The following is a 288,358-nucleotide window of genomic DNA, read 5'->3' on the forward strand; positions in this document are numbered from 1 at the left end:
AAAAAAAAAATAAATAAAATAAAATAAAAATAAAAGGCCAGTTGTGATGGCACACACCTTTAATCCCAGCATTTAGGAGGCAGAGGTAGGAGGATAACCATGAGAGTAAATAGTGAATTCCAGGTCAGTCAGGGCTAGAGTATACTATCTTGGCCCGGGGGGTGGGAGAGGGGAGTGTTGGGGGAGTGGGCAGTAGAAAATAAGACCCCCAACTATCAACCCAGGGCCACTTCCTCCTTATGGCTTCATGACAATATGAGTTTCCTACTAAAGGAGAATATAACAGAGGTACAATGGCTGTTATATTTTCGGATTTAAGGGACACACCAAGGTTCTCTTTCCCTAGCAGCAGTCCCCATCTCTGAAAGGAGGCTGGTTTGCAGTTTTTCCACATTTCCTAGAAGGAGAAAAAAACTGGATACACAGACATAGGAGGTGCACTACACCCTCATAATTTACTAATTTTTTATTTTCCATTTTGGTAATTGTCTATGCCTTTTTCCATTTATCCCTTTTTGTGTGTTTATCTAATGATTATATTAAATCAAGACAACCCTAAGAGTTTTTGCTTTAAATTCTATTTTAATTCAATAGTGCTGCCTTGAACTCATTGCATGGTTGCTTACTCTGTTTTTACCTACTCCTTCATTGTACGCTTGTTATTTTATTCAGATGTATTTTTTTATAAGCAGTAAAGTATTGGATTTAATTTTGAGCACAATCTGAGAGGTTCTTTCTATTAATAGGGAGTCTAAATTTAACAACTAAATTGATCATGCTTAGTCTCACTGCCGTTGTGTATTTGTGCCTTTGTTTTTGCGTCTGCCTGCTGTTTCTTTTCATTTTTGTCATTTGCTCTGCAGATTTAGTTCTGTTTGCTCTTATCTTCCACTGCTATTTTTAAAGGTAGACTTTCCTTGGATCCTGCTAGTAAGTTCCTGAGAGCGTTTCATACATACCTCTTAAATCTTTCTTTGTTTAATTGTACCAATAAAAAGCCAAACATTAACTTCTGACTGTTCGGAAGAGGAAGCACCCATTTGTTTGTTTGTTTTTTCCATTTCCCCTTCAGCCCCTGTTACTACTTCTTTTTGTTGATCTTCATTAATTTAAGTTTGAGTGGTAAAGCCCATCATCTGAAAAAGATATAATTTTTTCCCCTCATACAGTAATTGCTATTCTAATAAGACATTTGGAAAACACTTAAAAAAAAAAAAAATACAAAGCCTAGCAACAAAACAGACCATGAATCTACCACCCCATGATAACTACTCTGTAATATTTGGGTATGTTTCCTTTTAATCTTTTTGTTATGCATATGTTATAAGATTGAGACTATATTGCATATGTAATTTTTTTCACATGAGGTTTTACATGTTGCATAGGCTAGTCTTCAGCTCAACTCCTGGGTTCAAGCAGTCTTCAAAAAAATTAAGTTTTTAGAGCTGGGCGTGGTGGCGCACATCTTTAATCCCAGCACTCCGGAGGCAGAGGTAAGAGGATTGCCATGAGTTCAAGGCCACCCTGAGACTCCATAGTGGATTCCAGGTCATCCTGGGCTAGATAGAGTGAGACCCTACCTCGAAAAACCAAAAAATAATTTTTTTTTAAATTTTAAAATAACTTGATCTACATCACTAAATTGTTTTCAAAACAAATTTCATCGTTGTAGATACAATCTGGCTATAACCATGTTTATTATATAAACACTATGTAACCTTGCTATATTGCAACTATATTTATTAGCATTTTAGACTTAACATCATCAAGCCATCTCTTATTATTAGTGTTTATATTAGCTTCATTTAGAGCAAAAGTATTTCAGACACCTCCACCAAATTCTTCCCAACTCTAATATTTCAAATCATGAGTTCTTTTTCTGGTTCAGTGAGTCATGATTTTATGATTCATTGAATCATGTCACATCCATGGGAGAATGTTCTTGATATGCTTTTTTGATCACCAGTAAAATTAGTGCTTTATTTAACTTAATTAGAAGGTACTTTCTGTATTTTGAGTACTTAGGTACTTAGCTTCCCTGAGGAAATTACATTAAAAAAATATTTTTAGGGATGGAAAGATGGTTTAGCAGTTAAGTGCTTGCTGGTCAAGCCAAAGGACCCAGGTTTAACTAACTCCCCAATACCACATAAAGCCATGTGCACAAAGTGGCATATGCATCTGAAGTTTGTTTGCAGTGGCTAGAGGCCCTGGCATGCCCATTCTCCATCTGCCTCTTTTCTCTCTCTCTCTCAAATAAATAACTAAATTAAAATATTTAATAAATATGTTTATTTACTTGTAAGGGGAGACAGGAAGAAGAGAGACAGAAAGCAACAAGATAGACAGAAAGAACTAAGCCTGGGTCACTAGGCTTTGCAGGCAAGTACCTTAACCACTGAGCCATCTCTCCAGCCCATGAAATTACATTTTTGTCACTTGTGTCCTTGCCATGTCCCATCCCATACCATCTTTGGTGCACAGACCAAGAAGAAATCTAGAAATGTTAACTTGCATTCCTAGGAGAGATTTGAAAGTCTATTGAAGCTGCTATAATACTATAAAAATGAAAAAAGAAAAAGACTGGAAAGAGCTCAAGACTACATGAAATAAACACCAGGATCTGAAGGTGGTATATGTGATTCATTCAGAGTGTCCCATAAGTGGAGAAATGGTAGATCTTAAAGAAACCATCTACTTAGTAGTAACCTTGGCATCATGGTGCTGGAAAGAAGTGACTGAAGTGCTCAGTACTATATCTCTATCACACCTTCCAAGGCTTTGGGTCTATTGCGGAAGAGGTGGCGGAAAGAATGTAAGAGCCAAAGCACGGGTAGGACTTCTTACAACGTGCTCCCCTCAGACACAAAATGGCCCGTATACACATGCCCTCACAGTGCCTAACACTGCCTACACAAAACCATTATAATGGGAGGAAAAAATCATGACATCAAAATAAAAGAGAGACTGATTGAGAGGGGGAGAATGGAGTTTCAAAGGGGAAAGTGGGGGGGATGGATGGTATTACCATGGGATATTTTTTTTTTTTATAATCATGGAAGTTGTTAATAAAAAAAAAAACAACTGAAAAGAAAAAAGAAACCATCTAGATTACTTTTGTATATTTCAAGGCACAGCAGAAATTACTCCTCATCTCAGAAGTTTCAAACGTGAGCCTCTGAATTCTCCCATCCACTGTCCTAGCTGACAGGGTTGTGTATTTAAGATGATTGTCTTTCCTTGGCACCTCTAAACGCCATATGGCCCACTTGTGTACTTCCACAACATTTTGTCCCTTGTGTCCTTGCCCCCTCCCATCCTGCCCCATAGACCAAGGAGAAACCTCTAGAAATGTAAAAAGTGCAGGACTAGCAGAGATTTGAAAGCATGTTGAAGACTATACATGGTCTTTAAAAAAATTTTTTTTTTTTACTTATGCAGAGGAAGAAAGAGACGGAGAATGGGCATGTCGGCCTTCAGCTGCTGAAAACAAACTCCAGACGTATGCGCCACCTTTACATCTGGCTTTACCTTGGGTACTGGGGAATGGAACCTGGGTTCTTAAGCTTCTCAGGCAAATACCTTAACTACTGAGCAATCTTTCCAGCCCTTTTGGTTTGAAGTGGCTGGAGACCCTGGCATGCCCATTCTCATTTTTGAAGGTAGGGTTTCACTGCAGCTCAGGCTGATCTGGAATTCACTATGAAGTCTCAGGGTGGCCTTGAACTCACAGTGATCCTCCTACCTCTGCATTCTCAGTGCTGGGATTAAAGGCGCGTGCCACCGTGCCTGTCCAAAAAATATATTTTTTAAAGTGTAAAAAGCTAAAATTGATCTAAGCGCCTAAACTACATGAAACCTTAGATGGAATAGAAACTAGGCAAAATAATTTGTCAGGTCACATGTTCAGCAAAAATTTCCTACAATGTGTGTTTATTTGTCCATAACTGTTTTAAAAACTGATGGATAAGCAGGGCGTGGTGGTGCACACTTTTAATCCCAGCCCTCGGGAGGCAGAGATAGGAGGATCTCTGTGAGTTCAAGGCCGCCCTGAGACTGTAGTGAATTCCACGTCAGCCTGGGCTAGAGTGAAACCCTACCTCAAAAAAACCAAAAAAATAAAAAAAATAAAAACCAAAAAAAAAAATAAATAAAACAACAAACTGATGGATGTACAGGTTATAAACCATTTTCAATTGCCATGTGTGGTGGTTTAATAGAATAGATGGCCCCTAATATATTCAGCTGTTTGTTTGTAGTTTGCATCTGTAGCCACCTTATGCTGGAGGCAGTGTCACTGGGTGGATTTTAAGGTGTGGTGGTGGGTTTCAGATTTCAATCTAAAGATATGCAAAGTGTACCTAGCTGGAGTTCCTGAATGTGCTGTGCTATGTGGCTTTTTGGCTTTTGGCTTATACTTTTCTCTCTCTGCCTAGTCCTGTCTTACATTCTTTCTGCCACCTCTTCTGCAATGGACCCTGAGCCTTGGAAGGAGTGATAGAGATATTTTAGTGGTGAGCACTCCTCTGTCACCATGGTGCCTTCTGAGTCATTCTCAAGGTCACCACCCTCTGAAAAGTGCAGCTTTTCTAACCAAAAGTGAGAGTAGCTTGGTTGGTATGAACATTAAGAAAAGTGCTCACCAGGCAGTTTGGTGAGCATAGTATATACATTTAGCCAGATACCTGCAGACATTACACCTCTAAGGTGCATGACTTCCCCTGTCATAGGTTTCTAGTATCAGGCATGTATTCCCTCCCATGGAGTGGGCTTCCAGTACAATTAGAGGGCAGTTGGTTTCCCCCATAACAGAATGCCACTATTGCACCAGTTGGCTCATTTGACCTGGCTGGCCAAACTTAAGGCTTGCAGTGTCCACTGTTGTTTATCTCCACTGGTGAATTCTCTCTCTCCCATGGAGCTGCATGAAGCGTAGTGTTTCCCAGCTTTCTGTCAGCTGGTCTATACAGAGCAAGTTTTCAGCTCGCTCCAGCAGGATTTCTCAGTGACCTGCAGCCTGAGTATGTGGAGTCCTTAGTGACTCACAAGAATACTAAACACCCCTAATACCCATTTTCTTGGAGGATGGTTTCTAGTACACTTTGAGGAAGGGGATATTATTGTTCTAAAGCTGGTCATGACTTTATGGTTATAATTTTTTTTTAACCTCAAGCACAACGAATTAATTTTGAGAATCTTACAATTCCAGTTTTGGTTATGTATGAAGTAAAGTTCTCCTCATTCCAGTGGATTGACATGGGAAACCATGTATACTGTTAGAGAGATTAGAGGAAGTGTAACCCAACTTGGGTGGTATATTATACTTTATAGATTACATTTATATATTTATTATATATTATATATGGCAATGTTGGGGATTAAACCCAGGTGCCTTGTGCTTGCAAGGCAAGTGTTCTATAACTACACACCTAGCCCTTAACCCAGCATATCATGCACAGATTCTGGAACAATCTCCCCATGAATTTGGAAACCAAGATCTTCAAGCAGTGGCTTTGTGAATTATAAAGTGAAGGCAAAACAATCGCATTCATATTTGAAATGATGGCTCCAGAGCACAATGTGATAGAGCCTCTTGTCTGAACATCTAATTAAAAAGATGGCTGACAGATTCACAAAGTGGCAAATGCATCTGGAGTTCATTTGAAGTGACTGGAGGTCCTGGCATGCCCATTCTCACTCTCTGTTTCTCTCTTTGCTTGTAAATAAATAAATAAAATACTTTTTTTTTTTTTAAAAAAAAGGTGGCTGAATGGTACTGGCACAAAAACAGACATGTAGATCAGTGGAACAGAATAGAGGACCCAGATGTAAGCCCAAGTAGCTATAGCCACCTGATATTCGATAAAAATGCCAAAAATACTCATTGGAGAAGAGACAGCCTCTTCAGCAAATGGTGTTTTGAAAACTGGATATATATCTGCAGAAGGATGAAAATAGATTCTTCTCTCTCGCCATGCACAAGAATTAAGTCCAAATGGACTAAAGACCTTAACATCAGACCTGAAACTCTGAAACTGCTAGAGGAAAAAGTAGGGGAAACCCTGCAACATATTGGTCTTGGCAAAGACTTTCTGAATACAACCCCAATTGCTCAGGCAATAAAACCACAGATTAATCACTGGGACCTCATGAAATTACAAAGATTTTGCACTGCAAAGGACACAGTGAAAAAAGCAAAGAGGCAACCTACAGAATGGGAAAAAATCTTCACCAGCTATATATCTGATAGAGGATTAATATCTAGGATATACAAAGAACTCAAAAAGTTAAATAATAAGGAATCAAACAAGCCAATCAAAAAATGGGCTATGGGGCTGGAGAGATGGCTTAGCAATTAAGCGCTTGCCTGTGAAGCCTAAAGACCCCGGTTCGAGGCTCAGTTCCTCAGGTCCCACGTTAGCCAGATGCACAAGGGGGCGCACGCATCTGGAGTTCGTTTGCAGATGCTGGAAGCCCTGGCGCGCCCATTCTCTCTCTCTCCCTATATCTGTCTTTCTCTCTGTGTGTCTGTCTCTCTCAAATAAATAAATAAATAAAAGAAGTTAAAAAAAATGGGCTATGGAGCTAAATAGAGAGTTCTCAAAGGAAGAAATACGAATGGCATATAAGCATCTAAAAAAATGTTCTACGTCACTAGTCATCAGGGAAATGCAGATTAAAACTACATTGAGATTCCATCTCACTCCTGTCAGATTGGCCACCATCATGAAAACAAATGATCATAAATGTTGGCGGGGATGTGGAAAAAAAGGAACCCTTCTGCACTGCTGGTGGGAATGCAATCTGGTCCAGCCATTGTGGAAAACAGTGTGGAGGTTCCTAAAACCAGCTAGAGATTGATCTACCATATGACCCAGCTATAGCACTCCTAGGCATATATCCAAAGGACTCATCTCATTTCCTTAGAAGTACATGCTCAACCATGTTTATTGCTGCTCAATTTATAATAGCTGGGAAATGGAACCAGCCTAGATGTCCCTCAACAGATGAGTGGATAATGAAGATGTGGCACATTTATACAATGGAGTTCTACTCAGCGGTAAAGAAAATTGAAGTTATGAAATTTGCAGAAAAATGGATGGACCTGGAAAGTATTATACCAAGTGAGGTAACCCAGGCCCAGAAAGCCAAGCGCCACATGTTCTCTCTCATATGTGGATCCTAGCTACAGATGACTGGGCTTCTGCGTGAGAATGAAAATACTTAGTAGCAGAGGCCAGTAAGGTAAAAAGGAGACATCAAGGGTAGAGAAAGGAAGGGAGGAGGATACTTAATAGGTTGATATTGTATATATGTAATTACAATGATTGTAATGGGGAGGTAATATGATGGAGAATGGAATTTCAAATGGGAAAGTGTGGGGGTGGGGAGGGAGGGAATTACCATGGGATATATTTTATAATCATGGAAAATGTTAATAAAAATTAAAAAATTAAAAAATAAAAAAAAAAGAAAAGAAAAGAAATAAATTTAAAAAAATGGTGGCTGAGGCTGAGTTGGCATGCTGAAACAGGAGGGCAAGCATCTCGAGAGTTCCAATCTGTAGGCATAAACTTTGACAAATTATGGTTTCAAAATATGCGGGAAGCTTGGGTTGAGGAGGCTGTTTGACGCTGAACTTCATTCTGCTAATATGGAAGAAGGTCCAGAAACTTCCCATTTTCTTAACATTTATTATGTAATAATTCATACATGCAAAAGCAGATATAATTAGTGTGTGTGTGTGTGTGTGTATCATTTGAAGGTAACATTTTTTTGTGTGTGTTTTGGTTTTTCAAGGTAGGGTCTGACTATAATCCAGGCTGACCTGGAATTCACTATGTAGTCTCAGGGTTGCTTTGAACTCACAGTGATCCTCCTACCTCTGCCTCCTGAGTGCTGGTGCATCGGGCTAACATGGGTCCTGGGGAATTGAGCCTCGAACTGGGGTCCTTAGGCTTCACAGGCAAGCGCTTAACCGCTGAGCCATCTTTCCAGCCCCCAGCCCTAGTTCTTAACATTTTTGAACATCATATAAATGGAATCAAACTGGCTTCATCCTTCTGAAACTTTTCTTTTTCTTTGTTCCTTTTTCTTTCTTGAGCTGGGATCTTATTGTGTTGCTCAGGCTGGCCCCCAACTCCTGGGCTCAAGAGATCCTTCTGCTTCAGTGTCCGAAGTACCTGGGATGATAGGGTCTCAGCCAAGACCTCTGAGCTTCTCTTAGTAACTTGTTCATGTTAATCAGCATTCTGTTTGTGAGCATGGTGATTGTTATGTACTTCTCCCTCTGCATGACCATCCAGTAGTCTAGTTTACTTGTCCATATTCTTATTGATGGACATTTGGGTGGTTTCCAGTTTGGAGCTACTATAAACAATGGCACTCTGCACATTTTTGTTCTTATCTTCTGGTGCACATGAACGAGAATTCCTGTACTATCTGTACTTTTGAGTAGAAGTGCCAAGTCATAGTATCTTCAATTTCATTGGGTACTACTGCCTTATGAGCTACATTTTAAAATATTTTATTTATTTTTATTTTAAAAATTTTTATTTATTTATTTCTTTACTGAAGACAGAGAGAGTGAGAGATGGAGAGAATGGGCACACCAGGGCCTCCAGCCACTGCAAACAAACTCCAGATGCATGCACCACCACCTCATGCATCTGGCTTATGTGGGTCCTGGGGAATCGAACCTGGGTCCTTTGGCTTTGCAGGCAAGTACCTTAACTGCTAAGCCATCCCTCCAGCCCTTATGAACTATTTTCGCTTAATTCAAAAGGACTAGTATGTGCCAGATTTAGCAAATCAAAGCACAGGATGCTCTGTTAAATTGGAATATAAAATGAACAACAAATAATTCTTAGTGTAAGTTGATAGACACATGCAAAATTTGCATTTTGTCTGGCAATCCTAAAAGGTCAGTAACCTTTACCAAACTGCCAACATTAACCAATGAAGGGTGAGTGAGAGGGAGTGTGGGGTGTTTGGCCCTTCTCTCCACTAGTAGATGGCTGACCCAGATGTTTATGTGGTTGGTTTAAGGGTCTCCAGGGCTTGGGAACCAGTTGTGTGTAAATAGATAGCCTCAACAAATGAGTATCACCAACTGAATGCCAGCAGGTGCTAGATATTGGAAACACAGTGATAAGCATGATAGACCAGGGTCCTTGCCCTCCTTAGGTTTTAAGCACGGTGAGGGAATGAAGACAGAGGACAGTGATAAATGTGCTATGGGAACTGTAGTCTCCTGGTGGATGCTTAATAACTAGCTCTGATGGAGAGAAGACACTGGTTTGTAGCTTTTGCTCATTTTGGAGGTGGAAATTTCCCACTGCAGTTTATTTTAAGCTACAGTTGTGGCATCCCTGAACACTGAGTTGGGAAGTGAGACACACAGTCCATCCTCAGGGTGGTTAGACTGGCTCCAGTACCACACAGGATGGGGAGGGATACTTACAAAGGACACACCTCATCTGTCTGTAAGTTTTCATTTACTTGGTGTAATCATTTTTAACGAAGTATGTACACATTTTTAAGACAGAACCTTTTTTTTTTGCTTTTTCGAGGTAGGGTCTCACTCTAGGTCAGGCTGACCTGGAAATCACTCTGTGATCTCAGGGTGGCCTCGAACTCACGGCGATCCTCCTACCTCTGCCTCCCGAGTGCTGGGATTAAAGGCGTGCGCTACCACGCCTGGCTTAAGACAGATTCTTGCTATATAGCCCCAGCTAGCTGATCCTCCTGCTCTAGCCCCCCAAGGAGCTGGGAGTGTGTGTTACCATGTACAGCTTATAAAATTACCTATTTACATGATTTTTGTCTAAAACCCCCTTATGCATAAATTAAAAAGTTTATTGAACTTTTTCTGAATATAAGAAAAATACAATTTATTATACAGAATTTGGACAAACGTAGAGGAAGAAATAGTAATGTGATCTTTAACCTAGAGATAGTTCTTAGTAACTTTTTAGGTGCATCCATTTAGTCTTTTTTTTTTTTTTTTAATTTTTATTTATTTATTTGAGAGCAACAGACACAGAGAGAAAGACAGATAGAGGGAGATAGAGAGAATGGGCGCGCCAGGGCTTCCAGCCTCTGCAAACAAACTCCAGACGCGTGCGCCCCCTTGTGCATCTGGCTAACGTGGGACCTGGGGAACCGAGCCTCCAACCGGGGTCCTTAGGCTTCACAGGCAAGCGCTTAACCGCTAAGCCATCTCTCCAGCCCCCTTTTGTGCTGTTTTTTTTTTTTAATTTTTTATTTATTTATTTGAGAGCGACAGACATAGAGAGAAAGACAGATAGAGGGAGAGAGAAAATGGGCGCGCCAGGGCTTCCAGCCTCTGCAAACAAACTCCAGACGCGTGCGCCCCCTTGTGCATCTGGCTAACGTGGGAACTGGGGAACCGAGCCTCGAACCGGGGTCCTTAGGCTTCACAGGCAAGCGCTTAACCACTAAGCCATCTCTCCAGCCCCATTTAGTCTTTTTTTATATACTTATAAATTGGGATTCTAACCAGTTATTGCTACAATGCCTGAGTATGGCTATTTTATCAATCTTCTTTGGTGCTTTTTTAAAAAGAATTTTTAATATTTAAAAAAATTATTTATTTATTTATTCATATGTTTGAGAGTGAGAGGGAGAGGCAAGTAGAGGGAAAGTGGGTGCAGCAGGGCCTTTGACCACTGTAAATGAACTCCAGATGTATGTACCACCTTGTGCATCTGGCTTACGTGGGTCCTGGGGAATCAAACCTGGTTCCTTAGGCTTCTAGGCAAGTGCTTTAACCACTAAGCCATCTCTCCAGCCCAATTTTATTCATTTATTTATTTTTAATATTTTATTTTTATTTATTTATTTGACAGGGAAAGAGGAAGGAGGAGGGAGAGAGAGAGAGAGAGAGAGAGAGAGAGAGAGAGAGAAAGAGAGAGAGAAAGAATGGTCACACCAGGGCCTCCAGCCACTGCAGATGAACTCCAGATGCATACGGCCCCTTGTTCATCTGGCTAACATGGGTCCTGGAGAATCCAACCTGGGTCCTTTGGCTTTGTAGGCAAACACCTTAACTGCTAAGCCATCCCTCCAGCTCCAAATTTTTATTTATTTAAGAGAGAGAGACAGAGAGGCACAGATAGAGAGCAAAGGTGTGTGCCAGGGCCTCTAGCCTCTGCAAACTAACTCCAGAGTATGTGCCACTTTGTGCATCTGTCTTATGTGGGTACTGGGAATCAAACCTGGGTCCTTAGGCTTTGCAGGCAAGCACCTTAGCCACTAAACAATCTCTCTAGCCCCTTCTTTGGTACTTTTAAACAATATTTTTATTTACTTACTTGCAAGGAGAGAGAGAAACAGAAAAACAGAGACACCCAAACCTCCTTCTGCTACAAATGAATTCCAGATGCATGTGCCACTCTGTATCTGGCTTTACATGGGTACTGGGGAATCAAAGTCAGGCCTTTAGTCTTTGCAAGCAAGTGCCTCAACTGCTGAGCCATCTCTCCAGCCCTTCTTTGGTATTTCTTGAAAACGTGAGTTTAGATGACCTATGGTGTTCCATGTTTAAGCTCAGTTTAAAAGGTTGAGCTGGGCGTGGTGGCACACGTCTTCAATACCAGCACTTGGGAGGCACAGATAGGAGGATCACCGTGAGTTCAAGGCCACCTTGAGATTACACAGTGAATTCCAGGTCACTGTGGACTAGAGTGAGGCCCCACCTCAAAAGAACAAAACAAAAGTTAAGCTTGGGTTCAGTTGGTAAAGTGCTTGTCTCACAAGCAAGAGGACCTGAGTTCTATCTCCAGTAATTACTTACTTACTTACATACATACATACATACATACATACATACATATATATACATATATATATATATGTATATATATGTATGTATATGTATATATTACACACACACACACACACAAATTTAAGCCTGATACATGCTGGCTCATGCTCTTAATCCTGGCAATGGGGAGACTGAAGTAGGAAGATCACCATGAGTTCAAGGCCAGCATGGGCTACAGAATGAGTTCCAGGTCAGCCTAGGCTAGAGTGAAACCTTCTTCAAAAATAAAATAAAACGAAAGGGAAGCATAAACAGTTAAAAAAGCTGTTTGTTTGATGAGCTCCTTATTGCTGGGAGAGACCTCTTTATAAGTCAGTGAGTGCTATCTTGATTGTAAGCTACAAAGAAAGCAAGTATCCTTTTTAGGCAACACTCACAAGCAGAATATTACTAAAGGAACTTGATTATGTACGCACTGTGTTCCTTTAGTTACCACTTAAAAGAAAAGCAGTCAGCATAGGGAGGCAGAAAGGAAACTGATAGCTCTGGATAATGTTGGGAGGAAGATAACCAGTATCATCAAACCTCTGGTTGGGCTCTTTCTCCCTCCCTTCCTCTTTGTCTTCTACCTTCTTGGCCATCCTTCCTTCTTATCTTAAGACAAAGTCTACTTCTGTAGCTCAGATTGGCCCAGAACAAACAGCAAACCTCCTGTCTCAGCCTCTTAAATGCTGGGATTACAGGTTTGAACCTGGTTGAGTTGGACTTTATTTACTTTTCTTTTTTTTGAGGCAGGGTCTCACTCTAGCTGAGGATGACCTGGAATTCACTATGTAGTCTCAGGGTGGCCTCAAACTCACTGCTTGTTACCACTGCCTCCTGAGTGTTGGGATTAAAGGCACCACACCTGGCTAAAAAAATATATAATATATATAAAATATATAATTTTCATTTGTTTATTTGACAGAGAAGAAAGAATGGACACACCAGGGCCTCCAGTCACTGCAAACAAACGCCAGACGGGTGCGCCCACTTGTGCATCCGGCTAACATGGGTCCTGGAGAATTGAACCAGGGTCCTTTGGTTTTGCAGGCAAATGCCTTAACAGCTAAGCCATTTCTCCAGCACTAAAAGAATTAAAAAAAATAAAATAAAATTATTTATTTATTTATTTGAGAGTGCAAGAGAGAGAGAGAGAGAGAGAGAGAGAGAGACAGAGAGAGAGACAGAGAGAGAGAGAGAGAGAGAAAGAATGGGTGCACTATGGCCTCCAGCCACTGCAAAGGAACTCTAGATACATGTGCCACCTTGTGCATCTGGCTTATGTGGGTCCTGGGGAATCAAACTGAGGTCCTTTGACTTTGTAGGCAAGCGCCTTAACCACTAAGCCATCTCTCCAGAACTAAAAAAATATTTTTGAGAAAGAAAAAGAAAAACAGAGAGAGAGAGAGAGAGAGAAAGAAAGAGGAGGGAGGGAGGGAGAGAGAGAGAGAGAGAGAGATAGAGAAAGAGAGAGAGGGAGGGAGGGAGAGAGAGAGAGGGAGAGAGAGAGAGAGGGAGAGAGAGAGTGTGTGTGTGTGTGTATGGGTGCACCAGGGCCTTCTGGCCCTGCAAACAAACTCCAGACACATGCACTTTGTGTATCTGGCTTTATGTGGGTATTGGAGAATCAAACCCAGGCCATCAGACTTTGTAATCAAGTGCCTTTAGAAGCTGAACCATCTCTCCAGCCCTAGCTACTATACTTGAGAGAAAATGAATTGTGCATTGAAGTCCTAGAATTGTTAGGAATCACTCAGTGATTCTAACTTGTCATAGATGGGGAAATTGAAACAAAGATTGTTACTTGCTGATATTAATTCTGAGGTCCCTTAAGTTCCTTCTTGTCCTATGCTCTTTTTTAATACATTCGCAGACTAAGTCACTGTTTAAAAAGTAAAGGAAGAGTTTAATCCCAGCACTCGGGAGGCAGAGGTAGGAGGATCACCATGAGGTTGATGCCATCCTGAGACTACACAGTGGATTCCAGGTCAGCCTGAGCTAGAGTGAGACCCTACCTCGAAAAACAAAAACAATAAATAAAAAAAAAAAAAAAAGGAAGAGGGATTGAGGTGTGCTTGCCTACCATGCATGAGGCTCTGGGTTGGATCCACAGTATATAAAATACGTAAAGCAAACAGACTGGGGATAACATTTATCTATGTAGGGGAACGACATCTTCACTTATTAAGGCCATGCCCTGTGGTATAAGGTCCTAAGTATGAAACCAAGAGAACAGAAGGCAGGTATCCTGCCCCCACAAATGAATGTCACACAAGCGTTATTTACACTAGACAAGGGGAAAATGCAAATGTCCATCAACAGTTGTGGTTATAAACAAAGTGTGGTATATTTATATGATGGGATACTACATAGCAACAAAAAGAAAACAACTATTGCAAAATGCAACTGTGTGCGTGAATATTATGTTGACTGAGAGACTCCAGATTGTACACTTCATCTAAAGTTCTAGAAGATGCTAGGTACTCTGTAGTAACAGAAAGCAGATCTGTGGTCACCAGGGGAGTGAGGGTGGAGTGGGGGGAACCAGTAAGGGGGCAAAGGCTTTGGAGATCAAGAGAGACATTCACCACTTTGTAGAAGTGGTCTCAGAGCTATGTACATAGCAAACTGCAGTGCAGATGTTAAAAACGTGCAGCAGATTTTACGTCAATTATACCTCAATAAATAATTTGTAAAAATCATCTTAATTTTCTAGAGCAGACCGTGACTGAGTACTCACGGAGGAATCTGGAGCACAAGAAAACTGAAATTACTTCTGAAGACAACTGACAACCAAGGCGCTATTCTATTGTGATAGTTTATCTGAGGAAAACATGACTATGAGAAATGCTAAGTCATAAAAATAAAAAATAGAAACGACATTTTTGTCCCCTTGGTAATCATGCTATTTCCTTGTGTCTGTGCAGTTGCTCTATATCATAATCTTTTTAGTGTTCTATTAAATTTGGTTGTTTAAGGAGAGCTATAGCCTTGTATTTTTCCTGGACTATTAGACTGTTCTTTTATGTACAAGATGGCCAATCGCTGGTTTGTGTACTTCGGTGGGTGTATAGAAAGCTACACTGTATATATAAAATTTTAGCAAATGCTGTAATTCGTTTTGGAATTTCGTAGTCAGGACTCAACGGTGGCACTGGAAACAAAGTGGAAATTTCTAGAAACCATACCTTCTCCTACAAGAGGAACACTTACTTTTTTTTTTAGTCAAAATATGAATTCAGTAATCAAATTTTTCATTTCAGATTTTCTACTTGTTAAAACAAAGAACTGCTAATACCACGCACATGGTCTCACAGCACCAGTAGTTATTTCTCAAATCCTTTATTAAATATATTTTTTTAAATAAAGTTTTATTTTAATTTTTACTCTCCCGCTTTTTCTCAGCATTTTTAAATTCCGTAATTACTCCCATTCCGCAGACTGGGAAGCGTCTACTGTTTTTATTTATTTATTTGCTCAGTGCAGAAGGGGCAAGAAAAGAAGCAACTCTCAACTTTTCAGTTCCATTTTGAGCAACGACCACATCGAACTCCAGCGAGAGCAGCAGTATGTCTCCCAGGCTGGGTGTGGGTCGGGAGCCCGGCGCGCGCTTCCGCGGGCGAAGTGTATGTGTATGTGGGTGGGTGTGTGTGTGGGGGGGAGGCAGGTGGCAGCGGAGCCCCGAGCCGGAGCCCGGGCGGACGCACCTCCCGGCTTCCCTCCCTCGGGCCGGCCGCCCCGCGCACGCGAGTCCGCCGACCCCGGGGGCTCCCGCGCCCCGCCGCGCGCCGTCGTCCCTCGCGCCCCCCCTCTCCCTCCCCGCCCCGGGCCCTCCCCCGCCCCCCCCCCCTCCGCCTGCTCCTGCGGCCACCGCCGCCGCCGCTACCGGAGGCGCAGGAGCCTCGCGATAGTGTTTGCACAGGCGGCGCGTGACGCTGCTGCCGCCGCCGCCGCCGCCGCCTGTAACTGATGCAGAGGTTATCCCGCCGCCTCAGCCGCCACCCACCGCCGCCACCACCCGGGCGACGCCGGGGGCCGACGCACTGCAGAGGTGCCGGCAGGTTCCGCCCGCGGAAGTCTCGCCGGCCGCTCCGCCCGCGCTCCGACTCCTCCGACCCCGGCCTCGGCGGGCGCCCCCTCGACGCCTCGCCGCGCCGCCCCGCCGCGGCTCCCCGCGTCCCTCCTCCTCCTCCCCGTCCCCTCTCCTTCCCTCACCTCTCCCCTCCCCGCCGCCCCTCGGCTCGGCTTCCTCCCCCATCCCCTTGACTCTCCCCCCCCTCCCCACCACCCCCGCCGCCAAGCCCTCGCGCTCCCGCTCGCCCTCCGCGCGGGCCCCCGCCATGACGACGGAGGCGGGTGCCGGTGCCGTTGCCGCCGCCGTCGCCGTCGCCGCCGGGGGGGAGCCGGCTTCCCAGAAAGTAGCTTGATGAGTGTCCAAAGTAGCAGTGGAAGTTTGGAGGGGCCGCCATCTTGGTCCCAGCTCTCCACGTCTCCAACCCCGGGCTCGGCGGCGGCCGCCAGGTCCCTGCTGAATCACACGCCGCCATCCGGGAGGCCCCGGGAAGGTAAGCGCCGCGGCGCCCGCGCCGGCTCGCGGGCCTCCCTCTCTCTCTCTGTCCTCTCCGCCCGCGCCGCCGGCCCGCGGTCCCCGCCGCTCCGTGCCCGACCCCGCACCTCCCCCCCGGGGGGCTGCGAACTGGAGGACTGGGGGTTGGATGTGTGTTAGCGGTGGTGGTGGGGGGGTCCCGTGGGGTGCCGGGCGAGGGGCGCGCGCTGATGGGCACCGGGCGAGGCGCACCATACTGGCCGGGGTTGCCCGGGAGCCCGCGGTGCGAGGGTGGGAAGCCTCCCCCCCACCCCCCCCCCCCAGCCCTGGACGCGAGCTCCTTTCTGCTCCATTTGCCACTGCACTCAGTCCTCTTAACCTCCTGGCCTCGGGTCTCTGGTGGGCTTTTCCCTCTTGGAGGAGCGCGCCTTCATCCTCGAGCCCCCTCCCCTTCTCTCCCCCCCCCCACCCCCGGCGCACTCCTCCCATAGAGGCGGTCCCGGCGCTGGCAAGGCCGGCTCCCCCGCCGATCGCAGGATGCCCCTCGCTGCCAGTAGTGTGGGTGTGTGCTGGGGTGGGGTCGGGGGTGGGGGCGTCTCTTGCCCTTGGCCGGGGGGGGGGGACCGGACTGATCTCCCAGACCGGACTTTGAGTCCCAGCGTGCGCACCCCCCCCCCCACCGCAGCAATTCTAAACGACAGGCTGGACTCGTGGGCAGGCTTGTTTTAAAAACCGCCCCTCCAGATGGTTGCAACTTTCTCTCCTTCTGCATCGGCCCCTGCGTGTCTGGGTGTGATCTGCGCCAATGCAAGTAGGCTCCCGGTCTTTCCCTGACGGGGTTGAGGCGCGGGGAGTGCGGTGGGGTGGTGGTATTGATTGATTTTTTTTTTTTGTGGGAGATAACCTGCGTAAAGGTTTCTGCAAACACGCACCAGGATCGGTTACAATTGTTTTCTAAGTTTTCTGGCTTCTTGCATGCTAGTGTGCTGCCACCAGATGTAGCAGTTCCATAGCTAGTAAAGGCACCGGAGTGCTTTGAACTAAAATTCTAACTTGCTGTTGTTTAACTTTAAGTATACGACATAAAATGGGATTTTGGGAGAACACTCATTTACCAGGGAAGAATAAATGTGCATCGAATCTATTTTAACGCTCTTTTGTCTGGAAAGTGCATAGCGGTATTCGTCAGCAATTGGTTAAGGGGTTGGTTGTTCGCCTCCAGTTATTCACACAAGGAGATATAAGCATATTTTAAAAGAAGAAGAAAGCGTTTAGAAGTCCAGCAGTCTAGTGGATCTTTTAAAGACATTTAGAGCTTCCATTAATGTGGGGATAGGCAGTATTAATTTATTTTGAAAATGTCTTTCGATATTTACTATTCAGAGCCTTGACAATTTTTAATCAAGTGTTTTGTGCCTTGATCCAGCGGTTCAGGCATAGCATTCTTTGTCATTTTGTTCCTGTGAGCATGTGTGAAAGTGACAATAGGCTCAAAGATTGGCATGAATATGCTCTAGAACATTCATGGGAAGGTTTGATTTATGGCATCCATTAAATATGCTGGCTACATTGACAGACATTTTCCCCTTTCATCTCAACCCCTGACACTGAAATTTTTATTACTAGAAGATAAAACCTTGTTTATTGAACGACTCAAATTTAGTACAACTGATAGTTTTTCTTTTTGCGCTTGAGAATTTCTAAGCAAATGTTTTACAATTATTTTGTAAGTAGGGCAAGCATTTTGCTGCTTTTAGCATGTTTCTACTGTTGTCCGTAGTTTCATTAAGATGCCAAATGATAGTGTGAGTTGAGAAGGATCATCTTTTTTTTTTTTTAAAGTGCCATACCTTTTTATCATTCTGCATTTATTTCTCAGGTATTTGTGGGTCTTTTACTATGAGCCAGGACCTGAACTAGATGCTGAGAGCTCTGAGTTGAATTGTTTTTAACTGTTGATATTTGTTACCGGCTTTGTGAATTTGGGGGCCACATTCTAGATTGAGTTTCTGAGGTATCTTCAAGACTAGCTGAAGTTTCTTATCTGTATTAGCTATTCTGCACTTTGTGGATGTTTGAAAACTTTTAGTGGTTGGAGTAATTTAGCCTAAACTTCTAAATAACAAGATTCCCCCCCCCCAGCAGTTTAGTTTACAGTAAAATTAAAAATATGTTTTTTCTTTTTGTAAATAAAAGGTATTTGTTTTTAGTGCTGAGGACCAAACTCACGACCTTATGCACTGGGCATGCGCTCTTCCTATGAGCTACTCCCTCCATAATTGTAAGGGCACAGTGGGATATTTCTGTTTGATTAAGAGGCATGTAAGTTTAAACTGTGTTAATCCCCTCTCTATTCATTTTGAGATTTGCAGCTGAATCCTTAGATTTCACGAATGTTAACAGGAACTGTGTAGGAAGCTCCAAGTGTCATGATGGAGATGATATTCATTGAGTTGGGACCTCATTTTTTTTTTTTTTTCTAAAATTTTATTTACTTGAGGGAGAAAGAGAAAGAGGTAGATAAAGAGAATGGGTGCGCTAGGGCCTCTGGCCACTGCAAATGAATTCCAGATGCATGTGCCACTTTGTACATCTGGTGTTATGTGGGTCCTGGGGAATTGAACCTGGTTCCTTTGGCTTTGCTGGCAAGCACCTTAACCACCAAGCCATCTCTCCAGCTCTGGGACCTCAGTTTTTATTTTAACAAGCATTAGCACCTTTTTTAAGGTGCATATGTTAATATGTTACATAAATTGATGAAGTTGGAGAGCTTTTGACTCAGGTGACCACTGGTAAGAACTGTTAATATCAATCCAACTTGAAAGTACTGAGTACATGTATCAAGGAAAGTACAAACTTTGCTTCTTGAAAAATGGAGTCAGTTTAACATAGTACCAAAAAAATGTAAACTTCAAAGAGATGTAAATGTACATACATAAATATGCTTGTGGTGATCTTCTTTGAAGTAAATTAAACTTTGAAAATGGTTAACCAATATGCCATCAATTTCTGTAAAGGTTACTAATAGTTTTGTCACATTGAACCCCCAAATCTAAGAATATAACCCAATTATTTTTGATGCTGTATATTTTGGCTCTCTTCCTTTCTTATCCTAGTCTAATAGATTATTAGAATGAAAGACAACTTTAAATATTAAGGAATATTTGGGAACCTACTAGATCTTGGGAATTTAATAAGTGTAGCATGGACTACCTTCTTTCCTCTGGGCCCCAAAGCTTGTTCTTTGTCAGTCTTGAAGTTTTGTCATGGGTGCCCAGCAATAAGCAGCTGAATCTGTCACCCCCATTCCATTTTGTTTCCTAAAATCCTGGTATCAAAAGATGGTGGGGGCAGAGGGTTAAGCAATTAAGTTTTCATATAAAGGTCGTCAGTTCAGCTTTGTTGAAGTTAGGAATCTAGTGTCTTAATTAGCTAGATATGCAGATATTTTTGTTGTGTTTTCTTTTTTTTTTGTATTATGGATTATTGCTATGAATTAAGTAATTGGCTATGTACAACATGTTTTCTTTTTTAACTATTTATTTGTGGGGAGGGAGAGAGAGATAGAGATAGATAATGGGCGCACCAGGACTTCTTGCCATTGTAGATGAACTCCAGATGCGTGTGCCACCTTGTTTATATAGTGTACTGGGGCCTGGGAAGTCCATCCTGGGTCCTTTGGCTTTGCTTTGCAAGCAGGCACCTTGAACGTTAAGCCATCTCTCCAGCCCTCTTTTACTTTTTTTTTTTTTTTTTTTTTGAGGTAGGGTCTTGCTGTAGTTTAGGCTGACTTGGAATTCCTTTGGTAGTCTCAGGGTGGCCTTGAACTCATGGGGATACTCCTACCTCTGCCTCCCAAGTGCTGAGATTAAAGGCGTGCCACCACGCCTGACTCTAGCACTCTGTGGGCTGGAGAGATGGCTTAGCTGATAAGGCACTTATCTACAAAGCCAAAGGACCTAGGTTCTACTCCCCAGTACCCACATAAGCCAGATGTGTAAGGGGGCGCACACATTTGGAATTTGTTTGCAGTGGCTGGAGGCCCTGGTGCGCCTATTCTCTCTCTCTCTCAAATTAATTAAAAAAAAAAAAAGGTTACCTCCATTGTGGAAGTACTCCAAAAAGTATCTCCAAGGTCCACAGGAAATTTAGCCTTGTGAAGAGATGAAAGGTAGGGAAGACATGTCTTCAGATTTCAGAAACATTAGAAGAAAGAAATAGATTCATTTTTCTAGTTCATGAAGCAGACGGGTAGGTGAATTACAAAGATGTAGATTGACTTTGGTGTTATTTTTTAACAAGAGCATAAGAACTGCATAGCTGTTAGATTTGTCCAACAATGGAAAGACTTATTTAGCTGTAAGTATTTAAAGCAGACTACAGGGACATTGGGGGGGGGGTAATGTGGAAATAAATTGAGCAGATTCTTATATTGAGTGCTATTGGATTTAGCAAGTTAAGATCCCTTCTAATTTAAAAAATCTAAGTATTATATATTCTACAAAATTCCCAAAATATAGTTAAATTGTACTTATATATCCATTAATGTCTTTGGATAGTCTCTCAAGTCAGTAATATGAAACTATTGTTGACTTTATTACTATTCTGCATTTTTATTGTGCTTTTCTTCTGAGGATTTTCTGGAGTCAACAAGATCAGTCTTACTGAAATGTTGCTAAATTCCCTGTGAAATATAATAAGCTTTGAAGACATTTTAGGGAACCAAGTTCTGTTTATGGTGCAGTTTAGTACAGATGTAATATACTGAGCATGGGATTTTAGAATACTGTTGGGGGCTGGTTTTCAATTTTGAAAGAAATTGTCAATATAATCTAGTCTTTTATTTGTAATTGCTTTTATGATTTTAGAAGTAATATGCTTAAACTGTTTTAATGTTTTTAAGGCTGTAGTCAGAAAAGAGGAAATGTGAAGGGAAAATGTTTAAATTGATCTCTCTTGAATTTAAAAATGCAAATTAAATATAACCTGGATGTAAAATAAAATGTAGAACTTTAAGTTTTTATTCTGAGAGTTGTACTTTTATACTTATCCTTGTAACAGATCATATTTTAATTTTATGTGGATCATAATCTCAGAGTTGAATTTCTAGGTTGTGGAAAGTTAGGCATAAAATCTAATTTTCTTAGGGCAGTTTCGTAAAGGTAATGACATCTTCAAACTTCATATGCTTGTACCTTTGGCTAAAGATCCTTTTAAAAAATTATTTATTAATTTATTGGGCTGGAGGGATGGCTTCGTGGTTAAGGTGTTTGCCTGCAAAGCCTAAGGACCCTGGTTTGATTCCCCAAGACCCACGTTAGCCAGATGCACAAGGGGGCGCATGTGTCTGGAGTTCGTTTGCAGTGGCTGGAGGCCCTGGTGTGCCCATTCTCTGTCTTTCTCTTTCTCCCTCTCTCTCTGTCAAGTAAATAAATAAAAATAAAATATTTTTAAAAATGTATTTATTTATGAGAGAAACAGAAGCATAGAGAGGGAGTGAGATGGGGAGGGAGAGAGGGAGAGAACAGGGCCTTTAGCCACTGTAGACGAACTCCAGACACATGTACTTTCCTTGTGCATCTGGCTTTATGTGGGTACTGGGGGATCAAGCCTGGGTCCTTTGGCTTTGCAGGCAAGTGCCTTAACTGCTAAGCTGTCTATCTGACCCTTAAAGCTCCTTTTGTGTAGATGAGCAATAGGAATGTTATTTAGCTAATAATTTGTTCAAATTCCTAATTTTTTTTTTTTTTGAGGTAGGGTCTCACTCTACCCCAGCCTGCCTTTGTATTCACTGTGCAGTCTCAGGGTGAACTTGAACTCACAGTGATTCTCTTACCTCTGTCTGCCAAGCACTGGGATTAAAGACATGTGCCACCATGCCTGGCTGTTTTTTGAGACAGGGTTGCATATAGCCCAAGTTGGTCTTGAGCTAGCTATATAGTTGAGGGTAACATTGAACTTCTGATCCTCCTTCCTTTACCTTCTAAGTGCTAGGATTCCTGGCATGTACCACCATATGTAGCTCTTATTTTTTGAGACCAGGTCACACTTTGCTTCCTAGGCTAGCCTTGAACTTACTAGGTAGCTCAGGCTAGCCTTGAACTTTGAGCATTCCTCTTGCCTCAGCCTCCCAAGTACTGGTATTACAAGGGTATATCATTTCATACAACTTGGAAGGGATAGTATTATAAAATAGGAAAAGCTGTGTAGTATAATTAGCTATGTGACCTTGGGCTAGTTTTTTTTTTTTTTTTTTTTTTTTGAGGGAGGGTCTCACTCTAGCCCAGGCTGACCTGGAATTCACTATGGAGTCTCAAGGTGGCCTCAAACTCATGGCAATCCTCCTACCTCTGCCTCCCAAGTGCTGGGATTAAAGGCGTGTACCACCACACCTGGCTTACCTTTTTTTTCTTTTTAAATGTTCGAGCAAGTGCATGAGTGCACAAGGAAGAGAGAGGGAGAGAGAGACAGAGAGAGAGGGAGAGAGAGAAAGAAAGAAAGACAGACAGACAATTGGTGTACCAGGGCCAGAGCCACTGCAATTGAACTCCGGATGCTTGCGCTACCTAGTGGGCATGTGAAATTTTGAGTTTGCCTCACCTTTTTTTGTCTGGCTAACGTGGGATCTGGAGAGTGGAACATGGGCAAGAGCCTTACTGGTTAAGCCATCTCTCCAGTCCAAGTTTTTTTTTTTTTTAATATTTTGTTTACCGAGGGAGGGACTTGCTCTAGGCCAGGCTAACCTGGAATTTACTCTGTAGTGGCCTTGAACTCACAGATTCTCCTACCTCTGCCTCCCTAAAGCTGGGATTAAAGGCGTGAGGCACCACACCCTGCAATGTTTTAAATTATTTACTTGCAAGCAGAGGGAGAGAGAGAGAGAATGTGAGAGAATGGGCACATCAGGGCTTCTGGCTAATGCAAATGAATTCCAGATGCTTTCACTGCTTTGTGCATCTGGCTTTATGTGGGCACTGAGGAAGAGAATTTGGGCTGTCAGGTGTAAGCAAGCACCTCTAACTGCTGAGCCATTTCTCCAGCAACCCCCCCCCCCCATTTTTTTATGAGACAGGGAGAGAGAATTCCTGTGTTAGGGCCTCCAGCCATTGTTAATTGAACTCCAGGTGCATGCGCCACCTTGTGCGCATGTGTAGTATTACATGCTGTGTCACCTTGTATGTCTGCCTTATGTAGGACCTGCAGCATTGAATATAGGTCCTTAGGCTCTGCAGGCAAGTGTCTTCTAAGCCATCACTCCAGCCCTCTTTTAAGATTTTTTTTTTTGAGATTTTTTTTTTTTATCTCTGTCTCAGTTTTATAAAGTGGGCATTATAGACTGGGAGGTATAGTGAATAGTCTTACAAACCTATTTTGCAGATGAGAAAACATAGATAACTTGCCTAGGCTTTTACTGCAAGATAGAATAAAACTCAATTTTCTGACATTTAGGTTTGTGGTTTTTTCTGTTACACTTTGCACCTTCTTTCAAAATAGGAGAGAGTCAGCACATGTGCATGCAAGAGAGAGAGAATGTGCTATTGGGAGTTGAGAATATACTGGAGTTAGGTATATACTGAGAAGTATATCTTTGTCAGCTCAGAAATTCTTTTTTTTTAAAAATTTTTTTTTGTTCATTTTTATTTATTTTTTGAGAGTGACAGAGAGAGAAAGAGGCAAATAAAGACAGAGAGGATGGGCACGCCAGGGCCTCCAGCCACTGCAAACGAACTCCAGACACGTGTGCCCCCTTGTGCATCTGGCTAACGTGGGTCCTGGGGAATTGAGCCTTGAACCATGGTTCTTAGGCTTCACAGGCAAACGCTTAACTGCTAAGCCATCTCTCCAGCCCTAGCTCAGAAATTCTTATGAGGATATGGCTGTAGTGGTGCACACGTTAATTCCAGTATTTGGGAGGCTGAGGCAGGAGGATCATTAGTTTGAGGGTATAAAGCACTTGGAAGGTTAAGGCTAGAGGATGACGGATGAGAGTTCAAAGAGGTGGGCAGGGTTATTACTAATTAGTGTTTAATATTTTAAGTTTATGAGGTAGTAGGGAGTATGCTATGCTAGGTGGTATTGTAGAAATGGCAATATACTAAAACACATGCTGAAAAACTAGGTCAGTTACGTAAGTAAGTGTGATTTCTTGAAGTAAAACAAGGTGGTTGCTAGCAGGAAGTATTGGTGGAGCATATTTCAGCCTGGACTGCTTCCCATCTTAGTTGTCTGATCTTTTTTGTTTCTTTGTTTGCGTATTTTATTTATTTATTTGTTTAATTTATTAATTTTTATTAACAAATTACATGATCATAAACAATATCCCATGGTAATACCCTCCCTGCCCCCACTTTCCCCTTTGAAACTCCATTCTCCATCACATCCCCTCCCCTTCCAATCAGTCTCTCTTTTGTTTTGATGTCATGATCTTTCCCTCCTATTATGATGGTCTTGTGTAGGTAGTATCAGGCACTGTGAGGTCATGGATATCCAGGGCCTTTTGTGTCTGGAGGAGCATGTTGTAAGGAGTCCTACTCTTTGGCTCGTACATTCTTTTCACCATGTCTTCCACAATGGAAGCCTTGGAAGGTGTGATAGAGATATTGCAGTGCTGAACACTCCTCTGTCACTTCTTTCCAGCACCATGATGCCTTCTGAGTTATCCCAAGGTCACTGCTATCTGAAAAGAGAAGGTTCTCTACCAAAAGTGAGAATAGCATTAATATATGGGTATGAACATTAAGAGAAGTGCTTACTGGGCAGTTGCACATAGTATATATACATTTAGCCAGACAGCAGCAGATGTTACATGCATAGGGCTCATTACTACCCTTGTTCTAGGTTTTCAGTATCAGATGTATTCCTTGCTATGGAGAGGGCCTCCAGTCCAATTAGAGGGCAGTTGGTTTCCACCATGAGAGATGTGTCACTATTGTACCCGTTGACTCATTTGGTCTGGTTGGCCAAATATAAGGCTTGCAGTGTCCACTGTTCAGTGTCTTCACTAGTGATTTCTCTTTCTCCCATTGAACTGCATGCAGAATGGCTTCTTCTAGCTTTCTGTCAGCTGGTCTACATGGAGGAGATTATCAGCTCAGTTCCAGCAGGATTTCTAAGTGACCTTGCAGCCCGAGTATGTGGAGTCTTCAGCAATAGGCTCTTACCATCTATTCTTGGTGGGGAACCAAGGACCTCTGCAGTGGCCTGTAATGTTTCTGGGGCATCAGGGACCTTCCTGGCCAAGAGCTACATCCCTGGCACTGAAAATTTTCTAGTAACAATCTATGGCTCCTGTGTGTTCCATTGTCCAAAAAAGTAGGTTTCCAAGTGATTTATGTCCTCTTAGATTTTGATTAGTCCTCCCTCCACTTTCCTTTACTCAATCTCTTTCCCTGACCTCACTTGAGCCTTTCACTCCTATTAATCTGTTACTCTACTTATATATACACACATAATACCATCCTATTAAGTATCCCCCTCCCTTCCTTTCTCTTCCCTTTATATCTCTTTTCTAGCTTACTGGCCTCTACTACTGAGTTTTCTTCCTACTCACACAGAAGTCCAGTCATCTGTAGCTAGGATCCACATATGAGAGAGAACATGCGATGCTTCGCTTTCTGGGCCTGGGTTACCTCACTTAGTATAATCCTTTCCAGATCCATCCATTTTCCTGCAAATTTCAAAACTTCATTTTACTAACCGCTGCGTAGAACTCCGTTGTATAAATGTGCCATATCTTCATTATCCACTCATCAGTTGAGGGACATCTAGGCTGGTTCCATTTCCCAGCTATTGTGAGTTGAGTGGCAATAAACATGGTTAAGCAAATATCTCTAAGGTAATGAAATGAGTCCTTAGGATATATGCCTAGGAGTACTATAGCTGGGTCATATGATATATGTATTTTTAGCTGTCTTAGGAACCTCTACACTGATTTCCGCAGTGGCTAGACCAGATTGCATTCCCACCAACAGTGTAGAAGGGTTCCTCTTTTTCCACATCCTCACCAGCATTTATGGTCCTTTGTTTTCATGATGATGGCCAATCTGACAGGAGTGAGATAGAATCTCAATGTGGTTTTAATCTTCATTTCCCTGGTGACTAGTGATGTAGAAGAATTTTTTAGATGCTTGTATGCCATCCGTATTACTTCTTTTGAGAACTCTCTATTTGGTTCCATAGCCCATTTATTAATTGGTTTGTTTGACTTATTGTTTAATTTCTGTGTTCTTTGTGTTTCCTAGGTATTAATCCTCTATCGGATGTATGGCTGGCAAAGCTTTTTTCCTGTTCTGTAGGTTGCCTGTTTGCTTTATTCACAGTGTCCTTTGCCATATAAAATCTTTGTAATTTCATGAGGTCCCAGCAGTTAATCTGTGTTTTTATTGCCTGAGCAATTGGGGTTATATTCAGAAAGTCTTTGCCAAGACCAATATGTTGAAGGGTTTCCCCTACGTTTTCCTCTAGCAATTTCAGAGTTTCAGGTCTGATGTTAATGTCTTTAATCCATTTGGACTTAATTCTTGTGTATGGAGAGAGAAGAATCTGTTTTCATCCTTCTACAGATACATATCCAGTTTTCCCAGCACCATTTGCCGAAGAGGATGTCTTTTCTCCAATGAGTATTTTTGGCATTTTTATCGAAAATCAGGTGGCTATAGCTACCCAGACTTACATCTGGGTCCTCTATTCTGTTCTATTGATCTACATGTCTGCTTTTGTGCCAGTACCATGCTGTTTTTGTTACTATGGCTCTGTAGTATAGGTTAAAATTAGGTATAGTGATACCACCAGCCTTATTTTTGTTGCTCAGTATTATTTTAGATATTCGAGATATTTTGTGATTCCAAATGAATTTTTGGATTTTTTTTATATTTCTGTAAAGAATGCCTTTGGAATTTTGATGGGGATTGCTTTAAATGTGTAGATTGCTTTTGGTAAGATTGCCATTTTCACAAGATTTATTCTTCTGATCCAGGAACAAGGGTTGTTTTTCTATTTCCTAATGTCTTCTGCAATTTTTAGCCTGAGTGTTTTAAAGTTTTCATTGTAGAGTTCCTTTACTTCCTTAGTTAGGTTTATTCCAAGGTACTTTATTTATTTATTTAGTTTTTGATGTAATTGTGAATGGGAGTTCTCTGATTTCATCCTCTGTGTGTTTGTTGTTAGCATATAGGAAGGCTACTAATTTTTGTGTGTTTATTTTGTATCCTCCTACATGGCTATAGGTGTTTCATCAGCTCTAACGGTTTGCTGGTAGAGTCTTTATGGTCCTTTATGTATAGAATCATGTCATCTGCAAATAATGATAACTTGATCTCTTCCTTTCCAATTTGTATTCTTTTTTTTTTTTTTTTTTTTTGGTTTTTCGAGGTAGGGTCTCACTAAGCCCAGGCTGACCTGGAATTCACTATGGAGTCTCAGGGTGGCCTCGAACTCATGGCAATCCTCCTACCTCTGCCTCCCAAGTGCTGGGATTAAAGGCATGTGCTGCCACGCACGGCTCAATTTGTATTCCTTTTATGTGTGTCTCTTGCCTTATTGCTATGGCTAAGACTTCCAATACTATATTAAATACATAAAGGTGGGGACAGTGGACATCCTTGTCTTGTTCTTAGTGGAAAAGCTTCAAGTTCTTCCCTATTTAGTAATTTGTTAGCTGTAGGCTTGTCATAAATAGCCTTTATTATGTTGAGATATGTTACTTCTGTTCCCAGTCTCTGTAGGACTTTTATTGTGAAGGGATGTTGGATTTTTGTCACATGCTTTCTCTGCATCTAATGAGATAATCATGAGATATTTTGTCCTTCAGTCCATTTATATAATGTATTACATTTATCGATTTGCATATGTTGAACCATCCCTGCATCACTGGGATAAAGCCTACTTGGTCAGGGTGAATGATCTTTCTGATATATTCTTGTATTCTGTTTGCCAATATTTTGTTGAGAATTTTTGCATCTATGTTCATGAGGGAGATTGCTTTGTAATTTTCTTTTTTTGTTCTATCTTTGCCTGGTTTTGGTATCAGGGTGATGCTGGCTTCGTAGAAGGAGTTTGGTAGGATTCCTTCTTTTTCTATTTTATGGAAAAGCTTAAGAAGCAGTGGTGTTAGTTCTTCCCTGAAGGTCTGGTAAAATTCAATAGTGAATCCATCTGGGCCTGGACTTTTGTTAGTTGGGAGATTTTTGATAACTGCTTGGATCTCCATACTTATTATATAGGTCTATTTAAGTGATTAATTTCATCTTGATTTAATTTAGGTAGGTTATATAAATCAAGGAAATCATCCATTTCTTTCAGATTTTCATGCTTAGTGGAGTATATATTTTTATTGTATGTCTGTATGACTTTGAATTTCTCTGGTGTCTGTTGTGATATTGTCTTTTTCATCTCTAATTTTATTAATTTGTGTCTCTTCTCTCTTTTGGTCAGATTTGCTAAGGGTTCATCAGTCTTGTTTATGCTTTCAAAGAACCAACTCTTTGATTCAATGATTCTTTGGATTTTTTTTTTTTTTTTTGGTTTCTATTTCATTAATTTCTGCCCTAATCTTTATTATTTCTTCCCCTCTACTGATTTTCAGTTTGCCTTGCTCTTCTTTTTCCAAGGCTTTAAGGTAAAGCATTAGGTTGTTTACTTGAGGCCTTTCTGATTTCTTAATATGGGCACTTAAAGCCATAAATTTACCTCTTACAACTGCCTTCATTGTGTCCCTAAGGTTTTGGTATGTTGTGTTCTCAATTCCATTTTACTCTATGAATTTTTTGATTTCCTTCTTGATTTCTTCATTGATCCATTCATCATTTAATAGTGTAGTTTAGTTTACATGATTTTTTGTGTATGCTCTATAGCTTTTCTTGCTATTGATTTGTAGTTTGATTCCATTGTGGTCATATAGAGTGCAAGGAATTATTTCAGTTTTCCTGAATTTATTAAAATTTGCTTTGTGTCCTTATATATGGTCTGTTTTAGAGAATGTTCCATGTGCTGCTGAAAAGAATGTGCAAACGTCTGTAGCATTTGGATGAAATGTCCTGTATATTTCTGTTAGGTCCTTTTGTTCTATGACTTCATTTAACCCAGATGCATCTGTTTATTTTTTCCTGGGATGACCTGTCAATTGATGAGACTGGGGTGTTGAAGTCACCTACTACAGCTGTGTTTGGTGTTATCTGTGACCTTAGTTCTAATAGTGTTTGTTTGATGAAGTTGGTAGCCCCCATGTTAGGTGCATATATGTTTAGGATTGTAATGCCCTCCTGTTGGAATGTGCCTTTATTCAATATAAAGTGATCTTCCTTTTCTTTCTTAACTGATGTTGGACTGAAATCTACCTTGTCAGATATTAGGATAGCAACCCCTGCTTCTTTTCTAGGCCCATTTGCTTGAAACACCATTTTCCAACCTTTCATCCTAAGATAGTGTCCATCCTTTGTAGAAAGGTGAGTTTCTTGGAGGCAACAAATTGAAGGATCCTGTTTTTTAACCCAGTCTGCAAACCTATGTCTTTTGGTTGGGGCATTGAGGCCATTGATATTAAGAGTGATTATTGAAAGCTATGTGTTCATTTTTGCCAAGTTTTTTGTAGTTCTTCCGGTTTTTCCTTTGCTCTCTTGTATTCACTAGTATTTGAGTATGGTTTGTTTTTTTCAGGTTACTTATATATGTGCTTTTCTTTCTCTTCAGCATGGAGGATTCTTTCAAGTATTTTCTGTAGAGCTGGTTTTGTCTTGAAATATTCCTTTAGCCAGCTTTTGTAGTGGAATGTCCTTATTTCTCTGTCTATTTGAATGGATAGGTTTTCAGGATAAAGTAACCTTGGTTGACAGTTGTTACCTTTCAGAACTTGGAATACATCACTCCAAGGCCTTCTGGTTTTTAACATTTGTGTTAAGTAATCTGCTGTGATCCTGATGGGTTGCCTTTGTAGGTAACTTGATTTTTCTCTCTAACTGCTTTCAATATTTTTTCTTTGGTTTCTATATTTGCTAGTTTAATTATAATATGGCAAGGAGAGGTTCTTTCTAGATTTTGTCTGGTTGGTGTTCTAAAGGATTCCTGTATCTGCACGTCTTCTCTTTCCCAGATTGGGGGAAGTTTTGTTCTGTGATTTTGTTGAAAACATCTACTATGCCTTTGAAGTGAAATTCTTCTCCTTCTACTGGACTCTGAACATTATGTTTGATCTTTACATTGTGTCCTGAATATCTTGTTATTCCCATTCATACTTTCATATTAGTTTGTCTTTCTCTTTGTTGGACTGTATTAGATCTGCCACCTGGTCTTGTACTTTAAATATTTTGTCCTCTCCTTCATCCATTCTAATGGTGAGATTTTCTATAGAGTTTTTTTTTATTTCATTGACTGTGCTCTTTATTGCTAGTAATTCTGGCTGGTATTTCTTTATTATTTCTGTTTCCTTACTTATGTCTTGTATTCTTTATTTCATTAAATTGGTTTCTTGTGTCTTTGATTCCTTTGATTTCCTCTTTGACTTCTTTGAGCAAATTTGTAATCATTCTTTTGAAAGCTTTCTCAGGCATTTCCTCTAACTCATTCTCACTGGAGGTAATTCCTGATACATTAATAATTTTTGGTGGATTCATATTGTCTTGATTTTTTTGTGTTTCTCATGTTATAATGCATATATTTTTGCATAATGGATTAGTTTAGTGCTTGGATTTTCTGCAGTATTATTAGATGTATCAATCAATCTAATGTTATATATCTTCACGGTAGGAGCTTAAGGTGTTTTGTGTGGCTCTTAAGACTCACAGAGTATCAATAAAAGTGACCCTAGATGTTGGGTTTGCTTGCTATGAGATTATTGAAGTACGCTGAGTGGAACAAAATACAGGCAGATTCTAAAATTTAAACAATGTAAACATTCAATGAAAAGCAGCACAGAGTATTTATGCAGGAGTTGGTATTATGACAATCAGATCCTCTAACAAAGTCACTGTCCCTTAGGGTGTGTGGTGCCCCATACCCTTGATCCTGTCAACAAGGAGGTTAAGATTTCTGGTCTGTTGAAGGTTCCAAGTCAGCTTGTGACCAAGTAAAACCCTTCTCCAGTAAATGACAGAAGAGGAAACAAAGGCACTATAAATCAGGAAGCAACAAATGACAAGCCCAAAATATAGCTTATTTAAGAATGGCAAATCTGACCATCCATCAGATTTAACATATAATTTATCCTGATACGAAGGTGCAATTAGCACTTCTGATTCAAGCTTATATTCCAGGCTTATTTGGCAGTTAGTGACCTGGTGTAATCCCAGTTACTTTTTGGGATGATTGTTGTCTCAGTTATGCTGCGCTCCTGTTTGGGTCCCTCATTGATGTGCTGTGGGTTCAAGTAGGTTTGCTGGATTGCTGCTCTGGTCTCCAGTTCTGGGTGCTGTATGCTCCCTTTCTCAGGTCTCTGGTACTTGCTGGCACTTGGCACTGGTGGTGGGGAGGGGAGGCTGTGGATGGTAGCTTTAGTTCTCCTGCTGGTCCATGTGATCCTCTACCTGACGAATTCTCCTCTGTTGGTCGCTGAGGTTCTCCCTTCACGTTTCTTGAGTTTGAGAAGAGCTTCAGTATGAATGGAGAAACCCCTGGCTTTTCCTGCAGGTCAAGTTGAGGCTTGTGGCTATGGCTCTGAGGACCTGGTGCTACCACAGCTGGATCTGCTTCTGCCTGCCTATGTGGGCTCTAGCTGCCCTTTATCTCTCCTACTTCTCTGCTGCTGTTGGTAATTTCTTAACACACCTCACTTTTTAGTAGAAAAGTGTATTTTGCTTTTTTTTTTTTTTTGCAGGGGGGAGCTTTATCTCCCCTAGGCTGCTTTGGTGTGGTTCCTATGGTGCCATCTTTTTTTTGTTTTTCGAGGTAGGGTCTCACTTGGCTGACTTGGAATCCACTCTGTAGTCTCAGGGTGGCCTTGAACTCAGCAATCCTCTTACCTGTGCCTCCCGAGTGCTGGGATTAAAGGCGTGTGCCACCACGCCTGGCCTATGCTGCCATCTTAACTGGCAGTCCTGTTTATTTATTTATTTGAAAGCGGCAGAGAGAGAATATGAATGGGCGCACCAGGGCCTCCAGCCATTGCAAAAGAACTCCAGACGCATGCACCACCTTGTGTATCTCGCTTACGTGGGTACTGGGGAATTGAGCCTCAGACTGGGGTCCTTATGCTTCACAGGCATGTGCTTAACCACTAAGCCATCTCTCCAGCTCAGTTGTCTGATCTTTAATATTTCAGAGGTCTCACATTTCCAATTTCCATCTCATATCCATTGTGCTGCTTTAGAGTGTGCTATTAGACTAAAAGCTTTTGAATTCAGGGGTCATTATGATGCAGGATTTGGAGGCTCAGGAGGATCTCCCTAACTTGTGAACCCTAACTTTTGCATCTGTATCGTATTTCAACAAAGAAATGATAACAACAAACTCCAGAAGTATGAATTGTGGATTACTGAGTTTATTTAGGGATAAGTTATGAACTGTGAACTTTATTTAGTGCATATTGGTATCCAGGGCTGGGCTGGAGTAGTTACATATGCACGTGGAAGTCAGGGCCTAGAAGCCCTTTCAAATAAAAAGATCAGAGAGGATTAAGACATACTGAAGGAATAAGAGATGAAAGAAAAATCATATGTGTAAGCAAAGTGAGAAGGTACCTGTTTCAGTCCAACTTTTTGTTGGCAGAAAACACTGACCAAGAGCAGCTTGTGGGAGAAAAGGGTTTATTTTGGCTTACAGACTTGAGGCAAAGCTTCATGATGGCAGGGAAAACTATGGCATGAGCAGAGGGTGGACATCACCTCCTGGCCAACATCAGGAGGACAAAGCAGTAGGAGAATATGGCAAACACTGGCAAGGGGGAGCTGGATGTAACCACTATAAATCTACCCCCAATAATGCAATGTCTCCAGGAGGATCCAAGTCCCAAATGGCTACTAGCTGGGGACCTAGCATTCAGAACTTTTTTTTATGGGGATACCTGAATCAAACAGCAGTACCCCAAAGCATAATACAGAAGTCAAGAAAAATACTGAGGTTGAGGAAAAGTGCTCTTCCCTACCCAGGGTAAAGTAAGACTTAATGGGTGTTAGGCCAGATCACAGGGAAAGAGGGTGTGGCCCAACATAGTGAGTTTCAGGTTAGCCTAGACTAGAGTGAGACCCTACCTTGAAATACCAAAAAAAAAAAAAAAAAAAAAGCTTTGTTGAAGGGCTGCCCCCCCCCCCACTTTTCAGAACTGAGAAGATGCTTTAGTAATTCTTTTTTTTTTAATTTTTTTTGTTCATTATTTATTTATTTATTAGAGAGCGACAGACATAGAGAGAAAGACAGATAGAGGGAGAGAGAGAATGGGCGCGCCAGGGCTTCTAGCCTCTGCAAACGAACTCCAGACGCGTGCGCCCCCTTGTGCATCTGGCTAACGTGGGACCTGGGGAACCGAGCCTCGAACCGGGGTTCTTAGGCTTCACAGGCAAGCGCTTAACCGCTAAGCCATCTCTCCAGCCCAGCTTTAGTAATTCTTATGTAAGCTGTATTGAGGGTGATATGAGTAATACAAGTAATAGTTAAAATTTATTGAGTTTGCATATGTTAATTCATTTAATCTAAACATAGTGAAATGTACTCAGTCTCATTTTGCAGATGAGAACATAAAGCACAAAGAAACGTAGTGTGCCTACTGTGACTTAGAGTAATGAAGAGAGGCTGGGACTTGAAGAACTCATGAGGGCACATTGCCTAAAATGGCAGCTTTGTTTTGAGTAATTTCTTAGGATTTTTAAAAAAGAGTTTAAAACTGGCCATGGTAGCACACATGCCTTTAATTCCAGCACTTGGGAAGCTGAGGTAGAGGATAACCTTGAGTTTGAGGCCCCTATGAGACTACAAGAAGAATTCCAGATCACCCTGGGTTAGAGTGAGACCCTACCTCAAAAAACCAAAAACGAAACAAAACAAAACAAAAAACAATGCATTATCATTATTGTACAAAGAAGTCTTTTAGGTTCATTGAGTTTACTTTGTGTGGTACTTAATTCATTTGGGGGGGGGGGCTTTTAAACTTTGCCATGTAAGCCTCAAGAGTATCATACAGAACCTCTCTTCTTTCAAGGTACACATATAGCAATGTTAATAGCAGTTTTCTTCTGGGACGTGACATGTGAAGTCTATAGATTCTCAGATATTTTCTCAATACATAATTTGGAAATTTCTCTGATACTTGTCCGTCTTCCTTCATACTAGTGTGATACGTTCCTAGATTTTTTCATTACTGCCATGAGCTTTACTGCCTGGGCAAAGCTGGGGTGGGGAGGTGGCATGGGCTGCAGGCTACATGTGTGTCTGTCTGATTTATCTTTGCTCACACCTCCCCTTCCCTGCCGTGGAATAGCACAGACCTGAACCTCAGCAACTGTGCACTTTAGGCTCCTATTTCTAGTATCTACCCACCACTAATCTTAAATAATTGAATTTTAGGGGCTGGAGAGATGGCTTAGCAGTTAAGCACTTGTCTGTGAAGCCTAAGGACCTCAGTTCGAGGCTCAATTCCCCAGGACCCACATAAACCAGATACACAAGGGGGCGCATGCATGTGGAGTTCTTTTGCAGTGGCTGGAGGCCTGGTGCGCCCATTCTTTGATCTGCCTTTCTCTGTGTCTGTCGTTCTCAAATAAATGAATAAAAATAAACAAAAAAATTTTAAATAAAAATAAACAAAAAAAGATTGAATTTTAAACAATTTCAGACTTACAAAACAGTCACCAGGACTGTGCTTCGACCTTCATCCTATGTTTCCAAATGCTAACATTTTACCTCTGGATAAATAACTAGAAGGCTGCTGGTTGTTTGTTGTACTCTAAACCATTTTAGAATAAGTTGTGGTCATTATATGCATTTACTTTTTTTATTTTTTATTTTTTTAAAGTTTTTATTAGCATTTTCCATGATTATAAAAAATATCCCATGGTAATTCCCTCCCCCCCACTTTCCCCTTTGAAATTCCATTCTCCATCATATTACCTCCCCTTAAATTTTTTTAAATTTATTTTTATTTCAGACAGCAAGATGGAGAGAGAGAGTCATTTAGTTTACTGTGTGTTAAGCTCTTCTGGCACCAGTTTAAAAATCATTTATTTATTTTTTTATTAGGAGAGAGGGGGTGCAACTTTGTTTACTCTTAATTTCTTTCTGTGTGTATGTCTGTGTACTGGAGTGTGGTACTTTGTGAGTGTGGAGGTCCCAGGATAATTACAGAGCCCATCACAGCTTCTTTTTGTTTGTTTTGTTTTGCTTTTTTCAAGGTGGGTTCTCTCTCTAGCCCAGGCTGACCTAGAATTCACTATGTAGTCTCAGTGTGGCCTCATTCACAGTGATCCTCCTACCTCTGCCTCCCAAGTACTAGGACTAAAGGTGTGTGCCATCATGCCTTTTTTTTAAAAACAAAAATTATTTATTTACTTGAGAGAGGGGCAGACAGAAAGCAGCAGACATAGAGAGTGTGAGTATGGGCATGCCAGAGCCCCCTACCACTGCAAACAAACTCCAAATGCATATACCACTTTGTGCATCTGGCTTTATGTGGGTAGACTGTCAGGCTTTGCAAATGAGTGCCTTTGACCACTGGGAAGACCTTAACTGTGTAACATCATTCTATGGTCTGGCTGAACAGGAACATTCATGTCTCTACATCCTGCTAATGTGACAGTGTGACACCAGCTTCTTCTGCTATGCTAAGCTAAAATAAACCCATCCTTCCTTAAATTGGTTTGTAATAAATTTTTAAAATGATGTTTGTTTATGTATTAGAGAAAGAATGGGCTTGCCAGGGCCTCTAGCCACTGAAAAATGAACTCTGGATGCATGTGCCACCATGCAGATATGGCTTACGTGGGTCCTGGGGAATCAAATCTGGGTCCTCAGGCTTTGCAGGCAAGCACCTTAACCACTAAGCCAACTCTCCAACCCAAAGTTTTTATTTATTTGCATGTGAGTATGGAAACACTGGGACCTGCTGCCATTGCAAACACCCTTTCAGCTTTATGTGGGTAGCTATGGAACTGAACCTTGGGCTGATAGACTTTGTAAGCAAAAGCCTTTAAGTGCATCTTCTGTGAATTGATTTTTTTTCAGATTCTTTTGTCTCAGCAACAAGAAATTGACTAATAACAGGGAATTAGTACTGAAAGTGAGGCTCTTAACAGCAGTAAACATGGCCATGTGATTCTTACTCTTGGAACTGGTTTGTAGGAGGAATGTGGAAGGATTTGGAACTTTAAACTACAGAAACCTTATAATGCTGTTAGCAGAACTTAATGAGCCATTCTGATAGGAGTTTGAAAAACCAGAAAGCCAAGAGAAATGTAGACTGTGGAGGATTGAGACAGGAAGTTCCAAGTTTTTATCAGGAAATTAACTAGAGGCAGTTCATGTGATGCTCTGGTAGTGAAACTAGCTGTATTCTATACATGTCCTGAGATCTTGAACAAACTTGTGTTTGTTTTGATTGTGTTTGATTTGAAAATAGAAAAGCATCTTTGCCATGGTTTCTCTTTGCTACCCTGATTCAGATCCATAATGAAAGAGGAAAATGTAGAACATAAATACGGAACACACAAAGTTTTATAGCAAGAAATACAAGCACATGTAAAGGCTCAGAGGTTGTAGCTGCTTTGGCTATATTTATTAAAAGAGATTACCATCATTAAAGGGAAGTCTACTGCTCTGCTCTGGGGCAGTAGGAAAGATGCCCTGAGAGTAACATCCAACCCTTTAAAGGTTTAAGATAAGAATAAACGCCGGGCGTGATGGCGCACGCCTTTAATCCCAGCACTCCTGAGGTAGAGGTAGGAGAATCGCTGTGAGTTGGAGGTCACCCTGAGACTATAGAGTGAATTCTAGGACAGCGTGAGCTAGAGTGAGACTCTACCTCAAAACAAAAAAAAAAAAAGAATAAGGACATGGGAATGGGTGTGGTGGCACATGCCTTTAATCCCAGCACTTGCACTGGGCAGATGGAGGTAGGAGAGTAGTAGGCCTGTGGTACCCTACCTCAAAAAAAAAAAAAAAATGAGGGGCAGGAGGGGTTGCTTAGTGGTTAAGGCATTTGCCTACAAAGTCAAAGGACCTAGCTTCTATTCCCTGGGACCCACATAAGTCAGATGCATAAGGTGGCGCATGCGTCTGGAGTTCATTTGCAGTGGCTGAAGGCCCTGGAGCACCATTTTCTCTCTCTGATTCTCTGAAATGAATAAATAAACTTAAAAAACTATTTAAAGGGCTGGAGAGATGGCTTAGTGGTTAAGCACTTGCCTGTGAAGCCTAAGGACCCTGGTTCAAGGCTCAGTTCCCCAGGTCCCACGTTAGCCAGATGCACAAGGGGGCGCATGCGTCTGGAGTTCGTTAGCGGTGGCTGGAAGCCCTGGCGTGCCCATTCTCTCTCTCTCCCTCTATCTGTCTTTCTCTCTGTGTCTGTCGCTCTCAAACAAATAAATAAAAAATTAAAAAAAAAAACTATTTAAAGAAAAGGGCTGGAGGATGGCTTAGAGGTTAAGGCTGTTTCAGTCAGGTTCACATTGCTAGTAGAAATCACCCAAGCAAGAGCAGCTTCTGGGAAAAAGAGGTTTATTTTGCCTTACAGGCTGGAGGGGAAGCTCCACTATGGCAGGGGAAAACGATGGTATGAGCAGAGGGTGGACATCACCCCTGGCCTACATAAGTTGGACAAAAGCAATAGGAGAGTGTGTCAAACATTGGCAAGGGACACTGGCTATAATACTCATAAGCCTGCCCCCAACAATACACTGCCTCCAGAAGGCATTAATTCTCAAATTTCTATCAGCTGGGAACCTAGCATTCACAACACCTAAGTTATGGAGGGGACAACTGAATCAAACCACCACATTCTGCCCCTGGCCCCCATAAACTGATAACTATACATGATGTAAAATACAATGCATTCATCCAACTTTAAAAGTCCCCATAATTTGCCTGGCATGGTGGTGCACACCTTTAATCCCAGCACTTGGGAGGCAGAGGTAGGAGGATCACCGAGAGTTTGAGGCCACCCTGAGAATACATAGTGAATTTCACTAGGTCAGCCTGGGCTGCAGTGAAACCCTACCTCGAAAAACAAAAACAACAACAACAAAATGTCTCCATAATTTTTATCAATTCCAATGATGTTCATACATCCCCATAGCCCAAGATCTTTTAACTGAGCCATAATACCAAAAAATCCCCCCAGAACTCATAATGGCACAGAATAAACATTCACACTGCAAAAGATGGCATTGGGATAGCAAAGAAACATTTAGCCGATACAAGATTTAAAGCAAGGCAAACATCAAAGTCTGTAGCTTCAAGCCCAACAACTCTAGCCAGTGACAAGTCTCTTAAGTCTGGTAATTCTAACCAGCAACAAGTCTCTGGCATTCCAATTCCACCCCTCCAGCTAGGCTACTCATAGTCCTGGAAGACTTCATCTAGCCGGCAGCTTTCCTTAGCAGCCATCTTGTGGTCCCGGCATCTCCACTGGGTCTCCACTGCAATCCACAGTTCATCGTCATGGCCCCATGGGGTCTCCAAGCAAGCATCCAGCAAACCTGCTTCACACTGCCCATGGCCATTTCCAAAACACAAGACTGTGTTGCAAACTCAATGACCCTCTCTTTCCTGCATTTGTTATATTCCACAATACCAGGTAGGGTGCCAATTTGTTAATCCAAGGGAATAAATCAGACTTTGAAGAACAGGACAGTTCTTGACACTCAGGCCCCTTCAAAAGAGTCTACATTCTTCCTGTTGCCCCAGTGCAGGTCAGCTGGCCCAATCTCTCAGTTGCAGCTGAATGGGCAACAGTTCACCCAAAGATTTTTCTTTCTGTGCCATATCTTTCTGCTCACCCCAGTTCATTTCTACACAAAGCAAACTCTGCACAATTTCTCAGGACACAGGCATAACAGCAAGCCTCATACCAACTGCGAGCCCAGTCCAAGTGAAGCTCTTTATCATCTTCATAAGCCAAACCTCACAGTCCACAGTTCTTACTGCATTCAGGTCTTGCAGCTCTGACCAGAATAGTCCATCAAACTGTACTTACAGCACTGCAAGGCATCTCTTGGGCCAAGGTTTCAAATCCTTCCACATTCCTCTTGAAAATCAAAAGGCCAAAGCCACACAGTCAGGTGTCTAGCAGCAACTCCACTCCTTGGTACCACTTTACTGTTGCAGTCAGGTTTCCATTGCTGGTAGAAATCACCCAACCAAGAGTAGCTTCTGGGAAAAAGAGGTTTATTTTGCCTTACAGGCTTGAGGGGAAGCTCCACGGTGGCAGGGAAAAACGATGGCATGAACAGAGGGTGGACATCACCCCCTGGCTAACATAAGGTAGGCAATAGTAACAGGAGAATGTGCCAGACATTGGCAAGGGGACACTGGCTATAACACCCATAAACGTGCCCCCAACAATACACTGCCTCCAGAAGGCATTAATTTTCAAATCTCCATCAGCTGGGAGCCTAGCATTCAGAACACCTAAGTTTATAGGGGACACCCGAATCAAACCACCACACCTGCAAAGCCAAAGGAACCTGGTTCTATTCTACAGGATCCATGTTAGCCGGATGCACAAGGGGGCACATGCGTCTGGTGTTCTTTTGCAGTGGCTGGAGGCCTTGATGTGTTCGTTCTCATTCTCTCTCTCTCTCTCTCTCTCTCTCTCTCTCTCCCTCTTTCTCTGTCAAGTAAATAAATAAATAAATAAATAATATATTTTTAAAGAAGGTAAGAATATTAATTCTGTTGGAAGGAAAAGGCCTGAAAGGAGACAGCTGAAAGAAGTCTTGGCTCCATTCTACAGCTATATTCCATGGGCAGCAGACCTCATCTGATTTGGCAGCAGAACTTGGCCGCACTGATCATGTGGAACTGGATTTAGAAGAATGAAAGATGCAAGATACCAAACTCAAGGAATATTGCACCACAGGTCCAGATAGTTGTTGAGGGTAAGCAATGTAAGACAGGGTCAGAGTTCCTACACAGAGATTGTGTGAGGATACTGTGTAAAGCTGTGAAGATAAGTTGCTTGGAGACCCCAGGATGTCAGGACCATGGGGCATTCACTAAGAAAAGCTGTGGGCAGGGTCTCTCTCTGTAGTCTCAGGGTGGCCTCATTACTTATGACGTTCCTCCTACCTCTGCCTCCCAAGTGCTTGCCAGGTATTTTGTTCCAGCAACAAGAAAGCAACTAATATAGTATGTAGTCATTTTTCTTCCTTTGAATTATTTCTTGATTATACATTTCAAAGATTTTTTTTTACCAGATAAAGGGCAATGAATTTTTCTCTGTGTGTAGTACATGTAGTACATGTAGTTTGTGCTTATGACGTATGCATGTGTGTGTGTGCAGATTCATGTGCCTTCTCTATCCTCTTATTTCCTTGAGGCAGTTTCTTACCAAATCTGGAGCTCAAGCTATCTTTCAGTTACACTGGCTGGCCAGTGAGCCCCAGTAATGTTTTGCTGCCTCTGCTCCTCTCAGTGCTGTGTGCGTGTGTGGGTGTGTCCGTGCTTGGGTTTTTACGTGGCTTTATTTATTATTTATTTATTTGCAAGGAGAGAGGGGATAGGAGAGAAAGAGAGAGAGAGAATGAGAACGAGTGGGTGTACCAGGGCCTCTAGCCACTCTATAAACGATCTCCAGGTGCAAGCACTACTTTGTGTGTATGGCGTGAAGTGGATATGGGGAATTAAACCTGGGTGGGTTAGGCATTGCAGGCAAGCGCCTTAACTGCTGAGTCATCCCTCCAGCCCTTCTGTGGCTTTACTTGGGTTCAAACTCAGATCCTCTGATTCTTCTTCATGAGTGCTCCTAACCCTTGAGCCATCTCTTCAGGCTGGGGTGATATTTTTCTGATTTAACAGGTGTTGTCATGATTCATCTTCTAGTGGGGAAACTAGGATTGCTATTGCTCCTTCTCAAAGATGCTCAATTGTCAGAGTTTGTAAGTTTTTTTGTTTTGTTTTGTTTTAGCATTATATTGGTCTAGTAAAAAAATACATTTTAGCCGGGTGTGGTGGTACACGCCTTTAATCCCAGCACTCGGGAGGCAGAGGTAGGAGGATCACTGTGGGTTCGAGGCCACCCTGAGACTCCATAGTGAATTCCAGGTCAGCCTGGGCTAGAGTGAGACCCTATCTCGAAAAACAAAACAAAACAAAATAAAATAAAACAAAACTATATATATATATGTATGTATGTATGTATGTATGTATGTATGTATGTGAGAGAAAAAGAGGGAGATAGAGAGAAAGAGAGAGAGAATGAATATGGGCACACCAGGACCTCTAGCCACTGCACACAAACTGTAGATGCATATGCCACCTTGTGCATCTGGCTTACATGGTATAGTAGACAGCCTTAGGTTGCTGGGATGAACTTCCAGACTGGACATAGTTATGGAGGAAGGGAATTTATTTGAAGCTTACAGATCCAGGGAAAGTTTGATAATGGTGGAAAAAGTTGGCCCACTTTCACAGGTCCAAGCAGAGAGAGAGAAAAAAAGACACAAGCTGCCACCAAAAAGCAAGCAAGCACACTGTAAAACTCTAGGCAGAACCTCAGACAATTTGCATGTCCTTGAACTGGAATTCCACCCCCACCTAGGACCCACCCACAGTGATACCTCCTCTAGCCAGGTGGTTGCAGATCTAAATTATAAATTTAAAAGCCAGGCGTGGTGTGGGTACTAGAGAATCAAACCTGGGTCCTTAGGCTTGGTAGGCAAGTGCCTTAACCGCTAAGCTATCTCTCCAGCCTTGGTCTACTTTTCTTTTAGAGGGAGAGGGAGAGTGGATTGGTGTGCCAGGGCCTTAGCCATTACAATCAAATTCCAGGTGCTTGTGCCACCTAGTAGGCATGTGTGACCTTGTGCTTGCCTCACCTTTGTGCATCTTGCTTATGTGGGATCTGGAGAGGCAAACATGGGTCCTTAGGCTTTGCAGGCAAGCACCTTAACCATTAAGCCATCTGTCTAGCCCTGGTCTACTTTTTTTTTTTCCTGAGGTAGGGTCTCACTCTAGCCCAGGCTGACCTGGTAGTATGTAGTCTCTGTGTAGTCTCAGGGTAGCCTCAAACTCTCTGCAATCCTCCTACCTCTACCTCCTGAGTGCTGGGATTAAAGGTGTGCGCCACCACGCCCAGCCTGGTCTACTTTTTAAAAAAAAAAAATTATTTATTTATGAGAGAGAAAGACAGATAGAGAATGGGTGCACCAGGGCATCTAGCCACTATATACAAACTCCAGACACATGTACCCCCTGTGCATCTGGTTTACATGGGAATCAAACCCAGGTCTTTAGGCTTTGCAGGCCGATGCTGTAACCGCTAAGCCATTTCCCCAGACTCCCTGGCCTTTTTTTTTTTTTTTTTTTTTTAAACTCAGCAAGTAGTTTTCAGCTTGGAGCCTAGTTTTGGGGAAATAAAGTTACTTAAGATGGCCTTTTAGGAGCTTGATTGCAGTCTAGTGAGATTAATGAATGAATGACACCTTTAAAAGGTGGGTTAGATAATCTGTGAGTCGCCAGCTTTCAATTTTTGATATGGTAGTATATCCTATAACAAGGTATTATATCCATTTGGCAGGTAGAAATAAACTTAAATGAAAGGGCCCAAGGGGACTGAAAAACTGAGATTCAGGAATCTTCCCAGTAGCACTGTACTCTTTTGGTTCATAGAGCAACCCTTTCCAGTGCTGTGAAGTTAAGTTCTCCAAAATGCAGAGGTGTGGAGGAAGGTAATTGTAGTTCTGTCACAGAGGTATGAACAAAGTACTCCCCAGAGAAGAGAGTTACACAATTTTTCTCTAGTTTAACTGCTATTAAATGGTGTCTCGTTTCAGTTGGTATAACTTGGTTGCTAGTGAGATTGGGTTTAATGAATATTTGTATCAAAAGTCCATTGTTGATTTTTCTTGACATCTATATCTTAGACATTAGAGTATATGGTAGTGATGTCAAGCCTTGTTATAGTTGATAGAACCATTTCTTCCTTCATGTTTTTTCTTTAAATTCTTGTATATTTTTCATTGTATAAAGCTTTATGTTTATTGAATTCAATACCAGTTTTTCTTTGTGACATTTTAAGTATAAAAGTCTTTAAAAGTTATTGCTCTCTAAAGTTCAAATACTCTTACTGTAATTCAGTTCATTTTATTTTTTAAAGTTTATATTGAAATTTCATATTGTATTTCATATTGAAGCATAACCTACAAAAATGCACACAAATAAAATAATGCCCAGAGGATTATTATAAACCCTCATCTGTGTAACTACTACTTAAAATAGGACATTGGTCATACTTTGAAGCCCTCCTTCCACCAGGGACAACCTTTTCTGCATTGTTCTGACATAGTTAAACTAGTTCCATTTATTTATTTATTTTATTTTTTATTTTTTGTTTTTTTTGATGTAGGGTCTCACTCTAGCCCAGGCTGAACTGGAAGTCATGTCTCAGGGTGGCCTCGAACTCAAGGCAATCCTCCTACCTCTGCCTCCCGAGTGCTGGGATTAAAGGTGTGCGCCCCCACGCCTGGCAACGTTTTATTTTTTTCTTGACAATTTCCATAATTATAGACAAAAACCATGGTAATTCCCCCCTTCCCACTTTCCCCTTAACAACTCCACTCTCCACCATATCTTCTTTCCCTCTCAATCAGTCTCTCTCCTATTTCGATGTCATGATCTTTTCCTCCTATTACGATGTAGGTAGTATCAGACACTATGAGGTCATGGATATCCAGGCCATTTTGTGTCTGCAAGAGTGCATTGTAAGGAGTCCTACCCTTCTTTTGAAGCCTCATTTTAAACTTTATACAAATACTTTCCCAAAGTATGTGATTTGTGTTTAGCTGCTTTTGTTGTGCATAAAGATTTTTTTTTTTTTTTTTTAAGGTAGGGTCTCACTGTAGCTCAGGCTGACCTGGAATTCACCATGGAGTCTCAGGGTGGCCTTGAACTAATGGCGATCCTCCTACCTCTGCCTCCCGAGTGATGGGATTAAAGGCGTGCGCCACCACGCCCTGCTGTTACAGATAAAGTTTATGATTCATCAATGTTTTAATTCCTGAGACTGTAGTTCATATTCATTGCTCTTGAATACTTTTACAAAGATACTATAATATTACACATTTTATTAAGTGGATTTTTTTTTTTCCACTTCTTGAGTGTTATTGTTAGCATTCCTTTTTTTGTTGTTGTTGTTTGGTTTTTGGAGGTAGGGTCTCACTCTAGCCCAGGCTGACCTGGAATTCACTATGTAGTCTCAGGGTGGCCTTTGAACTCTTGGTGAACCTATCCCTGCCTCCCTAGTGCTGGAATTAAAGATATGTGCCACCATGCCCGGCTAGCATTCCTTTTTAAATTTACATACACACATGCACACACTGATTTATAGAGCAGCATGTCAAATCCAGGGCTGTGCACATGGTAGCAAGCACTCCACTAATGATCCACATGTTTGGCCCCACTAATAATGTTCTTATGAACATGTTTATATATTATTATTTGTTCATTATATACTTTCTAGTAAATTTACTGGGTTACAGATTTATGTGTGTGTTTGCTTTTAGTAGATACTGCTAGTTTTCTTTCTCCCCCCCCCCTCTTTTTTTTTGGTTTTTCGAGGCAGGGTCTCTAGCTCAGACTGACCTGGAATTCACTATGTAGTCTCAGGGTAGCCTCAAAATCACAGCCATTCTCCTACCTCTGCCTGCCTCCTGAGTGCTGGGATTAAAGGTGTGTGTCACCACACCAGCTCTTTTCTTTTTTGAAGTAGGATCTCACTCTGGCCCAGGCTCACCTGGAATTCATTATGTTGTCTCAGGCTGTCCTCAAACTCACAGCAGTCTTTTTTATCTCTGCCTCCTGGGTATTGGGACTAAAGGTATGTGCCACTATGCCTAGCTTAGTTTTTTTCTAAAGCAATTATACCAATTTATCAGTGAATAATATATGAGATTTCCCATTGTTCAACATTCCCACCAACAATTCAAAATTGTCAGTATGATTTATTTGAGCCATTCTGGAGGGTATAAGTGGTGCCTGTATAGTTTAGTTTTCATCTGTGTATTATTTATATTTTTATTGCTTAATAGTCTTTAATTTTCAGAGCAGCTTTAAGTTCATAGAAAAACTGAATAGAAGGTACAGAGTTTTCATGTGCCTCTTTCTCCAAATGTGCACAGCCTTTCCTATTATCCAAGCCTTATACCAGAGTAATATATATATATTTTTAAGATAGGGTCTCACTCTATCCCAGGGTGACCTGGAACTCATTATTCAGTTCCAGGCTGGCCTTGAACTCACAATGATCCTTCTACCTTTGTCTACGACTGCTGGCATCAAAGGCATGCACCACAGGCCAGAGTAATACATTCTTAACAACTGTTAGTCTGTGTTGGCTCATAATTGCCACTCATAGTTCATGTTATTCACTTATGGTGCTAAAAGATGTTTCCTGCTTTTTCATAAAGTTCACTGGCCTTTTGGAAGTCTTTTGTGAAATGTCTATTTAAGTCTTTTTGTTCATTTGTCTTTTGTGTTATCTTTTAAAAGTATATTTATTCATTAGAATCATGCTCTAACAAACTGAACTAACTTTTGCTAGTGTGTTTTAGGCCCTGGGTTTGATCCTGAGTGAGTGAGTGAACGAGTGAGAGAGAGAGAAGGTGTGTGTGTATAGGGTTCCTATAGCTTGTATAATGGCTCCTCACAACATACATGAGGACCTCAGTATCCACATAAAAGCTTAGGCTTTGCAAGCAAGCGCCCTACCCACTAAACAATCTGTCCAGCCTTGAAAACATCCTAATTAAAAAGGTTCCAGCCATTTCCCACCTCTTCCTAGTCTATCAAGTTGTGAGGAGTCCAATTCATAAATGCCTACCCCCAGGACTTGTGCCATGCCTTGCTTGTCATAATTGCCTGTATCCTCAAACCATGAGCCAAAATAAATCCTTTTTGTTAGTTTTGGTCACAGTGGTGAGAAAAGTTACTAGTTCATGTAGTCTTTGTTGATTTTCTGTTCCATTAATTGACGTGTTCTGGTATTATCACTAGATTTTCCATTGCTTCCTTTATTTCTGTACATTTTGCCTTATATTTTTGGGTTCCTTTATAAGGTATATGCATGTTAATTTTTCTGTCTTCTAGATAGATTCACCATTTAGTTGCTATAAAATATTCCTGGCCTTTAAAATGTTAAACATTTAAAATTTAATGTTATTATATACATACTAACTTTTTTATGATTAATGTTTATAAGACATGTCTTTCCCACCCATTTACTTTTACCTGTTTGTATCTTTGAGTCTTCTATAGATAGTATTTTGGTTGGTTGGTGTTCTTTTTAAATTTAGTTTGACAATCTCTACCTCTTGATTGTATTGTTTAATCCATTCACATTTAGTGTTACTGATACAGTTAGATTTATGTGTGACATTTTGCTTTTTGTTTTTGTTTTGTTTTCTGTCATGTTTCTTTCCCTTTTTTTTTTTTTAAAGGTTTAGAGAGACTTTATTAGACTAATAGAAGGGAAGAGGAGAAAGTTCAGAGAGCTTCTGTTCAGGAGAAAGCAGAAGTGGGGTAAAGCCCATCTACAGACCCAGATTGGAGCCTTTTCTAAGTTCTGGATAGGGGCTGAGCTAACTAGTCCTGGCATCTGATTTCTATGCCTTAGTGAGGGCTGAACTAACAAGTCACAATGTCAGGTTTATACTTAGTTCTTTCTGGAATCTTAATTCTAGGATAGTAGAATTTTTTCTTAAACTCAAAGACAGACTCAGGACAGTCCTCACTTTTGCTTGTAGGGGGCTCCTGTTACCCCTAAGCTGTCTTAATTACCTCTCTGAAGACGTAACCCTAACTGCTATTAGGGAATTACGGTGAGCACTTTACCAACTGAGCTATTTTCCCAGCCCTTAAAGCTGTTGTTTAGTTATTTTCTTAGCCTATCTCCCTAGGGCTTTTTGTTGTTGTTGTTGTTTTTTGGTTTTTTTGAGGCAGGGTCTCACTCTAGCTCAGACTGACCTCGAATTCACTATGTAGTCTCAGGGTGGCCTCGAACTCACAGCGATCCTCCTACCTCTGCGTGTGCCACCACACCCAGCACTCCAGGTTTTTTTGAATACTTTTATATGACACCCAGCTCTCTAGGTTTTTTTTTTAATACTTTTACTTAATTGAAAGGAGAGAGACAGAGAGAGAATGGGTATGCTAGGACCTCTAGCCACTGCAACCTAACTTCAGACACATGTGACAACTTGTGCATCTGGCTTTCGTGCCCTGGGGTATAGAACCTGGGTCCTTTGACTTTGCTGGCAAGCACCTTAACCGCTAAACCATCTTTCATCCCACCTCTAGGGTTTTTATTATGCACTGTGGCTTACCAGAATCCACTTTAGATTTATACTGACCTAATCCAGTGATATATAGAACTTTACACTTAGTGTACTTCATCCTCCTTTTGTTTGTTATGCGTAATAATTATTCAACAAATTTCAATATGCTTGGTTATAGTTATTCATATACTCTTAGGTCTTTTAAAAATCAAGAAAGGAAAACATTTTAATTGATTATTTTTATTTTTATTATTGTTATTATTATTATTTTTGGTTTTTCAAGTTATGGTCTCACTGTAGCCCAGGCTGACCTGGAATTCACTATGGAGTCTCAGGGTGGCCTCGAACTCACAGCAATCCTCCTACCTCTGCCTCTCGAGTGCTGGCATTAAAGGCGTGCACCACCACACCCGGCTGTTTTATTTTATTTTTTTTGGGGGGGGGGAGGGAGGGAGGGAGGGACGGAAGGAGAGAGAGAGAGGAAGAGGAAGAGGCAGAGAGAGATAAGGCGCGCCAGGGCCTTTCAGCCACTCTGAACAAACTCCAGACGCATGCACCCCCTTGTACGCATGTGCTACGTTGTTGATTGCTTGTGTCTTTTTTTTTTTTTTTTTTTTTTTGAGGTAGGGTCTCACTCTGGTTCAGGCTGACCTGGAATTCACTATGTAGTCTCAGGGTGCCCTTGAACTCATGGTGATCCTCCTACCTCTGCCTCCCGGTGCTGGGATTAAAGGTGTGTGCCACCACGTCCAGTTTGGCTTGTGTCACTTTTTGCATCTAGCTACTAAATGGAACTTGGAGATTCAAATAAGTGTTCTTGGGCTTCGCAGGCAGGCGCCTTAACCACTATGCCATCTCTCTAGCCCAAGGAAAACACTTTTAATTCATTGTACCAACTTTACTATTTTTATTTTTGTTTCAGTAGGTTCAGTTTACTGTTCCGTATTATTTGCATAATCTCAGTAAAGATGGTTTTTGCCTCGTTTGTACTACTATTGCCAATTATATTATTATTATTGTTTTTCAGACATGATTTTAGGTAGTTTTGGTTGGCTTTGAGTTTGCAGGATAGCTGTGAATAGCCTTGAACTCAAATATGGGTGTGCACCACCATGCCTGGTTTATGACATTTTCTTTTAGTTTATTTATTTGAGAGTGACAGAGAAAGAGAGAGAGAGAGAAAGAGAGAGAGAGAGGGAGAGGCGGCGGGGGGGGGATTGAGAATGGGCGGGCCAGGGCTTCCAGCCACTGCAAATGAACTCCAGATGCATGCGCCCCCTTGTGCATCTGGCTAATGTGGGTCCTAGGGGAACTGAGCCTCGAACCGGGGTCCTTAGGCTTCACAGGCAAGCACTTAACCGCTAAGCTATCTCTCCAGCCCGCTTATGACATTTTTATATGTTATAGGCCTAACAACATAATTATATACATGTACTATGTATACTTGCTAGTTAAATCAGTTAAGAGAGAACACACAGTTATACTCTCTTATAATTATCTGTGTAATTAACCTTTGTGGCACTCAAGGTTTTTCATGTAGGCTTGAAGTACCCTCTAGTGTAGCCAGAACTGATGTGATTCTTCTCCCGGCTCTAGTTTACTGTTCAGTCTCTAGGGAGTTTTACATTTTAATTATTGTATTTCAACATAAGAATTTTCAATTCTTATCTTTTCATTGGTATTCTTCATTTGAAGAGACATTGTTATCATATGTTTCTCTAATTTCTTTTTTGAGGTAGGGTTTTACTCTAGCCAAGGCTAACCTGGATTTCACTATGTAGTCTCAGGGTGGCCTCAACCTCACAGCGGTCCTGCTACTTCTGCCTCCTGAGTGCTGGGATTCAGGGCGTGTGCCACCATGCCTGGCACATGTTCCTTTAATTCTTTAGACATGTTTCTTTTCTTTGAGTAAAATAGTTGCTTTAAAAATCATGTCTGCCGAATCCAATATGTGGGCCCTGTCAAAAGCCGATTTTGTTGGCCACACCCCTGCCACCATGTCTGTAGCTTACACCTTAGTTTGTTTATGAATGTCTCATAATGATTTGTCAAAACTTTAACATTTTAGATTTTAGTAACTCAGCATGTGGACCTCTCAACCCTGGGGGAATTGATGGTGTTTATTTGCTCATTTGTTTAGTGGCTTGGCTGGTGGTGTTAGGCGAATTGTAGTTTACCTCACAGTATACAGACTGTAATGTTGCCTCTCAGAGAATGCCAGTTTGGAGATGTGTGCACAATTTTCCTGTGAGGAGTGTTGCTTTGGTTCTGACTCTGCTTGGTCATCTGGATTCTTGCTCTCTCCACTTAGTGTTTAGCTGGTTTCCCTTTGTTGATGGCTATTCTGCTATCATCATCTACTAATTCCTATATTATTTTCATCAACATCTTTGGGCTTAAGTTGCTCCACAGCCTGACCGCATTAAAGTCAAGCCATTTGACGAAGCTGAGTGCTCCTGGATTTTATATATAGTTGGGCTTAACCCAAGAGGACTAAAACTACCTTTTTTTTTTTTTTTTTTTTTTTGCACTCATAGTATAGGGCTTTGCAGTTTTGCATTTTGCTATACTTTTCTCAGGCTGCCAGCTTCATTTTACCTGTTCATTTATAAGATCTCCATTGTTTTTAGCAGTGCCCTTAGGAATGAACTTTCCCAATCTGTCACAGAAAGAGTTCGCACAGGTGGCAGTGTTTTTACACACAACACCCCAGCTTCTGCCTACCTTGTGAAGCCAGGAGTGGAAGCAAGCAGAAGTGCTTACCACCACTTTAGTACCACCACTTTAGGAGTAAGGCATTGGATGGAGATGAGACCCCTGGTCTTAGCTTGTCTTGTCTGTTGAAAGCATCTGCTGTACCAGCGAGTGGTTGAAACCCAGGGTGTTTGCCTAGCCATACTGGAAGTGGAACTTCTGCCTTACAAATGGGAATTGGTGGCAAAAGAAGCTTGGTTCTGATCCTTGCCTGTCTAGGATGGAACTTTTGCAACATGAAGTTGGCCACTGAGGGGGTGGAGTGGTGGTGGTGAGAAATACCAGTAGCTTTCCCCTTCTATGTACAGTTGTAGTACTTACTTGTCCAGGACCTAGGAAGCTGTCACAGTATCTACTTGGTGTAGAACTTCTGCCATACCAACATGAGGGGTAGGAATAGAAGTGGCCTCACGTGCTCCACAGATGCTTGCTTTTCTTACCCCATCAAACATGATTTCAAAATACTAAAGCAATACTGTTCATCATTACATGACATTTCAGTGGAGGAAAGACTTGCCAAGTTCCTTCTATTAGTTTCCAAAGTCCCATCCTCCTATCCCTTCAGAAGTGTTCTGCTTTCCTGTAATCCTGAAATCCATTATCTGTATGGTGTGAGGTAAGACTGAGTTTTCTTTTCGTGAAGCTCTCCAATTGTACCTGCACTGTTTACTGAAAAGACTTTTTCCTGTTGTTTTATAGTGCTCCCTGTATTGTAAACAAAGTGTTGACCCAACTCTGTTTCTGTGCTCTATCATTTGTTCTTGTGCCAGTACCACATAGCTTAATCATTATAGCTTCTTAATAAACTTGATAGCTAGGAAAACATTTTTTTCTGCTTTTTTTTGATAGGCAGAACTCTATAGCAGTTTACCCACAACTTTTTAGTCCTCTGATTGCTAATCTAGACACTACTGTGAAGGGGTTCTGTCGATATATTTAAGGTTACTCATTAAAGGATTTTAAAATCTTGAGATGATATTTAATGAAAGCAAAGAGAAAAAATGGAAGAGAGGTTATTGAGGCAGAGAGGGTAGAGACTTAGACTGGCTCATGGTTTTAGAAGATTGTGGTCCGTGGTGGAGGGAAGGCATGGCAGAACGGGTCCGTTTATGTGGTACGAGTGTGTGGCAGCAGATGTCTTCTTCCACCAGCCAGGTTCCACTCCGACAGGCTCCATACCCTCTCGAATTGCACCATAAGCTGGAGACAGAGCATTCAAAACATAAGCCTGTGGGGAATGTTTTAAAGCATAACATCCCCTGTGGCCACTTGACAGGAATACAGCCTTGAAATCTTGATAACATGCTTGTGAAACTAAGAGAACTAAGTGAGCTGTGGTATGCTATGGTTTCTGCTCCACAGAAAATACAGACAGTAAATGAGCTCCTAAGTTAGGATAATTTTTTAAGATGAGAACAGAAAACTAATGCATAGTTTATTCACTTTTTTTTCTTCAGGATTTCATAAGTTAGTTTTGGCTCAGAAATGCTACAAAAAAATAAAAGCAACAAAAAGACTCCAACTTATTGGCAATTTGATCAAGAATACCCAAAATTCATAGATAATTATTTTTACAGTAAGTGTTGCAGACCATGTATATTCTATATTTCCTTCAGTAATTTATAATATTATCTATACTGACCTTAATAATTGTATGTATGCTTTTTCTTTTTTTTTTTTTTTAAGGTAGGGTCTCACTCTAGCTCAGGCTGACCTGGCATTCACTATGTAGTCTCAGGGTAGCCTTGAACTCACAGCGATCCTCCTACCTTTGCCTCACAAGTGCTGGGGTTAAAGTCATGCGCCACCATACCCGGATATTATTGTATGCTTTTCTTAAAAAAATATTTTTATTTATTTGAGAGAGAGGCAGAGAGAAGGAGAGTGAGAGAGAGAAAGAAAAGGGCACGCCAGGGTATCCAGCTGCTGTAAGCAAACTCCAGATGCATGTGTCAACTTATACATCTGGCTTACGTGGGTTCTGGGGAATCAAACCCAGGTTCTTTGGCTTTGTAGGCAAGTGCCTTAAGTGCTAAGCCATCTCTCCAGACCTGTTGTATGCTTTTTTGGAGCTACAGAGTTTGATGTTTGGCCCACTGTCCTGTTGCTATTGTCTACCTGATGTTGTCCAGGAGTTGATGTATACCCTTTCCTGATGCCACCATTTTCCCCTGCCATCATGGAGCTTCCCCTTGAGTCTGTAAGCCAAATTAAATCCTTTCTTCCCACAAGCTGCTTTTGGTTAGGTGTTCTCTGCCAGCAATGAAAATCTAACTGTAGCACTTCCATATCAGTTCAAAGAATCTATAATTTCCATTTCTTTTTTTAAAATTTTGAGAGAGAGAGAGAGAAAGCGAGAATGGGTGTGCCAGTGCCTTAGCCACTGCAAACGAACTTTATAGACATGTCTTGTGCATCTAGTTTATGTGGGTACTGGGGGATTGAGCTTGGGTCCTTAAGCTTCATAGGTAAGTGCCTTAACTGCTGAATCATCTCTCCAGTCCTCCATTTCTTTTTTTGACTCATAGTGTGTTTAGAAATATATTGCTTAGCTGGGTATGGTGACACACACCTTTAATCCCACCACTTGGGAGGCAGAAATAGGAGGGAGGGTCACTGTGATTTTGAAGGCACCCTGAGACTACATAGTGAATTCTAGGTCAGCCTGAGCAAGAGTGAAACCCTACCTCAAAAAACAAAGCAACAACAAAAGAAATATATTGCTCAATATTTTTGGTATTCTTTTGATTTTTTTTTTTTTTTTTTTTTTGAGGCAAGTTCTTGCTATATAGCATAGGCTTGCTTTGACTTTAACCTGCCTTAACCTCCCGGCTTACAGGTGTATGTATCTTGACACCTGGCTCTGTATTGCTTAATTTTAAAATGTACATTGTTTTCTAGAGGGATTTTTTGTTTGTTTGTTTTTCAAAGTAGGGTCTTACTCTAGCCCAGGGTGACCTGGCTAGGATTTACTCTATCGTCTCAGGATGGCCTCAAACTCATTGTGATCCTCCTACCTCAGCCTCCCAAGTGCTGGGATTAAAGGTGAACGCCACCACACTTAGCCTAGAGGGCTGTGTGTGTGTGTTACTGAATGTTAGTTTAATCCCACTGTGGAAAGAATTAAATCTTTTTTTTTCTTTTTCTTTTTTTTTTTTTTTTTTTCTTTTTCGAGGTAGGGTCTCACTGTGGTTCAGGCTGACCTGGAATTCGCCATGGAGTCTCAGGGTGGCCTCGAACTCTCGGTGATCCTCCTACCTCTGCCTCCCGAGTGCTGGGATTAAAGGCATGTGCCACCACGCCCGGCTAAGAATTAAATCTTTAAGGTTTTCTGAAGCTTGAGACTTAAGCTGTTGCATAGCATGTGATTGTTTGGGGTTAATATTTCTTTTTTTGAACAAGAGCAACAGAAGTGTGGTATAGAGTGGTTTAAAACTGGTTGATGTGTCTATTGAGTTTTTTTTTCTTCAAATTATTATCATTGCTATTGTTGCAGTCAGGTTTTGCTTTGCTGGCAGAAATCACTTGACCAAGAGCAACTTGTGGGAAAAATGTTTTTTTTCTGGCTTAACAGACTCTAGGGGAAGCTCCATAGTGGCAGGGGGAAATGATGGCATGAGTAGACGGTGGACATCTCCTCCTGGGCAATATCAGATGAACAACAGTAGCAGGAAAGTATGCCAAACATTGGCAAGGGAAAATTTCTGTAATACTATGCCCATACCCATAAGCCTGCCCCCAACACTACATTGCCTCCAGGAGGCTTTAAATCCCAAATCTCCCATCAGCTGGGAACCTAGCATTCAGAACAGCTAAGTTTATAGGGACATCTGAATCAAACCACCATAGCTATCTGTTTAAATTTTATTTACTTATTAGTGCATCAGATAGAGACAGAATGGATACGTCAGCGCCTCTAGCCACTGCAAGTAAACTTCAGAGGCATGCACCTCTTGTGCATCTGGCTTAGGTGGGTACTGGGGAATCAAATCTGGGTTTTTTGGCTTTATTGTCAAGCACCTTATCCACTAACCCGTCTCCCCAGCCCTATCACTGTTACTTTTTAAAATGTTTTTTACAACTTTTATTTTATTACTTATTAATATATTTATTTATTTGAGGTAGGGTCTCACTCTAGCCCAGAGTGATTTAGAATTCATTGTGTAGGCTCAAGGTGGACTGTGAACTCATAGTGATCCTTCTACCTCTGTCTACTGAGTGCTGGGACTAAAAGATTGCAATACCATGCTCAGCTTCATTGCTATTTTTTTATGTTTTAAATGCTTTTTAAAAATATTTAATTTAATTTATTTGTTTGAGAGATAAAGATGCAGATAGATAGATAGATAGATAGAGGATGGGTGCGTCAGGGCCTTCAGCAGCTGTAAACGAACTCCAGGCACATGCGTCATCTTGTGCATCTGGCTTATGTGGATCTTGGGGAATTGAACCTACTTCTTTGCTACAAAGGTAGGTGAGCTCCATAAGCACTAAGCTCTCTCTCCAGCACACATTCTATGTTTATATGCACGTATGTGTATGTGTATATGTGTTCATACGTGTATGGGTGTAAATATGGAGGATAGAAGATAACCTTGTGTTTCATTCTCAGGAATGCTATCGACGCCGGTTGAGACAGGGTCCCTTACTTGTGTAGAGCTTCCAGCTAAGCTAGATTGGTTAGCCAGTAAGCTCCCAGGGATCCTCTCATCTCCTCCCCAGTAGTAGTATTGTAGGTGTATGCCATTATGCCTGGCATTATTTTGTGGATGCTGTGTATTGAACTCAGGGTGCTAATGTTAAAACAAGTACTTTACCCACTGAGGTATCTCCCTGCCCTCTTACTTGGTATTTTTAAAAAACTCTTATTTAATAACTGGTTTACTAAAATGTCCTCATGGTTATTGTTTGTTTACCTATTTCTCTATGACTTCTGCTCATCTTTTTTCATGTTTTTAATTTTTATTTATTCTTTTATTTTAGCAAAAGTGAGAGAGAGACAGACAGAGGGGGAGAGGGAATTGGCATGCCATGGCCTTAGCTGCTACAATTAGACTCTAGACACGTGTGCCACCTAGTGAGCATGTGCGACATGGCGCTTGCTTCATGTTTGTGCATCTGGCTTACTTAGGATCCGAAGAGTTGAATGAACATGGGTCTTTAGGCTTTGCAGGCAAGTGCCTCAACTGTTAAGCCATCTCTCCAGCCCTCTTTCATATTTTTTGAATATGTTATTGATGGGGACAAGTTAAGGATTATTCTCCCTACTAGGTAAATTAAAGCTATAAAATTAAAATTAATTTTGTATCTTCATGAAGTATTGTTTATCTAGTAACAACATTTTGCTTGGTAGTGTTCTTCATCTTATGCTAATATGTACCCTAGAATCAATCTCCAACCCAGAAGAAAAAATAAAAATAAAAACAAATGCTAGCAGGTTGGTGGGAATACAAATCATTTTAGTCACTATGGAAGAGTCAGTATAGTGATTTCTGTTAAAAAAAACCAGACAAACCTAAAAATAGAACAACCATATGATTCTGCTATACAACTCTTGATACATACCTGAAAGAATCAAAAAAGTAGCCTATCTTTGTGTGATAACCTGCACACCCATGTTTATTGTGGCTCTATTCACAATAGCCAAGACACAAAATAGCCTAGAGACCTGTCAGCAGATAAATGGATAAATAACATGTGGTTAATATACACATAGTTTAATCTAGCTATAAAGAATGAAATTATATCATTTTCAGGTAAATGGATAGGACTTCATATGATATTAAGCAAAGTAAGCCAGACTCACAATTACCATGTTTTCTTTTTTTTAAAAAAAGATTCAGTTTTATATGAGAGAGAGAGAGAGATAAATAATGGGTGTGCCAGAGCCTCTAGCCACTGTAAGCGAACCCCAGATGTATATGCCATCATGTGCACCTGGCTTAACGTGGGACCTGGAGAATTGAACCTGGATCCTTACGCTTCACAGACAAGTGCCTTAACCACTAAACCATCTCTCCAGCCCAATTACCCTGTTTTCTATGATGCATAGAAGTAGACTAAACACACATGACAGGTGAAAGGGAGACTTTTGAGGGCAGGTTGGGAGAGTGAAGAGGTAAAGTGGAGTATGAGCAAAGTATATGCTGCACGTGTGTGAGAATGTCATAATGAACTCATTTTACATGCTAATTTTAAAAATAATTTAGGGTAGTTGCACATGTGCCTGTGTGTCTGGGCATATGTCTTGGTGACAGAAGTAAAATAAAAAGCAACATTTGGGCTGAAGAAACGGCTCAACAAGTTAAAGACACTTGCATACAAAGCCTGATAGCCTGGAGTTTGATTCCCCCAGAACCCACATAAAGCCAGATACACAAAGCAGTGTACGTATCTGCATGTATCTGAAGTTTGTTTGCCGTGGTAAGAGGCCACTGTCCATTCTCATTCCCTCCCTGCTTGCAAATAAATAATAAAAAATTAAAAAATTATATTAAAAACTAAAAGTATGACTTTTTATTTTTAAAGAGTCACTGTATTGAATCAGTATTTTTGATATTTATTTACTCTACTGTGCATCTTACTCTTTATTTTGGAGTTGGTTATGAGTTGGCAAACTCTTGGCAGGGATGTGTGGGCTGGAGACCATAGTCAGGGAGGATCTCATGCTGGTTAAGTACATTCTGTACCGCTGAGCTACACTCTGCACATTGGTCTCTGTAGAGTTGTTGCAGTTCTCTTTGTGCTGCGTGTGAGTGCAGCCATTGATAAGTTTGCAGATAAACGGGTCAGCATGTGTAAACATGGAATAATGTTTATGGATATAGAGATTTAAATTTCATATAATTTTCTTCTCCCGCCCTTTATCCCCATCACTTAGAAAGGTCAAACTATTCTTAGTTTATGGGTAGTATGAAAACAAGCATTGCTGCCCTACCCTCTATGAAGTAATTTTTCCTGAGGAAATTTAACCTTTTGAGTTAGTTTATCCAAGCAGTTTTTGCATGTTTTAAGTTAACGTGCAGTTGTTTTCTGCCTTTAGTAGATGGAGAACAGTCACAGACCAAAATTTGCTACCTCTTTTTGGTGTAACAGTGCAAATATTTTAACTGACACATTTTTTTTTTTTTTAAGTTTTTTGAGGTAGCGTTTCCCTCTGGCCCAGGCTGACCTGGAATTCACTCTGTAGTCTCAGGGTGGCCTCCAACTCATGGTGATCCTCCTACTTCTGCCTCCCAAGTGCTGGGATTAAAGGTGTGTGCTACCGTGCCTGGCACATTAAATAATTTTTAAATATTTTTATTTATTTTCAAGTAGACAAAGAAGGGGTAGAGAAAAGAGGGGATAGCCGGGGCCTCTTGCCACTGCAGAGAAACTCCAGATGCATGTGCCACTTTGTGTATCTGGCTTTATGTGGTTACTGGGGCATTGAATCCAGGCCATTAGGCTTTGCAAGCAAGAGACTTTAACAGTTGAGCCATCTTTCTAGCTCATATTATTAATTTTAATTGTGGTAAAAAAAAAATCACATGAGTGCCAGGTGTGTTGGTACACTTCTTAAATCCCAGCACTCAGGAGGCTGATCAGCATGAGTTCGAGGCTACCCTGATACTACGTAGTCAGCATAGCTAGAGCGAAACCCTACCTCCAAAAAAAAAAAAAAAAATCACATGACATGGAATTTACCATTTGAATCATTTTTGTTTTAGTAGTGCTGAATGTATCCTTACTGTTGTGTAACTAATTGTTTTTGAAGCTGTAACTGTGTCCATTAAAACACATTTGCCCATTCTGGTAGCCACAGTGTGCAGAAAACCGTCACTGTGAATTCAGTGGTTTTATATAGCTAAGTAGAATCATGCAGTATTTGTTCTTGGGTGTGACTTATTTAATTCATTTTGTTGTAGCCTATATCAACTTCATTTTGTAAGGTTGGCTAATGTTCTATCATATATGATTATCTGTTGACCTTATATTCCCCCCCCCCCCGAGGTAGGGTCTCACTCTAGCTCAGGCTGTAGCTTACTATGTAGTCTCAGGTTGGCCTCGAACTCACAGCAGTCCTTCTACCTCTGCCTCCAGAGTTCTGGGATTAAAGGTGTGTGCCACCATGCCTAGCTCTGTTGACCTTTTGATGTGGATATTAGATTGCTTTCAAGTTCAGTCTGATGAATAGTGTTATTTTTAAATATACATTATTATCAACTCACACTACGTATCTTATGACTAACATTTCCTTACCCCCTACACCACTTCTGGTAACCCCCATTCTACTCTTTCCTGTGAGTTTTTAAGTTATTTTTCCCATTCCACATATAAGTAAAATTTGTCTTTCTGTGCCTGGTTTATTTCACATAACATAATGTCCTCTAGCTTCATGTTTTCTATTGTAAAGGATAGTTCTTTGTTCAGGCTGAATAGTATTTCATTATGTATACATACTGTATTGTCTAATTGTTGAGGCATACTTTGGTTAACTCTGTATCTGGGTTGTTGTGACTAATACTGCAGTAATTATGGGGGTGCAGATGTGTATCATAGTGGTTTTAGTTTTAGTTCCTTGGGATCTGTACATGTGGCTTTTCTAGATTTGACCATCTTTTATTAGTTTTTTTCTTGTTTTAGTTAGTCAGTATTATTAACTATACACTTTAGTGTGTCCACAGAATATATTTATGTAAATTAACGTAATCTACTTCTTGCTTATAAGAGTAATGTCTTGTGAGACTAGGGAGAACAGGTGGAGGTTCTCATTTGCTAAGCACTAGTTCTAATGAGGAAGCTAAGCATTTCATAATTGTAATATTCTTTTTTGTTTTCAGTGCAGAGAAGCAATCCAAGCTTTGTGTATTGTAAACAAACGCTTTCTACTGTGCTACCTCCCCAGTTCTTGATGTAGTCTTACTTAATGATCTCCCTGTCTCTGTTCTTGGAGTGAAGATTTCAGGAGTGTACCACCACACCTTGTTCCATAATTTAAAAACACATTTTTTTATTTACTTATTTATTTGAAAGCAAGCGAAAGAAAAAATAGGCTTGCCAGGGTTTCCTGGCACTGAACGTGAACTCCAAACACATGTGCCACTGCTTTGTACATCTGGCTCTATGGGGCACTAGGGAATTGCACTTGGGCTGACCATTGGAAGCAAGCACCCTTAACTGCTGAGCCACCTACATAGCCCATAATTTATTTTTAAAGTGTATGACCAGCAACGTTAAATAATGAACTATTTATAATGTTACTAAAAAGGTTCTGGATTGATTTTTCTTTTTTATATTTATATTTATATTTTTGAGAGAGAAAGAAGCAGAGAGAGAGAGAGAGAGAGAGAGAGAGAAAGAGAGAAAGAGAATGAATAGGCATACCAAGTCTCCAGCTGCTGCAAACAATCTCTAGACACATGTGCCATGTTGTGCATCTGGCTTATGTGGGTCCTGGGGAATCAAACCTAGGTCCTCTGGCTTTGCAGGCAAGTGCCTTAACCATCAAGCCATCTCCCCAGCCCTGGGTTGATTTTTCTATGTCATGAAGAGTTACTTACTCACATCTTTATAGTACAAGCAAATATGGTTTTACCAGATGTTTAAAAAGTTTAATGATTCATACTATTTAGGTTTATATAGTTAATGAAATTGAGTAGGTCATGCCCAGCCAAAATAATTTCAAGTGTTTCTTCTACTTTGTCTCTTTCCTTATTTACGTTATGAGTTACAGTACTCTTAGGCTTAGTAATGAATGTACAAGTGTCATCTAAATGGTTCTGAATATGGGTTAATTCTTCATTATAGAGATTGTCAATGAAAATACCTTTCTCCATATTTTTGTACTCTTTTTAAAAATACATATTTTATTTATTTGAGAGAGAAAGAGAGAGGCAGGCACAGTAAGAGTGGGCATGCCAGGTCCTTTAGCCACTGCAGATGAACTCCAGACACATGTGCTACCTTGTATATCTGTCTTAAAAGGGTATTGGGAAATCGAATATGGGTCCTTAGGTTTTGCAGGCCTTAACTACTGTGCCTTTTCTCCAGCCCTTGTACTCATTTAAAAAAAGTTTTTTAAAATTTATTTTCGAGCAGAGACACACAGATAGAGAAAGCAAATGAGAATGGTTGTGCCAGGTCCTCTTGCCACTACAAATGAATTCTAGATGCATGTGCCACTTTGTGCATCTGGCTTGTAGAATACTGGGGAGTTGAACAGGTTAGCAGGCTTTGCAAGCAAGCGCCTCTAACTGCGCCTTCTGGCCAGCGTCTTGTACTCCTGTTTTTTTTTTGTATATTGAATTGTGTTTTACTTGTGCCTTTGCTGATAGTACCATACCATGTTCTTTGCAGATGATAATTGAACCATTGTCCATAAACTAGGCTTTTAGTGGACCTCACACTCATTTCTTATTGCTGGATAAGTAAGACCCAATAATGAAACTTACTATTGTCCCTTCTTAAGTCTCTAAAAGCAAAACAAATTTAGTGTCTGCAAAAAATAAATCCTGGTGTACTCGCAGTATTCCTCAGTTTAGTGACAGTTATCAACTTCCCATATGTGTGCTCAGAAATGTTTTCCTTTTGGTTATGAATTTATTCTATTGCCATAGAATAGAGTGGTTTTTGTCTCCTACATACCCTTCTAAATTGCTGCTGTTTTAGGCTACTGTTTTCTCTTACCAGATCACTGCAGTCGCTGCCTAGCAGGTGACCATTCATTCCTCCCGGACTCTGCAAAAAGCAGAGCTATAGCACTTGCCAAATAAGAGGATTTAAGTTTCTGTCTGACTAAAGTAGTTTAGCTTACATACCTTTTTTTGTTTTTGTTTTTCGAGGTAGAGTCTCACTTTAGCTCAGGCTGACCTGGAATTCACTATGTAGTCTCAGGGTGGCCTTGAACTCACGGTGATCCTCCTTATCTCTGCCTCCCAAGTGCTGGGATTAAAGGCATGTGCCACCACACCTGGCTTTTAGCTTACATAATTTTTAATTTTCATTATATAGTTTCACATACTGAGCTATAGGAAATTGTACTTCATAGATGTTGTTATTGAGTATCTGTGATATGCCAATAATTTAACCATTGTATTTATCTTCATGCCAGTAAGCTATTTATTCTCCTTTGGAAATAGGACTCTGAGAATTACTAAGTGGTAGAGCTGAGATTCAGGTTTATTTTTGTTTTTAGATCACATTTCTTCAGTTGAGGATTGGAAGATGCTTGAAAACGTGATTTTATTTGAGATGTACTTACTAGTAGCTTACTAGTGTGTCAGGGGCACTCTTTGAAGCTTGTTGATGTTTCAGTGAACAGATAAGACTGTGAATGCTCTGAGATCTCTTCTTGTGGGATGTGATATATGATGGTCTTATAGTTAATAGCCATGTACTGAAAGTGACTGTCTGCCTAAAGACTTTAGAACTGTGAACCTATGTCTGCACTGACAGGAGAAGGCAATGTGTGAAGCTAACTGGGCTCTCATGACTTCCTGAAACAGTATTCACTAGAACTTTGCGAGGGCTGTGAACATAGTGCCTCACTAGTGTTTAAGTGTCCTGTTAATGTGTCAAAGAGTAGTCTTGGGCTGGGGAGATGGTTCTGTTCATAAAGTGCTTGCTGCACAGGCATGAAAATCTGAATGTGGATATCCAGCTGGGCACTGCAGTGCTGTTTGTAATCCCAGCACAGAGGCAGGAGGATCCCTGGGGCTTGTTGGCCAGTTTATGTAGCCTAATCACTGAGTTACAGGGTTAGTGAGAGACACTTTCTTGAAACAACAGAGTGACTGAGGAACACAAACTGTCCTTAACTTCTGGCCTTCACATGTACACACATGGGCATGTATACATACACACACAAACACATGTGTGCATGTGTGCGCATACACATGCAACCCCCTCCCTGGATTTAGTAGAAAGAAAGTGCTTTATGTACTTGATGAAGTGTTCTCAAGGCCACACAGATGATGATGATGATGATGATGATTTGTTTATTTATTTTGTTTTTTTGAGGTAGTGTCTCACTGTAGCCCAGGCTGACCTGGAATTCACTATGTAAACTCAGGGTGGCCTCGAACTCACTGTGATCCTCCTACCTCGGCTTCCTGAGTGCTGATTTTTGCTGGAAGGACTCATGGAGCTTAGTGCGTGCTTTACTTGTGGCTGAGATACATTGCAATGACATGGTAAGGATTCACAGCCAGATTGGAAAAGGCAGAGGCAGAATTTAGAGGAAGACATCCTTAAGTTCTCTCCACACCAGAGGCTTCACAGCTTGTTGTTCCTTTATCGGTGGAAACACAGCAACATGTATATACATACTTGCCCAAGGAAGCCCACTAGAGACTCAGTACTACACCCCAAACCCCATACATTTTATGTTTTGGTTTTTTGAGGTAGAGACCTAGAATTCAGTGTGTAGTCTCAGAGTGGCCTTGAACTCAACAGTGATCCTCCTGCCTCTGCCTCCCAAATGCTGGGGTTAAAGGCGTGTGCCACCACACCCAGTTTCATTCTCCCCCGTTTTGAAGGACACATTTTTATAGCGTGTACCAAAATTTCAGGTAAGGATGCAAATGTTAGTGTATTACCAAGTTGTTTACAGTCCAGGCACAGTGAACCAACTTTCTTGCTGGGGGAAAAGTGGAAATTTGTTTGTAGGCAGATAAGCCTTTCAAAAGATAGCAGCCTTGGGGATAGGGAGATGGCTCAGTGATTAAAGGTACTTGCTTACAAAACCTAGTAGTTTGGTTTCAGTTCTCCAGCCACTCACATAAAACTGGACAGTCATTCACTTGAAGTATCAAGACACCCTGACACCTCTCTCTCTGTCTCTTACACACACACAGTAGCATCTTTAGGCCTTCTATATTAACTGGATGGAGATTGTGGAGTGGGTCTGGGGAACAGATAAATACCACTGATGGTTATATATGTTATTTCTTTTTTTATTTTTTTATTTTAGAGAGAACAAGCGCGAGAGACAGAGAATTGGGGTGCCAGGGCCTCAGCTGCTGCAATCAAACTCCAGATGCTTGTGCCACCTAGTGGGCATGTGTGACCTTGTGCTTGCTTCACCTTTGTGCATCTGGCTAAGGGGGGATCTGGAGAGTCCAACATGGGTCCTTAGGCTTCGCAGGCAAGTGCCTCCAACTGCTAAACCATCTCTTCAGCCCTACATATGTTCTTTCTTACCACCATATTTTGGGATTCATTGAAGGAAGTAATCTAACATTCAAGCAAAACGTTACAGAAACAAAGGTGGTGTTACACTACTGTTTTCATCTAAATAGCAAGAAGAAAAAAAACACTGAGTCACTAGTGGTAAGGAAATAATATATTGTATCCATTGATGGTATATGTTAGGTAGCCATGAAAATAATGCTCATGAAAACGTCATAATGTGGAAAATTGTTTTTGTACAATTGGAAAAGTATAAGATAGAGAGTTGTAATTAATGTAGAATCTTAATAGCAGCGATGGTTGCCAGACAACTGTACTAGTTCTGGAATTTGCAAGTGCCTTTAAAACACAAATTTCCACTGGGCGTGGTGGCGCATGCCTTTAATCCCAGCACTCTGGAGGCAGAGGTAGGAGGATCATCATGAGTTCGAGGCCACCCTGAGACTACATAGTGAGTTCCAGGTCAGCCTGGGCCAGAGTGAGACCCTACCTCGAAAAACCAAAAAAAAAAAAAAAAAAAAAAAAAAAAACCCACCAAAAAACCACCAATTTCCTCACAAAATGTAGGAAATAAACTTTGACCTTTTAATTTTGGAATGTTTCAAAAGTTTATTGAAGTAGGGTAAGTTAGATAGTAAATGCTAACACATCCTTCATACAGCCTTCAGAGGATTGTTTAATTTAGAGAAAGGGTCTTGCTTTGTAACCCTGGCTGTATGTAGAGAGAAGACTGACCTTGAACTCCTGCTCACACTTGTGTGCTGGGATTACAGATGTTGAAAGAAGTTTTAACAACAATTTTTATTAAAACACAACCACACGCTCTTAGAAGGTGGTAATGTCAACAGGCAACAAACTTAAACAAATACCTGAGTTTATAATTTGTTTTGTGATAAAGAACAGCCACTGTCATTTTTATCCTTAACATTGTTCAGGTTTTATTTGGAAAGACAGTCTTCAAAAATGTAAGGGTTTTGCAAGATGTGGTAGCTCATACTGTTAATCCCAGAACTTGGGAGGTTGAATGAGGTAGGAGGATCACTTTAAGTTTGAGGCCAAATTGAGACTATTAGTGAATTCCAGGTCAACAATGGGGGCTGGAGAGATGCCTTAGCTGTTAAGGCGTTTGCCTGCAAAGCCAAAGGATCCCAGTTTGATTCTCCAGGACCCACATAAGCCAGATGCACAAGGGGCTGCATGCATCTGGAGTTTGTTTGTAGTGGCTAGAGGCCCTGGCGTGCCCATTCTCTCCCCCACCCTCTTTCTCTCTCTGCCTCTTTCTCTCTCTCAAATAAATAAATAAAATACTAAAAACAGACAAACAAACAGTGGGCTGGAGAGATGGTTAAGGTGCTTGCCTGCAAAGCCAAAGAACCCAGGTTTGATTTCCCAGGACCCATGTAAAGCCAGATGTACAAGGTGGCACATGCATCTGGTTCCCAGTAGCTAGAGGCGCGGGCATGTCCATTCTCTCTTTCTAAAATGAATAAATAAATTTTAAAAAATGGTAAGGATTTTCCTCCCTCCCTTCCTCTGCTCGTCCTTGTTTGCTTCCTTCCTTCCTTCTTTCGTTGTTTTGTGAGTTTGAGGCCACCATGAGACTACATAGTGAATTCCAGATCAGCTTGGGTTAGAGTGAGACCCTACCTTGAAAAAAAAGTTAAACAAATGATAAATTTATTACATGTATTAGTCAGGGTTCTCTACAGGAACAGAACTGCTAGAATGAATTATATTAAAAGAGGAATTTACTGGATTAGTTTACAGTAGCCTAATAGCATTTTCAGGCCTGAGAATCAAGGAACTTGGTAGCTGCTCAGTCCACGTGGCCAGATGCCTCAGCAGTGCTAGTCTGGCACTGAAGGCCTGGAGGCTTCCTTTGGAGCCTCTGGTTTCCAATCTACATGGGTCTTCAGTCTGCGTTGGTCTTCAATCCATGTTGGAAGGCAGCAGGTCCCGCCGCCACGTGGAAGGAAGGGGCTCCTTCAGAGCTCCTTCCAGAGCTTCCTTACATAAATTTCCCATCTGAGAGGGGTTGCCTGCTTTGGGGAAAGGGCTCATTGGGGGAAGGACTTCCTACTTCAGTTAATCCTTCCTGGAAGCAACCTCAAAGACCCACACGAAAGGGATTTCCGTGGATTAATTTTCTTTGGTTAGTAGGGCTAGAGTGGATATGAGTATTTTAATTTAAAATATTTTTTTATTTATTTATTTTGGTTTTTCAAGGTAGGGTCTCACTCTAGCTCAGGCTGACCTGGAATTTACTATGTAGTCTCAGGGTGGCCTCGAACTCATGGTGATTCTCCTACCTCTGCCTCCCAAGTGTTGGAATTAAAGGCATGTGCCACCATGCCCAGCTAAATACATTATTATTATTATTATTAAATTTTTTTGTTCATATTTATTTATTTATTTGAGAGTGACAGAGAGAGAAATAGGCAGAGAGAGAGAGAGAGAGAGAGAGAGAGAGAGAAAATGGGCGTGCCAGGGTAGGAAGGACAAGGAAAAGGAGAACAGGAAAATGTGCTAAAGATTCTAGAGGAGTGGATCTGCTGTAATTTTGATGTTGGACAAACACCCAGGTAATGAAACAATTGCTAAGGTTTCTAAATCTTGCTAGGTGCTTAAGAGTCATGCTCGCCATTGGCACTGTCTCTTCCTCTCCTTCCTCAGCCTATTTTCCATCATTTTTGATCAGTTCCAGTCAGTCATCCCCCATTTTCATTATCATCATCATCCTTCCTCAGCAGTCATCTGCACCTGCCTCAGACTCCATCTTCACTTTACTCTCATTTTTCCTCACAGAGGTACTTTGGTTTATCCTTCACCTCTCCTGGGGTTGATACGGACAAGTCTACTTGTTTTCTCTGTTCCTTTTCAATTTTTTCCCCAGGCTTTCCAGTAGATAATCCACTTTTTGTTTTATCTAGGTCAGTTCCTTCTTAATGGCTTGAAGGTCATCTTTTAACTTTCCAGACTTAGAAGAAGATACTTGCTGTCCACTCTTAAAGCCACTTTTGCCTCTTCCTGAGGTGTTTCTGGATACACACTGGCATTTAGAAGGTACCGTGGCACTAGCTATCGGGGGAGAAGGAACACGTGCTGGCCAGTCTAGCCTAATTGATTAGCTCTGGGCCAGAAAAGACCCTGTCTCAGAGGATGTGGTTGGCATTCATGGAGATTGTGTTCTCGCCTACATACACATGGGTATGCAATTAGTACTGTAAAAAGGTTGCAGCTTCCACTCCACCTTACAGATTTTAGATTGAATATATAAAAATAGGAGATAAGAATGATATAACCTACAACTGTGGAAAGTTACCCAAAAATGGCAGCTATAATCATTTGTTGAAAGGCATTATGGTCATTAAATATTAGGTTGAATCATATGAGCTTAAGAGATCAAAAATGGTTGGATATCTAACTTCTTACAATTCACCCTATTGAAAATACTTTTCAGCTGGGTGTGGTGGCACACGCCTTTAAAACCGCACTTGCAAGGCAGGGAGAGGAGGATCGCTGTGAGTTCGAGGCCACCCTGAGATTACATAGTGAATTCCAGGTCAGCCTGGGCTAGAGTGAGACCCTATCTCAAAAAAACAAACCAAACCAAAACAACAAAAAAACGCAAACAAAAAAACTTTTCATTGATTTACTTTGCTTGTATCATATATTTACCTAAAATAATAATTGTATTCATATGATAGCTACAAATTACTAAAATTTAAGTAAGTGGGCTTTCAGTGAAAAGTTATTAGAGATTTGTCTTTTTAGAGGAATGTTATCTTACATAACATATGCTGATTTATGTATTTAAATCCCAAACTTCTGACATCTATAGTCTTGAGGCAGTTTAATGTTGGGAGGGATCTGTCTTTCTTAAGAATAGCTTATTGGGCACCCTATAAGGGTGCAGTGTGCTGGGGAGTCACTAGAGTACTCCTGGCCTTGTTTAACTCTAGTACCATCTGCTTTACTTGAACCCAGCTGGAAAGGTTGTGTTCAGTGTGTCTGTGTGGGCAGCTGGTATGTTCTTTAGCACAGTTACCTGTTGTGTTAGAAATTGTGTGGATTGAACTTCTTTATGTGAAAATTTTGGCTATATAAGTGGAAAGATGAGTGAATTGGAGTGTTATCTATGATCTTTTCTGCTGCTTTCTCTTTTCTTTTTTTTAAAATTCTTTTATTTTTAACTTGTGCTTTCCCTTTTCAAATCACTTATTTAACATGCAGTTTGGGGCACGTTGCTGCCTTTCCTGTGACTTTATATAGTATGTAAATACTATTTTCTCTGTATTTGAGGAACCTTGCAAGGACTTACATGAATTATTCAGTTCACACTGAACTCAATCCTGTGACCTCCTTGGGAACAATCTTGTGAGGCAGACTGTTAAGACCAGGATTTTACAATGAAAGGTCATTAGCCACAGAGGTGGGATTTGAACTCAAGAAGCCTGGCCTCAGAACCCATCCTGTTAATCATAAAGCACTATGGCCACGCCAAATATCTATACAAGTTAGTTAGGCTTCTTGAGAGGATGATGGAGATGGTATTGATGAAGTAATAGTTATAATGAAATCATTGCATGAATATTTAGAATATTTTACGTTTACTTTTTTTTAAGATTTAGTTTTATTTTATTTATTAGAGACAGAGAGAGAGTGAGAATGGGCACACAAGACTTCTAGCCACTGAAATGAACTCCAGATGCATGTGCTACCATGTACGTCTGGTTTATGTGAGACATGGGAATCATACCTGGGTCCTTAGGCTTAGCAGGGATATGCCTTAACTGCCAAGCCACCTCTCCAGCTCACTTTTGCTTATTGTAATACATTGTGTTAAATCATGCTTTAATGGACATTTTAAAATACAGGACCTGTATCTTCCTTCCTTCTCTGTAGATGGTTTGTAAGAATTAAAACTGTTCTGAATCCAAGTGTGGTGGCGCACACCTTTAATCTCCGCACTTGGGAGGCAGAGGTAGGAGGGTCGCCATGGTTTTGAGGCCACCCTGAGACTTTGTAGTGAATTCCAGGTCAGTCTGCTAGACTAAGACCCTACCTCGAAAAACCAAACCAAAACAACCTGTTCAGTTACTATTCTCCCGCACACCATTACTGGAATGGAAGAACAGGCTAAAGAGTATCACAGGGCTGTAAATCACCACTATCTTTTAAATTTTTTTGTTATTATTTTTTATTTTCAAGGTAGGGTCTCACTTTGGCACAAGCTGGCTTGGAATTCACTATGTAGTCTTAGTCTGGCCTTGAACTCATGTCGCTCTTCCTTCCTCTGCCTCCTGAGTATTGGGATTGAAGGTGTACGCCATCATGACCAGCTACCACTATCTTTTCTAAAGTACGTATCAAATGATTACCACTGAGGGTGGAATTTGGGAGATGGGAATATTGGGAACTTTCAATTTTTTATTTCTTTGCTTATTTAAATATCAATTACTTAAGAACAAGGAAAATAGGAAACAAAAAAGAGATTCATGAATAATTAGTACTTTGAGTAGAGATAAAATATCAGTTGACTTTCCAGGTAGTAAAGAGAGATTGAATATAAGGTGATGTTTTATAACTTCCTTCTTTGAAGCATTCCTTCAAGGGTGTGCTCTCTCTCTCCATCTCTCTCTCTTGTTTGTTTTTTTTTTCTCTCTCTCTCTTACATATATATAGAGTTCCTCTGGAACTTTTTTTTTGGTAAAGATGTTCTCAGTTGAGTGTATATAAGCTGTAACAAATGATAATATAACTTAACTATTCATTGTTTCAGCTTCCTTATTTTTTAAATAGGGACTATGTATTAATATAGAAATTATTATTTTTTAAAAATATTTTATTGATAATAAAACAATTGTAGATTAAATGATGAAATGTAATGTAGTCAACAAAAATAACTTACAGTCATCAAATATATATGAATATTGTCAATGAAAATAAGCATATTCTATTTAATATGTGAAAATGGATGTTTTATGATATTTAGTAAGCATGAATTCTTAAGTGTTACAAAGATGTAACCTTGAATTCTTGTTTCTTCTTTCAAGTGCATTAAAAAGCTAATAAAAAAAGAATGCGTTAGAGCCGAGCATGGTGGCACACGTCTGTCTTTAATCCCATCACTTGGCAGGCAGAAGTAGGAGGATTGCCGTGAGTTCCTGGCCACCCTGAGACGACCTAGTTAATTTCAGGTCAGCATGGGCCAGAGTGAGACCTTACCTTGAAAGACAGCAACATCATCAACAAAAAAAGAATAAGTTTGGGCTGGAGAGATGGCTTGGTGGTTAAGGAGCTTGTCTGCAAAGCCTAAAGACCCAGGCTCAACTCTCCAGGTCCCACTTAAACCAGATGCACTTGGTGGTGCATGCATCTGGAGTTCATTTGCAGTGGCAAGAGGCTCTGGCACGCCCATTCTCTCTCTCTCTCTCTCTCTCTCTCTCTCTCTCTCTCTCTCTCCCCCTCTGTCTCTCTCAAATAAATAAAAATAAAATCTTTTTAAAAAAAGAATGAGTTAAATGGAATATTTTATTATTAATATGATTTCTTTATTTTTTATTTTAAAATAATTTTTCCAGCCTTATCAGATATAATACGAAAAGATTTACTAAAAGTAAAATCTTAACTGTTCCATATGAATTAGGTAATTAGATAGAAAATGACAAAATCTGGAATTCAAAATTTTCAGATTTCAGAAAGTTTAATATTAAAAATATTTTTATTTACTTGAGAGAGAGAGTGAGTGAGAGAGAGAAAGAGAGAATGCACACACCAGGCCCTCTTGCCATTGCAGATAAACTACAGGTGCATGTGTCACTTAGTGCATCTAGCTTTACTTGGGTGCTGGAGAATTGAACTCAAGCTTGTAAGCTTTGCAAGCAAGTACCTTTAACCTCTGAGTCATCTGCCCCAGCCATTTTTTTTTTAATTTTTTTAATAATTTGCAAGCCGAGAGAATGGGTGTGCCAGGTCCTCTTGTCCCTGCAAAGGAACTCCAGGTACATGTACCACTTCATGCGTCTTGGCTTTATCTGGGTATTGGAGAATTGAACCCAGGCTGTAAGGCCTTTAGGCAAGCACATTTAACTTAAATGCTGAGCAATCTCTCCAGCCCAAGTTTTAAACTTTAAAATATTAAGGTGATGTCACAGCAGCAGTATAATCTACTGTCAAGTTTTAATGAACAGACCTGTTTTCTTGACTTTTGGTAAATAGTAAAGATGTGTTTTTTTTTAATTTTTTTTTCATTTATACTATTAGAGAAGATGAAGACTTAGTGTTATAATAAAGATGGTATAACTAACTGTAAGCAACATGGGCCAACCAGAACTGATATGTCCAAATCCTTCATATTTACCATTTTGGGAAGCCATACTTCTGTAATAACTAGCCATACTAGTAGTAACTTTTGTAACAAGTACTGAGTGATTTGTGAGTGTTTTACAAAAGACAAAAGCAAAGGAGGGAAAGTTGGAGTACAACAAACTGCTCTCATGTGATGCAATTACACACTTCATGTTTGTTCTTTAATTTTTTGTTTTTGTTTTTCAAAGTAGAGGCTTACTGTAGCCCAGGCTGACCTGGAATTCACTTTGTAGTCTCAGGGTGGCCTTGAACTCATGGCAGTCCTCCTACCTCTGCCTCCCAAGTGCTGGGATTAAATGCATGAACCACCACACCCTGCTAAGTTTTAAAAAAATGTTTTATTATTTATTTGAGAGAGAGAGAATAAGGCAGAGGAAGACACACACACACAGAGAAAGAATGGGTGTGCCAGGACTTCCAGCCATTGCAAATGAACTCCAGATGAATGTACCACCTTTTGCATCTGGCTTATGTGGGTCCTGGGGAATTGAACTGAGGTCCTTTGGCTTTGCAGGCAAGAGCCTTAACCACTAAGCAATCTCTCCAGCCCTGATCTCTAATTTTTTTTTGTTCATTTTTTATTTACTTATTTGAGAGCGACAGACACATAGAGAAAGACAGATAGAGGGAGAGAGAGAGAATGGGCGCGCCAGGGCTTCCAGCCTCTGCAAACGAACTCCAGACGCGTGCGCCCCCTTGTGCATCTGGCTAACGTGGGACCTGGGGAACCGAGCCTCGAACCGGGGTCCTTAGGCTTCATAGGTGAGGGCTTAACCGCTAAGCCATCTCTCCAGCCCTCTAATTTTTTTTTAATCATATATGTAACTGATCTCTACTTTGGATAGTGACAGCTCTTGTTTTTATATGGAGTTTTGGGTTTACTATTACATATCTGGCAAACATGCTAGTAAGAATGATAAACATGTAGCATGGCATAATAAGAGGACAAATGGTTATATTTTCTTTTTTTAAGTTTTTATTAACATTTTCCATGATTATAAAAAAAATCCCATGTTATTCGCCCCCACTTTCCCCTTTGAAATTCCATTCTCCATCATATTACCTCTCCATCACAATCATTGTACTTACATATATACAATATCAACCTATTAAGTACCCTCCTCCCTTCCTTTCTCTTCCCTTTATGTCTCCTTTTTAACTTACTGGCCTCTACTACTAAGTATTTTCATTCTCACGCAGAAGCCCAGTCATCTGTAGCTAGGATCCACATATGAGAGAGAACATGTGGCGCTTGGCTTTCTGGGCCTGGGTTACCTCACTTAGTATAATACTTTCCAGGTCCATCCATTTTTCTGCAAATTTCATAACTTCATTTTTCTTTACTGCTGAGTAGAACTCCATTGTATAAATGTGCCACATCTTCTTTATCCACTCATCAGTTGAGGAACATCTAGGCTGGTTCCATTTCCCAGTTATTATAAATTGAGCAGCAATAAACATGGTTGAGCACGTACTTCTAAGGAAATGAGATGAGTCCTTCAGATATATGCCTAGGAGTGCTATAGCTGGGTCATATGGTAGATCAATCTTTAGCTGTTTTAGGAACCTCCACACTGTTTTCCACAATGGCTGGACCAGATTGCATTCCTACCAGCAGTGTAGAAAGGTTCTTCTTTTTTCCACATTCCCGACAACATTTATGATCATTTGTTTTCATGATGGTGGCCAATCTGACAGGAGTGAGATGGAATCTCAATGTAGTTTTAATCTGCATTTCCCTGATGACTAGTGACGTAGAACATTTTTTTAGATGCTTATATGCCATTTGTATTTCTTCCTTTGAGAATGCTCTATTTAGCTCCATAGCCCCAAATGGTTATATTTTCAAATGGACTATTTAAAAAAAAATAAGATAGGTTTAGTCATGTGTAGCTCAGGTTGGCCTTGAGATCATTATGTGCCCTAGGCTCCCTTCAAATTGTGATCCTCATTCTTCAGCCTAGAGTGCTATGGTTGCCAATTTGGGATATTCTTTTATTTTCTCTTTGGTTTTTTAAAAATAATTATTTTTTATTAACAACTTCCATGATGCTAAACAGTATCCCATGGTAATGCCCTCCCTCCCCCCACTTTCCCCTTTGAAACTCCATTCTCCATCATATTCTCTCCTCCTCTCAATCAGTCCCTCTTTTATTTTGATGTCACCATCTTTTACCTCCTATTCTGATGGTCTTGTATAGGAAGTGTCAGGCACTGTGAGGTCATGAATATCCAGGCCATTTTGTGTCTGAGGGAGCACGTTGTAAGGAGTCCTACCCTTTCTTTGGCTCTTGCATTCTTTCTGCCACCTCTTCCGCAGTGGACCCTGAGCCTTGGAAGGTGTGATAGAGATACTGCAGTACTGAGCACTCCTCTGTCACTTCTTCCCAGCACCATGATGCCTTCTGAGTCATCCCAAGGTCATTGCTATCTGAAAAGAGAAGGTTCTCTACCAAAAGTGAGAGTGGCATTAATATACGGGTATGAACATTAAGAGAAGTGCTTACTGGGAAGCTTAATGAGCACAGTATATACATTTAGCCAGGCAGCAGCAGATGTTACACCCCTAGGGCTCATTGCTACCCCTGTTGTAGGTTTTCAGTATCAGAGATGTATGTATTCCCTCCCATGGAGTGGGCCTCCAGTCCAATTAGAGGGCAATTGGTTTCCACCATGACAGATGTGGCACTATTGCACCTGTTGGCTCATTTGGCCTGGGTGGCCAAATGTAAGGCTTGCATTGTCCACTGGTGATTTCTTTCTCCCTTTGAACTTCACGCAGTGTGGCTTCTTCCAGCTTTCTGTCAGCTGCTCTACATGGAGGGGGTTATCAGCTCAGCTCCAGCAGGATTTCTCAGTGACCTTGCAGCCCAAGAATGTGGGGTCTTCAGCAGTAAGGTCTTACCTTCCATTCCTGGTGGGAAACCAAGGACCTCTGCAATGGCCTTTAATGTTTTGGGGGCATCAGGGACCTCCCTGGCCAACAACTCACTGGAAGGTACAATTTGGGATATTCTTTGAATGATAAAGACCAGTGTGTGCTAAAGAGGTGAAGGCAGGAGGATCAGGAGTTTGAGGCTAGTCTGGGCTACACATTTAGCCAGGCATGGTGTTGCACAGCTTTAATCCCAGCACTTTCAAGGTTGGGGCAGGAGGATCACAGTGAGTTCCAGGTCATCCTGGGATAATGAGACCATTCCTAGATTTGAAAAAGATCTGGTCCTCAATATGTTTTTATATATATATATATATATATATATATATATATATATATATATATATTTTTTTTTTTTTTTTTGTAAAGTGTAAACATAGTATATAATGAATAATTTTTTGAGCCAAGCCCAACAGACTACCTCCCTTTTTTAATGAATGAGAGTGAAAGTGAGGGAGAGAGAGAGAAAATGAGAATTGGTGCACCAGGGCCTTCAGTCACTATAATCGAACTTCAGGCATGTGCACCACCTTGTGCACATGTGCATCCTTGTGCATGCATCCCCTTGGGTGTCTGGCTTACCTGGATCTGGGGAGTTGAACATGGGTCCTTATGCTTTGCAGGCAAACACTTTACCTGCTTAGCCTTTTCTCCAGCCCTGTAATGAATAGTTTTATGGATTGTGGTGAAACAAAAAAATTTAATATATTTTATTTATTTGTTTGAGAAAGAGAGAGAAAAAGAGAAAGAATAGGCGTGCCATGGCCTCTAGCCACTGCAAAGAAACTCCAGATGCATGCTCCACCTTGTGCGTCTGGCTTATGTGGGACTAGGGAATTGAACTGGGGTCCTTTGGCTTTGCAGGCAAATGCCTTAACTGCTAAGCCATTTTCTCCAGCCCCCAACTTTTTTAATATAAAGAAAATTTACCCTTTGTAATTGAGGACTAAATTTTGGGGGATCAGAAAGAACAACTTGAGTTTTTTTAAATGTTTTATTTCTGTTGTGCCCTTTAGCGTGGGCATGTGCACATATATGGAGGTCAGAGGACAACTTTCAGATGAATCCTTGCCTGTCTACCTCATTTGAAGGTAGTGTTTCTCATTTTGGATTTGCTTCTGGGGAAATTCTCCAGGCTGGCTTTCATTTATTTATTTATTTATTTATTTTTAATGTGAGGACCTGGGGTCTGAACTGTACATTTTAGTGGCATATAACTTGGCAATATTCTGAGTGCTATGCTGTTGCTAGTCTCTACTATTTATTTTCTTTATTACCAGCGTGTATCCTTCCGAACAAGAGAAAAATGGACTTGGAATGGTGTGAGAGTCTGTATGTGTGTGTGTGTGTGTCCGTGTCCGTGCGCACATGCTTGCATATATGCTGGAGATTGAACACACATCCTTGTGTACACTATAAATGTGAACTCTTGCATTGTTGTTGAATTAGATAGCAAAGCATTGTTCTTGTTATCCTGTAACATGACAATTGGGACAAAGGAGTATATGTTGGCATTATTAGAGTAAGCACATACCACAGTATCCCTGATTCTCAGGAATGTAATGGAAACTTTAAAATGAAATATCTCATCATAGTACATTTTTTTCCCCTAAAAATAAAGATGAAAAATGAAGTTACTGCCAAGGTTAAGTTTCCAACTGGCTCATTTGTTAGCCAAGCAAAGCTATCCACTTACTGATGTTGAGTTAATTAAGTTGTGCTTGATTGCAGCAGTCAACAAAACTTATGTCCAGAGAAAATAGACTTGTTTTAAACAGTTGGCTTTTTGGCAAGAATAGTTGATTTACATAGTTGAGGACATTTGAAGTGGTTGTGATAGACAATAAAAGAAAGCAAGTGACTTACGGTGGTTTTCCTTTGCTCTTGATGGATTAACAGATATTATTGATGCTACTCAGTTGTTATTGGAGGCCTAAGTGCCAAGTTTGAAGTGGCAGAAAAATGAAACTTGTGAATGTTCTTTGTGGAGCAATTGCACACATAGTTTCAAAGTCGAGAGTACACATAAGTATAACCTGAAGTGGATTCCATGAAGCTGGGCTACAGTAGATGGTGATTAAATATGTGGACTAGATTAAAAATTGGACCTATTTACAAAGCTAGTAAAAAGGTGTTCAAAGCTTATGGTTCTTCATGTGTTGTTAGCTTGCAATTTTCAGAAAATACTTAAATTAGTTCTATGAGTGCCATTCTGTCTTAGGGAATTAAACTAGCATCCCCTGTATTTTTTTTTTTAATCTCTGTATTGTTTTGTTAGCAACAAAAGCTGCATAGTCTGACCAGATTCGTGAATCTTTTTACAGTGGTTGGTTTGAACTAAAGGGCCAAAGTTGAAATGTTTCTCACCAAAGAGGATCAATCACCATTAGCCACTATTATTAAGTACTGTTCAGTTCAACTGCTACTGTCAAATACTGTTTCCTTTCAAAAATTATTTTCTTGCAGATTTTTTGTTTTGTTTTGTTTTTCAAGGTAGGGTCTCACTCTGGCCCAGGCTGACCTGGAATTCACTCTGTAGTCTCAGGGTGGCCTCGAACTCACAGCAATCCTCCTACCTCTGCCTCCCGAGTGCTGGGATTAAAGCTGTGCGCCACCATGCCTGGCTCTAGATTTAATATTTTTAAATGAATTATAGCATAAAATTATAAAACATAATCATGCTTACATGTGAAATTTATATTGCAGTAAACTCACTTGTCACAAGTAATATTAAGCCCTTTTTAAAAAACATTTTTTATATTTATTTATTTGACAGAGAACGAAGGAGACTGGGGGGGCGGTGGCGGGAGGGGGGATTGCAGAGAATGGGCGCGCCAGGGCTTCCAGCCACTGTAAACGAACTCCAGATGCTTGCGCCCTCTTGTGCATGTGGCTAACATAGGTTCTGGGAAATCAAACCTAGGTTCTTTGGCTTTGCAGGCAAACGCCTTAACTGCTAAGCCTTCCCTCCAATATTAAGCTCTTTTAACAGTACTTTTGATATCTCATACTTACCAAAGATGTGTCTTTATTCATGCACACATTTGCATGGTTTATGTAGTTCCAGAGCATTTTTCAGATGTTAATGCATGTTCAAAGAAAATTTCCTTATTTCAAAATCTACCTCATTTTGCAGTTAAAGAACTCCTGCCTAACCTTTAGTTGGAAGTCTATACAATCATGACATACTGAAAGGCAGATATCAAAAAAATCTAACAGATTCTGTACATGCCTTCCAAGTGATACGCCCAGTTAAAATCATATGCTTGGGGTTTGAAACCAATATTTGCCTGTGCCTATTTCTATGAAAAGATGTTTTCAAAGATAACTACATGCAGTTTCATTACATATCAGAATTCACAGGTATTTGCAAAAGATTTTGATAATAGGAAAACTTCAGTAAGATGAGGTGTTATCTCACTGAAAAATATGTATGTATGTATGTATGTATGTATGTATGTATGTATGTATGTATGTATTTTTTTAAGGTAGTGTCTCTTTTAGTCCAGGCTGATCTGGAATTCATTTTGTAGTTCCAGGCTGGCCTCAAACTCACAAAGATCCTTTTACCTCTTGCCTCCTGACTGCTAGAATTAAAGGTGTGGGCTACCACGCCTGTCCCTTAGAGTTCCATGCTTTTTTTTTTTGTTTGTTTGTTTGTTTGTTTTTCGAGGTAGGGTCTCACTCTGGTCCAGGCTGACCTGGAATTAACTCTGTCATCCCAGGGTGGCCTTGAACTCATAGCAATCCTCCTACCTCTGCCTCCCGAGTGCTGGGATTAAAGGTGTGAGCCACCACGCCCGGCGAGTTCCATGCTTTTAATTAGCAGCGTGTACTATGTACAAGATGCTATACTTTATTATTATCATTTGAAATTTGCATACCAAGTTTGTGGAAAATTTGTCTGTTATATAACATGATTTTTTTTTTGTCTGTTGTCCAGCAAAAACTGAAAGACAATTCGTATAACTAAAAAGTTTGCAAGTATTTGTGCTTTTCAAACATACAGTGGTTACCTGGCAATGTTATTAATATGAAGATTCTGATTGGGTAGGTACTCAGAGCTTTACTCATGTAGGCAAGCACTCAACCATGAAACTAATCTTCACTCTTCTGTGGTTTTCATTTGCATTTCTTTAATGCAGATAATTAGTGTTACTGTGAATATGTTTTTATGCTTATTGGCGATTTGGAGAAATTCTTGTTCTGTCTTTTACATATTTTTATTTTTCCTTATTTATTTGATTGAGAGAAATAGGCAGGGGGAGAGAGAGAATATGGGCATGCTGGGGCCTTCAGCCATGGCAAATGAATTCCGATGTGTGTGCCCCTTGTGCATCTGGCTTAAGTAGATGGGGATCAAATCTGGGTCCTTTGGCTTTGCAGGCAAGCACCTTAACCACTGAGCAATTTCTTCAGCCCTCTTTTGCCTATTTTAAGCTATTTATTTAGAGAATATGGGTGCCCCATGGCCTCTAGTCACTGCAAAAGAACTCCAGATGCATGCATCACTTTGTGTATTTGGCTTTATGTGGGTTCTGGGGAATCAAACTGGGGTCATTAGGCTTTGCAGGCAAGTGTCTTAACCTCTGAACTATCTCTCCAGCTGCTCTTTCCCATTTTCAAAATTTAGTTATTGTTCAGGTATAGGTTTTTGTTTTTGTTTTTCAAGGTAGGGTCTCATTCTGGTCCAGGCTGACCTAGAATTAACTATATAGTCTCAGGGTGACCTCGAACTCACAGTGATCCTCCTAACTCTGCCTCCCGAGTGCTGGGATTAAAGGTGTGCACCACCACGCCCAGCTTCTGGTATAGTTATTTTTTAATTATTTATTTATTTGCTAGTAGAGAGATAGAAGAGAGACAGAATAGGCATTGCAGGGCCTCTTGTCAGTGGCAGTGAACTCCTCATCCATGTGCTACTTTATGCATCTGGGTACTGGGGAATCAAACTCTGCACATTAAGGCTTTCAGGCAAGCTCCTTAACATTTGGGCCACCTCTCCAGCCCAAAAGTATAGTGGTTTCTGAAACTTTCCCTCAGTTCTTGATCTGTCCTTTGATAAGATTTTTTAGATATTTTCTCGTTGAGCTTGCCTTTTTGTTGTTGTTGTTTTTCGAGGTAGGGTTTCACTCTAGCCCCGGCTGACCTGGAACTCACTATGTCGTCTCAGGGTGGCCTTGAACTCATGGCGATCCTCCCACTTCTGCCTCCCAAGTGCTGGGATTAAAGCTGTGCGCCTCCACGCCTGGCTGTTTGCTTTTTTACTGTGTTTATGGTTGTCATGGGTACACTTACTTTTGTTTTTAATTCCTCTACTTAAATTTTTTTAAATCTTAAAAATATTTATTTATTTGAGAGAGTGATACAGAGAAAGGGTGGTGGCATGCGGTGGGGGGGCAGACGGGAGAATGGGCATGCCAGGGCCTCCAACCACTGCAAACAAACTCCAGCTGCATCTGGCTTACATGGGTCCTGGGGAATTGAACTGGGTCCTTAAGCTTTGCAGGCAGATGCCTTAACCTCTAAGCCATCTTTCTAGCCATTTAATTCCTGTACTTTTGATGTTATTGCTTACAACTCATTTGCAAGCTCAGTGTCATGAAAAATTTCCCCTATCTTCTAGTAGTTTCGTAGTTTGATTTTATGTTGTTTGGTTTGTTTTGAGTACATTTTACATGATATAAAGAGTCCAAAGGTCCAATCTATTTCTTTTTGCATTTGGAGGTCCATTTTTCCTAGAGTTATTGGTTGAAAAGATTGTCTTTTTCTCATTGAATGGTCTTGGTACCATTCTTAAAAATTATTTTATATGAAGATATTTATTCTGGATGGTTTAATTCATTTACCTTCAGGTCTTTCTTGTATTTGTGCCATACAGTTACTTTAACGATTTAATTGCTTAAGTCTTGCCAGACTTGGGATGTCATAGGTGTTTGAATTGAAAACTAAATTTGAAGCCATGAGGGAGTCATAAGAGATAACAGGTTTTACCCTTGGGTGATACTCATAGTTAAGTGAAAAAGGTGAGTGTTGGTGGTTGGGGTGGGTCCCCAATATAAAGGGGGATGGTAGAATTTTTGTAAACATTTTTTGTTGTTTCATTCTCCTCTACGAAAAAATGGTGGTTTTTTGTGTACCACCAAGATCAGGAAGAAAGAGTAGAATTGGTGATGCTAAGTAATGTGCTTATAAATCACTAGCTTTAGGAAAAGATTGAATGATAACTGTGGCCAAGATTTGATTGACTGACTGACTGACTGACTTGACAGGTTTTCTAGACTGTCCTGAAACTACCATGATCCTTGTGCCCCAGTCTTCATAGTACAGTAATTATATCACACATGGTCTTCAAGCATACTTTTAAAAGATACAACCAAGAGTAGAAAAAAGCTAGGAGGGAGAAGGTGCCAGAGTTGAAGATACAGTGGGATCAGAAGCATTAGTTCGACTTTAGCTTTTAAGAAATAGTTACTGTTTTCTGAGATGAAAGGAGTGGACAGGGAGAGATCTAGGATGCTTGTGAGCATTGGAAGGATGGCATCCAGCCTCTATCTAGATGAGGAGAAAGTTACTGAGAGGAAACTTTGAAAGGTAAAGTGTATAGGAACAGGTACTAGACCTTTAGGGCAGAAATGTTAGTGTAAGCTGGGTGTGGTGGCACACACCTTTAATCCCAGCACTTGGGTGGCAGAAGTAGGAGGATCTTTGTGAGTTCAAGGCCAGCCTGAGACTACATAGTGAATTCTAGGTCAACCTAGACTAGAGTGAGACCCTATCTCCAAAAACAGCAACAAAAACAAAAAAAGAAAGAAAAAGAAATGTTAGTGTATGTAAAGGATAAGTATAATTTCAACATGATACTGAAATCATTCTGTATTGTGATAATATCCTTTCTGCTCACCTCAAGAACCACTCACTTGTGCCAGTTCTAATGTTTTCTTAGCAGATCTAGATAAAGTAATGTTTTAGTATTTGAGCTTTCCATAGAATTTGTGCTGTTTAGTCTCAGTAGTAGTATCTGAGGATTTAAATTTTCCACCTGTAATTCTCAAGTGATTAATAGGTTTTGCCTCAGTGACATGTTTTGTCTCTGTGCTTTCATGTATCTGATGGAGAGTTAATTCTAAAACTATCAAGTATACAATGAGTGTGCCCTCGCTATCCTTAGGCTCCTCATCCATGAATTCAATTAACTATAGAATCAAATGTTTGGTGGGAAAATGTTGCTCTGTGCTGAACAGGTGCAGACTTTTTCCTTTGGCATTATTTCATAAAGACTAGATCATAGCAACCATTTACATAGCATTTATACTGCGTTAAGCATTATAAGCATTCTAGAGACAATTGAAGAGTAAAGGAGGATGTGCAGAGGTAACTTTAAGTACTAGGCCATTAAAAAAAATAGATTTGAGCACCTGTATATTTTGGTATTCATAGGGAGCCTGGAACCAATCTTTCATATGACCCAATAGACATCAGTACAAGAAAATCTTCAAAGATAGGATAAAGTAAAAACAATCCCTTACATTTTAAAATGTAGTCAGATGAGGGTGTGTGTGTGTGTGTGTGTGTGTGTGTGTGTGTATAATTAAGTGATATTGTCACTTAGTGTCTAAATTCTATATAAACTAAGAATGGGGAGATTACATTGAGAACAATATTTTTCAAACTGTGGGCTTGTGACCACTAATGACTTATGAAATCAGTTGACTGGATCACAACCAGTGTTGTGTTCCTTGATCCCCTAACAGATTAGAATAGAATTGGCATTGTGTAACTGACTCCCCTTTCCCTCCCTCCCTCTTCCTTCCCTTCTCTAGTTCATTTATTTGTTGGTTAATTCATTCATTCATGAGGTCTTGTTATGTAACCCATGCTGCCTAGAACTGTCCACAGCTGGCCTCGTACTGCATCTTCCCTAGTGCTGGGAAGACAGGTTTGTGGGACAGTGCTTATCTTGTACAGGATTCTTCACTGCAATAATACAGTAGGTCGTGTGTGTGTGTGTGTGTGTGTGTGTGTGTGTCTGTGTTATGCATTGGATATGGAAGGCAGATTTATTGCCATGGATTATAGTCAAAAGTATAAATCTCTTGTAGGATGTTATTTATTTATGCAAAAATGGGTACACCAAGGCCACCAGCCACTGCAAATGAACTGCAGACATATTCACCACCTTGTGCATCTGGCTTATGTGGCTACTGGCAAATCGAACCTGGGTCCTTAGGCTCTATAGATAAGCATCTTAACCACTAAACCATCTCTCCAGCCCTAATGTAGGATGTTTTAATAAGTGGTGCTTACCTACAATCTTAGTCTCAATCTATAATATTCATTCATAAATTGTTAAATTTACGTCCCAACTAACCATATATATATTTTGTTGTGTATTTATATATATATGTGTGTGTGTGTGTGTGTCCATACACATATATATGTGTATAATTTTTCCTTAATAGGTACAATGGATGAGCTTCATAGCCTGGATCCAAGGAGGCAGGAGTTGCTGGAAGCTAGGTTTACTGGCGTTGCAAGCGGCAGCACCGGCAGCACTGGCAGTTGCAGTGTTGGAGCCAAAGTGAGTAAAATTTAATCTTTATTTAGTATTTTATATTAAGTACTTTAAAATATATTGTAAAGAAACCTTGCATACGTGTTTAATGGCAACTTATTAATAATTTTTAGAATGTATAGACAAAATAAAGTCAGTATTTATAACTCCTATTGTTTTCTTTCTCTTTTTTCAGCTCAGGGCCTTTTGCATGCTTATACATGCTACTAGATTAGGTTTTCAGATAATTGGGGTAAAATCCCCAATTCAGTGTCATTCCTTTTTAACATATCTGCATAGGCCACTGGGCCATGTAAGGCAGTATACTTACAGTTTCTTGGGATTAGTGAATAGACTTTATTGTGCCTGTCTACCATACATGAACATTGTCTTTGCTTTCTTTTTCTTTTTTTTTTAAAAACTTTTTCTTGACAACTTCCATAATTATAGACAATAAACCATGATGTCTCTCCCCACCCCCACTTTCCCCTTCACAAATCCACTCCATCATATCCCCTCCCAGCCCTCTCAATTAGTCTCTCTTCTCTTCTCTTCCCTTCTCTTCTCTTCCCTTCTCTTCTCTTCTCTTCTCTTCTCTTCTCTTCTCTTCTCTTCTCTTCTCTTCTCTTCTCTTCTCTTCTCTTCTCTTCTCTTCTCTTCTCTTCTCTTCTATTCTATTCTATTCTATTCTATTCTATTCTATTCTTTTAAACAGTGCTTCATTTATTTGAGAGAGAGAGAAAGATGCACAGGGAGAGAGAATGGGTGTTCCAGGGCCTTTAGTCACTGCAAACAAACTCAGATGCATGCTACCATGTGCATCTGGCTTATGTGGGTCCTGGGAAATCGAACCTGGGTCCTTCGGCTTTGCAGGCAATCACCTTAACCACTAAGCCATCTCTTCAGCCCAGTCTCTCTTTTATTTTGATGTCATTATCTTTTCCTCCAATTATGAGGGTCTTCTGTAGGTAGTACCAGGCACCGCAAGGTCATGAATATCCAGGCCATTTTGTGTCTGGAAGATTGCATTGTAAGCAAATCTACGCTTCCTTTGGCTCTTATGTTCTTTCTGTCACCTCTTCCGTAATGGACCCTGAGCCTTGGAAGTTGTGATAGAGATGTTTCAGTGCTGAGCACTCACTCTGTCGCTTCTCAGCACTATGGTGCTTTTTGAGTCATCCCAGAGGTCACTGCCATTTGAAAAGAGAAGCTTCTCTAACTGAAAGTGAGAGTAGCATTAATCTATGGAAATGAACATTAACAAAAGTGCTTACCGGGTGGTTTGGTGAGCATACTATCTATATACATTTAGCGAGATACCAGCAGGCATTATACCCCTAGGGTTCAGGTTTTCAGTACTAGGCATGTATTCCCTCCCATGGAGCAGGCCTCCAGTCCAATTAGAGAGCGGTTGGTTTCCCCCATAACAGACACACTACTATTGTACCCGTGTTGTCATTTGGCTGGTTGGGCATACTTAAGGCTTGTAGTGTCCACTGTTATCTCCACTGATGACTTCTCTCCCACAGGACTGCATGCAACATAGGGTTTTTCATTTGTTTTCTTCATTTTAGGACTTTTTCCCCCTTCTTTTTTTTCTTCAGCATAGATGAGTATAATTTATGAATAACAAAGGAAAAATGAAGTTCCTAATTTGATGCAATAAGAAATATAGAAAAATATAGAAAAATAAAATCAATAAAATTAGATAAAATATTTTGACTCAATGAAGGGATCTAGTTGACATGTTGTAATTGTAAGATGGAATGGATATCCTTTTATTACAACGTAAATTCTATTTTTGGTCTTTGGTTGAGTTCTAAGAAAGAATAAATCACTGAAGTACTATCCCTCTTTGTAAATACTTTGTAAATACTGTAGAATAACTCAACAAAGAAGTCAAAAACTAATCTGTAGGCCTGTAGACACTGGTAATGTTCTAACAGATATGTCTTAGCCACAATTATACTTGGGCCACAATTATACTCTGGTTGTGGTGTTTTATAGTTTTATGTTTACATTTCTCTTCCTCCTCCCTTTTCCTTCCTTCCTTCTCCTTTCTCCTTCCTCTTTCTGCCTTTCTGCCTGTCTCCCTCCCTCTCTCTTATTCTCTTCCTCCTCCTCTGTCCTTTATTATAAAATTTTCACATACTTATATAATGTTCTTCAACCATATTCACTCCCTACTTCACAATCTCTTGTTACCTTGCCACCTCTTAGAGGCCTTCCCCTTCCCAGAAATCACTTCCCTTTTACTTTTATCTTTTTTATTTTTAAAATGTAGATTTAGCATATGGGCAATGATGCAGTATTTATCTTTCTGACTTTTGCTTAGTGTACTTAATATGATCTTTAGTTTTATCTGTTTTCCTGTAAATGATATAATTTTGTTCTTCATGGTTGGATGCTGCTTTTGTACACGTATTTAAACATAAATATTGTACTTACATCACATTTTATTTATCCATTCGTTTTTTTTGGTGGCCACTCAAGCTGATTCTACAACTTGGCTGTTGTGAATAGTGCATCAATGAACACAGATAGGTAGATAGTTTTATTGTATGCTGATTTTTTTTATGTGGGTATGTATTCAAGCATCGGATAGCAGAATCATACAGTAGTTCTATTTTTAGTTTTTTGAGGAACCTCCATATTGATTTCCTTAGTGACTGTACTAGCTTACACTCTCTTCAGCAATGCAGAAGGGTTTCTTTTCACCCATCCTCTCCAGCTTTGTTTTTGTGATGATAGCCATTTTGACTAAAGCAAAATGGAATATCAGTAGAATTCTGAGTCATGTGGATAAGGATATTCAATATTCTTTTTAAAAAATATATTTTACTTATTTGAGAGAAAGAGGGAGAAAGAGAGAGAATGAATGGGTGCGCCAGTACCCCCAGCCACTGCAAATGAACTCCAGATGCATGCGACCCCTTGTGCATATGGCTTACGTGGGCCCTGGAGAATTGAGCTGGGATCCTTTGGCTTTGCAGACAAGTGTCTTAACCACTAAGCCAATTCTCCAGTCCAAGGATATTCAATATTCTTTCTTCTGTTATTGGCTACCTATACTTCTTTTCAGAACTATCTATTCAACTAATGTGCCAATTTATCTTTTAAACTTTTTAAATGTTTTTATTTATTTATTTGCAAGGAAAGAGAGAATGGGCACACCAGGGCCTCTTACTCTTGCAATGGTAGCTCTTACAGATGCATGTGCCACTTTGTGCATCTGGCCCTATATGAGTACTGGGTAATTAAATCCAGGCTATCATTCTTTGCAAGCAAGCACTTTAACATTAAGCCATCTCTCCAGCCCTAATGTGCCCATTTATTGATTGGATTATTTGTACTTTTTGGTGTTTAATTGCTTTACTTTTTTTTGTAATTTAGACATTAGTTCTTTGTCATATGAATAGCTAACAATTATTTTTTCCTACCCAGTAGGCTGAACAGAAGATTTATTTATTTGCAAGCAAGAAAGTGAGTGAAAGAGACAATTCATGTGCCAGGGCATAGTGTCACTGCAAATGAATTCCCGATGCATTCACCATTTTGTGCATCTGTCTTTATGTGGGTGCTGGGGAATTGAACCCTGGTCTTTGGACATTTGCCTTAACTGATGAGCCATCTACCTAGCCCCAAGATTTTTAATTTTAATAAAATTGAATTTGTCAGTTCTTGATATTATTTCTTGAGTTATTGGAGTCCCTTTCAAAAAATCCTCACGTATGTGCATGTATGTATGTATGTGGGGGGGGGGCACGTATAAGTATGCAGGTATAGGTTTGCACACACATTGCACATTTGTCATGTTTAAATTGATTTTTTTTAACAGGGGTTAAAAAAGGGGATCTAGTTTCATTCTGTTTATTTATTTATGAGAGAGGCAGAGAGAGAGAGAGAGAGAGAGAGAGAGAAAATGAATGAATGAGTATGGGTGTGTCAGGACCTACAGCAGCTGCAAATGAACTCCAGACGCATGTACCACCTTGTACATCTGGCTTATGTGGGTCCTGGAGCATTGAACCTGGGTCTTTAGTCTTTGCAGGCAAATGCCATAACCATTAAGCCATTTCTCCAGCCCATCTAGTTTCATTCTTTTTTTTTTTTCCCCGAGGTAGGGTCTCTCTCTGGCTTAGGCTGACCTGGAATTCACTATGTAGTCTCAGGGTGGCCTCGAACTCTTGGAGATCCTCCTACCTCTGCCTCCCAAGTGCTGGGATTAAAGGCGTGCGCCACCACGCCCGGCTAGTTTCATTCTTAAACACTTGGATGTAGCTCTCTGTGGTCTGGCTCTGGTCAGGCAACATGGCCAAATGCACCAAGAAGGTGAGCACCATCGGTAAGTATGGGGTCCGCTGTGGTGCCTCCCTCCAGAAAATGGTGAAGAAAATTGAAATCAGCCAGCACGCCAAGTACACTTGCTCCTTCTGTGGCAAAACCAAGATGAAACAATGGGCTGTGGGCATCTGGCACTGCAGTTCCTGCATGAAATGGTAGCTGGTGGGACCAAGACCTATAACACAACTTCTACTGTCATGGTCAAGTCTGCCATCAGAAGGCTGAAGGAACTGAAGGACCAGTTAGAAGCCCTATCATCTGAAACATCCTTGGCTTGCAATAAATGGGTTAATTTATGTAACAATAACAAAAAAGAACCAAAAACCAAAAAAAGATGTGGATGTCTAGTTTTCTACGCTCTTTGTTGATGAAGCCATGTTTTCCTCTAGCACTTAGAACCTTTATAAAAATGAAATGGCTCTATCAATGTAGACTTCTGGATCCTCTGTTCTATTTTATTGGTCTATAATACCTGTTTTTTTGATTTTTGAGGTAGGGTCTCACTGGAGCTCAGGCTGACCTGGGATTCGCTATGTAGTCTTGGGGTGGCCTTGAACTCATTGCACTCCTCCTACCTCTGCTTTCAGAGTGCTGGGATTAAAGGTGTGTGCTACCACATGTGGCTTGCAATACCTCTTTTTATTGATCTGCTTTGTAAATGTTTCATAGTCTCTTTTGAAGAATGTGTATTTCACAGTTGTTGTGTGACATATTCTGCAAATGTGTGTTAGTACATTTGCTCTTTGGTGTTAATTTAGCTTTGAAGTTTATGTGTTGATTATGTTTCATCTAGATGCATTGAAGAGAGAGGGGTATTGAACTCACCCACTATTACTAAATCTAGACTTATCTGTCCTATAAGTCCAACTGCTGTTTGGCTTTTATGACTGAATATATCAACATTCAGTGTGTACATATTTAGGATTGTCTTGTTGGATTGTTCTATTTATTATAATGAAGTGACCTTCTCATTTGTGACTAAATTTGCTTAAAGTCTACTTTTTCAGATTGTTTCCTCTGCTTGCTTGATATATTGTTATCTATCCTTTCTTTAACTTTGGTTCTATGAGCACTTGTGTCAGGAAGGTGTGTTTCTTGCAGGCAGCACACAGTTGAGCATTATTCACTAATCCTGTTAGCTATTTCTTCATTTTTTAACTGAAGAGTTAAAGACCATTGCATCATTACATTCAGTGTTAATCTCAAGAGGAATTTGTTGTTTTTCCTGATGGGTTTGGATTTTTAAAATATTTCCTTATTCATCATTGTGTTGTCTTTTTTTTTTTTTGAGGTAGACATGTTTGATTCTTTTCTAATTCTCATTTCTCTATTTCTCATGAAATTTATTCTTCTTTTATCTCATGTGTTTGTGACTGTTGATCTTCTTCCTTTGTGTGTGGGATTCCTTCAGCATCTTCTCTAGTACTGGCTTTGGTGGTCATGAATTGCTTTCATTTGGGCACCTCTTGGAAGGTCTTCATTCTTTGCCAGATATAATAATCTTAACTGACAATTTCTTATTCTTTGAAATATTTCCTTCTTTGCTTTCTTGCCTTTTTTGGTTTCTGCTGAAAAGTCTTGTTATTCTGATGAGTTTGCCTATACAGGCTAGTTGATATTTTTCCCTTGTAGCTTCTAATACTGTTTCTTTGTTCCATAGTCTTGGCATTTTAATTCTAATTGTGACATAAAGAGGTTCTTTTCTGGTCCTGCTGCTGACCTTTGGGCCCTTTACACCCTGTCTTCTGCTACCTCATTCTGTCAGTGTGTCCATGCCCAGCCCTTTTCCTTTCCACAGCTGCCCTTTGTAGCCATCTCCCTCCCAAATGCTGTGGCACAGTGTCTCCAGACTCCTTGAGTTATGGTTGTTCTTTGTTAAGATCTTCAGAGTAGCTCAGTATCAAGACAGTAGACATCCTCCCAAGATTTGGTGCTTGGTAGAGTGACAAAATAGATTTCTTTTCCATGTACAATGCAGTCCTACAGGAGTCATTGTTACACAAAATTCTCCCCGTGGAGTGTTAAGGCTTGCAAGAGCTGTGGACTTATGCAGCTCGGATCACCAGACTGGTCTCTGCTCAGCTCCCGATCCCAAGTTATGGCTGGAACTGCAGGTATGCTTTTCACCTCCCCCATCAGCTTTCTTCTGGGAATGTGATCTGTTTGGTGTTACATTCTTACATTCAGAGTTGTACAGAAGAAGCTCCTGCCATCTACTTACTCCACTCTGTGGCTTTAATATATATATCCACAGAGTTGTTCAAATATCACCTCTAATTCATAAGTGAGATAAAGTAAAAAAAAAACAACACTAAAAATAGGAATGAAAGACAAAAACAAAACAAAACAAAAAACAAGCTTGAAGGAGATGATGGAAAACTAGAGAAGTCTCTTTCTGGCACCTCTATGAGAATCTGATTGTAGCTGAGGTCTCTTCACATTCTTAGCATTCAGGATGTTGCAGCATGTAGGCTGATTTCTGAGCTGGTCAAGGCTGCTTTTTCTTTAGAGACTACTTTTTTGGGGTAGTGGAAGCTGCTTCTGACACCAGCAAGTTTTGTAGCCTGTGGGCCTTGAAGGTTCTCACACACTTCACCCCCTGTCTCCTCAGCCTGGTGGTATCCCCCAGTTATTATTTCAGAGAGTGAGGGGAGCACATTTCACTGAAATATGCATTGGAGTAGAAGAATCAGAGGTATCCGGCTTAATCCAGTGTTATATAATGTACACCTATATTTTAAAACAAGACACTGGTATGGTTTGAATATATACAGAACACTTGGTCCCCAGCTGATGGTGCTATTTTGGGAGAGTGTAGAAACTGTAGGAGGCAGGGCTTAGGTGAAGGAAGCAGGTCTCAGATGGGGAAGGAGGAGGGGTAAGTAAGCCTTTGAAGGTTTTACCCAATTGGCTGTTCCTTCCTCTGTTTGCCATGAGGTCAGCAGTCAATACATGTAGGTGGGGAGAGAAGCAGCCATGGACTTGAGCCCTTGAAGCTCTATAAAACTTTGAGCCAAAACAAATAATTCCTTTGTTTAAGGTGTTTCCTTGAGTATTTGGTCACAGCACCATAAAACTAATACAGAAAGTTATTCGTATTTTAACCTCTTAGCTCTTTACGTCTTTGTTCAGTGTTGAATTTGTGTGTGTGTGTGTGTGTGTGTGTGTGTGTGTGTGTGTGTGTGTGTTTGGGGAACCCAAATTCATTCATGTAATCTAATCATCATTTATTATAAAATCTGCTTTTCCCCCATTGACAGTCTTGGGATCTTTATAAAAATAAATGGGCCATAAGTGTGTGAGTTTATTTGTGATTTCTGTCATCTCCTTAATATAAAACCACACTGTCAGTATTGTCAGTATAGTTTTGTAGTACATTTCAAAACTGGAAATGTACATTTGCCAGCTTCGTTCTTCTTTTTTCTAATTTTTTTGTTTGTTTGTTTTCAAGGTAGAGTCTTGCTCTAGCCCAGGTTGACCTGGAGTTCACTGTGTAGTCACAGGGTAGCCTTAAACTCATGGCAATCCTCCTATCTCTGTCTCCCAAGTGCTGGGATTAAAGGCCTGTGCCACCATGCCCAGCGTAAATATTTTTTTCTAATTTTATTGTTTGTTCTTTGTTTTAAAAGTACTTTATTTTTATTTATGAAAGAGAGAAGTGGGGAGGGAGAGAATGAATGAGAATATGGCATATCAGGGCCTCTAGCCACAGCAGATGAACTCCAGATGCATGTGCCACCTTGTGCATTTGGCTCACATGGGGCTTGGGAAATCAAACCTAGATCCTTTGGCTTTGCAGGCAAACACCTGTCCAGCTCCTGCAATGTTCTTTTTAAAGATGGTTTGGCTCAGTATGGTGGCACATGCCTTTAATCCCAGTACCTGAGAGACTGAGGTGGTAGGCTTGCTGGAAGTTTGAGGCCAGCTTGGGCTGCAGAGTAAGTTCCAGGTAGGCCCGTACTAGAGTGTTGAAAGAAAGAGAGAGAGAGACAGAGAGGGAGTGGGAGGAAGGGAGGGAGGGGGAGAGAGAAAGAGAAAGAAAAAGAGATGAAAGGAAGAGAAGGAAGGAAGGAAAAAGGTTGTTTTGCATATTCTGGGTCTCTTACATTTCTATATAACTTGGGGTTAGCTGATCAGCTTCCTAAAAAAAGACTCTGGATCTTTCTTTTTCTTTTGGACAAGTTCTTACATACATACAAGCATATTTCCCCCACTTACTCTATTAACCTCCTACTAAAACCCCTCTATCCATACTTCCATGACTTGTTTGATTTTTTTTTTTTGGACCCACTATTTAAATTATAGTCATTTGCAGAATCATAGGTAGGAAGTTATTACTGGAGAATGGGAAATCCTCCATGGCTCACCCACCAGCAATGATCAGTTTCTCCTATTTACTCTGGGAGGTATAGGATCTCATGGACCCCTTCTTCAACTGTGTTGAGATACTGACAGCTTCAATCAGGACAGGAAACCTTATCTGTTGTAAGCCTGTGAGTGTACAGATTTAGTATATCCAGAAGATAGCATTCTGCAGACCCACTTGTCATCTTTGTTTCATTCTTTACACCCCCTTTTCTGTCACGTTTAGGGCAACAACAAAGTGGTCACTTATTCTTTGTAACTTTATCATCTGCATAGCTCTGTAATCACCTTTACCCTTTGTATAAAGACACTTCTGTGTTCTGGGCTCTGAATAGTATCCATCAATGGAACATACATGGATATTTAGAAGGTAGTTTTGCAGTTACATAACTGCAGTGTTATGTTCCATCCAGAGCTTTGATCCCCAGCCACAGATTTACTTACTGTACAAGACAGGATTTCCCTATACAGTGGGCGTCAAATCCAGCCAGAGAGCAGTTGGTGACTCCCATAACGCTCCTGCCACTATAGCACCAGTGGACACCGCTTGCCCTGCAGGTTGGGTGTGAAGTTCACAGGGTTCACAACTGAGTAGGAATGCTGATGTTCTTTCTTGCTCAGCAACTTGCTTAGCAAGCACCTTTTGGCATGAAGAAAGATAATTTCTTCCAGCTCAAGAATCAGTTTTGGTAGGAATTTCAGTAAATATTTAGATTAATTTTAGTAATGCAGTTTTATTAAGTTTATCTGTAAAAATAATTGTCTTTACATTTGTGTAGATCTTATATTTTATTTACATTTATTTCTGATATAATACTTTACAGTATTATAAATGGAAATTTTGGTCTGGAGAGATGGCTTAGCAGTTAAGGTGCTTGCCTGCAAAGCCAAAGGACCCAGGTTCGATTTCTCAGGACTCACATAAGCCAGATGCATAGGTGGCACATGTGTCTGGAGTTCATTTGCAGGGGCTGGAGGCCCTAGCACTCCCATTCTCTCTGTGTGTCTCTTAAATAAATAAGTTTATTAAACAATTTAAAAGAAAATTGTTCATGAAAAAAATTTAAAATAATTTATTTTTTTATTAATTAGTTTTGTACTCAGTGAATACAGTCAAGTTATTGTTAGGCTCATCCATGTCCTACCCCCTCCCCCTGACCCCTCCTTGTTGAGATATATGGATCATGCATATGGAGTTAGTGCACAGCTATGGGTAGGAGAAACGTCTGCGTATCAAAACCCAATGTGTGGCTCTGACATTCTTTCTGCTCACTCTTCCGCAAAATTTCGCTGAGCCATGTTGGGTTCATTTTTGGTCTGCTTCAGTGATGAGATGTTGGGGGCCTCTGTGTCTCGGGATATCTGATTTGGTAGGAGTTGATTGTTCTCTGTGTCGATCTCCTTTACCCTTTTGCTGGTACCTGGTTCACCAAAAAAAACAGCACCCTTGTAAGAGCCAAAGGAAGGGTAGAACTCCTTACAGCATGCTCCTCCAGACACAAAATGGCCTGCATATCCATGACCTCACCGTTCCTGACACGACCTACACATGACCATCATAAGAGGAGGAAAAGATCATGAAATCAAAATAAAAGAGAGACTGATTGAGATGGGGAAGGGGATATGATAGAGAATGGAATTTTCAGAGTGGGGTGGGGGGAGGGTATTACCATGGGATATTTTTTATAATCATGGAAAATGTTAATAAAAATTCAGAAAAAAAGAAACATGTATTGAACAACCCCCCCCCCCCAAAAAAAAAACCCAGCACCTTTGCTTGTTTCACCAATTATTCTTAGTTTCAGCAGGGGCCCTATTGAGGTATGATGGGGTGGTTCTCTCCTTAGAATCTGTGTCTATCTGAAGAAGAGAAGCACATTCTTAAACAGAGAGTAAAGTTAGTACCAGACAAATGGGATAACCCTTATTTTTTTTGTAGTTTTTATTTTATTTTATTTTTCTTTTCACAATTTTTATTAACATTTTCCATGATTATAAAAAATATCCATGGTAATACACCCCCCCCCCCGCACTTTCCCCTTTGAAATTCCGTTCTCCATCATATTACATCCCCATCTCAATCATTGTAGTTACATTTATACAATACCAACCTATTAAGTACCCTCCTCCTTTCCTTTCTCAGCCCAATCATCTGTAGTTAGGATCCACATATGAGGAAGAACATGTGGTGCTTGGCTTTCTGGGCCTGGGTTACCTCACTTAGTATAATCCTTTCCAGATCCATCCATTTTTCTGCAAATTTCATAACTTCAGTTTTCTTTACCGCTGAGTAGAACTCCATTGTATAAATGTGCCACATCTTCATTATCCACTCATCTGTTGAGGGACATCTAGGCTGGTTCCATTTCCCAGCTATTATAAATTGAGCAGCAATAAACATGGTTGAGCACATACTTCTAAGGAAATGAGATGAGTCCTTAGGATATATGCCTAGGAGTGCTATAGCTGGGTCATATGGAAGATCAATCTTTAGCTGTTTTAGGAACCTCCACACTGATTTCCACAATGGCTGGACCAGATTGCATTCTACCAGCAGTGTAGAAGGGTCCCTCTTTTTCCACATCCCCACCAACATTTATGATCCTTTGTTTTCATGGTGGTAGCCAATCTGACAGGAGAGAGATGGAATCTCAATGTAGTTTTAATCTGCATTTCCCTGATGACTAGTGATGTAGAACATATTTTCAGATGCTTACATGCTATTCATATTTCTTCCTTTGAGAATGCTCTATTTAGCTCCATAGCCCATTTTTTTTTTTTTTTGGACTGGCTTGTTTGATTCCTTATTAAACTTTTTGAGTTCTTTGTATATCCTAGATATTAATCCTCTTATCAGATATGTAGCTGGTGAAGATGTTTTTCCCATTCTGTAGGTTGCCTCTTTGCTTTATTCACTGTGTCCTTTGCAGTGCAAAATCTTTGTAATTTCATGAGGTCCCAGTGATTAATCTGTGGTTTTATTGACTGAGCAATTGGGGTTGTATTCAGAAAGTCTTTGCCAAGACCAATATGTTGAAGGGTTTTCCCTACTTTTTCCTCTAGCAGTTTCAAGAGATTCAGGTCTGATGTTAAGGTCTTTAATCCATTTGGACTTAATTCTTGAGCATGGAGAGAGAGAAGAATCTATTTTCATCCTTCTACAGATATATATCCAATTTTACCAACATAATTTGCTGAAGAGGCTGTCTTATCGCCAATGAATATTTTTGGCATTTTTTTTTTTTTTTTTTTTTTTTTTAAAAGGGTTGTAAAAATCTAATTATTACACGATAATGATGTACTTACAAAATCAGAAAATATATACAAAAACCTATTAGAATTTAGAAGCGAATGTAGCAAGGTCAATATATAGCAGTCAAGTTTATTTCTATATACTAGTAGTTAACAATCAGAAATTAAAATTTGAGGCTAGGGGGATTGCTCAGTAGTTAAGGGGGCCTGCTTGCAAAGCCTGTACTAAGTTTGATTCCAGTTTCTATTTCTGATTATATTCCCCAAGACCCATGTAAAGTTGGGCTAAATATACCAACTGGTATAATGGTGTTGTGTTGGTTATGGGGGAAACAATCTGCTCTTTGGTTGGATTTGAGGCCTGCTCCAGGGAGAGAATTCCTACATGTACTGAAAACCTAATCAAATGCCTATGGCTGGGGAGGTCATGAGCCCTAGAAGGAAACTACTCATTTTATCTGGCTTATGACACCAAAATGCTCTCTATATTATGTTTATGCCCATATATTAATGCTACTCTCAATTTCTTTTATTAGCTTTGAGGAAAACAGGATTTATTTTGGTTTACAGACTGGAGGGGAAGCTCCACAAAAGCAGGGGGAAACTATAGCATGAGGAGAGGCTGGACATCACCCCCTGGCCATCATAAGGTGGACCACAGTAACAGGAGAGTGTGCCAAACACTGGCAAGGGGAAACTAGCTATAACACCCACAAGCCCACCCCAACAATACACAACCTCGGGGAGGCGTTAATTCCCAAATCTTTTTTTTTTTTTTTTTTTTTTTAAATTTAATTTATTAGTTTTCTTTTCAGTAAATACAGGCAGTTTGGTACCATTATTTAGGCTCATCTGTGATCTACCCCCACCCATTAGACCCTCCTTATTATTGAAAATGGGTCGTGCATTGTGGAGTTAGCCCCCAGTTATTAGTATGATAAATGTCTCTGAAAATCATGACCCAACATGTAACTCTGACATTCTTTCCGCCCCCTCTTCCGCAAGATTTCCCTGAGCCATGTTGGGTTCATTTTTGGTCTGCTTCAGTGCTGAGGTGTTGGGGGCCTCTGAGGCTCTGGCTCTCTGATTTGGTAGGAGTTGATTTTTCTCTGAATTGATCTCCTTCCCCTTTGTGCTGGTATCCAGTTCACAGGAAAACATCACCCTTGCTTATTTCACCAGTTGTCCTTAGTTTCAGTTGGGCCCCTTCTGAGGTATGTTGGGGCAGCTCTCTTCTTAGGATCTGCATCTTTTTTTCCCTCGTTGTTTGTAGTGCAGCTAGGCGGTCGCCATCTTGACCGGAAGCCTATTTTTGGCATTTTGATCGAATATCAGGTGGTTATAGCTACATGGACTTACATCTGGGTCCTCTATTCTGTTCCACTGATCTACATGTCTGTTTTTGTGCCAGTACCATGCTGTTTTTGTTACTATGGCTCTATAATATAGGTTAAAATCAGGTATGGTGATACCACCAGCCTTAGTTTTGTTGCTCACTATTATTTTAGATATTCCAGGGTTTTTGTGATTCCAAATGAATTTTTGGATTGTTTTTTCTATTTTCATGAAGAATGCCCTTAGGAATTTTGATAGGGATTGTATTAAATGTGTAGATTGCTTTTGGTAAGATTGCCATTTTCACAATATTGACTCTTCCAATCCAGGAACAAGGGATGTTTCTCCACTTTCTAGTGTCTTCTGCAATTTCTCGCTTGAGTGTTTTAAAGTTCTCATTGTATAGATTCTTTACTTCCTTGGTTAGGTTTATTCCAAGGTACTTCATTATTTTTTTTTTGATGCAATTGTGAATGGGAGTGGTTCTCTGATTTCATCCTCCGTGTATTTGTTGTTAGCATATATGAAGGCTACTGATTTCTCTGTATTTATTTTGTATCCTGCTACATGGCTGTAGGCTTTTATCAGCTCTTACAGTTTGCTAGTAGAGTCTTTAGGTTCCTTTATGTATAGAATCATGTCATCTGCAAATAATGATAACTTGATCTCTTCATTTCCAATTTGTATTCCTTTTATGTGTGTCTCTTGCCTTATTGCTTTGGCTAAGACTTCTAAAACTATATTAAATAAAAGTGGGGACAGTGGACACCCTTGTATTGTTCCTGATGATAGTGGAAAAGCTACCAGTTTTTCCCCATTTAGTAATATGTTGGTTGTAGGCTTGTCATAAATAGCTTTTATTATATTGAGATATGCTCCTTCTATTCCCAGTCTCTGTAGTACATTTATCATGAGGGGATATTGGATTTTGTTGAATGCTTTCTCTGCATCTAATGAGATGATCATGTAATTTTTGTCCTTCAACCCGTTTATATAATGTATTACATTTATAGATTTGCATATATTGTACCATCCCTGCATCTCTGGGAAAAAGCCTACTTGGTCAGGGTGAAGGATCTTTTTGATATACTCTCGTATTCTGTTGGCCAATATTTTGTTGAGAGTTTTTGCATCTATGTTCATGAGGGAAATTGGTCTGTAATTTTCTTTTTGTTCTAAATCTTTGCCTAGTTTTGGTATCAGAGTGTTGCTGGCTTCATAGAAGAAGTTTGGTAGAATTCCTTCTTTTTCTATTTCTTGGAAAAGCTTAAGAAGGAATGGTGTTAGCTCTTCCTTGAAGGTCTGGTAAAATTCAGCAGTGAATCCATCTGGGTCTGGGCTTTTTTTAGTTGGGAGATTATTGATAACTGTTCGGCTATCCATGCTTGTTATAGGTCTATTTAAGTGATTAATCTCATCTTGATTTAATTTAGGTAGGTCATATAAATCAAAGAAAGCATCCATTTCTTTCAGATTTTCATACTTTGTGGAGTATATGCTTTAATAGTATGCCCCTATGATTTTTTGAATTTCTCTGGAATCTGTGGTGTTACCTTTTTCATCTCTGATTTTATTAATTTGTATCTCTTTTCTCTTTCTTTTGGTCAGATTTGCTAAGGGTTTATCAATCTTGTTTATCCTTTCAAGGAACTAACTCTTTGTTTCATTAATTCTTTGGATTGCTTTTTTTTTGTTTCTATTTTATTAATTTCTGCTGTAATCTTTATTATTTCTTCCCGTTTACTGATTTTTGGTTTGCCTTGTTCTACTTTTTCCAACGCTTTAAGGTGAAACATTAGGTCGTTTACTTGTGACCTTTTAAATTTCTTAATATAGGCACTTAAAGCTATAAATCTACCTCTTAGAACTACCTTCAATGTGTCCCAGAGACTTTGGTATGTTGTGTTCTCAATATCGTTTGACTCTATAAATTTTTGATTTCCTTCTTGATTTCTTCATTGACCCATTCATCATTTAGTAGTGTATTGTTTAGTTTCCATGATTTTGTGTGTGCTCTATAGCCTTTCTTGCTACTGATTTGTAGTTTAATTCCATTGTGGTCAGAGAGAATGCAAGGAATTATTTCAATTTTTCTGAATTCGTTAAGATTTGCTTTGTGTCCTAATATATGGTCTATTTTAGAGAATGTTCCATGTGCTGCTGAAAAGAATGTATATTCTGCAGCCTTTGGATGAAATGTCCTGTATATATCTGTTAGGTCCATTCCTTCTATGACCTCATTTAGTCCAGATGCCTCTCTGTTTATTTTTTCCCGGGATGACCTGTCAATTGATGAGAGTGGGGTGTTAAAGTCACCCACCACCACTGTGTTTGGTGTTATCTGTGACCTTAGTTCTAATAGTGTTTGTTTGATGAATTTGGGAGCCCCCATGTTAGGTTCATATATGTTTAGGATTGTAATGTCCTCCTGTTGGAGTGTGCCCGTAATCAATATAAAGTGACCTTCCTTATCTTTCTTGACCAACATTGGACTGAAGTCTACCTTGTCCGAAATTAGGATAGCAACCCCTGCTTGTTTTCTAGGCCCATTTGCTTGAAACACTGTTTTCCAACCTTTCACCCTAAGATAATATCTATCCTTTGTAGAAAGGGGAGTTTCTTAGAGACATCAAATTGTAGGATCCTGCTTTTTAACCCAGTCTGCAAACCTATGTCTTTTGGTTGGGGCATTGAGGCCGTCGATATTAAGAGATACTATTGAAAGGTGTGTATTTATGTTTGCCTTTTTTTTTTTTTTTTTTTTGTGGTTCCGGTTGTCCCTTTGTTCTCTTGTGTTAACTAGTATTTGAGTATTTCTTGTTTTTTCCACGTTCTTTATATGCGTGCTTTTCCTTTTCTTCAGCATGGAGGATTCTATCAAGTATTTTCTGTAGAGCTGGTTTTGTCTTCAAATACTCCTTTAACCTGCTTTTTTCAAGGAATGTCCTTATTTCTCCATTTATTTGAATGGATAGCTTTACTGGATAAAGTAACCTTGGTTGACAGTTGTTATCTTTCAGAACTTGGAATATATCACCCAAGCCCTTGTGGCTTTTAAAGTTTGTGTTGAATAATCTGCTGTAATCCTGATGGACTTGCCTTTGTAGGTATCGTGATTTTTCTCTCTAACTGCTTTCAATATTTTTTCTTTGGTTTGTGTGTTTTGTAATTTGATTATGATATGGCAAGGAGAGGTTCTTTCCAGGTTTCGTCTGGCTGGGGTTCTAAAGGCTTCCTGTACCTGCATTGGCACCTCTTTCCCAATTTGGGGGAAGTTTTCTTCTAGGATTTTGTTGATGATGCTACTATGCCTTTGTAGTGGAATTTTTCTCCTACTTTGTCCTGAATTCTTATATTTGATGTTTTTATAGTGTCCCGAATATCTTGAAATTCCCACTCATACTTTTCTATAAGTTTGTCTTTCTCCTTGTTGGACTGCATTAGATCTGCCACCTGGTCTTCTAGCTTAGATATTCTGTCCTCTCCTTCATCCGTTCTACTGGTGGGATTTTCTAGAGTCTTATTTCATTAACTGTGTTCTTTATTGCTAGTAATTCTGCCTGGTTTTTCTTTATTATTTCTATTTCCTTATTTATGTCTTGTATTGCCTTCTTTCTTTCATTAAATTGGTGTCCTGTGTTTTCTTTGATTTCCTCTTTGGTTCCTTTGATTTCCTGTCGGGGAAAGGAAATAAAATGTATGCATCACAGCTGCTGTTTTATTTAACTGTTGAATTATCCCCAGAAGGAAATAGTTTGGAAAGTGTGCTTGGGCTGTCATCTTCCAGTTCAGTTGATTTTTTCTGAAAAGCACATCTGATTACATATTATCTTGCTTTGAAATCTTTAAATGGCTTTACAGAATTTTCAAGTTTGAATTATTTAGTATTAGAATTCTTTCTGATTCCTGTTTTATCTCTGTGGCCCAATTTTATTTCTCTCTTTTCTATCATTTGTTCATATTCACACTTTCCTCTTGTCTTAACAGACTGTGATTCCTCAAGCCAGGCATATTGTTTTTCACTAGCCCATTAAGGTGTTGAGAACAAAAAGATGATGGCATATCTCATTTACTTAATTTAGGGGATGCAATGAATATAAGAAATCAAAATAATATGCCCTTATTCTGATTCTGTTTTTGAAACTTGAGGCAATTATGAGGTTAGATTTCCCCCTTCTCTTTTTTCTTCTTCTGCTGCTGTAGATTGAATCCTTAAGGCCTTCTGTGTGGTAAGCAGACACTCTTTATACCTTTGCTATATCCATAGCCCAAAATGTTTTGAGACTTGCATGTGTTCTAAGAAGGAAAAGAATTGAGTCATACCTGAAGTTACCATGTGGTTCTTCTGAACCTGCCTCATGTATTATGCTGTTACTAATGTCCAGAGCCAGCAAGTTCTTTGGAATTGAAAATAGGGCCTTTTTTTTGTTTGATTTTCTAATTTTCCTTACCCATAAACCAATAACATCCCTCGAATAAATAAAACAAAAATCTCATATTTCCTAGGTGCGTGTGTGCGCGTTCGTGCATGCATGTGTGTTTTATACCCCAGACATGCTAGGCAAGCTCTCTACTTTTAAGAACCTTCTTCAGCGAGGTGTGGTGGCACATGCCTTTAATGCCAGCACTCGGGAGGCAGAGGTAGGAGGATCGCCATGAGTTTGAGGCCACCCTGAGACTCCATAGTGAATTCTAGGTTAGCCTGGGCTAGAGTGAGACTCTACCTCGAAAAACCAAAAAGAAAAATAAAAAAATAAAAAACCTTCTTCATATGTTTTCAAGTACTTGTTATTTGTAAGGTTTCATTTAATGGTACTGGTTTACAGGGATATAGTAATAGCAGGAGCAAAGGGTGGGCATTACCTTCTGGCCAACATTAGGTAGACAAGAGCAGCAGGAGAGTATGCCAAACACTGGCAAGGGGAAGCTGGCTTTAACACCCATAAGCCTGCCCCCAACAATACACTGCCTCTAGGAGGCTCCAGTTCTCAAGTTGCCACCAGCTGGGGACCTAGCATTCAGAACACAAGTTTATGGGAGACATTAAATCAAACATCACAGATTCCAACCAACAAAGAAATGCCTTCACCCATTCCCTACCTTGTGCTTATGCCACTCTGAAATCCAAAAAAGAAGAGTTTATTAGTTTAGTATTGACTTTGTGTTTTCTCTGTGGCTTTTCAAAAAATTTTGAGTGAGAGACAGAGGGAGGAAGGGAGGGAGGGAGAGAGAGAAAATCAATGAATGAATGAATATGGGCACACCAGGGGTTTTTAGCAACTGTTCGTGAACTCCTGACGCTTGCACCCCCTTATTGCACACGTGTGACATTGTGCCCTTGAGTCATTATGTGTCTGGTTGTGTGGGACTTGGAGATTCTAATATGTGATTTTAGGCTTCACAGGCAGTGCCTTATTGTTAAGTGCCTTAACTGTTAAGCCATCTCTCCAACCCCCTTTGGCCTTTTGACCATAGGCATGAGTTACATACCTAAATAGGAAGTACTTACTGTGGTTTGTATTATAAAACTCAAGGGTATTTTTCTTTTTGATATTTGATTTTTTAAAAATTTTTTTGGTTTATTTTATTTTTTTTTAAAATTTATTTATTTGAGAGCGACAGACACAGAGAGAAAGACAGATAGAGGGATAGAGAGAGAGAGAATGGGCGCGCCAGGGCTTCCAGCCTCTGCAAAGGAACTCCAGACGCGTGCGCCCCCTTGTGCATCTGGCTAACGTGGGACCTGGGGAACCGAGCCTCGAACCGGGGTTCTTAGGCTTCACAGGCAAGCTCTTAACTGCTACGCCATCTCTCCAGCCCTGGTTTATTTTTATTTATTTGAGAGTGACAGAGAGAGAGAGAGAGAGAGAGAGAGAGAGAGAGAGAGAGAGAGAGAGAGAGAGAGAGAGAGAGAGAGAGAGAGAATGGGTGCTCCAGGGCTTCCAGCCACTACAGATGAACTGCAGATGCATGTGTGCCCCCTTGTGCATCTGGATAACATGCGTCCTGGGGAATCGAGCCTTGAACCGGGGTCCTTAGGCTTCACAGGCAGGCGCTTAACTGCTGAGCCATCTCTCCAGCCCTGATTTTTGACTTTTTTAAAGGTAGGGTCTCACCCTGGACCAAGATGACCTGGAATTCACTGTGTAGTCTCAGAGTGGCCTCGAACTCATGGCAATCCTCCTACCTCTGCTTCCTGAGTGCTGGGATTAAAGGTGTGCACCATCACGCCTAGCATTTTTTTTTTTAAGGTAGGGTCTTGCTCTAGTCCAGGCTGACCTGGAATTGACTCTGTAGTTTCAGGGTGGCCTTGAACCCACAGTGATCTTCCTGCGTCTGCCTCCCAAGTGTTGGGATTAAAGGTGTGCACCACCACACCCAGCAAAACTCAAGTTTTGAATTCAGAATTTAAAGACAGTGGTTTTTAGGGAAGCAAGGAATTTTTGTGCCAGATTAGTCTGGTTAGATGGGTGCATCTGTTGGTGACGTACAGTATTGCTTGCTTAATTCTTTCACACATATTCTCCCCCCCCCCAACACATATGAATCTTTGTGTAGCCTGCAGCAACAGTTGGATAATTGTCTACACAGAGCCAAGTAGTTAATGTCTGTAGGTCATATTGGTGTCTGTCATAACTGTTCAGTACACAAAATCTCTACCTTTTTTGGCATTTAAGCAGTCGTAAACCATATGTAATTCAATGGATGGGGCCTTATTTCAATAAAACTTTATTTGTAAGAACAGGTAGAAGACCATACTTTGTTGACATCTGGTCTCTAGCACCTCTGCCCAACAGAACTTATGGTATAGTATTATGGCCCTGTTTTATACCTATATGACTTATACTTCATTAACACTTAAAATATATCAAGTTTACCTGAGGTGGCTATTTTAAATTTTTAATTTTAGTAGTCTTCGTTAAGAAAATTTTGTAATACAGTTTCATTTTGTGTTTTATCCCCCTCAATGCTGAGGACCAAATCCAGGGCCTTGTGCTTAGGAGGCAAGCACTCATCCACCTAGCTAAATCCCCAAACCTCAAAACTTTATATCTGCTAGCTTAAGTACTATGCTTTTTATAAAAAGCCTTAAACCTCTCTAGGTATCAGGGAAATACAAAGCAAAATCTTTGATACCATCTCACCTTCTACACAATAGCTGTTATAAAAAAGGAAAATAATATACTGTCAATGATGGGAACAAAAGGGAATTCTTAGTGCTGGTGGGGTAGGAGTGTAAATTAGCAATACCATTATGGAGAGCCATATGGAGAGGCTTCAAAAAACTAAAATCTAATGTACAATCTACTGTCCTGTTTTATATCCAAAGGAAATTAAGTCAGCATATCAAAGAGATACCTTCATGCCAGTGTTTATTGCACTACTACTCTCAATGGTCAAGATATATAATCAACCAAGGTGTCCATTGATGGATGAACTCTTAAAAAATGTGGCTTATGTTCATAATAGAATGTTATTTAGCTATAAAAAATGAAATCTTGTCATTTGTGACACGAGTAGAATTAAGGGACATTATATTAGATGAAATAGCCAGACTCAAAAGAACAAGTACTGCATGTTGTCTGTCCTCTGTGGAAACCAGAAGAGTTGATTTCAAAGTATAAGTTTCTGGAAGGAAGGAAGGAAGGGAGGAAGGGGAGGGGAGGGGAGGGGAGGGGAGGGGAGGGGAGGGGAGAGTAGGGGAGGGGAGGGGAGGGGAGGGGAGGAGAGGGAAGGAAGGAAGGAAGGAAGGAAGGAAGGAAGGAAGGAAGGAAGGAAGGAAGGAAGGAAGGAAGGAAGGAAATATATATTGAGATATATACATATATTGAGATATTACATTGTGTTTATCCATGTATGCTTGGTAATTGGAAAAAATAAAATGTATATAACTTTTTAAAAATAGCAACATTGTGGGCTAGGGAAGTGGCTTAGTGGTTAAGGCATTTGCCTTCGAGGCCTAAGGACCCTGGTTCGATTCACCAGGCCCCACGTAACCCAGATGTACAAGGGGGTACATGTGTCTGGAGTTTGTTTTTCAGTGGCTGGATGCTCTGAGGCACCCAATCTCTCTTTCTTTCTGCCTCTTCCTCTCTCTTTCTCTAATAATAAAGGGATAAAATTTCAAAAAAAAATAGCAACATTGGGTAGCAGGATACAAAATAGGCACATAAATAGTAGTCTTTCTATATGCTAACAACAAACACACACAGGATGAAATCAGAGAGTCACTCCTATTCATAATTGCATTAAAAAAAAAGTACCTTGGAATAAACCTAACCAAGAAAGTGAAGGATCACTACAATGAACCTTAAAACACTCAAGACAATACGCCTTTAATTCCAGCACTTGGGAGGCAGAGGCCACCCTGAGATAACATAGTGAATTCCAGGTCAGCCTCAGCTAGAGTGAGACCCTACCTCAAAAAACAAACAAACAAAAAACACTCAAGACAGAAATTACAGAAGACACTAGGAAATGGAAAGTCATCCCATGTTCTTGGATTGGAGTAATCAGTTCGGTGAAAATGACAATATCATCAAAAGCAATCTACACAGTTAATGCAATCCCCATTAAAATTCCAACGACATTCTTCACCAAAATACAAAAAAAAAAAAAAAAAAAAGAATCCTAAAATTCATCTGGAAGCACCAAAAAAAATCTCGAATATCTAAAACAATTTTGAGTAACAAAAATAAGGCTCATGGTATCACCATACCTAACTTAATCTATATTACAGAGCCATGGTAAAAGAAACCAGCATGGTACTAGCACAAAAACAGACATGTAGATCAGTGAAACAGAATAGACGACCCAGGTGTAAGTCCGGGTAGTTACAGTCACCTGATCTTTGACAAAATTCCAAAAGTACTCATTGGAGAAAAGACAGCCTCCTCAGCAAATGGTGCTGGGAAAACTGGATATGTATCTGTAGAAGGATGAAAATAGATCCTTCTCTCCATGCACAATAATTAAGTCCAAATCAAACATGTTAATATCAGATCTGAAACTCTGAAATTTCTAGAGGAAAAAGTAGGGGAAACCCTTCAACATATTGGTATTGGCAAAAACTTTATGAATATAACCCCATTTGCTCAGGAAATAAAACTACTAATCAACGACTGGGACCTCATGAAATTACAAAGCTTTTGTATGGCAAAGGACACTGAATAGAGCAAAGAGGCAACCTACAGAATGGGAGAAAATCTTTGTCAGCTATACATATGAGAGAGGATTAATATCCGGGATATACAAAGAGCTCAAAAAACTAAATAAAAAGATATCAAACAACCCAACTAAAATATGGGCTATGGAACTAAACAGAGTTCTTAAAAGAAGAAATACAGATGGCACATAAACATCTGAAAAACTAAATAGAGAGTTCTCAGAAGAAGAAATACAGATAGCATATAAACATATATATAAACATATATAAGATGTTCTACATCCCTAGCCATTAGGGAAATGCAAATTAAAACTACTTTGAGATTCCATCTCTCACCTGTCAGAATGGCTACCATTGTGAAATAAATGCGGACAAGGATTCAGAAAAAGAGGAACCCTTCTACACTGCTGGTGGGAATGTAATCTGGTCCAGCCATTGTGAAAATCAGTGTGGAGGTTCTTGAGACAGCTAAAAATAGATTTACCATATGATCTAGCTATAGCACTCCTAGGCATATATCCTAAGGACTTGTCTCAGGACCTTAAAGATACTTGCTCATCCATGTTATTCACAATAGCTAGGAAATAGAACCAGCCTAGATGTCCCTCAGCTGACCAGTGGATAATGAAGATATGGCACATTTATACAATGGAGTTCTACTTAGTAGTAAAGAAAAATGAAATTTGCAGAGAAATGGATGGATCTGGAAAGGATTATGCTTAGTGGGGCAACCCAGGCCCAGAAAGCCAAATGTCATATGTTCTCTCTGATATGTAGGTCCTTGCTATAAATTATTGCATTTCTATGTGAGTTGGAATAAAACTCAGTAGCATAGGCCAGTAAGCTGGCAAGGAGATATAAGGGAATAGAAAGGGGGGGGGGACTTAGTAGGATAGTATAGGATATATGTAAGTAGAAGAACAGATTAATGGGGGTGAAAAGGCCTAAGTGAGGTCAGGGGAAAGAGATTGAGTAAAGGAAAGGTCAGGGGAGGGCTAATCAGAATCTAAGAAGGTATGAATAAGTCATATGGAAATCTGCCTTTTTGGAGAATGGCATGCCCAGAAGCCATAGATTGTTACTAGAAAATTTCCAGTGCCAGGGATGGGATACATCCTTCCAGTGAGTTGTTGGCCAGGGAGGTTCCTGGTGCTGTAAAACATTACAGGCCATTCCCAAGGCTCTTGGTTTCCAGGAATTGATGGTAAGACCCTATTGCTGAAGACGCCATATACTTAGGCTGCAAGGTCACTGGGAAATTCTTTTGGAGCTGAGCTGAAAACCTCCTCTGTGTAGACTAGCTGACAGAAAGTTGGAAAAACCTTTCACCCTAAGATAGTGTCCATCCTTTGTAGAAAGGTGAGTTTCTTGGAGGCAACAAATTGAAGGATCCTGCTGTTTAACCCAGTCTGCAAACCTGTCTTTTGGTTGGGGCTTTGAGGCCGTTGATATTAAGAGTTATTATTGAAAGGTGTGTATTTATTTTTGCTATTTTTCTTGTTTTGTAGTTCTTCTGGTTTTACTTTTGCTTTCTTGTATTAACTAGTGTTTGAATATGGCTTGTTTTTTCCAGGTTCCTTGTAGGTGTATTTTTCTTTATCTTCAGCATGGAGGATCCTGTCAAATATTTTCTGTAGAGCTGGTTTTGTCTTGAAATATTCCTTTAGCCTGCTTTTGTCTTGGAATGTCCTTATTTCTCTGTCTATTTGAATGGATAGCCTTGCAGGATAAAGTAACCTTCATTGACAGTTGTTATCTTTCAGAACTTGGAATACATTATTCCAAGCCCTTCTGGCTTTGAAAATTTGTGTTGAGATATCTGTGATCCTGATGGGCTTGTCTTTGTATGTGACTTTATTTTTCTGTCTAACTGCTTTTAATATATTTTCTTTGGTTTGTTTGGTAGTTTAATTATAATATGGCAAGGAGAGAGGTTCTTTCCAGGTTTTGTCTGTTTGGTGTTCTAAAGGATTCCTGTATCTGCATTGGCATCCCTTTCCCAATTTGAGGGAAGTTTTCTTCTATGATTTTGTTAAAGATACCTACTATGCCTTTGGAGTGAAATTCTTCTCCTACTGTACCCTAAATTCTTATGTTTGATCTTTTCATAGTGTGCCAAATATCTTGAAATTCCCATTCATACTTTCCTATTAGTTTGTCTTTGTCTTTGTTGGACTGTATTAGATTTGTCACCTGGTCTTCTATTTAGATATTCTTTCCTCTCCTTTATCCATTCTACTGGTGAGATTTTCTGCAGAGTTTTTTATTTCATTGACTGTGTTCTTCATTGCTAGTAATTCTGCCTGGTTTTTCTTTATTATTTCCATTTCCTTATTTATGTCTTGTATTGACCTCATTTCATTAAGTTGGTTTCCTGTGTTGTCTTTGATTACTTTGATTTCCTCTTTCATTCCTTTAATTTCTTTGAACATATTTATAATCATTCTTTTGAACTCTTTCTCAGGCATTTCCACTAATTCATTCTCACTGGAGGACATTTCTGATGCATCAATACTTTGTGGTGGATTTATCTTGTCTTAATTTTTTTGTATGTTTCTTGTGTTATAATGTACATATTTTTGCATCTTGGATAAATTTAATGCTTCGATTTTCTAATTAGCTGCAGTATTATTGGATGTATCAATCAATCTGATGTTATATATCTTCAGGGTAGGAGCTTAAGGTGCTAGGTGTGGCTTTTAAGACTCTCAGAGTAAGTACAAAAGTGACCCTAGGTGTTGGGTTTGCCTGCTATGAGAGTATTCAAGAAGACTGAGTGAAATTCAAAATATAGGCAGATTCTAAAATTTAACTAAACAATGTACACATTCAATGAAAAACAGCACAGAGTATTTATGCAACAGTGGGTATTGTGACTACCAAATCCTCAAACAAAGTCACAGTCCCTTAAGATGTGTGTTGCCCCACACCCTTAATCCTGTCAACTAGGAGGCTACGATTTCTGGTCTGTTGTGGGTTGCAAGCCAGCTTGTGACTATGTGAGACTCTTCCCTAATGAATGACAGAAGAGGAAACAAAGGCGCTATAAATCAGGAAGCAACAAATGACAAGCCCAAAATATAGCTTATTTAAGAATGACAAATCTGGGCTGGAGAGATGGCTTAGCAGTTAAGTGCTTGCCTGTGAAGCCTAAGGACCCCGGTTCGAGGCTTGTTTCCCTAGGTCCCACGTTAGCCAGATGCACAAGGGGGCGCACGCGTCTGGAGTTCGTTTGCAGAGGCTGGAAGCCCTGGCGCGTCCATTCTCTCTCTTTCCCTCTGTCTTTCTCTCTGTGTCTGTCGCTCTCAAATAAATAAATAAATAATTAAAAAAAAAGAGTGACAAATCTGACCATCCATCAGATTTAACATATAATTTATCCTGACATGGAAGGTGCAATCAGTACCTGTGGTCAGGTAACACATGGGGAGGTGTGGAGGTCCCTTCTGGTGGGAGAGCCTAGGGAGGGAGGAACCCTAGCCTACTGGCCTGGGTCTGCACATGGAGGGGCAGTGGCGTTTGGAGGTCCCTGGTGGTGGTGAGGGGGGGAGCGCTAGCCTGCTGGCCTGGGTACCCTTGCCTGTGGCTAGTGCAGGAGGAACCTGCGCTGGCACTGTGGCTAGGAGGGCTGCTTGGGGTACTGGTGGGCTACGTGATAGCATGAGAATCAGCTGATTGCTCCTCTCTGCCCTCCCACTGGAGGTCTCAGAGTCTGCTCACCCTTAGAAGACCCAGTGTACCTTAAATATCTTGCCTTGCCTTCCCTGGGAGGTGAGGTGCTGTTAGGCGCACATCATCTTGACCACAAGCTTTTTTTTTTTTTAAACAGTGTAACAAATGTATTTTTATAGGTTTACTATGGAACAATAATGCACATTTAAATTAAACATAATACTTCCAGATATTCTCTACAAAGAACTTAAAGATCACTTTCATTTAATAGCAACATGCTTGGTGGTTGATTTAAATATTTTTAATTACAACTGCATTGTATTTTTCAAAAATCAGTGAACACTAACATATTAAATTGGTTCATGGCACGGGATACTATACACTCATAGGAAAATTACTTCTTATTAATCAAGAATTAATTCTGATATAAGTAGGTAAGATTAAGAATAAGTGAGATTTATCTGTAAATAAATATTGCCAGTTTTATTTTCCAAGGGATCAGTATTGAGCCTGTTAACTTTCAAATAATTGATTTAGAAAAATACATAGAACTGGCCATGGTGGCAGGTAGCTATAATCCAAGAATTTTGGAGGCTAAGGCAAGAGGATCACAGGTTGCATCTAACCTGGAGTACATAGTCCGTGCCTTAAAAAGAAAATAAATAAATAAATACCTAGCAAAATTTAAAACGTTTGAAAAATTTTCACTACAATGGCTATAAAACCAGTGAAATATGTAGCAGAGCTTCTGCATAGTTCCTCTAGTACATATAAAACAATAAGTGTAAATACATTGCTAAATGATTTTCAGAAACTCAGCACAGTTATGTAGTGGTCACCCTTAGGAAATAAATCTTATTCTGATAACGTTATGATAAGAAGTAAGTTAGTCAAGGTTATTGGATAAAATCATATTCTAAAATTGGATATGTTTTTACATAGCAGTAACAAATAAATGGAAAGTGAAGTTTGTTTGAGGTAGGGTCTCGCTTTAGCCTAGGCTGATCTGGAACTCCCTATGTAGTCTCAGGGCGCCTTTGAACTCACATCGATCCTCCTACCTCTGTCCCAAGTGCTGGGATTAAAGGCACCACACCTGGCTTGAAAGTGAAGCTTTTAAAAGATACCATGTACAATAGTATAGAAGATATAAAATACTTAGGACTAAATTTGACAAAACATAACAAGACATTTTCACTGAAAACTAAATAAATCAAAGAATGCCCAAATAAATGAGAGATGCAGTAGTCATGAGTTGAGAGACTCAGTATAATAATGTTATCACTTCTTCCTAAATTTGTCTGTAAATCAGAGTCCAGTTCAAAATTACAGTTTTTGAGGGAAGGTAAAATTTGATAAGCTGATACCAAAATGTGTAAAGGAAAGGATGCCAGTGTAGGTAATGTAGTTGTGAGTTCAAGGCCAGCCTGAGGTAAACCACTGATTGAGGAAAACATGAAGGACAATGTACAGCTGTGAGCCATAATACTATTTGCCAAGGCAAATGATAAATTCACATAGAAAAATCATCAACTCAATAGAATAAAGGCAATAACTGATCTATTAGATATTGACTTCCTATATTAAGAGAAAAGAAATGCCTGTCCATGAACCCCCACATTTCCCTGCCCCCATCCTAATTTTGATCAGTTTATAATATTTTGACTTATAGTTAAAATCGGTAAATCAGTATTTCAGTGTTTATATTTTGACTGTAAATTTATCCAAAACTGTGTCATGAAAGATTCTGTTAATATATTTATTTATAAAACATTTTGTGTTTGTTAGAGTTAACAGTTGACTTATTTCTTAGATTTTTGGGGGGCAATATAATTGTCTATGGACTCTTCGACAGAGGTGTGCAAATGTTTTTGAAGTAGGGTCTCATTCTGGGGCAGGCTGATGTGGAATTCACTGTGTAGTCTCAGGGTGGCCTTGAACTCACAGGTGATCCTCCTACCTCTGCCTCGCGAGTGCTGGGATTAAAGGCATGCATTACCTGGTATTCTTCTGTGTTTTATGGAGGAGATTCTCTGTAATCACTTTTGGAGGAAAAAATACATGTGGTAAATGTTTTGAGACCTAGCCTATTTTCCTTCTGTGACTCGTTTTAGTTTATTTGGGAGTTAGAATTGTAGGTTGGAAATGCTTTTCTCGGAAATTTTGAAGCATTGTTCCATTGCCTACCAGCTTCCAATGTTACCATTGCTCACTCCAGTGTCGTTCTGATTTTTTTTTTTTTTTTTTTGCTTTTTTTTGAGTTAGAGTCTCACTCTAGCCCAGGCTGACCTGGAATTCACTCTGTATTCTCAGGGTGGCCTCGAACTCATGGCAACCCTCCTACCTCTGCCTCCTGAGTGCTGGGATTAAAGGCGTGCACCACTACACCTGGCCTGTTCTGATTTTTGACCTTTGTATTGAGTTGTTCTTCTTTAAAAATAAATTTTTACTTTTATTTATTTGAGAGAGAGAGAGAGAGAGACAGAAAAAGTGGCCGCACCAGGCCTTCAGCCACCACATACAAATGAACTCCATATGTATGCGTCACCTTGTGCATCTGGCTTCTGTGGGTACTGGGGAATCAAGCCAGGTCCTTAGGCTTTGCAGGCAAGCGCCATAACTGCTAAGCCATCTCTCTAGCATGTGAATTGTTCTTTAGAAGCTTTTAGGACCTTGTCTTTATCTCCAGCATTTAAACTCGGGTTTGTTTATTTATTTATTAAGGTAGGGTCTTACTCTATCCCAGGCTGACTTGGAACTCACTCTGAAACCCAAGTCTGGCTTGAAACTCACAGCAGTCCTCCTGAGTGTTGGGATTAAAGTTGTGTACCACCACACACAGTTCTCAATTAAACTTTTTTTTTTTATTGCAATGTGCCTTGGTGTAGTCTACATTGAATCAGCTTGCTTGATTATAAAAGGTGCGTTGTGTCCTTCCAATCTAAAATTCACACTTTCCTATTCTGGAAGAGTTTGAATTATTTTGGTACCAATTTCAGCACACTCTTTTCTTCCCTCTTTTCTCCTTCCTTCCTCTTCCTCAGAACACTCATCTGGACCAGAACATTGTACACTGATTGTCTAATTGGGTTTTCTTTTAATCTTTTTTTCTTAATACTTTAATCTTCATATTTAAAAAATTAGGTTCTTAAATGTTTTCACTGATGTGAGGATATTAATAATGATTTTATTTAGGGGCTAGAGAAATGCTATTTTCAAAGCCTGATAGCCTAGAGTCAATTCCTCAGTACTCAATGTAAACCCATATATACAAAGCTGGGCAAGCATCTGGAGTTAGGTTGCAGCAGCAAGAGGTCCTGGTATGCTTATGTTCTCTTTCCTGTCAAATAGAAAAATGCTATTTTTGCATTTGTTTTCCCTGCCCTCAGGATGAGCTCTTCTTGGTTCTGTGGTGGTGTTGGACTTGCTCACTTCTCTGTGTCAGGTAGAGTCTTGAAGTCCTTTGGGCTGGCAGGGCTTTGGTGTAGATTACCTGCTGGGTAATCTCTGGGGGTGTAATGACTATAACTGTATACCTTTTTTAGAGGGTCTGTTTTTCCAAACAGACTTTTTTTTCCCAGTCTTCCATGTGTGAAGAGAAAATGTGGCAGCCAGCATGGGAAGTGGGCCAAAGGTCCCTTTAGCTGTCTGTTTGTACTCAATCCTCTGGATTTTTTTCAGCTGTGCAGTATGCATGCATCACAACCCAGACTTCTGGTTCTTTGTCTCCAGAGAGTAAATCTGGCCTCTCTTATTTGCGATGACAAGTCAGCAACCACTTTGTACCAGTTACATTCTCATCACTAGTACAAAATACCCAATCAGAAACAGCTTAGGGAAGGAAGGAATTTATTTCAGCTTACACCTCTAGAGGTAGAGTAAGTATGACAGGAGCAGCAATGTGGCATCACATCGTCATATTGGATGGGAACTAGGAGAGAGGTAGAGGAAGGGAGGGAAGAAGGGAGAGAGAATGAGAGTGATGAATGAATATGAAGTAGGGCTTGACTATAAAACTTTAAGGCTTGCCCTTGGTGGCACAATTCCTCCAGCAAGACTCCACCTCTAAAGGTCACACAGCCTTCCCATGTTACACTCCTTAGCTGAGGACCAAGTGTTCAGGTATCTGTGGTGGTGGGGTTACATCCAAAGTACCACACACTTATGTTTTCTTTTATTCTCATGTATGTTTTCTTGGGCTGCTTTCAAGTTTGTTTGTTTTTTTTTATTTTTTTTTCCTCTTTATTGTTGGTCTCAGATTTTAGACTTTAATGTGCTTGTAGGTATGATTTTCCTAGTTCTTACCTTGCTTGGGAAGAATCAGTGAACGCAACCTAATTTTATGTCTTCACCAAATTTTACATTTTTTTCTTGTGCCTTTTTATCTCTTTTAACTTTAAATTGTGTGTGAGATATATTGCTTAAATATGGTCATTGGATGCTATTTTTGTTAGTTTGGATACTTTCTTTTGACCTATCCCTTAGTACTGTTTTTCTCCATTCTTTTAGGCCCAGGCAGTAGGTTGTTAAAGTTAGAGCAAAACTTTCAGTTCTGTAACTTAGATCCATTTTTCATGTTTTTCTCTGCTGAAATTTCTACTTTGTTCATTTATTATAAGAATGCTTTTCTTTGTCATTGTGCACATATTTGTAACAGCTACTTAAAGATCTTTATTTGCTGACTGAATATGTGTGTCAAAATGGCTGAGTGTGTTCTTCTGGAGAGTGTTGATGCTTAAAAACTTTTATTACGAGGCATTTTTTTTTCTTTTGGTTTTTCAGTGTAGGGTCTCACTCTAGCCCAGACTGACCTGGAATTCATTATGTAGTTTCAGGATGGCCTTGAACTCAAGGCAATCCTCCTACCTCTGCCTCCCGAGTGCTGGGATTAAAGGCATGTGCCACTACACCTGGCTAGTTATTTAAAAAAAAAATATTTATTTATTTATTTATTTGAGAATGGGTGCACCAGGGCATCCAGCCACTGCAAATGAACTCCAGATGCATGTGGCCCCTTGTGCATCTGGCTAACATGGGTCTTGGAGAATTGAACCAAGATCCTTGGCTCTGCAGGCAAATGCCTTAACTGTTAAGCCATCTCTCCATCCCCCAGGAGGCAGTTATTTTACCTCTCTACAAGGGGGCAGCAACTGACATCTCTGTTCAATTACCTAAGACCAGGCTGTTTAGAGGTGCTATTAAATAGGTCAGTTAGCAGCCCAAGTCCTGGGGTGAATTAATATACAGAATATAAGACCTTTCTTTCTGGTTTCTTCATTTTCTAGCAGAGCTCTCCTTACTTTCCCGCGGCTGTGGTACCCAGAAACTCTGAGTTTCCTAGGCAGTAAAACTGCAGATTTGCATCCAAGTTTCAGCTGCTCTGGCCAGCTCTTCTGTCCAATTCACTTTCAGAACTCCAATGTTTTTATTTTATATGCATCTTAACAAGAGATTTGTGGCTCTGGAGGACAGTACAGATGCTAGGCTTAGAATGTTCTATAATTGTTAATTTCGTTCTTACCCACCAGTAAATAATGTTCTTGTTTGTCTTTGGTTCTTAAACTTGTTACACTCTTCCTTCCTTTTGGTTGGCTGAAGCTTGTTCTCTGGCCTAGATTGTGTAGGAAGAGCTCATGGGAGTTCCTGACTATTCAGATAATAGTTGATGTGTTAAAATCCCCTTTTCCTAACAAGAGAACATTTTGATCATAGTTGATTTCCCTAAATATCTTCAATATGTCACTTTGTTTTCTTCTGGCATAAGGCCTTTTTTTTTTTTTGGAAAAAGTTGATGCTGGTGTTCCAGATTGCTACTTCAGGGTGTGTGCCCTTTCAGTAAGTCTTAAATTTCTTTTGTTTACTAACTCTTTGTTGCTTCCTTGGTTGCTTTCTCTCAAATCCCTTTTCTCTCATTTCTTATGATTTCAGAAATGTCCCTCTTTCTGTGACCTTAGGGTTGGAACCTCTCAGAGTATATCTGCTGTCTGATTTACTCTTATGTTCATTCTGGTTTGTTCCTCATTACTGACATTACTTTTCTTTTATTTCCAAGGCTTTCCTGAATTCTTTTACCTTCTCAGTTTGTTAGAAATCTGGCTTATTTTTTTTTTCTTGTCTTTAATCATTTAAAATTTTTTTTTTTTTTATTTGAGAGAGAAAAGAGGCAGAGAGAGAGGTGGCAGTGTGGGGAATTGGCATGCCAGGGTCTCCAGCCGCTGCAAATGAACTCCACATGCATGTAGCACCTTGTGCATCTGGTTTATATGGGTTCTGAGGAATCGAACCTGGTTCCTTTGGCTTAGCGGGCAAGTGCCTTGACCTCTAAGCCATCTCTCCAGCCCCATCTAATCATTTTTATAGTCCATAGCTCATTTAGAAAGAACTGGTTGCAGTTTTAACCTATCTTGTATGTGTTTCTTGTACATTTACTATTTTAGCATATTATATATTCTGTCTTTTTTTTTTGTAGTAGCTTCATGGGATTGACCTCTACTTTTTTTTTGGGGGGGGGTCTAACTTTTTTGTGAAATTGGATGTCCTAAACACTGAGAGGTCATCCAGGATGGCTTTTCTCTTAGAACTCCTTCTGCTGCTTGTTTTGGGGGCTCCCTTCAAAAGGGAGGCATTTGCTTTCTGAGATCTTAGGCCTTCTATCTTGCAACCTTTATCTAGATATTCCCTTTCCTTTATTGTCATTGTACCTATTGTGTTCAAGTTTTACTCTGCAGCCAGGGTTATATAGTCACTGTGCTTCCTTGTTATCAGAAAGGTCAATGGGAGGTAGACTGCTCCAACTTTTTGCCTTTACTGTGAATCCCTTGTACGTGCTCACCAGTAGAAAGGGCAAAAGTCTCCCAAACATAGCTTCTGCATGCAGATTGAGTGCTGGTTTTCATGAGTGCTTTGCTCTTGGAGAATGTCATGTTCTCATTTTAGGCAGACTGCCTTTCTCATTCTACTGTTTCCAATGCAGGTTTTGAGCTTGGTAATAATTGTCCCCACCTACTGTTTTTGTGAAATTTTTGAGAAATTTGTGAAAATTCCTATTACCTAGCTTTATTGTAAATCTTGCTGTTTAGTTTTATACATTTTTTTTGTGAGCATTCACAGGTGCTCAGAAAACTTGTCACGCTGCATCCATTGTTCTAGAATTAAATTTCTAGATTTTTAATCACCTAATTACAGTTGGTGCAGATTTTTCTGGTTTGGTAAGCTTGCCCAATTATAACTTTCTCCAGATATTCCTTGAATCTTACTTCAAGTTCTAGCCCATGTTGAATGAGTGCTTTTTGTCATATCTAATATATGCAGTGGCTCAAAGTTGTCACTTTGGGGATTTAGGTATAAATAATTATTGGCTAAATTGTAACTTGCCAATGGATAGATGCTCTTACAAATGGAAGAGACAACTGAAGGTGCTGGCTCATTGGCATATGTGAACTCATCTGTCAGCATTGGGTCTAAATATTCCTGGGACACATAGATCCAATGTACTGGTGATGCAAAAATACAAAGACTGGAGGGCTGGCTTAGTGGTTAAGGCATTTGCCTGCAAAGCCAAAGGGCCTGGGTTCGATTTCCCAGGATCCACATAAGCCAGATGCACAAGTTGTCAGATGTGTTTGGAGTTTGTTTGCAGCAGCTGGAGGCCCTGGTGCGCCCAGTCTCTCTCTCTCTCTCTCTCTCTCTCTCTCTGTCTCATAAATAGATACAAAGTCAGCACTACAGAAGCATACTGGATACAAAGCAGTGTCATCCTACCAAACAGTAGCCCATGTCTTTCTGTTTGTCACTGTTCGAAATAAATTCTCCAGAAAATGGGGACTCTTGAGCACAGTAGTTAAGACAGTTAAAATAGCGAGAGTTTATTAAAAGTTTAAATAAAAAAGAAAAGGCAGTGTGTTAATATGAAGAAAGGCATTTGATAGAATTTAATGATTGTGATGGGAATTGAAGAGAACAAATAATACTTTTGTCAAAGGTTTCATTTTTATTTTTTAAATTAAATTTAATTTTTTTTTTTTAAATTTTTTATTTATTTATTTGAGAGCGACAGACACAGAGAGAAAGACAGATAGAGGGAGAGAGAGAGAATGGGCGCGCCAGGGCTTCCAGCCTCTGCAAACGAACTCCAGACGCGTGCGCCCCCTTGTGCATCTGGCTAACGTGGGACCTGGGGAACCGAGCCTCGAACCGGGGTCCTTAGGCTTTACAGGCAAGCGCTTAACCGCTAAGCCATCTCTCCAGCCCTAATTTAATTTTTTGAGGTAGGGTCTCACTCTAGCCCAGGCTGACCTGGAATTCACTGTGTAGTCGCAGGGTGGCCTCGAACTCATGGTGGTCCTCCTACCTCTGCCTCCCAAGTGCTAGGATTAAAGGTGTATGCCACCACGCCCAGCGAAGGTTTCATTTTTATATTGGCTGGCAAATTTTGTTATTGTGTTAGCCAACCAATAGCCCAGTTCCTTTACTTTTAATTTTTTTTTTAAATTATTTATTTCCAAGGAGAGAGAGAGAGACACACACAGACAGACAGACAAACAGACAAAGAATAGGCACACATACCAGGGCTTCTAGCTGCTGCAAACGAACTCCAGATGCTTGTGCTACTTTGTGTTTATGTGGGCTCTGGGGAGTTGAACCCCTGTTGTTAGGCTTTGCAGGCAAGTGCCTTAATCCCAGCACTTGCGAGGCAGAGGTAGGAGGATCGTCATGAGCTCGAGGCGAGTCAGAGACTGCAGAGTGAGTTCCAAGTAAGCCTGTGCTAGAGTGAGACCCTACCTCACAAAAACCAAAATAAATAAAACTGATGTTATAAAACACAAACAGTAAGTTCATGCAATCAGTTCCTGAAACATAGCCAAACTGTTACTAGCTTGATACATTCCAAGACATTTATAGTAACTTGGTATTTCTTATTTTTATTTCACTTAGCTCTCTTTCTTACAGGAATCACACTTATTTTCACTTAGGAAGATAGATTATAGACTTTGTGATATGTTTATTTAAGAATTACTCCCTAATTTTTACCTTTTAAACAATCTTTTAACAGGCCTCAACCAATAATGAAAGTTCTAATCACAGTTTTGGAAGCTTGGGATCTTTAAGTGACAAAGAGTCAGAGGTAAGTAATTTCATTTTAAATATGGTACTATCAAAGTAAAAGCTGGGACTTCTTTCTAATAAGTGTGTCCTCCATTTCAATTCTGATATTAAGACTAGTATATTAAACATTTTCTTGTACAAATTTCCCCTTTTCCTGAATTTCTTCTTTTGGCTTTATGAAATATAACAGTCAGATTAAAATTTGTGCTCGGCATTAGAAAGAAAATACAGTTTCTTTGACTATGTAGCTGAATTTGCACATTAGCGGTATAAAGATACTATATTATCAATGGGAGATAGTTATTAGCCATTTATAACTAGTTAATATGAATATGGGTTTTGAAATATGTTGCATTCTATAGTATTTTAATTATTGTTTTTACTATTTTCCTCCTTAGTTTGATCCTGAGTAAGAGTTTGTATACTTTTCTAGCTATAGAAATATTCTTTGTAGAATTTCCTGTGGAATCATGCTGATGACTTTCACTTTGCATATTACAAAAGATGTGATGGATTCCCCTTCCCTAGTACCCATTTACTAACCTCACCAAGAAAATACATGGTATTTTCTAAGTAGGCATTTAGATCTATGATATATTTTCATTTTGTGCATGATATACTTGATGACATCTTTTAAAAGTGGGTAAATGGGAATATCTTTGAGTTTTAGCCTTTGTTTGTTGATACTATACTTGACTTTTGAGGATATGGCCTTTACTCTCCATGTTTTTTAGTTCTGCCAATTAATTTTAAGCTCTATGTGTGTATGTATGCGTGCATGTTTCTGTCTGTGTTTTTCCTGTCAGTGTAACTTGCTTGTTTACTTGGTCAATTTTAGTCCATTTTTCTGACAGTAGGTTGCTAACACTAAGGAATTCTCTTTGGCTTCTGGTTTCTGGGTTCAGTGGAGAGAGACGTTCAAAGGTGACATCTTTTTAGCTTTTTGTTACTGAGACCGTTTAGGAATCTGTAAGGTAGTCAGTTTTGTGCAGTTATATGCAGGCACCCTCCACTCCAGAGGAGTGTGGCATAGGGTTCTCACTCATCAGGCTTTCCCTTCCACAGAGACAACTGGCAGGCAGCTGAAAGGACTGTGCAAGTGACGGGACTTTATCTGCAGTAGGTTCCCTTGAGGTAAGCGTTAGCAGCCCCTGTAGCAGCCACAGTTTAGTCTGCTCAAATTAGCCCACGTACACTAAGGCTTTGAAAGTGTCAGCTTTAGCTCTAGTCAAAGTGTAGTTTTTCAAAAACTATATCAAGAATATTTTTGCTTTCTTTCTCATGAACTTTGGAATATTCTTGATATTTTCATAGAACTGGATATATTCAGTAGTTTCACATGTTCCTTCTTTAAAGTCTTTTGTCTTATGAAGGGCAATAAAATAATTTTTCTTTTCTGTTTACCAAACAGGCATTTTAAAATATTTTTTAAAGAGCAAAATAGTAAAAGATATGTCACCTATATAAAATTTTTATATCACCTGTAAAAGTTCTTTTATGTTCTTCATGGGTACTTGTATTCCCATTGGGAGTTATAGATTGAGTATGTGGTTTCTTTCAGAGGAATTAGTCTACAATAAAAATTCCCTCCCCTATAAAGAATTTCATGGCTATACTTCAGTTGTCTTTTTCTTAAAGATCATAGTTCTTTTTTAAAAAAAGTTAAAAAATAAAACAAGCTAGACATGCTGTTACACATTTTTAATCCCAGCACTGCGGAGGCAAAAGTAGGTGGATTGCTGTGAGTTTGAGGCCAGCCTGAGACTACATAGTGAATTCTAGGCCAGCCTGGGCTAAAGTGAGACCCTACCTCGAAAAACAAAACAAAACAACAAAAAAACACAAATTTACAGATCATAGTTGAACTACATGTACATAAGTTTGTTTATTTATTTATTAGAGAGAGAGAGAGAGAATGAATGAATGAATATGAACGCACCAGGGCCTTCAGCTGCTGCAAACAAACTCCAGACACATGGTCCACCTTGTGCATCTGGCTTATGTGGGTCCTGGGATATTGAACCTGGGTCCTTTGGCTTCATAGGCAGACTTTTTATGTGCTTATCTATGTAGGGGATTCATATAAATTAATAGTGAAATTTAATGGCACAATATTTGGAAATTGCTAGTTTGTACATTTTCCCTAACATTTAAAGAAAGACTTATTATTTTGCTTTATTTCTCCATGTAAGAATCGCTTACCTGGAAAATGAACCTCAGGTTTTACTCTATAAGTACCTCAGCTAATGAGCTCCCTTGATGTACTTTCATGCATATCAAACTTTAAATGTCCACAAGTCATTAGCTAAGTTGATTTGGAGTAAACTTTTCCAGGTAGAAGTACCCCCTTTTCTACCTGGTATTATGCTTAGTAAAATGATACAGTAGTAGTTCTCATCTTTTGATACCATTTATTCATTTGGTAATCTACTCCCTGAGTTATTACTGTTGGGCATTGAATATAGAGCCTTGAGTGTGCTAGGACAATTCTGTGCTGCTGAGCTGCCTTCCCAGTTCCCTTTTTAATTAATCATTTTTATTTCAATGTGCAAATAGTACTGAAAGGCTTATGTTTCTTTAAAAACATCAGCTTTCCTCTGCCACCTACCCCCTACTCAGTTATTTTTGCTTTTGTTTTTGACTTTATTTTTAATGTAAGTAATGTAAGTTCTCTTTTGGCTCACCAACTGGACATTATTTACTTACTCTGTTATGACTTATGATGATTTTTAACTCACTAATACTTGCTCTCATTTTGTAATCATCTTAACTTCTTAAAAATATTATTTATTTATGAGAGAGTAAGAAACAGAAGAGAGAATGGGCATGTCAGAGCCTCTAGCCACTGTACACAAACTCTAGACACATGTGCCACCTTGTGCATCTGGCTTACATGGGTCCTGGGGAATTGAACCTGGGTCCTCAGGCTTTGCAAGCAAATGCCATAACCCCTAAGCCATTTCCCCAGTCCCTTCACCTTCTAACTTTTTGAGGCATTTAGCATCATATTTTTCTTCTGTACTTCTACTGGTAAAACAGAAAAACACCTGATAATCAACATTAGGTTGATTGAATTTATTTTACCTTAAAATTTTTATTTCAGTTTATATATGAATTATTAAATATATGAATTTGTCTCATTTCTAAAAGTGGAACTGTGGAATAAAAATAATTTCCTTTTGGTAATGTGCTTGCCTGTTAGGTAGAAAGTTGTTGGTTTTGCTTTTTATTTTATCTTACATCACTCTAAGTCTAATGAACGGGCTCCACAAATTCAGTGTAAACATTTATTGCATATCAGTTATCTGTTGTCTCTGAGCCCCATTACAGAATATAAAAATGAATAGTACACCATGCATGTGAGATGAATGGTGGGGGAAGACAGACACATATAGTATGGCTGTGCTGTAACAAATGTGTAGCACCTGTGTGAGCAAAGAATAAATTGCCCCCAGTCGCCTCTGCTTAAGAGAAGGGTGGCTAAGAAAGATGATAGCTGAGTTACTAAGAAAGGCTGTGACCTCATCCAGAAGACCAAGCAAAGTGTCCCATGAAGGCAGACTGGGGGACTAGTATTTCTGCTTTTATATGGTAGCAAAATCAACAGAGTTTGATAGTGTTGAGTAAAAGAAGGAGAACGTAGGTGCCAAGGATGATTGCTTTGTGCCTTTCTCTAAGATGAGCAATACAGGACGATGAATAGAAGGTAATGAGTTGATTCCTGGGTAGTAGTGAGTTTGCCTGTCTGTGGAATTGTGGAGCTGGTACTATAGGAAAAAGTCAAGCTAGGGATGAAGACCTAGGTGTTAATGAGGCTTGGATGTAGACAGCCACATGTAAAAATGTCATCTGAGGATTCATAATGGTTACTGAGTCTCTTTCAGGGGTCCTCAAGGTCAGAGTGGTTGTAACAGTGCTAAGCCATTGCCTGGCTTTTTTCTTTGGTTTTTCTTATGAGTTTACTGAGAAAAATTTCAAGGCTGTATATATGACAAATGATGACATCACACTGATGATTCATAGATTCTTTACTTGTGGGTCCCAGTGTGATAGTGGTCTGTAATTTGTACAAGTCAAAGCTCTTGGGGGTCTGTATTGGTTATTTCTCTCATTGCAAAATGTCTGCACTAAGGACTTTAAGGAAGGCAAGCAGTTTATTTTGGCTCACAGTCATGGGTACAGTCTATCACCGTGGAAGAACGTAGCAGCAAGAGTAGCTCTAGCTATGGTATCAGGAGTAGAGGTGGCTGGTCACATGTTATCTGCTGTCAGGAAGCAAAGAGGAATTCAGGTGCTCCACTCTGTTCTGTTGTGTAGTCTGGGATCCTAGTCCATGTAAATGTCCTCATAGACAAATCCAGATGTTTGTCTCCTAAGTGGTTCTAAATCTTGCCAAGTTGACAATCAAGAGAAATTATCACAGGGTCTTGAATAATCTTTGGGGGTTCTGACTTAAAACTGCTTCAGTAGATGAACACACCCTAATAATATGTTTAATGCTAAGCTCTTTAGCAAGTGAGGTGGGTTTGCTGGACAAAGAGAAGTATCTGGTTTAGGTGGATAGATAGAAGAAAATCAGGAGAAAGTGAATAGATGAGAGCTATGAGAAGTCCATTAAGGGAATGACTAAAGAGCTACTAAGAATTTGTCACTTAGGCTCAGTTTTAGTGGCTTCCAAGGAGCATAGAAGGCTGACTGTAGCTGTGGAGTGATCACTAAGTGCTTAAATAGTGACACAAATATTGCCTGCTTTTGACAGAATCTTGGTTGTGACAGAAAAATACGGTATTTAGAGTCAAACGGGCTTGATAGATTCTGCATGAAGGAAAGTATTCTAAGAATACTGGGATGGAAGAAAATCTAGAAACTCAGCCAAACATTGTTTCCTGAAAGGGGTGTGAATGGATAAAGTCCTGACCCTGTAGAAGCCTCATTTGAGTTGAAGGTGGATAGATGGACCTGAGTGTTCAGTAACCTTTCCTCCTCCCTCAGTGAAAATAAGTGCTCAGTCTCTTACCTCCTCCCTCCTTCCCTCTCTCTCCTCTTTTTTTTTTTTTTGTTTGGTTTCTCAAGGTAAGGTCTCACTCTAGCTCATGCTGACCTGGCATTCACTACTTAGTCTCAGCGTGGCCTCAAACTCACTGTTATCCTCCTCATGCCTGGCTCCCTCTCTCTCCTTTTGTCTCCTTTACTTCTCCCTCTCCTCCCCATTTCAAGAGGGGAAGGGCTACTCATACCTTATGTAAGTGTTTTAGAATACTATGCTAAGAAGTGAGACAAAGAAGGGCTGGAGAGATGGCTCAGCAGTTAAAGATTCTTGTTTGCAAGGCCTGATGGCCTGGGTTCTATTCTCCAATAGCTGCATAAAACCAGATGCATCGAGTAGCGCATGTATCTGGAGTTTATTTGTAGTGGCTAGAGGCCCTGGTGTGGCAATATTCATTCTCTCTCTCTGTCTTATTAAATAATAAATGAAGTTGAGAATAAGAGCAAAAGACCAATTTTTTAAGTTTTATTATTTATTTGAGGGGGGTGGAGAGAATGGGTACACCAGGGCCTCTAGCCATTGCAAATGAACTCTAGATGCATGCACCATTATGCACATCTGGCTTACCTGGGTACTGGGGAATACAGCCTGGGTCTTTAGGCTTCACAGGCAAGAATCTTAATCACAAAGCTATCTCTCCAGTCCAAGAGACCATATTTCTTGATTACCAGTGTTTTCTATGTTTTAGAGACTGATTTGTTCAACCTTTTTATAGTTGTTTTTGTTGGACTCTTCCCTATCCAAAAATAATGTTCTTCTTTTCTGTACTTGATCAATTCTATGCAGTTGCTATTCTCACCCCTACCCTTAGCTCAAGATACAAAGACAAATTATGTACTTTCTAGCTCATTTTGAAATTGATAATGATTACCTTCATTATGAGTATGATTTTGGGTTTTTGCATTACTTAGCACTAATAATTTCAGGTTACGGATGTACAGAAGCTATTGGACCATTGGCAATCCCTGTTTTTAAGTTGTTTTATATACATTCTAAATTGTCCTTTACTCCCCCCCCCCCCCCCCCCGAGCTAGGGTTTCACTCTAACCCAGGCTGACCTGGAATTCACTATGTAGTCTCAGGGTGGCCTTGAACTCACAGTGCTGGGATTAAAGGCATATGCCACCACTCTGGGTTCTGTCCCTTTTTTAAAGAAATCTATCCTCCCTTTGTCCCTCCCTCCCCTTCTCTCTTTTTCCACTCCTCTCCTTTACCTCTTCTCCCTTCCCTTTTTCTCCCCTCCTCTCTTCCCTCATCCCCCTCCCATTTGACTGACTAGACACACACACACTCTCCCTCTCCCCCCCCTCCCCCCCTCTCATGTTCACTGTGTAACCTACACTGGCCTTGGACATGCTGGGCTTCCTACCCCCTCCTCCAACCCCACCTCAGCATTCCAGATAGTTGGGATTACAGGCCTTTGTATCCTCTTAATAGCAGTTAGCTTGAATGTTCTCTCAGTGAGCTCCTGGATATACTAGGTTGTTTGAAAGTACTATTCTAGTTTCATATAGAGGCAATACTTAATTTGGGGGTGGGTTATTGATTTTTTTAAATTTTCAATAAATTTTTGTTTATATGTTTATCATAACAACAAATTTTATGTTTTTTATTTTATTTTATTATTTTTATGTTTTTTATTTTTATGTTTATCATAACTACAAATTTTAAATCCTTAGCCTCGGTACTCAATAAGGAAAGGGTGGACTAAAGAATGGATTCAGTGGTTAATAGTTTGAGTATTATGGAAGGCACCATATTTATGCCACTTCCCCCCACAGATAACTGCTTTTGACTTTATTTAGGTTTCTTAAGCTAGACATTTAGCTTCATGCACTCATCAAATTTTAAGAAATGTTCTTTGTGTCCTGCAGCCTAAATTATTTTCTAAAATGTTTCAGTCTGAAAAATGATGTCTGTGGTGCTTTTAGTGACTTTCTCTTCTCTTTATCGTTCTACTCATAGTACTTTCTCACTTTGCTGCTTATTCTTTTTATGTTGATTGTTTTACTAAGTAGAATTAAACAATATTGCTTTGTGTAGTCTGTAATGTGTACAATAACATTCTATGTAGTGGAAGTGGTGTTCGTAACAGTAATGACTACATACCATCTTCTCATTGGAGGAATGTTAGCATTATTAAATCTCTCATCAGAACTAGTATCAGAGACTTTCTTTTTTTTAATTTTTTTTAATGTATTTGAAAGCAACAAAGAAAGAAGGGAGGAGAATATGAGTGTGCCAGGGCCTCCAGCCACTGCAAACAAACTCCAGATGTGTGCGCCCCCCTTATGCATCTGGCTTACATGGTCCTGGGGAATCGAGCCTCAAACCAGGGGTCTTTAGGCTTCACAGGCAAGTGCTTAACTGCTAAGCCATCTCTCCAGCCCCCAGAGACTTTTGTTAAAACTTTGCCTTTTATTTAAAAATGAGAAAACTGTTTTTCCTACCACTGTCCAATAAGGGACACAACCGTTATCTTTTTGTAACTCATTTACACATGGCTGTACATACGAGAGAGGGTCGAGGGGGAGAGGGAGAGAGTATCATAAGTATGAGTGTGTATGGGCTGCCAGGGCCTTCTGCTACTGCAAACAAACTTTTCCTGGCATGTGCGCCACTTTATGGATCTGACTTTACGGTGAGTACTGGGTAAGCAAACCCTGAACTGGCAGACTCTATAAGAAAGTGTCTTTAATCACTGAGCTGTTTCCCCAACCCAGTAAAGGATACAACCTTAAATTGTTGTATTTTATAGAAAATCAAGTGTTCTTGCCAGCGTTCTTTCCTCTTGAATAAATATAGATGGTTGATTTGCTGGCAGGAAAAGTGAACCAGAAGCCAATATGGGTCCAATACTGGTTCTGTGCATCCATTTCCATAAAAATAGAAGCATATGCATATCATAATCACCTGGAAAGTAAGTACTTAGGTTCCTGCTTTGAAACTTTGAAACAACCCATTGATTTCTTATGCACTATGGAAACATAAACTAATGAATTTAGCAAGCAAACTAAAAGCTACTAAATGTTACTCTTTATGAAAGTGCATTTGATGTAATTTTCTTACTGTTTTTAGGGCAAGAAAGTTCTAAGCTGATTGACTATAAGACTGATGGGAAGAGAAAAATGGTGGATCATTTTAAGTTTGGAGATAAACTTTTAAGATAGAATCTAGTACAGTGCTTAATATAGTAGGTTCCTTGGTAAATATTTCTTCAGTGAGTAACATGAGGTCAGCCTATCTTCTTAACCTCTTTGTCTGGTATACCCATACCATATATTTTGCTTGCTAGCATTCCCTAGCATTAAACACAAGATTAGGTGAATTCATCTACAGAAACAGTTTTATGACTTTTAGGTCTCAGAACCACTGTATAGCTCTTAATTAGTGTTGAGAATCCCAAAGAACTTTTACTCACATAGGTTACAGATAACAGTATTTACCACTTAGGTTTTAAAAGAAAAAATTATAACACCAAGACACACAAGTGTCATCACTATGTGCCTACAGCCTCTGGAAATTTTCAGTTAACTTCATATGAAAATAAAAATAAAAGTTCATAGTATACTGACAAATTATATGCCAGCTACAAATTATTCCTCCATAGCAAGGTTTGTCGGTCTTAACATTTTGTACTGGCTAATATTGGGAAAGGGGAGAGGAGGCTCTTCTGTACAATCAGTGAGCAAGGGTGTTTAGCAGTACCTGTGCTGCTCCTCATTAGATGACTGCAGTCCTTTAAACCTTCCTGCCAGTGTAGTAGCCAGAATGCCTACAGATATTGCCAGATACGATCTGGGAAGCAAATTTTCCTGGTGAAGGACTGCCCCATCACTGGAGGAGAGAAAATAAAGTAACTTAGCATGTGAACCGTGGAGATGAATTATAACCTTATTTATTTTTTTAGATTTTATTTTATTTATTTATTACAGAGATAGAAAGAGAGAATGGGTACACCAGGGCCTCTAGCCACTGCAAATGAACTCCAGATGCATGTGCCACGATGTGCATCTACGTGGAACCTGAAGAATTGAACCTGGGTCCTTAAGGTTTCACAGACATGCGCCTTAACTACTAAGCCATCTCTCCAACCCAACTTTATTAATTTTACATGTCAATGTAGAATAAAGCTTAGAGAGTGTAAACAACTTGCCCGTAGTTACAAAGCAAATGAATGGTTAAAATTCTAATTTCAAGTCATCTGTCTTATGTAAAGTGGTGCTCTTAACCACAGTACTGTGCTGTACCCTATCCTTACAGCCAAGGTAGTATGAAACGTTAGTTCAGTAAATTATCTGAGTTAGTCTTTAGGGGGAAGAATGGTATTTGAGGATCTAAAGTATGTATGTTCAAGATTATTTATAGCTATGGTCAAATATGCCAATCCAAGTAATATCTTGGCTAACAGGATTTTATAAGTATTTATGTATGTATTTTATATTGGGTTTTAAGAACATTCAATTCAAGTTGACATTACTGAAATTTTTAATATTTTAAAATATTAAGATATTAAATATTTTAAATATTTTCTTTAGTAGAGCTTTAAAGATACTAGGAAATCCCCTGTCAACCCAAGGTAACTAACTCAAGTTGACCTAGAATTTACTATATAGTCTCAAGCTGGCCTCAAACTCACAGGGATCCCCCCTACCTCTGCCTCCCAAGTGCTGGGATTTAAAGGCATGTGAGAGCACCCAACATGAAAGTTTTATTTTTATGTCAACAAAATACAGTGAAATAGGGCTGGGGAGATGGTTAAGTGGTTAAAGGCACTTGCTTGCAAAGCCTGCTGGCCTAGGTTCTATTCCCCACCACCCATGTAAAGCCAGATGCACAAAGTGGCTCATATGTCTGGAGTTTGCTTGCAGTGGCAGGAGGTTCTTGTGTGTCTATGCTTGCTTGCTGTTTTGTGCATGCTTGTGCATACTTGTGCTCTCTCTCAAGTAAACAAAAATATTTTTAAAAATACAGTGCATGTTTTACTAATTTTCCTTAGATTATTTCTCATTTTCTAAAGTAATTGAGTAACCATGACAACTCAGTGGCCTTGTTATAACCTAATTAGCTTCTGCTCTGCGTCACAATTACAAGGAGTTATATTCTTAATCTTAGAGGTTCTGTAATGTGTCATGTATAGAAATTAACTTGATGTACTATTTTAGATAGGAGCCCGTTAAGAAGATTGAATTTGAGGTGTGGCTTTCCAGCATTCACTTTAAAAGTAAATGCTTTGTCAAGTATTGTTAGGTATAGTCAACATTGAAAACCATTGCCATCAGTATATGCTAGAAGAAGTGCTAAAACTAAGGCAGTGAGGGGCTGGAGATACAGCTCAGAAGGTAAAGTTCTTGCCTAGCATGCACAGATTCTTCAGTTTGAATCCCAGCACCACATGCACTGGACACAGTGGCACATGCTCGTAACCCCAGCACGCAGGGCAAAGCAGAAGGATCAACAACAGAGCCATTCTTGGCTACATAGTGAGATGTAGGCCAGGGTGGGCTAAGTGAAATTCTGTCTCAAATAAATAAATGGATGGATGGATGGACAAACAAATCAAAAAGGCAAAGAAAGAATTTTTTGGTTATAAATACTGTATTATTAATAGAGAAAACAAAAACCTCTTTTTTTCTGTCTGCGTGCTGCAGCTTGAACTTTGTATGTTAGCCAAGCACTTTATCCCCAAGGCAAATACCTAACCCACAATAATAATTTTTAACCACTAAAAGCAGATCTCCTAAGATTGATGAGCATTCTCATATAATACTATTATTTTTATTTTTTATTTTTATTTATTTATTTGAGAGCAACGGACAGAGAGAAGGAGGGAGGGAGGGAGAGAGAATGGGTGCATCAGGGCCTCCAGCCATTGCAAATGAACTCCAGACATGCACGCGCCCCCTTGTGCATCTGGCTAACGTGGGTCCTGGGGAATCAAGCTTCGAACCAGGGTCCTTAGGCTTCACAGGCAAGCACTTAACCGCTAAGCCATCTCTCTAGCCCATATAATACTATTATAAAGGATGTAGGGATTTGTGTTTAAGGGATTGTTTGTAGGGTTGTGTATACAAGTGTGTTACTTTGTCATGGATGTCACAATGGGAAAAATTTGAGATCACTGTTCTAAATTTACTATTATACTTTCTCTCAAAATGCAGAGCTTCCAGGATAAATTATCTTGAGCTTTTGCTTCCCAAGCCCACCCCATCCCTAACAACCGTTGTTGTGTGTGGCTGTTTTATTCTGTTCCTGTAGCTTGAAAGCTGCTGACAGGATAATTTGAAAAGGGGAGAAAGTTTAACTCATTTCTAATTTTCTGCTACATTTTACAAGTAAAATGGAAAGCCAGAGGAAGGAAAATGACAGTAAATAGTTATACATCATGATAAAAAATGGCAACCTCAACCACTCTTCACCAAATTTCATTGCTCCTTTTTAAACATGAGAATTCAGATTTAAGTGATCGAAGCAATAGGAGCTTTAGTTAGAATGTGAGGGTGGCAAGTAAGCTAACTTCTAAAAATTGAGAGAGTAATTGTATTGGTATTAACATTTCTTTTTGGTTACCAGTATGATTGTGGATGCTGAACATGTGTTAAAAAGTAAACATCCTTAGGTTTTAAATATATATATAAATGAGCACACCTTAATTTTACCTATAATGTGGTCAACCTTTTAGTTGGGTGGTTATTGAACCCCCCTCCTCCACCCACTGAGGCAGGCTCTCTCTCTAGCCCAGGCTGAACTGGAATTTACTCTGTAGTCTCAGGGTGCCTTGAACTCATGGTGATCCTCCTACTTCTGCCTCCTGGGAGCTCAGATGGGGCGTGTACCACTATGCCTGGCCTAGCACTTCGATAAATGTTGAGTCTTTTTAGTACTCACCACCATATGAAAAAAGAAACTTCTCTAACCAAAAGTGAGAGTAGCATGAATAAATGGACATAAACATGAGTATTTAGGAGGCAGTTTGCTGGGCATAATATAGTCATGTAGCTACATAACATTAGTAGCTCCCCCCCGCCCAGGCTTGTCACCTTCCCAGCCATAGGCTTTTGACTAGGTTTTCATTATCAGACAATGAATTCCCTCCTGTGGAAGAAGCTTCAAATCCACACAGATAGCAGGTGGGCCTTCTTATAACACCCATGCCATGTTGTGTAGCTTACAGGGTCATCTGCTAGTTAAGATTGTTGGTGGCTTTTCTCCCTCAGCAGGCTACATAGCATTTCCTAGTACTATAATAGCTAGTCATCAGGGAGTAGGCTTCCAGCTCAGTTCCAACTTGATTTCTAGTGACGTGCAACCAAAGCATATGGTTAGCGGTAGGTTCTTACCATTTAGTTTTGGTTGGCAACCAAGAGCCTTTGGCAATAGCCTGGATTAAGGTATGACACATCAAGAAAATGCTTACAACAACATTTGTTTACATTATTCTAACCTCGTTTTTAAAGTTAAAAGGTTAGGGGAAAAAAAACAGATTATTTCTACAGTGACATTGTTTTTTTTTTGAGGCAAGCCCAACAGACTGACCTTTTTTTATGCAAGAGAGAGAGAGAGGGAGAGGAGGGTTCCCTCAGTCACTGCAATCAAACTCCAGCTGTGTGGCACCCTTGTGTAACAACCTTGAGCACATCCATCACCGTGTATCTGGCTTACGTGGGACCTGCAGAGTTGAACATGAGTCCTTAGGCTCTGCAGGCAAGTGCCTTAACCACTAAGCCATCTCTCCAGCTCTATAGTGATTCTTTTTTTTTTTTTTTTTTTAATTTAATTTATTAGTTTTCTTTTCAGTAAATACAGGCAGTTTGGTACCATTATTTAGGCTCATCTGTGATCTACCCCCTCCCATTAGACCCTCCTTATTATTGAAAATGGGTCGTGCATTGTGGAGTTAACCCCCAGTTATTAGTATGATAAATGTCTCTGAAAATCATGACCCAACATGTAACTCTGACATTCTTTCCGCCCCCTCTTCCGCAAGATTTCCCTGAGCCATGTTGGGTTCATTTTTGGTCTGCTTCAGTGCTGAGGTGTTGGGGGCCTCTGAGGCTCTGGCTTTCTGATTTGGTAGGAGTTGATTTTTCTCTGCATTGATCTCCTTCCCCTTTGTGCTGGTATCCAGTTCACAGGAAAACATCACCCTTGCTTATTTCGCCAGTTGTCCTTAGTTTCAGTTGGGCCCCTTCTGAGGTATGTTGGGGCAGCTCTCTTCTTAGGATCTGCATCTATCTGGAAAAGAGAAGCAGATTCTCCAACGGAGAGTAAGTTAGCACCCAGAAAATTGAGATAACACTTACTTTTTTGATAGACAGTTTGATAGGTGTAGGCCCTCTTATACCCCGTGATTGATGGTAGCTTGATATTGTAGAGTGGGCTTGTGTTTGGGTATGGTTCTGACTTGTTTCCCACCTCCAGCTAAGGGTCTAGTACCACTGAGTGGATCAGTTAGCCAAATCAAGAGCAATTGATTCCTCACCATGGCTGTGTACCACTATTGCACTTGTGTGGGTATCACATCCAGTTAATTGTTGCTACTTAGGTTAAACAATGTGTTGCTTGGACAGATCTTGGTCACTTCCCCCAGTCGCCTATGTAGCGCCTTCTGGCACTAGACACGCTGACTGTCTGGGGACTGACTCTCTCCTGGCTTCCAGCCATGTCATTCCATTTTACCTATAGTGATTTTATCTATAGTGATTCTTGAAAAGAGTTTCCATTTTACATTTGCTGGTTTTGTAAAGATCGAAATTTTCCTATTTAGTTCTGTGCTGTTTTGATACATAATATTAATGTAATGAAGATAGTTCTGTAGCATTACCCTGTTTCAGTTTAGTTCAACAAATTTTGTCTAGGGATGTAGATAAAAATAAACATTGTTTACCCATCTGTAGGCAAAATTTTGTTAGACTATTCGTTCAGATTATGGTAACCAGCATTGAGTTTGCTACCCCAAGTATGAATCATTCAACTAGCCAGTGAATTGTGGTTTTGAAATGAATCTTTGGCTGGATGAATTTTTCATTAAATATATTATTTAATTCCATGTAACTTTTCTATTTTAAAGTATTTTCTTGTTTAGCTGAAGTAAATGAAATATTCCTGTGTCTCTTGCTTCAGTAATTTTGTTAAATGATATATAATACCTGACTTTTGTTTTCTGTTTAGTCAGGTTTCATGAACTCTTACTAAGGTAAAAAGAGCATTAACTATAAATAGTATCTATTTCCTCCTTTTTCATTGGTGGAATATGTCTTCACATACTAATAATTTACTGTCATTTACTTATGTCAATGTATTAAACATCTCAGATCTGAGGTTTGTAGAGGGATCATCCATACTGATTTGTTCTTCATTTTGAGGCAGCATTAGGATTCTCCTTTACCTTTGATCTTTTTTGCATTCAAGACGACACTTTATTTTGTACTTCAGCATAACTTAAGAAGCCACATAAAAAAACCTTGATTAGGGGCTGGAGAGATGGCTTAGTGGTTAAGGTGCTTGCCTGCAAAGCCAAAGGACCCAGGTTCGATTCCCCAGGACCCACGTAAGCCAGACGCACAAGGGGGCGCATGTGTCTGGAGTCTGCAGTGGCTGGAGTCCCTGGTGTGCCCATTCTCTATCTGCCTGTCTCTCTGTGCTTCCCCCCCCCGAAATAAATAAATAAAAATATTCAAAACAAACAAACAAAAACCCTTGATTAGTAACCATAACCTAAGTTTCAATGAAAGTGTAGCTATACTTTAATTATGTTACCTCGTGAGTGCCTTACGTTTGCTGCTCCCCTCCCTCCCCAGTAGTGTCCAGCTCTAGCCCATGCTGGTCTTGAACTTACAGTGATACTCCTACCTCTGCCTCCTGATTACTTGGATTAAAGGTGTGTGCCACCACACCACTGTCTTGACTTTTTTTTTCCTTAAAAAAATAAATTTTCAACTGCTAGAAAATACTGTATAATGTCATACTAGTGTCTTGGAACCTTTAAATGCCAGAGTAGTCATTATTCCCTGGTGTGATTACCAATCTGGCATTTACAAAGCTAAATTGTTTTAAGAGAACTAGTCTCTCCTTTATTTTCTATTTACTACTATTCTACTATACATTGAAATTGTTTTGTTTTTTTATAATTATATTATTCTTTCCATCTTCCCTTTAAAGCTGAATCTTAGTATTTTGCCTTCTGTATTAATCCTTATTGAGGTCATAGTGGGGTTAGTTGAAAAAAAATACAGAAGGAAAGAATTGAACTGGCAGCATAGTAAGAGCAACACTAACTTTGAGAATAAAATATTTGATCTATGCAAATTTTATACCTTTTATAAATACAGGAATGGTGTTATTGATGTCCTTGGGATTTCTTCAAGGAAATCACTGATTATGACCAATACTTTCTCAAATGTTTAAGTCACAAACAAGGAAATCTCACAGAATCACAGTAGATTAGAATCAAAAATGCTGTGTTTGCAGCACTGAGTGGAGATGGCATAAGAGGTGTCTGGAGTCTCAAGTCTTAGCTCATCCACCCACTCCTTTTGTCCTCACTCCCCTTAATAGTTTCTGGAGCATAGACTCCTCTTCCCCAAGGCATCTTTGGAACAGTCTGAGAGTTACAGATGCTTTGAACTTGTCAGTGATGAGCCATGTTAGTGATTAAATATTTAGTGAAATTCTGCAAATTTTCTCCCCACATTCCAAATCCTCAAACAGGTCTGTGTAGAAATGACTGACTCAAGAGAATTGGTAGCAGTGGGCTTCATTGAGGGTTCTTTTTTTTTTTTTTAATTTAGATGTTACTCAGATTATTTAAATTTAGAACCAACAAACTATTCAGTGCATATTTGCTTGATGGAAGTAGTGGCACACACCTTTAATCCCAGCACTTGAGAGGCAGAAGTAGAGGATCACTGAGTTCTAGAATAGCCTGAGACTCCATAGTGAAATCTAGGCCAGCCTGGGCTGTATAATAATAGATCCAGAGTATAGTTATTGGTCTGCTTCTTCAGAAATTTGTGGTAGTTGGCTTTATATTTCATTATACTGATAGAAAACTCCAAGTGTGTCTACATCATCTGTGAGATAAGAGCAAAGTGAAAGGTCAGTACTATAAGGAGTAATGTTAAGACATGGGTGAAAAAGACTAAGGGTCTCAGAAAGGAACAAAAAGTCTTCATACAGTGGAGACATTCATTTTACAGATGAATTTAGGAATGTTTTAGGTTTTCCTTCCTTCCCTCCTTCAGTACAGTTCTGGGTTTTACTACAGATTTTCAACTCAACTTACATTATAGTCTTAAAACTTTTTTAGATATTTCCCCCAAAGATATTTTGCTTTGGGAAAAAAAAAGTTTTTACTAAGTACTTTATATGTAAACAGCTTTAAGTATTCTAAAGGGTATATCTAGTGAATTATTTAATGAATGTTATCCAAAATATGTTTGAGAATTTTGACATAATACTGCACCTTCCCACCACAACCCTTTTTTGATAGCCAGAGTGTTAACCTTCTAAAGTTTTGAGAAGCTTTGGACTAAAGAAATCTAACTTTGTTTACGCCAGGTGCATACTCCTTCACTCTCAGCCCCAATTTGAAATATACCATTCTCAGCTGTCATTGACCAGTATTCTTTGGAATGTACTTGAGAAAATTACATGGAACCATTTATCATTAGCCCTTTATACTTTCTTTAGTTTTCTAACTAAAAAATGCTGTTTCAGAATTATAAGTTGTAATTTTTTGTTTATTCACAAGTCTTTAGTTAAGATTTAAGATAAAACTCAAATAGGAACTTGCTTTTGCTTAAAATTTAATAAAAAGTTAACTTATTCTGAGAACCATATTTCATTTTGGCTTTGCATTATTTATATTTGTTGATATAGAGTGAGTTGGGAAAGATGAAGAAATTATTATTCAGTGGCCCTGCTTTTGTTTTAATATAGATTTAAGGTTCTTCATTAAAAGGTTAATAAAGCCGGGCGTGGTGGTGCATGCCTTTAATCCCAGCACTCGGGAGGCAGAGGTAGGAGGATCGCTATGAGTTCAAGGCCACCCTGAGACTCCATAGTGAATTCCAGGTCAGCCTGAGCTAGAGTGAGACCCTACCTCAAAAAACCGAAAAAAAAAAAAAAAAAGTTAATAAAAAATTTTATGTGGTGATATTTTTTATTACCAAAAAAAGTAGATTTTTTTTTTTGTGTGTGTGTGTGGTTTAAGCTTGCTTGGTAATTGTGGCAATGAACTCTCAACTGATGTACTGGCTACCTTAAATTGCTGGTACATCATTGTGTCCCTTCCCCCAATAAAATAAATTAACAGAGTGGATTTTCTTAAGATCTCTGGTTTGTGAAATGAAAATATACAGGCAGTGTATAATATTTAATTATAAACAACATTTTGAAATATCTTCTGTTTGATTTATTTAGCTAGCTCTTGATACAAAGCATGTAGCATGTCAAATACAGAACATTTAAAGAAAATTTTGTCCTTGCAATTGCATAGAGTTGAATTTGATTTGAATTCTTCTACACTCATGTTAGCCTTGAATAAGTTATTTAATATTCTTTGATGAATTTATCAAGTAATAACTGCTAGTCAGGATGTGAGAGGATGAGATAGATGAGGAAGATAAAATGCTTATTTTTAAAGAAATCAGACACATTAACAGTACAACCTCATTAAATCCTTGTTGATAGAATGAAGGTGAAAGATCTTAAAAGATAGAGAAACAAGACATGCTCACTAAGAATGAGGCTGTGTATTACTATTCATCCTATTTAATCTCAAGACTCTAAAGAGAGAAAACGGTGAATCAAATTCCTTTCTTGTTTGACAGCCATAGTGCTTTAGAAAATTTTATATTAAGTTGCCTAATAGGAGTCATTCTTTAATTCACATATTCCTTGAGCTCCTATTGCATTCTAGAATTGGTTTGGCACCAGAGCTATTTACCAAGCTTTTAAAATTTGAGGCCTTGGAACCATTGCCTGGGCTTTAGCTCTTGCCTTTCAATTTTGACTTAGGAAAGCAATTTGTCAGTCCTTAATGAAAGTACTTATTTTGTGTTCAAAGAGTAAACCTATATTTTGGTAGCTGAGGCATCATACAGAGTCAGGGGTCTGAAGACGTCTGTAAAGGGCCAAGTAGTTAAGACTCGATGGGCCTGTCTGGCTGCTCTGCCCGGCTGCTCCGCGGGGGCTGTGAGGCCAGCTTGTGCAGGAAGAAGAGTACGGCTGCGCTCCAATTCAAGTGTGTGGTGGCCACTGAAATGTCAATTTCTTAAAATTCTCACATCACAAAATATTCTTGGTTTTAAATGTTTAAAAACACCTTCATTTACAAATGTGAACGCTGTGCTCAGATTGTTAGTCTGTGCGGAACCCTGTGGCAAAGTGGGCCCATTGGCCACACCTGTTTACCACTGACCTAGGGCATTATCTGAGTTGCATGTCGTTGATGGGCAGTAGTTGTCAGGTGTTTAGTTGAATACTACTTTTTAGTAGGAGTTGAATGTCAGAGTTTCTCACTGAAGTTTATTTTCATTGGCTAAATATGTATGAATAGTGGAAAACAAACAGGAAAAAATTTAGGTGATTTCCATCAGTTCCCCACCTCAGCCAGCTAAGAATTTGAAGACTTAATTATTCTCAGGCTCCTCATTTACTTAAAGTAAAATTCTGTAAATGTGTACTTCAGGTTGTAGATACAAGGTTTACTCTACTTGAAATTTTAAGAATTTACAGAATATTTATAATTTTTTAAATAAGCTACATGTCAGTAACTACATTTACATCCCATGAGCACTGTTGAACATTATTTGGCCATAAAAGTAAAAATGATTTTTATACTGAAAGTAATAATTTGCATATTAAAACTGTAATTTAAGATTATGTTCACTTATTTTCCGTAGACACCGGAGAAGAAACAATCTGAATCATCCAGGGGAAGAAAGAGAAAAGCAGAAAATCAGAATGAAAGTAGTCAGGGTAAGCACAGCACTGTCCTCTTCAGAGAGCAATAGGCATTTTAACCAGGTAGAATTGGAAGTATTGGATAAATGACTTCATGGTTTTGTGAACTCTGAATTTGTTATGCTATTTATGCATTTATAAGAGTGTAGGACTGCACTTCCATATACTATAATACAAAAAAGAAACTGCAATCCTTCTGCACCATAGGTAATTAGCTTACAGTTATTATTTTAAGCATTCTTAGCATTCCTCCTGTTTTTAAAATTTGGGCTCTAAATTTACAGTTATTGTCCAAATCTGGCAAGCTTTTCCTTATCACCTTACATTTCTCTCTGTTTGTATGATTAATTAAGATGTTAAAATTTAAAATGGCTTGTTTTAAATACTGACCTTAATCCTCACTTTAAAACAAGTACCCATATGCCTCTCTTACTTACAAAAAAATCCTGAGTAAGAATAATTAGGGGTTGGACAGATGTGGTTAAGGCGCTTGCCTGTGTAGCTTAAGAACGCATGTTCAAATCTCCAGCTCCCACATAGCCAGCTGCACAGTGAAGCAAGTGAGCAATGTCCACATGCACCACAAGGGGCACACACATCTGGGGCTCGTTCACAGCACGTTGAAGGTCCTGGTGCATGCTCTCTCTCAAAAATAAAAATAAAAATAAGAATAAAAGATTAGAATCAAAGCACTTAGTTTTCATCCTTTCTTGTTTACCTACCTTTTGTGATGTGAACTAAGACAGTTATTATCACTAAACTATGTAGTCTCTTAAAATAGATAACAAAATGGCACTGCTGATTACTTTGGACACTATATAGATCAGGCTCTTAATTCATCTGATGATGGTTTTATATATATCATTACACATTTTGAAGCCAGTCTTTAGGTATAAGATGTAGGACTATGAACTGGCTTGCCATTTGGTATATGGCACTGGAATCAAGGAATGTATTTGCAGTGATTCCTTTCAGAAAGAAGGATTATATTCAAGAACCTTTTCTAGGCATGTAGTAGAATGTATCTCACCTTGCATTTGCTCTCTTTTGGTCTTCAAGTAGCTCCTCTAAATGGTGGTTAGTGGATGTGAAACTTATTATAGAAATATAAGTTTTTTTTTAATTATTTGTGCCGGGCGTGGTGGCGCACGCCTTTAATCCCAGTACTCAGGAGGCAGAGGTAGGAGGATTGCCACGAGTTCAAGGCCACCCTGAAATGACAGAGTTAATTCTAGGTCAGCCTGGACCAGAGTGAGACCCTACCTCGAAAAACCAAAAATAAATAAATAAATAAAATAATAAAATAAAAATTATTTGTAAGCAGTAAGAGACAGCACACATGCACATGTGCTCACCAGGGCCTCCAGCCACTGCAGATGGACCCCAGAAGCATACACCACTTTGTGCATCCAGGTTTACATAATTAATGGGGAATCGAACCCAGTCCTCAGGCTTTGCAGGCAAGTGCCTTAACTGTTGAACCATCTCTTCAGTCATATTACTTACTGTTTTAGCACTAGCTTAAGGAAAACCTAAGCAAGCCACCAAATAGGGTGGGCTTCTGGGTTGGTTGAGAAAACTTGTCTTTAAGAACACATTTATTGTTTGTCGATGATCTCCCACCCACACAAATCCTGGCCTTTTTTCAGTATTTGGATTGTTACGTAATTGGATCTATTCATTTCCACTTCCTCATACAACAGTTACTTTAGAGGTGGGGGTGAGACTAACTGACTTCCTGTGTTCCTCTCTCCTTTAAAATATTTTATTTATTTATTTATTTATTTATTTATTTATTTATTTATTTATTTATTTATTTATTTGAGAGTGACAGACAGAGAAAGAGGCAGAGTGAGAGCGAGAGCACCAGGGCCTCCAGCCACTGCAAACCAACTCCAGATGCATGTACCACCTTGTGCATCTGGCTAACGTGGGTCCTGGGGAATTGAGCCTTGACCCAGGGTCCTTAGGCTTCACAGGCAAGAGCTTAACCGCTAAGCCATCTCTCCAGCCCTCCTCTCTCCTTTAAAGTAAACTTCAAGTCCAAAAGCAAATCTCTTCTGTCATATATTGACTAGATTAGATTCTGTTTTTATTCCAAAACTAGTTAAATACAACACAGGTAATATTCTCATAGGAAACTCAGGCCTGTCTCTAAAACTGAAAATGAGTTAAATTTTTTCCTCTGGAAAAAAATGGCCTGTGTGAAGGAGTGATACCTGATTAAAGTAGGGTTTTTGATATTGGGAAGGGGGATCTGGGAGTGAGGACCTTAGAGGAACTTTCTTCTCTTGAAATTAGATATAATTATAGGATAAGGGGTATAACAGGACAAAATTTGGGTTTAGTTAGAGGAAAACAACTGAGGAAATAACTTCTGGACAAGCAACTCCCCCCTCCAAAAATCCATCTGCATTAGTAGATTGTACTTCTTCAGAACCTGAGGGATGTTACTGTATGTAGCCAGAAAGGGTGTTTCTTTGGTATAAAACCTCTGTAGTTCTGTCTGACTGCTAAATAAATTGGTACAGAATATTTTTTTTGTTTTCAAAATTTCTAGATAGTATTTAGTGTCTGGTTTATTGAAAATTCAAGGCACATTTTGCAAAGTAACATTGATAATAAGCATGTTATCAGTTTGACAGAAACTATGTTTTGTGTACATCAAAGCTGTCTCATTATTATTTCCCAAGTGTGAGTTAGTTTCTCAGTGTGTGGTTGCCACTTACCTTTTCTTTTGTACTCATTCATTTGCTTTTCTGAACTTAGCAGACTCTCTTTGTTCGGAATCTGGTTCATTGGTAGAGCATGTGTCCTGAGTTCAATCCTCAGAAAGCTCCCTGCTCCCAGAAGGAAGAAAGAATAGAGAGAAGGGAGAGAGGAGAAGGAAAGGAAACAGGATATGCCTAACAGTACTTATTTATTTGACTTTTTAATAGTTGAGACTTCTAAAAATTGGCATGTTTCTGTTGAAATGTGACTTGATGATTTAAAAAAAATGTTTAAACACTATTAATATTTTTATGTTTATCACTGTACTAAAATGTCATATGTCTTTAAATTAAATAAATAGTTTTTATGTATTATTTAATTAAATAAATGATATTTAAGCTTGGCACATTCTGTTTTAGATATAGTATGTGGTAAATTAATCATGATTGACTTTTAAATTCATGCATTTTTTTTGACTTCCATATTTTAGGAAAAAGTATTGGGGGACGTGGCCACAAAATTAGCGACTATTTTGAAGTAAGTTCATTAAGGAATTTTTCCACTTCCTAATTCTGTGTAATTCTGCTGTGAGTTGAAAATAAATTCTATGAAGCCAAAGGTCAACATTTCAAAAGAGTTTTGGTTGCTTTTATTTTTTAGAAACTCTAAAACTTACTTTTACTTTGATATGACACATAGTTTTCGAAGTTTCTTCTCAGGTACTTGATTATAACAACCCATAAAACAGGCAGAGTTAGCTATTCATGTTTCTGCTTGATAGGCAGTGAAGCTGAAGATAAAGGATACAAAGCAGCCTAACTAGCTGGCAGGCTCTAAGTGGACCGCAGTAGAAGCTGAAGTCTTACTAGCTGTGTCAGTGTAGGCTGTATCATGCCGCAAGACTGAATGTTCGATAGAGGTGCGAGTGGTAGGCTTAGTCTTACCCAATGCCTGCTGTTTCCTTGCCTCTATTTAGAAATCTTTTTGGCTACTAGGTTTTTTTTTATTAATTATTTTTAGTTTATTTATTTGAGACAGAAAGAGGCAGAGAGAGAAAGAGAGAGAGAGAAGAGAAAAGAGAGTAGAGAGGAGTAGAATGAGCATGCCAGGCCCTCTAGCCACTGCAAAGGAACTCCAGACGCATGTGCCACCTTGTGCATTTAGCTTCCATGGGCACTGACGAATTGAACCTGGGTCTTTTAACCACTAAGCTATCTCTCCAGCCATGGCTACTAGTCACCCCCCACCCCAAGGTAGAATCTCACTCTAACCCAGGCTGACCTGGAATTCTTTATGTAGTCTCAGGATGGCCTCAAACTCACGATAATCCTCCTGCCTCTGTCTCCCAAGTGCTGGGATAAAAGGCATGCACCACCATGCCCGGCTCTAAAAATTTTATTTATTTGCAAGCAAAGAAAGAGGGAGAGGGAGAGGGAGAGAAAATTAGCAAGCCAGGGCCCCTACCCACTGTAAACAAACTCTGGACACATGAACCACTTAGTGCATCCAGCTTTACATGGGTACTAGGGAATCGAACCAGGGCGTTAGGCTTTGTAGGAGAGAGCCTTAACCACACTAAACCATCTCCCCAGCCTGGGCGACTTGTTTTGTTTTGTTTTTTTGTTTTCCCCCCTGAGGTAGGGTCTCACTCTAGCTCAGGCTGATCTGGAATTCACTATGTAGTCTCAGGGTGGCCTCAAACTCATGGTGATCCTCCTACCTGTGCCTCCCCAGTGCTGGGATTAAAGGTGTACGCCACCACGCCCGGCTTGGCTAATAGTTTTGTATTAGAAAACATTAATGTTTCTTTATTCCTTCTCTCTCCTCTCTTCCTCTCCCCTCTCTCCACTCCCCTCCTTTCTCTCTCCTCTTATCCCTATCCCTCCCTTACTCCTTTCCTCCCTGTCCCTCTCTCTTCCCTCCCTCCCTCCCTCCCTCCCCTTTCCTTTTTGTTCTCCACTCTCCTTCCTTGTCATCCATCGTCTGTCTGTCTATCCTCTATTTGTCAGTCATCTTATGTCTATCTAGCTAAATTCAAACAAACCCCAAAACCTTTTTTCTCCTTTCTTTGTTTACTTCATTCTCTTTTTTTTTGGTAGCTGAATTCAACCAAGAAAACCCAAACCAACCTCCTTCCTTCAACCCTTCCCTCACTCATCTTTATTTTTGTTACTTTCTCTTTTTTTTTTTTCCATTTTTCTTACCTTTTTAGTCCCCCCCCCTTCTTTTTTTCAGCAGAATGTAAATAGACAGACACCTAAAGACTTCCTCCTCCCTCCTTGTCCTTTCTGGCAGCAGCTGAATTCAAACAATTATCCCTTCTTCTCTCACTCTCCCTCCTTCCCTCTTTTCCTCCTTTACTCTTTCCCTTCCTTCTTTCCTAGAGTAAAACTGTTTTTGACCACAGGTTACCCAGTGCTCTTTAGTTGAGATGAGTCACTCAGTATTTAATATGATCAAGAAGCTTTGCTGTAGAGATAGGGTCACTTAAAATAAACCAATGTCTCTTGAATGTCTGCAATGTGCTGGGCCATATGGGAGGCACTAGATAAAATAGGTGAGAACAAATTCTTGAGTTGCAGAAAGTTGCTTAACGTGTTAACCACTCCCCATTTCTGCTCTTCATGTCAAAATTAAAGGACAAGTTAAACAAAGGGTTAAGTAGACTGTAAACTGGAATCCTAGAGGAAGCTGGTGGCAAGATTCTTTTCTTTTTTTAAAAAAATTTTTATTAGCATTTTCCATGATTATTAAAAAATATCCCATGGTAATTCCCTCCCCCCCCCCACACTTTCCCCTTTGAAATTCCATTAAGATTATTTTGTTTTGTCCCTGTACAGAAACGTGATATGGGAGGAGAGAGAGCTGTACAATAGATTAGCTGACTTGTCTTAAATGCACCTAAGGGGCTGGAGAGATGGCTTAGTGGTTAAGGCACTTTCCTACAAAGCCTAAGGACCCGGGTTTGATTCCCCAGAACCTATGTAAGCCAGATGCACATGATGGTGCATTCATTTAGAGTTCCTTTGTAGTAGTTAGTGGCCCTGACACACCCATATTCATTCTCTTTCTCTCTCCCTCTTTCCCTCCCTCCCTCCTTACAATAAAAGTAAATAAATAAAAATATTTAAATTCAACTAAGGCATGTGTTCCATGCAAACAATTTAAAGGGAAAACTCTTTGTAATTATTTTATGTAGTGCACAGAACATTTGGCTATCTTAACAAATCTCGTGAATAATGATTTTAAGATAAATTGATTATATTCACTAAAATCCATATGTAATTTGATATTTCACGGGATTTATTGGGGACTTACTGATTTCCTGTAAGGAAACATTTGTAGGGTAATTATGCTAAACTTGAGATATTACTTTTTATTGGACGTGTATAAGATCCACTTTTACATTATTACAAACATTTTACAAATAAAAAATTGTCTTCATTAAAAAAGAAAACATTTCCTGGATTTACCATTGTATAGTGGAAACAAAGGACATATAATATATAAACATGAAGGTCATACTCCAAGTATTAGAACAGAATACTGACAGATTCACTTTAATAACTTTTTTTTTTTCCAGTACTGGGGATCAAACCGAGGGCCTTGAGCATGCTAGGCATGTGCTCTACTGCTGAGCTATCCCTCCAGCATACAGTTTTATGATTACCCACACACTATATTGACTTCCAAAGGATGAAATAAATATACAAGAGGAGGATGATCCTCAAAATATGACATATTTCCAAAAATACTCAACTTCATATACAGTCTGTCTTTCCTTGCATGGGATTTGGTCAGTGTATATCAGCAATAGGATTATATACATAAAACACTGGAAAATGCAGAACACACTGTCTTTAGGTTTTTTTTTTTTTTTTTTATCAGCTTTGTCATATGAGGAGTAGCTACCCAGAGTACCCACGTGGTCATTTGAAATACACCATGCATACATTATCTTATGATGAATCACATATATGAGAGAATGAGTCTTATTTCTAAGACAATATTAAAATAGGCTTAATACAGGAATATTTCATCCTTATTTTTTGGACTTCATATTCTTTGACATCTCAGACTACCCCACTTGATTCTAGTCACAGGACGTACCATCTAGGAGAATGGACCAGGCAGAATTTCTGAAATGCCCAAATCAAAGACTTGTTATGAAAACTATACAATCCCGTCATCATGAGCCCAGTGTCTGTCTCAGAGATTTGTTTCATAAATACTGGAAGCCTAACATCTTAGAAGTATTTCAGTGAACTATTTAATAATACTGTCAGCCTAAGCTTGCAAAGTGGTTTAGTTAACATGAACATCTGAGAGCCTCAAGTTGCTTCTGGATGATGCTTTCGTCGATCGAATTCAGGGCTGCCTGATTGATTTACTTTTGAGACCCAGTCTCAGACTATAATAGCTGGAGCTGGCCTTCAGCTCACTATGTAGCCCAGGCTATCCTTGAACACATGTAGCTCTTTCTGCTTCAGCCTCCCCAAATGCGCAGATTCCAGGCACAAGCCACCTGGCTTCTGCCTGAATTTGAATGCATTTCAAAAGGTGACTTGTTGGATACTTTTTTTTCCCTTTCTAGCAACAAAGGGGCTAAGTGGTCAACCTCTATGGCTCACAATTTTGTATGACAAACACATACACAGAAGAAATGCAGAGGAATCTAGTTTGGATAGTATACTCAAAAGCTTATTATGTTGCAATGAGATGCTGGAGTTCCGAGTTGTTGGTCAAGACTTTTTTATATCAGAAGTATTTATCACATTAGTTGTTTGTAAACAGAACCCTTCAATACCATCACAGAGGGGAGGCAACCATTGAAAAATGTAAATTGCCGGTCAGGGGATTATCTCCCCTCGGCTACCTCTCCCTCCTCTCTGGTCTATCCTCAGACTCTCAGGCAGGCTTGTGCGCTCTTCCTAACAAGGTGTTAAGACTGTTCCTTCAGGTCACAAGATGCCACTCATCCTTTTCTCTAGGATACAAGGTGTTGGACAACTGCAAATTCTCCCAAGTCTGGGTCATTTGAAATTTGGCTTTCCTATTAAGTTGATGACTCTGCTTTTGTTTGTTCTTTTGGGATGATATGTCTTTGAGTCAGTCACAATAGAAAATTATCATCAGGCAAATGATTGATCTGATTTAAAACAGGTGCATTAAAAATAAAACAGAAAATCAAATCCAAACAAAGAGGGCCGGGTGTGGTGCACACCTTTAATCCCAGCACTTGGGAAGCAGAGGTAGGATGATCACCGTGAGTTCAAGGCCACCCTGAGACTACACAGTGGATTCCAGGTCAGCCTGAGCTGGAGTGAGACCCTACTTTGAAAAATAATAATAATAAACTCACAAAAAAACTAAAACAGGTGCGTTTAGGGTTGAGGATGGAAATCATTGGCAGACTACTTGCTTGTCATGTGTTAGGCCCTGGGTTTGATCATCAGCTTTGCAACTAAAGTTAAGATATATTTAAATTAATTTCTTAATGTCATGTCTGAAATGAGAACTATCCTTGTGCTTTGATAACTAGTAATGCTTCTATTTCTTTTTCTTAGTACCAAGGTGGAAATGGCTCAAGTCCAGTGAGAGGCGTCCCTCCTGCCATCCGTTCTCCACAGAGCTCACATTCACATTCCACCCCTTCCTCATCTGTACGTTTGTCCTGTTCCAGGCTTGCAGGTCTTGGTCTTGGAGATTGAGTAGAGATTAGTTGTACATTGAGTAGTTTGTATAGTCTGTTGCTTTGATTGAAAACTTTTACAGAGTATAGTGTCTGTGCTTGCTTATTTATTTATTTATTTGACAGAGAAAGAGAATGGGCCCATCAGGGCCTCTAGCCACTGCAAATGAACTCCACATGCATGTGCCACCTTGTGCATCTGGCTTAAGTGGGTACTGGGGAATTGAACCTGGGTCCTTAGGCTTCGCAGACAAGCACCTTAACCACTAAGCTATTTCTCCAGCCCATTTTGTTTTAAGGCAAGCTCAACAGACCTGCTTCCCTCCCTCCCTTCCTCCTTCCCTTTGTGTGTATGAGAGAGAGAATTGGCATGTTAGGGCCTCCAGCCACTGTAGTTGAACTCCAGATGCCTACACCACCTTGTGTGCATGTGCAACATTGTGCACTTGCACTTATTTGGGACCTGAAGAGTTGAACATGGGTCCTTAGGCTTTGCAGGCAAGCATCCCTGAGCCATCTCTCCAGCCCCAGCCCATGTGTTTTTAAAAACATCATTTCTGTAAGGTGACTTGGATCCTTTCTGTGATGTCATTTTTAACACTGAGCTTCTTAGCCACATGGAAAGATGCGCCTACAATTCTCGCATTTGTGGGGTGGAGGTAGGAGAGTCAGAAGTTCAGGGTTACCCATTGTGACATAGAGAGTTCAAAACTAGTCTAGGCTACATGAGGCTTTTCTTTTCTTTTATTTATTTATTTTGAGGTAGGATTTCACTCTAGCTCAGGCTGACATGGAATTCACTATGTAGTCTCAGGGTGGCCTTGAACTCAAGATGATTCTCTTGCCTCTGCCTTCTAAATGCTGGGATTAAAGGTGTGTGCCACCGTGCCTAGCTGAGGCTCAGATTGAAAAAAAAAACACTTTTTTTTTTTTTTTAAGGTAGGGTCTCACTTTAGCCCAGGCTGACCTGGAATTCACTATGTAGTCTCAGGGTGGGCTTGAACTTATGCTGATCCACCTACTTCTGCCTCCTGAGTGCTGGGATTAAAGGCATGCACCATCATGCCTGGCTGAAAAAAAAAAAAAAAAAAACAACTTTTTTAAGCCTAAATTTTCCTGAAGTAGCTACATGTATATCCAAGAAGTGAGCTGGGAGTGGTAGCACATGCCTTTAATCTCAGCACTCAGAAGGCAGAGGTAGGAGGATTACTGTGAGTTTGAGGCCAGCCTGGCCTACAGAGTGAGTTTCAGGTCAGCCTGGGCTATTGCCAAGACCCTATCTTAAAAAAAAAACACCCAAGGAATGTTTCTAATAAAGAATGTTTCAAAGCCGGGCGTGGTGGCGCACGCCTTTAATCCCAGCACTCGGGAGGCAGAGGTAGGAGGATCGCCAAGAGTTCGAGGCCACCCTGAGACTCCATAGTGAATTCCAGGTCAGCCTGAGCTAAAGTGTGACCCTACCTCGAAAAACCAAAAAAAAAAAAAAAAAAAAGAATGTTTCAAAGCCTGTTAAGAGTAAGAGAAATACACTTCACCAGTCTATATTCAGTTGTTTATTATTTTTAACTTTGTTATAGATTAAATATCCTATGAAAATTATAGCATCGCTTATATCGGAATTCTTAAGAAAAAGGAAAGCAGCCTGATTGGCATCCTCCAGCATTTGATAAGTGAAGTCTTACTTTATAGCACAAAATAAATAAATAAAGATAGATAGACTTTTGTACATAAAAATTATTTTGTGACTTTTTGATTAAAAAAAATAATTTATTTATTTATTTGAGAGAGAGGAAGAGAGAAAGAAGGAGAGAGAGAGAGAATGGGCGCTTCAGGGCCTCCAGCCCCTTGTGTGCATCTGGCTTTTGTGGGTCCTGGAGAATCGAACCAGGGTCCTTAGACTTCACAGGCACATGCCTTAACTGCTTAGCCATTTCCCCAGCCCCACTTTTTGATTTTTTAAAGCCCTTTGAGAGAGTTACTTCATGTACATTGTTTTACATACTGACTTTAAAATTTTTACTTTGAAAGTTCACTATCTAGCCAGAAAACTAAAGGTGGCTTTCAGCATATTAAAGATGAATTATTAACTTGTAAAAATCAGATTTTCTGTTACCTATTCAAACACCCTGTACGTCCTGTATGTTCTTCTCCTTTTCTACAGGTGTATTTAGTTTTATTTTATTCATTTTGTTTCTCAAGATGCAACACATTGCCATGTACAAAGGAAGGCTTAAGACTCAGCCATCACTCAAGTAACGTGATGATATTTGTTTAGTACTCAGTGCTTCTCAGTGAACTAGTGAACATGCCAGAAAACCACTAGTACATGGATCTCAAAGCACTTTCTGTCATACATGATTGTCTCTGGTCCTAAGAAGATGATGGCATCAAAATTTTTAAAAGAGACTAATTGAGAGGATTGGGGATATGATGGAGAATGGATTTGTGAAGGGAAAGTGGAGTAGAGGAGGGAATTACCATTTCTTGTCTATAATTATGGAAGTTGTCAATAAAAATATAAATAAACGATGATGATAAAAAAGAAAATAAAGAAAAGTGGAACACTAAAGTCAGATGTGGATATCATTACACTAATGGTAGAATGATCTCAATTTTTGCATTCATGAGATAGCAAGGGCAGGAAGACTGAACTAAACACAAAGTACAAAAATGATGCCATCAGAATAGAAGAATAGAGGAGAAACTAGTTGGAAAGAAGAAAGGATTCAATGGAGGGGAAATTTAGGATGGGTAAAAGGAAGAGTGGTAGGAGGGGACTATGATCATGGTATATTGTCTACATTTATGGAAATTGTCAACAAAAAGTTAAAAACAAAGACAATTATAAAAATTATTTTTTTAAATAAAAAAATATTTTTGATTTACTTTTCTGTGTTAATCTTCTTAATATTTTTGTTTCTGGATAGTTTGCTTGGCTTTATCTTAACAGTATGCCAACATTAAGGTTTACTTTATAGCACTTGAATATAAGCTTGAAGTCAAGGAATCAATCTGTAGTTGGAATTCTTACTGGATACTCACTCAAGGATGTCTATTGAATAAATAGTGTTTAAAAGTTTGTAAAAGTCATGTTTCAAGCATAGTATTAGAAGATACTTTTTTGACTAAATAAAAACTTTTATTCTTGCTAAGGTAAAAATTTTAATGTGCATATATTTTTTTTTTTTTTAGGTTCGACCGAATAGCCCTTCTCCTACTGCATTAGCTTTTGGGGACCACCCTGTTATACAACCAAAGCAGTTATCCTTTAAAATTATCCAGGTAAGTAATAATTTAAAAAAAAATTACTATATCATTTGGGAAACCTGTGATTATCTAACAACTAGGATGCTTCCTATTTTATAGATATAAGGGAAAACCAAACAATAAGAAAGCTCATTTACTAAATAAAAATGTATGTAGGGAAGGAGGAAGGGAAACACCTATTTTACCATCAGCTTGTCCTTTTTTTTCACACTAGCAATCACACATATGCTTTAGCAAATAAAATAATGAGAACAACCAACCATAGCATGCCAACTCTGTTAACTGGTTCTTTTTGAACTTTACATTCAAGTTATGTATAATAAGTGTCTTGATGGCATGAGTATCTTTGTTATAAGTAGATATTAAAGCAGCTTATTTGAATGTCTATATGGAGATGCATATGTAATAAAATGAAAAAATTATTTAAAAATTAAGTTTTTGTGTGGGTTTTGCACTTTTTATTTAGTTTCATGAACTTTGAATACAGGTCTTAAGTTTGCTTGTTTTTCTTCCATTTCTTGTGCTCAGGATTAAACTCAGGGCCTTGTGCATGTTAGAAGCACATGTTCCACACCTAGCCCATACTCTTTTAATTTTAATTTAAAAAATTATTTTTATTTATTTATTTGAAAGCAAAAGAAAGAGTCAGAGAGAAAGAGTTGGCATGTCAGGGCCTTCATCCTCTGCAAGAGAACTCCAGGTGCATGTGCCACATTGTGTATCTGGCTTACATGAGTTATGGGGAATCAAACCTGGGTCTTTAGGTTTTGCAGACAAGCACCTTAACCGTTAAGCCATCTCTCCAGCCCTGTTTTAATGTTTATGCATATATCAGTTTCTGGCTGACACTTTTTCAGGCTTCTGGGATTATGAGAGTAGATCTTGTTGATTGACCACCTCAATTCCCCAATTTGTTTACATTTGACTTTCTTGTGGATCATGTCAAAACATTTGTGTGTATTAAAATTTTTCTTTGAGCCAGGCATGGTGATGGACGCCTTTAATCCCAGTACTTGGGAGGCAGAGGTAGGAGGATTGCCATTAGTTTGAGGCCACGCTGAGACTACATAGTGAACTCCGGGTCAGCCTGGGATAGAGCAAGACCCTACCTCACAAAACCAAAAAAAATAAAAATAAAAAAGAGTATGATATAGTGCAGTATAGTGCAATATAGTCGATCTCTTTCAATTTCTAAGTAGCTCCTAAAACAGTTTGCTGCATGGTATGTTGTTCTAAGGATACAAATGTTCAGCTAGGGAGAAACTCAAAGGTATTTTGGTGACTGTAGTTATTAACCTCATCATGATGACTGTAGTTAACAATATCATGTGTATATAAATATTAGTAAGCATATAAACTTTAAGTGCTCTCACTATACACAAAAAAGTATGTGTATAATTGCATGTTAGCCAGTTCACACTGCATATACTCTATCACAACACATCCACCATAAAATGGACAGTTTTACTTGTTAGTTTACAAAATGGTTTGGTAAAGTTGAAGAATCAGCTATAGAAATGTGTAGCACAAAGCATTTGGATATATTGAGTTTTAATAATAAATTCGTATTTACACAAAAGTTTATAACATTAATACTTGTGAAATTATTCATGCTAAAATTACTCTGTGCACCCAGGGATAACTTTCACTTTCCACCAGCACTGTTTTTCTTGGCTGTTTGAAATTGAGTAAACTTTAGCTTCATATTTATATGTAGCAATATGCAGGTAACAGATAATAAAATACCCTTCTTTCATTTAGACTGATCTCACAATGCTGAAATTAGCAGCATTAGAAAGTAATAAAAATCAGGACCTGGAAAAGAAGGAAGGCCGTATAGATGATTTGCTCAGGGTAAGTAATACTTTATGGAGGGAGGGGAAAACAACTGAGTAAATTATTTGGTGACAGTGAAATTATTGAGAAAATATTGAGCATAGTAAAATGTTCTATACAGGTTTTTTGGTAGTATAAATAGGCAACTAAAAATACCCACTGGAAAGTAGAGAGAGAGGCAGAAAGGGCCCAAATACAAGACAGACATACCCTTCAGAGTCATCTCCCCAACCTACTTCCTCTAGCCAGGCCCTACCTCCTGATAGTTTGTTCAGCTGTGACTTCCTCCGTGGAATAATCCATTCAATGAAGTGAGAGCCTTCATGATCCAAGCATCTATTAGTTGGCGCCAGCCTTTCACACATGAGCTTTTAGAGGGCATTTTTCTTTCAGATTTTCATACTTTGTGGAGTATATGCTTTTATAGTATGTCCCTATGATTTTTGAATTTCTCTGGAATCTGTTGTGATGTTGCCTTTTTCATCTCTGATTTTATTAATTTGTGTCTCTTCTCTCTTTCTTTTGGTCAGATTTGCTAAGGGTTTATCAATCTTGTTTATCCTTTCAGAGAACCAACTGTTTGTTTCATTAATTCTTTGGATTTTTTTTTTTTTTTGCTTCTATTTCATTAATTTCTGCCCCAATCTTTATTATTTCTTCCTGTCTACTGATTTTTGGTTTGCCTTGTTCTTCTTTTTCCAAGGATTTAAGGTGAAGCATTAGGTCGTTTACTTGCGACCTTTCTAATTTCTTAATATAGGCACTTAAGGCTATAAATTTACCTCTTAGAACTGCCTTCATTGTGTCCCAGAGAGTTTGATATGTTGTGTTCTCATTATTGTTTGACTCTATAAATTTTTTGATTTCCTTCTTGATTTCTTCATTGACCCATTCATCATTTAGTAGTGTATTATTTAGTTCCATGATTTTGTGTATGCTCTATAGCCTTTCTTGTTACTGATTTGTAGTTTAATTCCATTGTGGTCAGATAGAATGCAAGGAATTATTTCAATTTTTCTGAATTCGTTAAGATTTGCTTTGTGTCCTAATATATGGTCTATTTTAGAGAATGTTCCATGTGCTGCTGAAAAGAATGTATATTCTGCAGCCTTTGGATGAAATGTCCTGTATATATCTGTTAGGTCCATTCCTTCTATGACCTCATTTAGTCCAGATGCCTCTCTGTTTATTTTTTCCCGGGATGACCTGTCAATTGATGAGAGTGGGGTGTTAAAGTCACCCACCACCACTGTGTTTGGTGTTATCTGTGACCTTAGTTCTAATAGTGTTTGTTTGATGAATTTGGGAGCCCCCATGTTAGGTGCATATATGTTTAGGATTGTAATGTCCTCCTGTTGGAGTGTGCCCTTAATCAATATAAAGTGACCTTCCTTATCTTTCTTGACCAACATTGGACTGAAGTCTACCTTGTCAGATATTAGGATAGCAACCCCTGCTTGTTTTCTAGGCCCATTTGCTTGAAACACCATTTTCCAACCTTTCACCCTAAGATAATGTCTATCCTCTGTAGAAAGGTGAGTTTCTTGGAGACAACAAATTGTAGGATCCTGCTTTTTAACCCAGTCTGCAAACCTATGTCTTTTGGTTGGGGCATTGAGGCCGTTGATATTAAGAGATTATTATTGAAAGGTGTGTATTTATGTTTGCCATTTTTTTTTTTTTTTTTGTGGTTCCAGTTCTACCTGTTCTGTCTTATGTTAACTAGTATTTGAGTATTGCTTGCTTTTTCTAGGTTCCTTATATGTGTGCTTTCCGTTTCTTCAGCATGGAGGATTCTATCAAGTATTTTCTGTAGAGCTGGTTTTGTCTTCAAATACTCCTTTAACCTGCTTTTTTCATGGAATGTCCTTATCTCTCCATCTATTTGAATGGATAACTTTGCAGGATAAAGTAACCTTGGTTGACAGTTGTTATGTTTCAGAATTTGGAATATATCACCCAAGCCCTTCTGGCTTTTAAAGTTTGTGTTGAATAATCTGCTGTAATCCTGATGGGCTTGCCTTTGTAGGTTACTTGATTTTTCTCTCTAACTGCTTTCAATATTTTTTCTTTGGTGTGTGTGTTTGGAAGTTTGATTATAATATGGCGAGGAGAGGTTCTTTCTGGGTTTTGTCTGGCTGGGGTTCTAAAGGCTTCCTGTATCTGTATTGGCAGCTCTTTCCCAATTTGGGGGAAATTTTCTTCTATGATTTTGTTGAAGATGCCTACTATGCCTTTGGAGTGGAATTCTTCTTAGGGGGCATTTTTAACTTCAAGCTCTAACACTGTAGGTTGCATTGTGAGGCGCTACTGTTTAAGTGTACTATTATTCATGTAATTTTTCAACTCTAAGCTAACATTTTGTTTCCAGGTTTGTTTGGTTTTTTTTCTTCAAGGTAGGGTCTCACTCCAGCTCAGGCTGAACTGGCCTTGAACTCATGGCAATCCTCCTACCTCTGCCCCCCAAGTGTTGGGATTAAAGGCACATGCCACCATGCCCGGCTGTTTCCAGTTTTTTTAATTCAAATGATTCTACTAAGAAATTATTTTACATGCTTTCTAAAACAAATGAGCATTTTTTATGTCATATAAAAGTACAGGGTCTATATTATCTTGTATTTTACAATATAAAAAATTTCCCATAGTCACTGGGTGTGACGGTACATACCTTTAATCCCAGCACTTGGGAAGCAGAGGTAGGAAGATCACTGTGAATTTGAGGCCACCCTGAGACCACACAGTGAATTCTAGATCAGCCTGGCCTAGAGAAAGACCCTACCTTGCAAACCCTTAAAAAAAAGTCTGTATCAGTTTATACTTTCAACAAGCAGTGATTCAAAAGTCTTGATGTTCATTATCCTTGTCAGGTGTTAGCATTATAAGATTTAAAAAGCGATTTTTTTCTTTCTGACTAATCAGATAGATGAGATGTAACATAGTGTCCCATGGTTCTATTGTATTTTCCTGTTTATTAATTAGCTTTGAGCATCTTCTTAAAATATATTAAAGTATTTATTAATCATTTTGTGTTGTTTTATGTGAAATAACTTTGGGGTTTTAGCCCTTTTTGATTTTTTGAGGTAGGGTGTCTTGTAACCAAGGCTGGCCTTTTAAATACTGATCCTCCTGCTTCTACCTCCCAACTACTGGGATTATAGGTATGTACCACCACATTCAGATGATTTATATGTGCAAGTTGATATATGTGAATGTATGCACACACATGTATAAATACATTTATATTTTTTAGATTGTGTGCATGTGTTTGGTTGCCAGGGCACAACCTCAGGAACACTGTCCATTTGTTTTGAACCAGGGTCTCCCATTGGCCTAGAGCCACAAAATAGGCTAGTCTGACTGGCCAGAACGTCCCAGGGATCAGCCTTTCTCCATCTTCCCAGGCCTGGGATCACAGGTGCACACCACCATGTCTGGCACTTTATATGTGTACTGAGGATGAAACTTGGTCCTCCTGCTTGCAAGACATTCACTTTACCAACTGAGCTATCTCACCAGCTTTAAAAAATTTTTAAATATTTATTTATCTACTAGAGAGAGAGAGAGAGAGAGAGAGAGAGAGAGAGAGAGAGAGAGAATGGGCACACCAGGGCCTCCAGCCACTGCAAATGAACTCCAGATGCATGTGCCACCTTGTGCATCTGACTTATGTGGGTAGTGGAGAATTGAACCTGGGTCCTTAGGCTTCACAGGCAAGAGCCTTAACCACTAAGCCATCTCTCCAAACCCTCCCCAGCTTTCTTGTTTGTTTTGTTTTAGTGCTAAGGCTCAAACCCAAGGCTTCATGTATGTGCTGTACCAGTGTGCTGCATTCCCAACCCATTTGTGCCTTTTAACTGGGGTGATTGGTTCTTTTTAGTGATGCTAGTTTTCAGTTTATGTGTTTGCTTTCTCTCATGCTGTGAGTTGTCTTTTCACTCTATTATGCTACCTTTTGATAATTAAGATACATCTCAATTTTTATATTATTCCGTATCTTTTGTTTAGGCTTTGCTTATAGTAAACTATTATCAAAGACATACCAAAAGAACTAATTGTAGGATGCTAAAGGCATTCTGTGTTTTCTTTTCAAAGTTATAGTCTGTTCTTTCATTTCTTATTGTTAATCTCAGTAGAATTGTTTTTGTGGTGTGTGGTGGAGTAGGATTTCATTTTAATGTCACTGGTAGCCAGTTGTTCAATTTAATTAAAAGTGCATTCTTATACTACCAGCTCTACCATGAAATCTTAGTTTTAAATGCAGGTAGATCTGTTTTGTGTTCTATATTGTATTCCATTCCTCTGTTTGGTGTTCTACTGCACCGATACTACAACATCTTATTATTTAGCAGTTGTCTCATTACTACTAGAGTGAGACCCTACGTTGAAATATAAACCACAGTATTCTAAATAAGATACAAATGTAGTTTTTACAGTCAAATGCTCTATCATTGAGCTATACCCCCCAAATGTAGGTTTTTATTTTATTTTATTTTTTTTTGAAGTAGGGTCTCACTCTAGCCCAGGCTGACCTGGAATTTATGATGTAGTCTCAGGGTGGCCTTGAACTCATGGCAATCCTCCTACTTCTGCCTCCTGAGTGCTGGGATTAAAAGCGTGCACCACCATGCCCAGCTAAATGTAGTTTTTGACAGAAGAGGGCAAGTAGCTCAGGCATAAGTGCTCCACAGTGTCATATGAGACCTGTTCCTTCAGTCCTTCTTTTCCTGTCTTTGATATATGTCTTCCATTTGAAGGTCACATCAAGGTAAAAAAATTGCAGTTATGATATCTGTGTTGTAAGTAGAAAACAGGGAGAAGAAAAGGAGTACAAAAAGCACAATTCTCTTTGCAGCTTCTTAGTTATATACTGAATTCCTTTGCTTCATTGCATGGTGAAGAAAGCTGGGAAGATAAATTCTTTTACCTAAGCACATACAAATCCAGCATAAAATATTTTATTTCTGTTGTTAAACAAGAAAGAGATTTGGCTAATCTTAATTACTATACTTAAATCTTGATACATGCCAGGCATGGTGGTGTATGATGGCTGTTACTCCGATATTCTGGCAACAGGGACAGGAGGATCATGTGCTCAAAGCTAGCCTGAGCTATGTGCATAGTGAAACTCCCATCTTAAATAGCCACACAAGCAATCCCACAAAAAGATAGACAAAAAAGAATCTTGATGTATCCTTTCCTTTATTTTGGCCCTTTGCAATCTTAGGAAAATTTTGGAATAAAACATTTCAACTTAAATACTCCTGCCTACCCACACAAATTATACTAGAGTTTGAACTGTTGTAGTGATGGGGTTATGTTCATTCTTTGATAAACAGTTTTAAATTGAGTACTTGATTTTAGGTTGGTAGTTTTTTCTCTCAGCATTTCCAGTTTCCTGTTACTGTCTTTGGTTTCTACACTGATTGTTCTAGACCTGTGTATCTCAAAGTATGCACCAGAAATATTAGCATTACTGGAGAACTGATTCGAAGTGGGAAATTCTGAGGTCCTTCCCCAGACTCACAGATTCAGAAAACTTCTGGGGTAGGGGAAGGTAGGGAGGGGTTAAGCAAGCCTTATAAGTAGTTGTCTCCTATAGCACTACACTAAATCAGATTCCTGAGGTTAAAGAGAAGCATCTGGCACCATAGCTGCCTACAAAGTGAACATGGTGTACTACTGCCAAGGAAGAATGTTAGGTTAGGTATCTGTTCAGCAACTTATGCGTCACCCACATACTTAGTATAGAAAATGTTTCATTAGTTGTAAGAGATAGACAGAAACTCACATTTACTCTTAAGTGTTACACACACTTAAGGCCATGTTTTTGTTTTTAACTATTCCTATTTAGAAATAAGGGAACTGCTGGATGTGGTGGCACATCCCTTTAATCCCAGCACTTGGGGAGGCAGAAGTAAGATTGCTTTGAGTTTGAGGACAGCCTAAGACTACGTAGTGAATTCCAGGTCAGCCTGAGCTAGAGTGAGACCCTACCTTGAAAAACAAACAAACAAAAAAAGGAACTGAACTTAAATTCAGATTACTTAATTTAGACAACATTGTATATATTGGAACGTAGACTTAAATAAAGGTCTAGAATATGTACACAAAATTTGTATACTTTTTCTACAGTTAAATTAATGTTTAATGCTACTAACCTCATGGTAAGTTGATTTTTATTTAAATATATTTCATCTACAAAGAATTTTTTTCTTTAATTTGCAAGCAAAGAGAGAGAGGGAGAGGAAGATAATGGGCATACCTAGGCCTTCTGCCACTGCAAAATAACTCCAGATACAAGTGTTACTTTGTGTGTCTGGCTTTATGTACATACTGGGGGATAGAACCCAGCTTGTTAGGCTTTGCAGGCAAGCACCTTAACTGCTGAGCCATCCCTCCAGCCCAGAACATATTTAATCTTATTAGTCATATCTATATAATTTATTTAAAACATTAGAAATACTGCTAAGCTTTTCCCATACACAAATTCTAGACCCTTTGCATTTTGTTTTTACATTGTAGGCTAACTGTGATCTCAGACGGCAGATAGATGATCAACAAAAATTACTTGAAAAATACAAAGAACGATTAAATAAGTGCATATCAATGAGCAAGAAACTTCTTATTGAAAAGGTAAGTTTTTCCCCTTTCCCTTCACTGGCTCCTCTGCCTTCCATGCTTTTCAAATTTGGATGAAGAGAACTGAAGGATGACTTTCCTTTCTTTTCAGAGTACACAAGAAAAACTGTCCAGCAGAGAGAAGAGTATGCAAGATCGATTACGCCTTGGGCACTTTACAACAGTTAGACATGGCGCTTCATTTACTGAACAGTGGACAGATGGTTTTGCATTTCAGAATCTTGTGAAGTTAGTAGTTGTTACATTTTAAAAGATTGGTGGTTGTGTTTTCACTACTTCGAAGATAATAAATTTATAGTTGTATTCAACATCTCCTTAATATTTGAAATCCTAAAATATCCATGTGAAAGGAATGTGAAGATATTACAGTTGCAATACTTAACAGACTTCTTGCTTGATTAGCAGTTACCTATAAATACAGGGTATTTTTCTACACTTGACCCCTTAACATTATTGGTGGTCTTTTGGGCTGAAAATTGTTAGAAATTTTATTTTCTCTGGAAAAGTGGGTGTGTGTGTCTGTATATGTCTTGGGATTTTTTCTACTTTTTATCATATTTATTTATTTATTTTAGATGGGCTTTGCTATATTTCCCAGGCTTGAATTTCTGGACTTAAGTAATCTTCCTGTCAACCTTCTGAGTATTGGAACTACAGACACATGCCCATCTTTCTACGTTTTCCTTATTCCTCAGTCCTTAAGAGTTAAAATTCATCACCATTGCATGCTCTTCATATGTAGGGAAAGAAAGCCTGTCTTTTGCCTCAACTCTGGTACTCTAATCAGACATGTTGTTTTAGAATTTCAAAGGGAAACTTTAAAAATAAAGAATTGCTGTTGCATTTTCTTGAGTTCACATAGTGATAGGTAAGGGTAAGTTGGCTGTTTACGTGTTAGGGAGCCAAGACCTGTGGTGCTGCTGGTTTGGTTTTGGTTGGAAATTTTGTTTAAAAAACCTAAATGTGGGGTCTTCAGAGAGATGGTTTAGCATTTAAGGCATTTGCCTGCAAAGCCAAAGGGTCCCAGTTTGATTCTCCAGAACCCACATAAGCCAGATGCACAAGGGAGCACATGCATCTGGAGTTTGTTTGCAGTGGCTAGAGGCCCTGGCAAGCCCTTTCTCTTTCTCCCCATCACCCTTTTTCTGTCTCTCAAATAAATAAAATATATTTTTAAAAAAACCTAAATGTATAAAGCAGGAATGCCAGCATCTATGAGCTTCCCAGGAGCCAGTCTTCTAAGCAAAAGTATCAGCACAGCCTATTTCAGTTGGTATACAGTTAGCATTGCTGTTCAAACACTGGTTGTCAGGATTTACCACAAGGTGGCTGTTGTCAGCTCCACACTGCTTGGATGAACCTCCAAACAAGACATAGTTTATGGACCAAGGGATTTATTTCAGGCTTACAGATCCGGGGAAGTTCCATAATGGTAGAAAAAGCTGGCCCCCTTTCACAGATCCACACGGAGAGAAAAACCACCACCAAAAGCAAGCTCATCTGGGAATACCAGGCAGAGCTCAAACACTCTTCAACCTGTAGGCTGGAATTCAGATCTGCCCCAACTAACACTTCAGGGATAGACTCCAGGATCCGCCCCCAGTGATACCTCTTCCAGCCAGGTGGCTGGAGATCTAAGTTACAGTTTTTAGAATTAGGAAACTCTATGTAAAATTGTGCTAGATTCTTGAATAGGAAGTGCTAATAAATTTATATTTATTTGTTGCCTATTTTTCAAATCTGTGATGATTTTCTTACTATCTAATTCATTTAACGGTCCTTTATTCTCCCCAAAGTCAATTTTTGTTTCATTTCAAAATATCTACTATACATACCAAAAATTCTTTCCTTTTCCTTTTCCTTTCCTTCTCTTGCCCTTTCCTTCCCCCTCCCCACCCCCAAGGTAGATTCTCACTCTAGCCCAGGTTGCCCTGGGACTCACTCTGTAGTCCTAGGCTGGTCTTGAACTCACAGTACTCCTACCTCTGCCTCCCAAGTGCTGGGATTAAAGGCATGAGCCACCATACCCAGCTCAAAAAAATATTTTTAACAAGACATAAGTTAGAAAATAACGCTATTCATATTCTGGTTTCTCTTCAGAGTACATAAACCTTTTTCCGTTTTTTTCCTTAAAAGAAATAATGCTGTTCTTATGTGGGGTTTTTTGTTTTGTTTTGATTTTTGTTTTTAGCTCCTTTATTTAACAAATACCTAGCATGCTTGTATGCATTGGTTAGCCTGCTAGGTGTTAAGGATGCAATGAATATAAAGTAGAAATAGGGGCGGGAGGGCTTAGCAGTTAAGTCGCTTGCCTGCAAAGCCAAGGGACCAGGTTCAGTTCCTCCAGGACCCACGTAAGCCAAGATGCACAGGTGGCACATGCATTTGGAGTTCATTTGTAGTGGTTGGAGGCCCTGGTGTGCCCATTCTCTCTCTCTCTCTCTCTCTCTCTCTCTCTCTGTCTCAAGTAAGTAAATAAATAAATAAGGAATTTATAAAGTAGAAATAGTCTCTGTTCTTACGGCGTGATGTAGGGTAGCCAAAGACCACCTGATGAAGTGTCTGTGGGAATGGTATTTGTTAAAAAGAAAGATGGTAGAGGCCAAGGTACCATAAGATTCTATGTGGCCACACACTGTTCTGTGATTTGGGGCTTGGAGAACATCTGAAAGATGAAGACATGTTTCACAAAACTAGGACCCAAAAGGGTTAATATGATTTATTCATGTTTTATAATGTGCATTTTTCATATATTTTAACTGTGAAAAGTAAAGGGACATTAATATGGTTTTATTTGTTTTTACATAGGCAACAAGAATGGGTGAATCAGCAAAGGGAAGATATTGAAAGGCAAAGGAAACTTCTAGCCAAACGCAAGCCTCCCACAGCTAATAATTCTCAGGCACCTTCTACTAATTCTGAACCAAAACAAAGAAAAAACAAAGCAGTCAATGGAGCGGAAAATGATCCCTTTGTTAGACCAAATTTACCACAACTGTAAGTCTTTATTTTACATTTTCCTATTTTAAATTGTTAGTAGTGAAACATAACAGTTAATAGTGTTGTTGCTTATAATTAAATTAATAGTTAATTTAAAAATCCTATAGCCAGGAAGGAAGACAGTATTGAAAATTTATAAATGTCTGAATTCTACCTTAAGTAACACAACTGTCATTTATTTTCTGAACCTATAAAAGTAGATCTTGGGGCTGGAAAGATGGTTCAGAGGTTAAGGTGCTTGCCTATAGAGCCTAATGACCTGGGCATAATTCCCCAGTGCCCATGTAAAGCCAAATGCACAAAGTTGCACATGCATCTGGAGATCACTTGTGGTTGGAGGCCCTGGTGTGCCCATGCTCTCTGTCTCCCTCTGTTCTGGGTAGCAGTTCTTTGCCTATAAATTAATTAACTTAATAAAAAGTAATTCTTTGGGCATTAAGGATATTGTTTTCCATTTTGCTTTGTTTTCTAAGTTTTTTGTGTTACTCTTTGTAATTCAGAGGATAAAGATTTTTTTAAGTGGTTATAAAATAAAAGTGCTTATTATAGAAAATTTAGGAAGGGGGGGTGGGGTGTGTGTGTGTATGTACTAACAGCAGAGGTAGATGGGAGGAAGATCACTATGAGTTCAAGACCTAAATACAGAGTAATTTCAGGTTAGCTGGGCTAGGGTGAGATCCTATGTCAAAAAAATAAAACAGCCAGATGTGGTGGTGCACGCCTTTAATCCCAGCACTCAGGAGTCAGAGTTAGGAGGATCACCGTGAATTCGAGGCCACCTTGAGATTACACAGTGTATTTCAGGTCAGCCTGATCTAGAGTGAGACCCTACCTCAAAAAACAAACCCACTTTTGATCTGTCTAACCTCATCAGTAACTTATCCTCACAGCCAAGTTTTCTGTTTACTTTTTAATTAGTATACAGAGTTGGAGGTGTGATTCTAGCATTCCATTTTGTTGCATATGTTGACTTAAAATTAGCTCTGAAATAATATTGTTATGTGTTCTTAGACTGGCAAATGAAATAATTGATAACACACAGCAATTTGATCAAATCCTTATAAAAATGCAAATTTAAATAAAGAATAAAAAGCCTTAGAAGTTTCTTCTTAGCACAGATTTTAGCTGCAGGACTATTCATATATCTTCTAAATACTTCTTTTAATCACTATTTGATGAAAAATGGGCTTTGGCATATGTGCAGAATTCCTAATATAATTGGAACACATATTGTAAATCTTTAATTTCTTACTTTGGGGAATAATATCCTTTTTGCAATATTAAATCTTTGAGTCCATGAACATAGGATTCCTTTTTGCTACATCTTTTTAAATTTGTTTAACAATATTTTATAAATCTCTGTGCAAGCAAGTCTTTTACCTACTAGGTTAAATTTATTCCTAGATATTCTATATATTTGGATGCTACTGCAAATGGAATTGTTTTATTAATATTCTTTATGATGTTCAGTTATGGTATTATAAACAACTGACTTCTGTACTTTGATTATAGCTTTGTTGAATTAACTCTAATAGGCCTTTTTTTTTAACTGAGGATTTTTGTGTGTTTTTGTTTTTCTTTTTTTTTTAAGTTACCATTTTTTAAAATTATTTATTTATTTATTTGAGAGCAAGAGACACAGAGAGAAAGACAGATAGAGGGAGAGAGAGAGTGGGCGCACCAGGGCTTCCAGCCTCTGCAAACGAACTCCAGACGCGTGCGCCCCCTTGTGCATCTGGCTAACGTGGGACCTGGGGAACCGAGCCTCAAACTGGGGTCTTTAGGCTTCATGGGCAAGCGCTTAACCGCTAAGCTATCTCTCCAGCCTTGTTTTTGTTTTTCTAAGGTAGGGTCTCACTGTAACTCAGGTTGACCTGGAACTAACCCTGTAGTTCCAGGCTGGTCTCATACAGCAATCCTCTTACTCTGCCTCCTTAGTACTGGCATTAAAGGCATGCCCCACCACACCTGGCTTGGAATTTTTGCATGTAAAGTCTTGAATACAGTTAGTATTATTTCTTCCTTTATAATTAGGGTGAATTTTGTTTATTTTTCTTTCCTTAACTGCTCTAATCACACTGGTAATACAGTATATTTTTTTATTTTTATTTGTGTGCATATATGTGTGTACACTAGGTTCTTTTGCCACTGCAAATGATAAGTAGGAATGGAGGGAATTGAACCTGGGCTAGCAGATTTGTAAGCAAGTGCCTTTAGGTGCTGAACCATCTCCCCAGGTTCTCATACAGTATTGAATAGTGGTGAAAGTGATCATCATTGCCCTGTTTCTCATCTTAGGGAGAAATCTTGTAGTTTTTCACCATTAAATTCCATGTTAGTTGTCTGCTTTATAAATACCCTTTATAATGATGAGGCTATTTCCTGCATTCCTTATTGTTTGGAGCTTTTCAGAGGAAGACTAGTTTAAATTTCCTACATCTTACATAGTCCCATTTAAAAATCTGATCCTCAGTGCATGGCTCATGGTTCAGTATTCAGGAAAAAGTTTCCTAATTATATAAATAAAAGCTATGTGCTTCTTAAAAGGCTATTTACTATAGCTTAAGCCATTGAACCCTGAGGATTCATATTCATTTTCTTTTGAAATAGTGTTGCAGTCAGGTTCGCATTGCTGGTAGAAATCACCCAACCAAGACCAGTTTGTGGGAAAAAGAGGTTTATTTTGGCTTACAGGCTTGAGGGGAAGTTCTGCGATGGCAGGAGAAAACGATGGCATGAGCAGAGGGTGGACATCACTACCTGACCAACATAATGTGGACAATAGCAACAGGAGAGTATGCCAAACACTGGCATGGGGAAACTGGCTATAACACCCATAAGCCTGTCCCCAACAGTCCACTCCCTCCAGGAGATGTTAATTCTCAAATATCTATCAGCTGGGAACCTAGCATTCAGAACACCTAAGTTTATTGGGGACACCTGAATCAAACCACCACTAATAGTGTCTTTAAAACAATATCCAATTTCTTTAAAAATGTATGTTCATTGTTTTCTTCTCTTTCTACCACTTATTCTCATAACTGTTGTCACAATGTCACTAAACTATTATAAAACACTTCAAAATTAAAGATTCTTTCTCATGCATGCAGATTCATTATGGAAAATTACCAGACTTAAGTCTTGCCAGGGTTGTTGTTGCTATTTTTTTTGCCTTTAGTGTAAAAATGTTGTGTAAACCTACCGGAGAATTTGTTTAGGAGCTCTTAGCATGCTCCTGAGAAAATATGCTTGGAAGTATGTGATCATAATAAACTATTAATAATTTAGTCTAATAACAGATAGGGTTTATATAGAAAAAGATGGGCTATATCTTATGTGTGAATAAAAGATTTGCTAAGTAACTTGAAAACTGATTTGCTGGAGAGGATCTTTTTAAAATTATCTTAAACACATAATAAAAATAATTGATAGGGGCAGGGCTGTAGCTCAGTTGTGAGAGTGCCTGCCCAGCCTGCCTGAGGCCATGGTTTCAGTTCCCAGAACCACATAAATGGCATGATGGCTCATACCTGTAATCTCATCACTGGGAAGGTGGAGGGAAGAACAGGTCAGAAATCAAGGTCATTTTAAGTTGCATAGTGAGTCCTAGGACCTACCTCAAAAAAAAAAAAAAAAAAAAAAAGACCCAGAACCAAACAAGATAAATAACCAAGATAAGATAATAAATAATAAATGAAGCCATTAATGTTAACATTATCTCAGTTTCTCTCTTTTCATTCCATATGATAAGATCCTTTTTCTTTAAACAAGATTGTCTAATTTCTTTTATCAAAACTGTTAATTTATTTAAAAACATTTCTTGTTAATGCAAATGGATAACGTAATTCTCCAAAAGCTACAGTATGTTATATGCTTCTTAATAGGGAGCTGCAAAGAAATGTGAGAAACGACTCAGTTTTCTTTATGGGTTCGCATTTCACTCAGTGAGATAAAACCCTTGAATAGAAACCTTTAAACTGGCATCTGTGAAACCCTAAATTATTAATATGCAAAACTCTCTGAAAGAGGATTTATAGCTTTCATTAGTATTTTTGAGAGATTTGTAAGTTTTTTAATGGGAGTAATCACTACCCTTGAAAATTAGATACCTAACAACTAATGAAAACAAAATATCCATCCCTTCAGATTGCAGAAACTCCAGCTGTCTACACATGGAGGAGCTTTGTAGTTCAAACTTCGTAGTAGGAGCCTGCTTAGAAAATCGTGTATTAACTTTGGTCTTCATTATTTCTTTTAGCTATAACTCAGTAATCATCAGTGTGTTCCTGTCTATAAACCGAAGGAGACTTACATATTTGATGAAAGTATGAGCCCATCCTTTGGTCTACTGTGGGCCATTCTTTTAGCTTTCCTGCACTGAGGGAGTTAGGATATTAATTGTGTTGTCCTCAACTCATTTGCTTCTACTGTCACCTTCCCCTTTTCTCCCACCCCATCTAGATGCACATTGAAACAGCTAATTCTGCTGTTTTGTTTTATGACAAGATCTCATTGTGTAACTCTGGGCTGGTCCGGCACTCCTGATCTCTGGTCTCAGCCCTCCTAAGTGTTAAGATTTAAGATTATAGGAATGTGGAGCCAGGTGTGGTGGCACACGCCTTTAATCCTGCAGCACTTGGGAGGCAGAGGTAGAAAGATCACTGTGAGTTCGAGGCCACCCTGAGACTACATAGTGAGCTCCAGATCAGCCTAGGCTAGAGTGAAATCCTACCTCCAAAAACAAAAACAAACAACAACAAAAAAGATTATAGGAATATGATTATAGGAGTGTGCTCCCGCACTCACTGCAGACATCAGTTCTCTAAATTTGCTAGAAACAGCCTCAGTAGCTGTTATGTTATATGTAGCTAGTTAATGTGTTATTCTAAGAATATGTAGACTTAATTTTAAATGTTTTGTTCTTGTACCCTTAATGTTTTTAGTGGAATACTAACTGAATTTCTTGGTTTGCTTCTTTTAAATGCTTTTTCTTTACAATTAGTCAATTTGATTAATAACTATCTATAGAGAAATGATAAGAGTTTATACTTACTGTAGGCAAGGAACTCAAACCACATCTGAATTAAGAGCTTTACAAGGTACCCTCAACAACACATGTATCTACATATATTAAACTGGTTATTTTTCAAGGTTATATATTTGGAATTAATAAAATAACCATAATACTTTACATATTTAGTCATGTGCTTATTAAGGATGTAGCCAATGTGGGAGCGATTGCTTAGCTTCTGTGAATGTAAGTCCTGGGTTTGATCCCCAGCACTGGAGTGCAGAGGGGGATTTATAGTATTAAAATACAGTTCTCATTACTCTGAGAGTAGAAATTGATGTTCTTTACCTGGCCTGCAAGTCCCTTCATGATCTAGTCTCCTGCTTGTCTCTGCCACTACTGAGGATCTCTTTGACTGTAGCCTGATGTCCCACCCCCTCGACTCATTTTCTTATATTAGAAAGACTGTTCTAAGGATCTTTGCATTTGATATAACCAATGTCTCAAATACACTCCCCAGTCTTCCTATGGTTGTCTAAGAACCAGAGAAAATAATAGTCATCATCTTACTGCCCTCTTCCTTTTCTTTGTATTACTTACTTTTCTATATTCTTAATTCCTACTACTGATGCTAAGCCCCAACCAAAATGTAAGGAGAAATTGTCTCTACCATTTTTGATATGTGTATGTATGACACATGCAAATGAGGACCGCTTTGGGTGTGTCCTCTATTTCCAGCTGTTCGAGGCACAATCTTACTCACCCACTAGTTTGCCAGGCCAGGCTGAACAACCTGTGAGCTTCCAGGGCACCTCCTGGCTCTGCCTCCCATTTTACCATAGACACTCTGAGATTATAGTTTGCTATGGTGTCACACTTTACATGTGTTCTGGGGATTATGCTCAGGTATTCCTTCATGCTTGCACAGTAAGTGTTTTATCAGCTGAGCCATCTTCCCAACCCAGGCTCTATATGTTACTTGTTAACTTGATACATGGTACTCATCTGGTAGTTTGAATTTTAGTTACTCTGCCCATAAGTGTTAGTTGTATTTTGAAGATTATCTTAAGGGATTTTTGGTTTATATTTTTTTGGGTGGAAAATTGTCAGTATTTTAGTATTTCTTCTTGGTTGGCTTTATCCTAATTTGTTAGTTTTTAGTAAGAAATAACATTAACTCAGTGTAAAATTAAAATTTTATTTTGGCAGGTTAACCTTGGCAGAGTATCACGAGCAGGAAGAAATCTTCAAGCTTAGACTAGGACATCTCAAAAAGGTATGTGAAGCACATGCTGGATTTCAGTCTGCTAGCAGAGTCTGTGGAGAATTTATTCCAAGCTTATTTTGGGGACAAAACATAAAAGAAAGCCCATATTTAGAAATTCAAACAAAAAAAGTATGGGGGGGTGAAGGGATTTTTTATGTTGGGTATACTAAAAGGACATTCCTTTACCTGGTACCAACTGAAGAATACCCAGGTGATGCTGGGCTGTGTCTGTAGTGGAGCTAGACCCACAGGAGCTTTACTTCGTTTAAGATGCCATTTTGGTATGAAATGTTGCATTTTTTAAAATGATCAAATTCTGTATTGCTTGTGTCCATTTAATAACAATTGAAGCAATGTTAAATAACAAAAAATTTAATTTATTGAATACTTGCTTTTTTTTTGGAAGTTCATCCTGACCTAGAACTCATTATGTAGTCCCAAACTGGCCAGAAACTCACAGTAATCCTTCTACCTCTGCCTCCAAAGTGCTGGGATTAAAGGTATGTGTCACCATGCCTGGCTTAAATTTTTTTAATTAAAACATGCACACAAAAAGATTTCAAAACATCTAAAATTTTAGTAATAATATAAAGTGATATAATTTAGGAAAATTGTTGCTGTGTCTTTAAAGTGTATCAATTTGTACTTACTTGTGAACTCTGAAATTATCATTAATCCATTTTATTAGTCTTTATCTAAATTAAGACTATTTCTAGAAGGCTAGTAATAAGAGAGGTTTTTTTTTTCTTCAAAATGATGCTATTGGGCCAGTTATGGTAGTGTATGCCTTTAATCCCAGCACTTGGGAGGCAGAGGTAGGAGGATTGCTGTGAGTTTGAGGCCATCCTGAGACTACATAGTGAATTTCAGGTCAGCCTGAGCTAGAGTGAGACCCCTACCTCAAACAGGGCCCTTATCTCCCCCCAAAAGTGAAGTTATTAACAGATGTAGAACTTCTTTTTGTTTGACCCAACCATTTATTCTGCTTATCAGTTTATTTAATTTTTAAAGGCTAACATAGATAAAATTAAATTGATATATTGAAGATAATGTCTGTGAAGTTGTCTCCCTGGAGTTAGGCTAGGGTAGGGCCATAGTACTAATCCTTGTTGAGATTATTGCCCCCATACCACTGTTAGAGGAAACATTTGTCCCAGTGCCCTTTACTGTGCCTTGTGTACCTGCACCACTGGTCAGAAAGCTTTGGTCTAAATTACATAAGCAATAAATTGTGAAATGATTCATTTTGCTCATTTTGGTTTTTTGAGGTAGGGTTTCACTCTAGCCCAGGCTGGCCTGGAATTCACTATGTAGTCTCAGGGTGGCCTCGAACTCATAGTGATCCTTCTACCTCTGCCTCCCAGATGCTGGGTTTAAAGGCATGTACCACCACACCTGGCCATTTTGTTTTTTTTAAAATGTCATTCTGGCCAGACGTGGTGGAACATGCCTTTAATTCTAGCACTCGGGAGGCGGAGGTAGGAAGGCTGCAGTGAATTTAAGGCTACCCTGAGACTACGATAGTGAATTCCAGGTCAGCTTGGGCTAGAGGAGCCCCTACCTTAGAACCTCCACCAAAAAAAAAAAAAAAAAAAAAAAAAAAAGAAATCTTTCTGTTCTATTGTAATTACTGACTACTTTCCTGCCCCTTGAGATACAGTGTACAACTTCAGTCTCTTCTAAAACAGATGGAACTATGTAGTAGAACAATAATAGAACCGTGTGATATAACTCTGATAAGGAAGGGGATTTTTAGTACAAAATGAGTCAAAAGTATTTGTCTACTCATCTAAACTATTTTGCATTCATAAGAAGGCACGTTTAATGCCCCATATGAAATTAACCATATCCGTTCTCTACAGGCCTTTGGTATTAGAGGAATTCTCAGTGTATATTTAAATTATGTTGATATTGTGGCTTTGTCTGGAGGGTAATGTTCACATATAATAGCAATTTTTAAATTCCTCTTCCTAATGATGGCATTCTTACATGTGTGCCTTATTTTATGGAAATCTGTTATATTAAATCCAAAGTTTCATAGCGCATAAGGTCAGAATTGACTATGTTACAAATACTAACTACACTTGTGAAAAGCCTTCAGAGGAGGGTTTTCTTTTGGCTTTGGTTGCTGGTTGAGTTTAAAGATTTCTTAGTCCTTTGAAAATATTTGGTCTCTATGAAACATGAAATACTTTTATTTTCTAAAGTACACTTATAAATCTAGTTCATGCAGGCTGTTAGAGAACACCTCACCATGTAGTATAACCTCCATGTCAGTTTTCATATTTTCTCATCTTTCTAATGGCTGTTGTCTCCGTAGTCTTTTCCTGCATCCAACTCAGCTTGTAGTAGAGGCACTTGCTATGCAGTCTTGGATTTCTTACTTCATCTTAACTGACTTACAACATAACTTCTTGATTTTTATCTCCACCATGGAATATTTTGGGAGAGAGGTTCAACTAATACAGCTGAATGTCTCAAATACATTTTGTTGTTAGTGACTTTTGAGTGAGAAGAATGAAAGCATTTACAAAGAAAGTTGATAGTATATACAGATACTAAAATTGAGTAAGTACTATTACCTTGCAGATTAACTAAATAGCAATTGCCTGCTTACAGCTGGGTTTTAAATTTTTAATTGTGGGCTGGAGAGATGGTTTAGCGGTTAAGGCGCTTGCATATGAAGCCCAAGAACTCATATTCGAATCTTGGGGTTCCACATAGCCAGACCCACAGTGACACAAGCATGCGATGTCACCCATGTGCCATAAGGGGGCGTCTGGAGTTCGTTTGCAGTGGCTGAAGGCCCTGGCATGCCCATTCTCTCTTCCCCTCTCTCTCTCTCTGCCTCCTTCTCTCACTCTAGTTCTCAAAAATAACTGCATAAATAAACAAGGGGCTGGAGAGATGGCTTAGCTGTAAGGCGCTTGCCTTCAAAACAAAAGGATCCCCAGGACCCACATAAGCCAGGTGCACAAAAGTGGCTCATGCATGTGTCTGGAGTTCATTTGCAGTGGCTAGAGGACCTGGCGTGCCTATTCTCTCTGTCTTTCAAATAAATAAGTAAAAATAAAATGTTAGGAAAAAAATGCAGATTAGGGCTGGAGGAATGGTTTAACGGTTAAAGCATTTGCCTGCAAAGCCAAAGGACCCAGGTTCGATACCCCAGGACCCATGTTAGCCAGATGCACAAGGGGGCTCACATGTCTGGAGTTTGTCTGCAGTGGCTGGAGGCGCTGGTGTACCCATTCTCTCTCTCTCTCTCCCTTTTTCTCTGTCAAACAAATAAATAATAAAATATTTTTTTAAATACAGACTAGGTAGACTTTTAACACAAAATGGGCATGCTTGATTCAAGTATAAAGAAATTATGACTTTCATTTAAAATATCCTTATACTCCTGAATTAGCTAATACAAAGTATATCTTAACTCATAAATACATAGCTTCTCCTAAAGGCTGGCTCCGATCTGTGTAAATTTGATATCAATTGAACTTGCTCATATTCTTTTCTCTTCCCTCCCTCATCCCCCTCTTCTCCCCATTCCACTCTTCCTCCATTCCCTCTCCCTCTCCCCCTCTCCTTCTCTCCCTCTCCTTCTCACTCCTCCCTTTATACTCACCCTCTTCCTGTCTTATAATATGTGATATGTTTCTTAATGGTAATTACAATAATTGAATAGGTAAGCTGAAATGGGATAAAAAGTCATTTACCATTAAATAAGTAATATTCATCTTGTAGTCCATGCTACTCTGTAGTGTTGAAAAAATAGTAAATCAAAAGTAAAGTGTGATAGGCTCAGGCATAAACCTTCAAAAATAAAGTATGTAGCTAATTCTAATTGCCTTCATAAACAAAACGTAAACTTAAGGGCTTTGTCTTGTGAAAGTGGGAAGCACACTGAATAGTATTCCTCAATATGCAACCATTCTTATTCTCTTCTTTGTCTCTCACTCATTTTCTCTCTATTTACAAATAAATAAATACCCTTTTTAAAAATTTTTAAAAAAACAGGTTTTGGTCCTAGTAAGCTTCTCCCGTCTGCTGTCTGGGCTGAGATGGGAGGAGAACCCCTTCTCCCACACGAACTTTACTACCCTATGGCCTCTCTCCTCTCTCATGGTGGGCGCTCTCTGTACTTCCTTTTTTCCCTTAATCTAATAAAGTGTCTCTACACCTTAAAAATAAAATAAAAGTAAAAAATAAAAGCATTTTTAACCAGCATGGTGGCACATTCCTGCAATCCCAGCAACTCAGGAGGGTGAGTTTTAGGGGTGGAAGATTACCAATTTGAGGCCAGCCTGGGCTACCCAGAGAGACCAGCCTTGAAAACTCAGTACTGGGAATGTAGTTCATTGAGAAAGAAGGTTTACATAGTGTGACCAAGGTACTATGTTCTAGCTTCAGCCATGAACACATGCAAAAATTCTTTAATATTTATACATAAAATATTTCCTTAATATCTGTTGTTTGGTTGTTAAGAGTTTATATAGTTACTGCTCATTCATTCATAAGTGGTGTATTTTCATAATCTGACTGATAAGACATGATTTAAATTCCCACTTCAAGAAAATTACATAATATTATATATTATTTATAAACAATTTTTAGCCATCTTTTGAGTGAACATAAATGTTAGCTTTCTTATAGCCTAAATGTGAATTTACTCCCTTATAGTGGCCATCTCCATATATTGTTTTTAGAATTATTTTATTGCATAGCAAGTCAGTTCTTTTTGTTCAGAAGAGTTAATTCACTGTAGTTTTTGTCCTGTCTCTTACGGTAATGGGAGTGTTTGTTCTCCTTAAATATTTGAGGAAATAGGTAATAGCATTTCATTACAGGTGAAAGAGAAGTATTAAGTTGATTTGCTTTTCACATACATTCTTGCACATATTTCCTTTCTTGGGAATTATACTCATGATTATTGTATAAGCTAGACTATTTCTTTATTATCAAATAATCTATTTATTTTCACTCTAAGTTTGTTTTATTGGCTTTTTGATGTAGGGTCTTACTCTAGCCCAGGCTGACCTGGAATTCAGTATGTAGTCTCAAGCTGGCCTTGAACTCATAGTGATTGATCCTCTTACCTCAGCCCCCCAAGTGCTGAGATTAAAAGCATGCACTACAACACCTGGTTCTAAATTTATTTTTAAAGGTCAGTAGGAAAAGCATATTTTGTAAAGTATGTTAAGGATTTCATAGAACAGAATAAAATTATATGACCAAATTATATGGAGAATACACTTTTCTTGAAACTTTTGAAAAATAACTTTTCTATTACCAATCATTATACAAACATCCCCCAATAATACTAAAAGGTTACAGCTGCATAGAGAATAATTTTCTATTTTTTAAGAAGGCAAAGCACCTACCAGCACTTTTTATGTATATCTGCCCTGTGTGAAATACGGGATTTAAGGAAACTAACATAAGCCAGCTGATGCTGTTTCGATCCTAGCATTTCATGGATCCTGGCTTGGGGGAAATGTTTTATCTTTGTGATTGGCAAAACTTTACTGGAGGTAGATCAGATTTTTATACTGGAGTTGAAGACTGTGAGTAAATGTTCTTTGAGTGGTTACTACAAAGTTAACACAGGCAGTAGGAATCACCATCCTTGCACTAGAATTTGTGGTCACACTGTTTTTTAAAGGTATGCATTACCAACCACAGCACCCTGTACTTATAAGGAAGTAAAATTTTGAAAGTTACCAGGACCAATTGTTATGTCCTAACACTGCTGTTATGTTTGTGATGTCATCAACATTGGGGCAGGAGTTATTCTGTGTTTTCTAGTTTAAAATTTCCTCATCTTCTTGGTTTTAAATAGCAAGTTTATCATGGTATCAGATATTAAGTAGTGAAGTACTGGCTTGAGTATGTGTATGAGGGGAGAGAGAGAGAGAATTTTAATTTATAAGTCCTAGATATAAGTGTCAGAAGTTTGTTGGAGAAACAACCAATTTGTAATTGAAACAAGGTTAGTCAAGAAACACCAGCCCCAACACATATGTACCTTTGCAGACTGAGGCAATCAGCAGTCAATTTACAGTCATCTCAATCTCTACTGAAACAAAATCACATCCAACATGCCACCTGACACCATTTCTTTCTCTCTCTCTCTCCTTTGCTCCTTGCGATGTGGCATTCATCTCTCCTTGTGCCTCCGTTCTGAAGAGATAACAGTATAGGAACAACTCTGCCACTGAAATCCTGTTCTCTGATCGATTTGGCACCTGCAAAGAGAAACAACCAGTGACAGGCAGCGGCAGCATCAGTATTAATCTTCCATGATGAAATCTTTACAGGTCAAGAACAAGCACAGCTTTTCTCTCCCTCTTCACAGTGGACCATGCAACTAGTTGAAATGGAAGATAATGGATTGTCTACAAGCCTTTTGAACAGTGGAGAATGTAGGGTGTTGGTTTTAGGTATATTGACCCCAAATGTTCCTGAATTCCTTTGATACCCCTTTTGGCCTTTCGTTTTAGAATACCATTGCCAGCTAACTTCTCAAACCCTTAACATGACCACCAAAAGCAATTTGTATTAGTGACATTTCTTGTCACTTTAGATTTGAGTAAAAATGAGTACTATAATAGTAGAGACTTTAATCTTTAAATCTACTTGTCATAACCAAAGAAATCTTTAAAACATTCTCTCACTTAAAGCCAACCACATGGTGGTGTATTATATTTTTGTAGAGCATAACACAAGATATGACCTGAGTAATAGTAATTTTCAGTAGAACTTTGGTGGAAATGCATTATACTTTAAAAAGTTACACTTAAGCCTGTGAAGAATGTTACCAGGTTCCTGACTTCTTGGTGTGTATGAACAAGAAATGTGCTAAGAAGAGTGTTAGAATTCTTCACTCAACCTTGTTCCTCCCATTGCCTCTTCTATGAGAACAAGTACTTTGTGGAAGATGACTGACTGCTAAGAGTAGATTGGCAATTCTCAGTTGCTTATATTCCATCTCCCCCTTGCCTAGAAACCTGTGAACATTCTTGACTCTGATATTCATTTCCATAACTGGAAGTAGAGGATGGTCAGTTACCAAAATGAAAATTTAGAAGTAAACTTTTATTTCCCTAGTGTTAATATTAATTTACTTGTTTAAGCATTGGGATTTAAAACATTTTGTAAATCTGAACAACTCATGTTCCTCTTACTTAGAGTTATTTAATTGAGGTTTGTGGGTGGTGCGGTAGCATATGCCTGTGATTCCAGTGCTGGGGAGGCAGGGAAATGGATCCCTGGAGTTCAGTGGCTACCCAGTCTAGCCTACTTGATAAACACCAGACCCTGGCTCAAAAACAAGATTGTCTTCTGGCCTACATACAGGCACGCACACATTTAAAACAGCAGATCTGTGTCATTTATATACACATGCATACTGAGTGTAGAAATCTAAGCCCTCCCTGTTGAGTGAAAAGTTAAATGTTTTTATAATGTAAAAGACTATATAATCCACCATCATCTTGGAAAAAGACTTAAAGGAAATGGAAAGCTGGAAGGACTATGACATTGTATATCAAGGCCTTGTACCTATGTGCTAGACTCGATGTTAGCACCTTGATGAGTGTTCATGGGATTTTGCCCTATAATGCACCAGTATAAAAGAGGAATTCTAATATCTTAAAACTGCCAGTCATTAGAATTCATGCATTTGGCTGGGTATGGTGGCAAATGCCTTTAATCTGAGCACTTGGAAGGCAGAGGTAGGAGGATCACTGTGAGTTTCTAGCCAGCCTGGGACTACAGAGTACCAATTCTGAGCTAAAGTGAGACCCTACCATTAAAAGAAAATAATAATTGTGCATTTCTTTGCTGCTGTTCAGATAGGGGCTTTCTTACTTAACTAAATGGAGAAATTCACAGAGAAGCAAACTGTCTTGATTTAGTGGTCATTCCAGTCAAGGGCTTTAGTGTGTGTTCTTGTGCATTTGAAGAGAAGTAGACTTCCACTGCCTCTACCCCTCTATCTCCTTGTAGAAAGAAATGATGTATAGAGAAAAGAAAACATATTAACAGTAAAGAATCTAAAGTGTCTAAGCTAGTTAAGTGCACTTGAGGAAGACATGATATGACAGATTGGAGAGAACTTGTGTGTAGTTAGAAAAGAAAACATCCAAGAATTCAGAGCTCCTGTTTCTTCCTCCTACTCTTCCCAAAATACACAGTCAAGTTCAAGCAAGAATAAGATTATGGGGACAGTCATAATTGGGTTAAACTCAGACCTGCTTTATGTAGTTGTGTTCAGGTGGTGGTTGGTTCGTACCCTGCAATGTCTGTCTATAGGACTTGGGGAAACATGCTGTGCTGTCGAATGGGGGCAGAGCCTGTTGCAGCCTGTGTTTTGGAACATCTTGCTGTGCAGCCCAGACTGGTCTTCAACTCCCAATCTTCCTGCCTCAGCTCCTGGGCACACTGCTGGGAGTTTAGGTGTGCAACACCAGGCCCAGTCGCTGTGAATCTTTAATGGTGCTTTTTTTTTTTTTAAATCTTTTACATTTCTTTTATAATTTTGGTGGTAAACTTTTCATCTTTTACATTTCTAGTGATAAACTTTTAGAATGATTTTTGCTGTTGTAGCTTTTTGCAATCTCGTTCTGAACTAGTTTAAAGCAAGCAGTATTGTTATGGTGCTGTCGAACAGACTGTACCAAGTTCTACATGCTTTTTGTTTGCTTCTTCCATATTCAGAATGGACCACACCATCCAGTATTATTTCCTTTTACCAACACAAGTAGATCCCAGGCAGGCTGAAGGATGTTATATCAAAGTACTGCATGGGCTGTGGCATAGCACAGCGGTAAAGCACTTGCTGGTCAGAGGCCTTGAATTCAGCCCCCAGGATAGCAGACAATAAGCTAAACAAAATGCTTCCCAATCTATCTTTTCTTGGCCATGTAAAAAAGGTTGTTCTTAGAAATTGAGGGCTTGGGCCGGGAAAACATACGTGTGCTATTGTCAGGATGTGCTAAACAACTTTTAGGCAACTGTGTTTAACCTGGTAGTCTACATAGGAAGATACATTACAACCTTTTAAGTTTTATGGCTTGAATGCCTACATATTCCACTTTGCTTTTAATTATTTAATTTCTTTAGTGAACAGTTGCTGCTATGTGAATGCTCAGCAACCTCCAAACTTACTTAGCAGTTTTAACCTTAAACTGTATAGTTTCTGTATCATTACAACTTAGTTTTGGCCTAGAGGTTTGAATAAATGGGATATTACGTTGCCAGAAGAGTCTTTAATTATTTAAACATTCTTATTTCTATGCTAAAGATCTCATGCAAGATAAACTCTTCTGGTACACTTGCTTTGGGCCTTATTTCCCATATAAATTTTTAAAAATTGACAATGTTGGAAGGTGGTTTTGTTTTGCTTTGTTTTTCCAAGATAGTCTCCGTCTAGTCCAGGCTGACCTGGAATTCACTACGTAGTCTCAGGCCTTGAACTCACTGCAATCCTCCTACTTCTGCCTCCTGAGTGCTGGGATTAAAGGTGTGCACCACCATGCCCAGGTAGGAAGGTGGTATTTTGTAGGTTATTGAAATAATGAGGCAGTATTGATGTATTATAGACTAGTTACTTTATATATTTATTAGAGTAGCAGCATCTTTTAATGTGGTGTGTTACAGTATGTACTATTATCTATCATCTAACATCATATCTTGCAGTTAAACAGAGAAGAACTATGTATGTCCTTTAATTTCTACTTGATCACCAAACTTTTCTTTAATGTCATCTGTTTTAATTGATGTTCCTTCCCAGAGATGTCTTTTTGATTCTTTAAGATTCTCTCTGCTTTAATTAGCTGCTTAGCTAGTGGATGAATCCATGGATGAAACCTCATATTCTTGCTGAAAGCAGTTTAGCTGGTTGGATTTGGCCTGGTTTTGTCATGAGTTTGAGGATACCATTCTGTGGCAATTGGTTGTGAGCCCAGGTCATCTTCACTTCTAAACCCAATCGAAAAGATTAATTCTGAGGATTCTCCCAAAGTTAATGCCAGTCTCAAGCAAAGAGAGTGTAGACCACAGGGCAGACCTTTGGAAATACTGCGGCTGAAGATAAATTGGTTGTTGAGACTACTGTTTTTTTTTTAAGTGTACATGTCTCTTTTGTTTTTTTAAATTTTTGTTTATTTTTATTTATTTGAGAGTGACAGAGAGAGAAAGAGGCAGATACAGAGAGAGAATGGGCACGCCAGAGCCTCCAGCCACTGCAAACGAACTCCAGGGGTGTGCACTCCCTTGTGCATCTGGCTAACGTGGGTCCTTAGGCTTCATAGGCAAGCGCTTAGCCGCTAAGCCATCCTACAGCCCTCTTTCTTTTCTTTTTTCTTTTCTTTAAATATTTTATTTGTTTATTTGAGAGAAAGACTCAGAGAGAGAGAGAAAGTGTGAGCGAGTATAAGTGTGTCAGGGCCTCCTGGGGAATCAATCCAAGGTTCTTTGACTTTGCAGGCATGCACCTTAACCACTAAATCACCTCTCCAGCCCCATGCCTCTTTCTTTTAGGAGAGATTATTGGGCAGTATTTCCCTAGCATTTACTTTAAAAGATGTGTATACGTCTGCTTAGGCTGCCAAAATACCTGACTGGTAGCTTATACAACAGAGATCCATTTTATACTTTTGAAGTCTAAAAGGCCAAGATCAAGGTATGCAGGATTTAGTTTCTTATGAAGATGATCTTTCTGGCTTACAGATGACCTTTTCTCTGCTCCTGGGAAAGGTATAGTGTGTGTGGAGATGGATCTCACCTCAAATAACCACTAGTCCCATCATATGACCCCACCCGCTGTTCTGTAATCCAAACTACCTCCACAAAGGCTCAAATAACATCATATTAAAGGATTAGGACTTCAGTATATTAATTTAGGAGAAACATGCATATCTAGTTCATAACAATAATTTCTTTCCCTCGGTAGTCTTTGGGGAAAATTACCTAGTTGTAGATTTGTCTTTCTTCCAGAAGTGTGTCATTTTGTTTTAAGATCTTAGACACTGTGAGTTGCTAGATTACAAGATGGGAAATGTAAAAATATTTTCACTCTTTCCTTAATAACTACTTGGATGATGTGATACTGGTTACTACCATCATATATCTGAAGGTTCATAAAACATGTAATTATGTTCAGCGATCAAGCTGAGTCTTTTAATTATGTATTTCTGACTCAGTAAAATTTAACTCCTGGAAATTTATTGTTGAAATAGTATGCCTATGGCACAGTTTCAAAAAAAAAAAAAAGTATTTCAGTTGATATTTAAGTTTTATCAGCCTACCAATTCTTAGTAATATGAAGAAGAAGAAAAAATTTCTCCACCATGCTCCTGGACATATCTGTATGGCCAGCTGTTTATTCTACCCCACAGACAAAATTACAAGCTATGGTTTCAGTAGCTTATTGTTCTAGAGCCTTAAAATTTCTAGCTCAGGGTGACCTAGACTTCACTCTATAATCCCAGGGTGGACTTGAACTCATGGTGATCCTCCTACCTCTGCCTCCCAAGTGCTGGGATTAAAGGCATGCGCCACCATGCCCAGCTTAAAATTTTCTGTTCTTAAGAGGGTCTGGAACATCCATTTTCCTTTTCTATCTGCTTACAAAAAGTAAAATAAGATGCCTTCCTAAAAAATAAAAAATAAATTTCCTGTTCTTATCATAAATTTTTGTTGCAAATCTCCAATGATGTCATGTCATCTTACTTTTTTCCTTTATTAAGATTAAAAAAATGGGGGCTGGAGAGAAGGTTCAGCATTTGGAGTTGCTTGCCTGATGACCTGGGTTCAATTCCCCAGTACCCACGTGTTGCATTCAGGTTCGCATTGCTGGTAGAAATCACCCAACCAAGAGAAGCTTGTGGGAAAAAGAGGTTTATTTTGGCTTACAGGCTTGAGGGGGAAGCTCCACGATGGCAGGGGAAAACGATGGCATGAGCAGAGGGTGGACATCACCCCCTGGCCCACATAAAGGTGGACAACAGGAACAAGAGAGTGTGCCAAACACTAGCATGGGGAAACTGGCTATAACACCCATAAGCCCACCCCCAACAATACACTTCCTCCAGGAGGTGTTAATTCCCAAATCTCCTTCAGCTAGGACCTAGCATTCAGAACACCTAAGTGTACAGGGACACCTGAATCAAACCATCACATCCCACCCTTGGCACCCATATGTTGTAAAATGCAATGCATTCATCCAACTTTAAAAGTCCACATAGCTTTTTTAAAAATCAATTCCAATGATGTTCATATATCCCCATAGTCCAAGGTCCTTTAACTGAGCCATAATACCCCCCCCCAAAAAAAAAAAGCCCAAATCCCATAATGGCACAGAATAAACATTCACACTGCAAAAGATGGCATTGGGCATAGCAAAGAAATATTCAACCAATACAAAATTTAAAACAACCAGGGCAAACATCAAACTATAGCTTCAAGTCTAACAACTCTAGTCAATGACAAGTCTCCAAGTCCAGTAATTCTAACCAGCCACGAGTCTCTGGCATCCTACTTCCGCCCCTTCAGCTAGGCTACTCACAGTCCTGGAAAACTTCACAGGGGCGGCAGCTTTCCTTGACAGCCATCTTGAGGTCCCCGCATCTCCACTACCAAAGTAATCTGTGTTTATTTACTCACATTCAAAATGGAAATGCTCATATATTAAAAAGTATTTTTATTTGTGTGCGTGTGTGCGTGCGTGCACATGCACGCTAAGATCTCTTACCACTTGCTGCAATCAGCAAATGTTTTCACTACTTTTTTTTCAAAAAAGATTTATATTTATTTATTTACTTATTTTTTGGTTTTTTGAGGTAGGGTCTCACTCTAGCTCAGGATGATCTGGAATTCACTATGTAGTCTCAGGGTGGCCTTGAACTCTCAAATCCTGCTACCTCTTCTTCCCGAATGCTGGGATTAAAGGTGTGTGCCACCATGCCTGGCTACTATATTTATTTGAGGCAGAGAGAATGGGGGAGAGAGAGAGAGAATGGGTATACCAGGACTTCTAGCTACTGCAAACTCCAGATGCATGCACCACTATGTGCACCTGGCTTATGTGGGACCTGCAGAATCAAACCTGGGTCCTGAGGCTTTTCAGGCATGCGCCTTAACTGCTAAGCCAGCTCTCCAGCTCTGCACTACTTTTTGCATCCATCTTTATGTTTTTGTTGGAAAATTGATCCCAGACTATAGGCTTTCCAAGCAAGTACTTTTAACTGCTAAGCCCCAGTCCAAAAATACTTTTGTTTACTTTTTAATCTTTTTCATTTGATGGGGGGTGAGGTTGGGGGGATGGAGGCAGAGAGAGGAAAAAATGGGTGTGCCAGGGCCTTCAGCTGCTGCAAATGAACTCCAGATGCATGCGACCCCTTGTGTGCATGTGTGACATTGTGCACTTGCATCACTGCGTCTGGTTTACGTGGGACCTGGGTTCTTAGGCTTCGCAGGCAAGTGCCTTAACTGCTAAGCCATCTCTCCAGTCCATGTGTTTGCTTTTTTGAGGCAGAGCCCAGGGTGATGTGGAACTCTCTGTAGTCCCAGGCTGGCCTCAAATGCACAGAGATCCTCCTACCTCTGTCTTCCAATTGCTGGGATTAAAGGCATGGGGCACCATGCCCAGTGAAAAAAACTTTTAAAAAAAATTAATCATTTTTAAAAATTACCAGCAAAATTTGGCATATTTGTATCCATTCTTAATATTCGAGTTTACAAAAGTCTGGGTGAGAGAGACATATAGACACTAAAGAAGAAGGGAAAGGGAACAAGAGGTTATAATTGCTTGTTAGTTTGATGTCTTATTTAACATTTTCTTAAAAGTTAGGTATTTTAAAATATTTTTTTAAATTTTTATTTATTTATTTGAGAGTTATTTATTTGAGAGCGACAGACACAGAAAGACAGGTAGAGGGAGAGAGAGAGAATGGGCACACCAGGGCTTCCAACCTCTGCAAACGAACTCCAGATGCGTGCACCCCCTTGTGCATCTGGCTAACGTGGGACCTGGGGAACTGAGCCTCGAACCGGGTTCCTTAGGCTTCACAGGCAAGCGCTTAACCGCTAAGCCATCTCTCCAGCCCAAAAGTTAGGTATTTTATACTGTGGTTTTTCTTCAGACTGAATAAATCTTTCGCCTTTTACTAAAAGAAAAAAGTTAGGTATTTTAACACATGAAAATACATTTATCAATACTTTTATGTTAAATGCATTTTAAAGTATATTTCTTTAGGACTTTTATGTCTGCTCTGATAACTGAGGATCTACCATAATAGTCCACAGACTTTCTTACTCTGTCTTTTTAGGATTACAATGGGTTTTATTCAAAGATTGTATGTGAGTGTATTTGTATTCTAAATATTATAAGGTCTAGAAGTATTCATTGGGTCTGGCTACTTTCTTCCTCTTTTAACTGTTATAAAATATATTCAGTTGTTTTGTCCTAGTAAAAATTTTTCCTATTAAATTAAAATTCATATGTACCAGAAATGAAAATTTCAGCTCATTTTGTATTATAAGCCTGCTTCATACTACCAAGCAGTCACTTTTAGTATAGACATTATAAAAATAGATTGCATATAGTAGAGGAAGACCTGACATCACATTAGGCACAGATTTTTCTGTGGTGCATGCTTCCTTCAAATAGGCTTTTGTTCCTGTCTGTGTCTTTCAAGCATTGAAAAGAGCACTTTGGTCTTTCAACTCAGTGGTACTTACAAAATGCACTTTTTCATCACTGTAAAAAAAATTGATGCATGGATAAAAATACCCTTCTTTAATCACAGATAAATTGAGCTTGTTATAGTCCCCTCTCTTTATTTTTAGGAAGAGGCAGAAATCCAGGCAGAACTTGAACGTTTGGAAAGAGTCAGAAATCTTCATATACGGGAACTCAAAAGAATCAACAATGAAGATAATTCGCAGTAAGTCATTGTTGTATGTCACAGTTGTGTGTGGTGAGAGCCTTACCCTCCTCCTGGAGCGCATAGGCAGTTTCCTTGTCAGGCATCTTCTCATACTTGGTAAGAGCAAACAACTTGGAAGATGTTATCTGGTCCTCCTTCCCTTTCCTAACATAGACACACTGCCTCTACCTGACATACTCCTCCTGTAAATATCTGAGGAACTTGACTTTTATTTCACTCCAGATGTCAGCAGAGACTACTATAAAATGTTGATCACTTATGACTCTGAATATAAAGGTGTATTTTTCCAAGAGAAGTGAATTCTGAAGAAGTAGATAAATGATTTCATGTCAAACAGTAATTGTTAGGTCTTTAGGAGAGTGCTGTTTTCATTGAATCTAAATTATTCATCTACTAAAGTTAAGCTTTATAAGCACTGACTGAAGTCTTAAGGCAAAAAGTGATGTTCATGCAGAAAGACTGGTAGACAAAAAAAAATGAAATTTGAAGTTAACAGTGGAGTTAACAGGAAAAAAAAAAAAGCCAAATGCTGGGTGTCATGGCACACGCCTTTAATCCCAGCACTTTGGAGGCAGAGATGGGAGGATAGCTTGAGTGAATTCCAGGCCAGCCTAGGACTACAGGTGTGAGGCTCTACTTTGAAAACAGACAGATAAATAAAAATAGCTTAGACAGAATAAGAGAATAGAACATTAATGTGTGCTGGGCTTTTTTTTTGTATGACTTTTAATATGCTTAGTTTTTTTCCCTCTGCCCTTAAGGTTCAAAGATCATCCAACGTTAAATGAAAGATATTTATTACTTCATTTGCTTGGACGAGGTGGCTTTAGTGAAGTATATAAGGTAATGCATTCTTCATGCTAATGTAGAAAAAGTAAAGAATATGGAGTATGTGTTTAAGAAGTACTTGTCTTTTGTTTAGTGATTTTAGACTTTTTTTTTGTCCTTACACATTACCAAGAAAAGCACTTACTGTAGCTTATGTTGTCTTATCTTCAAAGTCCAAGCACTGTACTTGTACGTGGACGGTCCCCATTCAGTCCTTTCAACCTCTGTAAATAAGACTGAGGGTCTAAGGAGATGCTAATACTCATTGGCACAAAGCCACTTAGTTAGTTTGTCCAGCTCCAAAGAGAATTTTCTTAGTATGCCATTCCTCTACTATGCTTGATTTCTGCTTTCATAATTCTCTAACAGACCCAGTCATTTTACTATTTTCTATGTTTATTTTTAGGGTTAGTTGATGTGATTAAGGGAACCGAGGGTCTTCTTTCTAACAAATATGTAAGCTTTTTAAAGTTAAATGTTTAAATATTTACTTATTTATTTGTAAGGAGAAACAGATAAAAGATTGACAAACAGAATGAGAACTGGTGTGCCAGTGCAAATGAACTCCAGACACATGTATTTACATGGGTACTGGGGAATTTGAACCTGGGTCCTTAGGCTTTGTAGGCAAACCCCTTAACCACAAAGCCATTTCTCCAGCCCCTAAAGTGTTTTTCTTAAGGGGCATATATATTTTTTAATTATTTGTTTATTTGTAACCAGAGAGAGGCACAGAGAAGAGAGGCAGATAGAGAGAGGATGGGCATATCAGGGCCTCTAGCCACTGCAAACGAACTCCAGATGCATGTGCCCCTTGTGCGTCTGGCTTATGTGGGTCCTGAGGAATCAGACCTGTATCCTTTGGCTTCACAGGCACACACACACCTTAACTGCCTAAGGGGCAGATTTGTATATAAGTTACATTGGAGCTAAAATGTTAAAGCTTTAATGTCATTCAGGGTTTTCAAGTCATTCAGTATTTTTTACAAAAACAGATAATGATCACGTAAAACACCACAAAGTCCTGATGATTCTATTCTTTCAATTTAAGAACTCGGCAGGTACTCTGAGCAAAGTGCAAATACCTTTTCTTAAGACAACTGGGAAAATTTGAAACAGATTGTGTGTTGGACAAGATGAGGGAAATTATTAACTGACGTAGTTAGGTACAGTGATTTTGGTACATGGCTAGTTTTTAAAAGCCTTGTTATTTTCTAGACAACTGCAGAAGAATTTATACATCAATTGATATATTATCTGGGATTTACTTATAGGGAGGAATAACTTTAATGTGCTGGGGGTGATGCTCAGTGGTAGTGCACTTGCTTTGTATGAGGCGTTGATTCTCAGGACTTCCCCCAGACTCAAAGGAAAAAAATAAATAAAACATGGTTAGTAGTAAATAGATGAAATAAAAATGTAAAAATCCTATTTTTTTTTAAATATTTTTTGTTCATTTTTTATTTATTTATTTGAGAGTGACAGACACAGGGAGAAAGACGGATAGAGGGAGAGAGAGAGGATGGGCGCGCCAGGGCTTCCAGCCTCTGCAAACGAACTCCAGACGCATGCGCCCCCTTGTGCATCTGGCTAACGTGGGACCTGGGGAACCGAGCCTCGAACCGGGGTCCTTAGGCTTCACAGGCAAGCGCTTAACCGCTAAGCCATCTCTCCAGCCCAAAATCCTATTTTTTAACGAGATGGTGTGGTGAGTTGATAAGGGTTCATTATACTTCTTTACTTTTGCATATATTGTATAGTCTCCTAATAAAAGGTTTTTTCCAGTAGTTGAAAAATTATTAGAAATTTACTAGTTTTCACACACACGAATACACACACACACACACAAAACAAAACCCAAAACCAGAAAACAGAAAACTCTTTAGCTATATGATTGGTCTGTGACCTAACTCCTCTTTTCTTGGCATCCCAGGCTTTTGACCTATATGAACAAAGATACGCTGCTGTGAAGATCCACCAGCTTAATAAAAGTTGGAGAGACGAGAAGAAAGAAAATTACCACAAGTAAGTACAAGTAATTTATGGCTGTTATAAACTGAACATTTTTACATTTTTAGTGGTCATGAAGAATGAATACACTCTTTCCTTGTAGACATGCCTGCAGAGAGTACAGAATACACAAAGAACTGGATCACCCCAGAATAGTTAAACTCTACGATTACTTTTCCTTGGATACAGATACGTAAGTGAACATCAAGATTTAACTTTTAAAAGATTTGTTTTTGCTTTCCTATCCTATGATGATATAAATGTTTGCCATTTCTCTTTTGTGACTCTCAATTACTAGATAATGATTATATATATTTTTTCTTTCCCACTATAGGTTTTGTACAGTGTTAGAATACTGTGAAGGCAATGACTTGGATTTCTATCTGAAGCAACACAAACTAATGACAGAGAAAGAAGCTAGGTCTATTGTGATGCAGATTGTAAATGCCCTAAGATATCTCAATGAGATCAAACCTCCTATTATCCATTATGATCTAAAGCCAGGTAATTCATGACATGTGTCATGTAGTTCTTAACCTCCAAATAGTATGTATTTCCTTACCAAAAGTTAATTTCAATGATAAACATAATCTTTTCATTTAAAAATCTTACATTTTGTTCTAGGAAATATTCTTCTGGTAGATGGGACAGCATGTGGAGAAATCAAAATCACTGATTTTGGCCTGTCCAAGATCATGGATGATGATAGCTATGGTGTAGACGGCATGGACCTAACTTCCCAGGGGGCAGGCACTTACTGGTAATTGTATTATTAAACACACAAAACTACCTAGCTTAATCCCCAGTGCTTTTTTTGAGAATTTTAGTTTTATTTTATTTTTCTTACCAAGGTAAATATTTTATTTTCATTTATTTATTTGAGAGACAGCGAGGAAGAGGCTGACGAGAAAAAGAGAGAATGAACATGCCAGACTCTAGCCACTGCAAATGAACTCCAGGTGTATGCACCACCATGTGCATCTAGCTTACATGGGTCCTGGGGAATTGAACATGGGTCCTTAGGCTTCACAGGCAAGTGCCTTAACTGCTAAGCCATCTCTCCACCCCATTAGTTTTATTTTCAGATAGTCTTTGAGATTGTTGTGGTGAAGGTATTGCTGTCACACTTCTGAGTTGAGAGGGCCAATCCTGTGGCTCATATTTTCTCTTATTCTTAACTTTATTAATTTAGGTAGTAGGATCATTGTGAGTTCAAGGCCACACTGAGACTACTTAGTGAATTCCAGGTCAGCCTGGGCTAGAGTGAGACCCTGCCTCAAAAAAACAAAACAAAACAAAAAAGTCATAATGACTGAAATTGTTACAAAATTTAAGTGATACACCCATGATGACCATTCGACAGAATTAACATGAACAAGACAGGAACTGCCTTTAAATCAACCGCCTCAGTTGGTACTTAAATATAACAGAAAAATCTACACTAATGAGTAAACCTCAACCCTAAACCTCAGATTCCCTAGTAGTTAAAAGCTTGACACAGAGAGGAACATATCTAACTTAATTAAGCACTTTAAAGCCAGTTTGTTTGTTTGTTTGTTTTACAAAGTAGGGTCTCACTCTAGCCCAGGCTGGCCTGGAATTCACTATGTAGTCTCAAGGTAGCCTTGAACTCATGGTAATCCTCCTACCTCTCTGCCTCCTGAGTGCTGGGATTAAAGGTGTGCATTGTTATTTTGAACAAATTGACCCCAGTAAGCTGAAGTTTTAGCCTTTGACATCTTGAGGCTTTACAATCTTGCTACTCTGTATTTTCCTCTTTCATTATTGTTCTAAATCAGGTCAATAAAGAGAAACCATGCCACAGACTTAATGCTTTTTTGCCTTGAAATTTCCTCCCCCAAACATATTAGTCCTATTACTTTTAAGTTCAAGTTCATTGAAATTCTCAGGACTTGTGGCAAAATGCAGGTAGTTTCTTTGTTTGAATATCACATAAAATGGCCAAGTCCCAATAAAGTCCTTTTCCCCTGCAGAACCTTGTGAATCACGCCTCCACATTCCATAGTTGTCTCAGCTTTCTGGTATTTCAGACTTTCACCAGAATGGCACATTAAGCTCTGAGTACAGCATTGTAAGACTTCGCTAGTTCATAGTTCAAATCCATTAATGTTTCTCCCAGAGACCAATTCCAAAAGACTAAGAACTATATCATAAAGTTTATCATAGCAATGGCAGTCTTCTTAGTATCATTTTTTCTGTATAACTTATTTTCTCATTGGTGAGACAATATATCCAACAAGAAGCAGCTTAGGGAAGGAGTTTATTCCAGAGGGTAGAGTCCATAATGGCTGGGAAGGCAAGGCAGGAACAGAAAGCAAGGTTTCAAAGTCACATCATTAGGGAGGAAGTAGGAAAGAGAGAGGGAGAAGGAAAGAGAGAAAGAGAGGGGGGAGAAGTAGGAGGGAGGGGAGAGAGAGAACAGCTAGCTGGGCTGAACTATGAATGTTAAGGCCTGCCCCCAGTGACACTTCCTCCAGCAAGGCTGTATCTTCTGTAGCTTCCACAACTTTCCTGAGCAGTGCCACCAACTGGGGATTAAGTATTCAAACACATGAGTCTGTGGAGGCATTTTCCATTCCAACCATACCTAGTCAGTTTAAAAAGATGAAGACATTCTTCCTCTGTTGGATGTTCTCATTATGTACCTCCCTCACTGTGCCACTCAGGTGTGGCCAGCAGGAGGAAATTTCCCCTTGTAGGTAGGCATGAGCCTGGGAAGCTTGTTTTTAGGGGCTGTGCAAGAAAAGATGCAGTCACAATATTTTTATGTTGGGATATGAAATATATTTCTCATAGAAACAATGTTCCAAAAATATGAAATATTTTAACTGTACATTTGGAAACTGGGATGATCTTATAAGGCTTTCAGAATGTACATATATATAAAGCACTTTTATAAAGCACTTTTCATGTGTTTGTCAATGTCCTTATGAAAAAAAATCAATGTATCTCCTTTCTGTGGTATCAAATATAGTCATTTACTTAACCACTGGTGGACATATTTTCCTAATGTCTTTGTCACCTATTTTTTGCTTCCTGGCTTACATACCCTGTTGCCTGGAGCAATAGCATGCATAGTACTCAAGAGCTGTGCTTGTTCCAACCACATACAGACACCTAAGCACTTCTGTTGCGACAGTACATCTAGCTTCTATTTGTCTTGAAGAATAGGAAAGGGTTTCCATCACAAATGAGTCACTAGTCATGTTTAGTAGTTCTACTTTAAGAAAGTTTTATGTGTTCAGGATCTGCCCACAGCTTGCTGTGAATCTGTGGTTTTAACATAGTATAAAACTGAATTTTTAAGTGAATTTCCATTTAGCTACATTGTTATTTTTACTATTTTTGTTTACCTGAATTTATGATTAGTGAGATGCTTGCCTTTGAGTGGTCTTTTTTGCTTATAGCCTGACATGAAAAATGTGTTTTACCCTTCTTATATCAAAAGTGTGAATTTATAAATAGTATGTATAAATTTTACAAAATAGAATTTGGGTAGTTGGTATGTTTCACATACTGGTAGTGCTAGAAATTGCTCAGTGAGTAAGAGCTCCTTGCAGTGCTCACAGACTAGTATGATAAGATAATTGTCATCACAGAGATACCTTGCCACCCTCCCCTAACATGGGGAGGAAGCCAGGCCTGGCCTGGAGGAAAGCCAGGAAACCTTGTGGTGCTGGGTCTTGACAAAGAAAAGAGAAAAATGTAATATGCGTGGTAGGATGCAGATGTCAGTGTGAGGATGGGAAAAATGGATAAAAGTGATTGCAGGTGTTTATGTTGCTGCTGGATTAGTGTAGAGGTAAAAGAGCTTCAGATGGACTAAATTGGAATCATGTGATCTGATTGATATTTTAGAAAAAGACCTGCATACAGTTTAAACAGTGGCAGGGTTTCTTCTGTGATTAGAAAATTATTCTGTTTATAACATTCCAGCTTCTAGCAATAATATTTTGTTTCTGTAGATAAATACTACAAAATTGTGTGCTTTGGCTTTAAAATAAAAGTTCAATCGATGATTATTGCAGTCAGCTTTGTGTTGCTGATAAGAAAACAACCAATTAAGAGCAGCTTGTGGAAGGAAAGGATTTATTTTGGCTTACAGATTTAAGGGGAAGCTTCATGATGGCAGGGAGAAATGATGGCATGAGCAGAGGGTGGATATCACCTCCTAGCAAACATCAGGTGGACAATAGCAGCAGCAGAGTATGCCAAACACTGGCAAGGGGGAGCCAGCTCTAATGCCCGTAAGCCTGTCTCCTCCAGGAGGCTCCAATTCACAAATTGCCACCAGCTGGGGACCTAGCATTCAGAACACATGAGTTTATGAGGAACACCTGAATCAAACCACCACAATGGTCTTCATTGATGAAAACTGAAGGTTGATATATAAATGAGTATGTAGGATTTATAATGTCTTTGGAGGTTTTAACCTAAATATTGTTTTCTTAAATTTTTATTAGCATTTTCCATGATTATAAAAAAATATCCCATGGTAATTCCCTCCCCCCCCCACACTTTCCCCTTTGAAATTCCATTCTCCATCATATTACCTCCCCCTCACAATCATTGCACTTACATATATACAATATCAACCTATTAAGTACCCTCCTCCCTTCCTTTCTCTTCCCTTTATGTCTCCTTTTTAACTTACTGGCCTCTGCTACTAAGTATTTTCATTCTCACGCAGCTAAATATTGTTAATAATATCTTTTTATTTATTTTTTCCTTCCTTCCCAAACTATAGGTATTTGCCTCCTGAGTGTTTTGTAGTTGGAAAAGAGCCACCAAAGATTTCCAACAAGGTTGATGTGTGGTCAGTTGGAGTCATCTTCTTTCAGTGTCTCTACGGCAGAAAAGTAAGTTACATTACACCAGCTTCAGCTGTGTAGATATACTTTAACTTCATTTTTTTCTTTTAAATATAAAATTTCCCTAACTTGAAATCAACTTAGATTCTTCCAAGGAAAGCCAAGCCTCTCAATTTCTTTCTTGGGTCAAAATTATTTTAATATGACACCAGTTTACTTAGTCTCTCCCTCCCCATCCTCCTTCCTCTCTTTCCTTCCTCTTCCCCTTTGTAGCAACCACCTGTTTACAGTATAGACATGTTCTATTAGGAACACTGGAGTCAGACTTTTAAAAACACTAGCCTTCATTCTTTCCACTTTCTCTTAGCACCAACCCCCATCTCACCCTCCTCCACAAAAATTTGACCTGGGCATAGTTTCCTTCTTTACCTCTTTAGAAATAGCATCAAGCTTAGTCCTTCCCCTTCCCCCTACCTCTTTTTTTTTTTTTTTTACTTTTTTTTTTATTAGCATTTTCCAAGATTATAAAAAATATCCCATGTTAATTCCCTCCCCCTCCACACACTTTCTCCTGTGAAATTCCATTCTCCATATTACCTCCCCATAACAATCATTGTACTTACATATTCAATATTGAAATCAGAAGCAGGTCGCCATACATATTGCCTGGTTTACATCCCCTCCCACATGCATCGGTATGGGAAGAGAGAGAAAGGGTCTTGTCTGGAAGTTTGCTGCATATAAGGACCAGATCCGGGTTTCCTGCTTACTGATCCAGAGCTGTTTTATCTTAGCTTCCTTTTTTTTTTTTTTTTTTTTTTTAAGGTAGGGTTTCATTCTGGAATTAACTCTGTCATCTCAGGGTGGCCTTGAACTCATGGCAATCCTCCTACTTCTGCCTCCCAAGTGCTGGGATTAAAGGCGTGCACCACCACACCCGGCTTTAGCTTCTTTTTCTTTTATAAAATTTATTTATTTGCCAGCAGAGAGATGTAGACAGAGAAAGAGAGAGAGAATGAATGAATACCCCAGGGCCTCTAGCCACTGCAAACGAACTGTATATGGATGCATCTTTTTGTGCATCTGGCTTTACATGGGTGCTGGGGAATTGAACCCAGGTCATTAGGCTTTGCAGGCAGGTGCCTTAACCACTGAGAAAACTCTCCAGCTCTATCCTAAGCTGCTTAAAAAATTGTATTGGGTTGGAGAGGTGGCTTAGCAGTTAAGATGTTTGCCTGCAAAGCTCAAGGACACAGGTTTGATACTCCAGGTCCCACATAAGCCAGATGCACATGGTGGCACATGCATATGGAGTTCGTTTGCAGTGGTTAGAGGCCCTGGTGAGCCCATTCGCACTCTCTCTGTCTCTCTAATAAATATAAAAAATCTGGAAAAAAATTATAAATATTTATTTATTTTATTATTATTACTGACAACTTCCATATCTTAGCCTCTTAATTTCAATGGCACCAGTTTCTTCTCCATCTTACAGGGTTTCATCTTCTTGAGGAATTGATTGATTGAATGGGCTTTCTTAGCCTGCTATCAAGTGTAACCTCATTTCCGTGAAACCATGGACCTCTTTGCAGATAACTGAAGACAAGAAGTTAGAATACAAATCATTCAGTTTGGGGATCTTAGTGGTGATGATATTACTTAAAAAAAAACAACTTTGTGATAAATTTCTCAACATTTTGTTTTTTTATTTTCTTAAAGCCATTTGGTCACAATCAATCTCAACAAGACATTCTTCAAGAAAATACAATATTAAAAGCCACAGAAGTCCAGTTCCCTGTAAAACCAGTTGTAAGCAGTGAAGCCAAGGTAATAAACTCATCTGAATTTGAGTGTTGTGAAGCAGCTCGCAGCTGTGCCTTTGTTGTGTAAGTGCGTTTGGTAACTGCATCAGCGGCATGCCCGTGGAGGCCGCTGGGCTCTGGGGAAGGTGCTGCTTCAGCCGGTGCTGTGCTCATGTCACCTTGAAGTCCTGAGTGTGCTTGCTTATTTGTGCCCATTGGCTTGCTTCGGTAATCAGGGAAACCCCACCAGATGGGGCACTTCCTTGTTATCTTTAGGTCTTATTCGATCCCCATATATAAATGTTGACATATTTAAGTGTATATGAAAGAATGAAGGTACCAATAGCTACTGTTTCCTTAGTACTTTTGTATGTGTTAGCTTCTCCCCCTCCCTCTCCCCCCAGGCAGGGTCTAGCTGTAGCCCAGGCTGACCTGGGATTCATGATGTAGTTTAAGGGTGGCCTCAAACTCACAGCAATCCTCCTACCTCTGGCAGCTAAGTGCTGGGATTAAAGGCGTGCATTACCACAGCTGGCTCTCCAGTATTTTTGTTTTTAATATTTTTTAAAAACCAGGTGTGGTGTCTTGTTCACCTCACACTTTTAATCCAGCTCTTGGGAGGCAGAGGTAGGAGGACTGCTAAGAGATCAAGGCCACCCTGGGATTACATTGTAAATTACAGACTTAAAAAAAAAAGGGGGATTCTGGGGCTGCCCAGCCATGGCTCCGGCTCCGGGCTGGTGGGCGCGCAGCCTGTGGCGGGCCTGCAACGCGCTGATGGCCGCCTTCTTCGCGCTGGCCGCGGTGGTGCAGGTCAACGATCCAGACGCAGAGCTGTGGGTGGTGGTGTACATGATCCCTGCAGGCCTGGCCCTGCTTGTTGGATGTAACCCTCTTGTCACAGGGAGCTCTCTGGCTTGGTGATTATCATGGCATGGATGACATTGTGCCACAGTTCAGCAAAGAATCCAACTGGCGGAAGAATTCAACTGGCAATGGCTGTCATCCTCACTCTTTTCCCACTTACTTTATGGATTTATGTACACATAAACCAGGAGATGCAGTCCTCCTGGCCAACTCACTGCAAGACAGTAATTTAAAAGGATTCAAGAATTGTTTTCTAAATTAGCACTTTCAATTTTTTATAAATATTATAGTTAATAGAATAGTTTCTCAATTTATTTCAGGAGATGAGCTAATGCTAGAGATGATTTGAGGGTTTTGAGAACTTTCAAGGCTGCCTGCAATACTGTTGAAGACTGGCTCAATAAGAGGTGGGGCCTGACATTCTCTGGCTGCCTATTTGAAAGGGTGTTGTGCCAGTGTAGCAGAAAAAAGACACTAGAACAAACATCAAGAAATAGGAGTTCTGATTCAGCTTTCCCACTATGCATGTGACATAGGCAAATATAGAAACTTCCTGGTAGATTGTTTCTTTTGTCTCCTACTTACTTGTTGCTACAATCAAACTAGGTAATATGAAGTCACTCTGAAAATGTAAAGTGCTTGAAGATTACCAAGGGCTGCATGAGATTAAAATAAAATGGAAGTAGAGTTTGGATGACACTAAATAGGGGTAGGTTCAAGGACTATGCCCCCAAACTAATCCCATTATATTAAACTGGTACAGTGGCATGCATTAAATGAGGACTTGAGATAACAATAATAGACATGTCTTGGAAAGAAAGGGAAGATGAGAAGGAAAATGGAATTTGGGACCAATCAGGAAGGAATAGGGATTATTAATTCTCACTATTCTAAATAAGGGCAAAAGCTATGCTCCTATTTTTTTTTAATGTATGTCCAAAATAACCTTGAGCAGAAGAACATTTTAGGACTACAGTAATCCAGTATGGTGACCGCTAACCACATGTTGCTACTGAGCACTTGAAATGTGGGTACCAAAATAAATTTTGCATCTTATTTTTATTCATGGATTGATATTTACTTGTCAGAAAACATATAATGTGCTTGGAACAACTTGATGTATGAACATTTTCAATTCCAGATTCTGATATCTATAGATCAAATATTTTCAACAAAAATTTAGTGCCTAAATGGATGTGATACACATGTAAAATGAATACTATATTTAAAAAGACATATTTTTGTACTAATTTCATATTGGAAATATTAAGATATTGGGTTAAAGAAAAGTTTATCTGTTTTTATTGAAAAAAAAGGGGGGGGGCTGGAGAGATGGCTTAGTGGTTGAGCACTTGCCTGTGAAGCCTAAGGACCCCGGTTCAAGGCTCAACTCCCCAGGACCCACGTTAGCCAGATGCACAAGGGGGCGCACGTGTCTGGAGTTCGTTTGCAGTGGCTGGAAGCCCTGGCGCACCCACTCTTCTCGCTCTGCCTCTTTCTCTGTCACTCTCAAATAAATAAAAATTTAAAAAAAAAAAGATTCTAAGGGTTCAGCCAGATATATGATATTCTAGTCATGGTAAAAATAGATGTGTTTTTAGAGAATTTTAGAGAAAATTTTTCTTGTAGTGAATTTCAGAGTTAAGGTAGGAAATAGTTACTTACTTTTACTGTGATTGAACATTTAATGGTGTGTATCCTAGTTGCATTTTTTCCACACACACTTTTAATTCATGAATTTATATTGCAGCTTTATTTTAAGACAAGCTAATGTCATTTCTTGTGTCAGCAGTAAGAAAGGGAAACAATTTTAACTTACCCTTGAAAGTTTTATCTCTTGCTAAGAGATAAATAAATTTCACAGATATTGAACACAAAAAGCTAGGCAAGGGAGAATATACTCTATGGTGTCATTTACATTAATTTTGGAACAAGCAAAAATCAGCTAGTATTAGAAGTTGTGGTATAAGCTGGGTGTGGTGGCGCACGCCTTTAATCCCAGCACTCAGGAGGCAGAGGTAGGAGGATCGCCATGAGTTCGAGGCCACCCTGAGACTCCATAGTGAATTCCAGGTCAGCCTGGGCTAGAGTGAGACCCTATCTTGAAAAACCAAAAAAAGAAAAGAAAAAAAAGTGATATAAAAAAATAAATAAATAAAAGTGATATAGAGGTTACCCTTGGTTCAGCTAGGGACTGAACCTGTGCCTGGAAGGGGGGAGTCAGGGAGCTGGGGAGTTCCAGTAATGTTCTTTTTCTTGTTTGCCAGTTTCATAGATGTGTTTACTGTGTGCTGTTCTGGACAACATGGGATGTATGCACTTTATTTATTTTTTGGTTTTTTGAGGTAGGGTCTTACTCTAGCGCAGGCTGACCTGGAATTCACTCTGTATTCTCAGGGTGGCCTTGAACTCATGGTGATCCTCCTACCTCTTCCTCCTGAGTGCTGGGATTAAAGGTGTGTGCCACCATGCCCGGCTCTTTTCAAATATATTTAATTAATTTATTTATTTGAGAAGAGAGAAATAGGCAGATAGGGTGTGCCAGGGCCTGTAGCTACTGCAAACAAATTCCAGATGCATGCACACCTTGTGCATTTGGCTTTATGTGGGTACTAGGAATAGAACCTGCGTCCTTTGGCTTTGCAGGCAAGTGCCTTAACTGCTAAACCATCTCTCCAGCCCTGAATGTATGTACTTTTCTAAAATATATTTCCATGAAGATTTTTTTTGTTGCATGGTATTCTCAAGGAATAGGAAGGGAAAAAAAAGATAGAGATTATATTCCTTTTAGCTTTCTCCAGACTGTATTGATGCACAGTTAGCCTAGGAAACAGCAGCTCTAGTGGGAATCCCACATCAGTGTTAACTTCACCTGGACACTCATGCTTAGTAGGACAAAAATAATAAATAGCTTCTTCACATTTGGTCATACTAAACTAGGATGAAGGTAAGATTATTGTTTAATAGAAGAAAAATAGTAACAAAAGAAATTCTGAGGATTTCATTAGCTGGTATCAAAGCTTAACGTGGCACTAGAGGTTGAGAATGGAGAGTTGAAATTGAAATGAGCTTCTAATAAAATGAAATACATTTATAGTCTGAAATGTGTCCACTTATAACTTAAGTGAATTGTTATTTACAAGATTAAAAGGTCCTTGTCATTGCCAGCTTCCTTTCTTTTTTTTAAGGCCTTTATAAGACGCTGTTTGGCATACCGAAAAGAAGATCGGTTTGATGTGCACCAACTGGCAAATGACCCATACCTTCTGCCACACATGAGAAGATCGAACTCTTCAGGAAACCTGCACATGGCTGGGCTGACAGCATCCCCTGCCCCTCCGTCTTCAAGCATAATAACTTACTGACTTCCTCCAGGACTGGCATGATGTCTCTGAATGGCTTCCAGATGCATACTTGAATTGGAGAGCATTTGAGTGTCATTTTCCTTTTTTACACAGGACACGGTTTAAGAGCTTTTCGTGAACTGAAGTTCTTTGTCGTGTCAGTTGTGTGAGAGTGGATCATGGACAGTGAACAGGCAATATATGCTTCTCACTCACTGTGAGCAGGGAAGGATAGAGCCTGTGCACAGAAACAGGAATACCATGTTAAGATAGAAGATGGGGGGTGTTTTGTTTATTTAGGGGAACACTGTAAATAACGTTTATAATACTTAAATATATTTGATTGTTACTAGAGAGTTCTAATATGAAGGGTAGTTTTTCATTATTTAAAACATACGGAAAAATATGAGACATATTTCTAACACAAGAACTACAGTGCCTGGATACACCTTTAGCATTCGGCATAGTCTGCTAAAACCAAAGTCAGAACTGAACGACAGTGACCGTGGTGTTTTATAACAGAATGTGAGAGAACCTTTGGACAAAGTTAGACTTTGTCATTTGCCTATTCTGGCTTTCACCAAGTTGTACCTCGAAATCACATGTCCGTTTTATTTTTTCACTGGTTATATTAAAGGGGGAGCTGTTATTCCTAGATACTGCACACCTTTGACAGAAAGAGCTGCTTATTTTGAGTCAGTTGGAAATTCACTAAATTATAATATCTCCAGTGCTTTCAACATGTTAGGGTTGTTAACAGATATTTTTCCTTTGTTACCAGGCCTTCTTCATTAAAACAAGAGACAGTATATAACCAAAACCAGACCAATTCTATGCAGGATAATGATAAATTCCCTTCTAGCTCTATTGTAAATTGTTGTACAGATGTCATATTTCAATTACTAAGTTTCAGCAGCTTATTCTTGTACAAATGTTTAAAAATATGGCTTTTCTAATTGGATATTGTATTTTTTTTAAGTCTTCTTGAAGGCGCTTTAATTGCTGCTAAATGATGTTGCTTCTTGACTAAAAAAAATCGAATGACCTCTTTGAAGGTGCAAGTTGACTGTAGCTGATATAGAGATATTAAAGGCAGGCATTCATTAACAATCAAGGCATGTAAAAATGATCCATGTTGGGCATATTGAGTTCTTTAAATCTTGGGTTCTAGGGCTGTGGAGCACATAGATACTAGATTTAATAAATTGTTCATGGGTATCCTACATTTCTAGAAGGTTTTATCAAGGTGGGATGATGATCCCAGACAAGTTTCTTGTGTTTGTACAGATTTGTTAAAATGTGAACATTTTCTAACTGCCCTGTATGGTAGAAACCAACATTTTTCAGGATGCTGTATTTCATTCCTGTAAGGATTTTTTTTTCTTTATTGTCACATTCTTAATGCTGAGACTTACATGTGAGTTGTCTATGTGGCAGAAAACAGAGGCTTTGCCTATCAGATTCCCCTTAATATTGTACAGTTAAGCTGTGGCTCTTATTTCTGATGTTGAAAGCCATTTTGTTTTTTCATTGTACATAGACACATTGTCTCTTTAAGATGCTGCTGGAATTAATAGAGAATGTAGCCAAAACAGTAATAAAAGATGACAGTTAAAATGTAAAGACTATGAAAATTACAAAGAGAATTCTCAATATTTAGGATATTGACTAACCTAGCCCCTATACTTAAGAATCAGTTGAATAAATTCCTTAAGGATGCTCCAAGACAAGTATAAAGCGTTGGAAATTGTTAAAGTTAATAACCATTGTCAAGGCCTATCCGGGGTGAGTAAAGCTTAGCACTGTCAGGAGGAGTTTGAGGACAGTAACTGTCTGTCCCAAAGGGTGAAGTAGAAATCCATTCAGAACACGGACATGGTCATGAAATGTTCGCAATGGTTGAGGCCTTTTAAGTGTACCTGTAAGTTTACATTCTGAATTAAAAGAAAATGCCACTTCTGTTTAAAATTTTCGTGAGGTATAATGTGGATGTGTAAGTCATAACTTGGGGCTGAGTAAGTAGCATAGACCTAGGTCACTGATCAACCATCTTATTTTCAAACAAAAGAGTAACTGCTAGTGTCATAATGTTATACAAGAGGCTGAGGCAGAAGGATTATAAGTTTGAGGCCAGCCTGGACTACCTGTAAGACTGTCTGAAAAGAAGTCTGAAAAGAAGGAAAATAAGTCATAAAATGGAAATGCTTCCTCTACCCAAGTTTACGTAATCATTTCAGAGTCAAGAATGTATAGGAGATGGATCCACTTATCCATGTCTTCTAAAGTTTTTCTAAACAAATGCTATGGATTTGTAAAGATAATATGTTAGAAGCCAGGCGTGGTGGTGCACGCCTTTAATCCCAGCACTCGGGAGGTAGAGGTAGGAGGATTGCCATGAGTTCAAGGCCACCCTGAGACTCCATAGTGAATTCCAGGTCAGCCTGGGCTAGAGTGAGACCCTACCTCGAAAAACCAAAAAAAAAAAAAAAAGGGTAATATGTCAGAAATCAGGCTGACTGAGCCAAGTAGAATAATTTACTGTTAACAAGAGGAACCTCCTACCTAGTCTACATTACTTCCATATTACTGTGCATCTTAGTATCTTTTGAGTCTTCAGTAATTTCTAGACCTCACTTCTGATGTCCTCAGAACTTAGCATTCAAGTCTTCTGTCCATAAGGTGATGGCCGAAGTCTCAGTAGGAGCAGCATGGTCACAGGGTGAAGAACATGGTTCTTGTGCATTGTTAAAAATTGATTTTGGTTGGCTTCACAGGCTGCGCAGTGAAGGTTAGTGGTAGAATGCTGTGCTTAGCATATGTGGGCCCAATTACCCCCCAAAATAGTTTAGTTATTGCTGTAGTTAGCTGTGGTGTGGGGTGTTGACATAAGTATAGAACCTATCCTAATAATTTGCAAATTGGAAGTGCGGGGGATGTTTGGTTGTTTATCAAAAATAACAGTCTGTGTTTTTTTTCTTTCCTTATGGGCACGTCCTTTTTCTTAAAAAGAACTTGAGTTTAAATGTGAACAAACACTTCTGCAAATACCTCATTACAGGAAGCCAAAGTGGAGAGATTCAGTGGAATATATACTGAGTATTGTCTTGTTTTGATGTTGGTCATTAACTATTAAATGCAATGTTGATTACTATAAAATGTTACTAGCTATGTTTTAGCAAACTACGTTCCATTTAGGTGATTTACTTTTTATTTAATGATTTAATCACATTGTTTCTTGATTTTTTTTTTTTTTTTGTATGAAAGTGATAACCTTATGCCTTTAAAATCACATTGGCAGGTCTATAATTCCACTTTAAATTTCGACATAATTTTTCTTCCAGATACACTAAATTGCAATGCTCTGCATACTTAATTCTAAAAGTGCTTTTTCAGGGAGAGATGGCTTAGCAGTTAAGGTGCTTGCCTGTGAAGCCTAAGGACCCATATTCAGCTCCCCAGATCCCATGTAAACCAGATGCAAGGTGGCACACACGTCTGGAGTTTATTTGCAATGGCTGGAGGCCCTGGTACTCCCCACCACCCCCCCATAAAAAAGGAAAACAGTGGGCTGGAGAGATGGCTTAGCGGTTAAGCGCTTGCCTGTGAAGCCTAAGGACCCCGGTTCGAGGCTTGGTTCCCCAGGTCCCACGTTAGCCAGATGCACATGGGGGCGCATGCGTCTGGAGTTTGTTTGCAGAGGCTGGAAGCCCTGGAGCGCCCATTCTCTCTCTCTCCCTCTATCTGTCTTTCTCTCTGTGTCTGTCACTCTCAAATTAAAAAAAAAAGGAAAAAAGTACTTTTCAGCTAGTTTTTTAAACCTGTTTGTTTGTTTATTTGAAAGAGATATACATATAGAAAGAATGGGCATGCGGGGCCTCTAGCCACTGCAAAGAACAAACTCCAGACACATGTGCCACCTTGTGCATCTGGCTTTACATGGGTGCTGGAGAACGGAATCATAGTCCTTAAGCTTTACAGGGAAGTGTCTTAACCACTGAACCATCTCTCCAGCCCTCAGGTAGTTTTTAAATTAGAATTCTTACTTTTGGGTTGTGTTTGGTTCATTCTACAAAAGTTTTAGAGTTTATGTAACTTGTCTTTCAGCTTGAACTGACTCTCCCCCAAAGCAAATACTACATCTCCATGTAACTTCCAATGCTCTTCCCATCCTTCTTACCCCTTTGGATTTTGAGGATGCCCCTCCCACATTAAATTTTTTTTTTTCGAGTTAAGGTCTTGCTATTCTTGCTAGGTAGCCCAGGTTGTCCTTGAACTTAGTGCAGTCCTTCTGCCTTAGCCTTCCAAGGGCTGTGATTGTAGTCATGTGCCATCACACCCCACAAAATAATACATTTTAAAGAGGAAAATTTGAGTGTGTATAAGTCAACTCTAGAAATTGTTTTCATAGGGCTGGGTGGCTCTAGCTCTTTTGATAAAGTGCAAGAGTCAGTACGCCAGAACCTATGTAAAAAGCCAGGTGTACGTGCTTATATTTTTTGCACTGAGAAGTCAGACGCAGGGAGATGCTTGAGGCTTACTGGCCAGCCAGTATAGCCAAATTGAAAAGTCTCAGACCAATGACCCTATCTCAAAAAAATAAAATTAAGTTAAAATTATAAAACAAGGCAGCACCTGAAGAGGACACCTGACGTACATCCCCTGACCTCCATGCACATGGACACACAATACTGTTTTCATAAAACCAGACAAGAACTTGGTAGAACATTTCAGGTGAAGAACAAAATGTGTGGCTTTCAGTGCTCCCCAGTCTTTTAAAACACTAGGAGTGTGGCGTGCCTGCATACACCTCGCTATACCGGGAGGGGCAGTGAAGTGCAGTGAAGCAGTCTGTTCAGTGCTGACTAGCAATGTTTCAGGTTCTCCATCTGAAAGTGAGGGTACCGGTGCTCTGAGGAATAGAGGGCACCTGCATGCCCACATAGATCTATGCCTAGCGCAGTGAGTAAATGACAGTATACTGAGCTGCTGTTCACTTATTATAAGACTCCAAGATTATCACTGCTTTTGCCTTTTGAATAAAATACATCTGCTTTGATTCTGGTGATAATTTAAATAACTTAAACATTTTGGAGGGATGGCTTAGCAGTTAAGGCATTTGCCTGCAAAGCCAAAGGACCCAGGTTTGATTCCCCAGGACCCACGCTAGCAAGCTGCACAAGGGGGTGCATGCATCTGGAGTTCATTTGCAGTGGCTGGAGGCCCTGGCGTACCCATGCTCTCTCTCTCTTCCCCCCTTCCCTCTTTCTCTGTCAAATAAATAAATAAACTTTAAAAAAAGAACACTTTTGAAAGCTTGATTCAAGCTTAAAAGAAGAGATGATTAAATTACCTAAAAATGGAAGGTGAGGGCTGGAGAGATGGCTTAGCGGTTAAGCGCTTGCCTGTGAAGCCTAAGAACCCAGTTCAAGTCTCGATTCCCCAGGACCTACATTAGCCAGATGCACAATGGGGCGCATGCGGCTGGAGTTTGTTTACAGTGGCTGGAGGCCCTGGCGCACCCATTCTGTCTCTCTCTCTCCCCCCCTCTTTCTCTGTCACTTTCAAATAAATTAAAATAAAAATAAATTAAAATGGAAGGTGAGAAAATGTAGCAACTTGAAACAGTAACTTGGAAAAAATAAAGTTAACTATGTGAACTGCAGCTACCAGAAGGATCATGCCTTGATCACTTCCACTATTCTGTCAGAGGCAATTGTGTATGTTCCAGAGTGTTCTGTCCCAGCAACAGTCATTGAGATAACTGGATAATTGTTCGTTTGCGAGAGGAAACAGGTATGGTAAGGGGACATAACTGGGGAGGGCAATGGCATGACAGATAAAGCAGAGTAGCCGAGTGTAGCGGCACACGCCCGTAACCAGCGTTAGAGATGCTGAGGCAGGAAGTTTGTGAGTTGGAGGCCAGCCTGAACTACAGAGTTTTTGGAGTCAGTGGTCTTCATGACTCTTAGGTGATGGTAGGTACAAAGCTCATGGCCACAGGTGTGACTTCATCCTAAAAGCAGATCTAAAGAATTTTTTTGTTAGATCAGAGCCAACTCCTGATTGCTGTTGAATCATTTGAGAGTGGGCTTGTGTAAGATGAGAGCAAATCAGTGCTGTTGCCTCTCCCGTGCTCCCTGGCCTTAAGTGGACTCTGCCCCTGGGCATTCCCCTTCTGCCTGCCTTGGAAAGAGAGAACCCTGCTGCCACCCCATTGTCGTGAGTACAAAGTAGCTTGGGCTCCTGCCTGCTGACTTGGGGGCTGGCTCTGACTCAAACTTCCCCCAAAGGAAGCCTAGATCTTTAGGGAAAATCACTAGTTAACACATGGTCGTGAGCGGACAAGTGGCCCCTGTGAGGTGCTTGGTGTGTTTCCCAGGGGTAACCATGGAGTACTCAATGGCCCTGACAGGGTTCAAACTTCAAAATTCAATAATTTGTTAAGTTTCAATTACTACTTGCAACTAAGGCTCTTAGACTTCCCAGAACCACACACTTTGGGCCAGGGTACATGCCCAGCGTCGCGCCTGTACTCACCGAGTACACGTTTCATTGACCAGGGAGATGCCAACGTCTTTCCCAGAACAGAGTAGCTATCAAACTTAGACACTAATATTGCCAAAAAAAAAAAAAAAAAAAGAGTGGTAACCTGTTAACAGTTACAGCTTGGGTGTTTCAAATGATCATGTCATCCTGCATCCTCAGTGCACCTTTTGTCTGGTGATGGCCAAGTTCGTAAAGCTCCCTAAAGAAACAGAAAAAGGGTGGAAAAGGTTGGGTTTGCTTTTCAGCTTTTCTGTTTAATAGTCATGTCATCTTAGTTACCAGCCTTCCAGGCTTATCGCCCCATCTGTAAACTCTACTGGCCCCTGCCTGGCAGCCACCTAGTCCCAAAAGTGGGGTTCAGAAATGTTCCTGGCTGATTGGACCAACTGGAACTAATGCCCTGGTGCACGAAAGGATTGGGGGCCCCTGTGGAAGGAATTGTGGGGAAGCCCCCAAGAAAGGGATGGGGAGTGCAGGCACCTGGGTTGGGTGTGTCTGAGCCTACATGGGCATGACCAATGTGAGGGCGCCTGCCCCTGGGCCATGCACCTGGAATGGCCATCCAGGGGGTGCAGGGCTGCTGGGTCTCGGTCTCTTCCCACACAGTCTTTCTCACTTCAGGAGTGTTCTGTGGAACCTGTGGATATGAACTCTGGTGGCTCTGGATTGATGTACAGATGGCATGTTGATGTTTCCTTCTGGCAATGAAATTTAGTTTGCCAGTAGGGATTTTTCTTAACTTTGTAAGTTCCTTTTCCAGGGGCATAGAGGATCCACATGCATAATTTCAACTACACATATTTTAAAGAAACTGCTCATGAAAGAATGGTCATGGTGTTAAAAAGTCATACGTATCAAGTTGCAACATGGGCAGGATTTTTTTTTTTTTTTTTTTTTTTTTTTTTGGTCTTGAGTCAATGACATTTATATTCTCAAACATACTTATCTTTTCCTTTCACCAAAAGGTAAGCATAATAGTTTCTTGAGAGTGAAATGGGCCTTAGGAAAAGAAAACTGTTAAACTATGTAATTTAAGCTATTTTGCTATTTGAAAACAAATTATAAGAAAGGTATGAACCTTTAGTGGTAAATTTAGTGGTAAATTGTTTGTGAGGAAGATATGGGGAAATAAACGTTCTAGTATGGAACATACTCATCCTGTTAATGGCCACGAAGTTGCTTACGTGTTTCATGTTCCATCAGGAAGTTAACTGTGTAAGTTTAGTTCCTCCCTACATCTCTGGAAAATACAGTCACCCTAGGAAAGTTTTCAGTTCTACATTACTTAGAACAAATCCGCATTCCTGCATTTGTTTAGTGGCCTGGCACTGGCAAGCACCAAGTGTCTTGTTTTGAACATGTCCACGAGCTCTTTCTCCTGCCTCACAAGCTGGCCATGTTGGCATTAGAGTTGCTTCCTTGGGTTCAGAGCTGGTTGGGCAAAACCACGATGGAAACACTGATGGTATCGGTCACTGCCATGGCATGAAGTCAGCCTGATTGTGGCTCCTGTGGGAAATATTGAGCTGTATCTTTTTTTACCTCTTCATGACACAAAAACTTGTGTACAAATTAATACGTATAATTATTTATTTTTGGCTTTTCAAGGTAGGGTCTCACTCTGGCTCAGGCTAACCCGGAATTAGGTAGTCTCAGGGTGGCCACAAACTCATGGGGATCCTCCTACCTCTGCCTCCCAAGTGCTGGGATTAAAGGTGTGTGCCACCATGCCCGGCCCCAGCCAAATAAATACATTTTAGTAGACAGTACCACTTGGTAGCCAGATGAGCCTCCAAGCTCTCTGCATATAACTTTACCAGGCACCTACCCCAGATGATTCATCAGGGTTAGTTAGGGTTAATTCTTGTTTCTTTGCTGCTTGTTTCTTTCACTACAAGTTTAAAATCTCTGCAGTGTGATTATTTTTCCATCTAAGTTTAAAATTGTGCAACAGGATAGGACCACCTAAGGTAACAAATTTCCCCACTCTGCTGCCCCCTTTAAGAAAAAAAAGTCATGTCTTGTTTCTTGAGAAACCTATCCAGGCTTGGTACCTCAAGACAGCTGTGCTTGGCTGCTTACATTTTCTGCTTCTATTCATGTCCACTGAAGAGGGAGAAAGGTGAGGCAGGGACCACGGGTCCCACAGGCTTCAGAGCAACAGTCATTCTTGGCAACCTAATCTGCTGTATATGTCGCCTGCAATAATTTGCATGATAAATAATTTGAGTCTAATCTACTTCCTAAAAGAAATCTCAACCTCAAGACCATCCCCACTGTGTAGCTCAGTTTTTGTTTGGTGAGGTGCGTGAAGGAGGAGTCTAAAGACTTGACTGAAAATTTGATCTCTAGGAACCCCTGGACTCATTGTTAACATGGGGGACCTACATACGAATGGGGTACAGTGTGATAGTTGGAACACATGCACACAGCATGTACTGGTCAAATCGAGGTGATTAGTTATCTTTCCTTGCCATTTATAGTAGGAACCTTACAGATTTCTAGATCTTCATGAATACATAACCAGTTGTTGGGATCTGCTCTGCTGAGGAACACAAAAATTGTTCCTTTTTTTAAAATAATCTTCTTTTGTTGTTCATTTTTATTTATTTATTTGAGAGTGACAGAGAGAGAGAGAGAGAGAGAGAGAATGGGCGCGCCAGGGCCTCCAGCCACTGCAAACAAACTCCAGATGTGTGTGCTCCCTTGTGCATCTGGCTTAATGTGGGTCCTGGGGAACAGAGCCTTGAACCAGGGTCCTCAGGCTTCACAGGCAAGCGTTTAACCGCTAAGCCATCTCTCCAGCCCAAATTGTTCCTTTTGTCTGAATTTTGTACCCATTTTCCATCTCTCCTCCCTCCCCTTGCACTCATCTTGGCCTCTACTGAGCACTATTCCACACACCAGATTGGCCTTGGCTTCTGCACAAGAGAACGTGAGGCATTTATTTGTCTTTGTGTCTGGATTGTGTCATAATGGTCCATCCATCAAGGTCCTCACAGATGACCCCTCCACTTCACATGGAAAGTACTGGGGCCTGTGCCTCAGAGGAGGAGCAGACCCAAACTGTCCCCAGCCCCCAACCAACCTCATGCCATGTTCTCCAAGAATCTGTGGGCACTTTACTAGGTGCTATAATCTACATTTTCCTCAGTCTACCTCAACAAGCCTATCATGCCCATTTTGTAGGTGCAAGAGAGCTTAGATCTAGTTTGTTCCGTAGCAAGGTAGCCGATCTATCCTGGGCCTGGTGGACCCAAACCCAGACTAAACACTACTCGTTCTCTTCTTCCACACTTAACATTCTTTCAGCATAAAAGTAACACTTTCTCAAAAAGGAAATTATTTAGGCTGGAGAGATGGCTTAGCAGTTAAGGCAACTACTTGTGAAGCCTAAGGACCCAGGTTTGATTCCCCACTACTCACTTAAGCCAGATGCACATGGTGGCACATACATCTGGAGTTTGTTTGCAGTGGCTAGAGACCCAGGCATGCCCATTCTGCCTGTCTTTCTCTCAAATAAAATATTTTTAAAATTTTTGCACGTGTTGGGTGTACCAGGGTCTATTGCTGCTGTAATCTCAATGATCTCCTATGACTGGATTCCTGTATAGTTTTATATGTGTGACTGGGAAATTGAGCCCGGCCAGCAGAGCCATCTCTCTAGACCCTTAAGAAACTTGCAAATGTCTGGCTTTATCATTTTCTTTAAAAAAAAAAAAAAGAGAGAGAGAGACAGTTAGGGAGCGGGCACACAAAGGCCTCTAGCCACTGTAAACAATCCAGATGCACACGCCAACATGTGTATCTGGCCTACATGGGTCCTTACACTTTGCAGGCAAGTGCCTTAGCCACTAAGCCATCTCTCTAGACCAGCTTTAACATTTTATCTTTCTTATATTTGAGAGACTTTAAGATCCCTAACACTGTTTAGAAACCTTTAAAAAAAAACATTGTTTTTTTTTAAAATTTTTTAAAAATTTATTAAATTGAGAGTGACAGACACAGAGAGATGGAGAGAGAATGGGCGCGCCAGAGCTTCCAGCCTCTGCAAACAAACTCCAGACGCATGCGCCCCCTTGTGCATCTGGCTAACGTGGGACCTGGGGAACCGAGCCTCGAACCGGGTCCTTAGGCTTCACAGGCAAGCGCTTAACCGCTAAGCCATCTCTCCAGCCCCATTGTTTGAAGCAGATAAGAGAATAAGCACACCACGGTCTTCAGCCACTGCAAACAAACTCCAGATACATGTGGCACCTTGTGTATCTGGCTTACTGGGAAATCGAACCTGGGTCCTTTGGCTCATCTCTCCAGCCCCTAAAAATACTTTTTTTCAGACGCTAGTGAGGTGGCTCAATGGCTAAAGGCATTTGCTTGCCAAGCCTGTTGGTGTGAGTTTGATCTTTCCCAGCACCCAAGTCAAGCCTGGTCAAAGTGGTGAGCTACGAAAATCAAAGCTCTCAGCTACTGTGGAAGTTTGCAGAGACACTGTCTTGGTGAAGGTGGAGATGAGCACACACAGGTAATTTTCAAACAAAATTTGTTTCTGTTGATTCTCTTCCCACACCCCCTTATGCCCTCCAGTCCCCAGCCTCACTTGCACTTTCATGTCACGCGTTCTCTCTCCCCCCACTTCCTCAGCACCTTCCTTTGCCCTCTCTCCATCCCTTCTTACCATCATGTCCTTTAATCTAGGATCTATATGAGGCAAGACACATGACTTGTCTTTCTGAGTCAACTCAGTATACTTTACAGATCCATCCATTTTCCTGACTTTTTCATTTTTCTTTCTTTCTGAATGAAATTCCATTGTGTGTGGATATACCACTTGTTCATGTCTATTCATCTGCTGATGGACATCTGGGTTAATTCCATGTCCTGGCTACTGTGAATAGTGCATGGAGGTAGAAACCTGTGAAGAAAGTAATGGCAAGGCAAAGTCTCCATTCACGCCTCATTATCAAGAAAAGTTACATTTAAAGCATAATTTCTTTTTTAATTAAAAAAAAATTTGAGTAATGCCTGACCTGGTGGCGCGCGCCTTTAATCCTAGCACTCAAGAGGCAGAGGTAGGAGAATCACCATGATTTCAAGGGCACCCTGAGACTACATAGTGGATTCCAGGTCAGCGTGGGCTAGAGTGAAACCCTACCTCGGAAAAAAAAAAAAAATTCTTTTTGAGTAAGAGGAAGGGGCCCATAGGGAATGGAAGCTCCAGGGCCTCCAGTCACTGCAAACGAACTCCTGACACATACTACACCTTGTGCATCTTGCCTAAGTGGATACTGGGGAATCGAACCTGGGTCCTTAGGCTTCGCAGGCAAGGGCCTTAACCGGTAAGCCATCTCTCCAGCGCAGATATTTTTAAACAACCATTTTTTTTTTAATCCAGCCCGACCCCCTGTGGGATAGTGAACGAAAAAAAAAAAAAAAAAAAGACAAACTTGGACCTAGGTGTCAGAGGCAAAATAATCCCAGCCCTCCTAGTCCCTCTGGGTCCCAAAGACAGCCACTTGCACGGGGACAGAGTGGTCGGGCTGTTTTTCCTTCTCCTCCCCGGCTCGTCGCCGGGGTCTGTGGTGCACAGAGGGTCGTGGCAGCGAGAGGGCAGGAAACCCCACTGCGGGTCGTCAGCCTGGCGCGGGCACCGGCTCGCGACGCGCGCTCACCCGCCCGCGGTGAGTGCCCGCGCCGACGCCCGGCACCGCGGCCCACGGGCAGCCCTGGGCGCCGCTCCGGGCCGGTGGGCGGAGGGGGAGAGAGGGCCTGTCCCGGGGCGCGCGGCGCCGGGCTCACGGCCGCACCTCGGTGCCCAGTCTCCGCGCCATCCGCGTCCCAGGGAGTCGTGCCGCAGGTCGGGCCCGCCGGCGCGCTCCGCCCGGTCCCCGCAAAGGGCGCGCTCGCGCGGCGTCCCCCTCCCCGCCGCCGCCGCCGCCGCGCCCTCGCTTCACCCGCGCTCGGGCACCCGGAGCTCCTCTCCCCGCCGCCGCCGCCGCAGTGCCGAGGGTCGCCGGGCTTCGGCGCCCCTTTCGTGCTCGATGGAAAACGGATTCCTTCGGGCTAAGGTGCCGCTCCCCACGAACGCGCTCAGGAGAGAAGACGAGAAGCCGCGCCAAGCACCGCCACCTTCGACGCCGCCCCGCCCCGGGGCCCTGCAGGGCCGCGCCGGAGACCCCGCAGCCGCCCGCGGGGCGCGGCTTTCCCAGGCTCGCAGCGCCACCTCGTGGCCAAGGCGGCGCCGGGCCGGGCCGCGCACTGCGGTCCTTCCTGAGCTCAGACCCCTCGAGGTGGGCAGCGGTGGATGGAGTACGTCCTCCCCTCCCCAAATAAAAATAAATAAATAAATAAAACACTGCGGAGAGCATGCGCATCCCATGGGAGGACAGAACTGAGGCTTGAGACCAGACAGACCGACAGACCTACCTGAGTGCAGCTTCTACGCCAAAGTTCTCAGTGTGTGTGTGAAATGGAGTGACCCCCCCTCCCCGACCCTGCGTCTCTGAGGTGTCAGTCGGCACGCACCTGACCAGTGGCAAGGGAGCCCGTGACAATCCAGGGGAAATCTCGCCCAGCACAGTGCCCTGAACCTACTCCCAGACTAACACACCCTGAGTTGCTTCCTTTTGTAACCAAAGTTTGTGAAGACAACTGTTTAGCTTTAGCCAAAGCAATTCTTTTTCCATATGCACTTTAAATATATGTGTATTAAATTAGAAAGAAAAACAGTTTACTCTCTGTTCTGTAGCCTTGGGTGACACACATCCATGGGTCTAAGTTCAAAATGTAAGGCTGTGACTACCTAAGTTTTATTCCCCAGTACCAGGTAAATCTAGATGCACACAGTGATGCCTGTAGTTTGTTTACAGTGGGAGGATGCCCTGGTATGCCCATACTTCCCCTCTTTCTGCCTCTCTTTCTCTCTCACTAGTTAATAAATAAAAATTTAAAACAGAAAAAAAAAAATGTAAGGCTGGCCTTGGGCACTTGGTGACCAGCCCTCCTCCTCTTCCTCCCCTGCCCTCCTCTGCCTCCATTCCTATTTGCTTAGAGGTAATGGATTTGGAAAGATGAAGCTCGTTGTCTCTGAAGTTTCACACCTCCTTTTAATATCTGGTCACCCAACGAAAGCAAAACAGAACCTTGACAGAGACCAAGGCTGGTAGCTCTTTTCACTGGAATCTGAATGGGTTCTGACCCGGGTCCTGCATTCACTCACCAGGAACTCCTTCTAGAAGCTCGCTTTTATTTTGCTCTGTCGCCAGGGAGATGGAGTTTGCAGCCTACAGTTTGCCTGGCCAGTGAGCTCAAGTGAGCCAGTGTTATAGCCACCTACACTTGCTGTACGCGACAGTCGTCAGCGTTCTGGAGACTCAAAGGCACTCTTGCCACCAGGTCTCTGGGCCTGCCTCTGAGTACACCTGCCACACGCCAGGGACCTTGCTAGCCACAGCGGTGCGCAAACACAGCATAGCACTGCTGATGGGGTCATGGTACAAGCCTGTTCAGGAAGCTCTCGTTGACAATTTAGGGCTGTCAAGGGCGTCTTGGATGAGCAGCCTCCGCGTGGATTCGTGCGGTGCTGCCGGGCCGTCACCGATAGCCCCTCCAGGAAATCTAGGCTAAGAAAGCCAAGATGAAGTAAGGATTTCCCCTGGCTCTCAAGTCTCCATCCCCACCCCCGCAGACAGAAATGACCCTCTTTGTGCAGATTAAAAACTACTTCTAGGGCTGGAGAGATGGCTTAGCGGTTAAGCGCTTGCCTGTGAAGCCAAAGGACCCCGGTTCGAGGCTTGGTTCCCCAGGTCCCACGTTAGCCAGATGCACAAGGGGGCGCACGCGTCTGGAGTTCGTTTGCAGAGGCTGGAAGCCCTGGGGCGCCCATTCTCTCTCTCTCCCTCTATCTGTCTTTCTCTCTATGTCTGTCGCTCTCAAATAAATAAAATTGAAAAATGAACAAAAAAAATTAAAAAAAAAACTACTTATAGTCAATGTTTTGAAAAATTGGTGGGCTGGAGCTCAGCAGTAGATAGAACACTTTAGAGTATGCGTGTGACCCCGAGTTCTCAGTGCCGCAAAACAATAAATGTACTAACCTTGGCCAGTGGACCTGCGATGCCAGCACTCAGGAGGTGGAAACAGGAAGATCAGTGCAATAGTAGCTTTGGCTACATACAAAATTTGAGGCCAGCCTGAGCTACATGAGACCATGGCTCCAAAAAATAATTTTTCCCTTCCACTGGCCTGTCACTCTAGAGTTGGAATAAGTAAGAACTAAAAAAGATCTTCTCCCTGTGCATTTGCTAGCTAAGCAGTGTGTTGGGGGACAATGAGGCCAATGGGACTGTGTAATTCAATCACCACTCAAGAGGGAGAAATGTCAGGCCATCATCCCTGCCCTGGGGACCCTTAAAAAAAAATCCCAAAGCCCATATATCAGTTCACTGCTTGGAGGGGTGATTTGCAAACAGGGTTAAAAGGCCACTGGTGACTAAAATGGAAGTTCTACAGGGTAGAGGGGGAGAATCAGCCTTCTTTAAAAATAACATAAAAGATGGGATCACACTCAGATGGATCACTGGAGTAAGATGCATTTTATTGTCTAGTATAAACATACCTGTTGCCATAGAGCAAGTTTCCAGCACAGTAGGTCTGTCTTTCCTCCTATCAACCCCAGGACTCTGGGATGCTCTTCTTCAAACACCTTCTCAGCTAAGGCTCTTTGGGCTGCCAGGGCACGTTCTCCCCTGGGTGGCACTCTGCTCTGTGCGCCTGGGATTTTCATTGAGCTTCTGTGAAGTCACCTCAGTTCCTCCCAACCCCTCTCAAGGGAAACGGAGTCTTCTTGTCCTGAAGCTCTGTGACACTGACAGCTACAGACCAGCCTGGTACCTATAGTGTGGTATTGCTCTCAAGTTGACTCACTCCCACCTACAAGAAGGTGGCTCAGGAAACTGGGCTGGAAGGCCCATGAAGCTCTGGAATCTTGGAAGATGCACAAACCACCCTCCTCCCTTATCAAAGGGGTAAACAGTTGCTGGGGAGTCACTGGGAAGAGGAAGAGCAGACTCTGTACACTGCTGAGCTGCCTCTAAGTTGGACAGGAAGCTCTAGAGATGCATTTTCTATGTGGTGACCCATGCTTGATGGCAGGCATTTCTGCGGCGCAGCTGCCGGCTCCTGTAAGCACCCCTCACCCACAAGTCTAGAAATCACCCGTGAGCTCATGCCTCACTCATCTAGACTTGTTGGGATCATTTCTTTGACCTGCTCTCAGTGCCTATCTGGGATGAAGAGATGTTCATTCACTTTTTCCAGCAAGTCACACTTCATGGGAAGAGCCAATGTAGCTTTCCTAAGCCTTCTGTAATAGGTGAAACGTAAAATGCATACAACCAGTGGGTAAAAGTAAAGCTGTCCCAGCCGGCCCTGGCTACCCTCAATATCCCTTTCCGGTGCCTCTCCTGAAGCTTGCCTTACTTAGTGGTTCCCCTCAGCTGCAGGATGAGACGGGGGGTGGGGGGGGAGAGGGCTGCCCACAAGTCTACCCTTCATGACACCAATGTTTAGAAGTGAAAGGTCAAAGTCTCTAGTGATGCCAGGCCTGTCAGGATTCAGTCCCACTGCAAACAGTTGCAGGGTTTTTGCCAGATCAACTTCCTGGCAAATGTCACTTCAGAAACACTTCTTCTGAAGCTCTCTGCTGCTTTTCTCAAACCTCAGTGACAGGCATGGTTCCACATGGATGTTTTGTCCCTTTCCTTTGTGGTGGTGGCACCCGGTGTGGACACTTCCTAGGCCCATTCAGTTAGATGTGGCTTCTCACAGGTAAGAACATGCCACGGTGCTGTGTGACAGTTCTCTGAAGTGATGCCGAGAGAGAGAGAAATGCTTCTATGTGGACTAGGATGGAAAGGCTGGAGTTGGGATGCTATGAGACCATGCCACTGTCAAGAAGTGGTGGCCACACACAGTAGAAGTCGGATGTCTAGCCGTGCTGGGCCAGGCCTGCCTCAGACTAGCCCTCTTATCTCACATGGGAGAGAAATGAACTTTACTGTCTAAACCACTATTATGATCGTTTCTTAAGGGGACTGACTCCAATCCAAACTAATGTCCTCCTTCATTACTACCTTGTAGCTTTCACGTGTGAACTGGCCAAATGGTAGGCCAATGGCCTTTCTAATGGCTGCCTACTGGTAGTTCCATGCGCATGACCACACCACCCATCCTGGGCCCCCAATGACAAGCCCCTGGCTGTCTCCACTGTAAGGCCATGGAACTTGGCACAGGATCTGTTTACCACCACTTTCATACATGTATACCAAGCATTTTAAAATATTTTATTTGCAAGAAGGGGGTAGAGAGAGAATAGGCACATAAGGGCCCCTAGCCACTGCAAATGAACTCCAGATGCATGTGCCAACTTGTGCATCTGGCTGTACGTGGGTACTGGAGAATCAAATCTGGGTCCTTTAGCTTTGCAGGCAAGTGCCTTAACCACGAAGCCCTCTCTCCTGCCCTATACTAAGTATCTTGCTAACCCTCACTAAAACCCTTCTTCCCATTTAAACCCCATCCGGTTTGTCATGCCTTTTGTTGTTGTTGTTCCCACCGAGTTAATTAGGCTCACTTGCATGATCATGGGTGGGAGGTTATTTACTGGAGAACAGGTAACCCACCAGTGGGCTACACTGACAGGTCTGCCATTAGGTACTCTGAGAGGGTTGGGTGAGGGAGGTTCATGAACACCTCCCTTATCCATTATGAAATACCTGGCCCAGGACATGTTATCACCTATAAAAAATAATCTAAGGGGCTGGGCTCACTGGCAAAACATGTGCTCAGCCTGGTCATGGCCCTGGGTTCAACCTTCAGTGCCAAATAAGAGAGGGGCTGATGTTTTCCTGCAGATAGAATACTAGAGTCCACCCCTCCCAACACACACGCAGTGTTAAGTCCCTCTTTTCCAGGGCTTAGGGGTTCTGGTACACCCAAAGACACTTTTACTAGGAAGAGGGTCCAGAGCTGCCCCTCTCAAGTGAGAACTCACAGCTAAGAAGCCCTACATGGGAGGAACCACCGACAATGAAGCCCTTGAGTAAGTGTGCACCCACCTGCTTTCCACAACACAACTGCCTAACATTTGCTGCTGCTTATGCGGACATCTTCTCCTGGTGAGGGAAGTCAAAAATCATCAATGCTCAAAATATGTTTGAAGACTACTTTGCAAAAAATGATTATTATTGGGCTGGAGAGATGGCTTAGCGGTTAAGTGCTTGCCTGTGAAGCCTAAGGACCCTGGTTTGAGGCTCGGTTCCCCAGGACCCACATTAGCCAGATGCACAAGGGGGCGCACGCGTCTGGAGTTTGTTTGCAGTGGCTGGAGGCCCTGGTGCGCCCATTCTCTCTCTCTCTCTGCCTCTTTTCTCTCTGTCATTCTCAAATAAATAAAAATAAATAGCAACAACAAAAGTGATTGTTACTGAAATATTCCACAACTTTCTGTGCAAATAGAAGCGATGTTTAAAGTGAAGCCTTCACCACTCAGCTTTCAGCACTCACCAGGCTCTGCAAATGGACAGTCTGAAGACCGGCTGGCACTGCACCTCCAGGCAGAGGTGCTGGGTTGGGTAAGTAGATCTAGTTTCCAGTGCCACAGGTGAGCTACATAGGTTGTCACCTCAGCAATGGCCACCACTGCAGGATAGGTGTCTTTATATTAGCACCAGACCAACAGCCAACGAGCCGCTTCCACGTTATTTCAAAAATATGCATTTACTTCACTCAGTAAATCAACTGTAGCTAACTTACCATCTCTTGGAAAACTTGAAAAGCCAATCATAAGCAATTACTTTGGAGATGTGTGACATACTGGAGCACAGTACATGTGACAGCTGAATTGTAATTTAAACGTGACACAAGAATAAAAGCAAAATTACTGTATTTATTGCTGTTCTTATCCTTTCCCAGTATAGCTATGTGGTTAAGTAGCTGGAGTGCTGCCTCCTGATTTAAAACCACAGCACCTCCTGTCTCTTCCATTGCCACTATGTGGAGAACGGTAAAGCAATAGCAGCAGTTACAGAATGTCGTCTGAGTAATTCTGAGAGCTCAAAACAAAGATCTGTGTGTAGGCAGAATAAAAAGATGTTCGATTAACAGTGCACACTGTGTAGCTTTAACCAACGTCGTCACCTGGAAGTTTTATGTAAACCTAATAGAGATGCGACTCAAGAGACCAAAAAGTAAATCACTTTTTTTTCCTTTTTACAGTTTAGTAGGGTGGTCTGCATTCTTGCAAACGATTTACAAAGTATGAGAAATGTCGCGCATGGGTACCAGCCATAAAATATTTCATTTTCTTACAGAAGGAGCAGCAGGGGGACGAGGAACCTAACGGACACCCTGCTGTCTTCTTCCAAAGATGAATAGCCCAGAGCGGCAGTGATGTCAGGCAGCAAGCCACCCCTGCACTTCTTTTTGGTTGTTTAAGATACAAGCACTTTCTGACATTCCCTTCCCGGCTGTGAGCCCAGCTGGGGAACCTGGCGGGAGACAAGCCCATGCCTTCTTGCGTAGTTTCCCTTAGAATTATGTACAGGATGTCTACAGATACGGTACAAACTAGAGTGAAACCAATGATAGTTTGCGTTTCCAGACCCAATCAATCCGTGGTTGAATAAATAGACCACGCCAATTCTGAAGATGGCTTCCAAGTTAAGGTGACTCAGAAGCGTTTGCATCTGTAACTGCAGAAACAGGCTTCTCACTGATGAGGGCAGCATCGATGACTCTGTCCTCGACAGTGGCGGAGGCCTTGGAAGTGGGTGGTGCCGCATCTACAGTGAGTGAGGAGGCAGCATCTGCCTTTGCAGTAGTTGTGACAGGGTCAGATGGTGGGCTGCTGGTAGATGGGAGAGAGGACAGAAGCTCCCCCGAGCTGGTGGCAGAAGAGCCTTCTGGAACCAAAGGGAATGGCGGGAGGAACTCGGTGGGCATGGGGAGAGGCGCAATGCCGAGTAAGTTTCGGGGAGGCAAGGAAGGGAGAGGTGGCAGACCTAGGACAGAAACGGCAGAAATCATATATCCTTTCAGCACTGAAAGCACCATGGGCAAGTCCTAACCTCTATCTGCACACCGAGGCGCCTGAAGCTGAGGAGGGAGAGCACAAGCTCCAAGTGCTGCTGACTTCTCTACTTGGGGGCCCAGGAGTTCCCAACTCTCCCTATCTCAGAACAGGGCTGAGGGAAGTCTACGGATGAGGGAACAGATGCTTCCACACGGACGGACAGCAGCCCACCTGGCAGGCAAGGTAGCAGGCCTGGGTTGCAAGCTGTGAGTTACAGCGCTTGTTAGGTGGTGGGATGAGGACCCTGCACGGGGCAGGCCCTGGGACTGACTGCCAGCTGTCTATGCTGTCCCTGGTGGGTTATTCTGGTGAGCTCACAATGCAGGAACAAAGGGAAGGCAGGTTGTAAGCTGTTCAGGGCACTGCTGGCTGGCGAAACTGCCCTTGTTCTCAGAACTTGGCCAAGTTAAGAGAACAGGCAGAGGGGCTGAGGACACAAGCACTAAGCAGAGGAGGGAACCCTGTGACAAGAAAAGGTGGTTTCAGTTTACTGGGGCTGCTTAGGTTTTTAAAGCCCTGTACTGAAAACTTGGTGAACTCATGAATATCCATACACGTGAGCACAGGTGGACAGCTGTTACAATCTAGGCAGGACTGTGACAGTGACAGGAGCACTGTGGGACAGTGAGGTCTCACAGTGGGGGGCTGCGGCCTCACTGTCATCCAGGATGAAGTCTAGCGCTGCCTACCCAGTCCACTCACCACCTGCAGCGCTCACAGTTGCTGCCGCGCAACAACTGTCAACGGGAGGGTAGTTATCGGGGGAGGTAGAACAGGCCTATAATCCCAGCACTGGGGGGGCTGAGGCAGAAAGATCCCAAGTTAGAAGCCAATCTAGGATACAAAATGAGACCCCTCATCTCAGTAATCAGGCAAAAAACTCAGGGAATGTTTACCAAACAAGTGCAGATGAACAAGGATGATTGTTTTGCAGCCTATTTCTGGCTCTGGGCTGCACAAAGCAGGCACCACACCTTCCCAGGAAGAGAGAAACAGGAATTTGGGCATTTCTCTCCTAGGCGAATATACCCTGTTGTCCAATTCAGTGTGGCAATGCCATGCACTGACTGCCCTTCTCTATGAAGACCAGCATTATGCCACAGCTGTCAGGGTGCTGGGAAAGGGCGGGAGCAGGCAGGAGAATCACAAAGACTTTTATTCTCTTTTAAAGCTTCTTAAATAAAGATTAACACTGACTTGAAGTAGCTGAGATGTGCTAAGCTGATTTGCCCTTTCCCAAAAGACTGGACTGGAGGAGTGGCTTCCCTGAAAACAGTTTTTTATTAGCAGTGTCTTAGGAGAGCAAGGCATTCGACATACCTGGGTTTGTGAGCTCAGGCAAGCCGGCCCCTGGCATTATGTGTGGAGCGGGAAGGTTGAGGTTCGGGAGAGTGGGGAGGCTGGAGAGGCTGGGCAGTCCTGCTGGCAAAGGCATCAGACCTACGTAGAAGGTGGGAAAGATAAAAAATAAGTTGCTTTACCAGGGAAAAAGGATCTATCTTGCAAATCCTTACACAATGACAAAAATATTCCTACTTCAAAGTGGGAATCCCAGGGCTCGCTTAACATGTAGCACTTTTGTGTCAGAGTAACATTAGCAACAACAGAATCTCACTTAACAGAAATGTCTCCATATTAGGTGAAAAGGGTAGAGGCTACAACACACTGACTAATGCTCCTAAAACTCTAGGACAAGAATGATCGCCTGAAGCCCCTGGGAGAATGGGCTCATTTACGTCAGCAAGCATGGGGTCAGCAGAACTGAGTTTTTCTTGGATGGGTGAAGTCTAGTCTCTGGCTTTCTTTCTTATTCTGTACTAATTTCAGACTTAACACTTGAAAAGGTAAGAATCCCTTCACACATACATTGCCCAAGTCCCCATGCTAACAGCTCATCGCACTTGTGTACGCGCATACACGCTCTCTGCTTGTGACTTACTGTTCTTACATAATGACAACTGTAAGAACTCTAACGGCCCCTCAATTATTAGCTAAAGGGACTTGGTCTTCACTGGAAATACTAGGAGAAAAACACAAAAATTTATCATTGAGCTACTATGCTCTCAAATAATGAGTGCTCACTTAGGATATTCTTAATCCTGGGAAAGTTCTAAGTGCATGGTGGGACTGGGGGAGGGAGGGTGGGGCCAGTTGGGGAGTCCTGGACCAGCCTCTGTTTCTTTGTCTGCAAGAGAGAAAGCTGCCATTTGCACTCCTGTCACAGGTCACGACAGTGATAAAAAGATGAAGAGACATGAACAGCCCCCACACAGGCCTAAGATGGTTCCGGACGCCTCCATCCCTACTGTGCGTATCTGCAGCCCCGCTGCTTACTTGGTAATGTAGTAATTGGGTTCACTGGTGGCACAGAAGCGAGGGACTGGTTTACTTGGGGTGGCAACAGTGGTACTGTTGGTACACCTAAAATAAAAGCACATTAGAAAAATTGTCTTTTGAGCAAATTCTGTTGCTGATGAACAGACTATACAGAACACTCTTCATCTCTTCCCTCCCCCTCTCCATCTTCGTACATCTGGTTCTGGATGCATCCTTCACTGACCACCAACCCCTCACGTAAACACCATGTGCTAACCAACTGCATTCAGGAGCTCCCTGAACATCTCCCTTCAGAACTGACCCACCTACACTGCCTATGTCCCTGACAGAGACCTAGACCCCGGCCTGGTCAGGGGGATGGTGACTGTGCAAACACCCCCTGAGAAGCTCACTGGACAACAGGTTTGCACCTGACCTAAACAGGGCCAGATGAAGACACTGGAAATTTGGAGATGGACAGAGATTCTAGGAACTCTCTGCTGGGTCCCTGAATTAGGTGGCCCTGTAAACTTGAGGTTGCTGGGGAACCCTGTGCCCTGTGAAGCTGTGAAGTCTGGTCAGTGGAACAAGACAATGACACAGGTGCTTCAGATGGTCAAGAGAGCACTTAGACCTCCAGAGGAGGAGAGAATGACCTAGCTTCCTAAGTATCTGTTTCTTTGACCTCAGGTCCTGTGGTATTCCTATGCAGCCTAATACACTCTCACCTGTCCTGATGACAGCTTGAGTAAGCTATACTTTCCATAAACAAGTGGCCCTCAGGGTGCCACATGGTAAAGATCTGTTTACTGATGTTTACTACCTATTCAAGTGGGAGGTTTTCTGATGCCAAAGCAACAGTAAGCAATACAAGTTGAATGTTGTCACTAAAGAAATCCAAAATCTGCAATAACCTTCATACAAAACTTTTGAGGGCCAATGATATTCCACAAGTGGAAAATTACATACATACCTGATGTAAGGAGGCCAAAACATACATGTACTAAAAATATTATATATAATTACCTTCATGTCACATGTATAAGGTATGCATGAAACTTTACTGCACACTGTCTCTAGGTTTCTCTCTCATAGAGATGTGCTTAAATATATGTGGTAGCAGGAATGAACTGTGCCTCAAAGTATTAGCCAACCAAATGCAGACCATGGGCTCAGGTATCTGGTTCTTTTCTGCAGACACTGGAAGGCATGCAAGTGGTGGGGGTGATGAAAAGAAGGACAAAGGTCGAAGAGAAGGCTAGCAGGAGCAACAGCAGAGGTTCCACTGGACCCTGGGCTTGTAATTCCAACACACTAGAAGCTGCTCTTTACTCTGTACAATGTGTTCTGTTGAGTGGGCACATACAATAATGATGCTGTAACTATTTTATATTTCTGTCTTTAAATTTATGTTTTAAGAAACTGAAATAGTCTGGGTTTGCTTGCAAATTCCCTTTCCTTTCTAATAAAAGATTTTTTATGCATATTTTTTCTTTTTAAAGGGTAGATCCATTCACTGTCTAAACCTAACCCTAAGCAAATCCAACCACAAGAAAGAGAGGAGACACAAATTACTAAAATTAGAGATGAAAAAGGCACCGTTACAACAGATACCAAAGAAATTCAGAAAATCATAGGGATATACTTTAAGAACATATAGCCCACTAAGTCTGAAAATCTGAAAGAAATGTACAATTTCCTTGATTTATATGACTAGCCAAAATTAAGTCAAGATGAGATTAACCATGTAAATAGACCTATAACAAGTACAGATATCTAAGCAGCTATAAAAAAAAAATCTCCCAAATTAAAAAAGTCCAGGATAGATGGATTCACTAGTGAATTTTACCAGACCTTCATGGAAGAACTAACATCACTGCTTCTCAAACTTTTCCATAAAATAGAAAAGGAAGGAGTTCTATTAAACTCCTTCTACGACGCCAGCATCATCCTGATACCGAAACAAGACAAAGAGAATGAAAAGGGAAAATTACAAATCAATTTCTCTCATAAACATTGATGCAAAAATTCTCAACAAAATACTGGCAAACAGAATACAAGACTATATCAGAAAGATCATTCACCCTGACCAAGTAGACTTTATCCCAGAAATAAAGGGATGGTTCAACATATGCAAATCGATAAATGTAATACACTATATAATTGGGCTGAAGGACAAAAACCACACGGTTATCTCATTAGAAGCAGAAAAGCATTTGACAAAAATCCAACATCCCTTCATAATAAAAGTCCTACAGAAACTGGGAATAGAAGGAACATATCTCAACATAATAAAGGCTATTTATGACAAACTTAAAGACAACATAATATTGGAGAACTATGGAGAAAAACTTGAAGCTTTTCCACTAAAATCAGGAACAAGACACGGGTGTCCACTGTCCCCACTTTTACTTAACATAGTACTGGAAGTCTTAGCTATAGCAATAAGGGAAGAGACACACATAAAAGGGATACAAATTGGAAAAGAAGAGACCAAATTATCATTATTTGCAGATGATATGATCCTATACATAAAGAATCCTAAAGACTCTACCATCAAACTGTAGAGCTGATAAACACTTATAGGTCATAGCAGGACACAAAATAAACACACAGAAATCAGTAGCCTTCCTATATGCTAACAAAAACATGCTGAGGGTGAAATCAGGGAATCACTCCCATTCAAAACTGCAGCAAAAACAATAAAGTACCTTGGAATAAACCTAACCAAGGAAGTGAAGGATCTCTACAAGGAAAACTTTAAAACACTCAAGATAGAAATTGCAGAAGACACTAGGAAATGGAAAGACATTCCATGTTCTTGGATTGGAAGACTCAATATGGTGAAAATGTCAATCTTACCAAAAGTAACCCACATAGTTAATGCAATCCCCATTAAAATTCCAATGGCATTCATCATGGAAGTAGAAAAAAATCCTAGAATTCATTTGGAAGTACACACACACACAAAAAAAAACAACCCTTGAATATCTAAAACAATTTTCAGCAACAAAAATAAGGCTGGTGGTAATCACCAAACCTGATTTTAACCCACATTACAGAGCTATGGTAACAAAAACAGTTTGGTGCTGGCACAAAAACAGACACACAGATCAATAGAACAGAATAGAGGACCCAGATGTAAGTCTAGGGAGCTATAGCCACCTGATCTTTGACAAAAATGCCAAAAATACTCATTGGAGAAAAGACAACCTCTCCAACAAGGGGTGTTGAGAAAACTGGATATGTATCTGTAGAAGGATGAACATAGATCCTTATCTGTATTCATGAACAAGAATTAAGTACAAATGGATCAAAGACCTTAGTATTAGACCTGAAACTGCTAAAGAAAAAAGTAGGGAAAACTCTTCAACATACTGGCACAGGCAACGACTTTTTGAATATAATCCCAGTTGCTCAGGAAATAAAACCACTAATCAACCACTGGAACCTCATGGAATTACAAAGCTTTTGTACAGCAAAGAAAACTGAATAAAGCAAACAGGCAACCTACAGAATGGGAAACAATCTTTGCCAGCTATATATCTGACAGGTACAATATTCAGGATATAAAAAGAACTCAAAAAACTAATAAGAAATCACACAACCCAATTAAAAAATGGGCTATGGAACTGAATAAAGAGTTCTCAAAAGAAGAAATACAGATGGTATATAAAATCTAAAAAATGTTCTACGTAACTGGCACCAGGGAACTACAAATTAAAACTACGTTGAAATTCTATTTCACTCCTGTCAGATTGGCTACCATCATGAAAACAAATGACCATAAATGCTAGTGAGGATGTGGAAAAAGAGGAACCCTTCTACACTGTTGGTGGGAATGCAATACGGTCCAGCCATTGTGGAAATCAGTGTGGAGGTTCTTGAGACAGTTAAAAGTAAGAGTTACCATATGACCCAGCTATACCACTGCTAGGCATATATTCTAAGGACCTGACCCACTCACTACCTTAGAGATACTTGCTCAACCATGTTGATTGCCACTCTATTCACAATAGCTAGAAAATGGAACCAGCCTAGATGTCTCTCAATGGCTGAATGGATAGTAAAGATGTGGTACATTTATACAATGGAGTTCTACAGAAAAGTGAAATTATGGAATTTGCAGAAAAATGGATGGATCTGAAAAGGATTATACTTTGTGAGGTAACCCAGGCCCAGAAAGCCAAATGTCACATGTTCTCTCTCATATGTGAATCCAAATGATTGGATGTCTATGTGAGTAGGAATAAAACTCAGTAACAGAAGCCAGTAAGCTAGAAAGAAGATATAAAGGGAATATAAGGGGGGGGGGAGGCTTAAGAGGACGGTATTGTATAAAAGTAAGTAGAACAGATTAATGGGGGTAAAAAGGCCTAAATGAGGTCTAAGAGACTGAGTAAAGGAAAAGTAGAGGGAGGGATAATCAAAACCAAAGAGGATATAAATAAGTCATATGGGAACCTACTTTTTTGGACAATGGAACACTCAGAGTCATATATTGTTACCATAAAATTTTCAATGCCAGGGATGGGATACCTTCCAGTGAGTTGTTGGCCAGGGAGGTCACTGATACTCACAGGCCATGGCCAAGGCTCTTGGTTTCCCACTCGGAGGAGATGGTAAAACCCTATTGCTGAAGACTCCACATACCTGAGCTACAAGGACACTGAGAAATCCTGCTGGAGCTGAGCTGACAGCCTCCATGTGGACCAGCTGACAAAAGCTATGCTGTATGCAGTTCAATGGGAGAGAGAGAAATCACCAGTGAAGACCCTCAACAGTAGACACTGTAAGCCTTAAATTTGGCTAGCCAGGCCAAATGAGCCAACTGGTGCAATATTGGCATGTCTGTTATGGTGGAAACCAACTGCTCTCTAACAGGCCTGGAGTCCTGCTCCATGAGAGGGAATACATCCCTGATACTGAAAACCTGCAACAGGGGTAGTCATGAGCCCTAGCAGTATAACGTCTGCTAGTGCCTGGCTAAATGCATATACTATGCTCATCAAACTTCCCAGTAAACACTTCTCTTAATGATCACACTCATATTAATGCTATTCTCACTTCTGGTTAGAGAAGCTTCTCTTTTCAGATAGCAGTGACCTTGGGATGACTCAGAAGGCACCGCAGTGCTGAGAAGAAGGGCAGAGGAGTGCTCAGCAATGAAACATCTTTATCATGCCTTCCAAGGCTCAGGGTGCCTTGCAGAAGAGGTGGCAGAAAGAATGTAAGAGCCAAAGGAAGGGTAGAACTCTTTACAACGTGCTCCTCTAGACACAAAATGGTCTGGATATCCATGACCTCACAGTGCCTGACACTACCTACACAAGACCATCATAATAGGAGGAATAGATGATGACATCAAAATAAGAGACTGATTGAGAGGAGGAAGGGGTATGATGTTGAGTGGCATTTCAAAGGGGAAACTGGGGGTTGGAGGGAATTATCATGGTTTATTGTCTATAATTATGGAAGCTTTCAATAAAGATAAAATAAAAACACTAACTGAATGTAATTCAAGAATTTTAATTTAGGGACTGAGCCTAAACCAGAATTGTAATCCAGGACCAAAAATTGGGCTTCACTGGGTGTATAAAGTTCCTAAGATTATACAAAAGGTTTTCCCCCCCTTAACGTATGTGTGTGAGGTGTGCATGTGTATGCACGTTCATATGGGTGTGGGCACATTATGTATGCATGTGGAGGCCAGAAGTCAATGTCAGGTGTCTTAATCACTCTCTGCTTACTTTTTGAGACATTATCTCTCATTGAAGCCAGAGCTCACCAATAGGGCTAGAAAAGTTACCCAGCAACCTTGGCAAGTCTTCTGTTTCTGCCTACCCAGATGCACACTGTTATCACTGGCATTTTATGTGGGTGCTAGGGATGTGAACTCTGGTCCTCATGCTTGTGTAGCAAGCACTTTACCCAATGAGTCACCTCCTTAGCCCAGCACCATAGTTTTTAAGAAGACAGTTCTCTGCTTCCATCCAGTTTTCGGAGGAGAGCATGTACTGTATGCTGTGCATCCCTGTTCTAGGTACTGAGACTCTCTATTTAGAAACAGAACTCATGACTTCTAATGAGAAGCAGGAAGGAAAGGAGACAGAGATCAAGCAAGTAAAATCCATCATCTGTAAATCAAAGTATATTCTCTGCAGAGAATAAAACAGGGACAAAAGGAACACAAGGAGTATATCACAAAGCTCAATGATTATGTATTATTTATAGTCTAAAAATTTCCTAATTCAAAAACTCTCATATCTACAAAGAACTTTCTTTCGCATGTACATGTATGTGTGGTGTGCATGTGTTTGTGTGTATGTGAGTACATGTAGCACACACGTCAAAGCCAGAGGTCAACATTGAATGCTTTCCTCAATCGCTCTCCATCTCATGAACCCAGAGATCAATACTTAGACTAGCTTCCCAGTAAACTCAGAATCCTCCTGTCTCCGCCTCTCCGGTATGGGTGTGAGCTACTACATGAAGCTTTTATGTGGATCCAAACCAAGGGCCTCATGCTTGCAGGGCAAGTACTTTACCTACCATAGCATTCTTCCAGCCTCCCTAAACAAAGCACTTAAAAAACACACAAACACCATATTGTTGTATTTCCATAGTTACTATGTATTATTTTGTGAGCAATATAGGATGGAAAAATAAATAACAAAGAGTTTTTCACATGTCATGATGTTGGACCATTTTAGTCTTTTTAAAACTGACATACTCAAAAGTACACATAGGGGGCTGGAGAGATGGCTTAGCAGTTAAGCGCTTGCCTGTGAAGCCTAAGGAACCCGGTTCAAGGCTTGATTCCCCAGGACCCACGTTAGCCAGATACACAAGGGGGCGCATGCGTCTGGAGTTCATTTGCAGTGGCTAGAAGCCCTGGCACGCCCATTCTCTCTCCCTCTTTCTCTCTCTGTCTGTCGCTCTCAAATACATAAATAAGAGTAAAAACAAAAATTTTTTTTAAAAGTAAACATGTTAATTTCTTTCAGTTTCTTTTGAGCAATTACGCCCTTATTTATATTTGTTTCTTTAACAGACAAGAAGTCATTACGTGCAATGTAAACTCCAGGAATCTCAGTGCTTGTACCTCTGAGACAATATAAATGTAACTGCAGTGTAACTAGGGGAAGATTTAAAATGTCAAAGGGAAACTGGGACTTGAGATGCCAGTTTTCTCCTAGAATCCTTCTAGACAGGTAAGAATTACCCAGCCACAGAAAGGCCTGCTGGTTTCTAAAGTAGCTCAACCCAACTTTACCAAGTCTATTCCAGAATAAACTAGAAGGGCATTTGATGGGTTGTAAAGACAATAGCATATTATCAAAAATGACTTACCCACTGTTTGAGTGGAATAAACTCTAACATCCTTTCCAGTGGTATCTGTGACTAGGTTCTGACAATATTAGTATTTGGATTTATCTAGAAAATATTCTGACACTGGATTGTGATAGTGACTGTACAATTCTATGAATTTACTATAAACCACTTAAATACCTACTTTAGTGAATTAATTCTATAGTATATAAAACCAGAAAAGAAACCAGCAAAAAATGGGGTAGAAGATACATTACACACTTATGCCTGGTGATAAGGGTCATTGTTTTTTTTTTAATCATTTTATTATTTATTTAGTTACTTGAGAAAGAAAGAGGCAGACACAGATAGAGAGAGAACAGGCATGCCAGGGCTTCTAGCCACTGCAAATGAACTCCAGACATGTGCGCCCCCTTGTGTATCTGGCTTACATGGGTCCTGGGGAATTGAACCAAGGTCCTCTGGCTCTGCAGGCAAGCACCTTAATCGCTAAGGCATCTCTCCAGCCCTGCATCATCTTTTTAAAAATTATTTATTTGCGGGGGGGCGGGGAACAAACACACAAGGGCTACTTGCTGCTGGAAATAAACTACGGAAACATGTGCCACTTCGTAAACCTGGCTTTACATGGGTACTTCACAGGCAAGTGCCTTAACCACTAAGCCATCTCTTCAGCCCACCTTTTCTTTTTTATATAATTTTGAGGTAGGGTCTTGCTCTAGCACAGGCTGACCTGGAACTTGTAGCAATTCTCCTACCTCAGCCTCCCACATGCTGGGATTAAAGGTTTGTGCCACCATATCCGGCCTCTCTGGCTTTTCTGAATTAGAAAGGAAATGATTTTACACAGGTGAGTTGTGTGGTATGAGAATTCTATCTCCAAAACACTGTTTAAAAAATATGAAAATAATGCTGCAGGGATTGTCCCAGAGGTTAAAAGCACTCACTGCCTGTGTAAGCATGAGATCCTAAGATAGCGCTCAAATTCAATGCTCAGGACCCACACAAAGAGCTGGGCATAGCCACAAATGCGTGTGGGGGCAAAAGACTAGAAATGCCAGGGCTTGTATAGAACAAAACAAAACAAAAAAACAGGAAGCTGTGGCATCAGTAAGAAACTCAGGCTCCACCAAGGAGGAGGAGAAGAGCAATGGAGGGGACCCGTCGTTCTTCTCTGGCTATGTAGGGAAATGCACACAGGCAAGAGCACAGGGTGCTGTGTGGGCCAAGCACATGTACACACCGTACACACACCATGCCACACATATATCCAAGAATGAAACACGAAGAAGGAAAAACTAAACCAAACAAATAGGACAAGATCAGGAAGAACAAGGGATAAAGACAATGAGGGAACTAGGCATCTGAGCCCTGACTGGGCTGCGCCCTAAGATAGTATCCTGCTCACTTTCTTATCCCTGTGTCTGCCTCCGAGGAAGTTGACAAGCACTGGCTGAGTGAATAAGGCAATCAGGACTGGAGGGTGGAGTCCCAACTCCGCAAAAGTATAATCTGAGAGAATCCCAAGGTCTTCAGTGCGTGGGTGGCAGTTTAAGTGCTGGTGCCGTGTGAATGCATGTGATGAGTATGTTTGCCCAGACAGGTCCTGCCTGTCAGCGCAGAGCACATTACAGTTTTGGGGCTACCTGGTATCAATTTTGTAAATTCTATATAAGATGTCACATAAGGCAAAGCAGATGGAACAGAGAGTAGGTATTTCTGCACACCTGTACTGAGAACACTGCTGACTGTTGGTGGAGTTGAGCTAACAGAAAGTCCAGACAGACCCTGTTCAATTCCTGTAGTTCCTGGTGGTGACAAAGATGGAGGACTGACTGAGGACAGCTGGACCTTTAAAAAAAAAAAAGAAAAACCAAAATTACTTACATTGGTTTAAAATAATCTGCCCACAGATACATGCACACTGTTCCCAGTCTCACACTTGGCACTTCCGTCTTTAGATCCCCTTTCTAGTTTTGATAGTCCAAACTGAACTACAACTAGAAACCTGTCCATCTTGTCACTTCCCTTCTCTAGACACAAGGTTTCTAGCACCTGTTACATACTGGTCTAGCAACTTCGCGTTGGCGTCTCTCCCTTCCTGGCAGCTACATGTCATCTTACTAATCGCATTTCCCTGGCAAACACTACTGCTGTCTCTGAACTCTCGGCACCTGGATTTGGGCTTTTGCTTTTTTTCTAATTTTTTCTAATAAGTTTTTTATTTCTTTGCATGTGTGTGTACAGCACAACAAGGCCTCTTGCCACTGAAGATGAATATGAGATGTTTGTGCCACTCTCTGTGTCTGACTCATATGGGTTGTGTGGAAATTAAACCCAGGCTTGGAGGCTGTGCGAGCAAACACCTTTAATGGCTGAGTCGTCTTCTCAGCCCCAATTTTGCCATTTTAAAACTTTCATTGCTCATAGAAAAAAATCAGATGGATGCAACACCATGATACTATCTCAAAGCTTCTCAAGATCTCTAACCTTCTAAATTCACCTAATCTTTTCTCATTGATAAGATGGTCCCCTTCAGGAGACTAGGCTCTATGCATTCCAAGGCCACTGGATTCAGAACCCATTCTCAATACTCCAATTTCTGCCAGGCCTTTCACTGGATGCCCACTGCTTGCATTCTGCATGTTTCTTGGCTGCCTTTCATCTTCTGGTCTTTGCAGGCTACTCAGAGAGGGTTATGGGGGCGTTAGAGAGCACTGATTAAGGGGTGAAAAGATGGTGTGGAACTAGAAGAGCAGGGAACACTGGCTTTGGCTCTAAGCCCACGGTGGGCATGGGGAATGAGGAGAGGTGAAGCTTCTCAGTAGCTTCACTTCTCCTAAAATGGGAAAAGGCCAAATTAGGTACTATGAAAAGACAGTGGCAGTAGCCCTGCCACTACATTTTCTTTTTGGGTATGTGGTTTTTACTAAGAGGCAACCATCTGGGATATTTTTGTAAGACACATTTAAGACCTCTGCAAATCTACTTAAATACCCAACTCTGCTGACTTCTCGATGAATCTTCCTGAAAGAGCACGAGCTAGCCTCCTTTGTCCCACCATGCACTTTGTACCATCAATATCTGAAATGGCTCTTCCCAGAACATTTCCACTCCTCTCATGGCTCCTCTGTGGCATCTCATGTGGCTAACCATGCCCTCCACTTGAGTTGTCCTCTCCCTGAGCCCTTCCCCAAACTCCCTTTCTCATTCCCTTTCTCTGTCCATGCAGACTGCCAAGACTGTAACCTCAGTACTCAGAGCCATGCAGGCCAACCTCTTGGCGACTGCCATCACCGTCCACTGGGCCTCTTTGTAACTGAGTCTTAACTCTGCACTTCTAGCCCTATGTTCTCCCAAAGCCCAGCCATATGCATTTAACGTCCCTCAAGACACACAGAAACCACCAATTCAGAACATCAGTACTTCAGTCAGCACCTGTCCACTGGTGCCTCTACCACATAAATTCAGTACATGGAAACAGTCAGGCAGAAATGTTATCTTACCTCTGTAAACCCATCTTTAAGAGGCGTTATAGGTGTACCAGTCATTTGTCCTGGAAGAGAAATTTTCTTTCCTTCTTCAAATGGGCGTGTGGGTATTCGATGCAAATAACCATAGCCAATGCCACATCCTAGGCTATAAAAACATTTTTTTTTTCTTAAAAGTTGTAAAATACAATGAGTAGTATTTCTTTGAGATGTTGAAACAAAGAAACAGATGCACTTTCATTTATTTTTATAATTTTAGTTATTTGCAAGCAGACAGACATAGAAGAGTGAAAAACAGAAAGAATGGGCACACCAGGACCTCCAGCCCTGCAAACAGACTCCAGAAGCATGTGTCACTTTGTGCATCTGGGTTTATGTTGGGACTTGAACCCAGACTGTCAGGCTTTGCAAACAAGTACCTTTAACCAATAAGCAATCTCTCCAGTCCCCTCTATTATTTATTTATTTAAGAGAAAAAGAGGCAGAAAGAGAGAGAGAGAGAACGGGTATGCCAAGGCCTCTAGCCATTGCAAACAAACTCCAGACATATGTGCTGCCTTGTACATCTGGCTTACGTGGGTACTGGAGAATCAAGCCCAGGTCCTTATGCATTGCAGGCAAGTGCCTTAACTGGTAAGCCATCTCTTCAACCCTCCATTTCTTTTGTTGTTGTTGTTGTTTATTTTTATTTATTTATTTGAGAGTGACACACAGACAAAAAGGTGGAGAGAGAGAAAAAAAAATGGGTGCATCAGGGCCTCCAGCCACTGCAAACCAACTCTAGATGCATGTGCCACCTTGTGCATCTGGCTTATGTGGGTACTGGGGAATCAAGCCTTGAACTGGGGTCCTTTGGCTTTACAGGCAGGCACTTAACCACTAAGTCATCTCTTCAGCCCTCAACCCTCCATTTTTTTTTTAAGACCAGGACTGTGTAGCCCTGGCAAATCTTGAACTTGCTGTGTAGCCAAAGCTAGCCTTATCATACTGCTTCTACCTGACCTCTTGCCTACACCTGCAGTTGCATTATTTTAAATAATGCCATCTTCCCAGAGGTCTCTACTATCTAGTATATATTAAATATACTCTTCCCTCTATCCTGGACAGTAGCCTTACTTCCTGATTGTTCTTCAATATTAATGAATAGAATTTTAAGGACTGCAGGAGCTGAGATCTTGCTTGTTAGCTGCCTGAACAGTTTCTGATACTAGGTAGACATTTAATAATTACTTGCTGAATAAATTACCCTTGTCTTTCCACTGATGAGCTCTAAGCACTTCTGTATATGACTATCATTTGCATGTCTCATAGTCCCAGTTCAGAACCTAACACAAACCAGTTGTGTATATTTAATGCAGATTTCTTCCAAGTCACTTTCCCCATAGTCACCATGCATACCTTTCTAAAATGATATGACCACATACATAAAAATTAGAAGGTAAGATCTGCATATATGCTATTTGTTTGAGCCTGGGTAACCTCATCAAATATATTATTCTCCAATCCATTTTCCTGAAAAATTCATAATTTCATCTTTCTTTGTAACTAAAGAAAATTCCGTTGTGTATGTGAGTAGGTCAGGAAATTAGAAAGGGGCTCATGGGGGGGGGATATTTTAAGAGGATGGAGAAGGTAATAGAACACATTCAGTATGAAAGTGAAAAGGGGCATACTGGGGTTGAAGCAGGGACGGGAAGATAGGGAAGGATTGGGGTGGGGGAAGAGGGCCAGCCAAAGCTAAGTATGTATGACAAATCCAAAAGGAAACCTGTCACTCTGCATGTGAATTAAAAACAAACAAACAAACAAACCACAATGTCTTCAAAGATGTGATTGCATTGCTTCTGTCTAGTCCATTGGTGTTCTCTTCCTTGCAAGGGGGAGTGACTGTGTACAGTGCTGGTGGGACTATCAATCTGGGTGACCACCCAGTCCAATCTAAGGCTGAAAATCTTGGAAGTGACAAAAAACTGAAAAACAAGTTCATCCCTTTCACCATACTAGAGATATTCTTGGTTGAGCTTTTGCCACATCTGCTTATGAAGCTATTTCTTTAACTAGATGAGCTAATTCATATGAGTGAGCTCATGTCTGCTTATAACAGTAGCAGCTGCTTTCTATACTTTGGAACCAAGGAATGCCTACTGATTTAACATAGCCTTAATGCTCAATATTTAGCCAAATTCCTGACTGTGGCATTGAAGGCCTCCCACAGTCAGCTTCCAATAAGTTTCCATCATGACCTCTTATTTCTCACACTACTTGCCATTTTCAGAGCAGGACAAGCACAGCTATGTCTCTTCCCTGTCGAGGTGTACGTTATCTTTATGGACAGCACAAAAGCAGGCACGGTGGGCAGTGGACAACTTCAGCTCTTCCTCTTCCTCATCCCAATCTAATTTCCACAATGACGTTTCATATTTCGAAGTTATACATGCTCCTTCCCTTACCATCAAAGCTGTAGTTCTTGGGGCTGGGTGTGGTGGCACATGCCTTTAATCCCAGCACTTAGGAGGCACTGGTAGGATTGCCATGAGTTCGAGGCCACCCTGAGCTGAGATTACATAGTGAATCCAGGTCAGCCTGAGCTAGAGTGAGACCCTACCCCAGAAAACCCAAAAAACCAAAACTGTAATTCTTACTGGCCTGGCTATTCATATTCAGAAGAATAAAAAATGATTAGGGCTGGAGGGATGGCTTGGTGGTTAAGGCATTTGCCTGCAAAGCTGAAGGACCCAGATTTGATTCCCCAAGACCCACACTAGCCAGATGCACAAGGGAGTGCATGTGTCTGGAGTTCATTTGCAGTGGCTGGAAACTCTGGTGCACCCATTCTCTCTCTCTGTCAAATACATAAATAAAAATATTTTTTTAAAAAGAATAAAATAAGATTAAATAACCTCTATTAATCAAAATAGCCTTTAAGATATAGTTGTATTTTGGGACTTCCGGTTAAGATGGTGGCGTAGGTACCACGCCAAACCAACCTAGGGGAGAAAAAGCAAAAAAAAAACCTCAGCAAAATACACACTTTTACTCAAAAGTGAGGTGTATAGGAAATTGAGACGGAAGCAGAGAAGTAGGAGAGATCCAGAGCATCCAGAGCCTGCACGGGCCAGCAGAAGCAGCTCTGGCAGGTCCACCAACCATGGTGGCGCCAGCTCCAGAAAGCCACCAGGCTGGGCGTGAGCCGCAGGAAAAAACCAGGTGAGGGGATTTTCCCCTCACACCAAAGCTCTCCACAAACTCAAGAAACGTGAAAGGAGAGCAGCAGTGAGCAATGAAGGAGCAGATCACAAGGTTCTAGAAGAACACGTGTACCAGCGAAAGAACTAGGGCAGCATCGGCAGCCTCCACTTCCCCGCCAGTGCCCAGCTCCAGCAAACAGAGCAGCGGTCCAGGGACCGGGCCACGCCAACTTGAACCAACAGTGGGACCCAGGCAGGAGCAGAGGTAAATGGGATTACACCAGGGAAGGGTCTCACCTGGTCACAAGCTAACTTGGAACCCACAACAGATCAGAAATCTTAATCTCCTTGTCAGGATTAAGGGTGTGGGTGGGGTACCACATACCCTAAGGGACATTAAGAGGATCTGGTTGTCATAATACCTACTCTTGGATAAATACTCTGAGCTGTTTTTCATTGAAAGTGTACATTGTATACTTAAATTTTAGAAACTATCTGTATTTGGTTCCACTCAGCCTACTTGAATACTCTCATAGAAGGCAAACCCAACACCTAGGATCACTTTTGTAGAGTCTTGGGAGCCACACCTAACGCCTTAAGCTCCTACCCTGAAGTTATATAACAACAGACTGACTGATACATCTAAAAATACGCACCTAACTAGAAAATCCAATCATGAAATAATCCAGGATGCAAAAATACATACATTATAACACTACAACACAAGAAACACCAAAAATCAAGACAATATAAATCCACCAAAAAGCATTAATGCATCAGAAATGACCTCCACTGAGAAAGAGAGGAAATGCCTGAGAAAGATTTCAAAAGAATGATTACAAATATGTTTGAAGAAATCAAAGGAATGAAAGAGGAAATCAAAGGAATCAAAGAAAACACAGGACACCAATTTAATGAAATAAGAGATCAATACTAGATATAAATAAGGAAATAGAAATAATAAAGAAAAACAAGTCAGAATTACTAGCAATGAAGAATACAGTTAATGAAATAAAAAAAATCTGTGGAAAATCTCACCAGTAGAATGGATGAAGGAGAGGACAGAATATCTAAACTAGAAGACCAGGTGGCAGATCTAATGCAGTCCAACAAAGAGAAAGACAAACTAATAGAAAAGTATGGGTGGGAATTTCAAGATATTTGGGACACTATGAAAAAATCAAACATAAGAATTCAGGGCATAGCAGAAGGAGAAGAATGTCACTCCAAAGGCATAGTAGGTGTCTTCAACAAAATCACAGAAGAAAACTTCCCCCAAATGGGGAAAGAGGTGCCAATACAGATACAGGAAGCCTTTAGAACACCAGCCAGACAAAAACTGGAAAGAACCTCTCCTCGCCATATTATAATCAAACTACCAAACACACACACCAAAGAACAAATATTGAAAGCAGTCAGAGAGAAAAATCACGTTACCTACAAAGGCAAGCCTATCTGGATTACAGCAGATTACTCAACACAAACTTTAAAAGCCAGAAGGGCATGGAGTGATTGCCAGAGCCTGCCAGCTGAAAGAGTTTGAGCCTGATGGGGAGTGAGGATTAAAGAAAGACAGAAGAGAGAGAATGAAAGCAAGGATTCCAGTCCAGGGCTGAAGCAAGGACTGAAGCAAGGTTTATTTTACAGCATTCCTTTTTATATCTTCTTACAGTTTTTCCATGACAAAAGTTCCATGAGTCTCATACAAGTTTCTATCAAAAAAACATTCCTGTTACAGAGTTTTTGCACTTCAATCACTTCTCAGTACAAAAGACAATTAAGGCCAGCCAAATGGCTATCAACACTGAATACACATAATCTTGTTTACATGAAAGTGCTAAAGTCTTGCTAAAGTCTTACTGCCAAACAGCTCCCAACAAGTGATGTATTCCAAATCCTGAAAGAAAACAACTGTCAACCAAGGTTACTTTATCCTGCAAAACTATCAATTCAAATAGACAGAGAAATAAGGACATTCCATGACAAAAGCAAGCTAAAGGAGTATTGGAAGATAAAACCAGCTTTGCAGAAAATACTTGAAAGAATCCTCCATGCTGAAGAAAAAGAAAAACACACATATAAAAAACCAGGAAAAAACAAACAGTACTCAAATACTAGTTAATACAAGAGAACAAAGGTAAAACCGGAAGAACTACAAATAAATGGCAAAAATGAATACACACCTTTCAATAATATCTCTTAATATCAATGGCCTCAATGCCCCAACCAAAAGGCATAGGTTCGCAGATGGGGTTACAAAGCAGGATCCTTCAATTTGTTGCCTCCAAGAAACCCACCTTTCTACAAAGGATGGACAATATCTTGGGGTAAAAGGTTGGGAAACGGTGTTTCAAGCAAATGGACCTAGAAAACAAGCAGGGGTTGCTATCCTAATTTCGGACAAGGTACACGTCAGTCCACCATTAGTTAAGAAAGATAAGGAAGGTCACTTTATATTGATTAAAGACACCCTCCAACAGGAGGACATTACATTCCTAAACATATATGCATCTAACATGGGGGCCCCAAAATTCATCAAATAGACATTATTAGAACTAAGATCACAGATAACAACAAACACAGTGGTAGTGGGTGACTTCAACACCCCACTCTCATCAACTGACAGGTCAACCTGGGAAAAAATAAACAGAGAGCCATCTGGACTAAATGAGGTCATAGAAGGAATGGACCTAACAGATATATACAGGACATTTCATCCAAATGCTGCAGAATATACATTCTTTTCAGCAGCACATGGAACATTCTCTAAAACAGACCATATATTAGGACACAAAGCAAATCTTAACAAAGTCAGAAAAATTGAAATAATTCTTTGCATTCTATCTGACTACAATGGAATCAAACTACAAATCAATAGCAAGAAAGGCTATAGAGCATACACAAAATCATGGAAACTAAACAATACACTACTAAATGATGAATGGGTCAATGAAGAAATCAAGAAGGAAATTTTAAAAAATTTATAGAGTCAAATGATAATCAGAACACAACATATCAAAATCTCTGGGACACAATGAAGGCAGTCCTAAGAGGTAAATTTCCTGTATTAAAAAATTAGAAAGGTCACAGGTAAAGGACCTAATGCTTCACCTTAAAGCCTTGGGGAAAGAAGAACAAGGCAAACCAAAAGTCAGTAGACAGGAAGAAATAATAAAGATTAGGGCAGAAATTAATGAAATAGAAACAAACAAACAAAAATCCAAAGAATCAATGAAAAAAAGAGTTGGTTCTTTGAAAGGATAAACAAGATTGATAAACCCTTACAAAATCTAACCAAAAGAGAGAAGAGACACAGATTAATAAAATCAGAGATGAAAAAGGTAATATCACAACCGATGCCAGAGAAATTCAAAAAATCATAGGGATATACTATAAAAGCATATACTTCACATAGTATGAAAATCTGAAAGAAATGGATGATTTCCTTGATTTATATGACCTACCTAAATTAAATCCAGATGAGATTAATCACTTAAATAGACCTATATCAAGCATGGAGATTAAAGCAGTTATAAAAATCTCCCAACTACAAAAAGTCCAGTCCCAGTTGGATTCACTGCTGAATTTTACCAGACCTTCAGGGAAGAACTAACACCACTGCCTCTTAAGCTTTTCCATAAAATAGAAAAGGAAGGAATCCTACCAAATTCTTTCTATGAAGCCAGCATCACCCTGATACAAAACCAGGCAAAGATAGAGCAAAAAAAGAAAAATTACAGACCAATCTCCCTCATGAACATAGATGTAAAAATTATCAACAAAATATTGGCAAAGAGAATACAAGAATATATGAGAAAGATCATTCACCCTGACCAAGTAGGCTTTATCCCAGTGATGCAGGGATGGTTCAACATACCCAAATCTATAAATGTAATACATTACATAAACGGGTTGAAGGACAAAAATCACATGATCATCTCATTAGATGCAGAGAAAGCATTTGACAAAATCCACCATCCCTTCATGATAAAAGTCCTACAGAGACTGGGAATAGAAGGAACATATCTCAATATAATAAAGGCTATTTATGACAAGCCTACAGCCAACATATTACTAAATGGGGAAAAACTGGAAGCTTTTCCACTAAAATCAGGAACAAGACAAGGGTGTCCACTGTCCCCACTTTTATTTAATATAGTTCTGGAAGTCTTAGCCATAGCAATAAGGCAAGAGATGCACATAAAAGGGATACAAATTGGAAAGGAAGAGATCAAGTTATCATTATTTGCAGATGACATGACTCTATATACAAAAGACCCTAAATTGTTAATGCTGATAAACACCTATAGCCATGTAGCAGGATACAAAATAAATACATAGAAATCAGTAGCATTCATATATGCTAACAACACACAGAAGATGAAATCAGAGAATCACTCCCATTCACAATTGCATCAAAGAAAATAAAGTACCTTGGAATAAACTTCCTCTTTGGCAAATGGTGCTGGGAAAACTGGCTATGTATCTGTAGAAGGATGAAAATAGATTCTTCTCTCTCTCCATACACAAGAATTAAGTCCAAATGGATTAAAGACCTTAACATCAGACCTGAAACTCTGAAATTGCCAGAGGAAAAATAGGGGAAGCCCTTCAACATATTGGTCTTGGCAAAGACTTTCTGAATAAAACCCCAACTGCTCAGGCAATAAAAACATAGATTAACCACTGGGACCACAGTACAAAGATTTTGTACTGCAAAGGACACTGTGAATAAAGCAAAGAGGCAACCTACAGAATGGGAAAAAAAAATCTTTGCCAGCTATGTATCTGATAGAGGATTAATATCTAGGATATACAAAGAACTCAAAAAGTTAAATAATAAGAAATCAAGCAAGCTAATTAAAATATGGGCTATGGAGCTAAATAGAGAATTCTCAAAAGAAGAAATACAGATGGCATATAAGCATCTAAAAAAATGTTCTACATCCCTAGTCATCAAGGAAATTCAGATTAAAACTACACTGAGATTCCATCTCACTCCTCTCAGATTGGCTACCATCATGAAAACAAATGATCATAAATGCTGCTGGGGATGTGGAAAAAGAGGAACCCTTCTATACTGTTGGTGGGAATGCAATCTGGTCCAGCCATTGTAGAAACCAGTGTGGAGGCTCCTAAGACAGCTAAAAATTGATCTAGGGCTGGAGAGATGGCTTAGCGGTTAAGCGCTTGCCTGTGAAGCCTAAGGACCCCGGTTCGAGGCTCGGTTCCCCAGGTCCCATGTTAGCCAGATGCACAAGGGGGCGCACGCGTCTAGAGTTCGTTTGCAGAGGCTGGAAGCCCTGGCGCGCCCATTCTCTCTCTTTCCCTCTATCTTTTTCTCTGTGTCTATTGCTCTCAAATAAATAAATAAATAAAATTAAAAAAAAAAATTGATCTACCATATGGCCCAGCTATAGCACTACTAGGCATATATCCAAAGGACTCATCTCATTACCTTAGAAGTACGTGCTCAACCATGTTTACTGCTGCTCACTTCATAATAGCTGGGAAATGGAACCAGCCTAGATGTCCCTCAACTGATGAGTGGATAATGAAGACATGGCACATTTATACAATGGAGTTCTCACTGGTAAAGAAAAATGAGGTTATGAAATTTGCAGGAAGTGGATGGATCTGGAAAGGATTATACTAAGTGACGTAACCCAGGCCCAGAAAGCCAGGCGTCGCATGTTCTCCCTCATATGTGGATCCTAGCTACAGATGATTGGGCTTCTGTGTGAGAAGGAAAAAACTCAGTAGCAGAAGCCAGTACGTTAAAAAAGAGATATAAAGGGAAGAGAAAGGAAGGGAGGAGGGTACTTAATAGGTTGGTATTGTATATATGTAAGTAGAAGAATAGATTAATGGGGGTGAAAAGGCCCAAAGTGAGGTCAGGGGAAGAGACTGAGTAAAGGAAAGGTGGAGGGAGGGCTAATCAAAATCTAAGAGGATGCAAATAAATCATATGGAATCCTCCAGTTTTGGACAATGGAACACTCAGGAGCCATAGATCGTTGTTAGAAAATTTTCAGTGCCAGGGATGGGATACCTCCAGTGAGTTATTGGCCAGTGAGGTCCTTGATGCCCCCAAAACATAGATGGTTAAGACCCTATTGCTGAAGATTCCACATACTTGGGCTGCAAGGCTACTGAGAAATTCTGCTGGAACTGAGCTGATAACCTCCTCCATGTAGACCAGCTGACAGAAAGCTGGAAGAAGCCATTCTACATGTAGTTCAATGGAAGAAAGATACCACCAGTGAAGATACTCAACAGTGGATACTGCAAGCCTTATAATTGGCCAGCCAGGCCAAATGAGCCAAAGCATGCAATAGTGGCATGTCTGTCATGGTGGAAACCAACTGCCCTCCAATTGGACTGGAGGCCTGCTCCATGGGAGGGAATACATCCCTGATACTAAAAACTTAAAACAGGGGTAGTCATGAGCCTTTGGGGTGCAACATCTGTTGATGTCTGGAAAAATGTATATACTATGCTTATCAAACTGCCCAGTAAGCACTTCTCTCGATATTTATACCCTTATATTAATGCTACTCTCACTTTGGGTAGAGAATCTTCTCTTTCAGATGGCAGTGACCTTGGGATGACTCAAAAGGTATCAGAGTGCTGGAAAGAAGTGACTAGAGTACTGAGTAACATCTCGACCACATCTTCCAAGGCTCAGGGTCTAATGCGGACGAGGTAGCGGAAAGAATGTAAGAGCCAAATGAAGGGTAGGACTCCTTACAACGTGCTCCCTCCAGACATAAAATGGCCTGGATATCCATGACCTCATAGTGCCTGATACTACCTACACAAGACCATCATAAGAGGAGGAAAAGATCAAGACATTAAAATAAAAGAGAGACTGATTGAGATGGGGAGGGGATATGATGGAGAATGGAATTTCAAAGGGGAAAGTGGGGGGAGAGAGGGTATTACCATGGGATATTTTTTATAATCATGGAAAATGATAATAAAAATTGAGAAAAAAAAGATATAGTTGTATTTTAACGCAAGGTTAGATTTCATTTGATTTCTGTGTGGCAGGGTCTTATGCAGGCTGGCTATGAACATGCCATCCAAGTGCTGGGATTCCAGGTGTGTATCACACAACTAAGGAAGTGCTTTAAATCAAAATGCTGTTATGATACAGAAGGCACTTGAGGCAACAGCAAGACCCTTGGCAAACTTAAAGCCATGTGTTAATGAAAAGGTCAGCTTCCGAGGCAGGGAAGCAAACAGGTAGACACACTCAGAATACATGGGCAGACACAGCAGATTCTGGGACATGGTTGGTAAGGGTCTGTCTAAAGCACTGGTCAACCAATAGTATTAAAGCACATCAAAAGGCAAAATGTCTCCCAAACAAAAGGAGGAATTGCCAGGAGTTCGCAAAGAAGAGCTCCAGGAACAAGAATGTAGCAACGTCTGGTTAATGCAACCCATAAATGAAAGAACAAGCAGCGTTCTGTGGACCTCACTGTGCCCAGCAGCTCTTCCTTGCACTTGGGTGCTATGCTCACCACGTACTCTGGTGCACATCGGAACTGAGTATTCTTCCACCGGGCTATATTTATATTGTGTAAAGAAAATTCACCATCCAAGTATGCACAGAAGCTTCTGGGCAAATTTGGTTTAGATGAAGCAGTTTCCCTGAACTGGATCAATTTTGTTTGTTTGTTGAGACAACGTCTCATGTAGCCCAGGCTGACCTTGAATGCACCATACTGTCATCATTTGGTGAGATGATAGGGACTGAACCAAGGGATCATGCATGCTAGGCAATCACTCTACCAACTGAGCTATGTTCATGGTCCCCAACGTAGATCAGCTTTGAATGCCTTGAGAAGATCAAATTTCTGGGTGTTTATAAACCTGGACCATGATAACTTAATTAGCAGGCCAGATTCTTAAAAGATTGCTCTATATCTTACTTTTCAAAATACAACGGGTTAGAATTCTGGTGGCGAAACACCTTCAACTGGGGAACCTTAGGTAGCACAGGTAAAAATACTGTGAGCAGGGACTGGGAGATGGCTTAGCAGTTAAGGCGCTTCCCTGCAAAGCCAATGGACTTAGGTTCGATTCCCCAGGGCCTACATAAGCTAGATGCACAAGGTGGCACATGCATCTGAAATTTGTTTGCAGTGGCTGGAGGCCCTGATGTGCCCATTCTCTCTTACTCAAAAAACAAAAAAAACAAAAAAAAAAAAAATACTGTGAGCACACAAGCCCTCATGGAAGCCCTGCCTGCAGCAAGGAAACCATGCTTTTGCCTAGCAGACTCTGGAACCTAAACATCTGGAAGGTTTCCAAATTAGGTTTCTCTATTATGACTTATATTTAATAATTTCTCCAATAAGAAAGACTGTTAGCTCTTAGATCAGTAAAAACAGTAACAGGATACAGCTATTACATTTTCTAGATATGAGCTTTTAAAAAGTGAATTACTGGGCTGGGGAGGTGGTTCAATGGTTAACATGTTTTCTTGCAAAGCTTGCCAGCCCAGGTTCCCCAGTACCCATGCAAAACAAGATGCACAAAGTACCTCAGTTGTCTGAAGCTGGTTTGCAGTAGCAAGAGGTCCTGGTGTGTGCTCCCTCCATCTCTCATAAATAAATAAAAAAAGTTTCCAGCACTTGGGAGGCAGAGGTAGGAGGATTGCTGTGAGTTCAAGGCCACTCTGAGACTACATCATGAATTCCAGGTCAGCCTGAGCTAAAGTGAGACTCTCTACCTCAAAAAACCCAATAAATAAATTAATTAATTAACTAATTAATTAAAAAATGAAAACGTTTCCTTTAAGATAACAACAAAAAAACAGAAACAAAAATAGGGGGCTGGAGAGAAAGCCTGGTTAAAGTGCCTGCCTGTGAAGCCTAAGAACCCAGGTTCAATTACCCAGAACCCACTGTAAGCAGGATACATAAGGTGGCGCATGCGTCTAGAGTTCGTTTGCAGTAGGCTAGAGGCCCTGGTGTGCCCATTCTCATTCTCTTTCCCTCTGTCTAATAAATAAATGAAACATGAAAAAAATCAATATTTCAATAATGCAGGTCAACTCTTTTTTTTTCCCCAAGGTGACATAATAAATCAGTAACTTATTTCAAAATTAAAACACTCAGGCTGGAGAGATAGCCTAGCAGGTAAGGAGCTTGCCTGCAAAGCCTAAGAACCTATGTTTGACTCGCCAGGTCTCACGTCAGCCAGACGCACAAGGTTAACACATGTACAAGGGCACGTATGCCTGGAGTTCATCTAGAGTAGACGGATGCCCTGGTGTGTCAATTACCTCTCTCTCTCTCTCTCTCGTTCACTTAAAAAAAAAAAAAAAAGCCAGTCTGTTGGGCTTGCCTCAAAAAATAAATAAATAAAAAATAATAGCTCTGAATGCTTACAAGACATCTGGCTGGTAAGTTTAAGCAGTTATAGTTTCATCTACAAATAGCCTTACCTGCCCTCTCCACCCCATGCAGAATTTGGTGTAATAATCACTTCTCGACAGTTATCAGTGTCTGTGTTGTATACGTAGAGCTTCAGTGGTTTTGCTTCATGTGTCTCAATCAGGCTGAATAGATCTTCAGACTGCAGAAACATCAAGAAGCAGAAACTGTTAAGCTACTGTTCTTCCAGATAGTGTGTCTCCAAACCTGGCTTCCATCGGTCTCATCAGGTCTACGTATTCTACTTTCTCTCTCATTATTAAAACCTGAGTACTCAGGCACCTTGGTTTTCTCTTATCGTTTTAGTAATGTGTACTTCCACTAGCTAATGACCAGACTAATACACTGAGCTTGGCCCTTTAAAAAGAAAAAGGGTGACTATTCCCAGCACTGCAATAAATAATAAATAGATAACTAAAGTCATAGATGAAAAATGAGGATTTGCTTTAGTTTTGAAGTATGTAAGAGGCTTCTGTATATGATACAGAGAACTGGGGCAACGGAACTGCCATGTAGTATGCTTTTCCTTACAGTTAAACTGAAGAAGACACCTCCCAGATGTTCCACTTAACACTCTCTGTCATAAGCTATCCTGATCAGTAAAGATTGCAATTGCACTCTAAATGCAAAGCATGTAAATATCTTGAACTCAAACATCAGTGAGAAAATGTATACTTTTCACTACTAATGGACAGTAAGTTACCTTATGTGATTGTCACAATTAAGAATTACCTCATTCATAACTGTATCGGCTCCAATGATATAATCACTGTGAGGTCGAAGTCCTGCCAGTGCTGCAGGAGAGTTTGTTTCTACTTCCTAGGATGATACAAAAAAAAAAAACACCCAAATTTAACATATTTAATACAACTCTCCAAGCTTTATAAGTGGCTGTTTTTAAAACAGTTTTACATATTTGTGTGTGCGCACACATGAGAGAGAGAAAGGGAGAAAGAGATGGGTACACTAGGGCCTCTTGCTGCTGCAAAAAACTCTAGATGCATGTGCCACTTTGCACACCTGGCTTTATGTGGGTACTTGGGAAATGAACCAGGGTCGGTAGGCTTTGCAAACAAGTGACTTTAACTAGTGAGCCATCTCCCAGCTCTATTTAAAAAAAAAAAAAAAAAAAAAAAAAAAAAAAAAGTTCTTGGACTGGAGAGATGGCTTAGTGGTTAAGCAATTGCCTGTGAAGCCTAAGGACCCTGGTTTGAGGCTTGATTCCCCAGGACCCACATTAGCCAGATGCACAAGGGGGCACACGCGTCTGGAGTTCATCTGCAGGGGCTGGAGGCCCTGGCATGCTCATTCTCTCTATCTGCCTCTTTCTCTCTCTTTCTCAAATAAATAAATAAAAATAAACAAAAAAAATTAGAAGTTCTTGACAACTTACATACATGTAGACAACATACCATGACCATAATCCCCTCCTACCATCCTCCCTCCCTCCCTCCACTGAATTCCTTCTTTCCAACTGGTCTCTCTTCAATTTTGATGTTATCGGTTTTGTTTTGTTTTTTCTCCCCATTATGCCAGTCTTGTGTAGGCAGAGTCCAGCCCTTGTAAGGTCATGAATGTCAAAGGCCACTTTGTGTCTGGAAGACAGTATTGCAAAGCACTCCTCCCCTTCCTTTGGCTCTTACATTCTTTCTGCCACCTCTACTGCAGTGATCTCTGAATTTTTTTAAAAATATTTTTATCTACTTTATTAGATAGAGAAAGAGAATGGGTGTGCCAAGGCCTCTTGCTGCTGCAAACGACCTCCCAGATGCATGTACGACTCTGTGCACCTGGCTTATGTGGGTACTGGGGAATTGAATCTGGCCCCTCAGGCTTTGCAAACAAATGTCTTTAACCATTAAGCCATATCTCCAGCCCTGTTTTCATTTGTTTTGAGACAGGGTTTTACCCTTACCCAGGCTTACCTGGAACTCACTCTGTACCCCAGGCTGGCCTCAAACTCAAGATGATCACCTCTACCTCATCCTCCCAAGTTCTGGGATAAGAGGTGTGAGCTACCATCCTGCCCAGAAAATTTCTTTTAAAAAAAAAATTTATTTGCATGAAAGTGTGTGCGTGTGCACATGTGTGTATGGATGTGCCAGAAAGCTAGAAGCTTGCACTTGTTTTCATTTTCTTTTCTTTATTTTCTTTTTGGTTTTTCAAGGTAGGGTCTCGTTCTAGCCCAGGCTGACCTGGAATTCACTAGGTAGTTTCAGGCTGACCACAAACTCATAGCTATCCTCCTACCTCTGCATGAGCCACACTGGACACCTGGCTTTCCTTTACCTTTCTCTTCCTTTCCTTTCTTTCTCGTGTGTGCAAGGTTTCAGGGATGCATAGCCACATTCAAGCTGCTTTAGGATCTGGATTTTTGAACTCAGCCAGTTTCAGGTTCCCCTCTGGCCCTCATGCTTGAACAGGAAGAGCACCTTAACCACTGAGCCATCTCTCTAGCCCTCTTGCGCATTTTGCATCTAGCTTTTTATGTGGGTGGCTTGGGAACTGAACTAGGGCTGGCAGGCTTTGGAAGAAAATACCCTCAACTATTATTAAGCCATTTTCCTAGTCCCTAACAGCTCCTAATTGTAATGATTTAAGAACCACTAATAAAGAAAATAAAAAATACATGTATTCAAACTTCCAAACACAAGAATTACAGAATATTTAATACTTAAAATATTCCTGTAGCTGTCTTGTTAGCACAACTCTTTCTAATGGGCAAATCATTAGAAAAAAGGCTCTTTGGCTTCTCTTCCTTTGGTTATAAAGAAAATCCACACTTAAAAAGAAATGAATGTTGATTTTTAAACACCAAATAGGCCTAATGATACTACCACTCCTCGAATCTCCCCAAACTGGAGGTGCTGGGGTCACCATACTGCTTATGCCGCACTTGTGCTTCAAGGAGCTGTTCACCATCAACACGTACCAGCACATGCCAAACGTTTTCATTGGCCCCGTCAAAGCTGCAGAAACGGATGCTCACTCCCAACAGGCCTTGGCCGCCCCACATGTTGCTTGGTGTGACTGAGGTCTCTCGCAGCTCCAGGGTTTTGCTGCTATAGATGAGCATTTTTACGGGCTTTTCAACATTGGCTTTCAGTAGATCCTTAAGAGTGTCATTGTCTTTATTCTATGAACACACAGAAATCACAGCTTTTAATAAACATTTAACGTTAACTATTCTTCATGTAAGTTCTTATAATAGTAATCAATATAAATAAAAGCTGCACAGGCAAAAGTTTCATTAATATTCCAAATGTCTCTCCAAGTAAAAGAATGTCAGATAAACTGGGCGGGGTGGTGCACGCCTTTAATCCTAGCACTCAGGAGGCAGAGGTAGGAGGATCACTGTGAGTTCAAGACCAACCTAAGACAAAGTGAATTCCTGGTCAGCCTGGACTAGAGTGAGATTCTACCTCCAAAAAAAAAAAAAAAAAAATAATAATAATAATAATAATAATGTTAGGAAATGAAGGCTAACTCTTAATGTGAACAACAACTTCAAACTGAGTGCCTTTTCTTTTTAAAAATATTTTTATTTATTTGTAAGGAGGGAAAGAATATAAATGAATGAGGGCCTCCACCCACTGCAAGTGAAGTCCAGATACATTGTGCCACTTTATGTACCTGGCTTGACATGGGTACTGGGGAACTGAACCAGAATCATTAGGCTTTGCAGGCAAGTGACTTAACCACTGAGCCATCTCTCCAGCCCCAAACTAAGTACTTTTCTAATAGCTCACTACAAACTATAGAATTTGCAACCTAATATTATTTGAGTCATCAAGGAACTTTAGTGATTAGAAACAAAATATGCCATAAGAGTCATACTACTAACAAAGTTAGATTGACTTGTTTTTATTTTATTTTTATTTGAGACAGAGAGAGAGGGAGAGAGAAGGAAAGAGAATTGGCACACTAGGGCCTCTAGCCACTGCAAACAAACTCTAGAAGCATGTGCCACCTTGTACATCTGGCTTATGTGGGACCTAACAATTGAATCTGGGTCCTTAGACTTTGCAGGCAAATGCCTTACCACTAAGCATCTCTCCAGCCCAATAACTTAGATTTTAAAACTCTAAAATATTTGCTGAGCTTAAAGTTATTTTTGACTCTATTAAATATATGCTCTATTAATTATTAGGAACTAGAAGAATGGAAACAGCATGTTAAATTCCATTACATGAATGAATAAAAAGTGATTCTGTCATACATGTTGACAAGCAATAGGCAAAAACTTAAGACTATATTTTTTAAAAGCCAACCAACTAGACATTATTATAAAGAACCTCCACTGGGCATGTGGTAGTGCACTCCTCTAATCCCAGTACTTGGGAAGCTGAGGTAGGAGGATCACTATAAATTCAAGGCCAGCCTTGGACTAGAGTGAGTTCCAGGTCAGCCTGGGCTAGAGTAAGACCCTACCCCCAGGGAGAAAAAAGGACTTCCTTTGCTGAGATCATATAATTCCCTTCCTATAGAGTTTTATTATGGGCAAACTGAAAACATTTTAGAAAAAGTGGTTTTAATTCTATTCTCTGTGGAGAACATCTTCAGTACTAATAAAATTATATATCATGAAACTGAGCTCCAAGAAAACTGACAAAGAAATGACACATTTCCAATCCATTTGGCAATAGCCTACATTTCTGATATCTTTAAAAAGCAATCTTAGTCAGGCATGGTGGCATATGCCTTTAATCTCAGCACTTGGAAGGCAGAGGTAGGAGGATCACCATGAGTTCAAAGCCATCCTGAGACTACATAGTGCTTTCCAGGTCAACCTAGAGGAAGCCCATACCCCATAAAACCACATGTAGAGGCAGGGGTGGAGCACCGGGTGTCCTCCTCTACTGCTCTTTCACTTTCCTTGAGATGGAGTCTCTCACTGAGTGTAGGGCTGCTCCTTTGGTCAGACTGGCTGAACAGTGAGCCCTAGGGACACTCTGGTCTCTACTCCCTTTAACTTGGGTTATAGGTCACATCTGGCTTTTTTTCTCTTTTTATCTTTTTTTATGAGAAAGAGAGAATGAATTGGCCCAATAGGGCCTCTAGCCACTGCAATCGAACTCCAGATGCATGTGCTACCTTGTGTGCATGCGTGACATTGTGCGTCTGGCTTACCTGGCTTCTGGGGAGTCAAACCTGAGTCTTTAGGCTTTCCAGCCAAGCACTACTGGGGTAAGCACTTTTACCTCACCCACAACACACGATTATTTCTAAAAAGGAGTGTCACATTCTAGACAATGTCTGTAATTGATACATAGCCATCCCAGGTAATCTGAAAAATTCTACTTTGAAAAAAGTATAAAGTTCTATATAGAAAATTACAAAAAGCTAAACTTACTAATCTTGAACCATTAATAGATACAATGAAGTCAAAGAAAGGCTCCAATCCAGCTCTATGTCCTGGAGAATTTTCTTGTACCTGTAAAAATAAATTAAAATAAGTAAGGCAACCCTACTTAAAATTGCAAGCTGAATTTCAATACTTATTCCTTTATAGTAAAAAAAAAAATTAATTAATTAATTTCAGGTGTGGTGGTACACACCTTTAATTCCAACACTTGGGAGGCAGGAGGAGGAGGATTGCTGTGAGTTTGAAGCCACCCTGAGACTATCTAGTGAATTCAAGGTCAGCTTGGAATAGAGACCCTACCTTGAAAAACAACAACAACAAAAATTAATTTCATTGATAATGAAGTATAGGTACATGCTAATTCTCTCATTAGTCTTCATCTCTCCCAGGAAATCTCTGTCCCTCATCCTAAATTCTATACACACTCTTAAAGCTTATCTTCAATACCAGGCTTTCCCTCTATGGATCTATTTCCACACCACTTTCTTCTTTGGGGTGTGGGGGTCCTCAAAGCAATCAGATGACACAGCAAGCAACCACTGCAGCCGAGTGACAAGTTCACGCGCTACTAGCAGGCGCCGCTCAGCAGTAACAAAGGAGCACTGGCGACAGTGGTGTGTTGAGCAGCAAGCGGGGGAAGGTGGGCACGCCTAGTCACAAGACTGAACAGATCCACGCTCAAGGTGGAAGAAATGGGTTAAAATTAAATACCAAGTTTTCTACGACCAATAAAAGCCAAAAAGTCAATACAATCCACTTTGCATCTGCTTTTCCAAAATATTTTCATAATGGTATTCAGGATTTCTATTCTGCTTGAAGTTATTAGAACCATCTGGTCTTGCTTTATGTACATTATCCTTCAAATTTGGGATTAAGCTCTTCTTACAAATAAGTTGAATATCAAAGACATTTATTGTTTAATGGTCTTAGTCCCAATAAAAACATTTTTTGTGCTTACTCTTCTCAAATGGAAGTTATTTCTCATTTTATGTGTTATCAAATAAAACGTCTAGAACCCAGGATAGCATCAGATTTCTCCTTATATGGCAACTCTGAAAGTAAGTGGTGGCTGCCCAGAGCATCCTGACACATACTTTTCATCTTAGCATTTGAGGCTGAAGCAAGGAAAGTGTTAGTTTAAGGTCAGTGTGGGCTACACAGAAGCAAGACCACATACCACCCCCAAATGAAGTCAAGTCATTCAAATACACTAGGTATGAATCCCCTGGCCATTAAATGGCTAATAATTCAAAGTGAAAACACCTCAGGTATGGAAAAAGGGCTAAACCAAGCTGGGCTCAGCTTGAGAGGGCTCAGTGGGATCAAGTCCTTGTTGCATAAGCCTCATACGCCTGAGTTTGGATCCCAGAACCCATGCAAAACCACATGCAATAGCACACGCATCTGTAATCCCAGTACACCTTCGGTAAGATTGGAAGTGGAGGTAGGAGAATCCTCCAAAGCTTGTGGACCAGCCAGCCTGGCAAATGTAGCAGTGAACAATGAGACTCTGCCTCAGACAAGGTAGAAGCTGAGGACCAACATCTAAGGTTGTTCTTTTACTGCCAATATGCATGCTATGGCACGTTGACACCTGTGCACACACATGCACCATACACACTACCACAAAAGGAAAAGGAAAAGGAAAGAAAAGGGGGGATTAATCAATTCCAGAGCCTTGGGAACCTCTCAGAGGAGTTTCTTATTCAGCAGGGCTCATATTATACCTCCATCTTTCTACATATGAATGCTTCTAAATGCCCACTGGTAGTATCTGATCTAAAGCCCTAGTAGTTGGCTTAGCAATTTTGGACTTATTCCCTAAAAAAAGGTTTACATTTTAGTTGTAAAAGGATAATGATAGTACTTCTGTAACATACTCAAGTTACAAAATCAGCCCTACACACCAATTGCTGTCAGGCCACCCTCAGAGAATTTTCCAGTATCATCAGAAGTCTTTCCTGTAACTCAAAAAGGATTCAAGAGCTTCGTTTGAATTCCAAACTAAACAAACTTAAACAATCCTTTCCCTATCTCTATTTTTCCATTTCATTTGCTACAAATATCGATTTCCTCTCTGTTTTTAATGGACCTTGAAATTAATTTCTTCTCCAAATTTACTTACATTATTAGTACCTAGCACAAATTATGGCAAGTAAGTATCTTAATTATTGCCAGAACACCAGCAGAGGGAGCCCTGGAAAATATGCTCTTTGACAAATGCACTTAAGAGGAATTTTCCTATTTTTCATAGCCTGGACAGTAAGACCTACAACACAGCAACTGAAGTCTACACTGGTAAGTTTCTCTTGCAACACTACCTACTGACAAGAGCCTCTCGGGCACCCAATCTCCCCGGCATCAGTTTACAACTTCAACACTGTGCAGCCCCTTGCTCATTTACCTTCTGCTTCCTTCAATCTACCTTAAGTTTAAAAAGTCAACATATACTTGACCCCACAGACCATCTAACATTTGTATTACTGGACCAGGCACTATAGTAATTTAAGATGAATAAATTAAATTTGAAAATTCAGAAACATTTAAGGTTTTATAATTTTTTAGTATAGTAAAAAGATAATAGTTTATATATACATAATTTACTTGAGAGAGAAGGAGGGAGAGAAAGAAAGAAAAAATGAATGAATGAATGAATCAGCACGCCAGAGCCTCCAGCAACTGCAAATGAACTTCAGAGACATGCACCACCTTGTACATCTGACTTACGTGGGTCCTGGGGAAATCGAACTGCAGTTTTGCAGGCAAGTGCCTTCACTGCTAAGCCATCTCTTCATCCCTAGTTTTAGTTTTAAGCCATGGTTTTGCCCACGTATTAGCTGTATGAGTGTGGGAAAGTTTATTTACCAAAGTCTATAGGGCTCAGTTTCCCAATCTGCAAGCAAGGAATAATGTTGTCTATTGTATTCAGTGAATTAAAATTATGAAACGTTCACTAAACTTCCAGCCTACAAAAAGGAGTCCTCCAAATTTCAAGTTCATCCTCCATCAGCTATTACAAGCTGGGGGCAAGTCTTTACAACAATCAGAATTTGGATACTAGTTATTTCTTCAACCATATATTAAACATATGTTATTCTTTATATATATACATATATATAAATATATGTATGTATGTATGTACATATATATACTTGTAAAGTGTTAGCTAGGAAGGAAAAAACAATCATGTTTGAAATGATGCCTCTCAAAAAAATCAGTTGCAGATAGATAGAAGATCTGAAGGTTAAAGGATAACAATAGGCCTGGAGGCTTAGCAGTGAAGGCACTTGCCTATGAAGCTTAAGGACCCAGGTTCCATTCCCCAGTACCCATGAAAGCCAGATGCACAAGGTGCAGCATGCATCTGGAGTTCATTTGCACTGGCTACAGGCTCTGGTGTACCCATTCTCTCTCTTTATCTGCCTCTTTCTCTCTCTTAAGTATTTTCTTAAAAATTAAAAAGGAAAACAAGAGCTGGAGGGATGGCTTAGTGGCTAAAGTGCTTGCTTGCAAATCCAAAGGACCCAGGTTCAATCCCCCAGGACCCACCCAAGCCAGATGTGCAAGGTGGAGCATGTGTCTGGAGTTCGTTCGCAGTGGCCAGAAGCCCTGGCTCAGCCTCTCTCTGTCCCTCTTTCTCTCTCAAATAAACTTTTAAAATAAAATTAAAAATAAAAACAGGGAAAACAATAGTTTGTAGAGCAAAGCACAGGGGAATATATGAGACCATCAAGAATGCAAAGACTTCCTAAATGTGCACAAAACAAAACAAAAAACCACTCCAAAACAACAATCATTAATCAAAAAAACCTGACCAGTGGCATTACCATACAACTAAATCTAAGAGCATGTTGCTTTTCAAAAGCAGACAAGCAATCCAGTCAGATAACTATATTTTCAGCAAGGGATGTATATCTAGAGCAAGCCTTTAGTGATTGCAAATCTCAATGAAAACGTAATAAAAACACTGAGATGCCACTGCTCATCCACTAGAATGGCTAAATAAGAGACAGTCTCAAGTGTAGGCAAAAAGTACTCACATACTACTGCTGAGAACGGGAAAGGTGGCAACCACTGTGGAAAATAGTATGGCAGATCCCCAAAATATTGAATACCAGTTATCATATGCCTAACAATTCTGTTCCTAATATAAGGAATGAAAATACATGCCCACACAAAAACCTGAACACATTTCCTGACAGCATTACTCAAGGTACTTAAAAAGTAGAAACAACCCAAATGTCCCTCAACTGCTGGATGCATAAATAAAATATGGTATATCCATAAAAAAGAATGAAGCACTGTGTTAATACATGCTGTGCCATGGAGAAACCTTAAAAGCACAACACTAAGTAACAGAAGACAGTCAAAACGGGCACACAGGCTGGAAAGGTGGCTCAGCAGTTAAGGCATTTGCCTGCAAAGCCTAAGGGCCCCTGTTCAATCTCTCTCCAGATACTATGTAAGCCACACACAAAAGGTGAGACAAGCATATGCTCACATGTGCCCACTAGGTGGCACAAGTGTCTAGAGTATGAATGCAGTGGCTGAGGCCCTGGTACACCAATTCTCTCTCTCTTGCTCCCTCTAAAAAACAAACCAAAAAAAAAAAAAAAAAAAAAACACCTAAGGGGCTGGAGATATGGCTTAGTGGTTAAGACATTTGCCTGTGAAACCTAAGGACCTAGGTTTGATTCTCCAGGTCCCACATAAGCCAGATGCACAAGGTGGTGCATGTGTCTGGAGTTCATTTGCAATGGCTAGAGGCCCTGGTGGGCCCATTCACTCTCTATGTCCCTTCCTCCTCTCTGTCTCTAATAAATAAATAAAAATTTTTAAAAATGGACACACATCACAGAATCTAATTAGAAAATTCCAGAACAGACAGCCACACAGACAGAAAGCAGATTAGTGGCTGCTGGGGTTTGGGTAGAGGAACCATGAGTATCTAACTAGTGGATAGGGTTTCTTCCTGGAGATATAAAATATGAGCTCTGGGATTAGATGGTGATGTTGGATGTACTGTGAATAAACTAAAAACAACAACAACAACAAAAACCCCACTAAACTGTATGTTTTTAAAGGCTGAATTCTGGGGTTGGGGACATGGCTTGCTTGCAAGCCTGCCCAATCAGAAACAAAACAGGAAATCAATGTTTGTAGCAAATGAAATGGTAAAACAGAGAAAGGATTCCCTGGCTTAGTTTGAATTCTAATACAAATAAGTAATCCTCTCTCCCAGCCCCGAGTTAACAGGGGAACAAAGCGGTACAAGTACCTGTGATCCCAACACGTCTATGGCACTGGGAGGTGAGCAAGGAGAATGTGAAAATTGGCAGCCGGCCAGACTGTCCCATACAGCAGTGAAACAAGAGTGACTGTGTCTCAAATAAGGTGAGGACAGATATTTTGATGATGTCTCTGGCCTCCATAAACACGCTATGCAACATGCATTCCCCCTCCTCCATAAAAAATGGATTTTATGTCTCCCTCTGTCTAAAAAGTGGAAATGACATTACTGTAACCTAAGAGACTATCCACTTCACCTATATGCAAGTTTGAGAACTTGCAACCAAGTCAAAAAGGACTCAGAGTAGTCAATATAAAGGCAAGAAAAATCAAACCAAACCAACCCCCTGCTCTGATGCTCCTTCTTCTTCACATGAGTACTTCAGAACCACTTTCAGATTATCTACACTTACTTTACAGAATCAACTGTCTGTCCCCAAGCTCCTGACAGAAAGAATGATAAGCAAAAAAATGACTGCTTCAGAACACTTCCAATGTGCTTATGTAAAGGGTATAAAGTGACAGGGTCGTGGGGGAAATACAAAGGAACAATGGCTCTTCATCTTAGGTACATTTTACCATATTTAGCCTGATTTTTCTCCATTATGCTTAGTCTTCATTGTTCTTTACTAATTTCTTTCCACTAAAGCCTCTGTATTAATTACTTTTCACTGTGGCAAAATGTCTGACGGGAACAATCTAGAGGAGGAAGGAGGTATTTTGGCTCAGTTTCAGACATCGTCATGGGGAGGGAGTGGCAGGGCAGGGCAGAACGTTCATATCACAGCAGCCAAGCAGCAGAGCAAGGAAGTAAAGGAACAGGCCAGCACAGGGTATCATCCCAAAGACATGCCTCCATTGACCACCTCCTCCAAGCAGACCTGAACTCCAATCTCCACCACCTCCCAGTAATGCCGTCATGCTATGAACTTCTCAAGGGGTTCATCCGTTCATTAGGTCCGAGGCCAAAGTATGCAACCATCTCTGGAAGCTCATCATGGACACCACTAGAGGTGTTTCTCAATCCAATAAAGTAAACATTAGGATTTACTATCTCAGCATCCATCTCTTCCCTAGAATGGGAATTCAAATTAGGACAGGACAGATGTACAAGGTGGGGCATGCGTCTGGAGTTTGTTTGCAGCAGCTGATGGCCCTGGCGCGCCCATTCTCTCTTTCTGCCTTTCTATTTCAACAAATAAAAAGCTTTTTTAAAAAAAAATTAGGGCTGGAGAGATGGCTAAGTGGTTAAGGCGCTTGCTTGCAAAGCCTAATGACCTGAGTTCAATTCCCCAGTACTCATGTAAAGCCAGATGCACAAACTGGCACATGCATTTGGAGTTCGTTGCTAGGGGCCCTGGTATACCCATTCTCTCTCTGCCAGGAATGGTGGCACAGGCCTTTAATCCCAGCACTCGGGAGGCTGAGGCAGGAGGACTGCTGTGAGTTCAAGGCCAGCCTGAGAAAACACAGTGAATGCCAGGACTAGCCTGGACTAAAGGGAGACCCTACCTCAAAGAAACAAAAAAAAAAAATTATATTACTCTGTAATGTTTGGGTTATTCTATATTAATTCTGTTCTCTTTTCCAATTCTGCTATAGGAAGAGCAGTATGGCACAGTAGAAGAGTGTGGAGAACCAGGATCAGACATTCTCCTAAGTACTTCCAGCTGAGGTATGCATACCAGCTATCTTAAAACAACAAAGGCAGAAAGCCAGTAAGCTACTGAATGTAGAAGGCTAAGTGGATTACAACTGTCTTATTATTACCACACCATAGACGCTTTCTCATAAAACATATATGAAGTCCATTTGGATGACAATACCTTCATCTCCTCTAGCTCTCAATTGAAGGTAAAAATTCCCTTGCCTTTAAAAACAGCAGAAGCTGGGCATGGCGGCTCATGCTATAACCCTAGCACTTGAGAGGTTGAGGTAGGAAGATTACCATGAGTTGAAAGCCAGCCTGGGCTAGAGTGAACTCTGCCTTAAAACACACGGGCGCATGCATGTGCACACACACACACACACAGTAGAAATGCTAAACAAGACTAGGAAACAGCTGGGTATGGTGGCTCACAGCAGTGATCCCAGCACTTGCTTGGGAGGCTGAAGCAGGACTGCCAGGAGCTTAAGGCTAGCCTGGGGTTACACACCTAGTTCCAGGGGAGACTGGGCTACAGATTGAGACCCCATTTCAAAAACAAAACCAAAAAAAAAAAAAAAAAAAGAAATTCAATACACAAAACGCCTACATGAGTAATTTAAACTACACACATAAACCTTTATACTGCATGTTTGTGCTTACATGATCACTCTGACCAAAAAGATTTGGACATGTGATTCAGCAAAAATAAATAAATTTAAAAAATCTTAAACCAGAAATGGTGGCACATGCCTTTAATCCCAGCACTTGGGAAGCAGAGGTAGGAGGATCGTTGTGAGTTCAAGGGCACCCTGAGACTACATAGTGAATTCCAGGTCAGCCTGGGCTAGAATGAGACCCTACCTGAAAAAAAAAAAAAAAAACAGTGACTGGAGAGATGATGACTTAGCCATTAAGCGCTTGCCTGCGAAGCCTAAGGACCCTGGTTTGAAGCTCAATTCCCCAGGACCCACTTAAGCCAGATGCATACCATGGTACATGCATCTGGAGTTCGTTTGCAGTGGCTGGAGGCCCTGGAGTGCCCATTCTCTCTCTGTCTGTCTCTCTTAAATAAATAAAAATAAACTACAACAAAAAATACCTTAAAAATAAATTAAAAAATCTTCTCGAAAAACAGAAACAACAAAAAAAATCTTAACTCCTTCATGGATATAAATTCTATGGGTGAAAGCTGTTCTATGACTGCAAACGGATGTTGATACAAATGTGCAGTCAATCTGCAATAGGCTAGAAGAGTTCAAGCCTCACCTGTTAACACATTCTCCTCTCTTATTCTTCTTCAATAACTCAAAGGCATGTTGTGACACTGGCCCTATGATGTAATTTGTAACATAAAAAGCAATTTAAGATGAACTATTAAGCTGTGGCAATGTGCCTGTAGTCCCAACCACTCAGTAGGCTGAGACTTGAGTCTACCAGTTCTATAGGGAACTCCCCATCCCCTCCCTCTTCCCCAAAATTACGCTGACTGAAAAGAAATAAAAACCCATCATTATATTTAGCAACTTCTAAAATGATCTGAACATTAGGATCCAGAAAGCAAAGACTATCAAATTTGGTCACCTTTTTTAAAAATGCTTTTTAAAAAAATATTCATTTTTTTAACAGATTATACACTTGTATTCCCACTCCCCTGTTCCCAGTTCCCTGGAGCCCTCCTCAGTGGGGTAATGGGATTCACTGTGGGGTCATAAAGACCTCAGTCAGTCCCAGTGGGATAGTGTGACTCTTACAATCTTTCCCACCCCTCTTCTGCAAAGTTCCCTGAGTCACAGTGGGCCCGTTGGCAGTCTCCTTTAGTGTTGAGTTCTTTGTAGCCTCTGGATTTCTGCTATGATAGGTTTTGCTTGATCACCAAGTCTGAAGTGGACTGTGGGGCTAGTAGTAAGAGCAGTGTTACCGCGCTGCTTCCACTGCGATCTCTCCTGGGCCCTGGCAGATATGGAAGCGGTAACAAGTGTCATGGTGGAGAGTCGGTTTTTTATACTTTTCAACTACTGATCTGGTTTTTTCCTACCTTAGGGAAAGGAAACTTGCTGGGTGACTGGGCAAATTAGTAATCTCTCTGTGCTCCTGTTCTTTAGCTAGTGAAGAGACCAACCAGATGGTCTATAAATCTGAATGATTCACTATGAAATAGTCTGTTGCTAAGCTACCCAGCAAGATCATCTAAACTACCTAGGCTCTTAGTCACCTTAACCAGCCTGTAGTAACTGTGGGTCAAAGCAAGAAAAGACACTGGCACTTGCCCAAATGAAGACCTTTAAAATAAATAAGTGTATTGTATATTTTAAGGACAAGAATTAATGGGTCTGACTGGAACCAAACTAACATTTTAAATAGCAGCATATACAGGGTTAGGCACATAGAGGGAAACACTGCTAATAATGTTTACAAGTGCATTTTAACTAGTATTGCCACTGCAATAGTGGGTCTCATAAATCAGACAATAATGCAAGTGCTAGTAATGAAGATATTAGCTGACATTTATTTAGTATTTATAATATTCCAGATTCATGTAATACTTTACAAAGAATGTCTCATTTAATGCACAGAATAGCCAATGAAACACAATGTTTTAAGAAAGAGATTTAGTTAGCACTCACTTGTTTTAAGATATTTTGGTGCATAATATTTAGTGTTTTAGAGACAACAGCGGAAGAGGTATTAATACTATGCCTGCTTTTCAGACAAGAAGTCTGTAGTTTGAAGAGGTTCAGAGGATTGTCCAAGGAAGCAGCAAGGACTAGAATCCAGTTCTCAAGTGTGGTCTTCAGCAAGTTTGAAAAATCTTGAGGTGGGTGGGTGTGTCTCGAGGAGGAAGAGAAGGACAATAGAAACCCAGCATCGTTTTTTGTGGTTTCTTTTTACCCCATGGTGCAGAAAATTTCTTTGCAATGCCAACAGGGAAGTTACTCTCCAAGTAACTATGACTTTGATACTTTGATAAGTCATACCTCCCCAGGCAATTTAGTCAGATTTCAAAGCACATTCCAAACTCATAAGCATTTTCCAACTTAACTAAATAATTAGTGAATCAATCAAAATAATGTCTTTTGAGAAGAATATTAAAGGCAGCAAAATAAATACGTGGGTGCTAGTGGTTATTCTAAGCTAAATTCTTAGGGAAACGTCAGCAGAACTGTTAAACAGTGCTGTAAGTCTGGCCCAAAGTCAGCAGGTCCAATAGCATGTACTTGACTCCTTCCTGAAACCACAGTAAACCACTACCAGAAGGTCTGGCCAGCAAGGAGCCTAGGATGACAGCCCAGACATTACAACACTCCTCATCACACAAAGAGTAACAAGAGACTAGTTTGTTCATGGCTTATAACATAAAGTTTATGTGCAGCAATACAATGTTTACAGGTGGCTTGTGGTTCCATCTTGGGTAAACTAAAATATTCTGATTTCTACATTTGGAGGTAATCTCTCAAAGAACATTTATGAAGTAAAGAACTTCTTGGCCTTTAATTGAAGACATTAATGGGGACAGGGGGTAGAATCTTTAGAAGGCATTTGTTTATAAAGCTTTGCTAATTGTTTTTTTAATTCTTTTTTTTTAATTTTCACTTGTTTATTTGCAAGCAGAGAGATACAGAATGAATGAATGAATGAGAACAGGCACACCAGGTTTAAACTGCTGCAAACAAACTCCAGACACATGTGCCACTTCGTGCATCTGGCTTTATGTGGATACTGGGGAATCGAACCCAGGCAGTCAAGCTTTGCAAACAAGTGCCTTTAACCACTGAGCCATTTCTCTAGCTCTGGTTTTTGAGGTAGGGTCTCATTCTAACCTTAGCCCAGGCTGACCTTGAATTTACAATCATCCTCCCTACCTCAGCCTCCTAACTGCTGGGATTAAAGGTGTTTGCCACCACGTTAGCTGCTAATTGTCTTCATACAAGAAAACAACAGCACATCAGCACATAACCCAGCTGTTTTTGAATGAAGGGAAAAGAAAGCCGCAGTGAGACTTTTGTGTTTTTCAAATGGGGATATAATTTTACACAACTGAAGAAACACTGTACTAGAATAAAGAAAAATTATGATTACCAAATATTGGCACTTATTTTTTCAAAATCAGTATTCAATTGAAATCTTACTACAGCAGGGCTTCGTGCAGATTTGGGGGGTAGCACTCAGTACCACCTGAGAGGAGGGAAGGCCCAGGCATTCCATTTTCTGCAGGAACAACTGCACTTGTAGCCACTTTGGGCTTTGAAGACAGCACCTAACACTGCCCAGTCTACAGCATATGGCTCAGGCCGTGGGAAGCACTCTACATAATTCAGTGGCTCTTTCTTCAAACCAACCTGTAGCACAAAATCTTTCCTTGATGAAAGTGAACTTGTCAGTTTCTATGTGTCCAAGCCAGCACGAACAATGGTTCCAGGAAGATCTCATAGTGTTAAGTATAGAGTTAAGAACTGTTTGGAACATTTTAATCTAGAAACAGGTCCTATCATGGGCATCCAGGAGGCCATGCTGTTTTTGAAAACAGACTTGTTGGGCTCACTTGGTAGTTACTAATGGCAAACTGAAGCACAAGTTCTATACTGAATATGTCCCATGTAGGTCACCTGCAGTAACTTCTACCAGCACACAGAAGTCCTGCTTAGAGCACCTCTCCTGCCTCGAATTAGGGTTCAAGCACTCCGGAAAGTGGCATTCACAGGGACCTGGAATCTGACCCCTGGACAAGAAAAACTGAAATACTGTTTTTAAAACGATTGGAAACAGGAGGAAAAGATCATGACATCAAAATAAAAGAGAGGCTGAGTTGAGAGGAGGAGGAGATATGTTGGAGAATGGAGTTTCAAAGGGGAAAGTAGGGGGAAGGAGGGTATTACCATGAGATATTTTTTGTAAGCATGGAAGTTGTTAATAAAAAAATTTTTTTAAAGATTGGGAGCAATTTTTAAAATCTTTCATCATTCCATTTTTTAACATATGGGTTTGTTACACAGCCCAGGCTAGACTCAAGTTCCTGAGCCTCCTAACTTATCCTCCCCAAAGCTGGGATAACAGATATGTACTGCCATGCCTGGCCTAGCAATGCACTTTTTAAAAATAATGTTCTACAGTAGTTTTGTGGCTATTCAAGTATTTTCTGATGACTGTACAAATTCTAGAAAATATGTTATAAAGTTTAAAAATACAAAAATTTCATCATCTATCAGTAATCCTTTTAACATTCTCTTACCTTATTATCCTTCCTACTTTTCAGTTTGATTTAATAATAATAAAAACACTGGGATATTTAGGTTGGAAAGCTAACATATCTGTTTTGTTTTTGTTTTTTGAGACAGGGTCTCACCTGCAGTTTACAACGGCCTGGTCTTAACTTTTGGCAATCCTTCTGCCTTGCCTTCTCAGTGCTGGGATTCTAAGTGTGAACCAATGAGCCTAGCTCTAACATATCCTCTGGTCACATGGTATTTGAATAAGTCATATGATTCAAAATCTTTCTGAAACATGAATAATGGGCCATGTAATAGGCAAGGAAAAAAGACTAAAAACAAAGTTCAACATTTTTACGTTTAGATAATGGAATTATAGGTAACTTGAGTTCATTGTTGTACTTTTGGAATTTGCTTAAACATTCTCTAAAGAACAGATAATCAGAAAATAATGCAGCAATTTACTAAAATGAAGATGAGTATTTATATAAAACATTAACATTCAATATGTTGGGAAATGTGTATTTCACAAAAATTTCAGGTTGTTGGCATAACAATGAAAGACTAGAAAATGAAATGTTCAACACTAGAAGGTGTTAGCCACACTGGGGTACAACATACCATTATGGAGCTAACTGTGTAGCTATGGCAAGACTGCAAGTTTAATTACCAACTAACTGCACAGTGTGCATTTTATGGTTACAGAAAGAATCAAGAGTGAGAAAAACAGGGGCTGGAGAGATGGCTTAGCAGTTAAGGCGGCCTGCAAAGCCAAAGGACCCAGGTTCAATTCCCCAGGATCCATATAAGTCAAATGCACAAGGTGGCACATGCATCTGGAGTTCATTTGCAGTGGCTAAGGCCCTGGGGTGCCCATCCCCTCACCCTTGTCTCTCTAGTAAATGGATAAATAAAGTATTTAAAAAAAAAAAAAAAGAAAGAAAACAGGACTGGGCAGATGGTTCAGTGGTTAAAGGTGCTTGCTTATAATAAAGCCTTCAGGCCTATGCTCAATTCTCTAACACTCATGTAATACCATATGCAAAATGTCACACAACCATCTGGAGTCCATTTGCAAAAGAACCTGGTGCACCCACACATTTACACGCACATAAATACAACATTGTTTTTTAAAAAAAAGAATGAGAAAAGGGGAAAGTGTTCTTTTATATGTATAAAACACATTTAAAGGACCACATAGGAAACTTTGTTACAATGGTTAGTTACTTGCGGAGTAGAGATTACAAATTGGGTATATTACCATATGGAAATAGACATTAAGACACAAATACGTAATATATAAGGAAAGTGTACTGTTAAAAGTAATTTCTGGATCCATTTCAAGATTGTCCTCTAAAGATCTGTTAATCAGACTCTAACAATAAGTACTGAAAATAATGGAAAAAATGAAATTTATCAATTATGCAGACTCAAGAAAAATAACAAAACAGCAATGAATAGGGGTATCAGTACGGTAACTGGTGTTCAAAACCCAGCCACATTTTATTACTGCCAAGGAAGTGGCCAGGTAACTGGTAATCAAAGAAAATTAACTTCTAATTAAATCAATCTGGAACTCATCAAACAAGGGTGATTTCATCCCAAAATCTTCCTACCATAGTCACTTTTGCTCACAAAGTCAGTAATCCAACAGTGAAATGTCCTGCCGTACATTTAGGTAATAACAAAGAAATAATCCTTCAGTGGAATATTCTGCCTTGCATTTAGGTACAACAAGAGAGACATTTTTGTGTGTTAAGATTTAACAGCCGGACATGGTGGCTCATGCCTATTTAATCCCAGTACTTGGGAGGCTGAGGTAGGTAGAATCACTGTGAGTTCAAGGCCAGCCTCGGCTACAGCGAGACCCCCAACCTCAAACACAACAACAGATTCTAACAAACAAAAAACTCCAAAGATTTAACATAATATTTCCCCCTCTGAAGTAAAAATAGGGACTAAAGAATTAGGGGAAGGGAAAGTTAAGAAGTCACATTCTCTTAAGCTGTATAGTCATTAAAACTCCTTTAATAAAATTCTAAGATTTCGTATTTTGCAACATCTATGGTCCATCTGCAAACTGATAACTATGGTTGCCTCTAATATTTCCAAACAATATTAACACCATCTGCATTGCTGAATATGAACGAATGCCAATCTACAGAGATGCACCTATCTAAAGAAAATATACTTCTACTTGATTTGCGTAGGATTGAAGTTATTCAACTAGGATCCTGTTAATGTGTATGTCTGTCTTTCAAGACTCAGATATTTCCCTACTCATTAACACTAATGTATTTTACTGAGTTTCCCAGAGTGTATATATTATAAAAATATCACAATTCCCCAAGGCTTCATTGCCACAAGCAGCCACTCTTAGAATTAGCTGTCAACTGGATAATACACCACACCGGAGACAACTCAAAACCAGACCAACTAACAGAAAGAAAAACAAACAAACAAACAAAACCCACGTTGCTACCAATTTTCACTTCCTATCTGGAAGACAGTGGTCTTTTCGTTTTCCTCTCAGGGTGGCGCTTATGGGCTGGGGGTTGGATAGCAGAAGGGAATAGGAAAGTACTATGACTTATAGACTTCCTTTTCTTTCTGAAAAACAAAATAAAGCAAATAAACATGGTTCCTGCCAAGAGTGGCTTGCAGAGGGAATTTTGAGCGGAGGAGCGACACAACTACATACAATAATCCTGATCATCAAAAAGGTGGTCCACCACAGGCCTGTCACTTAAGACTTCTGCTGTTGTTGTTGTTCCCTTAGAGCGTTCATCTCACTTAGAACATGGGGCAGAAAATGAAGGTAGCACCAGGAAGTGCATTCTCCAGGGAAAGATGCTCTCGTCGCCGAGAAAGCAGCTAAGGTCTAACGACGTTTTGTTTTGTCCCCTGAATGGCGCTGCAGACTGAGGCCACTGTGTTCCTCGTCCACCACGGTACCGCTCCCACAGGTGTCACCGCACAACCGGTTCCATGAGGACAGGCACACTTTGCAGAGCACAGGCCGAGCAGAGGTGGGTGCTTCTTTGCACCCTAGGGTCCGGGGAACCGTTCGCCTCTACCCCGGCTCTTTGGAACCCATTCCTCACCCGTTACCTTTTCACCATAGCGATCAAAAACCTCCATCTCCATCACGCTCCCAATGCTGCCCCCGCCCTTTCCGGGAAATGTCGAGCAGATGTGCCGGGGTCAGGGGGCGACCCGGGAGCCGGAGAGTCCCCAGGGCCAATTTTAAGGGCGCCCAAGCCAGCTCGGGGCCATTCGTGCGCCGTCTCTCCCGGCCTTTCCACGCGTCCAGACAGCGCGCCCAGGTGAGCACAACCCACCTGTCGTCGCCGGCCCGTCCAGAAAGTGGGGATCCGCACACCTCTCTCCCGTGGAACCCCGAATGCTTTTCCTGCACCACCTCTTTTGGCAGGCGTCGCCCCCACCACCACCGCACCCCAAGCCCTTCCAAACTTTGGACTAAGACTAAGGACGCGGAGAAGCGGGGGCCGAGGACCAGGAGTCAGGGCTGGCCCCTCCCCAGGGCCCGTCCCTGGCCGTGTGGCCGGCGGCCGTCCCTGACCCCGGCCTGTCCCGCACGCCACACAGCCGCGGAGCTCCGGGGCCGGGGTCGGGCTGGAGGGGACGCTCGACTCACGCCAAGTGCAGGCTGCCGGGCCAGCAGCGGCCGCCGCGGCGCGGGGTCGGGCCTGGCTGCCCCGGGCAAGGGTCCACCCGGGCCTCCGCCTAACCCCTGCGGCCGGGCCCCGCCTCCAGCCCGCCGTTCCCCCGGGGCCGGAGCCCCTACCCGCAGGACGTGGTAGCCTTCCGTGCCGCCGCCCGGGATCTCGACGCTCTGCGAGGAGCCCATGGCGGGCGGTCGCGGTGGTGGCCGAGGCGGAGTGTGCGCTGCTCCCGTCGCTCGCTCGCCCGCTCGCGCACCGCCCGCTCGGCTCCTCGGCGTAGCACTTGGGACGTGGCACTCTCGCTCTCCAGCCGCCCGAGCCGGGCCGCACAGCCCGCCGGGAGATCGTCGCCGCCGGAGCCCCCGAGCCGCTGCGACGCCCGCCGCGGACAGCGCCCCCTGCCGACAGCCGCTGGCAGGGCCTTGAGCGCACGCGGGCTGGCTGGGAGAACGAGGGCGGGGGGCGGAGGGCGGGGGAGGGGGGGGGAAACAGTCTGGTCGTGCTCGCGAGAAAGCGGAAATGCGCTTCCTCCAAGCGGTGACACCTGGCTACGGGGCCCTGCGTTGGACAAGATTCATTTAAACGCGTTCTCACACTCACCGAGGGGGTGCGGGTGGTGGGGTGAAAGCTGGCTCGGTTGCAGCTCCCCCTGGCGGCCAGAGGAAGCGGGAAAAGAAAAGGAGAGAATGCAAAACGCTGCTAGGTTTGTAGATCTTGCCCCAGTGGCAGCTGAGGACAAAACGTTAAGTGGCTCTCAAGATGCTCAATACCGCGTCCACTCTTATAAAAGGAAACGTTCCCTGAATAAAACAGCTGTCCCATGGAGTCATGGCACACGTATCATTTTTTAAAATTCCTCCTCTGAGAACAAGATCACAGGATCAATCACACTCGGGCTACACCAGAGTAGGAATGTACAATGGAGTTTTCTCGAGGTTCCACCGTCTGTTGCTGTTTGATTCTCCACCCGACCGTCCTTTAAATAGCTAAGTTTGATTCACATGCCCTACCCCTTTGTTCTCTATAGCCCCCTCCAGAGCCCGCTCTAACAACATTCCCTCCCTCCTACACTGTGACTCAGCTGTAGTCTTTGTCCAGTGGTCAGTTTGTCATAATTGGGGTGACAACCAAGTGTCATCTGTCTTCGTATATTGCGCAATGTACACTGTGTGTTATCACTCAATGTTTTAATGACCTCTGTCACATCTTCACTTAGAACATCCGGTTTACAGGGCAGAGTAACAAGTGAGTGACAGCCCAGGAAACCAGGGAAATGCAGGATGTGGATCTTTCTCCAGCCTGCGTGGCCAGCTGTCCACGCTGAGTTGGAATCGCAGGAGAGCGAATGCATGAGAGTAAACGAGACAGTAACACAACTAGGGATTGAAGTGAAGGTCTTGTATGGGCAGCTTCATACGGTTTGGATTTTTTTTTTTATTTTATGTCCCCTAAAGGCTCATGTGCTGAAAGCTTGGTCACTAGCCTGTGAGAGGCAGGGCCAAATTGGAAGTAAGCTGGGGTATTGGAATCTTTCCTGAAGTACAGCTTGAGACCCTCTCCTGTCCTGTCTCCCTTTTCTTCCCAGCTCCCCTGAAGTGGTCCCCTTTGCTCCGCCTAGTGCTTTCTGGTACGTTGTACTGCCTAGCCACAGGGCTCCACTGGAGAAATATGAATTTGTATTATTAGAACAGAAACATTTATTTACATGGAAAAGTAGAGATCTACTGGAAAATGTTGTTATAAGACAAGATGAGTCTGTAGGCATGTGAAAATTTTTCCTTAGATTAAAAAATGCATATTAATAGATCTGTCTACATTAAAACATGTAGAAGGATATGAACCAAGGGTTATAGTACTGACTGCCGAGTGGTGACTGAAATATCTCATATTTTGCCTTTGCTGATTTTATATTCTATAATTCTCATGGGGTATTTAAAATTAAAAATATCGGGCTGGAGGGATGGCTTATAGGTCAAGGCGTTTGCCTGCAAAGCCAAAGGATCGCGGTTCAATTCCCCTGGACCCACGTAAGCCAGATGCACAAGGGGCCGCAGGCATCTGGAGTTCCTTTACAGTGGCTGGAGGTCCTGGCGTGCCCATTCTCTCTGTCTCTCTCTCTCTCCACCCTCCTCTTTCTCTGTCAAATAAATAAATAAAAACAAAATATTTTTAACAAATAAAATTAAATTTAAAATATCCATTCCTATGTTTTCTATTTAAAGAAATCCTCACTGTTACTTAAGGTCCATCTCAAATATTATTTATCTCAAGTTCACAATGACTCTCTTCTCATTCTAAGTTCTTTTAACAGTTAGATCCTTTCCCTCTCTCTTTTTCAAGGTAGTATCTCACTCTAGCCCAGGCTGACCTGGAATTCACTATTTAATCTCAGCATGGCCTCAAACTCCCAATGATCCTCCTACCTCTGCCTCCAAAGTGCTGGGATTAAAGGTGCACACCACCATGGTCAGCTCTCTCTTTTTTTAACGTCACCTCACAACCCTAGGCTGTCTGTCACCATTTGTGAGTCATTCATTCAAATGAAGAACCCTGTCCTTTGGGTTTAGGGCTGTGCTCAGTGGTTATGATTGGCATATGTGAGGCCTTAAGTCCCGTCCTTAGCACTGCTAGAAAAAACAAATCATGTCCTTTCAGCTGTATATCCCCCGTTTGTAGTTAGAAACATTGAATATTTATCAGTTTTAGGGCTGGGATGTGGCACAGTGGTAGAGCACTTACCCAGCCTATTCAAAACGCCTAGGTTGAATCTCTAGTAAATAGAATTTAAATTTATTTTTAAAATTAAAACAAAAAATGTTGATCTGTGGCCAGAGAATCAATGGATCAATGATTAAAGGCATGTGTTTGCAAAGCCTGATAACCTGGGCTTGATTCCTCAGTACCCATGTAAAGCCAGACAACAAGGTGGCATGTGTGTCTGGAGTTTGTTTACAGTAGCAGGAGGCCCTGGTGCACCAGTTCTCCCTCTCCCCACCCTCTTGCTCTGAAATAAATGAATAAATGTTAATTGTTGATCTGCATTAAGTACATGTAATGTATAGCTTCCCAGATTTTTCTTTTTCTGACTCAGTTAATGTGATATGTTTGTGGCTATTATTTGTGTCTTTAGCAGCAGTTGATAGAGGCTGAGGCACAGGAGTCACCTGATTTGAGAAAGAAAAATAATGTGATAGCCTTTGCTCCAGTTCAGATGCCATTAGTCTTCCTCATTCAGTTGGGGAATATGGTCAAACAGAGCTCAAGGAATAAAATCCCAAAGAATAAAATCCCAAGTCTAACGTGAATAAACACGACATGATGGAGGGACCTCAGGAGGGACTATTGTCCAAGGCAGGCTCAACTGCAGTGGGAACTTGCTGCCGGCAAGTTGACATTTTGAAACAGCCCAGGCAGCAGAAAAGCAAAGTCCAGCAAGAGCAAATAGCTTTAGGCTAAAAACAAATCAGACCAGAAGCAACTCATTCCTGTGGTACAAGCATTTATGCCTTTCTTTGGGGATGCATTAATTCTGAATGCTCACAAATAAGTAGATCATGACTGCCCCATTATTTTTATGAGGAGTGAGAACAAGAGCATGGGCGTGCATAAGAAAGAGAGAAGATTAAGAGAGAGAGAATTGGCACACCAGGGCCTCCAGCCACTGTAATAGAACTCCAGATGCATGTGCCACCTTGTGTGCATGTGCAGCCTTGCGTGCTTGGGTCACCTTGTGCATCTGGCTTATGTGGGACCTGGAGAGTTAAACATGGGTCCTCAGGCTTTACAGGCAAGTGCCTTAACCACTAAGCCATCTCTCCAGCCCTATTCTTTTATTTCTTTTTGGCAAATTATTTCTCTTGGATCCACTACTTATTTATAGAAGTGTTTCAGATAATTCACAGGGTTCCCATGTGATCCTCACCCTATTTTTCCTATGGTTGCCATCTTAAAGCACTTTTGATAGTGTTGCAGTCAGGTTCGCATTGCTGGTAGAAATCATGCAACCAAGAGCAGCTTGTGGGAAAAAGAGGTTTATTTTGGCTTACAGGCTCAAGGGGAAGCTCCACGATGGCAGGGGAAAACGATGGCATGAGCAGAGGATATTGTTCCTTAGATTGTGTGTGCGCGTGTGTGTGTGTGTGTGTGTGTGTGTGTGTGTGTGTGTGTGCACGTGCATGCATGTGTGTGCATGCCTGTGGTGTTACTGAGGATCAAATTGCAGCTCTTGTTCATGCTGTACCACCAAACTATATCTTTTTTTTTTTTTTTTTTGGTTTTTCGAGGTAGGGTCTCACTCTGGTCCAGGCTGACCTGGAATTAACTCTGTAGTCTCAGGGTGGCCTCGAACTCATGGTGATCCTCCTACCTCTGCCTCCCGAGTGCTGGGATTAAAGGCATGCGCCACCACGCCCAGCCAAACTATATCTTCGTTGCTTTTTTTTTTTTTTTTTTTTTTTGAGAAGTAACTGCTCTATTAGGTATGTAGTAGTATCTAATTGTGGGTTTTTGTTTTTTGGGGGTAGGATCTCAACATAGCACATACTGACCTGGAATTTACTATGTCGTCTCAGGATAGCCTTGAACTCAGCTATTCTCCTACCTCAGCCTCCCGAGTGTTGGGATTAAAGGTGTGCACCACCATGCCTGGCTTTGATTGTGGTTTTAATTTTCCTAATGGTAAATGCTATTGAACATCTTTTCATATGGCTTATGCCATCCATATGTTTCTTTCTTTTTTAAAAAAAATATTTATTTGCAAAGGAGAAAGAGAGAGAGAGAGAGAATGAGAATATAGGTGTGCAGGGCCTCCAGCCACCACAAAGCAAGTCCAGATGCATGCACCACTTTGTGCATCTGGTTTTATGTGGGTACTGGAGAACTGAACCCTGGTCATTAGGCCTTAACTACTGAGCAATCTCTCTAGCATACACCCATATATTTCTTTGTTGAAATGTCTATTAAGATCTTTTGCCATTTTTTCTTTTTTTTTTATAAAGTTTATTTGCTTTTTGTTTATTTATTTATTTGAGAGAGACAGACAGAGAGAGAGAGGGGCAGAGAAAGAGAGAATTGGCATGCCAGGGCTTCCAGGCACTGCAAACGAACTCCAGACATGTGTGCCCCCTTGTGCATCTGGCTAGTGTGGGTCCTGGGAAATGGAGCCTCGAATGGGGGTCCTTAAGCTTCAAAAGCAAGCACTTAACCACTAAGCCATCTCTCCAGCCTTGCCATGTTTTTGGTTTTTTTTTTTTTTTTTTGAGGTAGGGTCTGACTCTAGCTCAGACTGATCTAGAATTCACTGTGTAGTCTCAGGCTGGCCTCAAATTCACAGTGATCCTCCTATGTCTCCCGAGTGCTAGGATTAAAGATATGCAGCACTATATCTGGGTTCTTTGTCTATTTTTTAAAAAAGATTTATATTTATTTATTTTTGAGAGAGAGAGAGAGAGAAAATGGGCATGCCAGGGCCTGTAGTCACTGCACATGAACTCCAGATGCATGCACCACCATGTGCATCTGGCTTACATGGGACCTGGAGACTCAAACCTGGTCCTTAGGCTTCACAGGCAAGTGCTTTAGCTGCTAAGCCATCTCTCCAACCCTCTTTTGTCCATTTTTATTTATTTATTTGAGAGTGACAAAGAGAGAGAGAGAGAGAGAGAGAGAGAGAGAGAGAGAATGGGCATGCCAGGGCTTCCAGCCTTGGCAAACGAACTCCAGACGTGTGCACCCCCTTGTGCATCTGGCTAACATGAGTCCTGGGGAACCGAGCCTCGAACTGGGGTTCTTAGGCTTCACAGGCAAGCGCTTAACCGCTAAGCCATCTCTCCAGTTCCCTCTTTTGTTTACTTTTACTTGGGTTGTTAAGTTTATATTGTTATTTTATGGGTTCTTTGTATGTTCTGAATATGAATCTTTAACAGGTGTGTAACTTACAAGTATTTTCCCTAATTTTTAGTTTTTTTCTCTCAACAGTTTAATTACAAAACAAAAGTTTTAAATTGTTATAAAGTTCAATTTATCATTTTTTTGGGATTACATATAAAAATTCATCACCAGACAGCAGTCTTGAAGATTTTTCTCCTACACTTTCTTCTAGAAGTCCTGTAGTTGTACATTTTACAATTAGGTTTGTGATACTTTTTGTATAAGGTATGAGGTGCATGTTGATGTTCATTTCTTTTGTATATGTATGTCTAATTATTTCAGTACCTTGCAAAGATAATTCTTTCTCCTCTGAAAGATGGTTGTACCTTCATCAAAGAGAATCTCTAGAGCTGAGTGCCCTCTTCCCACCAAGCAAGGCCCAAACTGTGCAGATTCTCTTTTATTTCCTTAACAGTTTGATTGTTTTTATGACCACATATATTTTTACCTAAAACCTCTGTTATTCAAAGGAGTCTGTATTTTTGCAGATGAAAGAATCTGGCTACCACAGTCTGCCTCTGTCAACTGTCTCCTAGCAGCAGAGTTCTCAAGCATCTTTGCAGGCACCTAATTTTAGGGCCAGATGCTTGGGTTGATTATTACCTGTGATTAGTACCTTTGAAGATGAAAGATACTGCTGGAGCCTAGTAATTAGTGCAGGAAGAGCTCTAATAACCTTCTTCTGATACCCACCTTACTTGCTTGATGGGCACTTTTTTAAATTTTTTTCCTTGATATTGTGGAGAGATGGCAATGCATGAGCTGGATCAAATGACCTCCCTGGGATGTGGACGAAGTTGATGGAGTTCTTGTTCGATTCTGAAGGGTGACACAGAAGAGCCCATTTTGCTATGTCCGGCAATTGTTTTTCTCCTTGGCCCTCTTTCTGCACCACAGGACACTATCAGTCATGTGGCTAAGGCACAATGTGTGCAGTGACGTTAAGAAGCAATTGCTGAAGGACTCTTTACCTAAAGGTCACAGAGTGTGTCAAGGGGCTTTCGGGAACTACAAAGGGCTTTCAGAATGCATTATTCCTGTTGGATCCAGAGAGTCCCATGGGAATTGCTGTGTTTCATGTTAAGATAAATTGCTTTCCTCCATGATAGTGTTAACAACTGGTTTTCACTTGGAGGACGTACACCCGGGGCATATCTGGGGTTGTGCAAAAGTTTCCGCTTGATAACTGTGACTCGAATCTCTTCCTCAGAAAGTGTACTGGGGGAGTGATGTTATTAAACGACAACTTTAATCCTGATCTGTGTGGATAAAATAACATTGATGTATTATTACCGGCAGTATGTTACCAATGTAACAAGAAATTATATATTCATATAGCCATAGAGAGAATGAATGGGCAGAACCTGAGGCAAATGGGAATACTATGGGCCACGGGGAGCTTACTGGTTATGTAAAGCCCCTACTAAACCAGTTGCTACTGCCTAATGCTACAAATGTTATTTTTCAAGAGGAGTTTGAAACAAGATTTTCTTATGAAATCAACCAATTTTATTGATTCATTAATATCTTTTTTAATTTAAAAATTTTTTGTTTATTTTTATTTATTTGAGAGTGGCAGAGGGAGAAAGGGGCAGAGAGAGAGAGACAGAGAGAGAATGGGTGTGCCAGGGCCTCCAGCCTCTGCAAAAGAACTCCAGACCAGACACATGCGCCCCATTGTGCATCTGGCTAATGTGGGTCCTGGGAAATCAAGCCTCATACCAGGGTCCTTAGGCTTCACAGGCAAGCGTTCAACCACTAAGCCATCTCTCCAGCCTAATTCATTAATATCTTAAAACAATGCTTTGTGGGTCAAAATAACACAGACATAGTTGGAGGGAAGACTGAGAAGAAGTATCTGTAAGCATTCAATTGTGAGCTATGATTTAGCTAATATGATGAGAGGCCACTGTGCCAGTGACTGCTAGTAACCTTCAATGAGTGCCTAACAGATTTAGCTTGTTAGACGCATATGTCGATGATATTGGCACTTATGATGTAGTGTAGCGTCAAATGCCTTGTTCGTTGCCATGCCAAGGATTTTTATTGCCAATTTTTTAGGTGGAGGAAGAGAAAGGTTGAATCTTGGCAAAGTCATGGTAGTTGTGGTCTTCATTATCTTGAGGTATGTCCCATATATTCCTACTTTTCCAGGATTTTCACTGGACTTTGTTGAAGGCCTTTTCTGCATTGGTAAAGATGTCTGCAAAGGGGAAAACAGGGGGGGAGGAGGGAGGGTACTACCATGGGATATTTTTTATAATCATGGAAAATGTTATTAAAAATAGAGAAACAAAATATAAATAAATAAAGGTGTTTGTGTGATTTTTTTTTTTTCAAGGTAGTGTTTTACTCTAGTCCAGGCTGACCTGGAATTCACTATGTAATCTTAGGGTGGCCTCAAATTCATGGCGATCCTCCTACCTCTGCCTCACGAGTGCTGGGATTAAAGGCGTGCACCACCACACCTGGCTGTCCTTGTGATTTTTATCTTTAAGTTGATATGTACATTGTATGGTTATTACAATTATCGATTTATGTAGGTTGACCTAAACTTGCATTATTTATTATTTTTATTTATTTATTTATTTGAGAGAGAGAATGGGGGCACCAGAGCCTCTAGCCACGGAAAACAAACTGCAGATGCATGTGCGACTCTGTGCATCTGGCTTATGTGGGTACTGGGGAATCGAACTTGGGTTCTTAGCTTCACAGGCAAATGCCTTAACCACTAAGCCACCTTTCCAGCCCAAACCTGCGTTCTTTATGAATGTCCATTGGTCATACTAGATATTCTTCTTAATATGTTCTTGAATTTGGTTTGTGAGAAACTTGTTGAGAATTTTTGCATCTATGTTCATCAGAGAAATTTGTCTGTGCTTTCTTTTTTGTTGTTTATTGATCTGGTTTAGGAGTCAGGGTGATACTGGCTTTGTAGAATGGATCTGGGAATGTTCCTTCGCTTTATATTTTGTGAAATAATTTGGGAAGAGTTGGTATTAGGTTATTTTCAAAAGTTTGACAGAATTCAGTAGTGAATTCATCTGGTCCTAGGTTTTTCTATGTTTATCTGTTTCTTTAATTTTTTTTTTATTTATTTGAGAGAGAGAGAGAGAGCACATCAGGGCCTCTAGCCACTGCAAACAAACTCCAGATGCAAGTGCCACCTTGTGCATCTGGTTTACATGTGTTCTGAGATATGTTTATTTCTTGAGGTAGTCCCTATTGTGTCTCAATTTTCTTAATCCTGGTTTAATCTTTATATATCTTCTTGTGTTTTCAGGGAAACCTTTATATGGGCTGTAATGGAATGGTTTTAGTAGCAATTAACACAAACCAACTTAACCTTGCTTATAAATTAAAGACTTTGTTTTTTTACATAACATGAAGTTTGGAGGCAGAGAAATTCTAGACTTGGTTAACTCATGGTTTCATTGATACCAGGACACAGAGTGAATGAGATTTCTCAACTTCTCTTGGCTTTTGTGCATGGAAGCCAGATGGCTAAGTACTCCAAACATCACATTGTCATGAGATAGCCTAACAAGAGAATTTTTTTGGGGGGGGGGTCAGTTCAAGGTAGGGTCTCGCTGTAGCTCAGGCTGACCTGGAATTCACTATGTAGTCTCAGGGTGGCCTTGAACTCATGGTGATCCTCCTATTTCTGCCTCCCAAGTGCTGGGATTAAAGGTATGTGCACCATGCTCAACAGAATATATTTTTTAACATTTATTTTGTGTGTGTGTGTGTGTGTGTGAGAGAGAGAGAGAGAGAGAGAGAGAGAATGGACACACCAGGGCCTTCAGCTGCTGCAAACGAACGCCAGATGCATGCGCCCCCTTGTGGCACCTATGCAACATTGCATGCTTGTGTCACTGCGTGTCTGGCTATGTGGGACCCAGACATTCAAACATGAGTTCTTAGGCTTCACAAGTAAGCACCTTAACCACTGAGCCACCTCTCCAGCCCCAGAAGACATTTTTAACTTTGTGTCTTTTTTGAGACCAAAGGACACTTTCTTTGTAGTCACTTAGAGGTCCCAGTACGTTTATCAGTCACATTTGTATAACATGTTCATATTTCAACGGGTTTGTACCAAATGTAATGGAATCAGCAGGCTTGAGGTAGACTGTGACACTTCTGGGCTAGCGCAGGGCCCATGAAGCACTTACTGCAAAGCTTTAGCAATCGAGCCAGGTTGAAAATGGGCAGTACATGCTCGGAAAGAAAAGATTCGGTGGAGGGGTGATCTCAGGTGGGGAGGAAGAGTGGTAGGAGGAGATTATGATCATGGTATATTGCCTATATGCACAAGGGTTGTCAATCCAAAGTTTAAAAAAAGGAAATGGGGCTGGAGAGATGGCATAGCGGTTAAGCGCTTGCCTGTGAAGCCTAAGGACCCCGGTTCGAGGCTCGGTTCCCCAGGTCCCACGTTAGCCAGATGCACAAGGGGGCGCACGCGTCTGGAGTTCGTTTGCAGAGGCTGGAAGCCCTGGCGCGCCCATTCTCTCTCTCTCTCCCTCTATCTGTCTTTCTCTCTGTGTCTGTCGCTCTCAAATAAATAAATTTTTAAAAAAATTTAAAAAAGGAAATGGGCAGTAAACACACAGAGATCAAGGGAAAAGAGGAGCTACAGATGTGTCATCTGCTTTGGTTGGGGTGTGATCTGTCCCCAAAGGATCCTTATTTGGAGGCTTGGTGCTAAGTGTAGCAGGAATGACATGGTGAGAACCTTTAAGAAGGAGGCAAGAAGGGCTTGGAGGATGGCTCAGCAGTTGGAGGCACTTGCTTGCAATGCCTAACAGCCAGGATTCAATTCCCAAGCCACCCATGTGACCTGGATGCAGAAAGTAGCACAAGTATCTGGTGTTCATTTGCAGAGGCAAGAGACCCTGGCACACCCATATACACACATGTGCAGAAAAATAAGTAATTAAAAGATTTTTAAAAAGAAGTAGGCATGGTGGTATATGCCTATCCTCTCAGCATTTGGGAGGCTGAGGAAGGAAAAGTTTGGTGTTGAAGACCAGCTTGGATGGTGTAATGGATACACAGTCGACAGAAAATAAAATAAAACAAACAACAACAAAACCCCACAGAAACAGGACTTAGTGGGAGATCCTTAGATTAATTGAAGACACATTCTTGCAAGAAATTAAGGTTTTTCTTGTGGGAACTCTTTGGTAGCTCCTGGTGATGGTTGTTATAAAAACCTGAGCCTGGGGGCTGGAGAGATGGCTTAGTGGTTAAGCACTTGCCTGTGAAGTCTAAGGACCCCGGTTCGAGGCTTGATTCTCCAGGACCCACGTTAGCCAGATGCACAAGGGGGCACACGCGTCTGGAGTTCGTTTGCAGTGGCTGGAGGCCCTGGTGCGCACATTCTCTCTCTTTCTCTATCTGCCTCTTTCTCTCTCTGTCACTCTCAAATAAATAAATAAAAATGAACAAAAAAAAAATTTATAAAAAAACAAACCTGAGCCTGGGGCTGGGGCAACGGCTCACTTGCAACACAAGGGTGAGAACTGGAGTTTGGATCCCCAGCACCCACAAGAATGTTGCATGTGACAGTGCACGCCTGTAATCTTAGCACTTGGGAGGTAGGGATATACCAAGACCCCTGGCAGGCTGGCCAGCTAGATCAGCCTAATCAGTGAGTGCTGGGTTCCGTGAGATAGCCTGGCTCAATGGAAAAGGTGGAAACCAATTGGGGAAGACTTCCAACATTACATACTTATGTGCACTTGCACACACATGTGGGCCCACATGTATGGAGATACACATACATGTGCCAAAAGAAAAAGAAAGAAAAGAAAAAACCTGAGCCTGGCCTCATGGTGGAGCTTTCTGGTTTCTTGTGTTCACGATGTGAGCCCTTCCATGTAAATGCACGCCATTGCCATCTGCCATTATGTGATTAACCAAGATGGCTGTCACCAGGCCTTGAACTCACGGCAATCCTCCTACCTCTTCCTGCCCAGTGCTGGGATTAAAGATGTGAGCCACCATGCCTGGTTTATTTTAGTTTTTAAACTTTGTTTTGTTTTTGTTTATTGAGGGTCTTGCTCTAGCCCAGGCTAACCTGGAATTCATGGTGTAGTATTAGGGTGACCTTGAACTCACAGTGATCCTCCTACCTCTGCCTCCCAAGTGCTGGGATTCAAAGTGTGTACCACCATGCCCGGCTTATTTTTTTAAACTTTTTGACAATTTTCATACATGTACATAATGTATTTTGATTATAATTCCCTTCTTTTTTTTTGAGATAGGGTCTCACTCTAGCCCAGGCTGACCTGGAATTCACTATGGAGTCTTAGGGTGGCCTCGAACTCACGGCAATCCTCCTACCTCTGCCTCCCGAGTGCTGGGATTAAAGGCGTGCACCACCACGCCCAGCATAATCCCCTTCTTGTTACCGTCTTTTGTCTCTGTTCCCTTGTCTTTCTTCCCCTAAATCCTTTCTTTCTAGCTAGTCCCTTTTCTATTTTGATGTCTTTTTTTCCCCCTTCTCCATCAATGACAATGTTACACTCCCTGGTGGGTGGTCCTCCTTTCCTAAAATATGCACCTGATGAGAAGACCTCTTCAGGTCTTCAATTAAAGATTCACTTTGTTCAAGACCACCCTGAGACTCTATAGTGAATTCCAGGTCAGCCTGGGCTAGAGTGAGACCCTACCTCAAAAAAAAAAAAAAAGTTCACTTTGGACAAATTCACAATAAGCATACAACAAAGCAACCATAAACATCTATGTGTTTCTTGTTGTTTTATGTTTTAAGAGTTTTGGAACATTTACTTGCTATTGAGGTTTTTATTTTATTTCATTTTATTTTTGTTTAACATTTTTATTTATTTGAGAAAAAGTGAGAGAGAGAGAATGGGTGCATCCATGCCTCCAGCTGCTGCAAACAAAGTCCAGACACATGCACCACCTTATGCATCTGGCTTACATGGGTACTGGGGAATCAAACCTGGGTCCTTAGGCTTCACAGACAAGCTCCTTGACCAGTCTGCCATCCCCCCAGCCCTTAGTTTGTTTTTGAACATGGGGCCTTCTGCATGATAGGCAAGCTCTATGCTGTTGAGCTACATGCCTGTCTGTATATCACTTCTTGTATTAATATTTTACATGCACATTTGCCTTTTGTAAGTATCTAGAAGTGAGACCAGTAAGTCTGACTTACATGGGTGGCTTGGGAATTGAAGCCAGGCTGGCAGGATTTGTAAGCAATTACCTTTTTCTACTGAGCCATCTTCCTAACCCTACCCTATGCTATTTTTTTGGAGTGTGATTGGGCCATGAAAGTTCACTGTTTTAACACATCACATTATTTCATGTAGATTATGTCAGATTAATAACTAGAATACCATGTTATTATATTTATCTAGGATATGTTATTCTAATTTAGATTTCATTAATATTCCATAACTAATTATTAATATATATGACTCTTTATGAATTATCTGTTGCCTAACTCACTAAAGGACCTGTCACATATATAAACTATCTAAAATAAGCAAATCCAGAGAAATCAAAAATAAATTAGGAGTCACTAGGAATCTGGGATGGTAAAGATGAGAGGGTCATTGCTTTATGGGACCAGAGTATTTATTTGGGCAAGAAAGGCTTTCAGAAATATAAATAGGGCTGTACAACATTGTAAAAGCACTTAAAATTGCTTAAGTGGCTAATTTTATGTTAGTTATAAAATTAAAAAATAAGTATTCCCACTTTCATTTATTGATTTAACAAGGGCTTTTTAAAAATAATAAAAACCTAGCAATGGTAGAAAATTTGTGCATTCACACACTACTGAATTTCCAGAGTTCAGTCTACCCAAACTTGTAGAAAAATTGACTGGAGATATAGTAATAACCATAGGGATTAGTGAAGGATGCAATTGTAGTTCATGAATCAGAGCTCTAAAAATCCTGTTCTAAATATAATAGTCGAAGCAAATGCAGATTACTTCAGTGTATTACCATTCTTTATAGGCTTTCATTCTTAAAGCAAAGAGAATTGAATGGCAATGTGTGCTCCTCTTGTTATTAGATTATAAAAGGTGGTGTACGTATAGAGTAACTCTTTTCTTTCCTTAACAAAGAGCCATTGATTCAACATCAACTTATCCAAACTGCAAATATTTATGGAAACACTGTCTCAAAACTCTTAAGAATTAGTTTTCTAATATCCTAGCACACAGTGTGATACTTTCTAGAATTTCTAATTATTATTATTATTATTCTTTTTTGTCAGAGCTTGAGGTCAAACTTAGGGTCTTATGCATGCTAGGTAAGGGCCCATCACTGAATCACCTCCCAGACCTTTTCCTTTCTTTTTTATTATTTTTTTTTTCTTTTCATGCAAGAGAGTGAGAGTGGGAGAGGTGAGAACATTGGCCTGCCAGAGCCTCCAGTCACTATAAGCGAACTCCAGATGTGTGTGCCACCTAGTGCTAATATGTGACCTTGTACACTTGCGTCACCTTGCATCTGGCTTACGTGGGACCTGGAGAGTCAAGCATGGGTCCTTAGGCTTTGCAGGCAAGCGCCTTAACTGCTAATCCATCTCTCCAGCCCCCTTTTCCTTTCTTTCAATTTACTGTGCTATTGAAGACTTCCAAAAGAAAATACGTACTAGTGGAACCTAACTCTGTTTTAGAAATATTATTTATTTACTTGAGAGAGAGAAAGAGGAAGAAGGGAGAGTGAGAATGGGCATGCCAAGGCCTCTAGCCACTGCAAACGAACTCCAAACACATGTGCCACCTTCAGCATCTGGCTTTACATGAGTACTGGGGAATCAAACTTCAGTCCTTAGGCTTTGCAGGCAAGCACCTTAAACACTGAGCCATATCTCCAGCCTGGAACCTAATTCTTTAAAAAAAAACAAAACTATTGTTTATTTACTTATTTGAAAGAGAGAGAGGGAGAATGGGCAGGCCTGGGCCTTCAGTCACTGTAAATGAACTCTAGATGCGTGTACCACCATGTACCTCTGGCTTACGTGGCTTCTGGGGAGTTGAATCTGGGTCTTTAGGCTTCACAGACAAGCACCTTAACTACTAAACCATCTCTCCAGCCCCTGTTTCTTAATTTAGATGGAAATGTATTTAATAATTTTATTTATTTGATGCTTGTTTGAAGGTTTTTTTTTGTTTCTTGGTTGGTTTATTTTATTTTATTTTTTTTGTTTTTTGAGGTAGGGTCTCACTCTGGTCCAGGCTGACCTGGAATTCACTATGTAGTCTCAGGGTGGCCTTGAACTCATGGCAATCCTCCTACCTCTGTTTCCCAAGTGCTGGGATTAAAGGTGTGCACCACCACGCCTGGCTATGGTTGGTTTATTTTTGAGGTAAGTTCTCACTCTAGCCCAGACTGACCTCACTCTGTAATTCCAGGCTGGCCTCAAATTCACAGCAATCCTACCTCTGCCTCTGGAGTGCTGGGATTAAAGGAGCATGCCACCACACCCAGGTCTCTATCCTGATAAAATAGTTTATTGATCATTTTACTTTAAAGTTTTATTAGGAAAGCTGCTGAATAATTTTAAATAAATTTTTGGCATGTTAGACAAATTCCAAGTTAATTCATGGTTATTTTACTTATGATGTTGATAATTTTGTTAAAACATTGAACCACTTTATATTCTTTTCTTGGTAATTTTTTAAAATCTATTTTTATTTATTTATTTGAGAAAGAGGCAGAGAGAGAGAGAGAGAATGGGCGCGCCAGGGCCTCCAGCCACTGCAAACGAACTCCAGACGCGTGCGCCCCTTGTGCATCTGGCTAATGTGGGTCCTGAGGAATTGAGCCTCGAACCAGGGTCCCTAGGCTTCACAGGCAAGCGCTTAACTGCTAAGCCATCTCTCCAGCCCAGTAATTTTGTTTTTACGAGAGGGGGCTGGTGGCCGGAGAGAACTGGTGTACCAGGGCCTCCAACCAGAGCAATCAAACTCCAAACGCCTGTGCCACCTTGTGTGCATGTGTGACCTTGTGTGCATGTGCCACCTTGTGTGCATGTGTGATCTTGTGTGCATGTGTGACCTTGCACACTTGTGTCACCTTGTGCGTCTGCCTTATGTGGGACCTGGAGAGTCAAGCATGGGTCCTTAGGCATTGCAGGCAAGCATCTTAACCAATACACCATCTCTCTAGCACTGAACTACTTTACATTTTAAACATCAGCCTTTTGGTCATGGTGTAATTTTTTCACTCTACTTCTCTATTCCATTTGTTATATGGTATTCCATTTATTTAGAAAAAACTAAATCTGTACCTGAACTTGCTCTGTGGTTTTTTTTTTTTTTTTTTTGGTTTTTCGAGGTAGTGTCTCACTCTGGTTCAGGCTGACCTGGAATTAACTCTGTCATCTCAGGGTGGCCTTGAACTCATGGCAATCCTCCTACCTCTGTCTCCCGAGTGCTGGGATTAAAGGCGTGCGCCACCACGCCCGGCTTCTCTGTGGTTTTTTAAAAAAGTTATTGAGCTCCATGTCTCCACATCATCCCAGTCATACCTTGCATATAGTACGTATAACCCTGAATGTTGCGTTAGCAACTAGAGAGCAGGCACCAGGTCATATTTGATTTCCTGTCTTTTGTGCTAAGCACAATGCTTAGAAAGTGGTGGAAGCTCAGTGAATCTGTGCTGAGTGAGCGAATGATCAGCTTTCAGAAACATTTTCCTTCTGTCCAATTTTGCCCACTGTTTGTAGCCTGCCCTGTATTATCTTTATAACTCATATTCCAGCACTGGGAGCATCTGTGTGGCTCTCTTCACTAGCTCCCTTGCCAAAACACCACCACTGAGTGCAGCATTGCAGTTGAAGTGAATAAATTAGTGCCACATGTATCAACATGGGTAGATCTCAAAAGCAGAAATTAAACAAAACAGCAAGGATAATGTTGTGATATGGGTAAGTGTACTCCAAAGGTCTGTTAAACGCTTGGGTTGTAGTTTGGTGCTACCAGAAGGTGATGGAAATCTTTAAGAGGTAAAGTCTGGTTGGAGGTTTTAGGCCATCTGAGGTGAGTCCTTGGAAGGTATTGCGGGTTAAGCAATCACATCGAGGTCACAAGGTGAGCAGCTTTGCTTCGCTGGTTGCTCATGTCACAACATGCCACAGCATCACAAGCCCAAAAGCAATGGGGCCCATTGGCTATGGACTGAATGTGGGAGTGAAAAACAAATCTCTTCTCTTTGTACATTGGTTTTCTAAGGTATTTTGTTACAGTAACAGAAAGATGACTAATACAGATGTGTAGGCATAATAGGATCTACCAAAAGTTTTTCACCATGCCCGGCTCCATGATGCACCCCTTTAATCCCAGCACTCGTGAGGCAGAGGTAGGGGGACTGCAGTGAGTTCGAGGCCACCCTGAGACTCCATAGTGAATTCCAGGTCAGCCTTGGCCAGAGCGAGACCCTACCTCAAAAAACAAAACCAACCAACCAAACAAAACCCCCACAAATACTATTAGGTACTTGCATTAGTTATGTGCGGCTGAGAAACTTGTGCGCTACGTACATGTCACAGAATCCCTTGTCACTTGGTTTCCGGTTATGCTCTGCCAACGTAAGGCACTGGCAGGAGACTAGAAAATGGGAGCAAACGAGCCACTATTAAGCTTTCTGCTCCTGGCAGTGCTTTGAGCAGTGGCCAGGGCGGCAGCAGGAGGAGGTGACAGGAGAACATCCCAGTAGTGTCTGTGGGGACTTTTAGCAGGTGCAGTGGCAACTTCAGCAGCCCAACAGATTGACAGGCCACCAGAAGAGGCCCAGCGGGAAAGTTCCCTGGCCTCTCCCTCCCGTTCCCTTCCAGCTCTTTCTTGCCAGTGCTTCCAATTGGCCCAAACCAATCAGAAGCCAGAGGTCAAGGGAGTCTGGTGGGATAGTTGTACCACTCGGTTTCTGAGCACATAGGAAGGTAGAGAATTCACATGGAGGCCAAATGGGTACAATGATACCGACCCTCTTGTCCCATTTGCTTTTTTAGCCCTCCCTATCTATACCTTAGTAATCAGTCTCAGTACTAAATCCCTTTGTACATAAGGTAGTTTTTAACTTTCCTTATTGGATGGTGCTGAATTCAATCTAGTTTATGGATATGAATATATGTAGCAATGAAATTATCATTTCCTTGGGGATAGTAAACCTTATATTCACGATGTTTCCCTTTGTAAGAAAACAGCTTGGAATTTGGGATAAGCACACAGGGGCCATCACATGACTCCAAAACAATTTCCTTTTTAGCCAACAAGTGAGTATCTGGTTATTTTTACATCTGTCTCTGTGCTTGTTATATTGCTTGATGCTTTTACTTGCTAGAACTATTTTTGTGCACATAAGACATGGGTATATGTTTGTATGGGGTGAAGTATACACTTGCCATGGTGTGCATATGGAAGACAGAGCACAACCTTAGATGTCGGTCGTCCCTTCCACCTTGAGAGGCAGTGACTCCTGTTCACCACTGTGTCCACCAGGCTAGTCAGACACGGGCTCCTAGGGATTTCCCTGTCTCTGCCTCTCATCTGACCACAGGAGCATTGGGATTACTGATGTACACTATCAGTCTGGCTTTATGTGGGTGCTGGGGGTCCAAACTCGGATCCTCACCCACTGAGTCTTATTCCTAGCCATTGGAAGTATTTAATCACTGCTGAACCATGTGGGTGTGTAAACGTGAATGTAAATGAATGAGACATGAGCGAGAATTCTGATTCTATATTCAGAGTCTGCAGTTGCTTCACAGAGATAAATTAAACTCTGTCTCTGTTTTTGTTGATGAAGATTAGAATAATAGTGTCCACCTTGCAGGACTTTTGTGGTGATTAACTGGAATAACCTGTGCAAAATAGCCCAGCTTAGTACTTAGTACCTGGCAAGCTCTCAAAACCTCAGAGACTCCTTGTGGCAGTCCAGTTCACATTGCTGGTAGAAATCACCCAATCAAGAGCAGCTTCTGGGAAAAAGATTTATTTTGGCTTACAGGCTCGAGGGGAAGCTCCACGATGGCAGGGGAAATTGATGGCATGAGCAGAGGGTGGACATCACCCCTTGGCCAACATAAGGTTGACCACAGCAAGAGGAGGGTGTGCCAAACACTGGTATGGGGAAACTGGCTATAACATCCATAAGCCCACCCCCAACAATACACTCCCTCCAGGAGGCATTAATTCCCAAATCTCCATCAGCTGGGAACCTAGCATTCAGAACACCTAAATTTATGCGGGATACCTGAATCAAACCACCACATTCCGTCCCTGGCCCCCATAAACTGATATCCATACATGATGTAAAATACAATGCATTCAGTCTGACTTTAAAAGTCCCCATAGTTGAAAATGAAAAATATCCGAATACAGACAGTGTCTACGTTTTTACAAGATCTGTTTAAACTATCTGTAAATACAATAATCGGCAGACAACCTAATGTAATGGCATGAAACCAGAATATTTTAAACTTATAACAAAGAAGTCTGAACAAGACAAAATCCAGAGGCAAACTTTAAATATTTGAAATAAAATCTTTCTTGTATAAACAAGACATTACAGGATTAAACAGAAAGTATCTGTTCTATATTTTCTCATACTGTGCCTCTGGAAATTATTTCTATACCACCATTTGTGTGAAATCCACACCAGCAATAAATCTTAAAACCTTGAAATTACAGAATGTTTTTTTTTTTTTATTAACATTTTCCATGATTATAAAATATATCCCATGGTAATTCCCTCCCTCCCCACCCCCACACTTTCCCGTTTGAAATTCCATTCTCCATCATATTACCTCCCCATTACAATCATTGTAATTACATATATACAATATCAACCTATTAAGTATCCTCCTCCCTTCCTTTCTCCACCCTTTATGTCTCCTTTTCAACTTACTGGCCTCTGCTACTAAGTATTTTCATTCTCACGCAAAAGCCCAGTCATCTGTAGCTAGGATCCACATATGAGAGAGAACATGTGGCGCTTGGCTTTCTGGGCCTGGGTTACCTGACTTAGTATAATACTTTCCAGGTCCATCCATTTTTCTGCAAATTTCATAACTTCATTTTTCTTTACCGCTGAGTAGAACTCCATTGTATAAATGTACCACATCTTCATTATCCACTCATCTGTTGAGGGACATCTAGGCTGGTTCCATTTCCCAGCTATTATAAATTGAGCAGCAATAAACATGGTTGAGCATGTACTTCTAAGGAAATGAGATGAGTCCTTTGGATATATGCCTAGGAGCACTATAGCTGGGTCATATGGTAGATCAATCTCTAGCTGCTTTAGGAACCTCCACACTGTTTTCCACAATGGCTGGACCAGATTGCATTCCCACCAGCAGTGCAGAAGGGTTCCTTTTTTTCCACATCCCCGCCAACATTTATAATCATTTGTTTTCATGATGGTGGCCAATCTGACAGGAGTGAGATGGAATCTCAATGTAGTTTTAATCTGCATTTCCCTGATGACTAGTGACGTAGAACATTTTTTTAGATGCTTATATGCCATTCGTATTTCTTCCTTTGAGAACTCTCTATTTAGCTCCTTAGCCCATTTTTTGATTGGCTTGTTTGATTCCTTATTATTTAACTTTTTGAGTTCTTTGTATATCCTAGATATTAATCCTCTATCAGATATGTAGCTGGCGAAGATTTTTTCCCATTCTGTAGGTTGCCTCTTTGCTTTTTTCACTGTGTCCTTTGCGGTGCAAAATCTTTGTAATTTCATTAGGTCCCAGTGGTTAATCTGTGGTTTTATTGCCTGAGCAATTGGGGTTGTATTCAGAAAATCATTGCCAAGACCAATATGTTGAAGGGTTTCCCCTACTTTTTCCTCTAGCAGTTTCAAAGTTTCCGGTCTGATGTTAAGATCTTTAATCCATTTGGACTTAATTCTTGTGCATGGCGAGAGAGAAGAATCTATTTTCATCCTTCTGCAGATATTTATCCAGTTTTCAAAACACCATTTGCTGAAGAGGCTGTCTCTTCTCCAATGGGTATTTTTGGCATTTTTATCGAATATCAGGTGGCTATAGCTACTTGGGCTTACATCTGGGTCCTCTATTCTGTTCCACTGATCTACATGTCTGTTTTTGTGCCAGTACCATGCTGTTTTTGTTACTATGGCTCTGTAGTATAGGTTAAAATCAGGTATGGTGATACCACCAGCCTCTTTTTTGTTGCTCAGTATTATTTTAGATATTCGAGGTTTTTTGTGATTCCAAATGAATTTTTGGATTGTTTTTTCTATTTCCATGAAGAAAGCCTTTGGAATTTGGATAGGGATTGCATTAAATGTGTAGATTGCTTTAGGTAAGATTGCCATTTTCACGATATTGATTCTTCCAATCCAGGAACAAGGGATGTTTCTCCACTTTCTAGTGTCTTCTGCAATTTCTCGCTTGAGTGTTTTAAAGTTCTCATTGTATAGATTCTTAACTTCCTTGGTTAGGTTTATTCCAAGGTATTTTATTTTTTTTTGATGCAATTGTGAATGGGAGTGATTCTCTGATTTCATCCTCTGTGTGTTTGTTGTTAGCATATATGAAGGCTACTGATTTTTGTGTATTTATTTTGTGTCCTGCTACATTGCTGTAGGTTTTGATCAGCTCTAACCACTTGCTAGTAGAGTCTTTAGGGTCCTTTATGTATAGAATCATGTCATCTGCAATAATGATAACTTGATTTCTTCCTTTCCAATTTGTATCCCTTTTATGTGTGTCTCTTGCCTTATTGCTATGGCTAAGACTTCCAAAACTATATTAAATAGAAGTGGGGACAGTGGACACCCTTGTCTTGTTCCTGATTTTAGTGGAAAAGCTTCCAGTTTTTCCCCATTTAGTAATATGTTGGCTGTAGGCTTGTCATAAATAGCCTTTATTATATTGAGATATATTCCTTCTATTCCCAGTCTCTGTAGGACTTTTATCATGAAGGGATGTTGGATTTTGTCAAATGCTTTCTCTGCATCTAATGAGATGATCATGTGATTTTTGTCCTTCAACCCGTTTATGTAATGTATTACATTTATAGATTTGCGTATGTTGAACCATCACTGCATCTCTGGGATAAAGCCTACTTGGTCAGGGTGAATGATCTTTTTGATATACTCTTGTATTCTGTTTGCCAATATTTTGTTGAGAATTTTTGCATCTATGTTCATGAGGGAGATTGGTCTGTAATTTTCTTTTTTTGTTCTATCTTTGCCTGGTTTTGGTATCAGGGTGATGCTGGCCTCATAGAAGGAGTTTGGTAGAATTCCTTCTTTTTCTATTTCCTGGAAAAGCTTAAGAAGCAATGGCGTTAGCTCTTCCTTAAAAGTCTGGTAAAATTCAGTAGTGAATCCATCTGGGCCTGGGCTTTTTTTAGTTGGGAGATTATTGATAACTGTTCAGATCTCCATGTTTGTTATAGGTCTATTTAAGTGATTAATCTCATTTTGATTTAATTTAGGTAGGTCATATAGATCAAGGAAATCATCCATTTCTTTCAGATTTTCATACTTTATGGAGTATATGCTTTTATAGTATGTCCCTATGATTTTTTGAATTTCTCTGGAATCTGTTGTGATGTTACCTTGTTCATCTCTGATTTTATTAATTTGTGTCTCTTCTCTCTTTCTTTTGGTCAGATTTGCTAAGGGTTTATCAATCTTGTTTATCCTTTCAAAGAACCAACTCTTTGTTTCATTAATTCTTTGGATTGTTCTTTTTGTTTCTATCTCATTAATTTCTGCCCTAATCTTTATTATTTCTTCCTGTCTACTGATTTTTGGTTTGCCTTGTTCTTCTTTTTCCAAGGCTTTAAGGCGAAGCATTAGGTCGTTTACTTGTGACCTTTCTAATTTCTTAATATAGGCACTTAAGGCTATAAATTTACCTCTTAGAACTGCCTTCATTCTGTCCCAGAGATTTTGGTATGTTGTGTTCTCATTATCATTTGACTCTATAAATTTTTTGATTTCCTTTTTGATTTCTTCATTGACCCACTCATCATTTAGTAGTGTATTGTTTAGTTTCCATGATTTTGTGTATGCTCTATAGCCTTTCTTGCTACTGATTTGTAGTTTAATTCCATTGTGGTCAGATAGAATGCAAGGAATTATTTCAATTTTCCTGAATTTGTTAAGATTTGCTTTGTGTCCTAATATATGGTCTATTTTAGAGAATGTTCCATGTGCTGCTGAAAAGAATGTATATTCTGCAGCCTTTGGATGAAATGTCCTGTATATATCTGTTAGGTCCATTCCTTCTATGACCTCATTTAGTCCAGATGCCTCTCTGTTTATTCTTTCCCTGGATGACCTGTCAATTGAGGAGAGTGGGGTGTTAAAGTCACCCACCACCACTGTGTTTGGTGTTATCTGTGACCTTAGTTCTAATAGTGTTTGTTTGACGAATTTTGGAGCCCCCATGTTAGGTGCATATATGTTTAGGATTGTAATGTCCTCCTGTTGGAGTGTGCCCTTAATCAATATAAAGTGACCTTCCTTATCTTTCTTGACTAACGTCGGACTAAAGTCTACCCTGTCTGATATTAGGATAGCAACCCCTGCTTGTTTTCTAGGCCCATTTGCTTGAAACACCGTCTTCCAACCTTTCATTCTAAGATAATGTCTATCCTTTGTAGAAAGGTGAGTTTCTTGGAGACAACAAATTGTAGGATCCTGCTTTTTAACCCAGTCTGCAAATCTATGTCTTTTCGTTGGGGCATTGAGACCATTGATATTAAGAGATATTATTGAAAGGTGTGTATTTATGTTTGCCATTTGTGTGTATGTGTGTGTGTGTTACTTGTTCTACCTGTGCTCTCTTCTGTTAACTGGTATTTGAGTATAGCTGGTTTTTTCTAGGTTCCTTATATGTGTGCTTTTCCTTTTGTTCAGCATGGAGGATTCTATCAAGTATTTTCTGTAGAGCTGGTTTTGTCTTCAGATACTCCTTTAACCTGCTTTTGTCATGGAATGTCTTTATTTCTCCATCTATTTGAATGGATAACTTTGCAGGATAAAGTAACCTTGGTTGACAGTTGTTATCTTTCAGAACTTGGAATATATCACTCCAAGCCCTTCTGGCTTTAAAAGTTTGTGTTGAATAATCTGCTGTAATCCTGATGGGCTTGCTTTTGTAGGTAACTTGATTTTTCTCTCTAACTGCTTTCAATATTTTTTCTTTGGTATGTGTGTTTGGAAGTTTGATTATAATATGGCGAGGAGAGGTTCTTTCTGGGTTTTGTCTGGCTGGGGTTCTAAAGGCTTCCTGTATCTGTATTGGCACCTCTTTCCCAATTTGGGGGAAATTTTCCTGTATGATTTTGTTGAAGATGCCTACTATGCCTCTGGAGTGGAGTTCTTCTCCTTCTACTATGCCCTGAATTCTTATATTGGATCTTTTCATAGTGTCCCGAATATCTTGAAATTCCCACTCATACTTTTCTATAAGTTTGTCTTTCTCTTTGTTGGACTGCATTAGGTCTGCCACCTGGTCTTCTAGCTTAGATATTCTGTCCTCTCCCTCATCCATCCTACTGGTGAGATTTTCTACAGAGTTGTTTATTTCATTAACTGTGTTCTTCATTGCTAGTAATTCTGACTGGTTTTTCTTTATTATTTCTATTTCCCTATTTATGTCTTGTATTGCCTTCTTTATTTCATTAAATTGGTGTCCTGCCTCTTCTTTGATTCCTTTGATTTCCTCTTTGATTTCCTCTTTGATTTCTTCTTTGATTGTTTTCATGTGTTCTTTGACCTCTTTGAACATATTTATAATTATTCTTTTGAACTCTTTCTCAGGCATTTCCTCTAACTCTTTCTCACTGGAGGACATTTCTGATGCATTAATACTTTTAGGTGGATTTATATCGTCTTGCTTTTTAGTGTTTCTTGTGTTATAATGTATATATTTTTGCATCTTGGATTAAGTTAATGCTTGGATTTTCTAGCTAGCTGTGTATTCTTAGCTGTATCAATTGATTTGATGTAATATATTATCAGGGTAGGACCTTAAGGTATTAGGTGTGGCTTTTAAGACTCTCAGAGTATCTACAAAGATGTTCTTAGGGGTTGAGTTTGCCTGCTATAGGAGTATTCAAGCAGGCTGAGTGGAATAAAATACAGGTAGATTCTAAAATTTAACTAAACACTGTACACATTCAATCAAAAACAGCCCCGAGTATGTATGCAAGAGTAGTTATTATAATGACCAGATCCTCTATCAACAAAGAGGTTTAGATTTCTAGTCTGTTGAGGGATCCAAGTCAGCTTGTGACCAAGTGAGACCCTTCCCTGGTGCAATCCCAGTTACCTTGGGTGATTTTGGTCTCAGTCAAGTTGCTGCCTGGGTCGTCGGGCTGCTGTTCTGATTTCTGGAGCTGGGCACTTGCTTTTCCTACGGGGCAAACTGAGCCGCTGCTGCTGCCTCTGCTGCTGCTGTAGCTGCCACTGCTGGAGCCACCACTGCTGCTGAAGCTGCTGCTGCTGTGTCCACTGCTGCTGCTCCCCCTGAAGCTGCTGCTGCAGGATCTGCCGCTGCTGCCGCTCCTGGGTCTGCTGCTGCTGGGGCCGCTGGTACCAGTGCTGGAGCCGCTGATGTTGCTCCCGAACTCTGCTCCTTCTTGGGTCCCGTTGTCAGCCCAAGTTGGCGTGGCCAGTCCCGGGCCGCTGCTGTGTTCGCTGGAGCTGGGTTCAGGCGTTGGGGGAGGGGAGGGAGCCGCGGCTGCTCTGGTTCTCTCGCTGCTCCACATGTTCTTTTACCTCGCGGTCTGCTCCTCCGCTGCTCGCTGCCGCTCTCCCCTCACGTTTCCCGAGTTGCGGAGAGCGCGGTGTGAGGGGAAAATCCCGCACCTGGCTTTTCCTGTGGCTCGAGCTGAGTCTGGCGGTTTTCTGCTGCGCCGCGGCCGCGGTGGTTGGCCGAGCTGCCGGAGCTGCTTTTCCCACCTGTGCGGGCTCTGGATGTTCTGGAACTCTTCTACTTCTGCGCTGCCGCTTTAATTTCCTATACACCTCACTTTTTAGTAAAAGTGTGTATTTTGCTGAGTTTTTTTGGTCTTTTTCCCCCCTAGGCTGCTTTGGCGTGGTACCTACACTGCCATCTTAACCGGAAGCCCCCCATAGTTTTTATCAATCCCAATGATGTTCATACATCCACATAGTCCAAAATCTTTTAACTGAGCCATAATATCCAAAAATAACCTCAAAAAACCCATAATGGCACAGAATAAATATTCACACTGCAAAAGATGGCATTGGGCATAGCAAAGAAATATTCAACCAATACAAGATTTAAAACAACCAGGGCAAACATCAAACTCTGTAGTGTCAAGTCCAGCAACTCTAACCAGTGACAAATCTTCAAGTCCAATAATTCTGACCAGCAACAAGTCTCTGGCATTCCAATTCTGCCCCTCCAGCTAGGCTACTCACAGTCCTGGGAAACTTCATCGAGCCAGCAGCTCCTTGGCAGCCATCTCATGGTCCCGGCATCTCCACCGGGTCTCCACTGCAAGCCACGGTTCATCCTCATGGCCCCATGTGGTCTCTATACAGGCAACCAGCAAACCTGCTTCACACTGCCCATGGCCATTTCCAAAACACAAGACCGTGTTGCAAACTCAATGAACCTCTTTCCAGCATTTCTTATACTCCACGATACCAGGTAGGGTGCCAATTTGTTAATCCAGGGGGAAATAAATCAGACTTGAAGAACAGGACACTCCTTGAGCACTCAAGCCCCTTCTAAAGAGTCTACATTTTTCTTGCTGCCCCAGCACAGGTCAGCTAGCCCAGTTTCAAAGGTTGTAATCTCTCAGTTGCAGCTGAACGGGCAAGAATTCACCCAAAGATTTTTCTTTCTATGCCATATCCCTCTGCACACACCAGTTCATTTCTACGCAAAGCAACCCTGCACAACTTCTCAGG

At 40.4% G+C, this 288,358-nt stretch overlaps 2 protein-coding genes and 2 pseudogenes across 3 annotated transcripts; 3 read left to right on the forward strand and 1 right to left on the reverse strand.

Moving 5' to 3' along the window:
* Positions 1-16,185: 16,185 nt before the first annotated feature.
* Positions 16,186-196,492, forward strand: Tlk1 (tousled like kinase 1). Of its 2 annotated transcripts, none has more exons than XM_004660356.2 (21): positions 16,186-16,395; positions 82,472-82,590; positions 117,750-117,821; positions 136,757-136,832; positions 140,020-140,066; positions 145,097-145,192; positions 148,414-148,503; positions 150,250-150,342; positions 156,847-156,957; positions 157,055-157,191; positions 159,772-159,960; positions 166,184-166,250; positions 181,089-181,186; positions 181,951-182,032; positions 183,951-184,042; positions 184,131-184,220; positions 184,362-184,531; positions 184,652-184,787; positions 188,796-188,907; positions 190,576-190,683; positions 194,714-196,492. In XM_004660356.2, exons 1-21 carry the CDS (start codon positions 16,257-16,259, stop codon positions 194,888-194,890), a joined length of 2,301 nt encoding a protein of 766 aa, XP_004660413.1. In that variant the 5' UTR covers positions 16,186-16,256; the 3' UTR covers positions 194,891-196,492. The 2 variants fall into 2 exon arrangements, with proteins under 2 accessions (XP_004660413.1, XP_045002830.1); XM_045146895.1 differs by lacking the exon at positions 16,186-16,395 and adding an exon at positions 17,169-17,187.
* LOC105944131 lies at positions 86,875-87,275 on the forward strand (annotated as a pseudogene).
* Positions 191,379-191,758, forward strand: LOC105944133 (annotated as a pseudogene).
* A 16,847-nt stretch (positions 196,493-213,339) lies between the features above and the next one.
* On the reverse strand, positions 213,340-261,784 carry Gorasp2 (golgi reassembly stacking protein 2). Its single transcript, XM_004660358.2, has 10 exons — positions 261,635-261,784; positions 245,674-245,754; positions 243,253-243,456; positions 241,053-241,139; positions 240,332-240,462; positions 227,699-227,831; positions 225,920-226,043; positions 216,879-216,965; positions 215,865-215,984; positions 213,340-214,473 (listed from the first exon to the last, which is right to left on the reverse strand). Exons 1-10 carry the CDS (start codon positions 261,695-261,697, stop codon positions 214,133-214,135), a joined length of 1,371 nt encoding a protein of 456 aa, XP_004660415.2. The 5' UTR covers positions 261,698-261,784; the 3' UTR covers positions 213,340-214,132.
* Between the last annotated feature and the right edge of the window lie 26,574 nt (positions 261,785-288,358).

The sequence above is a fragment of the Jaculus jaculus genome, chromosome 4 (genome assembly GCF_020740685.1).
Source record: "Jaculus jaculus isolate mJacJac1 chromosome 4, mJacJac1.mat.Y.cur, whole genome shotgun sequence".
Lineage (NCBI taxonomy): Eukaryota > Metazoa > Chordata > Mammalia > Rodentia > Dipodidae > Jaculus > Jaculus jaculus.

Excerpts from the sequence above, each read along its gene's own strand:
- Tlk1 (XM_004660356.2), top strand. The coding sequence starts at position 16,257 with ATGAGTGTCCAAAGTAGCAGTGGAAGTTTGGAGGGGCCGCCATCTTGG. Across the intron at positions 150,343-156,846 it reads GTATAGATGATTTGCTCAGG|GCTAACTGTGATCTCAGACG; the intron begins GTAAGTAATACT and ends TTTACATTGTAG. Across the intron at positions 184,043-184,130 it reads AAGAAAGAAAATTACCACAA|ACATGCCTGCAGAGAGTACA; the intron begins GTAAGTACAAGT and ends CTTTCCTTGTAG.
- Gorasp2 (XM_004660358.2), bottom strand. The coding sequence starts at position 261,697 with ATGGGCTCCTCGCAGAGCGTCGAGATCCCGGGCGGCGGCACGGAAGGC. Across the intron at positions 243,457-245,673 it reads CTATTAATGGTTCAAGATTA|AATAAAGACAATGACACTCT; the intron begins GTAAGTTTAGCT and ends GTGTGTTCATAG. Across the intron at positions 227,832-240,331 it reads GCATGGGGTGGAGAGGGCAG|CCTAGGATGTGGCATTGGCT; the intron begins GTAAGGCTATTT and ends ATGTTTTTATAG.